This window comes from Lissotriton helveticus, chromosome 2_1 (assembly GCF_964261635.1).
Source record: "Lissotriton helveticus chromosome 2_1, aLisHel1.1, whole genome shotgun sequence".
Lineage (NCBI taxonomy): Eukaryota > Metazoa > Chordata > Amphibia > Caudata > Salamandridae > Lissotriton > Lissotriton helveticus.
In genome coordinates, this window is record NC_136059.1 from 1829316685 (window position 1) to 1829605042 (window position 288358).

The following is a 288358-nucleotide window of genomic DNA, read 5'->3' on the forward strand; positions in this document are numbered from 1 at the left end:
ATAGTCATTGTCCCTCATGCCAGACTTCAAATGCGTCCAGTGCAAGAATGTCTAGCACGGCAGTGGAACCAAGCTCAAGGACAACTGAAGGATCTAGTGTTGGTAGACAGTCGCGCTAACAACTCTCTGCAGTGGTGGAACCCTCAAAACCTTTCCAAGGGGCGACGGTTCCAAGAGCCGGTTCCACAACTAGTACTAACAGTGGACGCATCACTGACAGGCTGGGGAGCCCACTTACTTCAATAAACAGTCCAAGGGCTCTGGACAGTAAAACAAAAGAAACTGCATATCAACGACTTGGAGTTGGTAGCAATATTTCTGGCACTAAAAGCATTCCAAAAATACTTGTACAACAAGGCTGTGTTGATCCGGACGGACAACATGACAGCCATGTACTACATCCAGAAACAAGGAGGGACACACTCTCCACAGCTGTCCCACTTAGCACAGGGCATATGGAGATGGACAATTCCTAGAAACATTTTTCTCCTAGCAGAACACCTGCCAGGGGAAGACAATCAAGTAACAGATCTGCTAATCAGACACAGCCAAAATCTACACGAATGGGAGATTCCCCCCCAAGTTCTCCAACCATTCTTCCAGAAATGGGGGCACCCAGAAATAGATCTGTTTGCCACAAACGAAAACTCAAAATGCCAGTACTTTGCCGCCAGGTTCCCACATACGTTTTCACATGGCAATGCGATATGGATGAACTTGTCAGGCAGATTTGCGTACGCTTTTCCGCCAACTCCACTGATTCCGCTGGTGGCACGCAAACTATATCAGCAGTCACTCACAATGATCCTGGTTGCTCTCACAATGGCAAGACAGCCATGGTGCACAACGCTCCTGGAACTCTCAGTAGTTCCCCATCAAAAACTGCGCCTATCGCCCCATCTTTTAACTCAGAACCATGGAGAAATCCAACATCCAGATCCCAATCAGATGAACCTAGCGATCTGGCTCCTGAGGTCTTATAGTTTGGGTACCTTAACTTACCTCCAGATTGCATGAACATTATCAAGGAGGCAAGAAGGCCAACTACTAGAGCATGCTACGCAGCTAAATGGAAAAGATTTGTAATCTATTGCAACAATAACCAAATCAATCCATTGGATGCTTCCATCCAAAACATTATCTGTTACCTCTTGCGTCTTCAAAGATGCAATCTAGCATACTCTTCTATAAGGCTACCTCCAAAACAGGCAACACCTTTCCATGTTTAGGGTACCACCAAGCAAGGCTTTTATGGAGGGTCTTAAAAGGATAATCCCTCCAAAACACCCACCTTCACCAGTCTGGAACTTAAATTTGGGACTTACCAGACTTATGGGTACTCCTTTCGAACCACTCCACTCATGTGAATTGCAATTTCTAACATGGAAGTTGGAACTCTTGATTGCCATTACCTCCCTCAGGCGAGTAAGTGAGGTTCAAGCACTAACAATTCAAGAACCCTTCATGCAGGTACATGCAAATAGGGTAGTACTTAGGACAAACCCTAAGTTTATGCCAAAAGTCATATCCACTTTCCATATCAATCAATCAATAGAACTGCCAGTTTTCTTCCAAAACCCACAGTCAGTAGCCAAAAGAGCCCTACACACACTAGATGTAAGGAGAGCTCTGCTATATTATGTTGACAGGACTAAATCATTTAGAAAAACAAAGCAACTGTTGCTTTTTCACCGCAACATAAAGGTAATCCCATCTCAAAATCACGAATAGCCAGATGGATAGTTAAATGCACTCAGATATGCTATCAAAAAGCTAAACGCACTCTAACAGTTCCCCCAAGAGCACACTACGCGCAAAATGGGGGCATCCATGGCTTTCTTAGAGAATATTCCCCTTGAAGACATATGTAGGGCAGCAACATGGTCTACCATACACACTTTCACTAAACACTATTGTGTAGATGTGCAATCAAAGCAGCAAGCTGCTGTAGGCCAGGCTGTCTTTAAAACTCTTTTTAAGACTGCTGCAGCTGGTGCAGGTGACCACCGCTAGAGGAGACACTGCTATACAGTCTATGCACAGATATGAATTCAGCAGCCTACATGCCTCATGCATCTGTTCTTGGCATGTAGGGCTGCTGACATTCACTTCCCATGTAATCTTGCAGTTGCCATCAATTTGGTAAATGTCAAGACTTATCACACCTTACTAAGAATCTATGCCTGACTTCATCAAATTATGTAAATATCATAAATTGCCAATCACGTAACTTATGGAAGCCAGGATATCCCCATAATGCCATCTCTGTCATGAATTGGTTTTCCTAAGAATGTGTTTACACATTGTCTCTCAGATTTGTGACATTCATAACACGTGTGGAATATTTGTGCTCTTCCCTTTGGTATAAAGTGTACATGATTTGTTTCTGGGAAGCATCCCACCATCCGTGCTTCTCCCGGGTAGGGACTTATCCAACTGCAATGGAAAATACTTCAGTTGGATGCTAACAAGTAACATTCAGATTCTGGGAAGGTGAGCTTGTTGTGTTCTTTTTGGAGCTGAAGTGTGGATTATTCAATTCTGGGATGATTAACTTGCCCTTCCAACAGATGAGCAGCCTACTGATTTTGTCGAAATATCAATCTAGGCAATAAACAGTTTGCACCTTGGCATACAGACACCATGGGACTATAACCATTTTAGTGAGGGCCACTCTTTCCTCAAGAGATAGTGGTAGCTGCTGCCAAAATGGGAGCGAGAGGTCTAATCCTTTTAGTATTCATAACAATAATTGTTGTCCCTTCTTTGATCTATATTTAATCCTAAATATATAGGTGGCTTGGACTGCAACAACATTCCCAGGTCAAGGAGGTGCTCTATTGATCTAGAAGCCATATCCCCCAATGAGAACAGTTTTGACATTGACCAATTTGTTTTAAACCCAGACATGTTTTCAAATTCTTCAAGCACTTTTAACAATTCCAGGACTGCGCTCTCTAGGTCCTTCATATAAATGAGTGTGTCATCTGTATGTAGAGAAACAACATGTATCATGTACATTTTGTATGCTCTTATATACCTTATCATAGTATATTAGTTTATGGTTAGATTGCGAGGACAAACAGCCGTAGTTCCAGTGGGCAATTCTTCATAGTACTGCTTCCCAGCTAACAATTATTTGAGATTAGGTCACCTGTCTCAACTCGAGCCAAACGCTGGGCATATAGAAACCTAAATTAGCAGAGTATGTGGAGCACATATTCATGTTTTACAGCACCTTGAACATGATTTCCCACCCCACAGAGCTTTCTCTAAATAAATAATGTCTGGTCTTCATGGTCCATAACAGGGATCACCGGCATAATTCTCTGGGCTAATGATTCAATAATGGACTTTTCATATCTGCATTAATCGTTGGTAAGCGATGAAAGAAGCCACGTTCCTTGACATCTTTACCAATCTTTGGGATTACTACCATATGTCTTCAGGTATTGTATCAGTCAGGATCCCTTTAATATAGACCTCTTCACCCACCTAAAATATAAGCTATATAGGTTATTTTATTGAACTCATATGGCAGCCCATCGGTGCCTAATGTTTTGTCATTTTGTATTCCCCAGCATTGCTTTAGGTTTCTCCCCTATTATGGGTATAGCCTGTCTTTTTCTAATATCAGGGGATGGATGCAGAATTGTCTAGCTCTTAAGTCTTCCTTCACCTGCATTGAGTCTAATGTTTCTCCTTGTAAGTATATTCTTCGAAGTTGTGTCCTGAAAGCATTATGTATGGCTTCTTCCTCGTGTGTGTCATACCATCATTGTCTGTCAGGGCCAGTATACTAGCACTATGTGCTTTTTAACCTTGCATCAGCCAGGCCAGCATCCTCCCATCTCTATCCATCTCTCTGAATTGTAGGAAGGCAGCACTTTTTAACATCAAGAACTAAAGGGGAGGGAGAGATGTGCATAAGCCAGAAACCAGAAGGAAGAAAAGATAGAAGCAGAACTGTACTAAGACATCATATTCTTCTTTGAAGGAGCAGTCGAACTCAATGGCTGACTTCTTTCTAAATACAATAGCATCTATCCACCATAATTTTCAATGTTAAAGACTCCTTTATTATTTATCTGCAGATATTGGTTGCAAGCTTTTTAAAATAAAATCTGCAGTTACTCCTTTGAAAAGAAAATGGCGGACTCCAATCAACATTCTTAGTATTGTGAATAAGTGAAGAGTTCAATGATAGCATGTTTTCGACCTTCCCATAGACACATCACCCATAAAACACAATAACAATGCATTTAAATCTTACTTAAATGTTTCTTATTAAAGAATACGTTTGTAAGGTTTAATATGTGAGAAATTTTGGCATTCATGGACCTATCCACAGCTTTTGACCTAGTTAATAGGTCAAAGCTGTGGATGATGTTACTGGAGCTAGGTCTTGATCAGGCCTTGGTAAATTTTTGGGCAGAATTGCATAGAGACCTGTCTGCATCTATCAGGATGTCACAAGAGGGAAAGTGTACAGTTGGGTTTAAATCGGGTAGGGGGTGCGCCAGGGGTGTATCCTGGCCCCAATGCTATTTACATTATACATAAACTCCCTGGAAGTTGTTTTGAGAACAACAACAACTGATATTCCGCGTATGGGAGGAACGCCCATCCCGGTACTCCTATACGCGGATGATACCGTGCTTTTGGCTAGGACACCAAATGCGTTACAACTTCTTCTTTATTCCTTTGGGGAGTTTATGAAAAAACTGGACCTAGTCATCAATAGTGAAAAGTCGCATGTTTTGTCACTGGGGAACAGGAGGAAGTGTTTTAAAACTGTCTCATGCAACGACTCAGTAATTTCTAAGGTAAAAGTCTTCACGTACCTATGGGTCGTGTTTGACGATGTGGGTTCTTGGGCCCCGCAAATCCTGAATAAAGTAGCTGCTGTAAAAAGATCTTCGGCTGCTATTCTAGGTTTTGCCAAGAGACTGGGTGGTAAACCAGCTGAGGCAATATTGTCCATCCATAAAGCTAAAACTCTGGCCATTGCAAGATATGGGGCAGCAATATGGGGATATAACGATACAACTCTCATCCAGAGAGAAGAAAATACATTTCTGCGAGTCCTATTAGGGCTCCCCCAATCAACTGCCACATATGCAGTACACTTGGAGCTTGGGATGGGATATATTACAGATTTATTAAACATGGCCCCCATCCTTCTATGGATTAGAACCTGGCTGAACCCCAATCTCACTTTGAATCATAAGATCATTAGGGACTGCATGCTACTCGATAAAGTAACGAAAATTCAATGGTTGTCCTTCATCAAATCTACATCAAATATGCTAGGGCGTCCAGAGATCTATTCTAACCCAGAAGGTTTAACAAAAGCTGATATTAACTGGGTAAAAATAAACTTTATAAGATCAAGTGAAATGGACCGTGAAGTCACAGAAATAACTAAAACAACTGTGAGGGCCCATTGCATGTTGTTACTGCCTATGCCTTTTCAACCATATCTGTCAATTGTCACTAAACCCTTCCACCGATGGTTGCTTACTAAATTTCGTTTTAATCAGTCGTATTTACTATTGGGATCTTTTAGCGAGTGGTGTAAACCAGAGGATGCTGCTCCTTGTAAATGTGATGATCATTCACATCAGGACATGATGCACTTTGTGTTTTTCTGCCCATTTTATATGGGAGGCAGGAAAAAGTTCATCACCCCATTACTAAAACATAGGGGGTTCCTGCAGGTTAAACCTGCACTACTCTATCTCCAATTAATGGAATCCAGCGCTGTCATGTTTGGGGTAGCAAACTTCTTAGTAGCATCTATCCGTAATAAGAAACAAAGGGCCAGATGTAGGAGAGCAAATACCGGTCGGTAACGGCCGAATTCGGCCGTTACCGACCGGTATTTGTGTTTTCAGATGTAGGGGCCATTATTTTACAGAATCGGTAAATTTACCGATTCGGTAAATTTACCGATTCTGTAAAATACCGAATCGGTAATTTTACCGATTCGGTAAATCCAAATGCAGGTGACACTCCTGAGAGTGTCACAGGCCCTTAAGAGTCGGTATTTTACCACACAATCGTATTGTGTGGTAAAATACCGAATCCAGGTGTGCATGCACATCTGTGCATGCACACTGTGCAATGTGACACACAGACATGCCCTTAGGGCATGTATGTGTGCCACATGTCACACATGCCTTTACTTCGGGTGCTAGAGGGTGTCAAAGTGACACCCCCTGCACCCTTGCAACATTCGGTATTTACCGATTCAGTAAATACCGATTCAGTATTTCCCATTGATTCCTATGGGCTTCACAGCCAATAGGAATCAATAGGAAATACCGATTCGATATTTACCGAATCGGTAAATACCGAATGTTACCGATTCGGTAATTCACATTTAGAATTTCCCTACATCTCCCTCCTTCATATTTACCGATTCATAAATACCGAATTAGTAAAATTCGGTATTTATGAGTCGGTAAATTGAAGTTAGCTACATCTGGCCCAAAGATCTTTGGGGCAAACATCCTCGGAATATCTAATACCCCAAATTGAAATCATCCCCACCAATTAATTGAGATTATAGACGTTGCTAAATTTGTAGCTTTTAAACATGTATTGAATTAGTGTCGATCTCATAGAACTTGTAAGCTATAATGTATAATAATTAACCCGACACCACTGTGTTTTGCATACATGAAATGTACATTTTTGCAAAATAATCTTATGTATTTTTGTACTTTTGATTTTATCTTGTGATTGAATAGCATACTTTTATGATTTTAAAATAATCGAATAAAGTGGATTTTGACTTGACTTGACTTGAATATGTGAGGAAGAGATTATTTCATTTGTGGAAAGACAGACTGTGAACACTTTTATTTTTAGACAAATGGCAAGTGTGAACCAAGCCACGACTTTTACAATGCTGTTATTAATGTACCTGTAATACTTTAATATTTTTTTAGAAACAGCATAGACAGTGGAAGATTCCCATTCCCATGAAGACTTTGTAATATCATTGATTGGAGAAGCAGGATTACTGCAACACTTATATTGGTTTTAGATATCAAAATGTTATATTAGTGTGTGTTCCTAGATTAGAGGGAGAAAGCTTTTTGGCAGAAGCAGATTTCCCATTCACCACACTCGGGAGAACTTCTCAGACTCTCTCTGCTCTAAAGCTCTGTGTTTTGAGCAGACTTTTATTATTTTCCCTTGCCAGAATTTATGCTATACTTTTCTAAGATTGCACTGAGTACTTGAATTGCTTAAAGCTTTATGCCTTCACCTCTTGACTTCAAACTCCTTATGAATTCAAGACACTTTTCCCTTCTTAATATTTAGAATAGGGACTCTGCCTATATGGAACACACTTTATGCAAGTGTTCTGTATTGTAGTACAGATTAATTTTTCCGTATTGATGACTAATAAAGACATATTTACTAAAAGATATTAATACAACCCATTGCACTCATTCCAATGCCATCAGTGACTCCCAATAATTGATGTTTAGCTGAGATATTTAATTTGAATTTGCAGCTTCTGACTAATTCTTTTCCTTTGGCAAAGTTCCATAACTTTAGGGCCCAGTAAAAGCAGGGACTTTTTTCCAGGTATGCTGAGACACAAATTCAGAATCGTAAAGCAAATATTTATTAAAGTCTCATGCTCCCACAAAGTTGGTAGAAGATGACTATTTACGTAGTGTGAAAGAGGAGCTGTAAAATGTAAAGGTGCCCAAGGTAGATGAAAGCACATATGCCCAAAATCCTGAGTTTGGAGGTGGAGGGAGTGAGGTTTTTCTGAGACTAATGCAGGTCTGGTATTGGTGGTGCGAGGATTAATAGGGTTATGTGTTGCAATGTGTGCTGCCTATTGTGATTTGCAATTTGTATAAGCTTGGGTGTTTTAAATTGAATTAATAAATAGTGATTTGTCGATTTATACTCCTTTGCTGAAGAAGATAAAGAGGCTATTGGTCTAACAAGTAGTCTAGGATCCCGCGATAGAGAATTAAACAAAGAGTTGATTTTTATCTACTAAAGATTTGTAGTGCAGGTCATGAGACATTGTCGACTACACAATTGAGATAGGGACAGTAACAGATTTCTGTGATTGCACTCAAATTGATCAGAGTTGGTGGGACCTGTTATGCATAGGTGACACTGCATTGATTAGGTGATTTCCTGATGGCCAATATTTCATTGGGGTGTATGGAATGTGATTTTTGCTTGAGAAATGTGAAAGGGTATAAAAACCTCAAAGTTCTGGTTGTAGACTCGTTCTACATTAATTTTCTTCAGAAGAAGCAGACAATGTTGCATAGAATTATAGCACTGAAGCTTTGTGTGTGTGTGTGTGTGTGAAGAAGTTGTAAAGGAAAGTGAAGCATTGCACAGTGCAGGTTGTGACATCATGTTGTGCTGCACTGGTATTTGTCAGTTACTGTGAGACGCTGTGCTGAGATTGGTTACGCTGTGTGGAGAGACACATTGCTGTTGGTTGGTTTGTGTAGAACGTCACGCTGAGATTGGGAGAAGTGTCTACTGAATCTGATGTATATGGAATAGAATTAAAACATTGAAGGTTTGTATTTACAATTTTGCCATGTGTTAAATTAGGTTTGAAATCATGAAACTTTTCAGAGCAATTAAAGGTATAATAAGAGGTGATGTGACTGTTGCTGTTCTGAAAGGCGAAGAAATACCTCCTCAGGGTATGCCTGCTTACCACATGATAATTGAGGAAGAGTTACACAAATTTGTATGGCACAACTAGTAGGAATGTGCATGCCAAAGGTCCTGATTATTATATTCCCAAATACAGCAGCCCAAGGACTTGTTGTGGAGCACCAGCAACAGTATTTATACCAATGTCACAGAATTCACAGATTGTTGTATGGTCACCTACACAGACTATTCTATTATTAAGAGAAGGGCAGAGATTTGTCTTTACAACACAAACACCACAGGGTGAGACAAATTTGCTTGAGGATGGCATTGTTCTCCCATGGTTTGAGGAAGCTGCCAGAGCTAGTACCAAGACAGAATGTGCATGAGGTTCGAAAGTTAGTCAGAATGCGGAAAGGGAAAGACTATTGAATGTCCTAAAAATTACAAATAGGATTAGGGGAAATACTAAACCTAAACATATAAATCAATATCAAGAAAAAGAAGGATATATTTTGGAAAGAAATCCGTAGGAGAGTAGGAACAGTGCATGACAACCTGACTCAATTGGCAAATAAAGTTAGTCTTTTCAAAAGCGTCCCATTTCAGAAATGTTTTAGGGTACGGTTGGATAATGGTTCAATTGAGACAATGCATTCTTCAGAAATGCGACTACACCTTGTTGCTTTTAAAGTAGTTGTATTAGTTTTTTTAAGACATAACTAAAAAAGCCCCAACTAATGCCTAATACAAACAAATATATTGAGCTGAAGGACATCAGTACATCAGGTATTGCCACATAAATAAATAAAAACAATATAGGAGACAAAATCAGTATGATAATAGGTGGGATGGCATGAGGAACCAAATCCCATAAAATAGGCGTTGTGCGATGAAGATACATCAATAGCTTTACCATGCACAAATCAAGTCTATAGTAATTGATCCAGTTATCTCACACTTTTTTAAATGTGCCAAGGCAAGCCGGCTCTTATATGTCAACCTTTCCTCTTCCATGTACATATCCATTCCTGTTTTCCACTTTGTCATGATCAGTGGTTCAGGGGTCCCCCAATGTTTGGCTAGTTTCGTCTTTGCTACCACCAGGCTCAGATTACATAGTAGTAGTTTAATTTGTGTGAGATCCAGATCATTAGGTATCCCAAGGAGTATATATTTGGAGTCGTCAGGTAGGGTCATCCCAAATATTTTGCCAAATTCGAGGAGTACTTTTCATCACAAGAATGTTTGATTGTACAAGTCGATAGTGTATGGAGAAAGTCGCCTCGCTTCATCTACATCTCAGGCATTCTCGGGAGGGTGCTCTGCCTATTTTCTGGAGGCAATCTCAGTCATAGTAAGTGCGATGTAGGATTTTAAGCTGGATAAGTCTGAATCTAGATTTCATCACTACCTCTTGTACTAAAATTAGCATAGCTTCTCAATCAGGATTATCAAATTCACCTATATTGTTCTCCCAGATGCTTCTCAGTTTCAAGAGAATATCTGGCACATTGTTCTTGATAGTTTTATATATGGCAGAGATTGCTTTCTCCTGTATCTCTCCCATCAGAAGCCTATCTTCTAGGAGTACATCGTCTGGGAGCTTTGTGTGAATGTGTTCCGCTTTCCAGGCACAGACCAGCTGCAAATACTTATAACGTTGTGCAGCGTTAAGTTGATATTCCCTCTGGAGGGATGGAAATGGCATCATGGCACCCTCCTCAAGCAAGTCACCTATTCTGGATATGCCAATCTGGTCCTAGGCCTCAAACCCCCTCAGCTTTCCAATTTCCTTAAGACTTGATCCCAGCAACAGTGGGGTCCCCCAGGGGATTTTTTTAACTCATCACAGACATTTAGTTGTACTGAACCACACTGCCAAAGTCATTTGAGTATCTTCCAAGAGGCCTCCTATACCCTTGCCCTCTTAGAGATAATGGTGATAGGGGAGTGTTTGGAATTGTGTCCTCTACAGCTCATAAGAAGAATTGTTGCCCTCTGTCGGTCCCCACTCATTTATGGCTATCAGATGGGGAGCTCAATGGTAGACTCTGATGTCTGGGAGGGCGATTTCTCTGTTAAATAGATTATATTGTAGTTTTAGGAGGGCTATTATGGGGTTCACATTATTCCATAATAATTTCTTCAATTTGTCATCAATTTTGGTGAAGACACCTTTGGGGATTTTACAGTAGGTTTTTTGAAGAACATATAAGAATTTTAGGACGGAGATCATTTTAAATATCTCTGCCCGGCCTAGTATCAGTAGCAGAAATTTCCTCCAATGTTCTGCATCTACCTGAAAGTCTGCCAGTACCCTTCTTACATCCAAATACTTCTCCCACGTCAATTGTGGCGTACATCTCTAGATATTGGAATCCCTCTGGATTCACCCATAACCTTTCAGATGGGTCCTTTAGATTTAATTGATATCCAAGGAGGAAAAGGATGGATTTGTTCCAACTTATTGTATAGCCCAAAAGGGCCCCTTAGTGTTCAAGGACCTGAAGGGCTGTGGGGAGCAATTACTCTGGTCGGATCAGAAATAGGAGGATATCATCCACATATAGGGCCATCTTTTCTTCATGAATCAGGGATCTGTTTATCTCAAAACTTTAGATGTTTGGGTGAGCGCAGACCACACATGCCAGGGGTACCAGGGTCAAGGCAAACAGGAATGGGGACAGGAGACACTCCTGCTGGGTCCCTCTCTTGATAGGAAACTCTGATGATAATTTTCCATTGACTCTCACCGCCTCCATGGGCACCCTACCCAGCTCATGAATTGTGGTCAGCAATTACACATTGTTGAATTAGTGAAGAGTGTTCACCAATGGAGTAAATTTGAAAATTTTGAAAATATATGAACAAAGAAACATGAAAAGAAAAAGAGTCAGGCAGAAACAGCTATGGCTAAGTGGAAGCCACCTGTAGGTCCTCCAGACAAAGAGGGAGGTATCCACTGCGAGAAATTCCAGGTGGAGGGTATGTTCATATGCTGTGGAGCAGAGGAGACCTTGCATCACCCATTAACAATTTTCCAGACCTGATAACAGTGGTACACACAGTTTAAAAGGTTGGTCAAGATTTCAAAGATTCTATGATTTGAACACTTTCTTTGACATTGTTGTCCTGAATGATTTGTGTGCTGAATGCAAAATCGCTGTACATTGGCCTGATACAGAGCATTCAAGAGAATCTGGTATGAATGCACCATAACCTGTGCATTCAACCTATTTTGTTAAGATTTGGATTATGTGAGCCTGAACTGAATTCAGCGGGAAATAAAAGAGTAAGTCAATGAATACTATGAAAAATTGAAAATACATTTCAGCAGCATAAGGCCAGACTCAACTATAACCTACTGATATGGAATTCTTTATTTTGCATTTTGTGATTGGGTTGAGACAGGAGATGAGTCAGCACATACAGCGGAATGTGATTTGTTAGATTAGAGCCTGAAGGATGTGAAGTACTGTAGTGATGAACAAGCGATAAAGCAGAGAAAAATTAAAGAGAAATTCATGTTGGCACAAATAAAGTTTGCACAGAAAGGTTTTAAATAACAGTCTTTTGCAGGAAATGGTGGTTTAGTCATGAATGCCAGCTTCCAGAATCAGATGCAGGGTGTTTGTCACCAAAGTGTAGAAGTAGGTATTGTTGGTGTTCAGGGAAGAGGTCGAGGAGTTCCAATGGATTCAGGTACAAGTGTAGATATTACAACAATAAAGAAAATAACTCCATATCATCTATGTATCAAAATCGGACATTGGAAAGGTAAATTTAGGAATAATGCAGATAGAATGAGTGTTGTTGATCAAACATAAGGAGTAAATCAGTTTCAAATGCAGAACACTCCTGTCTAGCAAACATAAGTACCCATGGAGATACAGATACCAAGAATGCTAGTCCCACAAGCCACTATGCTTCAACAGAATATGGGTAACACAGAAATGCATTTTGATCAAATGCCCAGAGTAAACAGAAACATATTTCAGGCACAACATTAGAATACATACTAGCAGTTCCCTTTGACTGAGAATCAGTATTTTAATGCAAGTTTGCACAATGATGGTGCTTGATGAGGGAAGCAGATTTGTTGCTTGGTGCAGCCTTACTGTTAGACCAGACACACCATTTGTAGCAGGTCATGTAAATGACCACCAAGTGTTGTTTGTCATCGACACCAGTGCTACCACTTCCACTGTTAGAAAACTGGAAGTCCCAGACCTAATCCTCTCAGGAAAGAAGATCCAAGTTGTAGAAGTCACAAACAACCAAGTCAAAAGAAGTGCCTGTAAGGATAGGTTTATTTGATTAAAAGCAGCAGTTTGTTGTATGCGATTCGAGTACTATAAATTTATTTGGATGTGATTTATTGTGCAAGTTAAATTGCACAATTCACTTTACCCCAGAGGGAATTGAATTGAAAACACCAGATGAGGATGTGGAGTTTAAACTGACAGAACATTTTGTTGGAGAGATTTCTTTATTAAGAACTATTAAAGAATTACCCCTGTTTCTAAAAGAGACTGTAAATCCAGAAGGATGGCATTTTACAGGAAAAGACACTGGCTAATAAAAGGTGTAGAACCAGTCCGAATGGCAGTCAAACCCAATGCTATTTTTCCAAGAACAATACCCTATCACATGACAACAGAGATAGTAGCATGAATATTACAATTAATTAACAACTTGTTACCAAAAGAGATTTTGAGAAAAATAATCAGAAGTTCATGCATCTCACCAATTATGGGATTACAGAAACCTAATGGCATGTTTAGAATAGTGCAGGATTTGAGAAAAATCTATGAAATTGTAATCCTATATTGTCCTGTGGTACAAAATCCAGCCATCATAGTATACCAATTGGGTGCACAGCAAAATGGTTCACTGTGGGGAGCATTGTCAAGCTTTTTTCTCGTTTTCTCTGAAATGAAGACAGGCAGTGTCTGTTCTCATTCATATTTCGAGAGAGAGTGTTGACATGATGATGAGTCCTAAGGATATGTTGAGAGTACAACAATTTTTAACCAGATCCATAAGAAGAATCTGGAGAAATTTTGTGTCAAGTACATTGATGGCCTACTTGTGGCGTCAGATATAATACAAGTCTATAAACAAGGTACAGTTGCTCTTTAAAATCATCTTGCTGAAAATGCACATGAAGTGGCCATAAGTACATTACAATACTGTCAAAAAAGAAGTCCAATATCTTGAACATATCATTGAAAGGGAACAAGGAAAGTATCACAAGAAAGAGTGGAGGTAATTTAAAAAATGGGTCCTCCTAAAATGTAGAAAGATGTTAGAATGTGTTTGGGAATGGTTGGCTACTGTGGACAGTGAATACCCAACTTTTCCCTGGTGGCAAAGCCTTTGCTGAGGCCAACACACAGAGATGTGCCTGATCCACTTCCATGGGACAACAAATGCATGAAAACGTTCCTAGAGCTAAGAGAAAGTCTCTGTGGTGCCCCAGCACTGGAAATACCAGATTATACCAAGAGAATTTATGTTCTGCAGTGAGAGGGCACGCTATGCTCTCTCAGCGATTACACAGATGCACGGTGAAGCAAGGAGCGCCATTGCCTACTTGTTTTTTATCCTTGTTCCAGTAGCTGCAGGGCTTCCTGGTTGTCTGAAATCAGTAGCTGCTGTGGGTCTCAGCCTGGAGTGGTGAGAAAGTATAGCAATGGGGCACCCTTTAATTGTCATGGTGCCCCACTAAATGGATAACTTATGTACAAGAACTAAAACCCAGTACATGATGAATTTGAGATTAACCAGACATGAACAACACATACTTGCCCCAGATGACATACAGTTGAAAAGATGTCAGATTATTATGAAACCCAGTACTTTGATGCCCATGCTTAAAAACTCTGATGAATTTGAACATGACTTTCTGAATGTTGCAGAATTATGCACCAAGCCAAGACCCATCATAAAATATGTGTATCTCTTACCTGAAGTTTCCTCAGGAGCGAAATACAAGTTCTGATGCAAAGTCCCAACTTCCCTCACTGACCAGAAGTGCCCAACAAGGTCAAACCAAGGAAGGGTGAGATGGGGAAGTAGGGAAAAAAAGGGAAGAGAAAACACTCCTGTCCAAGGCACATTCAAGGATTACTGGTAAGCTTCATATACTTCTTATTTGTTTTCTGTGTATAAAGAAAAGGTATTAGTGTATGTATATGGTTTTGATATATTAGATTGCAATCCTGTTATACCATGTTTTTTTTCCATATAAGGAATAACTCCCTCTTAATTTCCCCTCTCCCACTGATTATATAATGCTTGTAGACTCAGGATAAGATTACTATCTAATTAAGTAAGAGAAGAGAATAAGGTGTTATGCAACCAGAGCAGAGTATGTAGGAAAATATCATATGAACTGATCTATGATCGTGAAAAAACAGGGAGTCAAAAAGCTCAAATCAGATTGTCATAAAAAAGGGAAAAAACTAAATAAAATGTATTCATTATAAGAATAACTCCTAAAAATTTAAATCAGTAATATGCACAAAATGTGCAGGGCTATTAGATAGGGATCAATTCCTTAACTTTAGAAACTAATCCTTGTTACTTTTTTAATAGCATTTCAGAAGAAGTGCACAAGAAAATGAGATTTTCAATACGCCGTAGAAAAGCCAATCAGGTTTCCAGGAGAAGAGAATTTTGTCACCGCAAGATACTGGAGAAACCGATACGAAGTAAACAGGAATGGAGAACACGGCGAGTGGTGACCCAGAAGCAAACAGGTAGGTGAAAGATGGGGTGGAAAATGCATGCATGAACTAGAACGCAAAGTGCACTTCTGCCCATTCCGGCCAGCTTTATTCAGATTCTTGCTCCACCACGTCTGCAGATGCCATCGGGAGTTGAACATTCTTGACAAGATAAGCCTTTAATAAGTGCCGACTATGAGTTATTTGTGGATGTCTCCTGCATGAGAACAAACTAGGGTTTTTTGAGAGCAGCCTATGCTATCTGCACAATCCAAGAAATTGTTGAAGCTTCCTGGCTTCAGAGTATATTTCACCCCAGGTTGCAGAAATGATTGCTCTTAACAGAGCATGCAATTTAAAAGTCCAAATGAGAGTGACTATATTTACAGATAGTCAGTATGGCTTTGGCATTATCCATGATTTTAGACAGTTATAGTCATAAAGAGGATTCATGGCATCATCTGGTTCACCAATACGCAATTATGATCATGTGAAAAAGTTGTTGGATGAATTACAACTCCCCTCCAAAATTGCTGTACTCAAATGCGCAGCTCGCCAAACTGACAATGACTATGTCACAGTTGACAATAGATGCACTCTCGAAGTAGCACGTTATTGTGAAATTGTGGCATGCACATTTAATGGAACAGTCATAGGTGAATCTCAAGAAGATGCTGCCTTTTCAATGTTGATGTTTGTAGCTGAATCATGGGAAGAAGTCAAAGATTTGCAGGAAAAAGTAACTAGGATAGAACATCAGGGTTGAGTCAGAGCAGGATGCTGGAAAAATGTAAATGACATTTAGGGGGATATTTTCAACAAAAGTGGTGGAGCGTGTCATTAGCCTCCTTGGCTTAACGCCTTAACGGCATGCTCCCCCACTTCAGAAACGAAGGGCTGCACCATATTTACGGGAACATGGTGCAGCCCTGCATTTCCCCCTGAACTGGCGCTACACTTAGCAGTGTAGCGTCAACGCGGGCACCCTTGCAACATAGTGCAAGGGTGTCTGCATGCAGCAGAAGATTGTTTATGTATCGGAAGGTCTGCCATCCTGCACATAAACAATCTTGAAATGCTGTTTTGTCACTTCTATGTGTGCTGCTTAATGCAGCACACATCAAATTGAAGTTATAAAATGTCATATTGTTTTTAAAGATTGTTTATCAGCAGGAAGGGTCATCTTATGAACATAAACAATCCAAGGTGTTATTCTATTTTCATGTGTTCTTCACAAGGCAGCACACATAGAAGAAGCAAAAACAACTAGAAATAAAGCATTTCTCTTCATTTCGCCAACTAAAGACCAGGTTTTCCCTGTTCTGAATTTTGGCACTGCCTCCTATTTACACTGCCCTTGTACATAGGGGGCAGCATCAAAACAATAGGTGTTGTGGTGGGATGCCCATCACAACACCCACTGCTGACCCCTCTCACGCTAAGCATAGCATGAAAGAGGGCCTTATTTACAAGGCAGCGATAAGCCACATTAAGTGGCTTAACACTGCCTTGTAAATAAAGCGATCCCCCATCGCCATTAGAACATCGCAAAAAGTGATGTTCCCATGGCGATAGGGGCTTGTAAATATGCCCCATAGTTTTCAACAGATGGGAGGCCTGCATTAACAGACAGTTTGTAACCACACATGACACGTCACTTATATTGTTCTACTCATTTAGGCAGGGACGCTATGGTCAGGATATTTAGGCAGAATTTGTTTAACCTCAGTTTTAAAATGCTCACAGAGGCTCTATATCACTGTTGTGTAACATGCCAACAGATCAATGTAGGTAAATGAAAAACAGTTACACTGAGTCATATAGGGAGATCAGGCAGTCCTTTCAACAGGATGCAAATGGATTCTATAGAGATGCCTTTTTGTTATTGGCTGATATATTTCATGGTTTTACTGTGCATTTTCACCTGATGGGTGGAAGCCTACCCAACATGGAGTAATGCCAGTCTCACTGTAGCTAAATTTCTTTTAAGAGAATTGGACCCACAGTGTGGAATGTCCACCTCTCTTGAGTCAGATCCAGGAACTCATTTCAACATCGAGATCCTCAAGACGTTATGTGCAGCATTTCAAGCTAAACAGAAGTTACATTGTAGCTATCAAGTGCAAGCTTCTGGAATAGTAGTGCAGTTTAATGGACTATGACATCTCAATTTGCAAAAGACTGTGCATCCACATCTCTGAAATATACTGATGCTTTGCCATTGGGGCTGATATGTCTTTGAAGTACACCTGACAGGAAGACTTGTTTACCCCCACATGACGTATTGATGGGAAAAGCAATGAGACCACCTGCTGTAATCGCAAATGCACTTGTGAACATAATAGATGACATGGTACTCAACTACGGAAAATGATTGGCTGATGTGGGGCGTTCTGTTTCTCGAAAGGTTGAAGTTGTCACTGCGAATCCGCATTAAGAGCAGTGCCACAATTTGAACCCTGTGGACTGGGTTCTCTTTAAGGAACATGTGAGGAATTCCTGTCTCGAGCCGAGATGGAAAGGCCCCTACCAGGTGATTTTAATCACAAATACTTGCTGCCAAGTGAGCCGGAGTGCCAAATTGGGGGCACGCCTCAGATTCTAAGAAGACAAGAGACCCGTACAAAGAAATAGTATTCCATGAACCAGAAGCAAGAACACTAGCAAATGCAAAACCGCATAGGGCACAGCAGCAAGGAAGAAGGGGTGAAGAACTGTAGACGGGTGAAGAAAATGAGTTTCCTGATATCTCACAGAGTGGCAATGGAGCTCAGGCGGAAGATGGAGAAGGTAATAATGCAGCAATGGTGACAGTTGAGGTACTTCCAGAGGAACAGGTAGATCCAGATAAAGGCACCAGCACTCTATCAAGACCAGACAGAACTCTCAATGCTGAATGGCCAAACGTTTATGAAAGAAAGAAGCTAAGATCAAGTTTGTCAATTGCATCAGTTCTAGCCACAATCTCTGAGGAAACAGAGTTCACTGGAATAAGTGGCACCGAAAGTAGTTCAAGGTATGCTGCACCTGAATGGACTCATTACGTGAATGTCCCAATTTCAGATATGCTTGACTGGAACGCAGAATTGCCTGAACAACCTTGGGACTGTTGAATTTAAAGACTAAAAAAAACAGTTGTTGTAAAACGTATTGAATGTGCAAATTGATTTAAAGAAAATACTTATACATTTTCTAGGGAGATTGCAAAGACTACCTAGCCTCGAAGCTGTAGTAGAAGAGTAGAGATAAAATATTAGAAGAACATAGTGTAAGGTTGAGGAAGACTATACAAACATTACTTTAAATAAAATTACTGTTAGATTTGGGGTCTTCAGTTGGCATAGGTAGGCACCTGTGACATATAGGGACCCTTGCGTCTAGTCAGGGTAATGGGGTACACTCCTAAAATAACCCCTGCTCACCCCCTTGGAAGCTTGGCACGAGCAGTCAGGCTTATCTCAGAGGCAGTGTGTAAAGCATTTGTGAACACATACAGTAACCCAGTGACAACACTACAGATGGACACCACACAAGTTGTACATTAAAAATAAGTATTCTTCATATAGATTTAACACAAGACCACAAACGACAAAAATCCACAAAACGGTACTTTAAAAATGGTAGAAATAGTTTAGTTCTCTTAAGATGGTAAATGCGACACTTTGAGTTCAATGTACCTTTGGATGTGTAACGCTATTCAATCCAAGTGTTGCAGGGAAGGTGATGCGTCGGTTCCTTACACGCAGGAACGGTGATGCGTCGGTTTCGTACTGCTCTTCCATACGATGCGGCTCGCAGTGTGGTAACGCAATGAAGATCCGGTGCGATGAAAACAAAGATGGTGTCTTCTTCTTGATGCAACACATTGCGTGCACGCGACAGCCGTGCGGTGACTCAACGACAGGCCTTGCAACACGCTTCTCCGGTGATGCGAGATAGATGTATGGCATTACATTGCATAGTAATACCATGCGTGCCATTACAACGTGGGTATTACTACGCGATGTCAATGACATGGCATGCCATTACATCGCATACTTTTACCATGAGTATGCCTTTACCACGTATGCCATTACAACGCAAAGGCATGCATGGTAAAGCAATACTTGTGGTAAAAGTTTGCAAGGTGAGTGGCATCCCTACCCCTACACCTACACAACACAATACTGCCACCCGTACACTACCCCTAACCCCAAAATACTACCACACTACAACACTATCTACACTACTCCCACCCCTACACTACCCTACACCCTAAAACACTACTACACTACAACACTACCCACACTACTCCCTCCCCTTCACTACCCTAAACCCTAAAACACTACAACACTACACTAAACACTACACACCTAGACTTCACAAACAATACTATACTACACTAAAACCTAAAACCTAAAACACTACACTACCCTAAACCCTAAAATACTACACTACACACACACTACTACACTACTCTCAACCCTAAAACACTACACTACACAAACTCTACAACGCTACCCTAAATCCTAAAACACTACACTACACAATCACTACAACACTACCCTAAACCCTAAAACAGTACACTACCCTAAACCCTAAAACACTACCCTACACAAACACTACTACACTACCCTAAACCCTAAAACACTACCCTAAACCCTAAAACACTACCACACTACAACACTACCCACACTACTCCCACCCCGACACTACCCTAAACCACTACTACACTACAACACTACCCACACTACTCCCACCCCTACACTTCCCTAAACCCTAAAACACTACAACACTACACTTAACACTAACACACTACACTATACAAACACTACTATACTACACCAAAACCTAAAACACTACACTACCCTTAACTCTAAAACACTACACTACAAAAACACTACAACACTGTCCTAAACCCTAAAACACTACACTACACAAACAATACTACACTACCCTAAAACTTAAAAACCTACACTACCCTAAACCCTAAAACACTACACTACACAAACACTACTACACTACCCTAAACACTAAAACACTAGCCTAAACCCTAAAACACTACCACACTACAACACTACCCACACTACTCCTACCCCTACACTACCCTAAACCCTAAAACACTACTACACTACAACACTACGCACACTACTCCCACCCCTACACTACCCTAAACCCTAAATCAATACTACACTACAACACTACCCACACTTCTCCCACCTCTACACTACCCTCGACCCTAAAACACTACAACACTACACTAAACACTAAAACACTACACTACACAAAAACTACTATGCTACACTAAAACCTAAAACACTACACTACCCAAAACCCTAAAACACTACACTACCCTAAACCCTAAAACACTACACTACACAAACACTACTACACTACCCTGAAACCTAAATCACTACACAAACACTACTACACTACCCTAAAACTTAAATCACTACAACAGTACCCTAAACCCTAATACACTACACTAAACAAACACTACACCACTACATTACACTACAATACAAAAAACACACTAGAACGTTAAAAAAACACACAAACGTTAGAACACTACTTTTACACTACCCTAAACCCTACAAAAGTAACCCCCACCCCAAGCTCAAACCCCCTGACCACTCTCCTCTCCAGCGTCGCTATCTCTGCTCCCGGTTCCTGCTTCCTCCTTCCTGCTTGGTGCACGTCGTTGTGAGGAAACAGCCAAAGTTTCTTCACAACGACATGGATACCCGCCGCCACCATTACACATTACATCACATGAGTTATAAAAGTGCATGTGATGTCATAGTATATTTGTTATTTTCCATGCATTGTAACATCGCATGCGTTACAACATGTGGTGAAAACTGCGTTGTAATGGCTGTTCCCCATGCGAGATGCTTCGGCGAGGCGATGCGACAACTGCAGCGGCGACACTCTTGTTCAGTGATGCGACAACAGCGACTGCGGTGGCGACACTCTTCTCCAGTGATGCGAGACGCTTCTGCGATGCGACAGCTACAGCTGCGACACCCTTCTTCAGTGATGTGACGACAGCGGCTGCGGCGGTGACACGCTTCTTCTTCATGAGTCACGCTTCGAGCTCCTTGTGACACGCAGTAGCTCAGAAAGCCCAACACAACTGCAGGCACTTCCAAAGAACTCTTGGGGAGCTGATGGTTGAAGTATGTTGTCCCTGAAACTTCAGCAGGAGGCAAGCTCTTTCTCAAGCCCTTGGATATCCTTCACAAGTTGATGAAAGTACTTAAAAAGTTCCTCTCCCCTATCTTTGGCAGTCAGGCAACCACTGTAGACCAATCCCCCAAGCAGCATTTAGGGATAGTCTCTTCTCAGTCTCTCTGGTTCCTCTCCTCAGCAAAGTTTTCTTCTTGTTTCCCAAAAGTGATCTAATTCTCTGTGGTCTGGGTCCACCTTTTATACACAGTTTCTCTTTGTTCTCTGAAGGCAGAGAGGCCTTTGCCTAGTCCAAACCAGTTCTGGTCAGTCCTGGAGCATTCTGTTTACATGACTCCTTCTTTCCTTTCACTGCGCAGGGCAGGGACATCAGACGCACCACAGGAGGTGGAGCCAGCATTGTGGAGGGAAGGCACAGCCCTATTCAGGTCCCAGGTGCAACTCCTCCCACCCATCTGCATATAGATCTCTCTATTCAGCCCTGTGCTGACTCACCTTGTCTCATGGAACCCCCTAGCCCCTGTCTCTCAAACTCCAGACAAGGAATACACAACCTAGCAGAGGCTTGGATGGTTAGACAAGAAAATACCTACTTTCAAAAAGTGGTATTTCCAAACACAGAATGTTAAAACCAACTACACTAAAATATGTATTTTATCATTCTGAGTCCAGGCATACTAAACTCGAAGTTCCACCTAGTTCCCTGAGTCAGTTAGGATTATAAGAGGTAATAATCAAACTGCCCATTCTGGCCTATGTGGAACAAGTAGCCTTGCAATAGTGAAAAACGAAAATGACTGTAGTTCACTATTACGACAATGCACACACATCAGGGCTTGTCCTACCTCATACTTGCAATGCACCCTGCCCTTTGGCCTAACATAGGGGTGTCTGATATATGGAAAAGGGAATGTTTGGGGACTGGCAAGTTGGTGCACTTGCCCAGTCAGCATGGCTGTACCAGACGGCACACAGGCTCTGCAATAGCAGACCTGAGACACGTTTTATAAGGCTGCTTCTCTGGGTGGCAACAACAGGGCTGCAAGCCCACCAGCAGAATTTGGATTTACAAGCCCTGGGCACACTCAGTGCACTGTACTAGGGTCTGACAAAAAAAACAGATCAGCCAATCATGGAGTCACTAGTCTATACATCAATTTACCTTTGGTAGCACTTGCACTGTGGCACTGGACAGCAGTGGCACAGTGCCCAAAGCATCTAACACCAGTAAAAACACATGAAGCAACGGCAAAAAATTGAAGGGAGACCCACGCCAAGGTGCCAGGTCTAACAGTTACAATACACTAACTGAATAGCAAAGAAAAAGAAGAAGAATGACAACTGTTTATGAAATAAAACAAAGACCCTAACTTGCTGCTACATTTAGATCTGACTTAGGATAAGCATGTGTATTCTAACCAGGAATAGGTGCAAGATTATTGTTGGAACTACATTTTTACCAATGGTATTCGTAGCTATAGCATTATTATTGGTTATACATTATGCACCTGACAAAGAGAAATCTGTAATTTCAGCCAATAGCATGACACTGTGACATGCTATAGATGAGGATGGGTTGAAAACCTAATTTGTAGATTATCTGAAAGAAGAATATTCAACTAATGTTTATTATTCTATATTAGTACAAGAATATACACATGCAATGAATGCTAAGGATTGTTATGTGAGTGCACACTTGCCTACCTCTGCTGAGGAGAAGGTGACAAACCATTACATTCCCTTGTCCTATGCAGTTTTGTGCAGCATAATTCTGAGTTTAATTTATGGACAGCAACAATTTGAATACTATTATTCAAATTTGTACATGATTCTTTCAAAAGTATCTTTACAGAAGAGCATGAATTTGCACTCACAATCAAAAGAAATGGAGAGTGCTTGGCATTACTTTATTTATTTTATTTTATTTGAAATATTTATATAGCTCAACATATACCCGAAGGCGTCAAGGCGCTTGAGGAGACTAAATGAGGTGAATGTTAACTGTGCATCAGCTCAGACCAACTCCAGGTTGCAGGGAGAAGAGCCAGGTCTTTAGGCCTCTCCTAAAGGATAACAAATCAAGGGTGTTTTTCAAATCAAAAGGTAGCTTGTTCCACCATCTAGTGGAAATACTGAAAAAGCTTTTACCACCCCATCTTTAAAGACGCAACGTGGGTTCCTCTACTAGCTTCAATGAGGTAGAGCACAAGGTTCGACAGGGGGTGTACCATATAAAACGCTTCCTCACATAGCAAGGTCCAGCGCCCTGCAGTGACTTGAAGGCAATACACATGGCCTTGAACATTATGTGCTTTTCCATGGGTAACAAATGTAACGTTTTAAGAGCATGTTTGCTGATGTAAATTTGGCTAATCCAAAAAGCAGTCTTGCTGCAGAGTTCTGAAGAACCTGCAGCTTAACCAGCGCGGATTTATTTACTCCTACCAGAAGCCCATTACAATAGTCGAGTTTTGAAAGGACCAAGGCTGACATCACTGTTTTTTGTAGGTTTCCTGGAATGAAGGGGAGCACTTTCCTTAAAATTTTCAAGATGAAGAAAATGGATGAAGTAAACCTTTTTATTTGCAGGGAGAAGGAGAGAGAGGAATCCATTGTAACCAGAAGATGTTTGGCTTTGACCATGGGAGTGGGAGCCGCTCCAAGTTCATTTTTTTTTTTTTTTTAATTTTTTATTGATGTTAACAGGATGACAGAAAAAACAAAAGAAATAACAACAGAGATTCATAGATAATTTCATACACATATGTACATTAAGAAAAAAATAAAGAAAACCGCTAAATTAAATGTGTTGTAGACAAGCTAATTGTGATATGTAAACACAATGGATAGAGTTGCTATTACAGATTTAAAGCATGAAGGTTTAACATTTATACAGTGTTAAAGTAAAGTAAAGTTCTATTTTTAGTCTAGGAAAATACCCCAGATTCTATCAAATTTAATCAATGAGCGTGTTCCCCTGAGATTAGCTAAAGCTAGCTCCATGGCGTGTACCTCTGTTACCAGTGTCCACCACTTCCAAACCGTCGGAGGATCTGAGTCTATCCAGGCCCTAGCCAAGGTTAATTTAGCACATGAGAGAAGTATAGTCATTAGGGGTGATAGTGGGGATGTGGATAGATTGAGATCTAGCAAGACCGAAGCGGCCGTGATGGTGGGGAGCGGGATGTTTTTTAGTCTAAGGACACTCAGTATATCATCCCAAAAGATCTTGAGTTTGGGACAAGAGTACAAGATATGAACTAGATTGGCTGCTTCAGTCGAGCATTTAGGGCATTTGGTACGGCTACTAAAGGTGGGGTTCGGGGACCATCTAGCAATTCTTTTAGGTGTGTAGTAGAGCATACAGGTCGTTCTATATTGTTGTAGCCTGAGGCTGGATGAGCGTACAAGGTTGTTGATATTAACAAAAGAATTCTCTATCTGCTTGGGAGTAATGTTTAGATTTAGTTGGGTGCTCCATTTCGCAGCCAATTTATCATTGTCATTTATTTTGAACGTGCTAAGTGTTTTATAGGATTCACTAATAATTGATTTGTTCTTATTTGTATAAAGACATGTCCATATATCACATTCAGAGATATTTTGTATCTTTTTCTTATTAATCAAATAATCATGAATTTGCATGTGTTTAAATCTTGAAGTTTCTGTTAAATCGTATGCCTGTTTGAGCGTGTTAAATTCTAGAAACCCCTGCAAGCCGTATAAATCCGCTAAAGTATTAATCCCGAGAGACGCCCAGCTAGAGGTGGTGGAATCTATGAAAATAGCCGGGAGACCTGGATTGCCCCACAATGGTAATTTTGGGTGGAAAAAGGTTGTTTTGCAAAATTTTAATATATTATCCCATATTTTAGCGATATCTCTAGCGGTCTTGAATCTTACCCTTTAATAGTAATTCGGATAATTGATTCTGAACAGAAAAAATAGTGAGTCTTGTTTCAACATAAAAGAATGAAAGAAGAGAGTTCTACCTCCATGCAGTAAAGAGCGTATACGTGTAATAAACGAGGACCAAAAATATAATTTAAAGTCTGGAGCGTTCAGCCCTCCCTTGTTTGTATTATTTTTCAGCATTTTTAATGACCTTCTGACCCTTTTATAACCCCAGATAAAACTACTAAGGCTCCCATCTAAGTGTTGGAAGAATTTATTGTTTAATGCCAGTGGGATAGATCGAAATAGGTATACAAACTTTGGTAAGACTTTCATTTTGATAAGGTTTATCCTACTAATCATATTCAGAGGCAATTTGTTCCATTTTTTCAAAATAAGAGTAGTCTTTTTAGTCAGATCGTTATAATTTATATTATTGATATCTTGTATTCTAGCTGTTAATTTAACCCCTAAGTACATGGCCTCTTTGCAGTTCTCGGGGATAGGTACGGTAGGGGAGTAATTGGCTATAACTTGCGTCTTCTGTTGATTAAGCTTGTAGCCTGACACCTTCCCAAATTTCCCAGCCTCAATATATATTCCTTTCAGCGCTTTGGCAACATCTGTGGTGTATACTGCAATGTCGTCAGCATAAGCTGTCATTTTCAGTTCCTGTGAACTGGAACCAAAGGGAACAATCAAATTTTGGGAGTGGAGGGCAAGTAAAAAGGGTTCCAGTGAGAGAGCAAATAAAAGGGGAGAGAGGGGGCATCCCTGCCGAGTCCCCCGCATAATAGGAAATTCTAATGAAGTCAAGCCCCCGTAGCTAATACAAGCAGTGGGTTTGTCATACAGTGCTTTTATACCCTTCAAGAAGCTTCCCCCAAAACCCATTTTAGACAGCACGCACCAGAGATAGGTCCACCCCACTCGGTCGAAAGCCTTTTCGGCATCTAGTAAAATCATGCCGAGTGGGGTGGATTCAATCTCCGCAATATCGAATGCCGTAATCGCCATGTTTACGTGTATTGTTGTATCTCTCCCGGAGATGAAGCCGTGTTGTTGCGGATTAACGATTTTAGGCATATATGGGGCTAGTCTAAGTGCAATGATCTTGGCGAATATTTTCGCATCAGTGTTTATTAGAGAGATGGGTCGATAAGACCCTCTCTCCTCCTTATGCTTACCTTTTTTTAAAAAAAAGATTATTTTTGTCCTATTCCAGGATTTAGGAGCCGTTCCATGTATTCCAATCGATTGTATAACTTCTAATAGGAGCTGTTCTAGTTCTGATCTGCAGATTTTATACAATTCCAAGGGTATCGTATCTTCCCCTGCCGCTTTTCCCGTTGGTAGAGAGTTAATAGCCTGATGTAATTCGATCAGTTGTATGTCTTTAGACAATGCACCCAAGTCTAATAGATTCCCTGTATTTACTGAGTATTCATCAACATACTCCTGAATTAGGTCTATATTTACAGGGCTGTCTGGGGTATATAAGTTTTCATAATATTCCGCGAATTGATCTAGTATATCTTGTGGTTGACTATATAATTTGTTCCCCTGTCCTCGAATATTAGAGATTAAAGTGTCTGCTCTATTTTCTGCCACCTTGTAGGCTAAAATTCTACCAATCTTATCTCCACCCTCATCATGAGCAAATTTAAATTTGTGGATCCTTGCACTGTTTTTCCGAATAAAGTTAGATTTTATGTCATTTTTCAATGCACTAAGGTTTATATTAATTTCCATTACCGATGGGGAGTTAAGCTGTAAAGCTTTGACTTGTAAGTCTTCTTGTTTAGTTATATTATCTAATAGTGTGACCTTATGTTGCTTCTGTTCTGCATTTTGCCTAAAAACATACGCTTGAGTAAAGCCTCTGATGCTTGCCTTGCAAGAGTCCCATACCATGCAGCACCCAGTTGAGTTCCTATTGATATTTATAAATTCGTTTAAATGAGTTTTAAGTTGCGTCACGTAAATAGGGTCTGAGATTAAGTATCTAGGAAAAGAAAATGGCCTAGGTGGTGTCCTAGTATTTTGTATATCAAATATCATTATTAGTGCATTGTGGTCGGATGTTATCCGGGGACAGAGGATCATAGAGCCAGTCTGTAATAAGTTATCGCTGACTAAGCCCATGTCTAATCTAATACACATCTTATGGGGAGCAGAGTAATACGTATATCCTGGTGCAGTTGGATACAAATGCCTCCAAGCGTCTTTAATATTATGTGTCCGGCATAGATCTAATATTGATGACCTGGTCCTATGCATCCTTTGATGAGCGTGCGGTTTAGTTGTGTCGATTTGATAGTCTAGAATGCAGTTAAAATCCCCCATTACAATAATTTCCCCCTCCCAGTCCAAGAGTTTCACATTTAGTTGATCAAAATGCTTTGGTTCGTCTGCATTTGAGCCATAGACAGCACATAAGACAAATTTAGTATTTACATGGTTAATTTGCGCTATAGCCCATCTGCCATCCTTATCATGAGCGGTTTGGAGTACTTCTGCCCTAAAGCGCTTATCCTTGAGGATAGCAACTCCTCTTGTGGGGTTCTCAAAAGTGGAACAAACCAAAACATCATACCCCAATTGATTTAAGATTTTCCTATCTTTCCAAATAATATGGGTTTCTGATAATAAACAAAAATGGGGGTTATGTAGTTTCAGCTCTTCTGATACTAAAGATCTTTTGTTTTTGCTATTAAGCCCTGCCACGTTCCAGGCTAAACATTTTATAAAATGCATTTAAATGTCAATAAAGATACTACGCCCCTCTTCAAGTAACCAAATAATAGAACTAGTTCTCTAGAGCCTCTGTAGCACAGAATAATACCATCGAGAAACAATAAAAAATTGTAACCTTTATCAGATAGTTTCCCCCTGTCATCCTGCAAACAATTTTTACTATATTCCCCCCCCCTTGCTCCCCTTGCCCCCAGCATGCAGAGATGGGGTCCCTCCCCCCTCGCCCCCCTAGCTCTCTCCCCAGCCGGGGAAGAACCACCCTCCAGTGACTGCTGCCGTTGGTGAGGCAGCACGTGTGGTAACACCCCCTGAGTCGCTCCCGCCCCCCTCCACCTTCCAAAAGCAAACTTCATAGTGCATGCTGAAAAAATAGCATGGGTCTTTCTTTTCTTTCAGCCTCCCCCCCACCCCTTTTTTTTTTTTGTATTATTTTTACCCCTTAATCCGCCTTGCCACCCTTCTGATTTGTGAGTTTATACCCCTCGACCTCCCCTTGAGTACCTTGTTCATCAGCTATTATACTGATGCAAGTTATGTTTGGCTCTGACTAGAGCTGATACTGGAGAGATAATTCTCTGCTTCTTTAACATCATTGAAGAAGTATGTATGTCCGTTTCTTATAACCTTGAGGCGAGCAGGTTCTTGAAGAAATACCTGCCCTCCACGGGCCTTAATTGGATCCATCAATTTACGGAGTTGCCCCCTCCTATCCATAGTGTCCCTACTAAGATCAGAACGTGCAAAGAACGAGAACTCTCCTACAGCGATTGGGGAGTTAGGGCGAGCCGCTCCAAGTTCTGAAGGCCACCAATCTGCGGACCAAAAAGTGGTGTCTTTACCAAAGGGCAACACCTCCGTTTTACTTGAATTCAATTTGAGGCAGTTCTTGGCCATCCATTCACTGACATTTCTCACGCAGCCCTTACATTTTAATGCTGTGTCCTGCTTATTACTTGAGATTGTAATAATTATTAGCCAGTGGAGCGACATAAATGTTGAAAAGGGTGGGGCTCAGCGAGGAGCCCTGAGGGACCCCGCATGGGAGTCTAAAAGATTTCGATTTAAAGCCACCCGGTTCAACAAATTGCTCTCTACCCTCTAGGAAAGATTTCAGTAATGCGAGGGCCGTGCCACCAACTCCAGTCTCACTGAGTCGATTGATTAGAGTGCCGTGATCTACCGTATGGAAGGCAGCTGACAGATCAAGCAGTATCAAAACTGTGCAGGTCTGAACCCCCACACTATGGGGACCTCTAAGCTGTGGACCTGGACATGGCTTGCTCTGGTAGCGTACACCGAGCAGCTCACCTCTAGTATAGACGCGCAGGGCTCCCATTTCTGACCCAAAACCGGGAGCACGAGTGGCGCTGGAAGCTTACTGGGCGCGGACGAGTGCAGAAGGGCTTGCCATAGGCACGCCCGCTGCACATCCGCGGGGATTAAGTACTCCTGAGTGAGCAAACTCCTGTGCAAACTAGCAAATTGGTAGAGTGCAGTCCTCCGCTGCGCGTCCACGACCGGGGGGATTAAATACTCCTCCCCGTGAAATGTTTGGGCAGACTAGAGCGCTGACTGCTGCAAAATGGCGGCCAAAACTCTCCGTTCCGCTATTGGGTGTAGTAACACACTCTCTCCACTCAATCGGCACTGGTACAAGCCGTGGTGGACCAGAGAGTGGGTAATTAGATCACTTTAGTAGTTTAAAAAGAAAATTAGTAAGGAACAATAATTACAGTTTTCCCCGTATTAAAAACTAACATTGCGCACTGAACCCCTTAAAATAACCTGCAACTTATTTTTGAGCTGTGCAAATGAGCAAATTCCTGGGCAAACTAGCAAATTGGTAGAGCGCAGTCCTCCGCTGCGCATCCGGGGGGATTAAATACTCCTCCCTGTGAAATGTTTGGGCAGACTAGAACGCTGACCGCTGCAAAATGGCGGCCAGAACTCTCTGCTCCGCTATTGGGTGCAGTAACCCACTCTCTCCACTCAATCGGCACTGGTACAAGCTGTGGTGAACCGAAGAGTGGGTAATTAGATCACTTTTGTAGTTTAAAAAGCAAATTAGTTAGGAACAATAATTACAGTTTTCCCTGTATTAAAAACAGACATTGCGCACTGAACCCCTTAAAATAACCTGCAACTTATTTTTGAGCTGTGCAAATGAGCAAACTCCTCTGCAAACTAGCAAATTGGTACAGTGCAGTCCTCCGCTGCGCATCCACGACCGGGGGGATTAAATACTAAGTATGGGCGAATTTTGCGGATCTGCAGTCCGCGAATTCGCAAAAAAATCCGCATGTTCGCTGAAAAATCCGCAAACTCGTGGATTTGCAGAAATATATTACTGGAGTACTTTCTACTGGCTAATCAGTAAGTGCTGCCTCGTTGGGTAAATGTATAGTGCTTTTCCTACACTACAGCTGGGAGAAGTGCCAGAAGAGTTTTTTCCAGTGACCATGTGTGTGTTACTATGCCATTGCGCCGAAGGGCACAGGGGTCCCTTGAGTGAGCTGTCCTTCATAGTGGGAAAATGGCGGAAAGACGGTGCACACCACTAGTGTGTGGGCGGGGCCAAACGGGGAGGGCTCCAATGCGAGTTTACATGCCTCTTGTGTGTATAAGGTCAGAGACCGATCAGAGCAGCAGACGAGGAGACAGAAGCTCCTGGTCACAGGAACTGCACGGGGATTGCACTCGTGAAAGTGAAGGATGCAAAGGCCTCCATCCGGCATCACAGCTCATTTTCGACAGTAGATATGGGGAGAAAGCACACCTGCCCAGCCTCGACAAAGCTCACGATGGTTTTTGGGCTGATGAATGCGTTACTGAATTTGAGCTTCAACTCGGGCACCTGCTTTATTTATATCTGTAAGTGCTTCCTGTTGATGTTTAATTTTTGTGACAGGAGCATCGTGCCAGAATGAACCCTGCCCTTCATATTTCTCCAAGAAGACACCACCGGTTTGTGCGATACCTCTACTCAACTGCCCAAAAATCGGCCCGCGAGCGGCTTTGCGAATTCTTCGGCAATTTCGGGAGATTTGCGGATCGTGAAATTGCAGAAAATCCACAAATTCCGCGAGCGGAACGGATTTTGTGCCCATACTTATTAAATACTCCTCCCCGTGAAATGTTTGGGCAGACTAGAGCGCTGACCGCTGCAAAATGGCAGCCAAAACTCTCCATTCCACTATTGGGTGTAGTAACCCACTCTCTCCACTCAATCGGCACTGGTACAAATCGTGGTGGACCGGAGAGTGGGCAATTAGATCACTTTAGTAGTTTAAAAAGCAAATTAGTTAGGAACAATAATTACAGTTATCCCCATATTAAAAACAAACATCCCGCACTGAACCCCTTAAAATACCCTGCAACTTATTTTCGAGCTGTGCAAATGAGCAAATTCCTGTGCAAACTAGCAAATTGGTAGAGTGCAGTCCTCCGCTGCGCATCCGGGAGGATTAAATACTCCTCCCTGTGAAATGTTTGGGCAGACTAGAGCGCTGACCGCTGCAAAATGGCGGCCAGAACTCTCTGCTCCGCTATTGGGTGCAGTAACCCACTCTCTCCACTCAATCGGCACTGGTACAAGCTGTGGTGAACTTAAGAGTGGGAAATTAGATCACTTTTGTACTCTAAAAAGCAAATTAGTTAGGAACAATAATTACAGTTTTCCCCGTATTAAAAACAGACATCGCGCACTAAACTTTAGAACTTACCTTACTATTTACGCTGTTAAAGCTTATGCAAATAATTTAATATGCCTTTTGAGACATTTAGAAAATACATTTATCATGATGTTAGGAGAGAGTAGAGCACACATTGCATGTAGTAAGAATCTAAATGAAGATGTTTTAACGGATGCGGACAAGAAGGAAGAAGATGACTTCAGAAAGAAAATGACATACTGAAAGTTATGACTGAATAACATACAAACATGGACAGTATGTGATTTTAGGAGAAGATTTCAGAATAGAAAGATACATTTTGGTAATGGTAATTGTGAACATACATTTAAATTATCGGAGGGGGGACATGGCAAGTTTGACAAGGTGACAAACCAGTAATACCAGGAGTTTGTTTTATGTATGGACAAGTCGCATATTTCAAATTACCAGCTTCCTGGGAGGGTATTTGCTATTTAGACTTATTGCTTCCTAAGATGTATCATGTTGATAGCTTAAAAGCTTTAACAATGACACTTGCAAACATATGTGCCAGAAGTATAAATGAGGGAACACAATTGGTGGGCGATATATTTTGAACTATTATTCCAGCTGTGAGAGTGATATCGAATGATGAGAAAATTAGAAAGCTTTCAACTGTAGTATACATGGTGACAGGGAGGTAACCAGTATATCTGGAGCTTAATTAGTCACAAATACTGAACGAGTAGTGGTTAGATCCATGGTTTTGCAGAACAGTTATGCCTTAGACATTGTGCTTACATAGGGAGGCAGAATCTGTATGATTCTGGAGTTGGAACTTTGTGATCCGACAACGTGATGAGAGTAGGAAAATCAGAGAGTACGCAAGGAACATTTCAGGCATCAAAGTTGACCTGGAACCCTTAGAAACCACTACTATAGTCAAAAGGTTTGCTCAAGGAGCTTATGCAACAGGCAATTGGATTGCAACCGCAGGAGAAGGAATTCTCAAAGCTATATTAGTTTCCGATTACTAATAGTTTTTTGATCTCTGACTTCAAATATGCATATATAAGGCTATTAAAATTCTGCTACTAAAAAGAAAAAAATGGACAAACAAATAGGCAAAGAAGAAAGGATTTAGAACTAAGCAAAAACATTAACAAAGAATATAACACCCTAAAAGAGAGAGAAAACTTAAAATGAAAGAGAAGAGATTCAACAGAAAATGAGAGCAAATTAGGAGATAAATCAGTGAATGCTGTAATGGCTCTAAACCATCAATGGCGGAAGGTTGATGAGGTGTTTCTAAAAAGTGCCAATTTATGCAATTAACATGTAGAAATAGCGTGAAGGCCTAAAATGAGAATCCACATTTTAAGATGGCAAATGGGAACACCAGGCTTCCAAAGTAAGGCAAATCAAGTTAGAAATGCTTAAGGATGCAGTTTTCCTTTTCATTTTTTATTAACCTTACGTCAACATTCTTAGTAATGTGAATACCCCCATGATAGGGAGGTAATCAAAGCCACAAGGAATAAATATAAAACAGTGATTGAAGATAGGAAAAAGGAATTAAGGAAGATGGCATGACAGGATCTGAAACAAGCTGGCTCACTCAAAAATTCAAAAAAATTCTGGGAAATAATTAATTGCCCATTGTTTACCGAAGAGGTGAGGCAGATGGACTCACTGATCCTAGGCGAAACATGGGAAGTCCATTTTGCTTACATAAGGGGCCAGAGGATGAAACAGGGAAAACAGCCATTGACCTAACTTTAGCCACCAAACTAAGGGGCATATTACCAACAACTAGCGATAATTTTTGTCTCTAACTTGTTTAGAGACAAAAATTATCGCCGCACATCGGCGATTTTTATCGCAGATAAACCTTGCTATTAGCAAGGTTTATCGCAAATGCGATAAAAAACGGCCGCAATGCATGAATATCGCTGAAAAGTCAGCGATATTCATGCATTATCGAGCAAATGCTCTTAGCCATGTTATCCACCTCCCATTGGATAACATGGTGAAGAACTGCTCAGGGCAGGTGTTAGCTTTTGGAGATATTCGCGCTTAGCGCGAATATCTCCAAAAGTTGGTAATAGGAGATAGCGATGTTAGCGACTGTTTCCAGTCGCTAACATCTTGGCACGCCCACTTTGCATGTCATTAGTGATAAATATCACTGACATGCAAAGCGGGGCCCAAGATGGTCGCTATCTCCTATTAGCTGTCACTAACTGGTGTTAGCGACAGCTTGGTAATAGGGAGATAATTTTATCTCCGCTTTCTTGGCTTTTAAAGCCAAAAAAGCGGAGATAAACCCCTTGATAATATACCCCTAAGTCTATCCATTACAGTGGACGAGGTCAAGGTCGCTCTATTACAGGGAATTTGTCTGAAGGCCCCATGGCCCGATGGGGTGCCCTTGACCTCTTTCAAAATAATCATAAGCTCTGGGCACCTTTGATAATGAATAGCTTCAAAGCAGCCATTATTGGCCCATTGCCCTCACATGGAATGAAGGAACATTGGTCTCACTATTTACAAAAAGGAGCAAGAAGTGACCCAGAGTGCTATAGGCCCATTTCATTGATAGATGCCACGGCTAAGGTTTTGGGCAGGGTCCTCCTTGCACGCTTGGAAGATTGGGCATTAGAAAAGGTATCATGCCCAATACTACATATGGTGTAAAGAGAGGGCGGGGTACAACTGAAAAAGGTCTCAATGTATCTCTAATTGTTAATGAGCACGTAAGGTCCATGAAGAGATCTATCCATCTGGCCTTCATGGACATATCTAGGGCTATTGATACTGTCACCCAATATAAATTATTGACTATGTAGGAAGGTATGGGTGTGGAAAAAGCGTTAGTACCCTTATTCTGTAGGCTTCACTCTGGTACCTCAGTCAAAAGAAGATACGCAGTAAAGGGGAAAAACACACCCAATTATTGATACGGAGGGAGTCAGGCAAGGATGCATCCTAGCCCTCTTCCTGTTTTTAATTTATATAAATGGGTTGAAGAACTTAATTTTCCTAAAATTGGAAATAAACCTGTCCCATTTTCATCTTATCGCAATGACATGGTTTTATTAGCAAGGACAGCTATGAGTTTGCAGAAATCTCTTGATACTTTTACCAATTTTATGACCTCGCTTGATTTAAAAGTAAATTTTATAAAATCATATATAATGGTATGCAGACCTAAAATCACTAAAACCAAAGCTTTTATTGTGCAGAGAAAGGTGATCGAAAAGGTCAGTAATTTCTCATACATGGGCAATCTTTTTAACAGCAAGTTTGAGATGGGAACCACTTTTAACCCTAACCTTAAGAGCACAGCAGACAAGTATGGCGATGGATGCACTACTCTGTTTTGGTTGTAAATTGGGGCATAAAACTGTGAAGGAGCTAATTATTTATTTATTTATTTATTTATTTATTTATTTATTTATTTATTTATGTTTTGTATAGCGCTAGCTAGACCCGAAGGTATCAGAGCACTTCACAACGGATACAAATAAGCATCAACATAACAGATAGGTCGAGCAGGGTAGGGAAAGTATGGGAAAGCATGGTAGCAAGTAAAAGTCTATACAGTGTCAGCATGAGGGCGACATGTCGGAGATCAAGGGAGAGTCATCGGGTTCTCGTTAGGACCAAAGAGATAGTGAACTATCCTTTATATAGCCAAATGTTTTTCTGTTGCCACATATGGAGCTGGGATTTGGGGCTACGCTAAAAGCCAACAGCTTGTAGTAATTTAAAACACATTTTTTTAAAAGGTTACTGATGCTCCTGAAAAGTGCACATAACCTATTCTGCCACAAGGAACTTGGCCTAGAATGTATAGAAGATCTTATAGGCAGTGCCCCTCTGCTCCTATGTGCCAAGATATGGACATCTGAGGATGTAATGTTATTACATGATGTTATTAAAGACTGCCTACAATTTAAAGAATGTTTTAAAGATTCCATGGTTTATTACTTAAGGAGGAAATACCATGAGTTTGGTCCGAAATACTTTTTTGAAAACCCTAAAGGTATTCCCCTAAATGCCAAATGTATTATCAAGTAGGTGTTCTGCTTCAGGGGCAATAGGCTTATTAGTTATCAACATGATGATATGATATGGGAGACCCTTGTTTGCCTCATGCCACAGCACAATTTTATCTATCTTTTTCTATTAAGACTCAGTTTTGATTTTATCTAACCAGGCTCCGTTTATGCACTGTGCACTTTTTTGCTGGCATTTTCTCGCCAAGGAGGGTGGTCAAACAAGCTTAAGCCCTGCCCATATGATAATGCCTCAGTTTAAAGCACTATTCACTTTATATTATTTTGCGTATCGCTTAAATTTTAGAGAATTAGATTTCTGTTCCCATTACTAAGAAATGCTCGCCCTTGCACGTATATTGATGTTTTTGATTGTTTACAGTCTTTGGCTACGGCTGAAATCTCAATGCAGTAGCTAATTACATAAGAGGCTGTATAGCGATCAGAAAGCATTATGAGTAAAATTTGCATAGAAACGTAACTTTTTATTGTGAATCTTGTGTGTACTGTATTTTAATCTTTTTAATCTGTAAATCTTTTTATGGTTCTCTGAGCCGAAAAAAAGTTATTCTTGACATGACTTAGTAATGTGAATAAGTGAGTTCAGTGATAAAATGTGTTGAAGAGACATAATCTAATAGAAAAGATAGTTTTCAACCTTCCCATAAAGACATTACCCATAAAGTACAATGCAATGTAGTTAAAGCTTACTTAAATGTTTCTTAATGAATAAGATTTGAAAGGTAGAATATGTGAGAAAGAGATGGTTTCATTTGTTGAATGATAGACCTAAACATGAACTGTTTTGTTTTTTAAAAGAAATGCGAGTGGGACCCAAACCACAACTGATACAATGCTTTTTGTAATGTACAAGCTAAGCCTAATATGTGTAAGTCTTTGCTTCAAGACAGCATAGACGGTGGTAAATTTCCAATCCCATGAAAACATTACAAAATCATCGGTGGAAGAAGCAGGGCTACTGCAACAATTGTATTCTTTTTAGTATCAAATGTTATATTAGTGTATGTTGCTAGACTAGAGAGAAAGCTGTTTTGGCAGATGTAGATTTCCCATTCGTCAAACTCAGAACTTCTCAGACTCTCTGAAGCCTTATGCCCTGAGCAGACCGTTATTCATTTTTCTTGCCAGAATTTATGCTATAATTTTCGGAGACTCCACTGAAATTCTGAACATCGCTTTATGAGTAATACAACTTGAATTGCTTAAAATGTTATGGTTTCACCTCTTGATTTCAAACTCTTTATGGGTTCAAAATACTTTTTTCTTCTTAATATTTAGACTAGGGACGCTGTCTAAATCAGGGGTCTCCAACCTTTTCAGTAATAAGTTCTACTTGTGTTCAATGAAACTCATTGAAAGCTACGAATATTATTAGCATTGTGATAATGGCCACCATGTGCAAGATTTATAGCAGTTTACTACCAGCAATCGCCTCAGTGCATCAGGCATGGTTGCCAGCAGTAATGTAAAAAAGGCTTTGTCAGTATGAATGCCTTTACATGGGTAAGCCATAGCTGCAATGCCTCTACTACCAAGGTAATATCATTTGTGAAAAGTCTCCTCAATGCCACATGATTTATCTCACAAATATCAGGTTTAAATATATTTTGGAAATTCAGCCATTTTCTTTTAAAATATCAGTTCATGAGTTCTGAAAATAAACACATCTTCATCTCAAATACTCACTCTCAATTTTGATATGTGTAAATTACTTCACCCAAGCAAAAGCTTCCATGTTAGTAGGGTTGGCAACAGACAGGAGAGCTACTTCCAGGTTGCTGGAGAGCTATTAGTAGCTCACAAGCTACTCATTGGAAAAGCCTGGTCAAATGGATTGTGCTTTATGCTTTTGTTCTGTATTGCATTACTGATGAATGAATTACTTATTGATGACTAATAAAGAAATATTTACCGAAAGATAATATCAAAAACCTTTACACTCTATTCAAAATGTCATCATTGACAATAATTGATATTTTACTGTGATGTATAATTTGAATTTTGATTTGCAGCTTTTGTTTTATTCTTTAATATAGCAAAGATCCATAGCCATATGGCCCAGTAGGGGCAGGGACTTTATTTCCAAGTATGCTGAGACACAAATTATGAATCATCCACCAAATAATTATTAAGGTCACAGGCGACAACAACACTATATTATATATTGAAACATATACTCAACAATATCGAAGACATCCCATGTAACTATATCCTGCCTTGCCATAGTACCATGCACCCAATGTACCCATAGACCTCATCCAACTGATGTAAAGAGGAGGCACTGGTTGGCTACTCACAATAACATACACTGCTGCAACACAGTGGAGTATGCCACAAAATGAATCCTTATTTTGTGCTGCATGGCTATGCAAAATGAGGCACAGCCACCTCCCTTCATCGGGTCAAAAGGAAGTTAGAGGAACATACAAAAAACAATGAAAATAATGCATGAATTTTCTGCTCTCACGAAAACATTACACACAATTACAAACAATATCAAGCTCAAAAGAGGATATGTGACTAAGTGTCTGCTTGAAAAGAAATAGTATGTTGATACAAATATTATGCCACGGGTACCCTTTAGGCAATCTGCAAAGAAGCATTTAACGTCTATCATTTCAAAGACATCAATCTGCAGGGGTATTTGTCTAGGGACATACACACTCACACTCCATTTTGCATGCACCTCCACGTTTCCATGAACAGCATGAGAAATCAGATCAAAGAGCTATCTACAACACCAGTTGATTCTGCCTTCTTATTGGTGTCAATGGTTGCATACGCTTACCCACCAAAATCTAAAATTCACCACAGCTCAAAGGAAAATATACATCTAAATATGCAGAACCTGAGGACAAAGAAGAGTCTATGGAAAAAATGCATGAAACATGATATTAGAAAGCTAACTGCTTTAAACAAAAATATAATAATTTTAAATTAGACATGTAAGGTCTACCACATGCAGGACAAAATATATTGCATTACAAAGATTCAGGTTATATATGTATTCTTCCATTAAAGTCAATAAGGAATACATCATTATAATTAGGGCTCCCAGTTTTATGGTATTGTTTTGTTATATTTCCCCCTGTATTTATCCATATTTATTTTGTGTAAACTTTATCTGTATTTATCCATATTTATTATGGGTTTTGTGGGGAAAAAAAGCTGAAACTGGTATATTTCCACATTCATTTAACCAATACATTTGCAGTCATAGTTGAATGCCTGCAAGGTTTTAGTTTTATGAACACCCACAGAAGTTAGATGAATGCACTTTAATGAACATATACACATTTTAGCATCCACATTGTGCATATCTACTGCTGTTTAAGACTCTACTAAAATTCCTTTTTTTAACCCCCTTACCTATTAATCTACACAGTTATTGGCCTGGCAGTCATGGCAGAGAATATTTAGCATCACTCAAAAAGCACCAAATTTCCACTTTTAAAAATGAATACAGACATGAAAATAAATGGTTTTCTGTCTGTAATTATCTGTAAAAATCAGTAAAAACGGAAAACAAGGAGACTTACTTATGATTCATTTTGCCTTGTTATATTACTATAGGCGACAAACACACAGTGCAACTATTAGATGTTACACTAACTTTTCTCAATTTCTCAGATTCATTGTTCCACTTATTTGTCTTACTCCCTTCATTTGACAATAAGCTTTTTATACTCTCATTATTGCTGGGTAAGACAGCTAAGACCTGTTCTCCCTCTCTACTCATGCCCTTACTGTTCGTCAGGGACAGGCAGAGCTAGTGCTTCGAGAATCATTCTGACAAAACTCCACCAATCTCCTTTCTGTGAGGTCAGGTAAGTAAATGACAAGGCAGCACTAGGCCCTCCCAAGGGATAAATGGGACTAAGTGGTTGAAGGTGAAGACAAAACACAACTGCTGCACTCCACCTTGATGTTCACTAGTTGGAGGATACAAAATAGAGTTTGCTCTTGACATCAGGAAATATATTGAGCAGTTATTTACCAAGTCCATCGTAACCGTTGACATCAGCATAATTGTAATGACCTTAGCCATACCCCATGTGCCAGAGAGTGGGCTATTGATAGAACTCAGATTGAACCAGGAGACGCTCTCCTGGTTCAGGAGCAAAGGATAGCAGTGTGACATGTAAGTCAGTAAGCACGAGGAATGTTTTTGAAAGCCACGATCTGTACGTCTACCACCTTCTCCATCCCAACCGAGGTATCACTCTATGCGCCTTCTTAGACTGTGATGTTTTCATAGGTGGCAATCAAATGACACATTTTGTTTTCTTCAATGTCTTCTGAGCACTCACTCTGTGTTTCCTGGTCAAAGGGTTCAACCTGCTCTCTCTGCTATGCAATGTTACTTTAAGGCTAAGCACCACCCCCTGTTACATATACCCACCCCCAGTAAGTGTGCAGAGGCCATCATAGAGTTGCTAATAATGTTTTACAAATACCTCAACTATGTGTCATGACATTTATTTGCTCATCTTTTTTAAATACTGATGTGTTTACCACTTGTTTTATCCCTTTCTATTGATTCCTGTTATGAAATCTTTTTAATCTTAATTTTTTTGGGTTCTAATGTATTATATTTTTGATTCTGATTTGTTGTATTGTTATTGTGTTACCAATTCACTTCTCTTTTATATAAACACTAAAATATTTGAACAAAAAAAACTATGCTAGGGGCTACATATCTCTAGAAGTATGCACAGATTTTATTATGCAAGCAAGATCTTGCGTAGATCCCTACTGGATCGAAAATCTGTTGTTTCTCGATCTTCTAAAATCTAGCACTCTCATTGTTTTTCTTCAGAAACTTGCAACATTTCCTTGTGTGTACTATTATTTACTTGCTAGATGAGGTGAACATGGATACATTGTTTTCTTGCAAGTTATTTTAAAACAATTTTCCCTGCCACTTTGAAACTGAATGGATATTGTTATTTGTACTATCAAAAAAACTAACAATAAACGTTAACATTTTTATGTTAAAAGCCCACACGCAGAAAACAATGACAGCAGTTTGTGTAATGAAACTTTGCATAATATTTCTCTTCACCACTCCATGGCTGTCTTATATGGTCATAGTCATCAGGCACTTCACACTTCAGTCGAAAGATGCCCTGACTGGTGAAGGTCACAATTCTTATAAAGTGCCAGCAATACAAGATAACATAAAGTGTCAGTAAAGGAGGAATGCAAACATATGCATGGAGATCTTAGGGACATATTATCAAGAAACTGCGTTAAAATTATCCCCGCTTTGGCGGCAGGAAACTTCCGCTAAAGTGGCGATAATGGTTTTGATAATATGCCCTTGTGAATTCCCATAGAAGCCCATGTTCTGGTGTGAACATGGGCCTCTATTGGAATTCTCTACAGCATATTATCAAGCGCATTATCGCCACTTTAGCGGCAGTTTCCTGCCGCTAAAGCGGGGATAATTTTAATGCCATTCTTGATAATATGCCCTAGTCCTTCCAATGAGGGACCGACCCTCGGACAAACCCCTAAACACCAGCTGTAATGCCAAAATTGATGTCAAACAGAATATGTCACACATCACTTGACCAAACACCCTCAATGTAACAAGAGCCAGTGGGTAGTCCATGCTGTTTTTGCTTGATATGCAGTAACAGAGGACGGGTGTATGAGAATTAACAAACTTAAAGGCACGAAATTAATAAAACTCTGGTCGGCACTGTCACTTTTGTATACATGTTTAAGAAGGAGAGACTATTATATTTCTGCACCGAAAAGTCAACTATACAATGGCTAATAACGACTCTCTTTTCCTTGGATGCGATTTAAAATAACATTAACGGGTTGTGACGTGTATCTTATATTTGCTAACCATGGATTGAACATTTTGATATACATTTCTACTGTCAGATTGATAGCAAAGTACAGAAAATGTGATGTGCCTCGAATGCTATCGCAAAACGATATTGCTTCCCAGACAGGCTTTATCACACATGCACAGCTCATACCACATGAAGCCTCCTAATCCCCTTTGCCCTTTCATACAAGCAGATGTCATAAAGGTTACAACTTTAGCTTGTGGCAGACATAAAGCATTTCTCTTTGTATTCCAGGGACATCTAAGAGAAGCCAGCATCCCTTGCAGGCAGCTGCAGTTTCTCCAGCTAGGAGGCACAAAGGGGCTTAAGAAGAATTGATGATGGAAACTTTTTGTCACCAGCATAAAAAACATTTGAGACAGGCTAGCTGCAGGCTCCTCTGAAAAATGCGCATCTCGGGCGATGCCAGGGGTACTTCGCACAGCTGCTCATGGCTGGGTGCCTAATTGAATGTTGTTTGTCTGAAGTTTGTCCAGTGGACCTCTTCCAGTGGCATCACGCAGCTGACGAGCCGCATAGCCCACATTACCTCCTCACCTGCAAGAGGCATAATTACATTAAAGCATCTTGATGAGAAGCAAAAAATTGTTAACTGATGTCAAGAGGCGAGTTTGCAGGCTGCGCTTTCACAACCACAAGTACATTATTTCGGGTTGCTTGAATGAAGGGGCTCGATTCGGAGAATAAAAAGATTTTACGAAATTGAATGCTAATCATCAGAAAGTTCCCTCTTTCTTCAAAAAGGCAGCATTTTAGCACATCTTCAAATATTGGTGTCTGCCCTGGCTTACAAGAGACATTTCAAGAGTCGTTGGTGTAATTGCAAGGGCTTTTACGACTGAGTACGTTGTGTAGTGTTCCTTTTTTAATACATAAACAGCTTGGACATAAATTCAAGAAAATGCCAGTGGTAGTGGAAGTTACATCACACAACCGTTGACCCTAATGACATCAAAAGACTTGAACTTAACCCGGATTATATCAACATAATTGACATTGCTAAAGTTCCACAATAACCTGTAAATATCAAAATACAACACTCATTTCTGCTCTTAATACACCAATATTATGGTGCTGACTTGATCTTTGAAAGCGGTTCAGTGTAATACAATGTTTACCCTAAACTGTAGGGACAAAAGTGAATGAGCCAGTCCTCTTGTGGTGAGGTTTGTGGTTACCCTGTGAGAGAAGTTTGTAAAATGTGATCAAATAATGAATTTTAAAGCAAACTTTTCAAATAAATTTGCTAAAAAGTCAAGTGCTCTGACAGGGAACTTGTTAATTAAGTCCATTCATGGTGTGCCAAGCCAATGAAACATAACGTTCTCCAGGAGTTGACCCTCTTATTTTCAAAATGAGCTGTGGGTGTCCCTCTATGCCACATATAACCTCCGTTGTCCCAGGGGCGGGATATTGTCATGGGTGCCCCCCATATACCATGGGTGCCTCCTTATGGCGACTATTACATACAATATGCCAGTCCCAGAATTTGTTCTTAAATCTAGCCATATACCATTGGTGACCCTTCATGTCAACATGTGTCATACTTGTTCCTACCTATCTGCTACGGCTTTCCTCCTTTATGCCAACAATCACCTCCAATGTGCTTGTGCCAGTATTTTGCAAAGGGTGTGCCCTATTCTGAGAATTCCCTCTAGCATGCCTGTACCAGTATTTTATCATGGGCGCCAATTATGCTAAGAATTATCTACAGTATGCCAGCCCTAGTATTGTTCCATGGGTACCCCATACCAAGAATTACCATCAGTTTTCTAGTGTCAACCTTTTCCCAATGTATAGCCCATATGTCAAATATTACCTATAGATAGTATGCCAGTGGCGGTAATTCATCACATATCCCTATCATGTTAAGAATTGGCTCTAGTATGCCAAAGTATTTTGCCAAGAGTGTTTCTCTATGCCAAGAAGGACCTTGTGAATGCTAGGTCTGAAGGCAGACTCACAAGCAAAGCACTGCATTCTCACCCACCTACATTCAGTAACACACTCATTCTCATCTATTGCTCTCCCTTAGTCGTTCTCACTCATGTGCACTTAGTGTTGCCCTCAAGCACTCCTTCTCACTCCTACACACTCACTCTCTCTCCTTCTTACTCTGATTCCTTCATGCTTAATGTTAGACCTGGCATCTTGAGGTGTGGTTTCCCCTGTCTTTTTTGATTCTCACCTCATGTTTTTGAATGTGTGCTGAATTTCATTTTTGCTGGCTTTAGGGCTCTGGACACTTTACCACTGCTGGCCAGTGCTAAAGTGTGAATGCTCAATGTCAAAAACCTGATGGTAATTGGCTTCTCCATGATTGGCCTATTTGATTTATTTGTAAGCCCCTAGTTCAGTGCACTATGTGTGCCTAGGGCTTGTAAATCAAATGCTACTATTGGGGCTGCAGCACTGATTGTGCTTCAGGCGTGAGTTGCCCTGCAAACATGTCTCAGGCCTGTCACTGCAGAGCCTGTGTATCATTTTCAAAAATCAGCAACCATGATTTGAATTTGCTTCTCATTTGGTTATTCTCTTTCAATGCTGCTACCCACTGGAAACATTATTTACGTTCCCCCTGGTGGTGAATAATGCTGACGTGTTTTGAGCTCCAATGAATTTCTTGGGGTTCTCTAAAGGGCTGTCCTTGATTAGGATTATGGTTGCTGCTTTTTGAAAATGATGGCTGGTTCATGAATTTAATTAATTTCTCACCAATAATAATAATAATAATCCACATTTGTAAAGCGCAAACAATCACCCGTAAGGGTCTCCAAGTGCTGGGGGCCGTCCGGAAGATTAAGCGCGCTATTGCCCAGAGTCACATGGTGCTGGGCTAATCTGCCGCTGGCGCCGGGAAATCGAACCGTGATACCCAGATTCCAGCGTCAGTGGCCCTGGCCACGGCACCACACCTCTCTCCAATATATTGTACGTTTGTATTGTTCGTAATTCATAATGTTTTCTTGTAAGATTATGATTTAAATGTATGTTTATTGTGGGAATAATCAGGTTTTTCCCCTGTTCTGACACAAAAGATAAAAAGCAAATTGCTTACATCAAAAATAGAGAATGATGAGAAAATTCATACCACAGACCGATGAAATCAGTGAATAGTCTTAGTCTGTTTAAGTAAAAAACAGCGGTTAATGTGACGGCTAAATAAAATGTTTTTCTAACTTTTAGATAGTTGCCATTTTCTTTAATAATCATCCTGTTCCTCTGCCTGTCTCTAGAATACACGTCTTGATTGGATCTTCATTGGGCTGTGTGAATGTACTCTATACAGTCACACACAAAGGGAGCTGGGGTGTGTCCTGCATATCCTGATGACCCATCAACGCGCTGATGAATCTTCCTGAGCTAGAGTGTTGGGAGGAGCTGACACTCGCACCTGAATAGGGTTGTGCCTGGACCCAGGACATGGAAAGGTAGGGTCATGTGCACTAAAAAGACCTTTCTTTAAAGTCTCTCTAGTTCAGAGTCTAAAATGGGTACAAGTACTGGATCTCTGACACCAGATACACAGGACACTTCTGGACTAAGGACATTCTGCCAGGAAGAAGAGCTGTTGTGCTGCAAGGAGGCACTGGCACTTTGCTGTTTACTTTCTTGTGTTGGTCTGCTGTTTCTGTCCTAGGAATGAGAGGACTGGACTCCGCTGTCTACATCATGCTTTCTAAGGTTTCATCAAGCTCGTGAGTGAGCTTGTCTCCGGTTGGAAGTCTCAGGGCCATCAAAGACTTCACCAGTAGCACATAGGCTCTTCTGCTGAGAACCCTACATGCCAGATCCTGTTCCTGGGACCTTGGAAGTGAGGTTCCGTGCTACAAAAGAAACTGATGCCCAGCAACTTTGGAACCAGTGCCTCTCTGCAACATTGATGCCATGCTGCTGCCTGCACCAAAGCTGTGGTCCCCGCTCAATGCAACAACTGCGACCTGGAATGCATGCTTTGATGATGACATAGCAACTCCAATGAACTGCCAAAGTGGGAGTCTTGAGCAAGGTACCACCGATTATCCTTATCTCTACTCTGACATTGACGCCCCAGTGGTGGCCCAGTGGTTCAACCTTGATGCTGGTAAACCGAAACCTTTTGGAGTGACCTGCAACACCTCAACTACACCTCCCAGAAGTGAGGAACCGAGGGTCATCTTGGCAACTGCCACTGCCCACAACATCCCCGGGCCTCAGCATCTCCACAACTCTGCCCCTCCACCAGGAACCAATGCTCACATGCTTCAATGATGCCTCATCTCCTTTGTGCAATACACTGTCCTCGAGTGCCAATGTGACAATGACCTGCATAGCAGTAGTAAACCGATGCTGCACACCCCGACGCCCCACCTCCCCTGCATCTTGCATCGTCTTTGATTTCTGATGCTTACAAGGTACTGTACAGGGTTCTGCCTGACTCCTGGTGCTGGCCTTGCTCCCTCGAGACCGAACTGACTTTGAGGAGTCCTCGACGTCAAGCATGACCAGATAGCCCCGTTGGAGCTATTGTCTTCTAAAAGCGATACTTGATTTAATTTCTGTAAATTTATATTCTGACTAGTATATTCTTGTTGTTTTGGTCTTGTTTTACTCAGACAAATATTGACTATTTTTCTAAACCGGTGTGGAGTACTTTTGGGGTCTTTTCACTGTGTTTCTGTGTGCATGGGCATACATACTGTAGACATTGCCTCTTTAGTTTAGCATGCCTGCTCTGTGCCAAGCTACCAAGGGGGTGAGCCAGGGTTATTCATAGTGTGTAACTTAGTTATCCTGACTAGGATTGTGGTTCTTGTTTGGACAGGGTGCATACTCTGCCACCGGAAACCCTGGGCATCCGTTTTCTGTCGCTCCGGTGGCGCACAGTACAGGAAGGTGCCCTTTCCTGCACAAAAATAATCATGCAAACAACACAGACACAGTTGCAAATGGTGCAAGGGTACCTGCATTGTCACACAGCTGCAATGTTTGCACCAGCGCTGGCTGAAAAGGCAGGAACGCACTGTATCTTGTAAATATGGTGCATTTCTGTCCTTTAGAATTGGCGTAGGGCTTGGGAGCAAAATGACTTTCAGCACTACTCTACGCCAATTCTTTGTAAATATGCCCCCAAATTTCTAATACTTAATCACTCACCAGGACTTGCACTCATTCGTATTCCTTCTTCCACATTCTCACTTACTCTGACACATTGATATTCAGTTACTGGCATTCAGCCACATTTAGTTGTGTGAACTACCTGTAATTGACTATCAATTTCACTCAACACATATCCCACATACAAACCATACACACTTACACATATACACTCCCTCTCTCACACATTCACACCCTACCCCATACGAAGACACACAACATACTTTTCAGAACCTTTTTACTTACCTCAGCTGCCAGTGACGGCCCCATTCCAGCTCATCAAGTCCCAGATTTTATTACACTAACAGTGAACAATAGATAATTATTCATCATTAGCGTAATAAAAATGGGCCAAGAACAAGAAGGGAGGAACTGTCTCTTTGTTCTTGACACTGATTTTCCCACCTCGGGGGCCAGGGGTCAAAAAGGCAGTGCAAGGGTTGAAAGGAGCAAGCCAGGGTTCACTGCTGCAACCCCTAAATGACGTCCATTATAAAGAGTATGACTAGAGATTTACATATATAGGAGCTTATTTACAAGCCCCGTGCACCACTGGTGCGTCACTTTTTCCCAAATTCAAAGTGACGCTCTGGCGGCGCAAGAGGTTGTAAATAAGCCCCATAGTCTGTACAGTGCATTCTGGGAGTATGGAAATTAGTGGGAGTATAATATTCTGAATATTTCAATCTCCTGATTCTGTGCCTAAGTGCATTTCCAGAAACCTGTCACAACATTACTGTACAACCTGTCCTTCGGTTAAGTCACTGACCCAGGGAAATACTTGACTAATGTTGCATAAGGGAACTTACGTAACACTTACTGTCCCTGAATCTGTGCTTTTCTAAAGTAACTGTGTGGTAGCATGTGGTATTACACAATACTTCAATAAATAGTGTACCTTTACACTCGTTCGTAGAGTGGTTACGTATGTGGGCAGTTACAGAGATTACCATGCTGCAAATGTGTACAGCACATATATAGTAATATACATGCATGATCATACTTTATTCTTACATATTAGTTAATTGGACCTATTTTGTTAATTGTGTCAGAACATTCTTACTGCCTACAGCACACATTTATAAGTTTAAGGAATTGTGGGGAATATTATCAACAAGTAGCATTATTTATCGCCAAATAAGCTTAGCGGCATTTTTTTATCGCCGTGCTTCGCCTGATTTTATCGCAGAGATAACATGCTATTAGCAATGTTTATCTCAAATGCGATAACATTTCAGGCGTTAGCCGCGAAATGTGTGAATATCGCTGGTAATCCAGCGATATTCACGTATTATCGCCAATGGGGACTTAGCCAAAATATCCACCTCCCATTGGATATAATGGCTAAGAACTGGTCTGAGCAGGCATTCGTTTTCAGCGATATTCGCGCTTAGCGCACATTTTTTAATCGCTACGCCTGCTTGGATAATAGGGGATAGCGATGTTAGCGACTGCTTTCAGTCGCTAACAGGTTGGGTACGCCCACTTTGCATGTCATTAGCGATAAATATCGCTGACATGCAAAGCGGGCCCTAAACCACTCGCTATCGCCTACAAACTGTCGCTAACTGCTGTTAGTGACAGCTTGCTAATAGGGCGATGAAATTATCGCCGCTTAGCGGCCGAAAACGGCGATAATTTCATATCGCCCGCCTTGATAATATGCCCCTGTGTGTTTTGTTTTTAACAACATTTTTTCAAGATAAATGTAGGAATCTGCCATAAATATCACCCATTGCTACACACATTCTAATAAAACTGGGCAAATTGTTGCTGTTTCCCTAGGCTTCTGCACTTCCACTGTCACAGGAATTTGGGTGTAATTTTTGTGACAGGATAAGTGTAGAAACTGAATAGTTTGATGTCTGTGAATAACCAAATTACTGGAACATTCACACAACTCAGCACAGCAAAGACGTTTCTGCCTCTTGTTGCTATTACTAGACAGAGTAAAACAGAGCTATATCTACTAAGTTATGACACGGTTTCCCTAACTCCCACCATAGACTGCTAAGTGCCAACACACACACACCTTTGTGCTACAGGGCAAGGTTGTGTGCATTCTATAAGGATCAGTTTTTGTTGTTGAAGGAGACCCCTCTAGTACAACAACTAACCTGTAATACTTTTTTGAAGGGCTGTACAGCGCACTGCACATGCCAAGTAGGGAAAACATGTGGAAATTAAAATAGTTTCTCTTGATTTGTGTTAAATAGTAAATCCTGGAATAACTCTGTGCATCAAGTTTGCGTTCAAAAGTAATAAACCTGACAGAAGCGTTAGTAAATTTGGGCCTTGGCACTTTTTGAGCAGTCTTTTTTTTTTTTAGAGTTTTATATAGCGCGAACTAGACCCAAACCGAATCGGGTATCAGAGCGCTTTACATAGCACCAGTTACATTACATGAGGACAGACAGACATTCATTTTAGACACGGGGACAAAGTGATTTGCCCAGAATCACAGGAGGTTTTGGCGTCGTTACCAAGACTCGAACCCAGATGCCCAGGTCCGAGGTCGAGCGCCCTAGCCGTTAGGCCAACTTGGTCTTCAAATTTGCCTTGAATTTTCATGGACATCCTTAAATCACTGCTTTAGATGCGCATGCAGTATGAAAACCTAGGGAATGCATGCACAAACAATATGGAACAAACCAGTCACATTCCCATGGAAAAAAAATAATTAGAACATTTCCGTCAGGAGCGTGGATTAACCCCTGTTGTCAATTAAGACCACATAGAGGAAGCAAGGAAGGAGGAGAAAATGAACTTTGAAAATATACCACAGTCTCTTCAGGCCATCTGTTGGGCAGTAATCGATCTCTTGACCAAACTTCTATGAGGATTTAGTCCACCTCAGTGATGTCATTCAGACCAGCCTGGTCTCGCTGTGTTGGAGACTATTTACATCGTTCAATGTGGGTGCATCCAGAGCAATGGTGGGTTCCACCCGGAAATCTTGTTGAAGGCACTCAGGCTCTATGGACAACAAACCTGCAAAGTCTGAGTACGACATTGATGAATGTGAGCCTTACTTGAAGGCCGTGATGCTTTCCAGGCCCACTGGTGGAGCAGCTTCAGACTCCCGTCTTGTGCGAGGACTCTTCTCTCACAGGAATTTCCTTGAGGCCCTTTCTGCAGGGCTGTCAAGAAACTGTGTGGACTGTTTGGGCCTCCTGTAGGTCGCACAAAGGCGTTACTGAAGAACTGCCAAAAGGGCCACAACCAAGTCACTCTTGCAGCCACAAAGGGTAGTTGTTTCAGGGTCTGTGTGCGGTGGCCATCAGGACTCAGGTGCACAGGCCTTCATCAGGTAGTCTTCAGGTGATAAGTCTCTGTCTGCAACCTCAAAGCTTTCCGGTGCCTGTCATGGAGCCGCTGCAGATACATCTCTCTTGTCGGGATTCTCCTCTCACCAGAATTACCTTGAGACCCTTGCCCCTGGATTGCCACATGACTGCATGGGCTGTGCGGGTCCTCTTGTAGGCTGTGCCAAGGGGGCACTGTGGAACTCCCAACAGGGTCATGTCCAAGCCTCGTGCAACCCAAGGGTGGATGGTCCAATGTTCGAGTATGCTCTCTTCGGCAGGCTCCCGGTTCATGGGGGCTCACATAAAGTTAATTATAGTCAATAGGAAGATGAAGAACACACACAATGACAATGGAAAATTATACACAATTTTGCTGCACTCCTCATCACAACATACTGGGCACAATTCCAAACAACATCAAACCCAAAAGAGGACATGAGAATAAGTGTCTGCTAAGAAAGAAATGTTGATAAAAATCATATGCCACAGTCCCCCTTCAGGCAATCACCAAAGAAACATTTAACATTTCAAAGCCATCCATCTGCAGGGTTATTTGTCTCTGGGCAAGCACACTCAGACTCCATGTTGCATGCATCCGCAATTTACCATAAACATCACTAGTAATCCAATAAAAGAGATTTCTACAACATCAGTTGATTCTTCCTTCTTATGGATGTCAATGTTTGCACAAAGTGCACCACCAATAAGTCTAAAATCCACTGCAGCCCCAACGAATATATGCCTCAATCCACAGAACCTGAGGAGCATGATGAGTCACTGGCTAAATATCATCAAACATGATAAGACAAACCTATCTTCTTCAAACAAGAATATAACCAAAGTAAATTAAATTCTACTACATGCAGGGAAAAATAAATCTCATTACAAGCAACAATGTTTCAGGAAGTAGGAATTCTTAACAGAAGACAAGCACCTTTGCAGTGTTTATTCCAGGTAAATAAGAGGAAAACATAACTAGCTTGAACACTTGTTAAATATTATCTTATTGATACAGATACATGTGTCATGTTATGTGCCATCACTCGAACTTCACTAATAAAAGAGAACCTGTTGTATATTTTCCTTTTAAGGTGAGTGTTCTTTGCTAGGAATGTGATATGTCAGGGAAAGAATGTTATTTGTCAAGTGGAGTTCAGTTGGAGCCTGGACTTGTTTGAGATGACTTGCCTCCCTGGTGGTTGTTTCCGAGAATGGGGTGCAGTTCACCTTTCAAGAAATGGTTGACTTTTTAAGAGATTTATCCATCACCCATCATAGAACTGCCCTTTATGCTCCCCGGGCAAATGGTTTGGTGGAGAGCATGAATAGGTTAATTAGAGCTTGTGCCCAGACTGCATTAGAATTGAGGGTTCCCCTAAAGCCGATTCTCAGCGAAAAGTTGTGGGCACACAGGAACACTCCTAATAGTGTGTCTGGGTTGTCACCTTTCAAAAAATTGAAAGGAAGAGTGGCTGGTTCTAAGTTGAATCCTTTGTGGTTATGTGTAAAAGAGAGAGGTTGTGTGGTCAATAATTAGAGATTGAAGAATTACCTGGAAAACTATAAGCGGAGGTTTGATATCAAGAAAGGGGCAAAGGAAATCTCATGGAAAGTTGGTGATTTTGTTTTCATTAAAAAGGCAGTATGGTCAACAAAAGGTGAATCTAAGTACTTTGGGCCTAGGCGCATTGTGAAGGTTATGAAAAATGTTGTTATGCTTGCAGGGGGAAATGTATGGAGTATGTCTCGCTTATCAAAATGTACGGAGGAGAATGGTATTGCGGAACGTTCTGATGGTTTTGTTAAACCAAGTTCTGATGGTTTTGCGAAATCAAAATGTTTCAATCATTTGTCGCAGAATGTTCCTTTCCGCAGTGCTAGATCTAGAAGACCTCCTTTGTATTTACATGATTATTGTTCCAAGTGACTGATTATTTGTTTATCCTGTTTCTGTTGTTGTTATAACATTGTTGCTTTTTTTGGCTCATATTCTTTTCATTTTCTTTGCATTTTTGTTTTATTATACTGTGTGTATTATAATGAGGGAGATGTGTTGTATCTTTTCCTTTAAATGTGAGTGTTCTTTGCTAGGAATGTGACATGTCAGGGAAAGAATGTTATTTGTCAAGTGGAGTTCAGTTGGAGCCTGGACTTGTTTGAGATGACTTGCTTCCCTGGTGGGTGTCAATAAAGTTACCCTGAATCACTTCTATGAGTGGAGGATCGTTTTATTAGAACCCATTTGTAAATTTTGTTTTATATTAAAGAGCCTATTGTCTTAATAAATGTGGGAGGTAAATGTGATATTCTGATTCCGTATTGCTATCATGAAATCTATCTGCAATATGGTCCCAGAAACATTATGGTTAAACCTCGCTTTAACTACTTTTAGAACATTGGAACGTTGGAAGCTCCACTGAAAACAATGGAGTAGCTCTGGGCTTATAATGGCTGGTATAAGCCCGGAGCTCTAACATTCCAATGTTTCTTTGTTCACAGCTCTGGCTGTGAACAAAGTTTTCAGGGAGCCTGAGGGGATTTCAATCCCCTCGCACTCCCTGAAGGCTTAGTTTTATTTGTTAGAACATTCTGCCCTCTAGTGGCAGAATGTTCTAATAGCCTTATAGCTCTTCGGCTCGGGCCTATAATGCTGCAGCGGGCCTTTAATAGCCGGCATAGCTCGCTACAGCAGGCTATAGGGCTATAATGTCACCACTTATTAACTCACTAGTGCCAGGATACCCTACCGGGTGATAGTGCACTCTACAAATCTTCATAACATAACATCACACTGCTAAAGTTCATTTTAGGGTGAGAAGACTCACATATATTGTGTAGCATAAAAAGAGTCCCACGGTGTTACACTCAATGAGTCTCCTCCAACAACATGAAGACAGCAGAACATATATCCTCCAGTAATCTAAATGCAAGCTTAGTGGCAATACCAGAACACACGGTTGCTGCATGGTGTCCATGGTGGCATGAGCAGGCAAGGATTCAGAAGATACGCACTGTCTCCTATTGGTGGAAAAACAACAGACAGCAGGACATCCATTCATTTAGACCTGTTGATCATACAGCCCCATAAGTTGACACATGGTGTGCACAAACACATACATGACACATGCTAGACGTCACGAGAAAGGGAAATATCACGCGCCAGCTTTCATTTGCTACAATAGCTTGTATAAAACTGCAGCGAAGTATACAGGAAATATGCGCAGAGCAAAGAAAATGTGCATTCCAGTGATTAGTCAAAAGGTCTGTGTCAAATGAAATCCATGTACTTCACAAGCAATGCATTTTATGTCCCTGAATGTTTGTCTCTAGTATGTGGCTGAATGAGGCAGATGTGTATGCAATCAAGAGCTCCAACCTTAAGCAGAACTTCAGTCATGTCAGAGAAAGCCATTTTTTCAGTTTATTAGAGGAAGCGGCACTAGAAGCATCAATTCATACAGTTCACGTAAACAGTCATCAGTTCCTGTTCTCTCTTTCTGAAAGCTAGCTATGACATCCCCACCGCCATTACTGCTGTGGCTTGATAACAAGCTGGCAAACACTAGCCCATAACTCTAGAACCAGCAATGTAGATGTGCAGAAAATCCTATTCTGTCACAAATCATCTTTAATGGTGTCCAGGATGTCAGTCAATGTACTTGCTGAGCTGACACGTCAAATATATTAACCCTAAATCTGCTCTTTCTGGGGGCATCTGTACTTGTAGGTATGTTTATGGCATTTCTACAGTGCAAACGTAGCCAGAAGGCTGTGGAGCACTGTACTCACCCATTTATGTGCAGGATTGGCAAACAGCCTTTTCCCTTTGTGCCCTTGAATGCTTGATCAATTTTAGATAGATTAGATAGACTGAATTTTATTTATTATGCCCGATTCACAAGGGTAAACTTGTACTTTTGGGTAGGGGTACGTTTGCTTGCTACTCACAAATGTATTTTACTAGTAGTATCTTTACGACTGCGGAGACTCGGCACATACAAATATAGGACTAACCTATCTTTTTTTGTGCAGATACTCTGATATGTAAAGATACTACTAGTAAAATAACTTTGTGTATAGCAAACAATTGGAAACATACACAAAAGTGTAAGTTTACCTTTGTGAATCTGGCCCATTTTTTCTACAATTAAAACGGCGAGTAAATTATTTTTTCCAAAGGAGCTTTGTTTGCATTACATCTCACAGGAGTGTAGGACTGAAAGGTAAACTTCCCTCCAGATTTACAACTGCAGTATCATACTTTTGCCTTCCACAACAAAAGCAGAGCATTGAAGCCTTGTTTGAGACAGTGCCAACCATGAACCCAATTCTAGTGAAATTCGACTAGAAGTTGTAAGGTTCTAAAAGCTCCATTGCTCTTCCACTTTTCCTCTGAACTTAGTAAGCAATAAGCCCTGAACTATGCATTTTGGGACCTATTCAGTCACACAATTCTACATAAGGATACAGTGAAGTACAAACACTATATTGACTGTTCCGTAAATGATAACCATGGCTGTGAAAGGGCCAGTGTATTTTTTAAGCATGCACAAGGCAAACACTGAAAAGGACATGCCAGGCATGTATTGTGGTATCTTTTCTCCGAACAGAAATAGATAATTTATTGCACTACTTGTGTGTGAATTTTTATATGAACAACAAACGTGCATGCTACACACAATTAAGCACTTAGTAAGGTGAAAGATTGTGCACTTGGATTGCCTAAGAAATCTGTTTCATGCACTTCAGATCAGCTTTGGCACTCATATGTTAAGTACTCAGATACCCTCCCCTTTTTTCACAGGTTGTTTGTCCATGTAAATGCAACTTTTAATTTCAAAGTTTTTGGCAAATCTCAATTTTGGATGGCTGGGGCAGGAGGGACCACCGTAAATTGGTGGGCCTTACCATTGGCCACACCGATGGTTTCTCACTTGCATCAGGGGATTACCTAGGTTTTCAGCGTCCGAGACATAGGTGGCTCCACTGTCAGAAATCTTTTTTCTCTGAAGTCCATCCACCACAGGGTTGTGGGGTCAATTCATCGTAAGGCAAGCCACACTTAGGGAAGAGACATTTTACCTGCCCTGGACAGATATGCAGGAAGAATTATTAATGTCCCCATGCACAGGGAAACGACTCCTTCATATCAAGACCCCAGAATTTATGCAATTCAGAGACAGTCCCTCAGCATTAAAAGGCTTTATAACATACACAGAAGTGAAGATTAGACATCATTATATGGTGGTCATTTGGGGTTATAGGTTTGGCAAATGCGCTCCTGTTAAGTCGTCAATGTCACTATCACAAAGTCACGGCCTCCCCCACCATCATTGTCGGAAACACTAGATGTTGGGGGGGGTCTCATCCATTGGACAGAGAGAGGTAAGGGAAGCCACAGCACCAAAGGGCCTTGCAGGACACCCATTAGTCTCAAAATGATGTCCTTTGTTTGTGTTTATCATGCAAACTGCTATTTCAAGTTTTCCTACTTCTATAATGCACTTTACAGATACATGATTGATCAAAATACCCAGAGAAGAGATATCTCATTCGCTTGAAACATGCATGTTGATGAGGTATGTTTCTGTAAAAGCCATTTTTTGCTTATATATTAAAGAAGGGCGTTTTAACAAGGCGTGAAATGATTGCATCCATCACATTTCAACGGGAACTTTTAGTTTGAGCCTCAAGGTAATAACCCCAATTTCTTTCTGGTGTTCTGTGAGCGTGATAAACATCGATCAACCACCGAATCTGAAAACTGCATACCACGTAATAATGACAAAGGACTGATAGGGGTTCTTTCACCCTGTGCACTCGAAACAAGCACAAGCAAATCCAATCGGTCTGGCCTTGGCAAGCCTTTGATGCATTTTAGCAGCTATATATTGAGTGGCCATTTAAAGTGAAAAAAAAACTGCAAAAAACAAACAAGTGATGCCAAATCCTATAGATTTTACCTTGGCAAGCCTGCAATTTGTTTAATTTTATTTTCTATTTTTTTCCAAACTCAGGGGCGGATTACGATGGCGGGTGGTCCGCCACTGCGGACCGCCCACCATCCACTTGAATATTCCCACCGCCACAGCAGAATGGCGCTAATAATGGGAATGGTACTGTGGTGGACAGAAAGACCGTCCGCCGTGGTCCCGCAAGGCGGTCCTTTTCCGCCCGCCTTGCGGGACACGGTACAAAGGGGCAATGGCAGTGGTGCCGTGCAGGCACCGCCGTGGGCATTACGATTCCTGTCTTTTTTGGCGGAGATCCCGCCGCAAAAAGACAGGTGGAGAATGCCTCAGGGGGCCCATTGCCGGCCCCCGGGGTGAGGGGTTTGAGGTGCTGCACACGGGGGATACCTATGGTACCCCCCTGCATTTGCATGTACAAGGTGGCAGGCACCACACGGTACCTGTCACGTTGTACATTCAAATGCACAACATGCATTTTTACATTGTGGCGGGTGCTGACGCCCGCCGCTATGTGAAAATACAGTATGCCCCGCCAGTGTGGTGGGCGCATCCTAATTTGTATAGCAGGACCATCGCACCTATGGCAGGCGATCCCTTTTGCAGCTGCAATGGCGGGAAGACTTTGTCCACCCGCCATCGTAATCGACCCCTCAGGATTTAAAAGTGTATAAATAATAAATGCTAATACAATTCTCCCCTCTGAAGTTTGTGTACATATGTTTGCAAAACAAATAATACAATAAAACAGCCCCATTGCAATATTAAAAAAAAATATCTTCTGAAATATGTATTCTCTCCATTGTTTGTAGGGTAATTTGTGATCTTGCATGCAGAAATTGCATCCTTTACAGGAATTTAGGGGTAGATGTATCAAGCTTTTTTCTTGTCGCAAACGCTGCGATTCGCAATATAGCAGGGTTTGCGACAAGAAAAACGGGAAATGAGATGTTTCATGCAAAAAGCCTCGCAATATTAAGATATCGCAAATTTTGTGATTCCTTAATATTGCGTAAGCATTTAAGAAATCGCAAATTGCGATTTCTTAAAAGAAATGTTTTAAGCATTTCAGTTTTGCGATTTTTGACTAAGAAATCGCAAATAACCACCAACTTGTAGTTGGTGGTAATTTGCGAATTCTTTTACAAATGCACTTTTTGCATTTTGTAAAGGTGCCATATGACGCTCATACATGCCCTTAGGGCATGTATGTGCGCCATATGCGCACACATGTGGGTTTCAAGGGTGCAGCAGGGTGTCCTTGAGACACCCCTGCACCCTTGAAATTATTCTCAATTTGCGATTAACAAATTGCGAATCGCAAATTGAGAATAATTTCACATTCATTCCTATTATTCCTTAATTGCGATTAGCAATTTGCTAATCGCAATTAAGGAATTTTAAGAAATCGCTAATAAATAGTGAATTTCTACATACATACCATTTTGCAATTCTCAAATAGCGATTCCTTAAAAATCGCTATTTGACAATCGCAAAAGGGTATCTTGATACATCTACCCCTTAAACACAGTTTTTTTAAAGAAATTAAAACGCAAAATATAACTTACAAAAACTGAGTAAGATTAATAAATAGCAAAGCATAGAATACCGAAGAAGTTAGGTGAAGTTATTATAAAGTAAAACTGAAATTAGCACATGTAAAACAGCCATACGTTACGATGGTAATGTATATTGTAGAGTGCTGCAGGAGCTTTTCTGTTAAGCCTTGTAATAAAATGCCCCCAGTCATTATTTGTAGGTCCAGGTCATCCACTAATGATAGGAAACCGTTCACAATGTGCTGCCTCGCCATTCCATGCTTCCCATCGTGAGATTCTTTACTTGCAAGAATGGTATGACAAGTGCTTTAAATATGTTCAGATGGCAGCGTTCAGTAAGTCTGTGCAGGTTTACTCTGAGGGCACTTATAGTAGTCCTGTCCTTTCTTCTCGCTTCCTGATGGCTGCTCTTTGTTTTCTTGGCCTGCTGCTGAGTTCTCTAAGGTGTGCCCTTTCCTGGGAACAAAAACAGATGATACAAGTTTACACTCTGAAGTTTTTAAAGCCATGCAGAAATGGTATGCTTTTCAGACGACTAGTAATGCTTTCAGGAGCAGCATGAGGACATTATGAACGGGGCTATGAAAAGCTGGAATGAGCAAAGTGAAATAAAAGAAGGGCTCCATCAGAGGGGACCTATACACCTCAGTGATGTCATGTTTTCTACACCAAGAATGCGGCAGCTGTCCTTAAATGAAGGTTAAATTCCGCTGCTGGTTTACAAGGTTTTCAGATTTGGCGACATCAGTTTTGTTACCATGAGTATTGTTATGGAATACGGTAGAGTATGATACATTTTCATTTTAAGGAAAATTACACTCATGTTACAGTGCTGGAAACTGAATAACGGATCAATAACTTTGAGTTATATACCTGGGAAAAGGGATTGATGAAATATGTATTGAAAAGATGGTAACTGTAATTAGCAAAATTCAAATGCATTCGATACTACCATTGGCATGTACCAGTTAACTTCCCTCTAGATTTTTAATGCAAAATACACGTTAATGAAAATGCAACAAAGCAAAATGAAAGCAAAGAAAGACTCAGTCAGTCTCCATTATAGTTGCTTGAAGAGTGTGGTGACCATCTTAGAACGCAGGTTACACTGCTTTCTGCGCAACGTGACAACACGCCAATTGAGGAGATGTTGATGGAAAGCACTGCTGGGGAGTAATTGCATGGATTGATACTGCCACTGGGGGACAAGTATAAAATCATTGTCCAATCCCAGAGAGACATCCAAAAGGGTGGTGCACTGGCTAGTGACTAGTGCAGAGGGGATCACTGAATATATTAAATGGAAAAATGGCATGCATGAGTTCGAAATGTAAAAAAATAACATGGCACTGGACTGTCGCGCAATGCCCATCGGGCTTAAAGTGCTTTAACCCTGCTGGAGCAGGGTTTTTATGAAATTAGATCTGCTCGGATTTAACTCTTCTGTATGTCAAGTACTAATCAAGAAATGTGTGAAACTAGTAAAATAAGACTAAAGGGGAAAGAGGAAAACCGCACAAGTGTGTTCTGGGAGAGATAGAGTAGGCTGCAAATGCACATGACCAATGTGGAAAATAAAATAAAAAGTCAAGAGTTTATTGTTCACTAACAGAAAATAAATGTGCAGTGCGTAAAAGAAAAGAAAACAAATGAAAGCATACAAAGCGCTTTTAATAATAAAATGTTATAAAGTGATGATTAGTGCATGTATTTGTCTTTCCTAGCAATAGAGTTTGCTGCTCTGCAGAGAAAGGCCTCAGAATCTTTGGGCCTCATTTATGAGAAATGAGGCATCGCTGCGTGAAAGCAGTGATGCATCACTTCTCAGTGCGCACTCCTTGCGACATGATTGATGCGTCATATTTATAATATGACGCATCATGTCGCAAGGAGTTACCGATATGTCAGTATTTCTGACGTGTCTGTAAGTGCAAAAGTGACGCATTGCTGGAGTGTGTCACAAAAGTGACGCAACTCCAGCAATGTGTCCTTTCACATGGGGCAAGCCCCATGTGAAAAGGCCTGCGTCAGTCTTACGCCTGCCATGAGGTAGGCGTAAGATATTGACGTATTTGCGTCTTAGAAGTGGCGCAGTAAAATCTCATAGATTTCACTGCGTCACTTCCAGGACTCTTTCTTGTGTCAATACGCCCCCCTTGCATACATTATACCTGGCGCAGGTATAATGTGGCGCAGGGGTTTACAAAGTGACGCATCTACCTAGATGCGTCACTTTGTAAATTTGGGGCAACAAGGCGCATTTTCTACGCACCGTCGGTGTATAAGTGACGCACAGCCTCATAAATGAGGCCCTTTGAGTTTAAACATGCTTAATAGAGATGTAGAGAGAAGAAAAATGGGTATTTAGTTCCTCGCATGTCTCTGATGATGGCCAAGGTTGTGGGGAGGAAACAATGAATACAACGAAAGCGGAACTTCCTTCCAGAGCGGGCATGAGGACATTTGTAACATAGTTTGATACTTTCGCCTGGATGAGGAATGTGACCGACTTGCGGAAGGTTGATATGGAAGTTCCACTGCTGAAGGTTGAATGACGTGTATAGTTTCAAACAAAAAACTGTTGAGAATGAAGACATGTCAAAAGTGGTGTGATTCAGACACCCCTTGTTGTAGCCAATAAAATGTTTTCTTTGTGAGGGAAGGATAGAATAGGGGTTTGACTTTCATGAGTTTAGGCTTAGTGGAGGCTGGTGACATTTGAAAGTGGTGTGGCGTAAAAGTTGTGGACGGCGCACTGTGGCAAGCGAGCGCAGCCATCAAGCATTAACGCATTAAGGGTGGCTCGGGCGGATTCTTCCCTGGAGAAAATGTTGAAAAAAGTGTGGCCAAATGGTGCATTTTCAAGGTTTTCATTGGCAATCACTCCCCCCTGGAATCCCAAGGCAGGTGGGGAATGGCAAAATGTAGAGGCATGGGCCGGCAAGTCGCCTGCAATGGTACATTCTCTGGGACCAGCAGAGTACCTTCCACTGCTGTCGCACCAGCACACGGGGGCAAGGAGACTGCTCCGAGGCACCAGTGAGGCCCTGCCAGTAACACCACCTACCTCTCCATTTCGGTTTCCCATGGTTGTGTGCACCACACATTCTCAACCCACAGGTAACAAACAGCCTGCTGCTCCCGAAAGCCTCTGGTGACCTCTTAACATACTCCTGTGAACCAGTACCATCGGTGCCCTTAACACAACTAAGGTACACTGTTGTGCTTCAGAGACTGAAAGGAGTAAGCCAGACAAATATTTGGGCACTTTACTAATACATACTCTCACAATGTCACGTGACCCCTGCTGGATGGTATGCACCTCGCATTTCTTCGCATGACCCTTCTCCTGATGCCTGGGGACAGACATTAAACATACCCAAAACAAACTCACATATTCAGCAAAAAGAGCGCACAGTGAACTCGGGGTGGGATGAGACAGGATCGGTGCCCAAACAGGTCAGGCTGACCTGGGCAAGTGCAGAGCCAAATGTAACAGCCCTGCACTGTTGAAATTGATTAGTAATTTCTCCACTGCCTTTTACAGATGAGATCAACAATTTCTGGCCCTCATGAGGATAGACTGCTTAAAGAAGGCACACCGAGACACTTCCGACCGCGAGCCCTCAACTAAATTAATGAAACCAATATGACAGCAGAACAGAAACACATTAGGGGGCAGATTTAGGATAACTGGCGCATCCCCAGGGATGCACCAGTTATTTTGTGCCGCTGCTCCGCCACCCATGGTGCGCCGCATTTACAATGCGGCGCACCATGGGGCAAAAACGGCACAGAAGCGTGACGCATCTGTGCCGTAAAGGTGGCGCATTGCTGGAGTTGCATCGCAAGCGCGACGCAGCTCCAGCAAGGCTCGGGGGTGCCCCATCTTTACAATGTAAATGTAAATGTAAATGTAAATGTAGTTGAGCTTATATAGCGCACAGCTACCCGCAGTGGGTTTCCCGGCGCTTGCTTAGGGAACCCTTCCTGGTATTCCCCTGTGAGATAGCAGGGTATCCACAAGGTGAAAGTCAGGCATCCCGCCGCGAGGGGCCGTTGTGGAGATTAAGCAAGCTATTGCCCAGAGTCGCAGAGTGTGAACCCGTGAGTCGAGGAGGCTCCGGGGCGAGAATTATCGAGTCCGTGGAATTTTTAGCCCAACACCCGCCGAGGCGGGGAATTGAACCCTGGTCCAGGACCGATCTCAGCTTCCGGGTCTGCTGCCTCTAACCCCTGAGCCACACTTCTCCAATGCTTTTACAATGCTGCGTCAAGACCTACGCCTGCTTCAAGCAGGCGCAGGGTTTTGACGCAGCATTGGCCTGAAAGTGACTGAGTGAAATCTTATAGATTTCACTCAGCCACTTTTGCGAGGCGCACCTGCCCCGGAACGCCCACCCTGCACCGGAACGCCCACAAGTGGCGCAGGGCTTTACAACGTGACGCATCTGCCTAGATGCGTCACATTGTAAATGGGTCGTAGGGATGCGCCACGTTTACGCCGCAGTTGCGTGACGCAAACGCGGCGCATTCCCAACATAAATCTGCCCCTAGGTTTTTAATGAAGCCGCCTCGCGCCCAACCTGAGCTTTGAGCACGAGTACTTAAGAAATGGTGGTCATTCTCAGATAGTGAGTGCACACAGGCAAGAACAGTGGCCAGTTTCATCTCCCCCTCCTTCAATATCGTCAGAATCATAATTATGGTTTCATAAAGAGTCAACACAGTTTTAATCACCACCTTTACTTTTTACTGTTTACTTGCATATTCATTTGTAGAAACTAAATTGAATACTCACCATGTTAAATTCCGAGACCATGTCTATGCTGGCAATGTCTATGTTCAAGCTAATGGCCAAAGGGGGACCTGCAAACCGACAAGATGGTCCGCACTGTAATCTCCAAGAACTTTTAACCCTTTCACAGCTGAACGATCAACTTTAGACACTCGCCCCTTAATGGCCATACCTTTCAAATGTGCTCACACACAGCGTACATCACTTGAATTACTATCACCCAGGAGACGGATGAACTGATTTTGATGGATGACAGGTATTTGCAAAATACACACCACACCCCCCCCCCACCTCAGCCTCCCAGCAAAGGCTTCTGCCTGGCTGCAGTCCTGAGGGGAGAACCAGCCCACATTCTAAGAACGTGGTTTAAAGGCACAGCACAGCAAAGGCCCACCGGTGTGGGGAGCAGACATGCAGCCATACATTTATGCATACCGGGAAGAGTTTACTTTAATAAAAATATAAAACTTACCTTCTCCAGACTATAGGCTGCTTCAGCTCCTGACCGGATCCGATTTCGCGCGTTTTCTGCTGCTCTCCGACTCCTAAACAGTAAGCAGCCACCCACAGACAGCCTCACTCCCTTCCGCCAATCACAGCAATGGCTGTGCCAGGATTGGCTGAGGGCAGGGATACTCCCTGCCCATTAGAAGACTGAGGACTGCGGCATAAAGCAACCCTCGGTCTCCTAAGGGGAGGGCTAGTGTGCATGTTCGGGCTCATCGTAGAAATTACAAGCCCAAAAATGAACATGCGCACTATTGCTGTGACAGTTTAGTGAGCTGCTGTCACTCCACGAGTGCTGCCGCAGACCCGCCCCCACCCCCTCCCACCCCCTTCAGCATCCCTTGTTCTACTTCTCCAATGCTAATTCCAACCAGGAGTCCTGATTGGAATTAATAGCATTGGAAAAGTAGAACAAAGAATTTGAATGGGGCCATAATGCCATGGCATTGGTGGGGCAACGCCCCTGCTCCCCCAGTGGACGAACCGCCACTGTTTAGGCTATAATTACTGCAAGATAGTAAGGAGGCAAGACCATGTTTTTCCTATTTTGAGAGAGGAGAGTGCTGTATTGCTGTTTCATATATTCTATGGGTTGACTGATGTTCTGCTGATCCTGACCCTTTGACTTTGCTCCTAATTTCTTCTTGAAGGGCCTAGCTTACTCTCATGGCCTAAAGGTAGCTTTTCAGATTCCCTTGAACCTTGTAAGATCGGTTAGTATGTTAATCTGAATTTGCAGAACTTATTTGCAAATGTTGTATTCTTTATTCTTTTCTCTCTACGCCTATCCACTCACTCAGTGTGCTGACATTTGAGATGTATAACTGCTAATATATTTGCTAATGATTTTCTCTAATGTAATGATCTATGATTTGAGCTGTACTGTACTTGATGAGCAATCACATTATTTTAGATAAAGCATTATAAATTTACAGATGAGTTTGTCTTTATTAGAGTAATTTATTAGTTATATGAGATGATTATTCTATGGTGATATTTTTGAGATTCCAAAATTATTTTGCAAAACCCTGATTAATTTATAAAGATTTCATTGCCAAAGGTAGTATAAACAAAGATGAACAATTGGTAAGTTTTGTTTAAACTCACCCAGTGTAAAAGGGACTGTAGGGTATTGAATTTGGGTCCAGATGATAAATTTGTAAGTTCCTGAAATGCTGGATCACCCCCCTCCCCCCACGGTCCGTGGGCTGGGCTGGAGCTGTGTTCTCCATCTCAGACACCTTCAAAAGTATTCTTCTTTGCAATGCAAAAGGTCTCACATTCATGAGAGTTTTAGCTATTGGCATTGTAAATGACAATGCATTTTATTTGTGGGTTGTTTTTAAAACAGATAAATAAAAGGCATTGTCATGAATATGCCAATAGCTTAAACTCTCGCAAATGCAAGACCTTTTGCATTGCAAATGTGTGCTATTAAAATTATAAAAAGCGTGTGGATGTATATGTTAAAACATATATGTTCCTACAGTAACCCTGTTAAGAAAAGTTTACTGTAGGTAACCAGTGGTCCATAGAGTAACATGGGCTGGATACTGAGCAAATCCTAGAAAGCCAGCTTCATTATGGTACCACCTAATTGTGTAGTGTTTGGCCTCAAACACTGTGCTTTTTCACACCCAAAATGATTCTCATGTTGAGGTTGAGCTGGCATGCACAGGGGTGCAACCCTGCATGGATGACCCCCTAGGATGCAAAGCTCCAGTGCTTTGGCAGGCTTCCCTAAGCCGTTTGCTGCCAAGATAAGAGCCTGCCCTCTTGGTGGGATGTGCTAGCACTTCCCAAGGACAGAGACAATGGCTTGGGCAGGAAGGAGGCCACACCTCACCCCTCCCAGGATGGCTAGTGTTTACAATCATGAAGGCGTGAGCCTCAAATACTTCACCACCTTGCTATGTAATTACCTTGTCTTCCACTCGAGGACAAAGCCCTTCCCATGCCTGCAGCTCAGGCAAGCGGTAAAATGTGTTATTTAGGTGGCACAACACTCCCCAAAGGCTAGCAACACCTTTGAGGTGGGCTAGGTGGTGTGTACAGCCAAGGAAGTGTTCTGACATTTTGTGAGAGACTGAAATAGAGTACTTTGGGTAACACAGTGGCAAAGATACACAGGTTGTTGACACTACCGGGGCAGGTTAGCCACAGGGACCAGTAGCCCATTGGCCACTCTGGCTCTCACACCCTTAACAACCCCTAAACTAGGATTTAAGGGGTTCTACTGACACCGGAAACTCAGTTCTAACTTGGAATGCAAGAAAAGGCACAGAGAAGACAGCATCATCGACAACAGGACTTTGGACTCTGCCGCAGCTCAAAGATAGGAGCCTTAAGTCCCCTGAATTGACCATATACTGGAACCAAGTGTACGATATGTGTCTGTGGCAAAAGCTCATTGCTCCCAGCAAGAGGGACTCCAGTAAATGCCTGCATAAAATCCAAAGCAGACTCCACTGACTGCTGGAACCAGTCTCTTGCAACCCACATAAGAATCACCATGCTGTGTCACAAGAATTGCGACATGCTGGGCCTGTTGAAAGTAAGCCCAAAGAGAAGTGGTGACGTGCAAGTCCGGGGTGGTAGCTAAACTCACACGATGTTTCAAGCAACTAGTCTACTCCTGTCAACCTCCAGCCGCCAAAGTAACCAAAGACATCGTGATAAACAGTCAGGTGATTGACCACATAATTGACATCTCCATGCCGAGAACACCTCACAGTGACAATAAACTGTGTCGACAATGACCCCATTCTGTGTCTTTGCATCCTGAAGGTGGGGTTGTTAATTGTGTGGCAAATCATTATAGTCATGACCTGCCTCTGTGATTGACAGCTGCCAGCTACCTCTGCACCAGAACTGCTGAGCAAGGTAGAAGAAATCCAGCTTTTGAACTCTGGTCTTGGGACCCCAAAGGCCTCTACTCTCCGAGGGAAGAGTGTAACTCCATTTCCAAGTGTGGTTTTATCATGTGCCGGATCTTTGACAGCTCCCGTGGATCCTGTCAATACCAAGGACAATCAAGTATCCTCTTTACCAAGACTCCCTGGGCAAGGTAACAAAGTAACAACATTTGAGTCTTGGTCTAGGGACCTGCAGAACCTTAACCACAAGAGGGTTCATGTGAGCTAACCCTGCAAGTAGCCCAGTGATACTTGTTTGACAGCATCAACTGCATTTATTGTTTTGAAAGTATCAGGTTCTTTTTGGTGTCAATGTTATATACAAATACCATCCATTTTTATATCCATCCTTCCTTTACCTCAATTCTTATTACCGCCCACACTATCAATCTGTCCTTCCTCTCTTTCCTTCCTTCCTCCCTCTGCCTTCCCTTTCTTCCTTCCTCCTTGCTTTATTCCTATTATTTTCTTTCTGTACCTTTCTCCTTTCTCACAAACTATGTCTTTCTTCCCTCCAGTTCACAACCTTTCATTATCCTTTATTTATGTTCTCTTCTGCTCCTTTCTTTATCCTTTTTCTCCCTTTTCCTGCTTTCTTTCCTTCCTCTGCCTCTCTCCTTCTTTTTTGAAAACCACCAAACTCCCTATATTTGTCATTCATTAATTTGACCATTATCTTTGGCTCATAGGTTTGCCGATGGGCACGAGGATGGAGTCACATGTATGTAGATATGTTTTCTTGTAGAGCACTATGAAGTCTTTGTGCACCTTTCAGAATTCCCTAGGGTCTATTAAACCTTAGCCTAAGAAACTTATATCATTCCTGCTACCAGTAATTCTTAATCTTGAGTTAATAATATTGGGCCTGTTTCTGGTCAGCAACCAATGCCCTCTAGTGCAATTATATTGATGAGTGTTGTATTTAGGGTCCTAGCTTATATAACAAAAGAACTCTCAGTAAAGTAAAGGAGCAACAATTCCGAACCTTGAGGAACCTCACATGTGATGGGCAGGTATAAAGTAATAAAGTCTCACTGGTGTTTTCCCTGTGTTTCATTTTTTTACAAGGTAATGTGTTCAGAAAGTAAAACCATATAATAATGTTAATTTAGTAAAAATAATGCTAGTCTAGGCTTATTCGTCATTGGTTTACATATGAAAATTCAGATGGTTAATGTAATTTCCACAAATTTAGAGGAAATATTTTTCTCGTTGTTACTGTGTTAGACCCATACATTCAGTAAAACTTAAGTTTGATATATTTACCACTGTTTCTGCAAGTACTTTGCTATTCTACTACTAACATTCCCCCCAGGAAGTCCTAGTTCCTGATTTGTTTGTCTCATAAAAAAATCTACTATATATAAATATTTTGCAATGTTTAAGTTGTGCCAGTTAATTTTAATGCACAATCATCAAATATTGTAATAAACGTTATTACTGTTTAATATTCTTCTATTACTACTGTTCAGGAATATCTTAATCAGGGGGGGGAAAGGATCACTTGTCCTGTACAACCTTCGGTATGCAGGTAATTTACAGGAAATGGGGTGTCCCAATCTAAAATGACCCTCATGCACGTGATGGGTATGTTTGTCGTTAAAGCGGTATATCTTGGTTCTCCGCTTTTGAATCACGTGTGTGCATAATCATTGAGTCGATCGAGTTATGCAGCCTCCACCAGGAGGATCTTACCCAAGGTTGATGCAGTAGTGAGCCAGTGAAAAAGATGCTTATAATTAAAAGGGGCCAGGAAGACAAGGATATCAATTTATTAGTCTGGCTTCCGGGTCCGTACACTCTCTAGTGTGGTGCACGTTGGAACTGGATAATGAGTAGTAAGTGCACTTAGAGTGTAGGATTCTTAAAATAGTGAAAGGGAAGTTCTAAAATGGTCGACATGTTTCTGCCATGTTGCCTGGATTAGGACTTATAGGCATTCTTCAGGACCGTTAGGTGAATGACGTGAAAGAAATATCAAAATAGTGCTCAAAAAGTGTGATAAATAAAGGTTGTTGACCTGTTATTCTTGTTATGAAGGCCTACTGTGCGCGTTGCTCATATCGAACCGGAAGCTTCCGGTTCGATTTGAGCAACGCGCACAGTAGGCGCCGAGGACGGGCACAAGAGTCCCCCCGAAGCTCACTCGACCCGATAGGAGCGCGAATATTATTTGCGCGAGGTACAATGAGACCTTCATAACAAGAATAACAGGTCAACAACCTTTATTTATCACACTTTTTGAGCACTATTTTGATATTTCTTTCACGTCATTCACCTAACGGTGCTGAAGAATGCCTATAAGTCCTAATCCAGGCAACATGGCAGAAACATGTCGACCATTTTAGACCTTCCCTTTCACTATTTTAAGAATCCTACACTCTAAGTGCACTTACTACTCATTATCCAGTTCCAACGTGCACCACACTAGAGAGTGTACGGACCCGGAAGCCAGACTAATACATTGATATCCTTGTCTTCCTGGCCCCTTTTAATTATAAGCATCTTTTTCACTGGCTCACTACTGCATCAACCTTGGGTAAGATCCTCCTGGTGGAGGCTGCATAACTCGATCGACTCAATGATTATGCACACACGTGATTCAAAAGCGGAGAACCAAGATATACCGCTTTAACGACAAACATACCCATCACGTGCATGAGGGTCATTTTAGATTGGGACACCCCATTTCCTGTAAATTACCTGCATACCGAAGGTTGTACAGGACAAGTGATCCTTTCCCCCCCCTGATTAAGATATTGACTTTGGAAACTGAATGGATCAGCATTCTACCTCCCCCCCCCACACTTGATAATAATACTGTTCAGGAATATCATGTACATTTGGGCATTGGTCTGTGCTTTAGTTTAGTTGCATGCCAACAGGAGCATAAGTGACATCACACTTTTTGAGAGAAAGGGACATTACACACCATTTGATCACCAATCTCATCATATGGTTGAACCATTGATCCACCCTTAATGATTCCAGAATCTACTATCTACTATCCATAGGCTAGCTGGAGGCAACAAAGTGTAAATAAAAATAAAAATTGGACGTTTAGAGCTGTGTTAACTTTCCTATCCTGCCAATGCTTTTGTGAGCCATGAGCCCAGCGGTAACAATGGCAGTTCCAGGGGTATGAAATGGCAAGCCAGTTGTATCAGCTACTACTACTGGTTATAAAACATTTTTGGGAAGGATTAGACCAATGCAAAGTGCCCAGTGTTTTTAAGAATGCACCATTCATTGTATCTGACACAAGAACCTGAAATGTCAAATCCTGCTCAGTCTGCTGGCCCAAAGCATATAAAAAAAAGCATTTTTTACCTGTTCATTTACAACTCCTTCGGGAAAACCAATAACCCAGGTAAGGAATGTATACCTCAGACTAATGTTAGAGTCCCTTGGAGCATCTCTGAGCAAATATTGCCCAGAAAATGACCTCCCTAATTTTGAAGTGCGCCCCAAGAGTGAACTGAGCTCCCACAAGTCAATTTTACTCTTGTTCTGAAGATGGCTCTGCCTCCAAAGTTGAAGTGTTTGCCCCTCAAAGTGCGGGTGCTGTTGCGCCCCTAGATGAACCAGTGTTTGTGATATGGCTCCACTCACATGTCTCCTCGAAAGCAGCACAGTGTGTAAAGGACAGAAATGAAGGACTGACAATACATGGGACATCCTACAAAGCAGTTAGGAATGGTCATCCTGTGTGTGAGGGGGGTGGTATGTGTCACCCACTTTCATTCCATCAAACACATGCAGGGAGTCTGGTGAAAAATGAGGGTCTCTGCGTGTGTTTTTGTGACAAAGGGGCAGGCAAGAGGGTGTCTGTAGAGAAGGGACAAATTCTCTTTTTGATGTCCACACTGTAGAGGACTACTTTTTAAGCAGGTGTGAACAACATTGTGCAGAAAAACCAAAAATGGGGAGTGAAGAGGTACTGCTCACATGAGCAGTGGAGGTGGATACGTCCTCCTCAAGTCAATAGATGCAACACATAAAGACCCACCCTCAGATAGATGTAAAAACCATGTCCTCCCAGACTACTTGTGTTTCCTAGAATGGTGGAGAAACACACAGTTGGTTTAGGTACCCTACACACACCAAAAGGGTGTCATGCTTCATCATAGGGGTCTTCCCGCCCGCTGCGGGACGGGAGGTGCTGCGACTGATGACTGCAAGTGAGCACTGTTATTGCAGAAAGACTACCTGTCATGTAGGAGTGCGAGTGGAAGGGTCAGGAGTGAATGAGAAAGTAACATAAAAAATACCTGGCTCGTTTGGACTAAAAGACTTTAATATTCCTTTGAGCTGGTATTGTTAAAAATGGGGAAGGAGGTGTTTTGCCTCAATGAGCAGTGCCTCCTCTCTTTCTGTTAACATGTTTTGAAGCCCTCCCCTGGCTTCTTCTTCAGGACCAAAAGGATCCCTTCTACACTCACTTTCTAATGTGGAGTGCTATTCATAAGGTATCTAAGATTAGTGTATGTACATGTAGTAACTATGTGAAGAGCATGCCAAATAATCATGCACAGTATACAATATCTAAATAGGTATATTACTTTGTGATCTGGAAAAGAAATGACATAATATTAAAATGCAAGACATTATCATCATAAATCGTAATACTTGAAAATGTATTCCTTATCCGTAATCTGTGTGACAAAATGATGGTGATGTGTCCTGCTGTTAAAAAGAAAATGACATTTACAGAGACTAACACACCTTGAACAAAAAGCACACACTCTCTAGGGACTAGTCAAGTGAGTCCAAACAACAGTAAGTGCATCTTTAGAAATATTAGGTATTGCCCTATATCAAGTTTTTCTAAATGGTGCCAAGAGAGAGGTATGGTTGGTATGGGTTGTCAACCTACTTGATTGCCAATGAGATAATGCCCCATAAGCCTTATAACGGGTGGGAGGGGTGGCTACAGTTGCACTCTGGAAATACAAGAGACACGAAGAAACAGTTTGCGTAGCCTAATCCTGTCTACCAGAGATCTAGTCATTATGTAACCTGTTGGTGTTCGTCGGCTGTGCCGTACTTACTACTCCTAGGACACTGCCCCGCCATATCCAGCCTCCCAGCTGCTCTGATGAACAATGGAACAGCATCGGGTGTGCCCTTAAGTAGTCGTACTAATTGGTGTTGCCGGCGTCAATTGCGGGATCAATTTGTTACACCTGTTAGCAAAACGCCCCGGAAGTGGATCGAGAAACCCCATGCCTGTGGCGGAGTGTAGGGGCTGGTTCGCCAACCTCAGGCACATTTATGAAAGAAAAAGCCCTCCTTGCTCACAGTGACAGGCATCACAAAGGTATCATAGCATCTCTACCCGTTAGGATTGACCCAGATGTGGTTACAAGGCAGAGATTTACTGGCGTATGGTTTGCGCGATGTCTCACAAAGCTAGACCGCCAACCTTTGTTTTACATCGGGAGTAGCGGCCGTTCTCAATTAAAGTGACGTTAGTTCTCACCAGGAACCAAAGCTCCCTCGATCCTGAGGAGAAGTGTTATCACATTATCAATTGTTGTTTCAAAGACCAGTAAATGAGTGTTGTTCGTGATGATCCACATGTAAGGTACAGATCATTACTTCACAAGTGGGCTAAAAACTATCTGGAAGTGCTCCAGGTGGCCAAATATAGAGATGTTCACAAATTATTTAGAGGACCTAGGTATTTGAACGGAAAAAATACATATCATATGTGTGAATGAGTATTTCCTCCTAAATGAGCCGATACTCCTCATACATGATGGAAATAGACCAGAGGGTGCTCTATTGGGCCATTGTTTTGAAGAGTTCTGAGCACTCTCTGGGACAAAAAATAAACAAATATTAGTATGATTAAGATCCCTGTTGGGTTCCCATGCTCTGTAAGAAAAATATACAGTGAGCAATAGTCTCATCGAAATCTGTCGAGGTAGGCAGAGGGAGGAAAAATGTCAATTTTCTTCGGTGCACCTGAGACAAAGTGATTGCTGGGCCTCGGGCCTGATTGTTTAGGTCATGATTACGGTAGGTCTTCCCTAGGAAAGGAAAAATAGGTGACGAGTAAGTCCATGAATCATCCCAGTGATCATCTTGGCGTTATCCAGCTAATATGACAGTACCTGTCCACCTGCTGGTTATTCGAGGAGGTTATTAGGAAAACTGAGTCTAGGGTATATCGCCATTGAGGCAGTCAGTGTGTGTCCCTAAACCGAACACCCACCGCTGTTCCTTTTCGAATAGGCAATTCTCGCCATTCAGTTTTTCAATTACGGCCAACATCAAATCCTCCACACTGTGTTGAGTGAGTTGACATCTTGGTTTTGCTTTTTCTGCAGCGAATGTTGCTCCTGTGTTCCCCAATGCGAACCTTGACAGGTCTAGTCGTCATGCCTATACACTCCAGGCCACATGGGCAGGTGATCATATACACAACATTCTTGCTGTTGCAATTTGTAAAACTCCTTTGTTCCCACTCACTACCATTTCTAAAGGTTATGTGCCTACTTCTGCAGGTTATGTGGCACACACTGCAATTGCCACAGGGCTGGTGACCCTGCACTGGGTGTAGTAGTAGACTCTCGGTCTTAATGGTAGTCCTGTTCTTGGTCTGGTGTGGACGAGCATGTCCTTCAAATTTCTTCCTCTCTTATGTGCGAACATAGGTTTCAGGTGATTGAGTTTACAGCAATTCAGTTGTCTCCAGTGTTTATTTACAATTTTCGTGACATGGTTTGAATGGGTGTTGAACGTGGTCACACAGATGGGTCTTTCTTCACATTCAACAGGTACCTTGTCCTCCAACAGGGAGTCCCTGTTGTTGTTTCTTGCTCTCTTCATCGCTTTGTTGATGACTCTTGTGGGGTAATTTCGTTTCATAAGTTTGGTTTGTAGGTCGGATGCCTGAGTCTTGACATCCTTCAGCTCCGTGCGAGACGGAGGAATTGTCCATAGGGGAGATTCTCCCTTGAGGTGGTGAGGGTGAAAACTGTTGTACAGGAGTAAGCAGTTTTCAGGGTCCCTTCATCTGGGTATATGTTGAGAACCAGGAAGACCACGTTGTCCCTTGAGGTTGTATTTGTGAATTTGAGAAAGTTGTTTTGTTGGTTGAGCCAGATCATAAAGGCTACAGTAGATGGAATGTCTCTTTCCGATACCACCAGGACGTCATTAATGTACCTTTTCCAAATCTTTATGTTTTGAAAGAATGGGTTGCTGGGGTCCAGATTTTTCTTGTCTTGAGATGGTGCACGTAGAGACCAGCTTTTCTGGGAGCAAAAGTGTTCCCCATGCTGGTCTCGTGTTTCTGTAGATAGAGTATCCTCATGCATGAAGAAATTCTTTGTGAGTACTAATGATACACATTCCATCACCACGTTTCGTGGAGAAAAGGACTTCCTCTATAATGGTCAGTGTCTCATTGTGGGGAAGGCTTGTATACAGACTCTCCACATCGAGACCTATGAGGAGGTTCCTCTCAGGATCAAAATCCATGTCCCGGAGTAGTTGCAGGACCGCCTTAGTGTCTTTCAAATAAGTCCCCATGGCTTGCACCAAAGGGCAGAGAAACGCATCTGCGAACCTAGACAGAGGTTCCAGAATGGATGGGGCGTCCTGGTGGCTGTCCAAGATTCTTGTGAATCTTGGGTATGTTGTAGAAATATGGGGTTCTTGGGAATCTCTTTGTGAGGAACTCGGCCTCCTTATTGGAGATCCAATTATGAGCCATTGCCTCCTCAACCATAGAAGTAATTCGGAGTCGGATAGATTCCGTGGTGTCATCGCGGATGATCTCATAGTTCCTGCGGTCCTTGAGGAGTTTCCAACACTCGTTATTGTAGGCCGTGGTTGTCTGAATGATTTCGGCCCACTTTTGTCAGCTGGCTTGATGTTGATGTTTTCATTAGGTGAAAGTTGACGTATTGCCTCTGTCAGAACTCCTAAACTGACAGTTAATGCTGTGCTTACCTCAAAATGCAAACCGCGCTAGTTTAACAAAAAGAGTGGTTCCTGGAACTATGCGTGGAGAGTTGTGAATCACCGGCGGAATTCCAAGATGGCCGCCGATGGGTTGACGGTCTAGTCGTTGTATCCTCACACAGGTGTTGGGGTTATCATGAAAGCGCGCGACCGCAAACTACTGCGCACTTCACTAAAGAAACGTTTCGTGTCAGATGAACGTTTTTGAAGCTCCGTGGTCATTTCCTGCGTTCCTGTGAGAAAGTGTATTTTGACTTTCTCTCCTACCGTGCTTGTTCTGAGAGAGTGTGTGTGTGGGAGAATTCCTTTAAGAAACCTGTGTACCTGCCGGAGGTGGTCCGTTCCTCTGAGCAGCTTCGTCTATCGGAGACCCATCGCCAACAGAACCTGAGGAGAAGAACAACAAGCGAGATAAGTGATTTGAAGCAAGAAACCATTTGAAAAAGAATACTTACCTGAAGAAAACTAAATTCCTGGATTACCTAAAAGAAGATAAAAAGAGACATAAGAGTTAGCCTGGTTCAGTGAGAATACTATGCTAAATAATCTAGTTAATTAGATTAGTTAGTTTGCGCGCATAATTTAGTTAGATATAATTAGGCAGTCATACCTAATTCTAGTGATAGTTGGAAACTAAGAATAACATTCTTCAGATTATTATAAGGAAGAATATCGGTTGATGAAGGACCCACTAGCAAGTTAAGAGGTAAGGGGTCAAGTAATAAGATAATATGGAGGAAAATTAAATAGTAACACTGCAGTAATAATTTTGTTGTGTGTTAACAACAATCATCTTTCTAAGAAGTAAACAAGATTAGAAAGAGAGAGAGCAATAACAAGAAAGAGAAGAGAAGCAAGTTATCTGGAACATAAGGTACAATAGATAAAATGAAGGGAAAGAGAGAGAATAGTGTAGGTTAGGAGATATGTTAATGTTATTTCTTTCAATAATATTTAAAGGTTTCTCCGAAGTTTAAGCCTGCGGAAAGGACTAAACAAGAGAACCAGTAGAACAGTTCCAGAGAGGTCTCTTCTGTTGTTTCTTATTTTATCCACTCCCCCTTCCCCCTGGTCGGTTCCTTAGGGTCAAGTTTAATAACGGGCTCTGGGACATCCCTCGGAGAGAGTCGGGAAATTAGCGACTCTGTTCCTGTGCAAGTTTTGACGGTAAGAGTTATTTCGCTTAGTCTGTGACAGCCTCCTTCTCTTCCTTTGATGTATTATGGAATGTCGTGTTCCCCTGTGTGGAGATGTTCTCAATTACAGCTTTTTCAAATGCAAATAGTTCTATTGGGAGAGTGGAATCAGGGGGGGGTGAAGGTGGACTTGACCCGTAGGCCAGTATCATTGCCTTCTTCCTCTGGTTTCGCTTTGTCTTTGAAAAAAGCTCTTAACTTTAGTTTAGGGATGAACTCTTTCATCTCTGCACATAGTTTAAATTTGGCTATCCTGTTGGTTGGTACATATCCAAGTCCTCTTTCCAGGACACGCTCTTGTGTCTGTGTCAGATGGTACTGTCAAATTTAACACTAAATTCTTCTCATGCTGGTTGATGGTTGGGTGTTTGTTGCACTGGTCATGTTCCTTGTTGAGACACGAGGTGTTTTGTCCTCTGGGCTGGACCAATGGACATTGTAGCCCCAATAGCCCCAGCGGCGCGCATGCCGCCTAAGCCACTGGCAAGCGCCGGGAGGTGCTTAAGTAGAGCACAGGGCTCCCACAGCGCGGGCATTCCTGGGCAAAGCCCTGACCAAGGGCGGGCCCTTCTGCACTCATCTGTGGCCGGACAGGGCAGGGCAGAGCCACCCCCTTTGGATGAAGAAAAACAGCAATCGCAAAACTTGGTAAGAGAAATTTTTTTTTTACCTGTCATCGAGAACAAATACACTGAATAATGATGGGTAAAAGGAAATTATCACTAAAGGGGAAAGTGGCCTTAAAGACTGCGCCAATTACTAAATACTTGAAAAACGCTGTGGGGCTCACCAATAGTGAAATTATTCATGTTGAGGAGCAACTGGCAGCTACACAAACAGCACTTGATGCAGCCTTAAAATAATCTACACTTGAAGGTGGGAAGGCCCCACTACAAATATGACTAACTTGGGAAACACAGGGGAGGAGATTGAGCTGTTTGTAGAAAATACCCCCGCAAATGAAAATGTCCATAAAATGCCTAATCCATGCGTGTTAAATACATCTTTGGAGATTTCGGTCCCAACGGATGACACGCTCCCAATATCCCCTCCGGCAAAACAAAAGAAAGAAGCCCTGCGAATCATAAACAATGCTGTGGAAAAGTTCCCATCTAAGCCCAAAACTAAATCTAAACCTAAGCAAAAAAAGGGCAATAATAATCCTGGGATGATAAGGGGGGAAAACAACCCCACTAACCCAAAGTCACAAGACCTTGAGACATTATTGAAAAGACTCCATGGCAAATTAGACAGTATAGAAAGACATGGCCTTTCTAACGGAAATGGTTATTGAAATCTTACTCTCCAAATCTATGAATAAGGTTACCAGTATTACCAAACCAACTAAGTCTATTCCTAAGCCAACGGAAAACGCCAGAGAAAACAGGGGCCAAACTATGAACTGCAATATTAATCAAAGAGAGAACATTTTTGCTGTAAAGGACGCCTTGACACCACAAACCTCACCTGGTCGAATGCCACATAAATATGATATTCCTTCCCCTACAAGGGAGCAGCAAATTATACAATCACCCATGACAATCAGACCAAAGAACACTATAATGCCACCCTGGGGTCATTAAATCTCCCCCCACAGGTGACCCCATACATTATTATTTTAAATAATGTCCCAAAACCAGTGGTAAATCAGAAGGAAACATATGAGTCCTTGAAAAATCAAGTAGTTTATTGGTTTTCTATTAACGCCAACGTTGGGGTGAATATATTGCAAGAAGCCATCATTATGATAAGGAGAGTGAATTGGGTGGGCAAATCTAGAAAATCATGTCGGGGGATTGTATTGTTGTAAACCTTCCAAGTAGTGAGTTGGTGGATGATTTGTTGAATGTTTTATCAAACGATGATACTGGGTACTGCCCTGAAAATGTTAATCATGTAATGGCTGTCCCACTGGGATACTTTTATAGTCCTAGCCATAGCAATGTTTACGCAAACATGAGTCATCGCTCACCACAATCTATACCACTGCACAACAGATATGCAGCATTAAGAAGATGCAGTGAAATAGATTGACTTAGAAAGGACTAGGTTATTTGACATGAAAATGGATTACACCATTAATGATAGTGTGGTAGACGTAGATGTTAACATTATCGCACAAAAGGAGGTAAATTCAATGGATGGCACCCTGCATAGTAATGAGGGCAATGATGATACTCGTAATCTGGAGATTAATTTAGAGACTGATGATTTAACAGCACCACCTCAAAAAGGTGGTATGGATAAACACATGACTAGTAATATTGATTGTATTCGTACTGGTAACACGAGGAAAGCTGATCCTAGTATACACCAAAGTGAATCCTTAAACCTCATGACATGGAATGTTGCAGGGATCAAAAATAAAATTAACGACGTGGTTGGCTGAAAACGCTAGATGGGTGGGCGTTAGTTCTTCTTAAAGAAACATGGTGCACGGAACCTTTTTTTTAAATGGTTAGCAAACTGTTCTAATGCTAGCCCATCTAGGATGGGACGAGCTAAAGGAGGTTTAGCTACACTAATTTGCTACCATATCACTGCTTATTTTAAAGAAAATTCTTATTTCATTAGAATATTATCAGTTTTTGCTTCTGCACTCAAAAGGAAGGCAGGTCATCATCGTAATAAACTTCTATAATAACGTATTTGATAAATCAAAGAGTAAAGTAATTGGGCTACTTGAAAAAGATCTTGATCACTTCCTAGAGGGGGTAGGTGGTGACTATGTACTAATATGGGCAGGGGACTTTAATTGTGTTAAATGTGTTTATGAAGTAGGGGAGCCCTACGGATATTGTGACCATCTAGGAGATAGGATACCCTATTTCTCCCACCTATATGGGGAATCCATAAACAACACAGTGCATAAATATGATTTGCTGATCTGGGAACCCACTTCTGGGGGAGGGGAAACTAACATACAAACATTTGTGTGAGCAAGGTCATCTTCAAATATAGACCACCTTATTGCATCAAACAAACTGCAGCAAATTGGTAGAAAATTTGCTGATTAATACCAGCCTACTCAGCAACCATCATCCCTTTACAGTATCATTAAGACTAAATCCCACCCAAAAAGAACAGGATACGAGATTGGAAAATGACATTGATATGCAGGGGAATAATGGAGTGTCAATAAAATGGTCAAGAGTGAACCCGGTTATATTTATGACAAACCTGGAAGAAAAAATACAAGGGGATCTAGAAACCTGTCTGGATAATTCTGCCCCAAGCCTGGCAATTATAACTGCTTTTAATAAAATTATAACTGAAATTGCCGGTGATTTAACTAGCAAAGGACAGAACAAGGTTTGTGACTCTAATCCTAGATGGTGTTACCACGATTGCTCGAAGTTGAATAGGGATTTGAAATTAGCTTTAAAGCAAATGCCAAGAGATAGCGCAAAGATCTACAGTTTGAGGAAAACCTACAAAAATACCCTGAAAAAGAAAAAGGGAGATCCGTGAAGGGGCTTGGGAGAAATGAATCCCAGCTGCCGAAATGAAAGACTCAGCCCTCTTTTGGAAAACAGTTAACCATGCCTTTTTCAAAGATAATACAACAGTAAACATTGATACTGTGGTACCCCCAGAAGATTGAGTTGCCCATTTTGCAGGCATTTTTAACCCAGACAGTGCAAAAATAAGTGAGATTAGAAAAGGAAATGCTATATTGGTAGAACCCGTCAATTCTTTACTAATATCTCCAGAAGAGATTAAATTAGCTTTACAAAAAAGTGTGAATGGTAAAGCTGCAGGCCTGAATGGGGTACCCATAAATGTTTTTAAGTATAACGTGGATTTCTGGATACCTATTTTAATGAATGTTTTTAACGCTACTATTGGGGGCTTTTTACCAGCTACCTGGGTCGAAAGTATCATTATACCAATCTCCAAAAAGTGGATTGAGGAAAGGCCAATTGCTACCACCCAATATCTCTTCTTGACTCCACGTCAAAAGTGATGGGCCACATAATGCTGGAAAGACTTGAAAATTGGGCCAGTGAGAAAAAATACTGATTGATGCGCAGTACGGATTCAGAAGAGGTATTGGGACGGTAGAACAATGTTTACATTTATAGTTAATAATAGGGAAGTATACTTTAGCAAGGAAGGGGCACTACATCTCTGTTTCATTGACCTCACTAGCGCTTTCGATTTAGTCAACCATGGCAAACCATGCCAAACATTGAAAGGGCTAGGCGCCTCCTCTAATATAATTACATCCAGGGTACGGTTTGGAAGAAGGGGGAATGAACACCTGATTTTAGGGTAAAGTGTGGCATCAGACAGGGCTGTGTATTAGCACCCCTTCTGTTCTCCCTCTCTGTTAAAAATGTAGACCCATTTTTACAAAATCTTAGTTTAGATGCCCCGAAAGTTGGGACTTGCCCAACCCCTGTACTGCTTTATGCAGACGACGGTGTTCTAATATCAAGGACAGCGAATGGCCTACAAAACCTCATAGAAAATGTTGCCCTGTACATGACAGATAAAAATTTGAAATTAAATCTAAAGAAATCCTTTGTAATGACATGCGGGGGCAACAAGCCTAAAAATAAACATCACGTAGGTGGAGTTTTAATCAATAGAGTCTCATCTTTTCCCTATTTGGGGATACATTTTAATAAGAATGGTACATAGAAAACCCACATCGAATTATGTAATATGACATTTTTTAGATCAATAGAGAGCATTTTTAGATTTTCCGAGAAAATAGATAATAAACCCATCCATGAAATCTTAGCACTTACCTGAGCAAATGTATCTCAGGGGTTTGTTATGGAGCTGCAATTTGGGGTAGGTCTAACATCGCCTACCTACAGACCCAAGAAAATAAGTTCTTAAAAAGATTATTGGCAGTCCCTAGTGAGACCGCAAATTATATCATTCATAAAGAACTATCAGCTCCGTATATAAGTGATATTATAAATGTTGCCGGTCTCACCTTTTGGTACGATGACTGGCCGAAATACGAAAAGAAATTCACAAAAAAATTATTCATGGACTGTTTAGCACTCGATCAAAGTAGGAAGATACCATGCCTGGAGTACATCTACAATATTCTAAAATACTGTAAAGTTGACATTGATTGGAAAGACGCCCATTCTATACAGGAGCTTAGTAAACAGGAACTTAAGCTGAAATACTTCAAAATAATGGACAACAAAAGGGAACGGTCTTTTAGTCAAAAACATAGTGTCATTACATATTGTGAACGACCGCTCGTGAGGGGCCTACAGCCATACTTAACAGTGGTGAAAAACGTACAACAGAGATTTTACCTCACAAGGTTAAAGATGGGTACTTTACACTATTTAGTTGCTTCCCCTAGAGTGAAAAAGTTTTGTCACAAACTCCCAAACTGCCAATGTGATGGAAAATCTATGCAATCCGCGATGCGCTTTATTCTTTTTTGTAGCTTTTGGGTTTTTTTTAAACATATTTTATTGGTATTATACAACGTCACATGTAAGAGCAGGCATCATATTAGCATTTTATTTTTACGTCGCATATCGTATGCGGTTTCTTCACTCGTACAACAAGTCTCGGCAGTATCCCTGAGGACCTCTTACATTTCTTAATTAACATTGTGTTGTTTCTTGTGTACAATTGGGTAGGTTCATGATTGAAAATCAGTGTGCGACATTTCGACTCATACGCACCCTTCAGAAATTAGCCAGTGTATACCATTTTAAATTCGTAAAGTCAAGTATATATGTCTTATTTTTTATATCTAACTTATAAGGATATCCGGAAATCAGTTTCAAAACCTCTCTTTTTATCTAATATGCTTTTTAACTATCAATATGTTTTTAACTTTCTATGTAGTCTAGAAAATGTGAAAGTTATAAGTTCTGTAACTAGTTTTATACAACTTGCAGTTAGGAAAAGAAAAGATTATTCACATCTAGATGCATTGATATATAAAAAAGTAGATGACTATCCTTAGTACCGTCTCTTTTAACCATGTATTCCATGTTAAGATGTCCACTTTGTACTCTAGGTTTTACTATGCATCTTCTTGCACCAGCACTTTACCTCCCAATATCTGATGTAATTTCCCGTGACTAGTCCATAATGCCTTTTTTCGTTTAGTCCTTTAAGCGTGCTTAATGATTGTTTCATGGATTTTAAAATATTTTACAAATGTATTTAAAAAAATCTTTTTTCTGTATTTGAATGAATTAGAATGACAATGTAAATATAGGATTGTTTTTACTTTAGTATGCTTTATGGTGAGATTTGTTGCACTGAATAAAGCTGATTTTGATTTAAATATTAGTCTTTTAGTCCAAACGAGCCAGGTATTTTTTTATTTTACTCTCTCATTCACTCCTGACCCTTACACTCACACTCCTACACAGCACATAGTCTTTCTACAATAACAGTGCTCCCACACAGTCGTCAGTCGCAGCGCGCCCCGTTTCGCAGCAGGCGTGAGGACCCCTATGATGAAGCATGACACCAAGGGCCCTTTTGATGTGTGAGGGGTGTTTAAACAAACTGTGTGTTTCACCAGCATTGTGCAGAAGCAGAATTACATCACTGCAATCATGGAAGACAATGCCTGAAGTAGGATGCCCCATTGTCCCATACTGCATGGTGGGTGTAAACAAATAGTGAATGACAGCTGAACAGATCTATGGATGAAGTATGGACTCTATGTATGCCTTTTAGCCCATTTTAGTTTTTTTTGTAGTCTGTTATTTGCAGAAGTTCTCACATTGGAGCACTGCCTCTGCTGTGGTTGTCAGCTTTGCTCAATTGGATCTTATGACTTGTGTATTGCACCTAATGTTTGCATTTATTAAATTGTGATTTATATATTTTTATGCATACGTGTGACCTATGTGTGGAAAACACTGTGCACATTGAACGTCCATTGAGATGAGCCCTTCTAACTAATGTGTGCTTTTTGAAGCTTCAATATAAAGTGCATTTAAGAACTACTGTGTGAAGAAGTGCAGGGAGAAGGGGGCCAAGGCTGTCCAAGATCTTTTAGTCCAATATTTAAAGGAATAGTATACTTTGCCCGAAGCAGTATTATGTGGAAATAATGGTATGTTTCAGTAGAGGATCAACAATGGTCAGCAATTGTTTGATTTCGTTTTGCATATTGCAATGTAGGTACTTTTTTTTTTACCAGTGGTTAGTTTGTAAAAGAAAAAGTGGCAGTGTCCTGAGCTCAGCTAAGAAGCCCATGACCTTGCAATTAAAAGTTGCCGCACTGAATACCAAGGTTTCATAATCTTAAATCCACCTCATACCTCTTTAATCCTCTACAAGACACTCCCTGCCCAGTCATCTTACTAGTGCAGGTTCCTTCATTGCCGTTTTTCGCTTCCTACTTCTTTTGGATCTGTGTGTTTTCCCTCTCGTCAGTTCGGTTAATATACAATGCGTAAAAATAAGTTCTGGTTCCCATAAATAAGTGTCTCAACAGGTACCACTGTTTCAAATTAAGCACTGTTTTTCTCACTCTAAATTCTTTTACCAAGGCAACTCCCATGTAACACAGTTGTGCGGATCACGCAGATGTGATTGGTATACAGTATGCAGTTCTTCTTTTATCTTGCCAGTTGATCATCCAACATTTACCTATTTTCCATCTAATAATACCTGTCAGTGTAGTGACCGGCTGGTCACGTTCAAGTGTTTATAAATGAATGTGTATCCACCAGCACCTTCTAGAGGGCTGGCTGCCACACTCACCCCACACCCATCTATCACAGGTGTCACAGGACATGTGACCCTGCCAATAAAAGGGGCCAGGTGCATGTGCCTCAGGCCAGCTCTAGATATGATACCACTGTGTCTGTGTGGTCATTTACCTTGCATGGGGACCAAGGGGCCGATACTTTATATTGGCGGCAAGCGGGATTGGCCGGCGCGTGAGCCAGCAGCTGCCTTGCAGTTACTGGTGGGGGAGAGGTGGTTCCTGAGAACCTGAAGCAGCCCGCACAGGCTGCTAGCATTATGGCTGTGGGAATGGGGGTGGGCACCCAGACCTATGTGTGGCCAGTGTGCGGCCAGTGTGTGCCTGCTGTGCTGCTGGCACACAGTAGTGGAACGCTGGGCATAAGAAGAGCTGGCAAGCTGCCCACCGACACCGCAAATGAAGGCCCAGCTGCAAGAGAAGGGGCAACGCTGTAAAGTAGAGGCAGCACCTGCAGATGAATGTGGCCCAAGGACCCAGAAAGTGTTGCGAGCCCATGGAGCACTCCTGCAGTGATGCCCACAAGCAACAATGCCAGACGATATATGCCCGGTGAGATGAGGCTGCAAGTGCTGGGAGGATGGTGTTGAGGCAAGGGGAAACACAGCTTTATGTGAGAGTTGTACCCTCCTGCCTCCGTGACACATCCAAGGTCCTGAGTGCACCCCCCAGGGTGGAGAAACAAAAAAAAGTGTACTTGGAGGGGGAGGAGGTGCCGCTTCCCTGCGGGAGATCTCACGCCATATGTACCCAAGAGGCTACCTTCAGAGATGGTGCCTTCGCCTGCAGGGGTAGAGAGAGCAGTGGGGCCAGCCAAACCTGGAGGCTGCTGTGGAGTGCCCGGCACTCAGCCAGTGATGGTGATGCAGCCAGCCTAGAGGGAAGGCATGGGTGTTCCTGTGCCCGGGAGAGGCACCAAAAGAAATGCCCAACAGCGGGATGGCCCGAATCAGTGTTCCCCAACCCGCTGAGCGCGACTCAGCTGCCTGTTTTGGGACACCACTGGCAAGTGAGAGGAAGCATTGAGGACAGTCTTCCTCTTTGGCCTTCAGAGCAGTATGGTCTGGCCAGAACCACTGACATGGGTAAGAGGTGCCTTGAGGAACAGTAGTGAAAAAAAGCAGGAGAAATTAGACTGTTGGCCAAGGTGGGGAGAGGCGCCATGCTGCAGGCATACCTGGCTGCTGAGGTGCTAGAGGTAAGCAGGTGTGGCCACTGTAGAGCATGGTGCAGTGCGCGGGCCTCGCCCATGGAGAAAAGTATCCCTAGGAGTGTGGTGCAGCATTTGGTATCTCAAGTCCCATGAGGCCTGCAAAAGGAGGAAGGAGGCTGTGGCCTATGAGGAGAGGCGGTCGCGGCCTGAAGGTCATGAGGGCCACCACATCTTGCAAGGACAATGAGTAGGGCCCAGCTGTGGAGGACTGTAAATGGTGTTGCAGTGCCATCTAATGGCCATAGGTGATCCCTGCAAGGAATCAAAAGAGAAACTCTAGTGAGGGAAATCCTGCAGCATGAAGAGGGAGAGGTGGACCTGAACTGCAAGGGGGTCAGCATCAAGAGGGTATGAACTGACAATGGGCAAGTGTGTTCCCTATGCCGCCCCAAGTGAGGAGACAGTTGCGGACAAAGATGAGACTGTGTAGGGACTCATTGCCCCCTGGCAATGTCGGGCAAAGAGGACTGCCAGTCAGTTTGAACAAAGAAGTGACATAAATCCTCGGAAGCACAGCCACAGACTGGTTGCACCGGAGAAGGTTGGAAGCGCATTGGTCGGAGCAAAGAGGCCCCAAACATGCAAATAAAAGCCTTTAGGAGGCAAAGCTGGACGATGAGTGCCTCCTGGGTTGTGTGCCACCACCACTTTCAGGAGGAGAGCGTTGACTGCACCCCCAGTGGTGAAATTATGCCACTGCAAGAGGAGGAACAGGAGGTGCAGGGTGCCAGCTGAATGAGTAGCCTCAATGACAGAGGGTGTAAAGTCAGAAGTGCACCGAAGACCGCACCAGAGAAACTGACTGCGCTGACTGGAGCCCGAGAGTGATGGCCTTGTGAGGAAAAGGGCCCATGGTGTTACATGGTGAAACAGACCCTGCTAGCCTTCCTGAGTGGAGGTAGACGAGAGTGCCACAACAGTGTAGCCTTGAGGTGCAAGGAGTGAGTCCTCAAGTGAAGGAGAGACCTGTGAGAGGTCGATGGACGAAGACCTGTGAGAAGTTGGTGAAGAGACCTGTGAGTAGTTGGTGAAGAGACCTTTGAGTGGTTGGTGAAGAGACCTTTGAGTGGTTGGTGAAGAGACCTACATGCATCCTCCCAGCAAGTATTGTATATAGATTTCCACGCAGTGAGTCCAGGTGGGACTGGAACCCCAGTGCCCAGGTGAAGTGTGACAATTCAAACTGGTGAGCAAGAAATCTAGAGTTCATCTACAGTGCCATTAATGCCCTGAGCAGTCTGGTCAAAACGGCAGAGGCGTGCCATGATGCCTGGTCCTCCCAGCTGCACCTGTCCACATATCCTGCCCTGCCAAAAACTTGAATGGACTCAGTAGAGTTGTTATTTTTGTCATTTTGTTCTCTCCCCCAGGTTGCACGAGTTGTCCTATTTTTATAAAGTTTGGGAGGGATGTAGGGGCCGGCTGGTCACAATCTATTGTTTATAGATGAATGCTTTTCCACCAGCCACTCCTAGAGGGCTAGCTTCCACACTCACCCCACACCCATCCATCACAGAACCAGTTCTAGATACGACACCACTGTGTCTGTGTGGTCATTTATCTTGCATGGGGGCCTAGTGGCCCGAAACTTTCAGTCAGCTTTTAATTCTAGCTGATGCATCTTTTCCCAAGTGCCCAAAAGGCTGCATGCTGGCACAATACCGTAATTATTATATGTAAAATTTCAACAAAATATACGAGAAGTAATTGAAATAGTCTCTCTTTTCGTGACCTGAAATATGTTCTTGAGTATTTTACAAGATGAACGCATCTCCTAAAAATCTATATGTTAGGAATAGCTGGAGCGTCTGCCAATTATCCGCTGAAAAAGGACACGTTTGGATGTAGAGATTGTGTAAACTGTTGAATGCATGCCTATTTAATGATGTTAGCAGAACAGGAGCTGGGCCGCAGCTTCGTTGCTGTTTCTCCCTAATGACATGCAGTCGTTAGAACGCGCGCCATCAATTTCCAATTGGCAGGGCGTAATAGACACAATGTTATTCTAATGGTTCTGTGCCAGTGCTGATTTTCATTATGTTTTCTGTGTCTTCAGGTGACATGGTGTGATCGATGGCTTGGCGCTGTACGCACAGTCAAGGTTTATGCTTCAAAAAGATTTTGGCTTCGCCTTACCCTGGCTGGTTAGTTATCAATAATGAACAGCCCGAAGGTGGCAGTTTAAAAGCCATTTCTTTGCACGTTTTAAAGATGCATCATATTTATGTAAGCACATGTTCATAATGAGACATTAATAGCTTTTTAATCTTCAGAAATACACGTTCTACGTCTCTGAAGAAGCTTGACAACTTTGATAAATACGCGAGGCTGTCTACATTCATGTTAATTAAATTGAAAGATTACAGGGGTCCGCTATGGAAGATGGTGTTCCGTGTATACCACGAAGTTTTCCAAGCACATATCGTCGCCATAAATCATGCTGGAAGGTGGTGAGATGTACGCACTGCACAACACACGCTGCAAATGCAGCGTGTACGTGTTATTACCTTAAAAACGAGTTGTGCTTTCAGTGTTTGTCCATGGTATGGACAAGGGACCCACTCGATTAGAAACGTATCATAAAAATCTAAAAAGTGTTTATTTTTTTATGATTGCAATTGTTCTTCCAATGGAAACTCAAATATATTTGCTTTCCAGTTGGCAGTAGTTCAAATTCCTGACGCTCAGGCGAAGCCACCTCTCGTTACAATCAACAATTAGCTCTCGATATTCCTTTTAGGTCTGGCTTAACAGAGAAGCTGTGCAGATACATGCATTGTTACCAGTTCTTTAAGATAGAAAGGTAGGAGCCTTTGGCTTCACCCAGAAGAGCATTATCCTCCTCTCTCCCATACTACTGCCCATTTGGTGTATCATTTCTCCTTCCAGGAAGTGTTTCCGCTGGAATGTGAGAGGGACTATTTTACATCTGAAAAGTAAAACCAATCATCACAGTGTTTGCCACATTCAATTATTTATCTCCTATACATCTACTCTGCAGAGAGCAATCATATTTGTGTTTTTCCCCATGCTATAGAAAAGCCAACATGAATGAATGAATGCATGAATGAATGAACTAACAAATCAATGAGGCATTTGTAAAGCACCCTGATAGGTAAAAAGGTATACTTCGAGATAGACCATAGAGGATCTAAGCAGAATTGTACAACCATGTATTAAAAGTTTTTTAAAGAAGGAGTTGATTTTATTGAAAGTGGAAGCAAATTCCATCCTGTAAAGGTGAAGATAACATTGAATACGTCCCCAAGGTGTCAGCTTGTTATGTGTGGAACTACAAGGATTTTGGCACTGCAAGATAATAAGCATTTTAGTGGACAGATAGAGAAAAAGTCTTTGCCGTAAGTATCCAGGTCCACTTCTATGGAAGTCTCTGTGAGCCATGCACACAGCTTTAAAATACATCTTTTCTGATTGGGAGCTAACAATGATATTCTAGGTCATAGGTACTCGCAAACATTTTGCCAGGGGCTAAAAAGGTTGGCCTGTGATGTGCCCGAAGACCACACTGATGCCAGCAGGGTGCTATTCTGGCGAGGGTGTTGGTGGGAATTAGTGGTAAGGTAGGTTTAGGCACAGTGCAGGATATACATGTAGTGGATGGATCGAACTCGGTTTTCCCACTTTTCCAAATTATGTGATCGAAGGAAATTGTTTAATTTCACATTCCCTCCTTTTTCTTCATTACCACATATAAGAGGACCTCGGAATACTAAATACATGATTTCTGGGTGTGCACTGTACACAACCTGCTCCTATGTTATATTTAATAAACTATAATTTTGTTCATGAATAATAGGAACCCAGGCCACCCAAAAACTGCATATAACAACTGACTTGCCTCTTTAGTTTACTATTAGCTTTGTTGTCAGGGTAGGGTTAGGAATTAATGTTATTAAATTTGTGTTTTAAAACTATCACTTTTAAATTAATACTGCACAATGTAGTGATATAATTATTGATACAAAAGTGAAAAGGTTTTGCATATTAATTAAATCCACTTTTTGAACTTTGAAGAAACTCATAATTTTACTCTTTTTCTTCAAGATGTCTTTAAAAGTGAAGGTGTTTCTAAAGTTAGGAGCGGGACTCTCAAGGTACTTCGGGGCATATCATCAAGAACGGCATTAAAATGATTGCCGCTTTAGCGGCAGGAAGCTGCCGCTAAAGTGGCGATAATGAGCTTTATAATAAGCCCTTGTGAATTCCCATAGAAGCCCAGGTTCTGGTGTGAACCTGGGCTTCTATGTGGATTCGCATGGGAAATCAATTCCAAAAACTGTAGAAAAAGTTGGAGCTCCGCGTCCCGGTACCGCCTGCATGGGCAGTATCCAGCCTGTGCAGGTGGTACCAGGACGCGGAGCTCCAGCTCTCTCCTTTTTTTGGAATTGATTTCCCATGCGAGGATGACACATATTAAGATGCACCATCCTCACATCGAGTCTGGACAAGCCACACACTAGATTTAATTCCAACGCCAATTCTTGATTTTCATACAGCCACAGGAACTTGTGGACTCAATACACAATTGGTATTGAATGAACCCCACCCACTCTGAGGGGGGTACCACTGAGGCCCACCTTTGTATCTAGGGTTGCCCCACCCTGTCCTGAGGAAGACCCGCATGGCCAAGGTCTGACTTACCTGCGTGGCGGCAAGACGGGTCGAAACATCGACGCCCCCCTTTTTATCTTTGACCTAGACCATATATCCATATCTACACGTGCCACATGTGAATCTCATTCCATGAAAAATTGTATTGAAAAGCATACTACTAAGTTTGTGGACCGGCCATCAAGGACGGTGATTTACAACCAGTCTGCTTCTTTTAATCTTACCTACTGTTTCCTAATGTCACTTCCATGATTCTTCTTGTCTCATCACTGCACACCTGAGCACTCTCCTTTACACACGTTCCCCCTTTGGAGCAACCTTTAATGTGCAAATATCTCATGCAGATTATTTAACAATTAAATTGCCTCACCAGTTGAAATGAAAATAAAATGCATGGTGAAATAGAATTTTTTGTATATTGCATTTACTGATCTTTTGTTTATTTGTGTCTATTTTGAGTACTATTATTGACTATCAAGAGCAGACGGAATGTTCTTTTATATGCTCATAAATAATGTACTGAATGCTTAAAGCTAAACTGACTTATTTCTCCCCATATGAATACGGTCAAGGACCATTGTTTTTTTGACCGGTTTCAGGGCATCATCCTTCATCATTCAGGCTAGCTTGAATCCAGTGGTGTAATGAGCACGAGACCGATGTCTGGGCATACACTTCCCTTAGTGTGACATATGCGAAAGAAACAATTGATAGACGGAATGCTGAACAATGCAATCATTCACCCCCAGTCACAAGGATCTGGGTTAAATCCATCATTCTTTTGCTCACCACCCCAGTTTGGACCCAGCCAAGCAGTTTTGACCCTGTTCCTTGTGGGAATAGTCAAGCTCGAACTGCCAAGCTAAGTTCTCCCTGGACTGGAAACAAGCATCCTGGGACTGGTTTCAGGCAATCACCCTTCATCAGCCAGGCTGGCTTGAATCCAGTGGGTCCCTTGCTCACTGTGCCACTGGATTCAAGCTAGCCTGGCTGATGAATTGTGACATACCCGAAACAGGTCCCAGGATGCTTGCTTCTTGTTCAGGGAGGACCTGGCTTGGCATTTCGGTCTGGACTGTTCCCATGAGGCACAGGGTCAAGACTGAGTTGCATAGGGCTGGGTACAAATTGGGATGGCGTAGTGGACAAAAGGATGATGGATTTAACCCAGATCTCTTGACTGGGGAGAATGTTTGAATCATTTAGCATTCCGTCCATTATTTGTGGCAGTTACACTTTTCGCCATAAGTTGGACGGGTATTCCCAAACGTGCGTCCCTTGCTCACTTGCTCACTGTGCCACTAGATTCAAGCTAGCCTGGCTGATGAAGGGTGACATACACTGAAACCGGTCCCAGGATGCTTGTTTCCGGTCCCGGGAGGACCTGGCTTGGCAGTTCGGTCTGGGCTCTTCCCATGAGGCACAGGGTCAAAAATAATTTACATATGGCTGGTTCCAAACTGGGGTGGCTTAGTAGGCAAAAGAATGATTGATTTAACCCAGATCTCTTGACTGGGGAGAATGTTTGAATCATTCAGCATTCTGCCCATTACTTGTTGCAGTTAGACACTATTCTGAATACAGCATGTTTCAAAGAAACAGCCCTGGCACTGCCTAGGCCATACCTAACAATATTGCAACTGTGAGGTGATCAAATGCTCACACTGCAAATACAGACATAGAAAACTACAACAGTAGGTAAGCAGGTAAATAACAAAGCATAATTTCCTAACAATGAAACTGCTGATGTCTACTTCTGACTGATAAATAAAATATAATGTGCTTGGTTAAACTATACTGGATCTGTAGGCTAAACTTAAGGTCAAACAAGGGTCAGAAGGATAAACCAGCTGGCAAACGTAACATGTATTGTGAGGGTTGTCATTCTGCACTATTTTCCTGAATGCTTCGCAATTGAGTCGTGCACCTATCATAGAGTTTGATTTTGTATGTGTATTGTAAATAAATAAACAAATATTGCATCAGCAACATAGAGATATTGTTGAGCATCATACAGAATTACAAATATTTTTTACAGTTTAGCAATAAAAGTCAATGCTTGACAGGTAATTTAGACACATATTTCACAAAGGAGGCATGCCAATAGATTGCATTTGCTCTTACAGATCTTCTAATTCCATTTCAACTAATACCACTGGCATCTGAACTTACAGAACATAAAGCCCTTATTATAAGTTGCCCATGAATCCCAATTTGTCTGATAATGAGAGTAACCTTTCGAATTGTGAATGGGAAAAAGTGCTCTGTATTTGAGGAAAAACGGCAGAAATTAATGTAGAGACATCGATTCCCAGTTATTCTCCATTTCCTTTGCAAAATCTCATATTTACGAGGGAAATATGCAACTCGAATTACCGAGGTCGGTAATTCAAGCTACAGGGTTTCTGAAACCTTTTTTATGCTAAGCATTATGATGGTCCAAAATGAGCAAAAACGCTCAGAGATGTGTACAAATGCTGGTGCATATTTCCTTCCACGGGTCACAGCACTAATGCAGCACTATTGTCTTCAATCAACTGCATTGAAATAAAATAAAAAAATATATAGTAGGCAGGGCAAATATTAACTGGGTTGTATAATGGAAATACTTTTGTTAAGGCCAGTTGCTCTAAGCCTTTGATGTCCCTATTAAGCCTCACCCACTTTATTTAAATGAAGTTGCAGTCTCTTGCTGGATCTAAGTGACTAAGGGCCATATGTATCATCAACCTGATTTGCGATTCTGAAATAGCGATTTTTTAGAAATCGCTATTCCAGAATCGCAAATAGGGATGTATGTATAAATTCGATTTTTTTGGGCGAATTCTTCGTATTCCTTAATTGCGATTCGCAAATTGCAAATCGCAATTAAGGAATGCTTTCCCATTCATTTCTGTGATAGGAATGAATGGGAAGTTATTCTCAATTTGTGATTCACAATTTGAGAATCGCAAATTGAGAATAATTTCAAGAGTGCAGGGCTGTCCAAAGGACACCCTGTTGCACCCTTGAAATAAGAATGGGTGCACATGTGGCGCACATACATGCCCTTGTATGTGCGTCACATGGCACTTTGAAAAACGCAAAAATCTGCATTTTTCAAGGAATTCGCAAATTACCACCAACTTGAAGTTGGTGGTAATTTGCGATTCCGTAAGGACAATTTGCATTTTTTTTGCTTCATACATTGCATTTAAGGAATCGCAAAATTAGCGATTTCCTAATTGCCGAAAGTCTGGAATTACGGCGTTTGCTAATGCAAATTTGCTTGATACATATGGCTGTAAGGGGCATATTTATGAAATCGTGGCGCAGTGCAGCAAGTCACCTTCCTGAGCTGTATCACTGGGAAAAGGAGGAATGCACCGTATTTAAGGCACATGGTGATTCCTGACTTTTCCCCTGTGCTGGCGCACAATGGGCTGGCTAGTGCCAACGCAGACACCCTTGCACTATTGTGCAAGGGTGCCTGCATTGCATGCAAAATTGTTTTGTGTAATCTTGAGGGACATATTCCTCTTTCTATGCGTGCCGCAGTGTGCAGCACACATAGAAAGAGGAAGTAATGAGGAGAAATAAAGCTATTTCTCCTCGTTATGCCTTGTGGTGTTGCGGGCGCAGGGCCTGGCGTAACACAAAGACGGGCACACACGTTGTCAGGTAGTGGCCAGATACATACTGAACCACGCCCAGGTGCCTGGGCTATTTATTAACTATGCAACGTGCCGGCTGGGCGCACGCTGGGCCAGCCCATGAGGGTGACGTTGTTGGGGCCTGCAGAAACCAGCCCCTCACAATGGTTGAGAGGGGGGCTGGTCCACTAACACAACATTACATGCCTCTCCTGGGGAAGTGTACCTTTTTGGCACGTTCCTAGGTTTGCAAGGTCTTACAAATTTGGGAATGTGTCAAACCCCATGGGAGTTCCGTGGGACACCCTCTTAACGTCCTTGAAAAGACTTACCAGAACAGAATAATGCAATGCAGCGATTTGAGCTGTGTTGCTCTAGATTTTTCAGAACCACTTAGAGCCACACAAAGTGGCTGTGCTTGGCTGCAAAAATCTGACTTATGGTTTTCATCGTGCTTGCACCACATTGCGTGGTGCAAGAGCGACGCAAACCTTGTAAAAAAAATGGCCCTAATTATCAGAGTGAGGCATTTAAAATGCAGCAGCCACCATTTTCTTCTGAACCAAACCCACCATCTTCAGAGTCCCTGACACAAGCTAGACTGCACCACACTCACTGAATATGTTTTTTCATTTTGGATCCAACATAGAACATGTCAAGTAATTCCAAATACATCAAGCTATATCACCGTGTTAGGTGCAAAATGATCACCATTCTTTTCCAGTTTTCAAGTAGACTCTATGCAATGAAGCATAACTATTTTAGAGAGAGTCATAGATTTAAAACAGAAAGCAGGCCACTGAAATTCCTCAAACGGCAGCTGAACTGTCATTATCTATGGGGTTAATGAGGCAGCATTTCAGGTCAGTTTAAAGAAATGAAGAAAATTATTATCGTGTCAGTGAATTATAGGAAGTACATCACTATCAATGTAAGGAGATTTTAATATAAATATTGAACAGGCTAATTATAGCAGAGTAGATTTCAGGATGAGCCTATTCCAGAGGATGTTGTTGATTTGGACATTTGGGAATTGTGGGGCAGATGTACTAAGCAACTTTATCATTACAAACATTACGATTTGCAAAATCATAGCATTGTCGACGGCAAAATATCTATTTTCAATATACAAACGTATTTTAAGAGCCAGAAAAGTTTTCTGATTCATTAAATGGGTTTTATGAACCATTCCAAATTGCAGATTTGGAAGCAGCGCGAAAGATTCCTTCCATATTGCAATGTCAATGATTTGCAACTACATTCTAGTCAGAAACCATTAACCAGTTATCAACATCTCAAAGAAGTGAGCTACTGATTCTCAATGGAGAAGGGGTCATGTGGGACCCATTCCCTTTTGGGAATTACGATGGCAGCCTCGGGGGTGAAGACAGTGGTCCAAAGCATGATTTTCCAAACGGGAAGCATTTACATTTTTAAAGCAGCACCATTTTCTTAAAGATGGCTGTAAAAAAGGTACACAGTTTTGGAATGTAAGCACGGGGATGGTGGTTTGCTATCCTAGACCTAGCCAATCACCATGGCCGCAAATTGAAACCTGACTAATTAATACTATTTAGGCAGATCATTCTATGACCCCCTGCAAATGGTGAGTTTGTCACACCTCAAAGTGCAAATTAGTGGAATGCAGATTTTCTATCCAAGTAATGCGCCTTAGTGGAGGTGACCATGTTAGTAGCCTCAAAGCTTTGTAGTGTACTTAGTTTTATTCTGATAAATGTAATGACCTTTTCTGACAATTACTATTAAGAAGGGCGATAATTTTGTCTTTCTTAATGATCACTGGCGCACAACATGTCAGAATCTTAAGGGCATTTTCAGGACAGGATGCTCTTGAGAAATCATCACCTCCTTCATTTTAAAATAATGTTAAAATGAGGATATGGACTTACGGCTAGAACGGTCGACCTCAAAGCTGGGGAATCGGTTTCAAGTCTCAGCAACAACGCTCAACATCTTGTGATTCTGAGCAAATCACTTAATCTCCCTGTGCCTAATAAAAAATTGTGTCCCTACGCAACAAAACTGGTTATCATGTAAAGCACTCTGATACCTGATATCTTTGGGTCAAGTTTGCGCTATATAAAACTTTAAAAAATGAAATAAAATGAAATGAAACCCTCTTTAAAACCTCCCCAAGCGAAGTATTATTTTTTCAGATGTGTTAAACATAAAGGTAGGATCTTCATCTGTTATCTGTGTTATCTGCCAATTTGTTTGCACTTTTCTATGTGTTTGGTACACACCTAGCAGGGTCTGCATCTGTACCGTAAAACTGTGTTTGACCTCATGGTCACAGACTCAAAATTCAAAACATCCACTTGGCCTCTCATCTTTCTACGGTTGATAAAATGAGTGCCATTGGATTGGGTTGAAAGAAGCATCGGTGATTCAGTGGTTTGCAAATATCCCTTGGCCCTACCTAGGGGACATTCCACTTCGGATGGACAGGTTAGAGTTCAGTCAGGGGAGGTGGAAACCCATGATGATATTTTCCTCACACAGCCCCTTTACTGGATGGAGTTCAGTTGAAGGCAAGTCTTGGAAGATTTTAAAATTCCTTTAACCGCCTGTGATTTGTTTCATACATTAAGTAAGGTTTTAGAGGAGCATTTCGCAATCTGAGTCCTTGAACTTTTAAGCGGTTGCCTCACATGTTTCATGTCTCTAAAAAGGACTGTGTGTTACCAAATATCAGGCCAAGAAATCCCAGGACTGGAAACCTACAGTCCAGTTTCACTGGCCTTGGATCCACACCTCTTGAAGCAGTGGGCATGGGCTGCAGGAAGAGCCTCAACCTGGCACCTGCTGGCCCTTGTAACACCAGGATATGAAAGGGCAATATTCTCCAAACGTCCTGTGCCCTCTTGCTGCCATATTCGTGGACTCTTGCTTCATACTACAGCAATCCATCCACTGGCATTTACCACCTGCTCACAGCAGGTAGTGAGTGTCAGCGAAAAAGGATACAAAAAGATGCAGTATTTCCTGGTCTGCAGATCATTATTCATTTCATGTTGAATAAACTGGAAAAACTGTTATTGAGTGCCAGGATACCTATTTATACTCACCCTGCCCCAAAATGTAATGGGAAACTTGCAATGCGGCTTTTCATGGAAAGCTAGTGAAATCAATTTAAAAATAGAATGCTTGCTTGATGTGTTCTTGTGTCAGCTTGATTTAACAAGTAGAACATGTGTGTATTTATCACAGTGCTATCATGTAGTTCCTCAAATCATTAAAAAGCAATGGCTGTTGGTGAAAAAATAGGGCCAAAAAAAGAGACATCCAGTGACAGAATTGCACAATTTATAAACAGGAGGATACACAAGGTCAATACCAGCTTGCCTGATTCAACAAATTGTGTGAATATCGGTGTAAGAAATCGGGTTACTAGTTGAGAGGGGTAAGAAACACCTCAAGGAATAATCACACAATTCTTAGCTCAAACCCCTGGGAGCTATGGCACCGACCAAATGGGCTTAACATGGAGACAATGTGCAGTAATAAAACAGTAATAATGCTTAAGTGCACAACAATAAAAATAACAAAATGAATTAGAAAAACATAGTAAACATTACTAAACAAGATGACATAGAAATGACAAAAATCCCAAAAGAGGAACCAGAAACATTAATTGTAATGCTGTAAGTAGAGATAGTGCTAAGAAGCAAACAATTGTAGATAATAGTCAATGGTCACAGTAGAGTAGGACCGAGGCAAAATTTGACTCTGACCATGATGGAGCATGGGTAAGATATACCATCCAGGGTTTCCATGGTTAAAAGATTTTACTTTCTGACTTAGTATTTTACATCCAAATCCACCACAGAAACACACATCTAAAGTCCCACAGGATCTAAAGGGAGGCACTTAAATATACACTAGGATTTAGGCTAAAGCCAATAGCATGGTGCAATCCAGGTTCAGTTACCACTGGTCCGCTGGGCTGTTGTAGAAAAGGCCTCTTCTATCTCATTGTATTCCTGTAGAATGAGCACAAGGTCAGCCTTCTGACATCTGGAATCTACCTCTTTGTCTTAGGTACAAGAAAGTGAGTCTATCCTGTTCTTTAGGGCTCTTCTCAGGTCTCAGACAGTAGGTTTAGTCCTCGTCTGATTTTTCACCGGTCCAGGAGTGTTCTAAAGTGAGCTTTTGGAGATGCCACATTTATGCCTGCTGTAATCTAGTGAGTGGGAATGACCCCTGGGCATGACCTAACTAACGGGCTAAAGGTTCCTGCGACTAACCCTACACACGTTGATCATTTTCAAGATGGCAAAAGTCTGGTAGAACAAAGTCTCAGTTTTTAGCTACCAGACAATAGTTACCCAATAATTGTTTTGCTATCCTGTTTCCCTCATTTGAAGTGCACTCACTAAAGTGTAAACCAAGAAGACTTGTCAAACAGACTTTAACACTGCAATGTCAAAGAGAGACCCACTGAGATTGTAGCCAGCGTGGTTATGGGCACCGAAAGAAGGGCCCTGCCCAAGTGGCAGCTAGCATTTCCCTGTGCCAGGGGAAGCCTCTTAAAGTGTCATATGAAAAGCCCCAACAGGGCCTGTCAAGACAAATGTGACATTCAAGCAGGATTTGAAACTGTAATGTCAAAAACTGTGCTAAACGTCTCACCATGCATATTCTACCAGGTTCAGAATGGTCATCCTTGCCCATTCAAGCTGGTCTATTGTTTGTTTCTGTGAGGTCTTTCACACCAATGCACACCTATTTAAATGCTAATTACTTACTGGCAACAGGAGTACTGTTTCCAAAATATTTAGTAAAAATGCAACATCAACATTGAATTGGATGTTTAAACCATTTCAAAATAATTTGTCTAGCTACTCCCATTCAAACCCCCCATTTTGAAAAATGTGGAGGGGGGCAAAATGATGCATATTATAGCACATTTTCAAAAGCAATTGTTTAAAATGTTATCGGTTCAAAAGGAAATTCTGGGAGGGTATTAACATTTCAACTGATCATGGAGCTCCCAGAAGCATAACTTAAGTATGAACTGCAACTGCTTACTGACATGGTCATATTGAATTTTCCAGAGATGCCTTTAAATGTACTTGTTAAGGGCTTTTATTTATATGCAGGAAGAGACACCTTCTTGCACATTTGCGGTTTGCTCTTTCTATATGAGCTACAGATTTGCTTTTTCTATGTGTGCTGCAGAATGCAGTACACATGGAAAGAGCAAAAAACGTGAAGTATTCCCTCTCCTTAGTGTTTGGTGCTGTTCCAGCTTCATAAATATGGGGCAGTGTCAAAAATCAATGGGTTTTGCGGCAGAAGGCCTACTGCAGCACCCGTTTTTATTTGCAGTTTTATATAGTGCAAACTCACCCTGAAGGTATTGGAGCTCATTTTTTGGTATGCAGGGGGAGATTAACTGATTTGCTCAGTGTGAGAAGTTGGCCTGATATATGATGTTTCCAATTCTGGAACCACCTTGTATCAGTCCAAATATCCCCTTATGGTGTCTGGTTGTAAGTCAACCTTATAGACAAGCTATCTTAAGGGTAGGATAGACTAAGCAGCCTTAAAGGCTTAACTCAAGAGGTCGTGTTAAGCGTGCTGTTTTACCAATCACAATCCTGTAATATCAAATGAAAGGACACCACACAAGTATATATTATAAAAATATATGTATTTATTACTCACAATAATCCTCAGTACTCTTTATGAATAAAGGGTCACAAGCGTTAAATCAAAAGCACAGTATAACATACAAAGTTGCACAAATATGGATGAGGGCGAGGGGCCACTCAAACCATATACTAAACAAGTGGTATAAGAGATACCAATCGAACAGTGGTTAGGCCTAGGGCCTAGGGAATTGCTGGGAGCAGTCGGGACAAGCAATGCTGAAGTCGGGAAAAGCCCGCGGGATTCGAGTGCATCGCTGAAAGCGCACGCATGCACCAATGTTAGTCAATGGTGCGTATAAGTTACACAAATAGAAGTTAAGGACACTTCCGCTGAACCTAGAGGGACAAAACTTAAGACACAGACCCTAGAGGTGTGTACCAGTGTGGGAACACCGGCGTTGCAATGTTACCCCACCCACAGGAAGCGGGTGCACAGGGTCGAAGTAGTGTTGGGTTTCGTCACGCAGATTCTTGGTGCTTGGAGCTGAAGAGGCTGCAGGCGCTGTGAAGGAGAAGTGTCCGGTGGGATCCAAGAGTGGATCGAAGTCGAAAAGTACCTGAAAGCAGAGGGGACAGAGTCTGGGTCACTCAGCAGTGACCAGGGTGGAACCAGGACGGAACCAGGCAATGTCGGGCGCAATCAGGTGGTTGTCGAGGAGCTTCTCTCCGCTGTCACGTGAGCTCATGGGCATCTACGAAGTCCAGGAGCAGGTCACGATCTGTCCCACGTAGGCTCTCGCCGTCGGCGCTGTCGGCTTCAAAATTGTAGCAAACAACACTTGGCAAAAGCAATCCACGTGGAACCGGAAGATTGCTTCTCACTCGGACCAGGAGGGTCAGAGTGGGGGCTCCTTTTCAAGGGAGCTGGTGCAAATCTGGAGCAACCAGAATCGCAAGTCGTTTTTCAAGTTTTGTCGGCACAGGGGCCACAAGCCGGCTGGCAAGTGACCGGGCCAACGTGTTGAGCCAAAAGAAGCAGAAGGGCCACACACAGCACTCGTCGAGTGTGGAGGGCTGAACTTCGGTGCAAGAGTGGCTCAGGGTTGGGGCTTCTTAAACCCTGGTGTACAGCTTCGAGGGTCACTCGTGGGCTGCACGGTCAGCGTCTCGTGGTCTTTCCAAGATGGCGTGCCCCACGCTTCCGGTCGCCTCCACGGGTCTCAGCTCTGCAGGTACTGTGGATAGGGCTGTTAGAAGGCAGGCAAGCTTAATCTTGTCGATCTCTGTTGCTCGAGTTCCGGCGGGAACTGCAACAGAGCAGACGTCGAGGGCTGGATGGTGCCTGTTTGCACAGGGTGGTCACTCCTTGACCACAAGGGAGATTCTTCAGTATTCTACGTTGAGTAGGATGTCGAAGGGTCCAGAGTTACGTTTCTTATGTTTCATCAGGATAATCTGAGTGCTTTGGCACTGCTCCCATTCTTATACCAATCTAGGGGGCTGGATTACCTGCTAGGTCCCCTCCTATGGGTGGGACCCAGGAAGGGGGTGGTTACACCCCTTTCCTTTGATCCAGGCCGCGCTGGGTCGGGGGCTGGAGTGCCCCAGAACCGGTTTGGCCGGATTATGCAAGGGGCAGCCTTGTGCACCCCAAGCAGTGTCTGGTTTCTTTCAAACCTCCCTGCTACAATCCACTATCTCCTGTCTGGGGGGGTGTGACACCTCCCTGCGACAGGAAACCCTTTGTCCAGGCCCCCTTGGCTGAGTTTCGGTCAGCTTCAGGGGGTCAGACTTGTGTCTGTGGCAGAAGCATCCATTTTGTGGATCCAAGGTCCTTTTAGAAATTAACCGCATTTAAGTAAAGTAACATGTCTTACCCCTCTAGAGGGGTGGAATGCTATCCCCGTCGCCAGAACTGGCGAGGGGATAGTATTCCAAATCGTATGACACCTTACACGACATGTTTTGATAAAGCCAAACCAAAGTTGCTATATAACCGCGAGGATTATAATGCACTTAAGAGTATATGTATGGTATGGCATTATCCTGAAACATCTTAGGGATTTGTTCCCGACGGCTGCAGACAGGCTCAGCTCATGCTAGAGCTCCATCTCACATTAAACCACGCACTCTGCCTCCAGGATTGATGAGGCCTTCCATAGGAGTGGCTCACAGGTTTAGATGTGTCCAGATATAAGTTTAGATATAGGTATACTATATCTAAGCAAGGGGTAATTACACCACCTTACCCCAGCTGAGTGATCAGCCAGTTGTGTCAATTTAAGAACCAGCCAGGGGTGGCAAAAGATATGCTGCAGCCCCTGGTAGGCCTTGGTGGCACCTATGCCCTGAGCACCTATAGTGCATGGTACAGGGGCTGACAAGGAGTCCATTTGCAATTGTGGTATGTACCTAGGGTACATGGAATCCATTTTACAGAGAGAGCAGATAGCCTGGGGCCCTGATTAGCAGGGAACCAGGCCAACTAAGTAAAAAACCAGCTAAACACAAGGCAAAAAATCTGGGGTAACCATAGTCAGGTAGCCACCTTCCTACATAACCCCTCCCCCCCCAAACGAAAGAAGATAAGGCTATCCTTGGCCAGGTAAGCCTATATTGCCTGAGTGGCCATATAAGGAAGTACCTGCACTAGCATGGGTACCCCCTGTCTCATGGTCCACTAAGCAGTCCCTCACCCTTGTGGTATTAGAGGGTCTCCACCATAGGGAATCACTACCTTAGGTGTGTTTATGCAAAGTTAAAGGCTGGTTTGGATATGGAGTATTGAAGTGAGGCTCCACTAATTTAGGGATCAGCTTCCTCCAATTATCTTCCACCATGTGTGCCTTTCTTTCTTCAACTGAGTTGCACTGTGCTCTCAGGGTCAGCCTCTGGCTACCTAAAGCTGGAGGCTGGGTCCCTCTGTTTGGCTTGCTGGAGGGACAGTTCAGGTTTGGGCCCTTTGGGTCCCAGGTTTGGCTGTGCCCAACAGAATCCATCTGTGGGAGGTCCCTAACTGTTTTTAAGGGGGCTCCCTCAGGAGTTTTTAAAGTTTTCACCTCACTAGGGCTACTAGTTTTGGTGCCCCTAATCTTTTGATGGGGGTGCTTTATTTGACAGGGGGCCCTCTGGGTCTCACTGTCCTTCTTGTCCTCTGCAGCCCTGGGCTGACTAAGGCAAGGTAGAGAGGGGCAGGTTACCTGCTCCAGACTGGGTCCCACCTGAGAAGGGTCCACTGACATCAGAGGCTCTGTCAGGCTAGGCCCAACCACCTCTGGGGCAGTTCCTTCATCAGGGGTAAGATCAGTTCCCTGAGGAGGCTGATCCTTTCCTAAAGTCTGGTGAGGGGGAGATTTCTCGTCCTCCTCTGTGCTCTCAGTTTGTGTGGAGCTATCCATCATTTCAGGCTTCACAACACACATATCAGTTTGAGTTTGGGCTGTGGCCATCACAGCCCCACCCACCTTTTCAGTAGGGGACTCAGTTTGGGTTTCTGCTGTTATCATAACAGCTTTGCTATTCTGTTCAGGAAGAGCTTCTGTGAAAGATGGGGCAGAGAGTTGCTCAGCCCTACCAACCTTTTCAGGAAGGACATCTTGGATTGGGGCTGTAGCCATCAGAGCCCCACTAACCTTTCCATTGGCATTTACCATTCTAGAATGGGTTTCCTGTTCAACCTCAGCCCAGGCTGAGATTTCTAAATCATTACCCAGTAGACAGTCCGCAGGCAAGTTTGGTGACACTGCCACTCTCTTTGGGCCAGTGACACCTCCCCAGCTGAGACTTACTACTGCCATGGGATGATTTCTTTGGATTCCATCAATGTTTGTTACCTGGTATGTGGCACCTGGTAAAAGTTGCTTAGAGGGGACTATACAGTCAGCCACCATGGTGATGCTAGCCCCTGTGCCTCTAAAGGCCTCAACTTTCAAACCATTGATGATGGGTTCTTGTCTATATTTGCTCAAAGTATTTGGGCAATCAGAGAAGTTGGCAAACCCCATGCCAGTCTCATGAACAAGATTATTTGGTGATGGGGACCTGGATAGGCCAGGGTCCACCTGGGCTCCAAAAGTAAACCCACCCAGATTCCTGGGTGTGCTCCCACTTCCTGGGGGATTACTGCTGACAGTGACAGGAGGTGTTGGAACTGGCTTTGGAGGTATATTCTCTTTATTGTTATTCTTGGGACAACAGTTGTCTGTTTTGTAATGCCCAACCTGTTTACAGGCATAACAATAAGGCTTTTTCTCAGTTGAGGAAGTGTCTTGGGACCCACCCCCATTCTTGGAGTTTTGGGGCCCTGGGGAAGTCTTTTCTTTACTTTTATCCCCACCCTTATCTTGAGGCTTGGTAGACTCCTTCTTCTGGTTACTGTCCTGATTCTTAGGCCTAATCCTGGTTCTGACCCATTTATCTGCCCTCTTTCCCAATTCTTGGGGAGAGGTCAAATCTGAGTCCACCAGGTGCTGGTATAAGAGCTGGTTTTGACAATTACTTAGGATCTGCTCCCTCATAATCACATTATACAATCCTGTGAAGTCATGTACTTTGTTGCCATTTAGCCAACCCTCCAGAGCCTTAGTAGCACAATCTACAAAATCAGTCCAGTCCTGTGTCTGTGTCTTCTGGGTGTCTCTGAACTTCAACCTGTACTGTTCAGTGGTTAAGCCAAACCCATCTATCAGAACACTCTTCAGGACTTTGTAATTGTTTGCATCCTCATGTCTAACAGCGAGGAGCTTATCTCTCCCTTTCTCTGAAAAGGAGTACCATAAGATTGCTGCCCACTGTTCCTCAGGAACCTGCTGTACCATGCAGGCTCTCTCAAGAGCAGTTATCCACTTGTGGATGTCATCCCCTTCCTTGTAGGGGGGCACAATCTTTGTCAGGTTTCTACTATCATAGGACCTGGGTTTCTCTCTAGGAATATTGCTGCCACCAGTGGCATCTAAGCCACACATTCTTTTCTCTCTTGCCAAGGCAAGTCTAGCTTGAGCCAAGGCTACCTTCTCCCTCTCTATCTGGAGTTTGACAGCCCTCATTCTGGCCCTATGCTCTATCTTCTGAGAGGAAGTCATTCCTCTCTCAGATTCCCTTGAGGCATTAGAAATATGAGAGTCCCCTGATGGAGATCTTACCCTTCTGTTGCCTGGGAGAATGTGGTTACGGGGTCTGGGGAGGTGCTGGCCCTCTCTATTCCCCAGTAGGTTTAAGTTGGCCTGGCTAAGCCTGGCAACTATAACCTGGTTACCCCTCTGATCCTGATTTTCTGGGTCCTCTACATCTGAGTCCTCCTCCTCCTCCTCCTCTTCTACTTCTTCCTCCTCTGGAGTGGTATCAGTTACAGGGGGGTTCACTCCATCTCCTAAGTCTAGGGGAGCTATACTCGCCTTAGCTAAGTCATCCTGTTCTAGAATGGCTATCAGAGCTGGAATGGTGGGACCTCTGGCCCTTTTTAGCCCCCTTGATATGCACAAGGCACACAAGTCTTTGTGGCTAAGTTTGTCATAGCTGGAAGTTGCCTTGGTAAGGTCAACTGTCACAGGTAGAGAGCCTGGAGCTTCACCTGTGCCAGACATGACTGCTCGTGAGGTGTAAGTGGTGCACTTACCTACACTAAGTGTTTTCCTACTGTACCTTGCTAGTGAGTTGTAGTCAGGGTGTGCTAATCCCTTTAATCTACAACTACTAAGTTCAGTAGAACTTAATATGCTAAGCTTTTGATTTATATGTACCTAAGGTACTTGATGTGATCTTTCAATTTGATCAAAAGATTGCAATGGTAAAACAAACAGCAAGCTCAAATCCGCACCGCTGCTCACCAATGTGAGAAGTTGGCCTGATATATGATGTTTCCAATTCTGGAACCACCTTGTATCAGTCCAAATATCCCCTTATGGTGTCTGGTTGTAAGTCAACCTTATAGACAAGCTATCTTAAGGGTAGCATAGACTAAGCAGCCTTAAAGGCTTAACTCAAGAGGTCGTGTTAAGCGAGCTGTTTTACCAATCACAATCCTGTAATATCAAATGAAAGGACACCACACAAGTACATGTTATAAAAATATATGTATTTATTACTCACAATAATTCCCAGTACTCTTTATGAATAAAGGGTCACAAGCGTTAAATCAAAAGCACAGTATAACATACAAAGTTGCACAAATATGGATGAGGGCGAGGGGCCACTCAGACCATATACTAAACAAGTGGTATAAGAGATACCAATCGAACAGTGGTTAGGCCTAGGGCCTAGGGAATCGCTGGGAGCATCGGGACAAGCAATGCTGAAGTCGGGAAAAGCCCGCGGGATTCGGGTGCATCGCTGAAAGCGCACGCATGCACCAATGTTAGTCAATGGTGCGTAAAAGTTACACAAATAGAAGTTAAGGACACTTCCGCTGAACCTAAAGGGACAAAACTTAAGACACAGACCCTAGAGGTGTGTACCAGTGTGGGAACACCGACGTTGCAATGTTACCTCACCCACAGGAAGCGGGTGCACAGGGTCGAAGTAGTGTCGGGTTTCGTCACGCTGATTCTTGGTGCTTGGAGCTGAAGAGGCTGCAGGCGCTGTGAAGGAGAAGTGTCCGGTGGGATCCAAGAAACGATCGAAGTCGAAAAGTACCTGAAAGCAGAGGGGACAGAGTCTGGGTCACTCAGCAGTGACCAGGGTGGAACCAGGACGGAACCAGGCAATGTAGGGCACAATCAGGTGGTTGTCGAGGAGCTTCTCTCCGCTGTCACGTGGGCTCTGGGGCATCTACGAAGTCCAGGAGCAGGTCACGATCTGTCTCATGCAGGTTCTCGCCGTCGGCGCTGTCGGCTTCAAGATTGGAGCAAACAACACTTGGAAAAAGCAATCCACGCGGAACTGGAAGATTGCTTCTCACTCGGACTAGGAGGATCAGAGTGGGGGCTCCTTTTCAGGGAAGGTGGTGCAAATCTGGAGCAACCAGAATCGCAAGTCGTTTTTCGAATTTCGTCGGCATAGGGGCCACAAGCCGGCTGGCAAGGGACCGGGCCAACGCGTTGAGCCAAAAGAAGCAGAAGGGCCCCACGCAGCACTCGTCGAGTGTGGAGGGCTGAACTTCGGTGCAAAAGTTAAATGTTAAATGTTAAATGTTGTATACTTGTAAAGCGCACAGCTGCCCCAGCAAAGGGGCGTCCCGGCGCTGTATACCGCTGGGGAACCCGTCCTGGCTTTCCCTGTGGGATGGTCCCTACTGGGAATCCCCAAGGTGGAGCCAGACATCCCCGGCGTTGATGGGGCCGTTGTGGAGATTAGGCAAGCTAATGCCCAGAGTTGCCGAGTGTGACCCCAGGTTAGAGTTGGCACCGAGGCGAGAATTGTCGAGTCTGCTGACCCTGGTCCAGGACCCTGCCGCGTCGGGAATTGAACCCTGGTCCCAGGCCAACTTCTGCTCCCGGGTCTGCCGCCTCTAACCAGTGAGCCACACCACTCCACAAAGTGGCTCAGGGTTGGGGCTTCTCAAACCCTGGTGTACAGCTTCGAGGGTCACTCGTGGGCTGCACGGTCAGCGTCTCCTGGTCTTTCCAAGATGGCGTGCCCCACGCTTTCGGTCACCTCCACCGGTCTCAGCTCTGCAGGGACTGTGGATCGGGCTGTTAGAAGGCAGGCAAGCTTAATCTCGTTGATCTCTGTCACTCGAGTTCCGGCGGGAACTGCAACAAAGCAGACGTCGAGGGCTGGATGGTGCCTGTTTGCACAGGGTGGTCACTCCTTGACCACAAGGGAGATTCTTCAGTCTTCTACGTTGAGTAGGATGTCGAAGGGTCCAGAGTTTCGTTTCTTATGTTTCATCAGGATAATCTGAGCGCTTTGGCACTGCTCCCATTCTTATACCAATCTAGGGGGCTGGATTACCTGCTAGGTCCCCTCCTATGGGTGGGACCCAGGAAGGGGGTGGTTACACCCCTTTCCTTTGATCCAGGCCGCGCTGGGTCGGGGGCTGGAGTGCCCCAGAACCGGTTTGGCCGGATTATGCAAGGGGCAGCCTTGTGCGCCCCAAGCAGTGTCTGGTTTCTTTCAAACCTCCCTGCTACAATCCACTATCTCCTGTCTTGGGGTGTGTGACACCTCCCTGCGACAGGAAACCCTTTGTCCAGGCCCCCTTGGCTGAGTTTCGGTCAGCTTCAGGGGGTCAGACTTGTGTCTGTGGCAGAAGCATCCATTTTGTGGATCCAAGCTCCTTTTAGAAATTAACCGCATTTAAGTAAAGTAACATGTCTTACCCCTCTAGAGGGGTGGAATGCTATCCCCGTCGCCAGAACTGGCGAGGGGATAGTATTCCAAATCGTATGACACCTTACACGACATGTTTTGATAAAGCCAAACCAAAGTTGCTATATAACCGCGAGGATTAAAATGCACTTAAGAGTATATGGTATGGCATTATCCTGAAACAGCTTAGGGATTTGTTCCCGACGGCTGCAGACAGGCTCAGCTCATGCTAGAGCTCCATCTCACATTAAACCACGCACTCTGCCTCCAGGATTGATGAGGCCTTCTATAGGAGTGGCTCACAGGTTTAGATGTGTCCAGATATAGGTTTAGATATAGGTATACTATATCTAAGCAAGGGGTGATTACACCACCTTACCCCAGCTGAGTGATCAGCCAGTTGTGTCAATTTAAGAACCAGCCAGGGGTGGCAAAAGATATGCTGCAGCCCCTGGTAGGCCTTGGTGGCACCTATGCCCTGAGCACCTATAGTGCATGGTACAGGGGCTGACAAGGAGTCCATTTCCAATTGTGGTATGTACCTAGGGTACATGGAATCCATTTTACAGAGAGAGCAGATAGCCTGGGGCCCTGATTAGCAGGGAACCAGGCCAACTAAGTCAAAAACCAGCTAAACACACTGCAAAAAATCTGGGGTAACCATAGTCAGGTAGCCACCTTCCTACACTTAGAATCACAAGATGTGGAGCCAAGACTCGAAACTGGTTCCCCAGCTCCAAAGCATGAAAAGGAGCCTTATTTACAAGGCGGTGTTAAGGCACATTAAGTGACTTAACACCGCTTTATAAATAAGGAGAATGGGAAATCCCCACCAGAACGTCACTAAATGTGACGTTCTGGTGGCAATATCCACTTATACATATGCCCCTAGATGTATTACAGGCTTAGTTGCACAAGACAAAGTAGAACATTGAAAAGCAGCACTAAGCAATGTAGCGCAAACAGCAGCAATGGATCAACATCAGGAACAAAAGCTATTTAACACCTAGGGTCTTGTTTATGGGATGTTGGCATAGGGTAGCAATGCACCCTGCTGTGATCATTTATGCCAAAGTGAAAGGGCCGGAATGCACTGTATTTAAGAAATACGGTAAATTCCTGTTATTTCTGTCTGCGCTGGTGCCCTTTAGGCAGCCTAGCACCATCATAGGCACCTTTACACCCTGGTGCAAGGGTGCCTCCATTGCATGCAGGATTGTTTTTGGGCAGCTCAGGAGGAGTACGGATTTGGCGCTTACCGAGGTTTACATATTTTTGTAAATCTGGGGGAGCATCAAATTTCATGGGTGTTGCATTTGAAAATGCACAGCGGCGCCCATGGAATCCCTCCCAGGTGCAGAGTAAGGCGATGCAGCGATTTATGCTGCATTGCCTTGCTCATGATTTATTTGGCCACTCAAAGCCATGCAGGGTGGCTTCCCATGGCTTCATAAGTTAAATGGAGAGCCCTGAATCATGCATGTACCACCTTATGCGGTGTAAAAGTGATGCAGGGCTCTAATATACAAGACCTCTAAAACTAAACTTATGCTGCACCCAGACCTCTGCTAATGACGGATGTATGTCGTTACTACGCATGCTTTTACAACGCATGCCTTTACCACGCAAGTTTTACAACGCAAGTCATTACAACGACTTGCGTTGGGGGGCGCTGGATAGTGAATAGTTTAATTTACTATTCCAACTCCAGTCCCCGTGGATAGTAGGGAAGGAGTTGGATAGTAAATTAAACTATTCAGTATCCTACAGCGCCCCCCAGCGCAAGTAGCTGTAACACTTGCGTTGTAAAAGTTGCGTGGTAAAGGTACTGCGTGGTAAAAGTTGCGTTGTAAACGCTGCTCCCCGCTAATGACTGTATGGGTGGCGTGTATAGGGCAGGTCGGTGTAAAAAAACTAAGTTTTAGGTGCAATGCCAGCGCTACAAAATATTGTGATCTGCATTGCACCAAATCCTTCTGCCATGTAAATGCAGTGTCCTGAGAAACCAAGTTTAAATATTCCGATGTAAATGTTATGCGACCTGTCTTGTTTATTGTGGTGTAGTGAGTGAAGTACAAAAGACTGGAAGGCAGGGCCCCGCTGGCCTCAGGAGGCAGGAAGGGTGAGGGCAGTTTTTGCAGTGGTGGGGGCCGCGTTTGTTACTGCTGCTGATTTTGCAGCAGTGAAGCAATATCGGCTTCCCAGTAACAAAAGCAGCAGTGCTTCTCACTTTCCCCCCAGGGGGTTGGTCCAACAAAATTGCCACAGTTGTTTTGGGGTCCCAGTCTGGTCCTGCTGGATATAAGCTACAGAGGCGGCTTCCATGTCTGGGGAGGCCAAGGGTATGCAACCTTCTGTGACTACTGGTAATGGCATCCATCTACCACTAGGGCCATTCTTCATCAGAGCCTAGAGTAGCTCAAACTAGCAAGAGCACCAGTCTCCAAAGGTGCTGTCCCTTTCTGAGCTGGGCGGAAATTTGCCTTGTTGCTGGATGCCGAAACTCATCAAGAGGATAATGGTATAGCCTAAAGTATCATGCACCAGGTGACCACTGAGAAAACACTGTGACTGATGTGCTAAAGGACGTTGTTGACTGCTTCCTGTCAGAGGATAATGACATACATATTCTGGAATAAGTGAAGGATGAGGTTGTGTATTCGTGTGCCATTGGAACATCTTGGGTTAATGTACAGGGCTGGGCAAAGAGGTAAATAGTCAAGAATGGTCTCCTTCAATATCTGTGGCCTTGTGACTGTGCTGCGTTTCCACATTCACATCCCCTCTCTCTTATTTATTCCTATACTTACACATGCATGCCCAATAGAAATAGTATAAACTGAGCAAATCTTTATTTTCCAATAAGGAAATAATGCTTTCAAAATGTTATTTCCATGGACCTATCATGTGCTATGTGTGGGCACTCGCACATGTGATCAGCGACTTTATAGGACCCTTATCCAGATGAACATTGATTGTGTGACAGATTGAAGGGTCACACCCACGGTGTTAGATCCAGCCACTCACTTGTACTTCTTTTGCTCTGCTTGACAACAACTGTTCCCCAATCTCTCTGGGAACTGGCAGAAAAGCTGAATTAATATTAACACTCTGCCTATCTGGGGAAAAGAGGATGGGACGAGAAAGAAAGAAAAACAAGACATGGTCTTCGTAAACCCAGGGGACAGTGTCTCTGGGGATCTCTATATTGGACTGGACTTCACAGTTCTGGGTCTTCGATATAGTGGTTAATACTCAGCATTATAATGGCAAGGGAAAGATAAATAAAACAAACCACTCACGGAATAACTATTTGGTTTACAGTATCGAATTTTTGGACTCTTGAAAACCTCTTCCTAAAATGTGTCACAATACTTTCTTTACATGTGCTGTTCTCTAGTTTTCAAACTTCTTGATTCCTTATAGTTGGTATTTTTTCTATAATGAACAAACATTTACAAATGTATCATTGTTTCTTCCATATACTGTAAGATAGATTCAGCTCTAGTTCTATTACCAGTTTAGCATGTAACTCAGGGCCAGATGTAGGTCGGTCGGTAACGGCCGAAAATCGGTATTTTCGGCCGTTACCGACCGGAAAATCAGAATTGGTATGTAGGGCCCAGAATTTTACAGATTCGGTAAATTTACCGATCGGTAAATTTACCGAATCTGTAAAATACCGAATCGGTATTTATACCTATTCGGTATTTTTGATATGTAGGTGGGACTCTTCTGAGTCCCACAACCCTTACCGATTCTGTATTTTACCATCAAATATATTTGATGGTAAAATACCGATTCAGGTGTGCATGCACATGTGTGCATGCACACCTGTGCCATATGACAGGCAGACCTGCCCTTAGGGCAGGTATGCCTGCCACATGGCCCCCGAATCTTTTTTGGGGGTGCTAGAGGGTGTCAAAGTGACACCCCCTGCACCCTTGTCAAAATCTGTATTTACCGATTCGGTAAATACCGACCGGTAATGCCCCATTCATTCCTATGGGCTTCAAAGCCCATAGGAATGAATGGGCCATTACCGGTCGGTATTTACCGAATCGGTAAATACAGATATTTACCGATTCGGTAGAAGGAACATCTGGATGTTCCTACATCTCAACCCCTTCGATTTACCGATTTTTAATTACCGAATCGGTATGATTCGGTAATTAAAAATCGGTAAATCTATTTTACCTACATCGGGCCCCTAGTCTTTCCACTTTTTAACTCAACTGCACAATTCTCATAACTTACTGTTCCCAAATGATAAATAAAAGAAAGGAAATAAACAAGAAAGTGTCTTGCATTATTGAACAAGTGTGCTTTGTCCTTGGACTAACAGATTTCACCAAAGGATTTTTAGTTGTCCGATTATACAGTCATTATGGTTTTTTATTCACCGTAAGATCCTTTACTGTTACAAAAACGAGTTTGTTCATCAAAGAACAACTCACGCGTCAGATTTGCGTGTTTTATTTATTTTTATTTTATTTTTTTATTTTCAAGTGTTTTATATAGCGCTGGCTAGACCCGGAGGTATCAGAGCGCTTTACATGTGCATCAGATCATAGTTACAGGTTACATCATAACGAAGGTTACATAGTTCTTAGAGCATGGCCACATAGTTACTGGTAAGGTCGAGATAAACAATAAGCACAAATACGTAAGGGGAGAAGCAGGCAAGGTGAGAGATTCAGGGGAGGGGGGTTGGAGCAGGGGAAGTAGACAGATAATGAAGGCGGGAAAGAGGAGGTTAGGGTGAGAGACACAGCATGGGAAGAGGAGGGGAAGGGTGACTGGTACACAAACCGGTAGACGAGTCAAGGCAAACGTCCAAAGTCCAGTAAGCTGTGATCCCAGGGGAAGTGGTATCACTTTCCTATCTCTGTTGCGAGCGGCTCCCTTTGCGCAGTGGACTCTCTCAGAGAGGTCTCTGAGAGTCCAAGACCTACATACTGGATCCTTCCCCCGAAAGGGGAGAGGGAGTGCTTTGGCAAGTGGTGCCATACCATACCTCAAGTGTGAGTGGCTCCCTTGGCGCAGTGGACTCACTCAGCAGGTTCGCTAAGACTGAAGAGTATAAATATTGGATCTTTCCCCAACAAGGGGAGAAGGAGTGCTTAGTCAAAGGGCACAAAGGACAGGGGGTAGGCAGAGTAGCAGGCAAGGAGAGAGAATTCGGGGGAGAGGGGATAGGAGCTAGGGACGAGACAATGAGGAGAGACGAAAGAAGTCTGTCTAAAGACCGACTGGGTAGGTGACGACCAAGGAGGGAATCCACGGCCCATCTCCCCTATAGCTAAACTAAGTAGCTCCATCTGGCATCAGACAAAATAGTTCAGTCTCAATACATTAAGAGAGGAGGGAAGGAGGGACATAAATGGAGGGCAGATGCGGTAGGAGACTGCAGGAGAGACAAAAGGAAGTGCAACAATGTGATTCAACAATATTTAGGAAAAGATCAAACAAGAAAACATTATATCAAACAGTCAGCAATACATTATGGGAGGAGAGAGAGGAGTGAGAAAGTAGTGGGGGATAGGGGCAAGGGGGAGGGGTAGCGGACAGGACGGGCCACACAGGCGCACATGGGTAGATGGAGGATCGCCATAAATCAGGAGGAAGAAGAGGGCAGGTCAAATGAACACGGCTAAGGGAGGGGAGGAGGGAAAGTGAGGTTGGCTAGACCCAAAGGTATCAGAGCACTATACATGAGGATCAACAATGTATCAGACAAGATCAACAATTACACAATACATCAATAATAGGCAATACATTAGGAGAGGAGAGAAAGGAGAGAGAAAAGCATTGGAGGGAGCGGGGGAGGTGGGAAAGGGAGGAAAGAGAGAAAAGACAACAAGGAGAGACAAGAGGAAGTCTGTCTAAAAACCGACTGGGTAGTTGACGACCAAGGAGGGAATCCACGGTCCATCTCCCCTATAGCTAAGCCATGTAGCTCCATCGGGCATCAGACAAAATAGCTAGATCTCAATTGACGGGGAAAAATTCGTAGATACTTAGAGAGAGGGGGGAAGGAGAGACATAAATGGAGGGAGGATGTGCGAAGAGACGACAGGAGAGATGCAAGGCAGTCTGGCTAAAAACCGACTGGGTAGGTGACTTCCAAGGAGGAAAATACCCTTCCTGTCTCCCCTATAGCTAAACTAGGTAGCTCCATCGGGCATCAGAACAAAATAGCTAGATCTCAATTGACGGGGAAAAATTCGTAGATAAACAGGGTGGGGGCTAGGATAGGTGAGGGCAGAGGTCATTAGCAGGAAAGTGGAGAAGAGTAGAGCGGGGAGGGGTAGCGGACAGGATGGTTCACACAGGCGCACATGGGTAGTTGGGGGATCGCCATAAATCAGGAGGAGGAAGAGGGCAGGGCAACTGAACAGGGCTAAGCGAATTACAGTTGCAGGAGTCCAACCGGGGAAATGGGTAGTAGAGCCCCCGGAAAACGCTGCTAGTTCGGTGTAAGTTTCCATGGATCAGCTTTGAATCATTCTAAAAGTGGGTCCGTTCCTTCTCAGGTGCCCTATAAGATCCAGCCGGCTAGGGGGTCAGCGCAGTCCCACTCCTGCGTGTAAGGGCTCCCGCGACGAGTAGTTCTATTCCACGGAGGGCCGCCTCAAGTCCCCCAGGCCGCAACACACAAGAGGATGGGGCCCTAGGCTGGGAGCAGGTCGCTGGGGGGCAAGAACACTCAGGAGCCAGTTCCACAAGACCGCCCAGCGCAGGGGGACAAGATGAGCGCTCTCTCGGTCTCCGCGGCCTCCGTCGCAGCTGTAAGACCGCGTTTAATTTTTAGGAAATGTCTGACTCACTGATTGTTCCAGATAGCTTGTTTTACCTCAGTTAGAAAGTTGTCCGATTTAACCTTTCTGTTGTCTGTGCTTTCTTTACAGATGTACAGTAGTGAAGAACTGAAGAACCGGAAGAGGGAGGAGTGAGTCGCTGTCAAGGACAGAATGAGGATCAGAAGCGAGCCAGCCGAAGATAAAGCCCAGAGGAAGTACGCCGGAATATTGCCAGCCAAAAGGAAGCAGGAGACAGGTAAACTCTGAACAGCAACGAAACTTAAGCAATGATTGAACCCGCGCGTGGTTTAAATACTCTTTTCCTCTCGCGTATTTCATCAACAAACCCGCGTCCCACGTGTTGACAATTGACACATGTAGACTACTGCTGGTGAGCTGTGAATCTGAATACCTGTGCCTTTCACGTTTTTTACTGTTTGCTCCATGGGCTGCTGGCTTACTTCTGAATTATAAGTCATCATTTTAAGCAGTTTAGGGTTCTGCACATTGCCTGTTTATCTTGCTCCTGTCTCCAATGTACATGCAATGTTAACAGTAGGAAATAAACATTTATCTTGTGCATACTTCAGTTTAACCATACCCACTACCTTTTACAATGGTTTGTATTCTAAACACTCATATGCACATCAAGAAACTGGAAAGTAATTCTACCCCTCACATTAGATTATGAGAGGAGCGCGCATGAGTGAATATAGTAATACCCATAACAGTTCTCCCCCCAAAGGTCTCTGTACTGGACAGGGTTTGTTAGGATGAAAATGCAAAAACCAACATAGGGGCATTCAAATTGGAGGCAGGTTCCCAGGATCTTTCAGAAGCGTCATAACCCTTCCAATCTATTAGATAATACAATTTGCCATGCATTCTTTTGGTATTAAGGATTCGTCGTATTTCATATTCTAGGTGATCCTTCACAATGACTGGAGGTGGAGGATTATCTTTTCATGTCAAAGGATGGTATGGTATTGCCAGGGAGACATGAAAGACTGGATGCATTGAATATTCACCTGGTAATTGTAGCTGTATAGAAATCAAATTTAGAATGTGTTTAATGGGAAATGGGCCAATATATTGTGGTTGTAATTTTTGGGATATTCTGGGTGGATAATCAAACCAGGTCACCTGTTTATAGGTTGGTTCAGGTCTTCGGTGTTTATCAGCTATTACCTTTGCAGCAATCTTATTTTTGCTAAACAATTCCGTGCTTTTTATTGAATGATTTGTAACTGATTTCATCTTTCTGAAACGAAGGGCATAGAACTAATGGTTGATGTATAGGAATGGTGCATGGATGAAAACCAGTAAGAAAATAAAGCAGGAACATCCTAAAGTGGAATGAATGCTGTTGTTATATGTGAATTCAGCTGAAGGAAGTGCCTGGTCCCATTGAGAGGTCAAAGTGGATATTAAACAGCATAGACTCTGTTTTAAGTATTGATACATTTTTTCGGTTTGTCCATCTTTTTGTGGATGGAAGGCAGAATATAAAGCTATTTCTATTCCTAATTATGAACATAGAGTTTTCCAAAATTTGGAGGTGAATTGGGAGCCTCAACGGAAATGATTTTACTTGGAAGTCCAAGTAATTTTACTATGTTATGGATAAAAATATCACTAAATTCCATTGCAGTGGGTAATTTCTTTAATGGCATAAAGTGACTCATTTTAGAAAGTAAATCCACAACTACTAAAATAGTAGTAACGTTGTGAGATTTGGGCAAATCTGTAATGAAATGGACACTAATAGTATGCCATGGTATTGGTGGAATTGGTAAAGGATGCAATAGTCCTGTTGGGGCTATGTGTTGTGACTTATTACAGGATCAAATGGGACATCTTTTGATGTAATCTTGAACATCTTTCTGGATATTATTCCACCAAACATTTCGTAAACATAACTCAAAGGTTTTTTGTGTACCTGGATGTCCAGCAATAATCATGATGCCAAGCTAGAATTTTTTGCCTTTGCGAATCCTGTGGAATATATATTTTGTTACTATGAAAAAGATATCCATCTATTATGGAGTTAATAGGTTTTTGTAACTATTGAATTTTATCAATAGTTTGGGATGCAACCTTTACATCTTTCAAGAAGGTGTCTGTTTGTGTTAAGGCTACTGTTTTGTTAGCTGGCATAATGCTTTGTGACAAAGCACATGTATTTATCTTTTGATTCTCTTTCATTAAGCTGAGATAAGATATCTGATAGTATGTGTTTTTGCCCAGGACAGTATGTTGTCATAAAATCAATTCACAAAAAAATGCAACCATCTCATCTGTCTGGGGGTTCGGATTTTCATTGATGTGAAAAACAGTAAATTCTTATGATCAGTGAATATTGTGATAGTGTGTTTAGCTACTAGGAGATGATGTCTCATTTCCGAGAATACATCTTTTATAGCAAGGAGCTCACGCTCAGCCACAGTGTATTTTGTTAATCTTGTAGTAATTTAGGTGAATAATAAGCTAATAGATGCAAATGTCCTGTGTTTGCATCTTTCTGCATAAGAACTGATACAGTTTGAGAAGCATCTGCCTCAATAAAAAATGGTTGATCTGGATTTGGGTGAGAGAGTACAAGAGCTGTTGTAAAAGCAGTCTTCAAGTCTTGAAAGGCCTCTTCGGCATCTTTAGTCCAAAGAAATGTCTGTCCTTTTAATAATTGTCTGATAGGTGTTACTATTCTGGAAAAATTAGCAATGAAGCTTATGTAAAAGTTTGCGAATCCAAGGACTCGCTGAACTTCTTTCATTGAATTCGGGGATGGCCAATTAAGAATAGCTTCCACATTTTTTGAATCCATGGTGATTGCTTTTTGGGACTGAAGATATGCTATAAACTCCACTGTTTTGGGATGAAAGACGCATTTCTCTATTTTGGCATATAGGGAATGCTATATATGTCTCTGCAGCACAGCTCGTACATGATGAACATGTTCTTGTTCATTTTTTGAAAATATGAGTACATCGTCTATGTAGACAATCACACAGATATCAAGAAAGTCTAGAAGACTCTCATTTATGAAATACTGGAATTGCGCCGGAGCATTGCATAATCCAAATGGCATGACAGTATATTCAAAGAGGCTGAACTTGGTGCGGAAGGTGGTTTTCCACTCATTACTTTCTTTTACACGTATCAAGTGGTGCACCCCGAAGATCTACCTTGGTATATATGGTGAAACTGTTGTGTGGCGAGTTAGATTCTGAAAGCATTTTCCTGATTCATGCCCTTATATAGGTACAATTCACATTGCCCTTATATAGGCATAGAAATGAAGCCCTTATTTAGGCATAGCCCATGCTACCCAAATACAGGCATGGCTACTTCCATCTGTTAATCTACGTCACAACGATTTTTTGGAAAACCGGACTCTTAAGCTGAAGGGACTTCCCCTAGCTTGGATATTGATTTTCTCCAAGAAACTCATTATTATGCATGAAAAACTATTCCTTAGGGATTTATCCATGACGTTCATATGCCTGACTTTACGTCAAAGCTGGCATTCCTAAACACCTTCAAGGTATAAATATACCTTCACTTGCTATAGCAAAGCACGGTGTGGTTCGGTGCAGTTCGACTACCTACTTGCACAACGCAGCTCGCTACAGCAAGTGCCGAAGGAAGCAAACTCTCCAGCTGACGCAGTGATCAGAAGCTGTCATCTTCTGCCGAGAAATCCAGCTCCCATGTTACTGATTCCCCTTGCATGGTGTTGGGAAATCGAGTCCGTGAAAGAGATACCAACCTCTCTCGTTCTAAGGTATGGCACTGATTAGAACCTAGAGAAACCTTTGCCAATTCTTGGCAAAACTAAACCCATGCTAAAGACCACACTTACTTCTTCCCTCATACTAGACCTAGGTTAGGTACATTGCGGTAGGTGTATTTTAGAAGTACCACTTGAGTATTTTAGCCTGTGTTATTTATGTATGTATTTTTACATGTCATAGCAACAGACCATGCTATTACAGTATTAATTAATATTACTGTTTGCGCTGTATGAATTATACTTTGCAATCTGTCTAACAATTGTAGCAGTTCACCTCTCTTGCATGAGAAAGACGACTGTTCAATAAACCCCTTTTATTTTAACGCCCGTCTCTATTTTCTCTGCAACTCTGTAGAAACGAAGCATGTACGTTTGACTGAGTAAAATAGTTATCTATTGTTTCCACGATTCTGAAGATACGCTTCATTCTTGGGGAAACAAAGTTGTCATGTTTATGCGGTTGTCAGAAACTAATCTCTTCCTGTGTATTTGAGAACGTTTCTAGTGACCTCTGAGCTAGCTGGCACTCATATTTAGGTTTAGTATACCAGATAGAGACTTACTGACTTCAGTCCTATGTCAAATATATAGTGTTTATTATTCCAAAGCGCAGAGCCTATGGGGAATATAGGTATTACACTACAGAACGCTTCACTTGCTCAAAAAAGACTGTGATCAATGGCAAAGGATAGTGATTTTTTTTGGTGGTTTTATTGACTGTGCAGTAATCTATAAAAGCCCTGAGATCGCCTGACTTTTTTGCTACATAGAAAAGAGGAGACGAAATAGGAGATGTGGAATGTCGTATGAAGCCGATTTCTAATAATTCATCTCAATATTTCTTAAGGACTGAGTTTCTGGCTCAGTGAGTGCATACATTCTGATGCATGGCAATGTAGCTCCATATATTAAGTCAATTCTGCAATCATACACCCTATGGGGTTTTAGTTGTGTGACTTGGACAGGATCATAGACATCCGTGAAGTCACTATAATCTTTTGGTAACAAAGGAGAAATTGCCAATTGTGTACTGGCACACTGTAAGGAATAGATGAGATCTTGTGCTTCTTGACAACAATGCGTTCTGCAGAAAGCAAAGTCTAAACTTACAGTTCTTTAGATCCAGACAAACTTTGGGTTGTGTAATTCTAACCAAGATATACCTAGTGTTACTCCAAAAGTTGGAGTATCAATAAGAGCAAAGACAGTCTGTTCAGTATGACCATTTTCACTTACTAGAGTTAATGGTGCTGGGTGAAAATGAATGAAACCTGAGGAAGGGGCAGAACGATCTATGGTCCTTAATGGTTCTGGTTCTGGTTCAGTTATGGCAATTTGCGGAGTTCCTAATTTCTTGGTAAAACTTAAATAAAACAAAATACCTGTAGCGCCTGAATCTAATAGAATAGGAAGACTGTGTCTTTGCTGAGCAGAAATAATAACAGTTATTCGAATAGTCATGTGTCTAGGTACATGATTTATGGTGTTAGTTACACATCTTGAGACCTCTTAGTCTGATTTTCTCGAAGAGGCAACATCAACTCGCTTTGAGAAACCTAGTTTCCCAAATTCGACTGATCTATGTTTATATTGGCTACTGACTTTTTCTTTTTTGGCTTAACTGCATTCTCTAGCAAAGTGTCCTGCTTTGCCACAATACAAACAAAGATTCTCTTTACGACATTGTTCTTCTTCCTCTAAAGATAGTGGCCCTTTTATTCAACCTATCTGCATGGGTTCAGGGTCTTTCTGTTTGTCATCCTTTTCTTTTCTATCTGATTTTACAATGATAAGCCTGGTTTCTCCAAAAGGCCTTTCATACTTTCCCTCGCCTAACCTATGATCTAATTTTACTACTAAATCAACATAATCTCCATAGTCTTCAGGTAGTTCCACAATATGAGCCAATGAATCCTTCAATTCGTCTCTGAGTCCTCTGTAAAACAATGACATACACTTCTGTTCTGGTCAATGTGTCGGAGACAAGACACGATTAAAAGTGGTTATGTAAGTTAGTAGGTCCTTGGTTCCCTGACTTAAGTTTAAAAGCTCATTGTTACTAGACTGAATGACCAATTTGCGGCTACACCACCTAAATAAGAAATAACAAAGGCAGTTTTAGCTGAATCAGTATTGAACATTTGGGGTTTGCAGAGAAGGTTGCAATTGACACTGGCTCATAAATACATGATTAGGGGTGACAACTGTCACCTGAAGGTTTTGTTTTGTCAACATTGCCCAAATATACCAGAGCTTTGGGTCTCAGGTCCCAATCAAGAAAGAATTGAAACTACCCAACATCCATATATTGGGATGGATCACTCTATGTTGTGCCCTCCTTATTCACCCATCGGTAGCTGATTCTTCACGGCCCTGTATGCCACAGTCAGAATATTAGGCAATATGTTATAGAGGCCTAATCATCAGACTTTTATAGATTCAATGCATCTCTCATATGGAACCCAAAAGTTGTTTCTCTTGCTTATTGTAGATCTATCTAATACATTCTATTTTACTAGGAGGTGCCGCTTTCACCCAATTTTTACATACTTCGGGAGAGTAGTATAAGGAGGAAAATCGGTTTATTTGTGTTTTTTATCTGTGATGCATAATTAACAGGGACCCCAAAAAAGATCAAAGTTATGCTTACCTGGAGCGCCTCTCCAAGTATAACAGAAATTGTATTACTCACTTCCAACCAAAAATCTTGAATCATTGGACAGTCATAAAACATGTGGATGTCGTCGCCTTTCACTTTGGACATTTTGGATAATTTGTATGGCGTCCAATAAACCCTGTGGAGACAAAAGAGGTGGTTCCTCCTTAAATTTGCGGGCCGTACTGTGGAATATAAAGTAGTACAAGATACTTGCCATAATTCTTCCAGCTGCTCCCCAGGCAAGCTCTTCTCCCACAGTTCTTTCGGCAGGTTAAAATGACCATCACTCAGCTCCACCAACAGTCAATACCCTTGTGCCACCTATTTTTTCTGGTTTGCTCCAGCTGCCAGGCATGATTCCAGTTTATTATCCTGTCCTGCCCCGAGTCCCTCAGTACGGCTCCAACTCAACATTTGGAGATATTTAAATCTTGATAATTGTCCTTTCGTTCATATTTGGACCTCCTCCCAAAAGATTAGAACATTGTTTTTGATCACGAACCCCAGACCAGTAGTCCCGCTTCCTTTAGAGGCTGCGCCAGACTGTCCTTAGTCCATTCCAGGGAACCTGGCGAGTCAAAGATTGGCGCCCAACAACTTTAGTTCCCTCCTAACTTTATACCAGGTTGAAGCTAAACCCTGCAAAGTTTTTAATTGAATCTTTTTAAAATAGCGAGGGTCCCCATATTTATTTATAAAGTCAGTGTCTCCCCCTTTTACGTTTTTTAGCATTGATTTATACATCTTACCTATATCCGACTCCTCTGGAGCATTAAACAGACTTTTCCCTCCTTTTAGCAAAAACACCCATGCGTAGTAAGAAAGATCCGGCAATTTAAGTCCTCCTTTCTCATATTGCCTTCTAAGTTTCTTCCAGGAGATACGCACTCCTCTAGAGGCCCATATGAAACTGGAGAGTTTGGACTGAACCTTTTTGAGCCATTCTTCCTTAAAAGCCATCGGGATATGTTGAAATAAAAAAGTAATTTTTGGAAGGATGGTCATTTTAATAATATTCACTCTTCCATAAATTGATAACGGGAGACGTGGCCAGCCCAGCAGAATTTCCCGATTTCTTTATTAACCTTTTGAAAATTAGTCTCAGGAATTTGCTCTATACTCTGCACTATTCTTATACCCAAGTATCTCATTTCCTCTCTTACTCCTTCTACCCGTGTATCCATATTCCAAACCATTATCACCGTTTTATGCGGTTAATTTCGTAACCTGAGATCTTGCCAAAACCAGCAGCAAGCTCATACACCACTGGTAAGGCAGAATCCACATTCGATGTATACACCACCAGTTCATCGACGTACAGACCAACTTTCTTTTCCCAACTTCTTGCTTTAAAAGGAATCATTTTGGCATGTCTCCTACTCTTTTCCGCTAGGGGCTCAATATATAAATTAAAAAGTAGTGGGGATAACGGGCACCCTTGTCTTGTCCCCCTACAGATGCTAAACTTCTTTGACAGTCTTCCATTTATTGATATTTTTGCGGATGGGGCTTTATACAATTGCATTATGGCCCTACAGAATTTTTCTCCTAATTTAGATAACCTCAACATTTCCTCCAAATATCTCCAGTTCACGCGATCGAAAGCCTTAGTTGCATCAACGATAATAACTGCTAAAGGCACTTTATCTACTGAGGCTAAGTCAATAGCACCTATGAGGTTATATGTAAGATCTTTAATATTTTTCCCTCTCATGAAACCTTTTTGATCCTCATGTAGGAGTGCCCCCACCACCCCATTTAGCCTGTCGCTAATATTTTTGAGTAGATCTTGTAACCAGAATTTAGGAGCGAAATGGGCCTGTACGAGTCGCAACAACCTGGTGGTTTATCTGGTTTTAGTATGAGTGTGACAGTGGCTTCATTCCAAGAGGGAGGGATCTCTTCCCCCTTCTCAAAAATTGCAGAAAACAGTTTCTTTAAGATCGGAACTAAAACTTTCTCTAATTCTGTGTATAATTCCGTGCGGAGACCATCCGGACCCGCTGCTTTATTCGATTTCCCTAGTTTAATGGCCTTCTCAATTTCTTCCTCCCTTAACTCCTCGTTAATGCCCTCCTTCTGAAACTCTGATATTTCGAGTGGGAGCTCTTGGTGTAGCCATTCTAAAATCTTGGCCCCTGTTGTACTCAAATCTTCTGCATATACTTGTTTAAAATATTTTAATATTGTGTCCTCCATACTATCCCCCACTTTTATTGGGCCTCCTGCTGTCTCGTAATTAAGCTCCTTTATATAACTTCTCGCCTGATCGCTTTTTATCTTCCAAGCTAGAAGCTTGCCACACCCCTCCCCATAGTTAAAATGTGCCAATTTACCAGCACGCCATCTATCTTGTAACCTCTTTTCTAGTACTGCTACAAGATTTAATTTATGAGTCTGGATAGAAGTTTGACCCTCCTCGCATCCTTTCTCATTATTGTGTATCTTGTATTCCAAGCTCCGAATCTTTTTTCTAGGTCTTGAATTTCCGCCTTCCTCTGCCTATTTTTGTATACCTGAGCCGATGTAATTTTCCCTCTTAAAAAGGCTTTATAAGTATCCCACACTATATCTAAGGCAGCACTTCCCAGATTGTTGTCAAAAAATACTTGGGATTCCAGACCCAGTCTTCCTATTAGGGTATCATCCGCCAATATACTACGATCCATAGTCCACCGCTGTTGAACCCCCATATCCTGTGGAAAAAGAGTAAGCGTAATAGCGGAGTGGTCTGACATATGCGCACCCACATGGTTTACATCTCCAACAAGATGTTTTATGCTTTGGTTCACTAAAAGGAAATCTATTCTAGTCTGATGCCCAAATTTTTTGTTATTAAGTGTGAAACTTTTTGGCAACCCCTTCTTTTCTCTCCAGATGTCACACCACCCTAAGGATTTGATTGTGTTAAATATTAATAATCTCAACTTATTATACGTCCTACTCCTACTTTTTGTGGAACGATCTAAATTTCCGTCTATAACTACATTAAAGTCTCCTGCCATTATGACAGGGTCAGGAAAATCCAATAACTCTGAGATCAACTGACCAAACGGAAGAGGGTCATCGATGTTGGGCCCATAATACCCAACCACTGTGTATAGCTGATTATGGCATTTTATCTTCACAACTACCCATCTGCCTGTCTTGTCTACTCTACTTTCCATAATCTCAACTTGGGCGTTCGCTTTTATCAATATCGCCAATATCTAAAAAATTATTTGAGCTGGCGCATCCCTTAAGTACGCCAACACCCTGTCCCGCCTATGGGATCCTCTCAGGCCATTTACATTCCAAGATAAAAATTCTATACGCGGCTTCTGCCATTACTTTTTGTTGTCTCTAGCGCCATTAAATCCTGCGGTACGATATATATAGAGGACAAACTTTTTTAAATCTTTTTTTCCCCATGCTCCCACACCCGTGCACTAACAACAACCCGTGATCCCCATCCCCCTCCCATCGGGAAACCCTCCTCTTCTTCGTTAATGGCTCAAGGCCTTAGGAGGCCCCCATTCAGGAGATTTTCTTCTATTAGCTATCGTGCCCATGTCATCTGAACCATGCTTCCAAAAGGATATCTTTTTCTATGCTATGTTGTCTATATGTTACGCATTATTTGTATTCTCGGAGATATCAGATCTAAAGATTGTTCCCCATCCCAAAATCTACCTGGCAGCTGCCTCTGAAATTGCTTCTAAAAAACTCTCTGCATCTTCATCCCTGCGAAAATTCTGCATTTTATTATTATACATAACACGCAGGCTGGCGGGAAACTTTAACTGTACTGTCGCTCCCAGGCTCTTAAACGGCTCAATCAGTTTTCCTAGTTCCCATTGTCTATTTGCAGTGATTTGTGAGATGTCTGATCTTATCTCAAAATCATTTCCATCCACTGTCAAAAGTTTTAATTTTATCTTTCTCAGAAGAATTTCTTCTTTCAGATTATATGTGTGGAAATTCACCAATATTTTCCTCGGTTTGCTTTTATTCAAATTCCTCCTGTAAGGATCTCTATGTACCCTCTGTATATCTTTCATTAAATCTTCTTTCGTCCAATTCCCTTGCAATCCTTCTTTGAACAAATGCACCACAAAAGACTTAATGTCTTCTCTCTCGGCTCCTTCTGGGACCTTTAAAATCCGCAAATTACACCACCTTTGATTGCTTTCTAACTATTCAATTTTTTCTTTCAATTGCCTCTCAGCCCCTCTTAGGTCGGTAATTTCCCTTGTGTTAGCTTTTGTTTGAGAAGTTAGTTCTTTTACTTCTACTTCCAGCTGTGCGGTCCTGGTAGTCACCTCATCCAACTTCCTTCCCAAATTATCACAAACCCACCTGATCTCCTTCTGGTTCTGCTCAGATATTTCAAATCTGCTCCGTACCTCAGTTGTTATTAACTGAATTAGCTCTACTACTGATTGTGTATTTTCTTGTAATACAGATGGTGTCGCAGATTGAGTCTGTTCGAGAGATTGAGAGTGAGGCTGAGAATGCGGCATCGACATCAACGACAAATGTAGCGGCTGCACCAACACTTGGGACTGACATAAAGGCAGAGGCTGCCATTTTTGCTTAGGATACTGCACCTGATGGGGTTGGATCTGAGGTATTGGGTGAGATTGGTTTCCTTCTTGCACTCCCATGCTTGAATTATATCTCCCCCTCCAATACCTGAGGTCACTATCTTTTTCCCTTCTGTTTCTACTCCTGTTTGATTTGAAATCTGGAGCAGCATACCCTGCTGTGGCGTTGTTTCCTGCTGTATCGGGGGCTGACCTTGACTCAATTGAGGGTCCATTATTTCAGAAGATTCCTCTTCTCCAAACCCAACTTGTCCTCGTTCTCTTTTTATGGCCACCCTTTCTTGAAATTCCGAAATCTCTGCCAAAATTTGATACTTATTTATACTTAAACATTTTCCTCTTTTGAGGCTGTTTTGGCCGGGCTAAAGTTGGAATTTTTAATAGCACTGTTTTTGGAACTACCTTAAAAAAGGTTCTCAGGGACGGAGTTATCTTAAGGTTAGAGGCTTGAAACTCTCCTTTCTGTGTCTTAAAGATTTTTCTTTTTAGGGGTCTTATTTTTGGGGGTCACCCACTCTCCGGGATCCTTACCACTCTCCTCTATAAGTGATGTAGTTGTCTTTCCTTTTTCGCTAGGATTGCGACCACCCCCTTTTCCACTTCCCAAATGATATCTTTTTTGTAGGGGTTTTGCCACTCCTACCACCCCTACAGGCAGAGAGTCGACCTTCCCCTCTGCGTCTTTCTTTGCTGGAGATCCAGGTACCCTTTTTACTGATGAACTCAGATCTAATTTCTGACCTCTCAATTTTTCTCTGCCGCTTTTTCCTACACTCCCCTCTCTTAGCCTGCTCTATTCCCATGCAGCGCCCTTCTTCTCCCTCACCTCCTCTGTCCCCCAATACTGTTACTACTAACTTCTAATCTGTCCTTTTGCAGTCCGTAGCTTGCTCTCCGAGTTAATGCCCTCCGGCCCCTGCCAAGTTCTCGAGCCACCCAGGCCCAGCAGGGGTCCTGTATCACAACTCTTGCCATATCCACGTTCGTTTTCTTTTTAACCTCAACACTTTTTCCAAATCAATACCACCTCTCCAGCCATTCTGCCGTGCTGCCTCTTCCAAGTAGCAAACATCCACTTCTAAACCAAGACCCCACTAGTGGCACCTGGATCTCTGCTAACCAGGTACAGCACGCTCGAGTCGCTCTTCACTCGCAGCGTTCTCACTGCCCGCACAGCGTCCCATGCGGTTTACAGATCGCGGTAAGTTCACCCGATTTACCAGATTTTGCCGAATTTATTCAAACGCTGATACTGAATACCCCGAGTGCTCATAAAACCTTAGCACTCTCTTTCCGGCATCTTCTCCCAAAAATTGCCGTTATTCTCGCTTCTCCTTCATGGGATCCTCCGCGACCGTGTTCTAAGCGGCCGCCATGTTTCCCCCAAGGACCATTCACCTGAAGGTTTTGATAACAACATTGAGCAGCAGATGTTTGGGAATCTGAATACCTGTGCCTTTCACATTTTTTACCGTTTGTTCCATGTGCCGCAGGCTTACTTCTGAATTATGAGTCATAATTTTAAGCAGTTTTGGGTTCTGCACATCGCCTGTTTATCTTGCTCATGTTTCCAATGTACATGCAATGTTAACAGTAGGAAATAAACATTACTCTTGCGCATACTTCAGTTTAACCATACTCACTATCTTTTACAATGGTTTGTATTCTAAACAATCATTTCCACATCAAGAAACTGGAAAATAATCCTACCTCTCACATTATATTCTGAGAGGAGCATGCATGAGTGAATGCACTCGTACCCATAACACACGGGGCTTCTTCTATAGCCTAGTGATACTAGTCAGTGTCTTTACAGAAGTGAGGTGAAAGGTAAACTGTAGAAGAGCAAAAGGGATAGAGAAATCTGCACGGGTTCCAACAGGGAGAAAAGAGAGATATGGGAGATGAAAGTGAGGTGGGCAAGCAAACGGTGCATATAGATGGGCAGGAAGAAGGCCCGAAGACGATGAGACGTAAAAACAAGCAGTAGCGGTCGGCAGTAGGAGTTACTGCTGGGCGGTGACGTGGGCAGGGGGAGGGGCAGGGTGGGGGGTAGTAATGTATGGATTACCGAGTTTTACAGGTAAGTAAACATTTAAATAAATAAAACAAACTTCTTTGCCCGCTCTGCATCACCAAATGTGATGCAGTGCGCCGAACGAAATTGGTTTTAAGAATGCTCCGATCTTTGTAAATGTGGAGCATTTCTGCTTTCTCCTTTTCACGCAATATGGCACAGGAAGTTCCCTTACTGCACCACATTGTGTTAAATAATAGTGAATGTCCCCCAAGTTCTGAGAGACCCCTCCTTTTGCACAGCAACTTATTGACCTTTAATGAACGTTGATTAAAAAATGGTTCTGCATTACAATTTACTCTTGATGTTATATCCTATTTTTGACTAGTTATGAGTTGTTTTCTATCCTTTATACATAAATCACGGTTTTTACTCAAAACAGACGTTAATGAAGATGATGTAAATAAAAGACATCCGACATCGCATCCAGGCCACACCATCTAGAATCAAGCCGGAGCACTATTCCAAAATAAAAGTTGAGAAAAGGCACAAATTATCTGCAAAACATGATTGCACTACAGCTAGGTAGATGTAATGTTGTACATGTGATTACAAGTAGAAGATGTCATGCATTATATGGCTGCTTTTATTATTCAGCTAATGCGCATCTGCTCAAGAATGATGGTCGTCAGGAATACCCGTGCACTCACATGTATCAACTGCAATGGCTAAAATAGGGGACACACCCTCAGAATAAATAAAAACCTTTACAGTCACCATTGATACATATTCCTCTTCATAAGTCTATCATAGCAAACCAATGTATTAAAAAGTATATTCTTGTCTGAGGGGCAATATAAAACAGTGAATTCATAATTGTAAATAATCATTTTTAATGTTGATCCACAGTGGAGCATCATCCATTTTTAATAAATGCAATTGGATAGGTAAGAGTTTTATTTGTATAGGCTATTATTTTTATTTTTCAGCATTGATGTACCTTCAGATTCCTTTTGTAAACTGTCAACATTGTCATCATGTCTCAAATTATTTTGCAAGGCAACATAAAGAACAACATAACTGCTCACAAGTTATTCTCACAGGTACAGTCCTTTGTTTGCGGGGTAAATCATTCATTGCTACTGCACAAACAAGTTGACAGCTCCCAATTACAGTAGATGAATTGTCATTTCTACTAGATTATGTATTGCACTGCACACTTTTCATTAATGTTGCAGAGTTTGTAGCTTGCTAGCTCACAGAATCCATGGGACAGTAATAGGGATTTTGAGATAGATATATGTGAGCCTGTTGTGTGTTCACATTGATTTAGGAATAACTGCTATTCCAGTAGATAATAACTTTATTGGAAGACTAGAGAAAGGTAATATATACATATAAAAATAACGTGATGTATATGCATAATGTCTCTCTAATACACCACTATCGGCAGCATGAAGTAAAATATTGACTTTCGAAAATAATGCTTTAAATTAAAATTATCTCTCTCAATATTTTACTACTCACCTCTCCTTTGCTGCACCTCAGCAGATAAATATTTTCATTGCTCTGTCATTAATCTGTTATAATTTTACTAGCAGTTCTTTCTGTTTGCAGTGTTCATCTGCTTAATTCTCAATGCAATAGGTTTTCTTTACTGTTCACACTTCTACTTTGACATTTATTCATGTTGTGTCCCCTTGCATGCTTCCCACGCTCATAATTTCTTTGTATCTACATTTGTACTTTTTGTCTTTCCAGCATTTCTGGAATTTCATAATTTTTGTTGAACACAAAGTTTATTTTACATAGCTATCTTTCTTAAATTATAGTGCCTCCTATCCCAGGCAATCATCCCCTAATAGTTTCCTTCATCGTTTGATTATCCGCTAAACAGTTCCCATCCAAAATCCTGACCAAGGACCTGTATTTGGCCTGATTTTAGTTAAGAATGCAAAATGCACCATTTGAATTAGGATTCCTACCAAATGATGGACGTCTTTACTGGGTAAATGTATCAATGGTGCAACCATGAAGTTTGTTGGTTTTCTTTGCAAGGAAAAGGTTATTTTGTGACATCTTGTTTGTAGCCTTGTCACAACATTTTGCTACTTAATGTCTTCTCAGGGTGATCCATTACCAAACCAAAAATAATATGTAAACATGTAATCCAGTGCGAGTCTATAGCTTCTTTGAAAGTCTATGAATCGAATACAGATTAAAACTGCATATATTAATGAGTCCTGCTTGGAAAAATCCTTTAAAGAAGAAATTAAACGTTAAGTACACATAACAGGAGCAAAAAACAAATCTAGGTATTCAGACTGTGTAAAAAAGTAGACTAGTGAAGACCAAGAGCCTGATTTAGAGTTTAATGGTAATTTCTTCAAAGATGTGCTAATGTAGAGGAAAATCCATCAGAGGAATTTCCACAACCAAACTATACTTATGATGAAGGATATTCTGCCAAAGAAGGGCATATTGCTATGAGCGACCTAGGAAACCTAAGGGGTGTAAGGAAACTTTTCTCTCCTGCAGGATGGCCTCGTCAAATTAGCATTGCAGTGAGGATGTAAAGGAGCTCATAGCTGAATCTGTGGCTTACTCTATGCAGGAGTCCTCAATGTATGTCGGGACAAGAGGCCTTAAGTACAAAGTGATTTTATGGTTGCAAAAGTCAAATTTGCCCTTTGCGACTACAGAATGACTTTTTTAAATGTACAAATCTCAAATTGAGATTCAGTAGCACGTTACAGAATTAGAATGTGGGTTCCAGAAAAAAATACAGATGGCCTGTTTCACAAAAGGTCTCCGCACACATGGTGGAGGCCCTGCAATCGTGGGGCCTCTCCGCACTTGGGGCGGAATCTTCACAATGAGAATTTTCATTGCGTAGATTCCGCCCCAAATGTGGAGAGCAGAATCTGTGTTTGGAAGGGACGCCAAATACAGGTTCTGTGTTTTATGAGCAAAATCTGGTCACAAACTATTAATAATATACCACCAAATACAAATTTGTCGTAACCATACACAAATGGGAAGGTGCCCGCCAAGGGACCTTTGCCCACATGCATCAAGGTAATTTGCATTCGCAAACGGTGCGAATCGCAAAATTCGGCCGTTTGCGAATGCAATTTCCTTTTTTGGGATGCATTATTTTTTTCATTTTTTCTCAATTTAAGGAATCGCAATTATGTTGCGATTTCTTAAATTGTGATTGCATTTAAGAAATCACAATTTGTGATTTCTTAAATGCAATGCATTAACATTTTTTTTTTGCGAATTCGCAAATAGGAAGAGGTAAATTACCATGAAGTTGAACTTCATGGTAATTTATGAAATCTTTCAAAAATGCACAATAGTGCATTTTTGAAAGTTTCATTTTACACACACACATGCCCTTGGGGCATGTGTGTGTGAAAAATGTTCTTAAAGTTTAATTTCAGGGGTGCAGGTGGGGGTCCTTTGGACCCCCCCTGCACCCATGAAATAGCATTCTCATTTTGCGATTCCTTAATTGCGAATCGCAAAATGAGAATGGCTTCCCATTCATTCCTATGGGCCTCCAGGCCCATAGGAATCAATGGGAAGGGATTCCTTAATTGCGATTCCCAAACTGTGAATCGCAATTAAGGAAAATTAAGAAATCGCAAAAAAATTGCGATTTCTTAATTTTCGCAATTAAGAAATCGCAAAATGTAACAATGATGCATGTGGCCGCTTCTCCTTCATGAATGTCAACAAAAAATTGGACAGCCTGCCTGCTCCTAAAAACGTTTGTGAAATTCTTTGGTTTTTCTTTTTAAATGCATCAGATTTTCCTTTTAGGAAAATCGGCTGCATTTTAAAAAAAAACAAATAAACAAAAAATAAAATTTCAGCATTAATCCAAACAATATCAAGTCCCAAGTCACAAGCAAAACTGTGTTCCTTCTTTTCCATATCATTTAACAAACTACAACCCGAGTTACAACAAAAAGTTGTGACCAAGCAATTTTCGATGAGCCTGACGCTAAATTGCATAATCCTACACACAAAAACCTCACACACAATCACAGGCTCAGTACAATAAAGCCATAACAGTGGCAACTGGGTTCCCGCTTGAGCAAAAGCAACGAAAAGTCCCCAAAAGGGGGGTTTAAAAATTAAACCGCCAACAAAAATATCGAGGTCACTGAACTTTCTTTGAGCACCTCTAATGGAAAGCCAGTGGCCCGCAGTGTAACTCTTCAACAAGATAAAAAAAGCCTAAGAAATAGTGCAAACAAACCTTCAACAAAATACTGCACTATACCTGTTCCACCAACCTCACCAAATAGCACAGGTCAAAGCTGAGGGGGGACCGTTACCATACATACTACACACATATATTTCCCATCTGTGCAAGTCCCCAGGCCCATTGAGAGAAGCATTGCTACAAATCATCAGTCAGTGTAACACATTGACAGTACCGGATATGAATTTAAAAATATACTTAGGCTCTAAAGTATCCAATATGCTAAACTCAAGTTGTCTGTGACTCCTAAAGTCATCTAACCAACTGTAATACACAGCTAGATACTTGTATTTTCTTACTAAACCTGCAGTACAATTCTAGAGGTCCAGAAGACAGCTTGAATCAAGGCAATATTTTGAAACTTTTGAAGTCACTTCCAAATCACCAAAAAATGTTCTTCTACAACTCAACTATTAATATTGACTTTCTCTCCCCAAGGAAAGGTGAGAGTAGAAAGATTAAATGATTTGGTTTCAAGATAAAAGAATGAATTTGATTATATCAGGTCACAAAAATCAGCTTTTGCTGATTGGGGCATACTTACTTCACTCCCTGAGCCCGAGCCCTAGCCCACAATATTTCTAGAACCCCTAAACCTCAGGCCGAATCCTCTAGACATTGTAAGAACCACTAAAAGCTCCAGCTACACTATAGCAGCAGCCAAAAACAGATCCTCATCAAACACTGGTTTTGGGTCTCAGAACCACAGTCACTAGTCACCAGATCAAAGACACTAGCACAGGAGAATAACAAGATAAAAATAAATATCAGCAGTAGAGGTGACAGACTCTTCAAAATAAAGTAAAAACTTAATCACTTAATCCCAATCAGCAACAGGATTTCAAAAGTCTGCCCCAAGGCCAGATTTACAGAAGAGTCAAGTACAACCTACACTTCAATCAATATCCTCTAAATTTGCTCCTGGGACATTGTGGGATGGCAACAGCTATATTTACAAGATGATGTTCTATGCTAATTAACACACTTTGATATTGTATGTCCCCAGGTGACATTACAAATAGGAACACTGGAATTACTAGGACATTCTGTCTTCAGTGCCCCTGCAGTGAAATCATCATAAATGGGCCGTACATCTGGAAGCCTTGAAGGAATGAAAAGGAACTTGTAGAGCATGTACAACTGCTTCCAAGGAAGCGTACTGGCACCAAGCGTACATTGAAACTGATCATGAGTACACCTCCCTAAAGAGGAATGTCTTCAGGCCAGATTTAATTACAGCCTACAAGTCCGTTTCTACCAATTGTCTTGGAATAGAATTCCACTGCCTGCCCGCAAATACGGAGAAAGTTCTTCCACCTAGTCTAGCTTTGTGGGCCCTAGGAATACATAGGGGGCCCTGATTGGAAGAGCAGAGTATCTTACGTGGGGCATACTTTCTGTATGTTTCCTGTAAGTATAAAGGTTCTTGTTAGAAATGGGGGTCTCCAGATGCCAAGTCTAACAGTTCTTTTTATGTTGTGCTCCAAAAGTGATTATCTAGGCCTTAAACTTTATTCTTTGATAGACTGGCAGCCAATGTAGTTCCTTCAGGACCCAACAAATAGACAATCTTTTAGATACGTTTGAGGTTAGGCTCACAACCACATTATGCACTAGCTGAAACCTATGGGACATTGGCATAGTCTGGTCTGGACGTTATGAGGGTATGTACAATATCTCACCATGTGTTGACATGAACAATTTAGGAGGCTTTTTCAGCAAATGAAGGAACGCAACAAGTAGCTGTAATGGCACTCACTTGTGATTTAAATGCTAAATATCCATCAGATTTAATTCCTATGTTCTTGTCAACATGTTCGGGGACTGGGTGTTCAACAAGATCATTAGGCATTAGCCTCATTGCATCAAGAGGGGTATTTCCTAAAACCAGAATTTCAGCCATGTCAGAGTTCCTTTTGAAATAGCTATTCAGCATGCAGTTTGGAACAGCAGTGAGGCAGCTCTGTACTATTTGATGGTAAGATAACATCAATTCTGTATCGTCAGCAGAGGATACAATGTTAAATCTCCATTACTCAACTTCCTTAGCCAGTGGTGTCATATAGATATTGAACAGTGTGGGGCTAAGAGCAGATCCATGCAGTAACATATATCTCATTTCCCAGATTGAGATAAAAAGTGGGAGTTATACGTCATGTTTATCTTTCAGATAGAAAAGATTTTGGCCACAACTTGACTTTGCCCACAATTCCAGTTTTTCTAGCACCCTGGTATGGCACTGAACTTATACTTCTAAGGATGGATTGCAGGAGGTTTGAAGCCTTTGGAGAGCAGACTACAGTAAAGAGAGCAAACACGCATACAACGGGGCTTGGCAACATTACAAGTATGAAGCAAAACAGGTATATTTTACGGCAAAGATTCAAGAGGCAGGAAACTCAGCCAAAGAACTTTTTAAATCATTCACATTTCTAGCTAAACCACAGCAGGCCAATATTTTTAAACTAAATTAGGTATTCTGTAATCAGCTTGCTCATTTTTTTCAGAACAAGGTGCAACTGATATACAACAATCTTGACAATACGTCAAACATTATGGTTAATTACAACCAATCACCCTCGATGGTGGAGATTGTGCAGTACAGGCTAACATGCTTTAAACCACTCCCGGCAGATGAAGTAATAAAGCTTCTTCAATCGATAAAATCTGGGTCACCTAATGACCCTTGCCCCCCGTCGTCATGCACCTAGCCGCCGAGAAGATCAGTGAGGTGCTTACCCCTCTGATCAATCAGGTTCTGGAATCCAGGATTTATCCCGCGGCCTGGAAGAGAGCTTGTATTAGGCCAATCCTGAAGAAGCCAACGTTGGACCCCACTGAATGTAAAAACTACCGTCCAATTACGGGCTTACCTTTTGCAGCTAAGATCCTTGAAAAATCGGTTAACAAGACACTGATCAGCTATTTAGATACTAACAGCTTGCTGGACCCTACGCAGCATGGTTTTCGACTACGACATTCCACTGAGTCTGCGTTGATTGTTGCCACAGAAGGGATATGGATGGTGGTGGGCGGGGGGCGCAGGGCCATTCTCGTCCTCCTGGTTCTGTCGGCCGCACTTGACACCGTGAACCACACGGTGTTGGTGTAGCGGCTGCAGGATGTAGGAAATGGGGAAGCGGCCCTGGCCCTCCTTTCCTCTTTTTTAGAGGACAGGAAACAGAGCTTGAGCTGGGACAGCTTAAAATCCGATAGGATGGGCTTTGTCCCCAATGTTATTCAACATCTATGTGACGCCACTAGCTAGACTCGTCAGGAAATATGGTTTCACATTTGTATCTTACGCTGATGACTCACAACTTGTGATATCTATGTCGGACAGGCCTGATACCACAGCTGCCAGTTTTTACACCTGTCTAACCTATATCATGAATTGGTTGAGCCTAAGTTTCTTGAAAATCAACACAGAAAAAACCGAAGTGATAGAGTTTGGCAATGGGAAATCCCTGTGGAACAATTCATGGTGGCCGTCAGAGGCGGGTGAATGTCCCCACCCTGTCTCGAAGGTCAGGAATCTTGAAGTCATCTTTGATGACAAGCTGAACTTCTCAGCGCAGATCCATAGTCTGACATCTGGCAGTTTTTTACTATTAAAGACCCTACGTAAGATCTTTCCTTTTATTCCACCCAAACTACAGAAGACGTTAATGGTGGCCCTCTTTTTGTGCAAATTGGACTACTGCAATGCGCTGTTCTTGGGTATCGATAAAGTCCAGATAAAAAAACGGCAATCATTACAGAATGCTGCAGCAAGATTACTCTTCAATCTTCCTAAGGGCCATCCTACGTCTCAGGGTATAAGGGCGTTACACTGGCTCCCTATACAGCAGCGAGTAGAATTCAAGGTTCTCTGCCTGGTGCACAAGAAACGTTATGGAGGGGATAAGATGACATTCAGGAAATGTTCACGCTCTACACTCCCTCCCGAAATCTCAGATCAGCCAGTCTCGGCCTGGTTTGCAACCCCAAGACTCGACAAGCAAGATGGGGTGGTAGGACCTTGTCCAGATGTTCAGCAAAGCTGCGGAACAAACTGCCAGTGTCTTCGAGACTTCAATCCATCCTACTACTCTTCAGAAAAGCTCTGAAAACTCGGCTGCTTTCACCCGAGTAGACTTAGCGTAGTCTCAGCTCTTCGCTTACACACATCAGCGCCAAGACGCCCCGGCATTCGAGCGCTTAATAAGCTCTGCATCATCATCTCAAGAAGGATCTCATGCGACAGTGAATCAAAAGCGGCCAAAAGATCTATGAGAATGGCCACAGCATGTTTTTTCCCATGATCGAGGTTAACTCTCACTAATCCAATAACTTCTAGGAGATACTTTTGTCCGGAAGCCTGAGCAACAATACTATAGTGAAGGGTGTAGGATTACTTTGCTTTCAATAAACTGGATAAGCTGAATATTAACCAGCTTGTCTAGCATTGTCCCTACTACGTCTATAGTTGCTCAGGCAAATCGAATCTGCATTAGACTTCTTTAAAAACTGGGCGCACAAGGGCATTTTTTCCAAGATGGGAGAACAACCCACGGGCACAGCGATAGGTAAAAGAGGGTGTCAATCTGAACATTGATGGGTGGTATAGTCCATTTTAAGATACTAGAGAGGCAAATGTTCAAAGGATACCCTGACCGGGCTGTGAGAATGGCGGATTCTGAATCAGATCTTCTTGAAAGCGTCTAACTTGATACCGTCTCACAAAGTTTGGTCACCCAGATCTGACCTCAAGCCCCTCCCTCCGTTAGTATTTACAAAATTGGTGTGGATATTTCCCACCTTATCTTGATAATAATAGTGACAGTTTGTCACATGGTTTTTAGGAAGCTACAACAGTCTGTTTTCCTGCTTCTGAATTTAGAAAGGAACTGACAACCTAGAAAAATGCTTTTGGGGAATTGTCTGCATTTTCGATTTGCTTAGAGAATGCCTCAGTTTTCGCCTTCTTAATATTTTTGCGAAAATTCTGAAGTGCTAAATTATAGGTCATCGTCTTCTACTGTGTTTAACTCAGTCTCTAATTCATTTAAAGCCATTTACATTTGCCTTTCTGTTCTTGTAATACAGAAGAGAACCAGGCAGCAGAGGGGAGATTTATTGTCACCAAACCGTCTAAGGGGCCTATTTATCCAAAGCTCGAACAAGAGCTGATAACATAGCAAACCTCCTCATCCTCACTAGGCCTGTCTGTTCTGCACATGCTATAAACAGTGAATAGCTTGTGTGCTTTGTGTTTTTCCAGCCTTTGACACTGAAAGAAACCTGCATTCCCAATGTTGTGAAGCTAATGTAAGAACTTGTTCATCAACAATATCATTGTGCATGGGCAGCAACGAAATACAGCACGCTCAGATAAACAACATGTACACATATTTTTTTTAAATACGCAGAAAATGGGCAGAATATTCACCCATGAATTGAAACTAAACCATATATTTGGGCTACTGACACTGAACAAGACACTAAGTGCACTTCAAAAAAAATGTGTTACTATAATGGGGTTTTATTGCGACACTGCATTGGAATTGTCTTACTGTCTAAACTTTATGGGGCAGATTTATGAAGGCCTTGCGCCGCCGGTGCGTCATTTTTAACATGGGAAAAAGTGACGCACCGGCGGCGCAAGGCCTTCATAAATCTGCCCCTATGTTTCGAATTGTGATGTTATATTGAATGATTTTAATTAACTATCAATAAATTATTATTGCTTACTTGATTCACATGTAATACGTTTAAAACGTTAGTATCTAGCAAATACTCACACAATGCTGATTTTGCACATGTCACTGGACATGGACCTTGGTCAGCGGACTCGATAATTCTCGCTTCGGTGCTTACTCTAATCAGGGATCACGCTCGGCAACTCTGGGCATTAGCTTGCCTAATCTCCACAACGGCCCCACCAATTCCGGGGATGCCTGGCTCCACCTTGGGGACTCCCAGCAGGGACCATCCCACAGGGAAAGCCAGGACGGGTTCCCCAGAGTTATACAGCGCCGGGACGCCCCGTTGCTGGGGCAGCTGTGCGCTTTACAAGTATACTACATTTACATTTACATTTACATTTACATTTACATTTATCACCAAGTGGAAGCACGTGGTAAACAGGTGGAAACATACGAGTACAATGGTGTGTACAATGCACTTTTTTGGACTTCAGCAAAGGAGCCGGAGAAACCAGCATGTATATAAGCAGTGTGTCACCCTGTTTGACTAAGTGAGGAGGAAATCAATGGAAAGTATAGTTTGAGCAGGCGATTAATTTTGACAAAATAACCGATTAAATCTTATTTTAAGCATAGGGAGCCTGCATAGTCAGGCTATACCAACCAATGTTCAGGTAACTGGTTCTCACCTACTGGCATGAGGGAGTTATCAGGGCATTGAGGATGTTGCAGGCAGAATATCTCAGTGTTTTTTTTCACGTGTTTAGACATTTTTCGGATGCATTTCTTAGTCAAATACATATACAAAGTCCTTCTCAAACACCCAACAGGACTTGCAAGACACTGTGGTAAACCCCTGTCGCATAGTTCAATTCCCTAATAACAGTGGATGTGTAGACGGTATAACCAAACTCATATATCCACCATTTCCAACAGAGTACTTGTATCACAATTGAAAATGTCAACATTCCCTTAACATACAGGTAGCATGCAGTGCTTAATTTGTAAAATATGAAGTGCAGGTGCTCAAATGTTTGTCGGAGGCCACACCCACTTTTCTATGGCCCCACCCACTTCCTCCACTGGCTCCACCCACTTACTATATTAGCTCCACCCACATTGGAAACATCAGACAAAGGCACCCAGGCCAGAAATCATGGAAAAGTCACACAAAGGCACCCAGCCATCATGGAAACGCCACACAAAGGCACCCAGGCCAGAAATCATGGAAACGTCAGACAAAGGCACCCAGGCCAGAAATCATTGAAACGTCAGATAAAGGCACCCAGGACAGAAATCATGGAAACATCACACAAAGGCACCCAGGCCAGAAATCATGGAAACGTCAGATAAAGGCACCCAGGCCAGAAATCATGGAAACGTCAGACAAAGGCACCCAGGCCAGAAATCCTGGAAACATCACACAAAGGCAACCAGGACAGAAATCATGGAAACGTCACACAATGGCACCCAGGAAAGAAATGATGGAAACGTCACACAAAGTCAACCAACCAGGCCAGAAAGCATAGAAATATCACACAAAGGCATACAAGCGAGAAAGCATGAAAATGTCAAAGAAAGGCACCCAAGCCAGTGGTACTGGAACAATTTCTAGAGTGTTGGTGCTGCCCTAAATGTTACATCACTGAAGAAGTCATAAGATTGTGAAAAAACCCAAACATACACTAAGGACAAACATAGCAAATGAGCCTTGCTGATTCCGGCAGTCCTAAAAATTAAAAACATTGCTCAAAGTTGTTGAATAATCACCGACGTGTAATGCCCTGTTTGGGAGCATTATGTAGCAGAGTACCCAGTTTCTTACATTAATTTAGTTTAATAGCGCCTCTCATACCAGTGTAAGTGGTCAGAGCACTTTGCATCATTCACACATTGCATAAATACAATCCTACGTGTGTAACTCAGTATATAGGGAATGTCACATCAGACAGGACCACAAGGTATAGGAGTCACATGTCATCCATGATTGTCATTGTAGGCAATATAGTTTAAGAGTTCAAAGTCTGGAAAAACACAAATGCAGAGTTTAAAACATAACAGCATTGTTAGGGGTTCTCTTGAATAAGAATTGATTTCTACCCACATTAGACCCTTTTTGCAAGATTAGGATAATGAAAGATTGGCCCCAAAAACATATAGCTCTAATATATAACTTGCCCTTTGCATGCAGCTCTTTGATGACAGACAGACTAGTTAATAGCTTGCTGTTCTATGATAGGATTTTAACTTACAAAATGCAAGTAACAAAAGGATTTTTCTGACAGAAGCAGTAACACACTGATCGATTTTACATTATATGCACTTTTTGATCTGCATGGTAAACGTTCTTTGCAGCAGGTATATAACCCTGTACTACCTATCAAGCAGTCACTGCTTCTCCTAGACAAAGCTCCTGGCTCTCTCCAGGTAGACGATGAATCGCCAGAGTTATCTTGACACTTTAATTTATGCCTGAATATTACTGGAGCCCAGGAACTCGGCACCAGCTGCTTTTAAAACAAGAATATACTGGCAAACTGACCCACCCATCCCCCATATTGTTACATGAAAGAATTAAACAGATCTTTGCTGAGGGATCTGTGTTACACCTCACCCCATCGTACCTTTGCCTCATCCTTTCCTACCCCTCACCACCGCACTGCCCTTCACACTCACAAAGTGTATGTGTCTGTAAAACTCTGACATGCTGTGATAAGGAACATTTTAAATGGTCTGACTGCATACTGTGTGTGGTTAGCTGCCTCCCCGGTTTAATTTCGAGGTGCCAGCGTCCTCCCACTTCTGTTTTTAGGACTTGTGAATGGTTAACATCATAACTGGCACCTCGAAATTAAAACATGGATTCAGCTAACCACACTTGTTCGTCCATTCTGGCCTCCAAACCAGGTACAAACAAGTGCCATCATTGCGCATGGTCCAATGCTCTAAATTAAGGAATGCTTATACTTTGAACTCACGAGGCAGTGGTCTTTCTCTTGTTGGTGCCGTGTATTTATTCACTGGATTTTCGATCAGTATGATTGAAACTATTAACAAGGGCACGGGAATGGAAAGTGTAACGGAATATCTGCCTCACGTTCTTTGTGAATGGTCAAACACAGAAGATGAAGGGTAGCACCGCCCCCCGAAGGCAAAGAGGGCACACGCACACCTAAATATATGAACACTGCCCTTAGGATATCACAATAATTGGGACTGTATCACCAAAGTTAAGGAACTCCTATCGGAGCTTTCTGCTTTTTTGAGCATGAACTGACCGTCGTTGTCACTGACGTGGTGGCAAAGCAGTGAATGGGCGTGCATTTTACAATGTGAAAAAATGTGCGCACGCATGCTGCTTGCCGCGCACAGCCACAGCCCCAACCCAAACCCCCACCCCACAGATGAGCGTGGGTGCCCTGCCCTGAAACGAAACTGAATCCATCCTGTAACACTATACATCCAGGCAGCCCGAGCCGGCCCGCAGAACTGCACAACAAATAGCCACTGTGACTCACTGCCCACTGCAATCAGTGCACCCACTACTGCCAACAAAACATGATCGTGATGATCAAACAAGGCGATAAAAATCAAAAACAACCTTTCATGATCTGGGCGACGTGAACATCATCAACAAAAAAGTAAACCAGTAGGCCTCACCAGCGCAGCTTTATTGTTTAATTCATGATTTGGCCGCCGGTCTGATCGAACCTGGCTGTCACAATCAACAATTATATAAAAATTCAAAATTATCCTGCGCCTGCGGCCTACCAGGCCCTGCCCTGCCCTGCCTCATCTGCGCAGCTTAATTTATTTAAACGAAACCATGATGATTTGGCCGCCGGCCTACCAATCAAGATCATAATGATTTTTAAAAAACCTGACCAGTAATCACCATCACGCTGCCAGGCCCTGCTGCCAGCCTCACTCGCCCGGGTCGCCCTCACCTGCTGAGCAGTCCACACCTAGGGGCTATAATGTCCTGCAGCGCAGCAGCAGTAACTGTAGCCAACCTCACCTGTGTCATCGCTCCAGAGTCCCGACTCCCGTTATAATATTTTCAAAGGGCTTGCGTTGACTGTGGAAACTTAGTGGCTGCTGGTGAGGACGGAGAGGTGCGGGTATGCTGGGGTGGGCAGCAAAAATGCGCGCGCATTAACTTGCATACTCTGCGCATGCGTCACTGCCTCTAGACCCAACCCCCGCAGAAGACGACCAGCAAAGCCAGGCCTGCCCAACAACAACTACTGCAGAGTCCCGCTCACTGGGCCTCATCCGCGGCCGGAAGTAGTGTGAGGAGGAGGAAATAATTTAAATTGAGAATCGATTGAATCGGACTCCGGAGGAGTCAGTGTCACTGTCAGTCACGTGACGTCACTGACCGACACGACAGTAAGTGTTTGTGTTTACAATTTACAGCATGCATAATAATCGATTTGAGTCAACTGTCTACAACCAGTACTGTCTGTATGACTTGTCTGCGGTAACTTTCTCAAACTTCAGGAAACAGCACAGTACTTGGCACCACAGCAGTAGCACAGTACACACGCTCTCTGTGTGTGCCAGTGCCACGCACGACTAGGACATGTGCACTTCTTAATGCAGCGTGCCTCCGTGACTGTAGACCCGGCCCTCATAATTAGGTGCCGGTGCTAAGCACCGGCAAGCTCCGGCTCAAATTAAGCCCTGGTAGCATGAAATCCGGACTGCCTTGTCACAGAATTTTAGACTGATATCCTAGGAGACATTATCGAATTGGAACATTACTGCTGTAGAGGACAGTGCATAATCGATTAGACTATGAATCATGGCCATGTACAGGCTTCCCCATACACCAAGAGAGAGGAGGTACAAAATAGCTCATAAAAGAGCATGTTCACTGGTAGGACGTGCATTTGGTCTACTTACTGAAAAGGAGATTTTGGTCACAACACACCATGGTGGAGCATTGCAGTGTGCAGCTGAGACTTGTTGTAAAAATCATAGCATGGTGTTCTGTCTTACACAACATGTAGAAGACTTCCCATTGACTCTGAGAATGATAACTTAGATGATGATGGCATACAGCCATGCTTGAATCCAGTGGCAAAGTGAGCAAGCCTGGCTGAAGATGGCTATAATGCCAAAAACCGGTCCTAGGAAGCTTGTTTCCGGTCCGGGGAAGGCATGGCTTGACAGTTCGAGCTGGACTGCTCCCATGAGGCACAGGGTCAGACTGATTTTCATATGGCCATGTCTGAACTGGGGTGGCAGAGTGCGCTAAAGAACGGTGATGGATTAAACCTAGATCTGTTGACTGGGGGTGTGTGTTTGAGTGGTTCAGATGCTCCATCCATCACCACCCCCTTTTGTACGGGCTTGTGAAAGGGCAGCATACCATAACTCATAGTGAAGTCAGCCAATGGCTGAAGTGGGCTGAACAACAAAGCACTGAGGGTGGAGGGTCCTAGGGGACAGTTTACCGACCTAATCTGCTATGACCCCTAATTCCGTAACTACACCAAAAACAAATAGCAGTAAGTCAACACAACTAACTAAAGTATGTATCTATGTGTGAACCTTGATATATATAAAGGCAGAAAGTGAGATCTTGCCTGTGGAACTGCCAAATGTACGAGTTCTCATCAGTCAACCAACGAGACCGCCCTTCATCATCTGGGGACCCTCACGTTTAGAAGGTCGAGTATCCACAATAGATTGGCAGGTGTTATAAGCCTAATCTATACCAAACGTATCGAGAGGGAAGGTAAGAGTGTCTGTGGATACTTTGGGTAGTGACAGGGGAAAAAAACATTTATTCTGTACCCCTTCAATCCCAAAGTCAATAAAAACAGTGCAAGTAGTAGTGTAACAAATAACTACTAGAAAGTATCTTAGGTCGACATGTTTCTGCAGACAAACGGAGCCAGGTGGTCTCCTGCTGCTTCTTCAGGACCATTAATGCTACTGCTAAAGATAAAAAGAAATAATGTCACCTTAGACGTGATCTGTTACCATCTTCCTGACTTCATAACGCAAGAGTCCAAATTGGAAGATCAGATACATACAAAAGAAAAAGAACAGACAGGGCACTATTAGTACATCATTTACCCTGTGCATGATTCGTATGATTGGTACAACTTCATTTGCTAGCTGATACACTGCAAGCCGCAACAAGCAATGTAGTTTGCCATCTCATTCTCCTGCTCACTCACCTTATTAGCAGGAAGGAATAGCCCCACCTCACCTGGCTTCAGCTCAGGTACATGGAGCACCGCTCTGGCGGAGGGAATAAAAAAAGGCTCTTTACACTATGGAAATATGGATCCATAAAACAGCAGTGATAGGCCAGTCTATAACGACCCACCAGGCTCTACCGAGTTTCTCCCCAGATATCTTTACATGGCGAAATTAAATGTCAGGGCTCGCCAACAATTGCTGCCTCACCCGGCACGCCCATCTAAAAAATACAGCGTTATCGAATCGTAAGTGCCATTTGCCATTAATGACAGCGCGCTTCCAGTGACGCTCGCCATCCCGTACCAATTCTAGTGTGAAAGTCAGTCGCAGGTGTATAACCTTAATCCTGTCTCAAAATACGGCTTATCGCGTCTACGCTCTATGGCATCTATAAAAAGTGTGCTGATAATCATAACTATGGTGTCACCCGGCTCGCAGCCCTTGCACCACCTTATCCATCTACTGGTGGACCTTATGGCCCACAGCTCTATCATGAATATAATCAACAGCCTTTTTTAGGGCAGGGCCAGGGTCGGTCGAGGGGACGACAGAGAGCACAGCAACAGGGCCAAGTGCGTTGGAATCTTCCCCCTCGAACAATGGATTTGAGGAACGGGAAAAAGATACCTCAGGAACAGCCGGGGACGTCAGTAGGTCAAGCACTGTAATTAATTTGAGCTCGCATACACTTACTGACATGGAAGAACAAGTCCTGAATAAAGGCTTGGGGTTCGTTACCACCAATAGAGGGGATCCTTTCCTTGCCCAGATCGAAATGGGAAAATTCTTTCGCAAGATAAGGCTTCACTATCTTTTTGCGAACAAACCTGACCAGAATATGTTGATCTCATCATTTGATGAGAATACAGGTCTGAAAAAACCATCAACGTTCAACCCCACCACTGTGGGCCTTCCACCGAAGGTAGCCGCCTTCGAGGAAGCCGTAGATCATGACCTGAGAGAGTTGTATCGACACCAACAAAGTCCCTTTATCAATATGTCGAAAAAGGAACAAGAGGCGGTAAGATCATTGGCCAATAATGAAGCAGTGATAGTGAAGCCAGCCGACAAAGGCGGGGCTATAGTCCTGCTGGACACTTGTACTTATCGCCATGAGTGCTTACGACAGTTGAACAACGCGAAAGCCTATCAGAAACTTACCAGTGATCCTACTGAGAGACTGGCCTATCACTGCTGTTCTATGGATTCGTATTTCCATAGTGTAAAGAGCCTTTTTTTATTCCCTCCGCCAGAGCGGTGCTCCATGTACCTGAGCTGAAGCCAGGTGAGGTGGGGCTATTCCTTCCTGCTAATAAGGTGAGTGAGCAGGAGAATGAGATGGCAAACTACATTGCTTGTTGCGGCTGGCAGTGTATCAGCTAGCAAATGAAGTTGTACCAATCATACGATTCATACACAGGGTAAATGATGTACTAATAGTGCCCTGTCTGTTCTTTTTTTTTGTATGTATCTGATCTTCCAATTTGGACTCTTGCATTATGAAGTCAGGAAGATGGTAACAGATCACGTCTAAGGTGATATTATTTCTTTTTATCTTTAGCAGTAGCATTAATGGTCCTGAAGAAGCAGCAGGAGACCACCTGGCTCCGTTTGTCTGCAGAAACATGTCGACCTACGATACTTTCTAGTAGTTATTAGTTACACTACTACTTGCACTGTTTTGATTGACTTTGGGATTGAAGGGGTACAGAATAAAAAAAAAATTCCCCTGTCACTACCCAATCTTAACATAATCTTTCTTTATTGTTCACTGATTCACTTTCACTCCTTTCTTTTGCACTGCTGCTCAGTCATCCACAGACACTCTTACCTTCCCTCTCGATACGTTTGGTATAGATTAGGCTTATAACACCTGCCAATCTATTGTGGCTACTCGACCTTCTAAACGTGAGGGTCCCCAGATGATGAAGGGCGGTCTCGTTGGTTGACTGATGGGAAGTCGTACATTTGGAAGTTCCACAGGCAAGATCTCACTTTCTGCCTTCATATATATCAAGGTTCACACATAGATACATACTTTAGTTAGTTGTGTTGAAGTGAGCTTATGCACTGCTCATTGAGGCATGCTGGAGTGGGTGGAAGAAAATGTGGATGGCTTGAATACAGACTACCATATGAAGTGTGACTGAAACCTCATATAAATAACAATATCATACACATAATTAATATTTTTTAATCAAACGGTCTTGGCTAATACAAACCTGAAAAAGACATTCGCAATGCCATTGGCTTGCAGCCTCTTTCCTTTAAGAAAGGAAGAAATAAGGCCAGAAAGAAAGAAAGAAGGAACAATAGAAGGAAAGAAAGAAAGCAACAAAAAAGGAAAGAACAAGGGGAAGTATTAAAATCAAAAAGTCTTGGGTGAAACAGACCCCAAAAGGCCATTTGTTATGCCTTAAGCTGCAGTCTCTTGCCTTTCAGACAAAAGGAAAGAAAGAAATAAGGAACGATAGGAAAAAGGAAAAGAAAGAAAGAAAGAAAGAACGAAAGAAAGAAAGAAAGAAAGATGGTAAGAATGTCAGACAGAAGGCAAGCGAGAAAAAAGGAAAGAAGAAATTAAGGAAAGAAAAAAGAAGAAACTAAAAAATGCACATAAGAATGAAAGAAATAAGGTTGAAAAGAAAGAAGCAATCGAAGAAAGGAAGACAGAAATATAGTAATAAAAGGAATGAAGAAAGGAAACAAGGAAATAAAAATGAAAGAACTTGCGGAAGATAGAAGGCCAGAAAGTAACAGAGCAGGAGAGAAAAAGCCCAAAAGATGGAAATAACAAACATGCAAGCGAAGAAAAAGTGTTACAATTTCAGCAAATTATACTCAATAAAGGCCGGTTTTCTTCCTGTGCAACGTTTATTTCAGAACCATTTGTGAAAGCGAGTCCAGAAAAAACATGTTCTGCTTAGTGTACTGTATGCATAGTAATAAGAGGAGACTTCTTAACAGGACAGTTTTACGTGGTCCCAATTTGGTATGTGTGAAAAAGTAGGAGTCAGATAATCATAGAACCCTTCAAAGCAATTTACAACAGCATTTACAGGAGACAGGAAATTATAAAGCTGGGATGTGCTCTGTGCATGAAGAGCTCATAGAAAGTGCCCTGCTATCACATCTGGCTCCAAACACAAAGGCAACACAAAAGTATCAAATTGAAAACAAAAACACTGTCTGTGAAGGAAAACTACCTTGTGTGAGGATGTGCTCACTGTAAGAAAGCAAAATGCAGCAACTCAAAGTGCCCCATCCCCTATGCTAAAGTGAGTGGAAGAAAAATGTAAATGACACAATGACAGGCCAATGGATGAGTAGAGCTGGTTGAAAATCCCTTTAAGTAAGAAGTATATTATACATAAAATATAAATAAAATTAAAAGTTGTTGGCTAACCTAGAAATATATCAAGCAAAATACCATTTGCCAGTCTTTGATCATTTGTAAATGACGTTACACATTAATGTTTTTCAATATTATTGAGGTTTTGAAAATGAAAAATAATTACATAAAGCTATGTTTGCCTCTGCATCCTGCTGCTTCTTCTGACCTTTTGCTAGCCCCTGAACCATATCCCTCTATTATGCACATAACCCAAGGGTACACGCCCCATAATGCACACACCTACTATATGCCTGACTTGACAAGAGTCTTAAGCAACACACACTGGCATACAAGACCCTAAAACACCCATCCAAACTGTACCTCTGATGGGACAAAAAGTCTCAGGCAATGCACACATATACAGTATGCCTGATGGGACAAGTCTCCGGCGACGCACACTAGGGTACACGACCTTGCAACACACACACAAACTGTACGCCAGACAGGGCAAGCGGTCTCAGGCAACGCACCTCAGAGTACACAACCCTACAACACAGCACTAGGGCACATAACCCTACAACACAGCACTGGGGCACATAACCCTACAACACAGCACTAGGGCACATGACCCTACAACACAGCACTAGTGTACATTACCCTGCAACGCCGCACTAGGGTACAAAACCCAACAACACTGCTCTATGGCACACACACCTACAACACCGCACTAGGGTATACATCCCTACAACATAGCGCTGGGGTATAAAACCCTACAACACAACACTAAAGTGCACAACCCTATAACACAGCACTAGGCTACACGACCCTACAACGCAGCACTAAGGTACACGATCTTACAACACAGCAATAGGGTACACAACCCTACCACTCAGTTCAAGAGTATACACGACCCTCGCTCAACAAATTTCTGCTTAACGAATGCCACACACCCTACAAAACTAGGGGTAAAATGAAATAGCACAAAATAAATGATAACTCATCCAGACAGCACACATAAGAATGGCATAATGTATGTAGGCAGGATATGAATGATAGCATCAGTAAGCAACCACCCAGCGTGCAATACCGGCAAGCAGTATATGTAGTAAATTCAGACTAGCACTTAACATCCACAAAAGCAGAAAAACTGGAAATCAGACGTTCACAAAAATTGACATAGGCATACATTGGATGTAGCATCAAATAAACATGGCAGGAGAATACCAAGAGAATTGGAAATGTATGTAATGGAACATCATTAGCAAACATGAGATGGCAGGTATTAAAAATCACAAAAACATTCCAAGTTCCCCTGGTGAGTGATCTCTCACCCAATATCCCTGGCAAATGGAGAGACAACAGACCTCCGCCAGGCCTGGAATGTCTGAAATAACATGATTTCACTGGGGCCCCACAGAGCTGATAAAATATCTGAAGACACTGGAACCAATGAACATTTTTGCGAGAACTGCCGTGATTTCCATTGACGCAGTGTATCACTAAAGGCTAGCTGTGCTCCACTTAGGTCAGCATTCCAGTCTTTTGCCTACGCATTCTCCAAGTCAAGCTGCAAAGTTCTAAATGACCATGTTGCTGTCAGCACAACTACATATGTAAGTCTGCCTCAACTGTGACCTCAGATTGTGCTCTACAGGGATCAGAGCCTTTCATCTCCATAAAGTGGGCATTATAGAAACAAGGCTGATGCCTCGGCTCGGGCTCAGATAGCCCCACCAGGAGTGACCCCCTTGCTGCTCAGCCCACACACTCCAACTGACACTCTCTCAAAGACATCCGGCACTCCAGTATTCCATTACATCCGCAAGCACTTCAGCATTCCCCTACATCACAGCCATACTGGCTGAGCAGCAGGGAACGGGTAACTAAGGGAAAGGATGCATAGTTACAATTCAACTCACAACAGAGTACTCAATGAAAATCAAAGATTGGACAACTGTCATCTACCATGGGTATCTTACATTTATTTAGCATTATGACATGCGGACCATTTTCAACATGTCATTGTTGATTACTTAAGAGCATTTTCCTCATTTGTCATGTCATATATACAAGCCAAGAAATGTTGAATATCACAAAGAAGAAATAAGTATTCATGCATATCGAACATAAAGAAACATAATTCATGCCACAAGACTTTCCTCATGGCCACTTGTTTTTCAAAAGAAAACACATAAAGAACTTAAAAATTCAAGTGCTTCTCTTTTGAATACTGTCATTCCTTCATGAGTCTTCTTGTGTTTCACACCTCATTCTTACAACTACTACATCCCGGGACATAGTTACTAATCTTTCACACAATGCAGGGCATTAAGGAGATGTGCTGTGCTGCACTGCATGAAAGGGAGAGAGCAGAAAGGCTCTATGTTTACTAAGATAGGGTTCATTTCTTCTTTCTCCTAGCCCTGGTGCATTGTGTGCTGCCTAGAGCCAATGCATGCCCCCTTGCACCATACCTTAAGGGTACGGCATTATAGGCAGGATTGCTTTTGTGCACAAAAACAATCCTTAGAGGCACTTTCCTCTTTCTGTGTATGCTGCAGAATTCAGCAAACATGGAAAGAGAAAATAGTGAAGAGAAGTACAGATATTTCTTCTTGTTATGCCTTGCTTGGGCAGATGTATCATCTAGCTTTAGTAAACCTAGGAATGTGCCAAAATCTATGGATGTATGCAACTATGCATGTGAACGGCCATGCTCCACCCATGAAGCACCTCCCAGCTTGAAATGTAGCAGAACCGAGAGCAAGTGGCTGCATTACATTACCTTTCCTTTCAAAGACGTGCAAAAGCAACCCACATCATCCTTTGCATGACTGTAACTACTACTGAAACCTTTGCGTTGTTCTTGTGTCGCCTTGACGACGCAACTACAATGCAGAGGGTTGATAAATCTGGGCTTCAGTCTTCTCCATTTCTGTGACATGTGCTGTAGTACCACACACCTCAGAGCTCAAACATAAGCTCAAAAATGCCTGGTTGACCTCATCGCCACTTGTGTTCTTTTGCTCTTTGACCTTCTTTATTCTGGGAAATTATAGCCAATGGACTACTCCGTATTGTTAAAGCCACAGTACCTTACAATAAGCTAATAATATTGCTTGGTGAGTTAAACATATTCTGACAGCAAGTCATGAGTGAGACCTGCAAGCCATGAGTTTGAATCACAGCAGGATCTTCCGATAAACAGCAAACTGTAGTAGTAAGCACTTCATACAGTAACAAGTTTATTAAATAAAGTGGACGCCATTACGCTAATGACACAAATGTCTAATCTGCAGTTGTTTAAATGCCACTTGTGCCTTACAGGCAAGTTGCTGGGATCACATTAGCGCCAGGAAACTTATGGTGTCAGTGCACTTTATAGGTTTAGCTTAACATTAACATTAGCTTAACATTAACATTCAGGAAGGCCTTCCCTAGATAATTGACAGCCACTCTAGCCAGGACTCTGGGACCTACTGAGAGAACCAAGGAAAGTAAGGGTGACATTTGTCTCTTTACTATACTCCTCTGAAGATAAACCCCATAAGATATCTCTTAGGTGTCTCAATAGCTCGGAACTCCCATGGAAAATTCTTGCCCCAAGTGATATCTTTGGAGTCATTTCACTCCCATGACATCGTTCATTTTGTACATCTAAAAGTGGCTTCTGCTTCCGTCTTTATAATACTTCCCTCTACTTGCTTATACTTAACAGAATGCTTCCCGCCTCCCCAAATCTCTTTTGTTTTGATTACATTCCAACCAGGGTCACACAGCAAAATCCTGGCATCCTTTTCTGCAATCATGCACGTGAGCTTTCGTCTGCAATATGGTACTCTCGAAGTGGACTGCTACCCTAGCAAGATTTCTAGAATCAGTCCATTTGATATCAGTTTAAGGTTGGTGGAACTGATGAAGAGCAGGAACGTGTTGCTTTACAATCAGATCCTGTGTCTGAGCATTGTTGACAGTTTTCCTTCCGTTCAGCAGTTTAAATGTAATGCCACTACTCCTCCATTCCAATAAAAACTGGTGTGATTTCTTGAAACTATCGTTAACTTGCATCTGGTACTATTCGGTTCCAGGACTAAAACCATTGTGAAAGCAAAGTTCTTCATGAGGGTATAGATAATTTTTATTTTGACTACAGTGATAACATTTCATTTGTAAAGTGGGCAGATAACCTCATGTTTATGATATTCATAATCTTCCCTGTTCATCTTGTGCATTATACACATGTTTACTTTCAAAGGAGAGATCCTTGCAAGAACTCTTTAAACATATACAGTCTGGAACTTTCCATGAATTACTCAATCTCCTTATTCATAACAGATTCTCTTAAAGGGGGCAACGAGAACAGAGAAAAAGTAGTTCTCTTTACGAAGCTCTGCATCTCTAACGATCACCAACAAAAGTGTTTTTGGGAAGTTGATTTGTTTGATGATGTCTGTTTGGGATAAAAGCTCTATTATGACCTAAATTGTTTATATTGCCCCCTTATGTAGAGCTTCTTAGTCAATAAATACCAATATGAGAGAAGAAGGAATTGCTATAATTTTTAAATAAGAAAGTGAAACTAGCACCCCCCCAGCTTTGAATTCTTTAACTGTGAAAAACTGCTCAGGAGAGGCAAACTCACCACAAACTCTTTCCTTAGTTTCTGATTAATTTAAAAGTACAAGGGACCTGTAAGAGAGGCATTCTAGAGCGGGGTGGCGGCTCTGTATTTAAGCCATGTCCATGCTCTTTTCCGTGTTTGGCTTAGAGTTTCCAGTTTTGAATCATGGCCCCACCTCCATGCTTTTGAGAATTTTGGAGCTCTTCCTTCATTTCAGCTTATGCACACTTTGATGCTACGGATCCACCTTTGTCAGCCTTCCTGGATACCCTGCGTGATCAAAATAAGGTAAAGGATGCAAACAAATACTGAAACTCAATGCTTGCAAAACTGAAATCATGTCAATCGATAAACCATCTTTCTTATCCACACCTTTAATTCGGCCTCGTTTCTTATGTGTGGCTCCCACCCATCCCAGTGTGAGGAGAACCTAAATCTGATATTGGACTGTAATCTCGCTTTATATCTCCAAATAAACATAACAATAAAAAAAATGGTGTTATCCACTACTGATCAGGCCTAAGAGCAGTGCTAAATGTAATAAGTTACTTGCACCTCCTCAAAGGGAGCGTTCTCTCAATGAGCAATTCTCAGCTGCCAGATTATCTACCTTTTCTTGCAGAAAATCATCAGCAGCAGCCAGAAAGCCTAGATGTTGCCTTGACTGAAGCTGGAAACCTTTTCTCGCCTTTGTGAAGTTTCCCTATTTCATCTGACTTTGTGGAATAAGTTTAACGCTTACCCCACTCCTAGTCCAAACGCATTATACATTATGCGTTCAAATTCATGAATTTGTGCATCCTAATGATCTTTTCATCTAATGAGTACAGTTGATTCCCTTCTAAACAAATGCATGCAAGTATGCCTCAGGGAACCTCTATTTGAGGAATTGTTTGAGGTTCTTTGTGACATCTAACTGCAGTATGTGGTCCTTACTGAGGTCTCTGGCAGGGTCCACTCATAAGTTAAAACTGTTTAGGCTGCTCATAGTTTGAAATGCTTGGAATTAGCAAATACCTACGAAGGAGGCTATATAAATCTGGGAAAATATGATATAGAAACTGGAGGATTATCAGAGAGAGAGAAGTAGAAAGAGAAAGAGCGAGACAGAGAGATTCTAAGAGTCAGGTTATAGAAGCTGAGCGAAATGGAACTGCCTTTTCTTCTGAGCAAAATGCCATGAGAGTCGTCATTTGACCATGCACTATATAATGAATTGCACATAATGTACTGCTGGCAATTTGAACTGCAGCAGAGAGACTTTTTTTTTTAATTTCCATTTTTTACAGTAAATCTCTCTTTAAATGTATTTTGGCATACAGTATTTGCTGTTTACGTGCATTGAAATATTCAGACATGTACTTAAAGCAAAAATCATTGAAATAATACCCAGATTTAACTGTTGCGCATCCAGTTGTGTGATGCAAACCAGCTCTTTGCAGCACACATAGCAGCATGGATCAACTTTCCAATTCTATTGATCTTTAGCACCAAAAGTTGACCCTGAGGTAGTAGAAAACTCAGTTTGCCCCACAAACTACTAAACGTATATGAATTAATGTGAAGGAGGCATATCTGAACCATAAACATCTCTTGTATTTTAATGATAGCCAAATCAACTAAAATAGGAGTAATGTGTGCTTTTCACAAAATAACGTATCTTGTTGCCCAGCTGACCCTTTTGGGGTGTTGGGTGTCATAATTAATACAGGAGTATGTACCCCAAGTACAATTTGAACACTAGGCACTGTTGAGGACTGATTTAGCGGCGGATGTGATCATTGTTGCCCCCACACCCCCAGTGGCCGCCTTGTCCATGGGTTCCCTCACTAACACCCATCACGGGTGGCCCTCACTTTGCCATAGCCTCTCTTTCACAAGTATTTCATGTCTTTTATAGCGGTACTCATAACCATGTAGGGTGTCAGAGCACTTTACATACACACACATATTATACAGAGACCATGAATCGTACAAGTGTGTAAATTAATGCATACAAAAAGTTACATAAGACAATGAAGACTACAAGGTGTAGGTGATACATGTCACCCATACAGGCATGCTTTATGTTTTAAAAGTGCTTTGTCTGGAGAAGCACAAACTCGGGATTTAAAAAGTAACACAGTGGTCGGGGTTGGTTTTGCTAATAAGAATGTATTTGCACCCAAATGAACCTTTTTTTTTAGCAATGCTAGGATAACGAGAGAATGGGGAAACCACACAAGGGGGTATATTATCAAGGGGTTTATCTCCGCTTTTTTGGCTTTAAAAGCCAAGAAAGCGGAGATAAAATTATCTCCCTATTACCAAGCTGTCGCTAACACCAGTTAGTGACAGCTAATAGGAGATAGCGACCATCTTGGGCCCCGCTTTGCATGTCAGTGATATTTATCACTAATGACATGCAAAGAGGGCGTGCCAAGATGTTAGCGACTGGAAACAGTCGCTAACATCGCTATCTCCTATTACCAACTTTTGGAGATATTCGCGCTAAGCGCAAATATCTCCAAAAGCTAACACCTGCCCTGAGCAGTTCTTAGCCATGTTATCCAATGGGAGGTGGATAACATGGCTAAGAGCATTTGCTCGATAATGCATGAATATCGCTGACTTTTCAGCGATATTCATGCATTGCGGCCGTTTTTTATCGCATTTAAAAATCCGATGTGCGGCGATAATTTTTCTCTCTAAACAAGTTAGAGACAAAAATTATCGCTAGTTGTTGGTAATATACCCCAAGGTTCTATACCGATATCTTGCACTGTTCATGCAGCTCTTTCATGCAAGTTCATTGCTCACTGTGCTATATGAGAAGAATTTTAACTTACGACGTGCAGGTAACAAATGGATCCCTGTGACAAAAGCAGCAAACCCACTGAGATTTCTAAGTAAAATACAATTCTGTGAACTGCATGTTACCCATGCTGAGCAACAGGCTCATTATCCCTCTGCACTGCTTTATGATGGGTCAAAACTGCCACTAAACAAAACTCAGATCTCATCAGCCTAATGCCCCCCCCCCCTGCGCTCCCCCTGAGCTCTGCACCCTACTTCAGCATCTGTCACACTGCCTTAAAGCCGGCACTGGACATTATAGCGCACAAGTGCATCATGGAGCCATACTTAGCATTGCACAAAGCTATATCTGGCCCATACTTACTAAGGGCCTCATTTATGAAAAGTGACGCATCGCTGTGTGAAAACGGCGATGCGTCAATTTTCACTGCGCACTCCTTGCGACACCAATGATGCATCATATTTACAGTATGACGCATCATGGCGCAAGGAGTTACATATACGTCAGTATTTCTGACGTATCTGTAGGGCGCAAAAGTGACGCATTACTGGAGTGTGTCACAAAAGTGACGCAACTCCAGCAATGCGTCCTTTCACATGGGGCAAGCCCCATGTGAAAGGACCTGTGTTAGTCTTACGCCTGCTGTGAGGCAGGCGTAAGATTTTGACGCATTTGAGTCCTAGAAGTGGCGCAGTGAAATCTTATAGATTTCACTGCGTCACTTCTATGACCCTTTCTTGTGTCAGAACGCCCCCCGTGCATACATTATACCTGGCGCAGGTATAATGTGGCGCAGGAGTTAACAAAGTGACGCATCTACCTAGATGCGTCACTTTGTAAATATGGTGCAACAAGGCACATTTTTTACGCTGCTGGTGCGTCACAAAAAGTGACGCACCAGCGGCGTAAAAGTAACACACGGCCTCATAAATGAGGCCCCAAGACTTTGAGTTGCTCAAAGTGACAGAGAGCAATGCAAAGGCTTATTTGGGATATTCAAAGTCCCGAAAAGCTTGATTTGTTTAGGTGTTGCGTGGCTTTGTAAAGAAATGGAACACCGTCCAGCAGCTTGCGCCGCACTGGGTTACATTTCTCAGTTGTAGGCGCTCCGTGGGTGGAGCATGGTTGTTTTTTCTATTCATCCACCCAGGGATTTCAGTCAATTCCAGATTTACTTAGCTGGAATTGCTTCCATTCGCTATTCCTACCACAGAGAGGCATAAGGAGGAGAAATACGTTGAATTCTCCTTGTTACTTCCTCTTTCTATGTGCCATGTATTCTGCATCACACATAGAAAGAGGAAGTGCCTCTTTGCAGGGCCGGACAGGCTACCAGGCGTTTTTGCATGCTGCCGAGCTGGGGGCTGATTTCGTTGATGGGGACCTGTGTGTGCTGACCGAAATTTGTTTTGCTTTATTTATTTCGAAGCACACGCAGGTCTCCATCAACGAAATCAGCCCCTGCCGCAGTGACATCATCCCCCAGCTCGGCAGCATGCTAAAACGCCCGGTAGCCAGTCTGGCCCTGCCTCTTTTTATTGCTTTTGTGCAGGAAGATATCCCTTCCTGCACAAAAATATTCTTGACCGTAACCCAGGCACCATTGCAGCATGGCGTAAGGGTGCCTGCATTGGTGCTAGTCTGCCACAAGGGGGGACAGCACTGGGAGAGAGAAGAAGAGAGCCGTATCTTTGTAAATATGGCCCTCTTCGTCCTCAGAGCCGGATCGACCATGGTCCCCCTCCCCCCAGCTTTCCGCACCTAGAAATATGCGTACTCACCATTCACCAGGGGATATGCCACCCTGCGACTTCAGATGACACCCGTACCCAAGATTCCATGAACACCCCCCCCCCAGTCTTTCTCCGCCCCCAGTTATGTTCAGAAATTTTCTATAGAAACGCCTCCACTGTGACAAAACACTGGACTAATAACTGTACAAATAACAATGCATTATGTTTTAACTGCCAGGATATGTGGTTTGATGACTTGCTACATGATGCAAAATGTCACAGTAAATGCAAAATGTCAATACAAATATGTTTAAAAAAAATATGGCCCTCTTCGGTTCTCTCCCATTCATACAGCGGAGCAACCTGCCGTGCTGCATTGTGTTGCGTGAATTCTAAGTAAATCTGCCCCCTGTTTTTTCTCGTGTCCTGACCATGACACCATTGACATGAGAGCCTTTATAATTATGGCGAAGTACAACTATTTATCATTCAAGGATAGCAGCACAGTTCTATGTCACCAAGTTCTCGAAAGCATGAATGAGATACAGTAAGTCTTGGTAACCTTTTAAATCTTGAGTCTACTAATGCACAATTGTGTGCAGAAAAAAACAACATTAGCCTCAGCCAGCGCAATCCATTTAGTGCTCACCTTAGAGCGTAAATGCACATGTAATAGATGCTTCAATTAAGTTCAACTAGAACAAAGACTGGAATCTATTTACTTTACACAGACCAATCATTGCCATTGTACATAAAAACAAAGAAGAAATGTGTATGAATTCTCACTGTTAATAGCAATGAAGCTATAAAGTAAGGCACAAGCTGCAGCATTCTGGTAGGCATTCCAGTTTTTTTTTCAAGAGCATTTGTTGAAAAGAAGAGAAACCAATCAAGCGGAGTTATTTTATTTGTTGTGAAGCCGCGGCAGAACGATGCGAGACTCAAGGCTTCACCAGAAACAATATGTTCAGCTTCATATTGTGTATGTGAAACTATTATTTCCCTTCAGCAAATACTTCTCATCTCGGAATTAATTCGCGTTGTCTGCTGCTGCAGAGTTTTACCTCATGGCTCTCGGTTGAACTGACAAAGCGTTCTGTTCGGATTGTCTACCATGCATTTGAGCTACGTGAATATTGGAAATGGCTGATGGGCCCTTTGTAGCGTATGTACGCCTACAGTTACAGTACATATGTTACAGGTCATTATTAAGTTTTAAAGAAAACCTTCCTGGAGGTACACTGCTCTACTGGTAAGAAAAAAGAGTGGAAATATTGGATCTGATAAATGTTGATCTGTACAACAGAAAAATGCGTATTACAAGATTGGATTTGAATGGTAAAGCTCTTCGGGTTGTCCTGTATTTTTCCTTGCCCTTTTGAATAATAACAAATGTCCTCATTAGTATACGAAAGAGGCAATATGTTTTTACAGCCCAACTCTTAATGGAGGTAAGCAGGGCCGGACTGGCCATAGCTGGAACCGGGCGTTTCACCCGGTGGGCCAGAGAGGTGGGGGCTTTGTTGCCATGGGGTCCGGTTTTGTCACTGAGGGCTGGTTTTGCAGCAGTGCTGCAATATCAGCCCTCTGTAAAAAAAGCTGGAGTGGTGCTTCTTACTAACACCCCTACCCCCTTGCTCCTAGGGCCTGTCGAGCAGCAATCTGCCACTGCTGGTTGCTGTTCCCAGTCTGGCCCTGGAAGAAAGAATAAAGCTGTTACAGTGACACAGAAAAGAGCATAATGGGTGTTGATGGGGGAGGGTGGGGGGGAACAGGACATTAGTTACAGACCTTTACAGATGTCAGGCATAGAGGCCTAGTGGTTGAATCATGTAGCTTATGCATCTGTGCCAAAAATGATCGAGTGCATCTGTTTTCGTACCATTGCTAAGTAGTGATTGTGTACATATTATGTAACGTACCTTAAGCATCGCATCACAAGCATGTTTATGCTGCTTCTTAGGTGCACATTATATCACTTGAAATAGGTTTGTCTTCTTTGCTAGTCTCCCTTAGAAATGAGACTCAACCATTATAATGAGTATAAATGCTGGCCGCAATTCACCATCCCTTCCAAAATCTTTATTCCAAAACATACATGCTTGGACTACGATGATCCCTGGGAAGAAGGGTATTGGCTATAAGTTACAAGAATCATAGTAGGTAGAAAGGCACCAGCTCTTGGCCTCTGATTTGGTTGTTGTAGCATTCTCCCCAGCCTGGTAGCATGGAAATGACCACGCCACACAAGGAGCTCTGTAGTGCTCATCTTTATTCTTCAGAGTGCAACTGTTAACTGCACGCACTGCATCATAAACTTTATTAACCACACCCAGACACACCCAACTGATTAAATCTTTCTCCTACGGAGTCCATCAGGGAACAGAAGGGGCCTGCTATTCATATTCACAAGACACTACATTCCCCCCTTTGTTAAATAAAAAGTACAAATATTACATATATGCATTATAGTTCTTCAATAAGTCATCGAGGTGCTCAAAGAATTCATCCAGATCTCATTGTGTGAGGTTGATGAGGTGTAGTAGAGAACCCTACCCAGGGCACAGGTGATGCAGAGGCAGGTGTATGAGTTGGGGTCTCTGGACTCTCAGGTGGATATTTCTCACTTCTAACATCTGGAGCAGATGTCCATCGATGCAGATGCTTGAAATGTGATGACTCTCTCATGATCACACACACCCCAAGTTACATTTATTGCAGAAAGAGTAGAGCACCAGATATGTACCGTGCAAGGAAACACGAGCATGTAGGCCTGCCTACATTAAGTCAGGGCGGCTTACAGTGGACAAATAGATTCAGTCCTCTACGGTCCCTGGACGAAAATGAATGACTATCTCAACTAGGGAACTACCAAGGGAGGACGGCTAAAAATGAGGGTAGTGAACTCATTGCCCAGGGAACCCGGGGAAATAATCAGGGAAAGGGGCTTGTAGAACTACTAGTAAAGCAAGATGGGAGAGAACAGGGGGTTATGTCAACGAGGAGGGACGTCAAAACACTCAGGGAACTAATGTTGGGAAGGTACCTGGGGGGAGGCTGAATATAATGTCTTGGAACATTGCAGGCCTAGCCGGAAAATTAGAAAATGTAGATTGGAGAAACCACCTTTGTGGGTTCCATATATTAGCCTTCCAGGAGACCTGGGTGGTCGAATGCTCTCCCTATCAAATAGAGGGCTATAACTGTTTTTTCGTGCCAGCTCAAGAAAGCAGTTCGGGAAGGGCAAAGGGAGGGTTAGCACTGCACGTTGACCTTAATTTAGAAGGAACATGAACACTACCCTCCTGGACATCACATACTCTTCAGGCAGTTACATTCCAAGGGCATGGGTTGAGGCTACTGTTATTTAACATCTATAACTCAGGGCCTGTAAACGGTAATAATGCTGTATTGCAGGAACTAGATTGTAGACTCAACCAAGAGGCCGAACAAAGAAAAGGGGGGACAGAACCAATTGTTTTGGTGATGGGCGATCTAAACTGTCATCTTTGCCCAAACCTGCTCCCCGTAACTGCAGACTGGTCAGCCTGCCCGGTAGAGAGTGGGCCACATTTCGAACATCATAAGGAGGGAACTACATTATCTAAACTATTAGTCACCCTTGCGCTATCCCATACGATTGATCTGTCTGTCCCGGGCATAGAGGGTATCCTTACTCCAACATTTAAAGGAAGAGGATGCTCTTCCATTATAGACTATATGAATATATCTACTTATGCAAAACAGTGGACCACAGAGGTTAGAACAAATGGAGCATTTTCATTGACCATAATCCCCTAGCTCTGGAATTAATATATAGTGGCCGCTCAAAAAGGAGTAAACAAGTTGATACCATGTTAAGGCCACTTGATCAGGGGAGGCGACTAAGGTGGTCGAAAATCAATGCCCAGGAATTCTATAAATCCCTAATAGAAATAGGCAAAAAGCAGATTGAAGACTGTTTAGAGCCTTCAATAGAGGGATCTGAGTTGGTCACGGTGTTTGGGTCGCTAACTAACTTGGTTGATAAATTACTGGAAGCAAAAGGACCCAGACGGAACAACACACACCCTAGATGGTTTTACACTAACTGCTCTCGAGCACTAAGAGACCTAAAATCGAGCCTCAAAGATAATCACAGGGATAAATCAAAAGTGGCCCTTTGCAGACAGACATATAAAATCATGGTAAAACAGAGAAAGACTGTGCTGCAAGCGGAAGTCTGGGCTGACCTAAGGGAAGCAGGAGAGAACAGGGATTTCACAGAATTCTGGAGGATTATTAATAGGCCTTGTTTTCAGGACAGTAATGCCCCGGTGATTAGCACCAAAATACTCCCTGAACAATGGGTTACCCATTTTGAGGGTCTCTACAATGACAGCCATGAGACAATCACAGAAGGGGGTTGGGATGGGACACGAAGTCTGAAAATAGATTTCTCACTCATAGAAATAACTAAGGCTATTCAAGGCCTGACGCGAAACAAAGCTCCAGGGCCCGATGGTACCCCGCCAGATTTATACCGAAGTAATGTGGATCTTTGGGCGTCAATCATGACGAGGGTTCTAAATGCGGCCATTAAATCTGGACTCCCACAATCTTGGTCTACCGCATCAATTGTCCCTATTTTCAAGAAGGGAAGCAGGGACAACCCTCAATGCTATAGACCAATATCGCTGATTGATGTCTCGGCCAAAATACTGGGCCGGGTGGTATTGAATCGTCTTATGGCCTGGACAGAAGAGCACCATATCATAGCAGATACCCAGTATGGCTTTAGATCGGGTAAATCAACTAGCGATTAGTGTCTCAATCTCTATTTATTAGTTGCCAAGTACACAAAAGCAAGTAATGGAACTATTTACATGACATTTATGGACTTGGCTGCGGCCTTTGACAATGTAAACAGGAACAAACTATGGGCCATGATGAATAACCTGGGAATTGACCCTGATCTTATAAATATCCTCAGAGAACTACACTGGAACACCACTGCGAGGGTCCTCTTCAGCACGGAGGGGGGGAGCACCGATCCCTTTCCGTGCACCAGCGGAGTGAGGCAAGGGTGCATTCTCGCCCCTTTTTTGTTCTCTTTGTACATCAATGATTTGGAGAGAACCCTGATCGCCCAGAATGTAGATTGCCCCAAAGCAGGAACGCGCCAAATTCCGGTATTGCTGTACGCGGATGACACGGTCCTGCTTGCACGAACACCACAGAGTTTACAATATCTTGTCGATACTTTATGCTCTCTTATGAATTTCTTAAAAGTTGTAGTAAGATTAAGAAACACAAGAGGTTAAGCAATGATGTATATAATACCATGTTTTTAGAATTGTATTCATTTTGTTTTTAATATAGTTCAGAAATGTAAACTCAATGAATTTTCAAAATGTATTTTTATGATGGTTTTTAATCATCGAAATAAAGATTTACTGAACTGAACTGAACTGACTCTCTCATGATGTACTCACCGGGACGTTGAGCGGTCAACATAAGTCCTTTGCTTGTCACAGCCCTCACTGGCTCAGCATGAAACAGAGTGTCAGACTTGTATTACCATTTTTGGTTGACCAGGACCCAGTCTCCTTCTATGAAAACTGTGTCTCAAGCACATTATTATTATTATTAAATTATTATTATTATTATTATTAAAAACATTTATAAAGCGCGAACGAAGGCCCTTGGGCATCTCGGCGCTGAAAGTCTCTGTAGTGTTTAACCAACAAGGGGAGCTAGAGATGTATTGATTAAAAAGCCAGGTCTTGAGTTGCTTACGAAAAGACCAGAGGGAGATACTTGTTTTGATCGAGTGTGGCAAGGTGTTCCAGAGTTTAGGTGCGGCTACAAGGAATCTTCTGTCTCCCCATGAGACGGATTTGGTACGTGGTACCACCAGTTCGTGTGAGCTGGATGAGCGTAGCGTTCTGGAGGGACTGCAGGGGATGAGATTTTGAGTAAAAAATGCAGGTCCGACATTGTGTAGAGCCTTATATACTAAGCAGAGGGCCTTGAACTTAATTCTCTTTCTTACAGGCAGCCAGTGCAACTGTCTAATAGTTTCTGACGCAGATTGGTATTTTGGGATACGCCCAAGGAGCCTGGCAGCTGCATTTTGAATAATTAGCATTTTTTGTAACACTCTTTCTTGGGCACCTAAAAACAGAGCATTACAGTAGTCTAATGTAGACAAAACCAGGGAGCTCAACAGGGTTTTTCCGGCATTCTCGGGTAGAAATGGCAAGATTTTTTTTATGAGCCGTAATTTGTGGAAAGCCGAAGAGGAGATCTGGTTTGCGTGAGGTAGAAAATTGAGGCGATTGTCAAACATGACTCCCAGATTCCTCACCTTGCTAACCGGAGCCGGGGGCTGGCCCATAGATAGTGGCCACCAGAGGGAGGACCATTCCGGGGTTAAGTTGCCGAAAATGACAACTTCCGATTTGTCGGAGTTTAATTTCAGGCAGTTGGAAGCCATCCAATTCCCTATTGCCAGCATGCCCTGATTGAAATTGTTGGCAATTTTGTGCCCATCATTCCTGACGGCGAGGACCAGCTGGGTATCATCTGCGTAGGATGTAAGACTCATCCCATGTGCCCGAATGACTTTGGCAAGGTCTGACACATAAATGTTAAATAGTGTCGGACTAAGGGATGAGCCTTGAGGAACTCCACATGGTAGTGACAAGGAGGATGATTCAAAGGATCCAATGGTGACGACCTGGGACCTGTTCGCAAGAAAAGAAGCAAGAAGTATCTTGGTGTTATGTAGGATGCCCCTGCTTTCGACACGATCGACCAGGGTGACATGGTCGACTGTGTCGAAGGCCGCAGATAGGTCCAGCAGTATCAGGACTGCTGTTCCTCCCAGATCCCGGATAGATCTAATGTCGTCCGCCGCTTTAACCAGGGCGGTCTCTGTTCCATGGTATTGGCGGAAGCCGAACTGCGATTCATCCAGTAGCTTGTGTTCCTCGATAAAGGTTGATAGTTGGAGATTCATAACTTTTTCAACTATTTTTGCCAAGAGTGGGAGACTAGCAATTGGACGATAGCTTTTTAGTTCTTCCTTATCGAGGTTCGGGAGGGGATTTTATAAGAGTCTTTTTTTAAATCTCTGGGTAAACGCCTGTGCTAAACATGGCGTTACAAATTACAGTCATAGTCGGGAGAACCACTTCTATGATCGGGAGCAAAACTTTCAGTGGACATGGGTCTAGAGCAGAGCCCGATTTGATGGAGGATAAGATGTTCCATACCTGAAGGCAGGAGACATCTGTGAACTGCTGGAAGATAGGACCAGAGTAGGAGGTAGGCTGTTTCGAGGAGGTGTTCGGGTTATTTGCGAAGACCCGATAGATGTCCTCAACTTTACTAAAAAAAAAGTTAGACAGATCGTCGCAGAGTGATTGGGAGGGGGGAGGTGTCAGGTTGGGAGAAAATCCAGCTAGCTGTTTGGTGGTTTCGTATAATGCTTTGTTAGAGTTTTTTGCTGATTCGAATCTCTCACAATAGTACTTTTTCTTTGCCTCACAAATTAAGATTTTATATTTAGCCACTGATTCTTTGTACTTGGTTTTGGCTTCTTCTGCATAGTCTTTCCGCCAATGCCTCTCTTTGTTCCTACACTGTTGTTTGTGGGTACGTAGCTCCTCTGAGTACCAAGGGGCCGACGGGGCAGATCTATTGCGCGACCGTTGTTTGACCTGGACCAGTTCAGTAGCCGCAGAGCCCACCCAGTCATAGTATTGGGTAGTAGCAGTATTGGGATCAGTTGATAGCAAAGGGATAGAATCGGTGAGGAGAGTTTCCAAACTGGAGATATCTATATCATCCCATGCCAAGTAGGGTTGGCGGAGATTAGGGCATGATTTGACGGCAAGAGAGTCATGAACTGACAATGATGCCAGGATGAGATGGTGATCAGACCAGGTAAAGGGGAGAATTTGGGTGACTTGCAAGCCCGCTGCATTAGTAAAGATGCCATCCAATGTATGGCCCCCTTCATGCGTGGGAGAGTTCACCAGGAGATGGAGACCAAAGGTGGACATATCTGCTAGGAATGTGGCGGTGTCAGGGTTTTCAGCTTTGTCAAAGTGAAAGTTGAAATCACCCAATATCGTGAGGGAATTGTCGAGGGCAGATGCTTCCAACGTAGACCTGAGGTCTGAAATAAAATCAGTCCTGGGCCCCGGAGGATGGTAAAGAAGAATCCCTTTAAATGTGTAGGAAGGGGACAGCTTGATGGAGAATTCTAGGGCTTCACAGGATGATCGTGTGATCGTTTTAATCCATACTGAGAAGATATCACGTGCGATGATAGCAATGCCACCACCTTTTTTCCGTTGTCTATCCAATCTGTGTATAGAGAACCCTTTAGGAACAGCGATCGTTAGATCAGGATCGGACGCATTGTCCATCCAGGTTTCTGTCATAAAGAGTAGGTCCGCTTTGTGATCCTTGATCAGCTCGTGTATGTCCTGTCGGTGTTTACCGAGCGAGCGGACATTGGTAAGGGCGAATATATAAGATTTCATGGAGTTATCCTTGTTACAGGGGGATGGTTTAGAGATGGAGGGTATTGAGGCTTTGCAGCCTGAGCATTGTGTGACCGGGCTTTTGGCCAAGGAATATGGATCAGATATGATACAGGACTGATGGGTCGGGGGACGTAGCTGCAGAAGCTGGGTGGCAGAGTAGTAGCCTCGTGGGGGCAGAGGGTGGGAGCCAGGGGGGGTGGCCCTCGGCCCGGGCCAGGCGCGGACGGGCGCAGATGGGCTTGCCTTTGGCGCGCCTTCGGCGCGCCGCCGGCACGCCCGCTGCGCCCACCCGCTGCGCGGTCGGGAGGATCTGTTGTTCATATTCATAGTTAGTGGTGGGCGGGAGGAGGGTGGGAGGGGCGCAGAGCTATCCCGCCAGCCTTCCCTTCCCAATCATCAGAGGTTGTCAGCATAGGTCTTCATTCTGGACTTGTGAAAGGAATCCGTTGCATGGATCTTATCAGCATCTGTTGACCTCTCAGTGGTCCACTGGGGCATTATGTTTCCCATGGCTCTCCCAAACATCAGGGTGGCAGGGCTTTTACCGTTCATGGACTTAGGAGTTGACCTGTAAGCACAAAGGGCTGAACACAAAGCTGACTTGAGGTCACCTTCTTCTAGTAAATCACACTGAATTACGCTCTTTAGGATTCCCATGATTCTTTTGAGAACACCATTTGCTTGTGCCAGAGAGGTGTACTTTTCTAATGTTTAACATTCATATTAGTGAGAAAGTACTTTAACTCTTGATTATTGAAGGGTGGTGGATGGAGTGCTAAAACTATGCAACCACTCACCCTGTGTTAAGAAATCTGGGAGTAATCCATCGTTCTTTTGCTCACTATGCTGCCTGAGTTTGGACCCAACCATATGCAAACCAGCAAGGGAACCACGGTGCCACTGGATTCAAGCTAAACTGGCTGATATGGGGTTATACCCCAAAACTGGTCCCAGGATGCTTATTTTTAGCCCAGCAAGGACCTGGCCTGACAGTTCAGGTTGGACTGTTCACATTGCAAGCAGGGTTAAGACTGATTTGGATATGGCTGGGTTTAAACTGGAATGGCATTGGAAGCAAAACATCAATTGATTTAGGCCCAGATCTCTGCAATAGGGTGAATGTTTGACACTGTTCAGCATTCTGTCAATCAATTGTTGTTTTTGCAATTTCCAGTAGGGGCTGCATGTTTGTTGGCAAAATAAACTTTGGGAGGGTGCCAGGCTAATTCTGTGCACCCCTTCAAGGTCTGTTGCTCTATAGGCGAGCTAGCTCACAGTGCCACCATAAACACCCCTAAACCGAGACAGGTAGCAAATGGGTTAGGCAACCACAGAACATGGCAACCTTGACACCCCCCCCAGGAATCATGGTAACAGATCTAGAACCCTTTCTCTCAGTCACTCATGCTCTCTCTCTGAGAAATATACAACTAATACATAGAGGGGCTTTTTGAGTTTTTATTGAACCATCATGATTCTTGTATAGAATATGTGGTGCAATGATCAATAGACAGAAGCAGATAAGAGTAATTAGCAGTATAAGCACAGTGAACAGATTGAACATTTCCTTCATCTTGCTAAAAAAAGTATCTAAAAATGAGCATATAAAACAATATCTAGATACCATACTCCTACTATGCACTCTTTAAGCGAAGTGTCTAGGGTGTGTGTGTGTGTTCTGCCAAGAACCCCCTATGGGATGATCCACCCCCATTACCAGAAGGGAAAGTATGTAGGTCCCCGTCTAGGTCACAAGTTGGAAATCCCTCCTCACAGTGGGATCATCAAGCAGCTGGGCTGAGGTTTCAGCGTGTAGTGACCTCGCAATGACAGCAAGTGCTCCTCTGCCCCAACCTGGAAATGCTTGTTTATTTATAACCAAAAGCATCCTTACTCTGAGCCGAGACCTTAGCCAGGCCACCATTGTTCTATAGATAGCTACGTCACGGCATGGACACAGACAGCAATAATCACATTTACACAATGTATGGCCAGACCTTATATGGGATGTTCAAGGGGCTGTGAAAGTGTTCTTATGAAGTGGAATCTGTAATCAAATGGCACGCACACAAATGTTTGTCAAAAGTCACTGTGTGAGGGCGAATGCAACTTAGGAAAATATGTGCATGCAAATTGGTAATGTTTCTACCTGGCCTAACTGAGCCACGTGACACCCACTGCACGCACATAAGTGGGCTAATAAGCTATCTAATAGGAAGAAAGCTATGTTGATAAATGCTACAGCATATGCATAAAAAGTATTATAAAATCTATCTGGAAAATCAATTAAAAAAGGCGATCATACAATTTGAATACCACAGCATACCGAAAGCCATTAAAAAGTGTAAAAGCCAATAAAATCCTTATTTGAAAACTATGTAAGATGTTAAAAATGGGCCGAATAAAAAGTCCCTACCAAACAGAATAGCCAAATGTTTATGTTTCCGATTGGTAGACAAAACATTTCTGTTCCAGCAACCTCAAACAATGATTTCAGAGGCACACTTCAGAGCAGGTTTATGGAGCAAATGTGTTCCCATCCAACCCCCACAGCAGCCTCTGAGGGAGTGACCACAGCCAGTGGAGGTTCCACCCAACCAGAGCCAAGATCCAACTCACCAGGAGCAAAAGCATCCCAGGAAGGCTATTAGAACGTGGACAGGAGCAATGGAATATTCACTGGACAGCAATAAAATGGGCTTATAAGCTGTCCACCAGTACATTTATGTCTTAAGACTCAACCAGTTTCATTCTCAAGCATAAGACCAAGGCACACTCAAAAGTGCACAGCAGACAGTAGAATACGGGCTGCACGCAGTGAAGTCAAACAGCCCCGAACTATAAGAACCAATGCTGTCTTTTAAGTGCATTATTCACACTATATCATACATGATAAAAATGCTGTGCACCAACTCTATAAAATGTAGTGGAAAGGTACTATGGTGTAGCAACTTTATCTCTGAAGATGATCACGAAACTTGAAGATCAATCATCTCCTTTGCAGATGTTAAGGCCACATCTTTCTGAAACAGTAAGGCTTTCAGTTTGCTTAGGGCATCAAAATGCACATTGGTAAGATTAATCAAAGGCCAAAGCGTCGCCTTCCTGTACGGGCAGGCGGAAACAGTACCTGTGTACAACAAGTGACGATGGAAGGAACAGTCACCAAATAAGCAATCGCTGGTTTCATCCCACAGCAACCGTGACTGTTAAACATCAGGTAACTCTCCTGGTAGAGTAATCTGAAAGCTGGACATATAACTCATCCTGGGGACCTTTTCAAGTAGCAAGATACGTGTGCCACAGAAGTATTACCTACCCTCTATAGCAAAACGTATGTTCACACCAAGGATCCACTTAAAGTATTCTCATAGTTTGAACCACTGCAAAACACAAGAGCTTCCCTATTTCTACACCAACATTTGAAAGGTAGCTTCCAATACCCCTGTACAAACCCTTCTCCCAACGCTACATATGCGCCCATTTGGTGGTATTGCAGACAGTACTGAAAAAAAACTGTCAAAATTGGCAGGGTGATGTACCCATGAATTATCCAATACGTGGAAGGCGTTTCAGTAATGTTTAAAGGTAACTTCTCTAATTTTTATATGTGTACCATTGTGTATTTTACATCTTTGCGTGCCATGAATATCTTCATTGTGTAAGCTGGTAAGGGGACACAGACATGTGGCATTCATATAATGCCACAGCACATGGCCAGGACGTAGTGTTTGTAATGTACAGTTAAATAGTAGAATACACCTTAGCTGTGACAGCCCATGTTGTATTGTGGACATATCTCGCTGAACAATGTCTATTGCAAATGACACTATGTTTTCCAAGGAGTATATTCTAGAGGAGAAGGTGGTTTCAACTGTGATTCTCCTTGTTATTGTCAAGCATATCTTGTTTACAGGGGCGGCGCCGTTTTCAAAAGTCATTGTCCCTGCAGCCTGTCTGCTAAGGGTGTTCTTCTTCTTCATGTTCTCAGTGGCATCCTTATAGTAGCCATTTGCTCATCAAGTCCCTGAGTTGTGACTTAGCCACACTTTGCACAATCTGTCCACGTTTAACTTTTTCCTCTCTGAGCACTTCTAGGATTTGATTCTGTGTTCTCATTTCCATTTTCTTTCTGAACATCTTGTGTTCTGTCATCTTATTTCTACTTTCTTTTTTTATGGTGAATTCTTAGACATATCTGCCTATTATCCTATCCATTAAATACATCATGTCTAACCTTCAAACCTTCGGGTTACAGACAAGGATTTTGCATCCATGTTTGGGACCTTCACTGGGTACGGCCAATAAACAGCAACCAATATGGATAAAAACAATGGCATCATGAAATTGGAAGCATTAAAAAATAAAATAAAACATATTGAACTGCATGGACAGTATATGTTAGAGTACTTAAGGGCAAGAGTGATCCCTCAAGGCTTAAGAGTACAGAACGTACCAGGCTTATTTGTTCTTATTAAGACATTTTTGGAACAGTGGTCACTGATTGCAAATTGCTGTTCTTGCGCTCTCATTATGTTGATTGTTGAGATGCCCAAAGAAGTTATACAGCAGTTAACCATAGAAATCTCTAAACTAGAAAGTAAAATCAAAAGTACGTTAGCCTTAGAAGAGGCCAAAAAGAAGTTGGAAGACATTGATAGAGATCTGCACTCCCACACAGAGTAACTAACTAAAAGGAAAACAGATACATTAAAAAAAGATGTTAGTTTTTTTATTAAGGAAAATAAATACCCCTATCTGAGTGAGAATTAATATAATCAAACTGATCAAGTCCCTAACGAACAATTCTCTAATAGACAATATAATCAGAAGGTTACGTCCTTCTCTGATACTTCAGACTCCGATAACGAAAACCTGAATAACCAATTTGACAAAAGAGGTAATCAGTATAATGCCAGACCTCAACAATTTGCACAGCCTTTTTTAGGGAGACGTTTCACCAGGAGAGGCAATTTGCGCACACAATATCAGCCGCTTTACCGGGAAAATCAACAATCATTACTTGAAAAAGTCTCTCTTATGTCCCTCATTCTGGATTGAACATTTTTTTAACTGATTACCAATTTGATGGACTTTTTTCGCAAAGTTCACCTGAAAGCCTTTTTTTGCTATGAGGACAATAAAGTCATCCAAACTAACACCTCAAGGTTTGGCATTGGCATCATCTTTCACTCCCCCATTGGACCAACTCCTGCCAGAAATTGCGGTCTTTGAACAAGTGGTGTATGAAAAGATTGTTTCAGCAACTAAACATGTCCCAAAACAACTTATAATTTAAGCAAGGAGGAATATCAGGCTTTGGTGGAACTCAAACAGACTCCCTCCTTCACTATCAAAAATTGAGATAAGGGTGGGGGAATAGTGGTTTTAGACACCTCTACATATATCACGAATATGAAAACTATATTGGGAAATACCATATTTTACCTGCGGATCAAACGTGACTCAGCTAACGTCACTATAAATAAGATCAAAAGACTGACAAATAAGGCATTTAAAAAGAATCATATATGCGAGAAAGAACCTCTATCCAAGTACATTGATGCCATTCTTTGCCTTTATGTACCTAAAATACCCTCATTAGTCCAAGACACCAGACATATCATCAATCTAACAGAAGAAATGCACGCAAATGCACAAATACTGGTCACCTTGGACATAGAAGCGTTATACAGCAACATTTATATACAAGGAGCCCTAGAGGCTGTGAGTTGGTTCATTATGGAAATTAACATTTTATGCTCCAAGATTTTCATTTTGGAATGTTTAAAAATAGTCTTGGAAGACGATGTCTTCAAATTCAATGGTCAATTTTACAAACAGACCAAAGGAGTCAGCATGGGCGCCTCTTGTGCCCTGTTAGAAGCGGCTGTCTCTAGTTGGCAGAGGTATACACTTCTGACAAATAGGGACACACCTTTTCTAGTCAGGGCAAGGGGATCACACACTTAGATAACCCCTGCTCACCCCGTTGGTAGCTTGGCAAAGCAGACAGGCTTATCTCAGAGGCAGTGCGTTAAGCATTTATGACCACATGCAGTAATAAAGTGAATACACTACAAATGGACACGACACAGTAGTATTATAAAAATAAGGATTTTTATATAAGGCTTAGCACAAGACCAAATAACGACAAAAATATACCACAATCTTAATAAATACTCTTGGAAGGAAAAATAATAGTTCAAGGGTAGTTTCTTCTTAGCACAAAGTCTTTAGTATCAAAAGCAACTCTTCTTCTCTAAAACACAGTTCTTGGCAACAATGTAACCCACACGGGAGTCACACGACGTCGAGGCAAAGTTAATCCAAAGTTTCGGCGTCGACCGCGAGGAGCGCTACGTCGAGCCCGGAGTCGCACAGACCCCAACAACACAGTACCTTGGAAAAGTGAAGCACTCGATGATCAGCGGCGTCGAGATGTCCGGCGTCGCGTCTTCGGCGTCGATCGGGCCTCGGAGTCGGGGCGATCTGCAGCGGCGTCGACCGAAGTCAGGCGGGAGCAGCGCTCACGGGATGAAGCAGGATACGACGTCGTCGATGTCGATGTTGCAAGAGTGAGCAGCGCTCACGGCGTCGAGAGGGCTCGAAGTCGATGCGATCAGCGGCGGTGCAGACACGAGGTCACTTGGAGCTGGAGCCGAACTCACTACTCACTGGCGTTGCTGCTGGCGTCGATCGGGCCCAGCGGCCGGCGTCGAGGAAGCGGGACACTGGAGCCGTTACTCACGATGTCGAGCTGGATTCGGCGGCGTCCGTCGGCGTCGAGATGGCTGGATTCTTTCAGAGGTGCTGGATTCACAAGTTCCAGCAAACAGCACTTTAAGCAGATGAAGTCCTTTAGCCCTGTGACTTCAACAGGAGGCTGGCACTCTTCCAGCCCTTGGAGATTTTCTTAGCAAAGATTGAGAGTACACACACAGTTCCTCTCTCCTGGTTCCTTGGCAAAAATAAAGAAGCAATGCAGGATTCCCCCAACAAACAGCACTCTGGCAGAAGGGGTAGGCAGTCCTTAGATCAGCAGGCTTCTTGTCCTTGGTTCAGGTTTCCTTGTCAGAAGTGATCTGAATTCTTGGTTCAGGGGTCCTTCTCTTATACCCCTTTTTGGCTTTGATTCCTTTGTCCATGCAGGGGAATTTCCCCCCATCTCGGGTTTGTTGTGGGTGTTGCCAGGCTGAGGCACCTGGCCTATTCACTGGGCAGGGCAGAGTCCTCAGCCGCCCAGCAGGAGCGGAGCCAGCATTGTTACTGGCAGGGGCAGGGCCATCAGCTGCCCGGCAGGAGGTGGGCCAGGAAAGTCCCAGGCAAGCACAGAGTCATCAGTCGCCTAGCAGGGGGGCGGAGCCAACATTGTATCAGGCAGGGCAGGCTATCAGGAGCTACTCTTCCCCTACTCTCAATGCAAATGCCCCACTCATCCCACACTGACTCATTCAGACTCTCTGGAGCCACCCAGCTCCTGTCACACGCACACCAGAACCAGCAGAGACCGGTAGACAGTTAGACAAGAAAATAGCTACTTTCTAAAAGTGCTATTTTCAAACACAGAGTCTAAAAACCATCCACCCAACCGGATGCGTTATTAAACCCTGAGTTCAGGGATACCAAACTCGACATTGCACCATGCTCCCCGAGCTCGCTAGGATTATAGCATTAATAATCCTGGCAGCCCATTCTAACTGATGGAGAGCAGGTTACCTTACAATAGTGAAAAACGAATATGGCTGTAATTCACTATTAGGACATGCCAACCTTGTCAGGCTTGTCCTAGCTTATGCTTACAATGCACCCTGCCCGTGGGCCTACCATAGGGGTGACTAACATGAAGTTAAGGGAAGGTTTAGGGACTGGCAAGTAGGTGTACTTGCGCAGTCCTCGTGACAGTCAGACTGCACGTGGTCTAGCAATGGTAGACCTTCAGACATACTTTTACTAGGCCGCTCTTGTGGGTGGCACAACATGTGCTGCAAGCCCACTAGCAGCATTTGTATTTACAAGCCCTGGCACTCCTGGTGCACGCTACTAGGGACTGATAGTAAACCAAATAAGCCAAACATGGAAGTAAATCAATACAGCAATTTCACATAGGGAGCACTTGCACTGTGGCACTGATCAGCAGTGGCACAGTGCCCAAAGCATATACCAGCAAAAACATCGTAAACAGAGGAGGCAAACAGAAAAAATGGAGGAGAGACTCATGCCAATGATGCCAGGTCTAACACGTGTCCCCTCCAGCTGAAATGTGGGGAGAACTACCCTTACCCTAGGGAGTCCTCATCACTAAGGCGGAAAAATCTGGACAGACCATCAGCATTGGCGTGATCTGTGCCAGGGCGGTGTTCCACCGTGAAGTCCATCCCCTGTAGGGAAATGGACCACCTCAACAGCTTTGGATTCTCACCCCTCATCTGCATCAACCATCTGAGGGGCCTGTGGTCTGTCTGAACCCGGAAGTGAGTCCCAAACAGGTAGGGTCTTAGCTTCTTCAGCGCCCAGACCACAGCAAATGCTTCTCTTTCTATCGCACTCCACCTCTGTTCCCTGGGAAGTAACCTCCTGCTGATGAAGGCTACAGGTAAGTCTCGGCCCTCTTCATTCACCTGAGCTAGAACAGCCCCCACGCCATGCTCTAAAGCGTCCGTCTGGACAATAAATTCTTTAGAAAAGTCGGGTGCCTGGAGTATGGGTGCTGTGCACATTGCAGTTTTCAGGGTGTCAAAGGCCGTCTGACAGGCGTCAGTCCAGTTCACAAGTCTTGGCTGCTTCCTGGAAGTCAGCGAAGTCAAGGGGTGCACAATGTTACCATAATCCTTGACAAACCTCCTGTAATAACCTGTGAGACCCAAGAAGGCTCTCACCTGAGTCTGGGTTTTGGGCGGTGCCCATGCCAGGATGGTATCAATCTTCGGTTGCAGGGGGGCCAACTTGCCGCTCCCTACTTGGTGCCCCAAGTACACCACTGAACCCTACCCAATCTGGCACTTGCTGGCTTTGATTGTGAGGCCTGCTCTGCGCAGGGCCAACAACACTTCCTGGAGGTGGCGCAAGTGTTCCTCCCAGCTGGCGCTGAACACTGCGATGTCGTCCAGGTAGGCAGCACTGAAATCCTCCAGTCCAGCCAAGACCTGGTTGACCAACCTCTGGAAGGTGGCAGGGGCATTCTTCATCCCAAAGGGCATAACCTGGAACTGGTAGTGCCCATCTGGTGTGGAGAATGCTGATCTCTCTTTTGCCCCATCAGTCAAGGCGATCTGCCAGTACCCAGACGTTAGATCAAACGTACTGAGGTACCGGGCAGCCCCCAACCGATCTATGAGCTCATCCGCTCTGGGGATGGGGTGCGCGTCAGTCTTGGTGACTGAATTGAGTCCTCGGTAATCCGCACAGAACCGAAGTTCCGGTGAAGCACCAGGCGCTGCAGCTTTTGGGACCAAGACCACTGGGCTGGCCCAAGGACTGCTAGAGGACTCAACCACCCCTAAGGCAAACATTTTGGAGACCTCCTCCTTGATGTATGCTCTGACCTTGTCAGTCACTCTGTAAGCCTTGTGCTTCACAGGAGTGCTGTCCCCGGTGTCCACATCATGGACACACCACTGAGTGACACCAGGAATCAAGGAAAACAGATCAGGGAATTGTCCCAACAATTGGCGACAATCCTGCTGCTGTTCAGGGGTCAGTGTGTCAGAGAGGACAACACCATCCACTGACCCATCTTGCTCTTTTGCAGACAGGAGGTCAGGAAGAGGTTCACTCTCCTCCTCCATTCCAGCATCTGTAGCTAGAAGCATGCCCACTTCGCACCTCTCTAAGTGGGGCTTTAAACGGTTGACATGCAGGACCCGCAAGGGGTTCCTGGGAGATTCCAAGTCTACCATGTAGGTGACATCGCTCTTTTTCTCCACAACCTTAAATGGTCCAGTCCACCTGTCCTTGAGCGCACAAGGTTCCACAGGGGACATGACCCAAACTTTCTGTCCAGGCTGAAGCTCTACCAGAGTGGCCTTCTGGTCGTACCACCGCTTCATCTCCTCCTGGCTGGCCTCCAGATTTGCCTGAGCAAGATCTCTGAAGCGCCTAGTCTGGTTCCTAAAGGCCAGCATGTAACTGTATACATCCTGGGGAGGTTTCCTGGGAGATTGCTCCCAGCCTTCTTTGACCAGACTCAAAGGTCCTCTTACCGGGTGACCATACAAAAGCTCAAAGGGGCTGAACCCTAGAGACTTCTGTGGCACCTCACGGTAAGCAAACAACAGGCATGGCAAGAGGACGTCACATTTACGCCTCATTGGTTCTTCAAGACCCATAATCATGCCTTTAAGGGTACGGTTGAATCTTTCAACCAACCCATTACCTTGAGGGTGGTAAGGAGTGGTGAACTTATAAGTTACCCCACACTCCTTCCACAGAGACTTCATATAGTTGGAAATGAAGTTGGTGCCCCGGTCTGACACCACCTCTCTGGGGAACCCCATTCGGGAGAAAACACCCATCAGTGCCCGTCCCACCACGGGGGCAGTCACTGTTCTGAGAGGGATGGCTTCCGGGTACCGTGTGGCATGGTCCACCAAGACCAGGATGAACCTGTTGCCCAGGGCTGTCTTGGGGTCCAGTGGCCCAACAATGTCAATCCCCACCCAGTCAAAGGGGGTACTGACCACGGGAAAAGGTTGGAGGGGAGCCTTCTGCTTCCGCCCGCTTTTCCCACTTGCCTGGCAAGTTTGACAGGTTTTGCACTGGATGTCTACATCCCTTCTCATCTGAGGCCAATAAAAATGGGTGACAAGCCTGTCATAGGTCTTGTCCTGCCCCAGATGTCCAGCTAACGGAACGTCATGAGCCAAACCCAGTAGGAAGGCTCTGAAGCGCTGGGGTACCACCAGCACACGGGCTGACCCAGGCTCAGCAGCCTTAGGTTCGCTATACAGGAGGTTGTTCTCCCAGTAAACAAAATGTGACCCTGACTGATCACCTGAGGTTTGGGCTGAGGCCTGCTGCCTCATACCCACAAGAGAAGGGCACACTTTCTGTTCTGCACAGAATTCTTCCCTGGAGGGACCACCATCCTGCTGCCAGTGGGTCAGCTCGGGCAGGTCTCCCAGTTCAGCAACTTGTTCACCTGTGGGTTCCAGGGCATACCCCTCAAGGTCTGCCTCCTCCTGGACCACGGGAACTACGGGGGACGGTTTCCCGTGCCCCCTGCCTCTTCTCTTCACAGCTGGGTCCTGGGCCATACTTTCAGGCTCCAGAACCCCATCAACACCCTTACTTGCTGTCATGGATCGAGTGGTTGCACACACCCACTCTGGCACACCCAACATCTTCAAATGTGTCTCCCTCTCCACCTTAGCCCAAGGGGAGTCTTCCAAATCATTGCCCAGGAGACAATCAACAGGCATGGCGGGCCTCACAGCAACCTGAAGAGTACCTGAAACTCCCCCCCCATTCAAAGGGAACCTGAGCTACCTCACAAGCTCTCTGCGAGTTGTCAGCAGCTATCACAGGGTAGAATGCGTGGGGAACCACCTGCTCTCTGGACACCAAGTGACACTTGACAGCTGTCACACTCGCTCCGGTGTCTCTGAGAGCTTCCACTCTATGGCCATTAATGGTCACCCACTGCCTATATTTCTTAGTGTTACTAGGCAGAGGGGGCGGAGGGACCAATTCCATGTCTCTGAGAGAGACCAGGGACATCTCTGCGGGACCCTCCCCACCATGGGCAACCATCTCCTCCCCTCCCAGGGCTACACTCGCCAGCTGACGGGGAGCTGCACGGGGTGGTGCAGCAGAGTTCTTCAAGGGACACTGAGGGTCATAAAAACGGTGTCCCACCTGCTTACAAGCGAAGCAGGTCATTGGGCCCCTGCGAACAGGTTTACCTGTCGGGGCCTCTGATTTCTTATCTGGGGGAGGCTGGGAACCCTTCCCTTGGTTCCCTTGGGGATTACTTTGGGGCCCTTTCTGGAACTCCTTCTGTTTACCCTTGTCCCCCCCACTCATCTGCCGGGGACCCTGCCCACCTTTGGCTGAGTCTCCCACTGGACCCTTGTGGACCCTGGTACTGACCCAGCGGTCCGCCTCTTCAGCAAGTTTTCTAGGGTTAGATATCTTGCTATCAATAAGGTGCTGGCGCAGCTCTCGAAAACAGTTATTAGACAAGTGCTCCCAAGCAAACAAATCATAAAGAGCATCATAACTTTCCACTTTGCTGCCCTTTACCCAACCATCCATGGCTCTGCAAAAATATGACACATATTCCACCCACGTCGTACCAGGCAACTTCTTACATTCTCTAAAGGCCTGTCTGTACTTTTCTGGGGTTAGGCCATACCTTAACATTAAAGCATCCTTCATATGAGCATAAGACATCCTATCCTCAACAGGCATGTCTAACAGGGTATCTCTTCCCTCATTCACAAAGCGACCCCACAACCCCGCTCCCCAATCCTTCTCAGGGACCCGGTGGGCCAACAATGCTAACTCATATGCTTTAAACCATTGACCAATATCCTCATTCTTCTGAAAATCTTTGATCACATCTTTAGGAAAATAAAACCTACTTTCTGCAGGCACAGATGGGATGCTGCCACCAGAGGGATTCAATTCTAACTTTTTAGCTTGGAGCTCCAACTCCCTCAACTTGGTATCACGCTCAACAGCTAACTTCTCTCTTTCAAACTCTAACCTTTTGATCTCCAAATCAGCTTCTCTCCTGCCTCTTGCATTCTCTAACTCCAACTGCCCATTTATCTTAAGTTTTGCCATTTCCATGTTGTATGCTCGCTCCTTCGCCCTTTCTTCTCTTTCTTCAGGAGAAAGACCTTTGGAGGAAACACTGCTGCCAGGAGGGGATACAGGCCCATTCACGGGCACTTCCTCCTCCCCTTCCCCTGTCGGTACCACCACCGGATCAGAGGGATCTCTGGCCTCTAACCAGGCCTCCAATGCTTTGAGATATTCTGCTTTTCTGGAGAGGCCTGGAGTAGGGACTTTCAACTGCTCGCAAAAGTGCTCCAGTTGCTTTCTGTTGTATTTCTTTATCTTACTCCTATCAAACTCCTCCACAACAACAAGGGTAGTGACTCCGGCATCACTCATGGTCAAAACTGGCAGTTTCAAAAATCAAGCTTCAGGAAATTGGAGAACAAAAATAGAATCCTTCCAAATTAGACTGTGGCTGCGCTATGGTCTGCTTTCACTATGTAGCGCACACTAATCACTGCACATGGGTCATAAATGCAAAGTTCAAATCCCACCGATGCCACCAATGTTAGAAGCGGCTGTCTCTAGTTGGCAGAGGTATACACTTCTGACAAATAGGGACACACCTTTTCTAGTCAGGGCAAGGGTATCACACACTTAGATAACCCCTGCTCACCCCCTTGGTAGCTTGGCAAAGCAGATAGGCTTATCTCAGAGGCAGTGCGTTAAGCATTTATGACCACATGCAGTAATAAAGTTAATACACTACAAATGGACACAACACAGTAGTATTATAAAAATAAGGATTTTTATATAAGGCTTAGCACAAGACCAAATAACGACAAAAATATACCACAATCTTAATAAATACTCTTGGAAGGAAAAATAATAGTTCAAGGGTAGTTTCTTCTTAGCACAAAGTCTTTAGTATCAAAAGCAACTCTTCTTCTCTAAAACACAGTTCTTGGCAACAATGTAACCCACATGGGAGTCACACGATGTCGAGGCAAAGTTAATCCAAAGGTTCGGCGTCGACCGCGAGGAGCGCTACGTCGAGCCCGGAGTCGCACAGACCCCAACAACACAGTACCTTGGAAAAGTGAAGCACTCGATGATCAGCGGCGTCGAGATGTCCGGCGTCGCGTCTTCGGCGTCGATCGGGCCTCGGAGTCGGGGCGATCTGCAGCGGCGTCGACCGAAGTCAGGCGGGAGCAGCGCTCACGGGATGAAGCAGGATACGACGTCGTCGATGTCGATGTTGCAAGAGTGAGCAGCGCTCACGGCGTCGAGAGGGCTCGAAGTCGATGCGATCAGCGGCAGTGCAGACACGAGGTCACTTGGAGCTGGAGCCGAACTCACTACTCACTGGCGTTGCTGCTGGCGTCGATCGGGCCCGGCGGCCGGCGTCGAGGAAGCGGGACACTGGAGCCGTTACTCACGATGTCGAGCTGGATTCGGCGGCGTCCGTCGGCGTCGAGATGGCTGGATTCTTTCAGAGGTGCTGGATTCACAAGTTCCAGCAAACAGCACTTTAAGCAGATGAAGTCCTTTAGCCCTGTGACTTCAACAGGAGGCTGGCACTCTTCCAGCCCTTGGAGATTTTCTTAGCAAAGATTGAGAGTACACACACAGTTCCTCTCTCCTGGTTCCTTGGCAAAAATAAAGAAGCAATGCAGGATTCCCCCAACAAACAGCACTCTGGCAGAAGGGGTAGGCAGTCCTTAGATCAGCAGGCTTCTTGTCCTTGGTTCAGGTTTCCTTGTCAGAAGTGATCTGAATTCTTGGTTCAGGGGTCCTTCTCTTATACCCCTTTTTGGCTTTGATCCCTTTGTCCATGCAGGGGAATTTCCCCCCATCTCGGGTTTGTTGTGGGTGTTGCCAGGCTGAGGCACCTGGCCTATTCACTGGGCAGGGCAGAGTCCTCAGCCGCCCAGCAGGAGCGGAGCCAGCATTGTTACTGGCAGGGGCAGGGCCATCAGCTGCCCGTCAGGAGGTGGGCCAGGAAAGTCCCAGGCAAGCACAGAGTCATCAGTCGCCTGGCAGGGGGGCGGAGCCAACATTGTATCAGGCAGGGCAGGCTATCAGGAGCTACTCTTCCCCTACTCTCAATGCAAATGCCCCACTCATCCCACACTGACTCATTCAGACTCTCTGGAGCCACCCAGCTCCTGTCACACGCACACCAGAACCAGCAGAGACCGGTAGACAGTTAGACAAGAAAATAGCTACTTTCTAAAAGTGCTATTTTCAAACACAGAGTCTAAAAACCATCCACCCAACCGGATGCGTTATTAAACCCTGAGTTCAGGGATACCAAACTCGACATTGCACCATGCTCCCCGAGCTCGCTAGGATTATAGCATTAATAATCCTGGCAGCCCATTCTAACTGATGGAGAGCAGGTTACCTTACAATAGTGAAAAACGAATATGGCTGTAATTCACTATTAGGACATGCCAACCTTGTCAGGCTTGTCCTACCTTATGCTTACAATGCACCCTGCCCGTGGGCCTACCATAGGGGTGACTAACATGAAGTTAAGGGAAGGTTTAGGGACTGGCAAGTAGGTGTACTTGCGCAGTCCTCGTGACAGTCAGACTGCACGTGGTCTAGCAATGGTAGACCTTCAGACATACTTTTACTAGGCCGCTCTTGTGGGTGGCACAACATGTGCTGCAAGCCCACTAGCAGCATTTGTATTTACAAGCCCTGGCACTCCTGGTGCACGCTACTAGGGACTGATAGTAAACCAAATAAGCCAAACATGGAAGTAAATCAATACAGCAATTTCACATAGGGAGCACTTGCACTGTGGCACTGATCAGCAGTGGCACAGTGCCCAAAGCATATACCAGCAAAAACATCGTAAACAGAGGAGGCAAACAGAAAAAATGGAGGAGAGACTCATGCCAATGATGCCAGGTCTAACACGTGTCCCCTCCAGCTGAAATGTGGGGAGAACTACCCTTACCCTAGGGAGTCCTCATCACTAAGGCGGAAAAATCTGGACAGACCATCAGCATTGGCGTGATCTGTGCCAGGGCGGTGTTCCACCGTGAAGTCCATCCCCTGTAGGGAAATGGACCACCTCAACAGCTTTGGATTCTCACCCCTCATCTGCATCAACCATCTGAGGGGCCTGTGGTCTGTCTGAACCCGGAAGTGAGTCCCAAACAGGTAGGGTCTTAGCTTCTTCAGCGCCCAGACCACAGCAAATGCTTCTCTTTCTATCGCACTCCACCTCTGTTCCCTGGGAAGTAACCTCCTGCTGATGAAGACTACAGGTAAGTCTCGGCCCTCTTCATTCACCTGAGCTAGAACAGCCCCCACGCCATGCTCTAAAGCGTCCGTCTGGACAACAAATTCTTTAGAAAAGTCGGGTGCCTGGAGTATGGGTGCTGTGCACATTGCAGTTTTCAGGGTGTCAAAGGCCGTCTGACAGGCGTCAGTCCAGTTCACAAGTCTTGGCTGCTTCCTGGAAGTCAGCGAAGTCAAGGGGTGCACAATGTTACCATAATCCTTGACAAACCTCCTGTAATAACCCGTGAGACCCAAGAAGGCTCTCACCTGAGTCTGGGTTTTGGGCGGTGCCCATGCCAGGATGGTATCAATCTTGGGTTGCAGGGGGGCCACCTTGCCGCTCCCTACTTGGTGCCCCAAGTACACCACTGAACCCTACCCAATCTGGCACTTACTGGCTTTGATTGTGAGGCCTGCTCTGCGCAGGGCCAACAACACTTCCTGGAGGTGGCGCAAGTGTTCCTCCCAGCTGGCGCTGAACACTGCGATGTCGTCCAGGTAGGCGGCACTGAAATCCTCCAGTCCAGCCAAGACCTGGTTGACCAACCTCTGGAAGGTGGCAGGGGCATTCTTCATCCCAAAGGGCATAACCCGGAACTGGTAGTGCCCATCTGGTGTGGAGAATGCTGACCTCTCTTTTGCTCCATCAGTCAAGGCGATCTGCCAGTACCCAGACGTTAGATCAAACGTACTGAGGTACCGGGCAGCCCCCAACCGATCTATGAGCTCATCCGCTCTGGGGATGGGGTGCGCGTCAGTCTTGGTGACTGAATTGAGTCCTCGGTAATCCACACAGAACCGAAGTTCCGGTGAAGCACCAGGCGCTGCAGCTTTTGGGACCAAGACCACTGGGCTGGCCCAAGGACTGCTAGAGGACTCAACCACCCCTAAGGCAAACATTTTGGAGACCTCCTCCTTGATGTATGCTCTGACCTTGTCAGTCACTCTGTAAGCCTTGTGCTTCACAGGAGTGCTGTCCCCGGTGTCCACATCATGGACACACCACTGAGTGACACCAGGAATCAAGGAAAACAGATCAGGGAATTGTCCCAACAATTGGCGACAATCCTGCTGCTGTTCAGGGGTCAGTGTGTCAGAGAGGACAACACCATCCACTGACCCATCTTGCTCTTTTGCAGACAGGAGGTCAGGAAGAGGTTCACTCTCCTCCTCCATTCCAGCATCTGTAGCTAGGAGCATGCCCACTTCGCACCTCTCTAAGTGGGGCTTTAAACGGTTGACATGCAGGACCCGCAAGGGGTTCCTGGGAGATTCCAAGTCCACCATGTAGGTGACATCGCTCTTTTTCTCCACAACCTTAAATGGTCCAGTCCACCTGTCCTTGAGCGCACAAGGTTCCACAGGGGACATGACCCAAACTTTCTGTCCAGGCTGAAGCTCTACCAGAGTGGCCTTCTGGTCATACCACCGCTTCATCTCCTCCTGGCTGGCCTCCAGATTTGCCTGAGCAAGATCTCTGAAGCGCCTAGTCTGGTTCCTAAAGGCCAGCATGTAACTGTATACATCCTGGGGAGGTTTCCTGGGAGATTGCTCCCAGCCTTCTTTGACCAGACTCAAAGGTCCTCTTACCGGGTGACCATACAAAAGCTCAAAGGGGCTGAACCCTAGAGACTTCTGTGGCACCTCACGGTAAGCAAACAACAGGCATGGCAAGAGGACGTCACATTTACGCCTCATTGGTTCTTCAAGACCCATAATCATGCCTTTAAGGGTACGGTTGAATCTTTCAACCAACCCATTACCTTGAGGGTGGTAAGGAGTGGTGAACTTATAAGTTACCCCACACTCCTTCCACAGAGACTTCATATAGTTTGGAAATGAAGTTGGTGCCCCGGTCTGACACCACCTCTCTGGGGAACCCCATTCGGGAGAAAACACCCATCAGTGCCCGTCCCACCACGGGGGCAGTCACTGTTCTGAGAGGGATGGCTTCCGGGTACCGTGTGGCATGGTCCACCAAGACCAGGATGAACCTGTTGCCCAGGGCTGTCTTGGGGTCCAGTGGCCCAACAATGTCAATCCCCACCCGGTCAAAGGGGGTACTGACCACGGGAAAAGGTTGGAGGGGAGCCTTCTGCTTCCGCCCGCTTTTCCCACTTGCCTGGCAAGTTTGACAGGTTTTGCACTGGATGTCTACATCCCTTCTCATCTGAGGCCAATAAAAATGGGTGACAAGCCTGTCATAGGTCTTGTCCTGCCCCAGATGTCCAGCTAACGGAACGTCATGAGCCAAACCCAGTAGGAAGGCTCTGAAGCGCTGGGGTACCACCAGCACACGGGCTGACCCAGGCTCAGCAGCCTTAGGCTCGCTATACAGGAGGTTGTTCTCCCAGTAAACAAAATGTGACCCTGACTGATCACCTGAGGTTTGGGCTGAGGCCTGCTGCCTCATACCCACAAGAGAAGGGCACACTTTCTGTTCTGCACAGAATTCTTCCCTGGAGGGACCACCATCCTGCTGCCAGTGGGTCAGCTCGGGCAGGTCTCCCAGTTCAGCAACTTGTTCACCTGTGGGTTCCAGGGCATACCCCTCAAGGTCTGCCTCCTCCTGGACCACGGGAACTACGGGGGACGGTTTCCCACGCCCCCTGCCTCTTCTCTTCACAGCTGGGTCCTGGGCCATACTTTCAGGCTCCAGAACCCCATCAACACCCTTACTTGCTGTCATGGATCGAGTGGTTGCACACACCCACTCTGGCACACCCAACATCTTCAAATGTGTCTCCCTCTCCACCTTAGCCCAAGGGGAGTCTTCCAAATCATTGCCCAGGAGACAATCAACAGGCATGGCGGGCCTCACAGCAACCTGAATAGTACCTGAAACTCCCCCCCCCCATTCAAAGGGAACCTGAGCTACCTCACAAGCTCTCTGCGAGTTGTCAGCAGCTATCACAGGGTAGAATGCGTGGGGAACCACCTGCTCTCTGGACACCAAGTGACACTTGACAGCTGTCACACTCGCTCCGGTGTCTCTGAGAGCTTCCACTCTATGGCCATTAATGGTCACCCACTGCCTATATTTCTTAGTGTTACTAGGCAGAGGGGGCGGAGGGACCAATTCCATGTCTCCTAGAGAGACCAGGGACATCTCTGCGGGACCCTCCCCACCATGGGCAACCATCTCCTCCCCTCCCAGGGCTACACTCGCCAGCTGATGGGGAGCTGCACAGGGTGGTGCAGCAGAGTTCTTCAAGGGACACTGAGGGTCATAAAAACGGTGTCCCACCTGCTTACAAGCGAAGCAGGTCATTGGGCCCCTGCGAACAGGTTTACCTGTCGGGGCCTCTGATTTCTTATCTGGGGGAGGCTGGGAACCCTTCCCTTGGTTCCCTTGGGGATTACTTTGGGGCCCTTTCTGGAACTCCTTCTGTTTACCCTTGTCCCCCCCACTCATCTGCCGGGGACCCTGCCCACCTTTGGCTATCTCTCCCACTGGACCCTTGTGGACCCTGGTACTGACCCAGCGGTCCGCCTCTTCAGCAAGTTTTCTAGGGTTAGATATCTTGCTATCAATAAGGTGCTGGCGCAGCTCTCGAAAACAGTTATTAGACAAGTGCTCCCAAGCAAACAAATCATAAAGAGCATCATAACTTTCCACTTTGCTGCCCTTTACCCAACCATCCATGGCTCTGCAAAAATATGACACATATTCCACCCACGTCGTACCAGGCAACTTCTTACATTCTCTAAAGGCCTGTCTGTACTTTTCTGGGGTTAGGCCATACCTTAACATTAAAGCATCCTTCATATGAGCATAAGACATCCTATCCTCAACAGGCATGTCTAACAGGGTATCTCTTCCCTCATTCACAAAGCGACCCCACAACCCCGCTCCCCAATCCTTCTCAGGGACCCGGTGGGCCAACAATGCTAACTCATATGCTTTAAACCATTGACCAATATCCTCATTCTTCTGAAAATCTTTGATCACATCTTTAGGAAAATAAAACCTACTTTCTGCAGGCACAGATGGGATGCTGCCACCAGAGGGATTCAATTCTAACTTTTTAGCTTGGAGCTCCAACTCCCTCAACTTGGTATCACGCTCAACAGCTAACTTCTCTCTTTCAAACTCTAACCTTTTGATCTCCAAATCAGCTTCTCTCCTGCCTCTTGCATTCTCTAACTCCAACTGCCCATTTATCTTAAGTTTTGCCATTTCCATGTTGTATGCTCGCTCCTTCGCCCTTTCTTCTCTTTCTTCAGGAGAAAGACCTTTGGAGGAAACACTGCTGCCAGGAGGGGATACAGGCCCATTCACGGGCACTTCCTCCTCCCCTTCCCCTGTCGGTACCACCACCGGATCAGAGGGATCTCTGGCCTCTAACCAGGCCTCCAATGCTTTGAGATATTCTGCTTTTCTGGAGAGGCCTGGAGTAGGGACTTTCAACTGCTCGCAAAAGTGCTCCAGTTGCTTTCTGTTGTATTTCTTTATCTTACTCCTATCAAACTCCTCCACAACAACAAGGGTAGTGACTCCGGCATCACTCATGGTCAAAACTGGCAGTTTCAAAAATCAAGCTTCAGGAAATTGGAGAACAAAAATAGAATCCTTCCAAATTAGACTGTGGCTGCGCTATGGTCTGCTTTCACTATGTAGCGCACACTGATCACTGCACATGGGTCATAAATGCAAAGTTCAAATCCCACCGCTGCCACCAATGTTAGAAGCGGCTGTCTCTAGTTGGCAGAGGTATACACTTCTGACAAATAGGGACACACCTTTTCTAGTCAGGGCAAGGGGATCACACACTTAGATAACCCCTGCTCACCCCCTTGGTAGCTTGGCAAAGCAGACAGGCTTATCTCAGAGGCAGTGCGTTAAGCATTTATGACCACATGCAGTAATAAAGTGAATACACTACAAATGGACACGACACAGTAGTATTATAAAAATAAGGATTTTTATATAAGGCTTAGCACAAGACCAAATAACGACAAAAATATACCACAATCTTAATAAATACTCTTGGAAGGAAAAATAATAGTTCAAGCGTAGTTTCTTCTTAGCACAAAGTCTTTAGTATCAAAAGCAACTCTTCTTCTCTAAAACACAGTTCTTGGCAACAATGTAACCCACACGGGAGTCACACAACGTCGAGGCAAAGTTAATCCAAAGGTTCGGCGTCGACCGCGAGGAGCGCTACGTCGAGCCCGGTGTCGCACAGACCCCAACAACACAGTACCTTGGAAAAGTGAAGCACTCGATGATCAGCGGCGTCGAGATGTCCGGCGTCGCGTCTTCGGCGTCGATCGGGCCTCGGAGTCGGGGCGATCTGCAGCGGCGTCGACCGAAGTCAGGCGGGAGCAGCGCTCACGGGATGAAGCAGGATACGACGTCGTCGATGTCGATGTTGCAAGAGTGAGCAGCGCTCACGGCGTCGAGAGGGCTCGAAGTCGATGCGATCAGCGGCGGTGTAGACACGAGGTCACTTGGAGCTGGAGCCGAACTCACTACTCACTGGCGTTGCTGCTGGCGTCGATCGGGCCCGGCGGCCGGCGTCGAGGAAGCGGGACACTGGAGCCGTTACTCACGATGTCGAGCTGGATTCGGCGGCGTCCGTCGGCGTCGAGATGGCTGGATTCTTTCAGAGGTGCTGGATTCACAAGTTCCAGCAAACAGCACTTTAAGCAGATGAAGTCCTTTAGCCCTGTGACTTCAACAGGAGGCTGGCACTCTTCCAGCCCTTGGAGATTTTCTTAGCAAAGATTGAGAGTACACACACAGTTCCTCTCTCCTGGTTCCTTGGCAAAAATAAAGAAGCAATGCAGGATTCCCCCAACAAACAGCACTCTGGCAGAAGGGGTAGGCAGTCCTTAGATCAGCAGGCTTCTTGTCCTTGGTTCAGGTTTCCTTGTCAGAAGTGATCTGAATTCTTGGTTCAGGGGTCCTTCTCTTATACCCCTTTTTGGCTTTGATTCCTTTGTCCATGCAGGGGAATTTCCCCCCATCTCGGGTTTGTTGTGGGTGTTGCCAGGCTGAGGCACCTGGCCTATTCACTGGGCAGGGCAGAGTCCTCAGCCGCCCAGCAGGAGCGGAGCCAGCATTGTTACTGGCAGGGGCAGGGCCATCAGCTGCCCGGCAGGAGGTGGGCCAGGAAAGTCCCAGGCAAGCACAGAGTCATCAGTCGCCTAGCAGGGGGGCGGAGCCAACATTGTATCAGGCAGGGCAGGCTATCAGGAGCTACTCTTCCCCTACTCTCAATGCAAATGCCCCACTCATCCCACACTGACTCATTCAGACTCTCTGGAGCCACCCAGCTCCTGTCACACGCACACCAGAACCAGCAGAGACCGGTAGACAGTTAGACAAGAAAATAGCTACTTTCTAAAAGTGCTATTTTCAAACACAGAGTCTAAAAACCATCCACCCAACCGGATGCGTTATTAAACCCTGAGTTCAGGGATACCAAACTCGACATTGCACCATGCTCCCCGAGCTCGCTAGGATTATAGCATTAATAATCCTGGCAGCCCATTCTAACTGATGGAGAGCAGGTTACCTTACAATAGTGAAAAACGAATATGGCTGTAATTCACTATTAGGACATGCCAACCTTGTCAGGCTTGTCCTACCTTATGCTTACAATGCACCCTGCCCGTGGGCCTACCATAGGGGTGACTAACATGAAGTTAAGGGAAGGTTTAGGGACTGGCAAGTAGGTGTACTTGCGCAGTCCTCGTGACAGTCAGACTGCACGTGGTCTAGCAATGGTAGACCTTCAGACATACTTTTACTAGGCCGCTCTTGTGGGTGGCACAACATGTGCTGCAAGCCCACTAGCAGCATTTGTATTTACAAGCCCTGGCACTCCTGGTGCACGCTACTAGGGACTGATAGTAAACCAAATAAGCCAAACATGGAAGTAAATCAATACAGCAATTTCACATAGGGAGCACTTGCACTGTGGCACTGATCAGCAGTGGCACAGTGCCCAAAGCATATACCAGCAAAAACATCGTAAACAGAGGAGGCAAACAGAAAAAATGGAGGAGAGACTCATGCCAATGATGCCAGGTCTAACATGCCCCCACAGTGGCGAATATATAGATGGCCAACTTTAAAAGAACATAAATACGTAGTAAAGTAGCACCTTTCTTTGAAGCAGTGAACAAATGGTCATGAAATATCGATGACTTCTTCATTTAGACAGATATATCGGAGACATTAGTTGTTTTTCTGGAGTGGCTAAATCTATGCGATAGCAACATTCACTTTACAGGTAATTCAGGCAGAGCCCACGTCGAATTTCTAGATATAATCATCAAAGATGTAGAAGGACTATTGGGGGTGGAGATCGATGACCCAAGCTGACAGGATGCAACACCTTACTGCACTACACCAATTTCCACCCACCAGGCCAAAAAAAAGTATACCATTCGGGCAATTACTCCGTCAGAATTGTATCAGTATTAAAATTTCGATCTCAAAGCAGTCACCATGAAAGAGAAGTTCCTTACACAAGGCTACCCTAAAGAATTAGTGAAGGGTTATATACAAGAGCCAGATACTATGATAGACAGCATCTGCTAAATAATAGTAGTGAAAAAAACAATTCCTCCTTAGTACTCTATGGTACGTGAAAGGATTAGACAAGCAGTATGCTCTAGCTGGCACATCCTCAATATCAACCAACAACCACACGAGAAACTACCTAAACCTCTCTTTGCTTATCACAGAAATAGCAATTTGAATGACCATGTAGTCCATTCTAGCATGAAATGTATTAATACCTTCATGCAAAGATTTATAGAGGGACCTAAACCGGTTATCGGAAATTTCTGTTGTAACTCATGCAAAGCATGTCCTCTAGTGATAGAAACTTCTGTGCTACAATTCAACAATAATGTCATCAAACCAACTGGACTGAACAGCTGTAAGACAAAGAACATCATCTACCTATTATTGTGCCCATGTAACTTAGGTTACATTTGGGAAATTTCAAGATCTTTAAATACACGTCTGACAGAGCATAGAGCTACTGTTAGAACAAAGAAAACAGCAGTACCCATTGTCCAGCACTATATGGACAAGAACCATACTCAGGAAGACATACAATGGTTTATATTGGAAAAGATACAGAACAAACCAGGAGTCAACAATGAAGCCATCAGGAAGCACAGATAAGTTTAATGGGTGTTTTTGCTTGGTACTGCTCACCATGGACTCAACATGGAGATCTCATGGCACAAAGCAATTAAATACAACTGAACATAAGATAGTTCCCTTCAGCAGCAGGTTTCACTCATGGTAATATAGCCTTTCAAGAAACATGTCATCAACCTTAAATAGTGATGCAAAAAGTACAGTGAATGAGGATGCACTCCTTCCCTTCTGGTTTCAACTTGCTTAATAACAATCATATTTATGTGTGTGCGATCAGATGCTGCGAAACGTCCCAAAGTCGCAGCTCCATAATACAGTGATCAAGATAAATATTGGTAAAACTTTATAGAGTAGATTATGGATAAGGAAACATTCCTCAACCTCGCTGTGCGACAGATAGGCACGGAAGTTACGCGCTATTTGTGATCACTGTATCAACCTTAAATAGGGCATTTGAATATTCTTTTTTGCTTGCTATTATTTAGATATTGGTTTTATCTCCTTCCCTCAGGCTATTCTCATCCTAATGAACAACAGCTGACTAATGATCAGATATGCAGTTCTATATGACAGATATCTAAATTTTTTGATAAATTAGCCAATTCAAATGTTCTAGGAGTCACTGGGACGTGGCCCACGCAATCCATGAATAAATATATTCGGCCTAAACTTGAAATCAGGTCCGCTCAGGTTTACAATATTTATATCGAATTGGGAAGTAGTGCCACAGTTATGCTCCTAGGGAACTTAAATATCTACACATTACCCATATCTATGTCTATACTTCCAAAATGGCCGCTATGAAGAGATTTTACGCTATATCCCTTCACCACCCCTGTAGGTGGACATTACATTAGTGTTTCCAGTTTTATCTTGGCATTTAATCATCTATAAGAGTAGCGCACACAAAAGGAGATGCCATTCATAGACTGACACGCATTCCTGACACTGTGGGACTGTTGAGCCCTCATTGCCATATCGCTTTTGACTAAGGTAGTCTGTACATCCTACATAAATTACGTGAAATGTTGTCCCCTTCTTTAACACGCAAAGTTACAGTTAGGCTGTTACTTTCCTAAATATTATAGCATTCATCTCATTCATAGAACGCACTGATAGAGCACAGGCTCACCTGCTCAACATACTCACCTGGACCCATATATCTATATATACATTAAACAGGTAAATCAATTGGGGTTTTTTACCATTTGGATTTTATACCATTTATCTTACTAATCCAAGTCACCGATACCTAAAGTCCTAAAGGATCAAAGGAGTTAGAGAGAAAATAGGTAGCAATAATAACATTTAGCATTTCATAAATAACCACAAACACGGGAAAGGTTTAAAATCTTTATCTATGTAAAATCTTTTGAAACTTTTAAACATGAAAAACCCAAATTAATTTCTTATTCTGTTTAAAGTAATGTAGATTTATAACATTTCAGAATGATTTGGAAAGAAAATGTTGTTAAGCATTTGAACAAAGGGTGGGTAAGAGAAAAAAGGAAAACAGTACAATGACAAACCCACACTTAATAGTTACCTATTTTGATGACCAACCCTAATCATAGGCTGAGTCAAAGAAATAGAATCCCAAAGTACAGATGCCAGCAGAAAAGAACAGGTGCAAGCCAGAATCAGGACAGGTTATGGACCAAATTGGATCAGGATAGGACCACCACAGGCTAAGACCAGAACCACAGTTAAAGTTCAAAACGCCAGCATTGTAAACCCTCTCCGCAGCTAACAGTCGAACCCCGATTGGGTCATCGATCTCCTCCCCAGAACCCCGATTGGCTTATCGAATCTTCTGACAGAGTGCTTCGCCAGCAACTCTGCTCCCAATCACCTATTGAGTGCGTGTGGTCAGTGACAGGTCAGCTATTCGGACAAGTCGGACTATCTAGCTAGCTAAACCTATCATAGTTACAGTATTTTTCAGGTCAGTGTACCACCCCCAAATGTTGCAAATGTGTGAATCCCACAATTTTATAGGACAAAGAACGAGGAGTAGCCATCACACCATACTTTTCTAGAAGCAGCTTGTCAATCATGTATTCAAGTCGTTCCCTCCCATAAATTTATCTACCCATGTTCCTTATTCCTCCCGGTGGTGAAATGTATCAATGATCATTTTAAAACAATTTTATCAATTCAGCTTCCTCCAGCAAGGCAAGGAGTTCACTCTTCTCCGCCTTCCATGTCCGTCTTGGCCATGATTCAAGGCTACAGCTTTGGTGGCTTCAGGACATTGGTTGCACAGGCGCAGTTTCTCCAAAGATGGAGTTCAGCAAAGCGTTTAGGCCCGTAATTTTTGGTAACATGAAAAATAGAAAAGAAACAGTTTTAAAAACACAGAATAAATGAATGCACTGTATACCATTAATTTCTACTCTATTCCCATTATTTTATTTTAACTATTGCGTTAGATATTAAGCAAACACAAACAGCTTAGCAAAGCAGCGATGCAAGCTTCTTGCACATTAGGACACATAACAGCCATCTGAGTTCTATTGCGCAGAAGCAAACATTTTCCCACCAAGCATGTCACGTGGGCATGACAGACGCATGCGCAGTGGAAAATCCTGCGTAGCAGCAGATATTTTAGTGCAAGCGGATTATAGTTAGTAAAAGCACATTGACAAGCTTCCCTCAGATATCTAATATGTTTTGTAATGCAATATTGAGAAGACAAAACATGTTAGTTAGTACATTAATATTATTATCGAGAGGGTTGAGTACGAGCAAGTCACTTTACGTGTGAAACCTTACTCCATCAATCCCCTCTTTGATGATATTTTATATCATCTCTAATTAATGAAAAAGATGCCAACATTTACACTTCACCAATCTCAATTTCTTCAACTGTCTGTTAATATTCTTTTCATTCTTCATATGGAGGTCTTTCACCTTTTTGTATAAATGTATATTATATTCTTCTAATTCTATTTCATTGATATTTCTTTTCTTTCCCTTTTTATTTATTGCATATGTGTTTTTATGTTTGCGCCATCTACAACAAATTATTATCCCTAAAATCATTAAGGCTATTCCCACCATTGGCATCAGTATTTTACCTACAAAACTTTTCCCCACATTAGAAAAACTACTACCTATAGAGAAAAGACCATCTGTTAGTCTTTTCCATGCACTATTAACCTACAGTGGTTTAAGTTATTTTTCTAAATATGTAATATTCCTTACATACCCTTACAGTTCTACACTTTCTACGCTTTCAGCATTCTACAGACTCCCCCCTCTTTTGCCAACAATGTATCAAGAGCAAGTCGATTTTGTAAAACCATTGATCTTACCGCAACTAATTCTGTATTAATCATTAAGAAACCTCCAGTAGTGTCTGTTGATAATCAATCTACCACTGTCGATAATTTGCAAATTCTTTGAGTATTTAAAACCACTCCCACTGAAGGTATTAATGCACTAAATATGTCACCTACAATTTCTGCTATGCGAGCTCTTTTACTAGGTATTATTCTGTTAGTGTCTTCATTACTTGAAGTGATTCTATTTATATAGTATACTTTTGGGAATACTATTCCAAAATAGCAACTCCCATACCAATGATCAGGCAATTTGTAATACGCTTTGTTCCCACAGATATTTTAAAATTCCAGGAAATACCGGTTTAGTTCCATCTTTGAAACCCCAACCCCCAATTATTATTTAATTGTGTTCACATTCACTGGAACCAATGAATATATTGTTATAATAACGTGTTCTCTCCCTGTGGAGACAGAGTTTCCCTCTCTTTTCAAAGTCTAGTAACATAGCAGCATGAGTTTTGCCATTCAAGGTGTACTCTTTATTTTCTGCCCATTTAGGAATCTTTCATTTCTGTTCTGTAGTTTTTCTTTGAAAATCCTCTCTCCTTTTCTCAACTACATTCAAAAATATCTTTTCTTCTTCATGTAAAATGCATGTTAAATTATTCTTGTGTGCTTTAGCTATATCTATTCTACCTATTGTTAGAAAATATTCTCCCATAGAACGAGCTATGTTACCTTTAGTATGTACAGAATTCAGGTTATTATGAATAGGAAGTTCAGAGAAAATCACATCTAGATTAGAATAATAATATTGTAAGGGTCCTCTCTTGTAAAATAAGCTAGCTAAAATACTACATGAAATACCATAAGTCAGGGGCAAATGATGATAAGTGACACCTTCCGCTACAGACCATGGTAGCTCCATACATACATAGCAATTGCTTATTTCCATTGCCTCACATAATGTACTAAAAGATTTGTAAATACATTCAAATGTGTTCTATTTCTAACTTTATCGTAATGCAATCCCTCCTCATCTGATGTTTCTACTTCTATTCTTTTCTGCCTAACATTGTCTATATTTCCATGTGTGTCTAATTTCTCAGGTGCATCTACCTTCTCATGAATGTTATTATCATTATTTTCACTTTTACTCATTAGATAAGGAATAGCTACTGTCAGTCCTAACCATACTATAAGTACTATTACTATACTACATGTGCATATTCTACAGCATGTTTTAAGCAATTTCTTTTCGGTTTACCATTAACAGTATGATCAGCCATTTTTTTGATTAGGGAGACTTAGCCCCTCTTTGAGACTTTTTCACAGAATTTCAACCTGTGAAATTTTCAAGTTGGTCTTATTTCTTCGTCTGTTGGTTCATCAATTAGTTCATCATCATCATCACTCAGTTCTAATTTTTCAAGATCTTCAAGAATGACATAAGTCCATTCAGGACCTCTGAACTTATTATTCAGTCTTTTCAATCTCTGACTTTTTCTTTTTGGTTGTTCAGTGGAAAGCTCAGTTTGACTTGATATTTCGTTTACTTGCTCTGGTTCTTCATTTATTGATTTAAGATGACATTTTAGTTTCTTAACAAAACCAAGCCAAGTATCTCCTTTTCTGAGTCTTTTAGCTGGCACTATGCTCTGTTTTTCTTCAATTGTTCTTTTGTTTTCATTCAGTTGTGGCACAATTTGTGTATCTTCGTTATCTGTATTCCTCTCTATATGACTTGGTCCAGGTCTTTCTTCTGTTTCTTCTGCCTGGATACTAATCTGGTCTTGTTCAGGTATGTGCTGCAATTGACTTTAATTTGGTTTGTTTTCTTCTTCCTGAACACATTTATCTACATCTATCTGATCCTGCTCAGGTATCTCTATCTCTTGCTCTTCTTCTTCCTGAGCTCTCGCCCTTTTACCCTTTTTTCCCTTCTCAGACTCTGGAACTGTGACAGGTATTTGGAATGTCTGAGTATATTGATCTTTCCTTATCTGTTCCTCCTCAGAATTACTTTTAACTTTGATTTGTGTAACCTGAGTACGTTCTTCTATTCCTGTCTCATCCTCACTATCACTTTGTCTATCTAAATAAGTCTGGCTTCTGGTTCTCACAACATCTGCAGGAATGTCAATTACTGGAATCCATTCATCCTGACTGGTGCTCGGTTGTTCCTCAACAACTATTTCGGAATCACTCTCTCGAGCTGCACAACCTTCAGCTTCAGTTTTATCAGGTTCACCCACTCTTTTTGTATCGCTCGTATGGATCCAATTCGGAATTCCTTTACACTTTACTGCTGTAGTGGTAACCAATATCACTTGTGTTGGTTTTCCCCACCTCTGAGCTAGACAAGATTCTCATGTATGTTCTTTTATTGTAACCCAGTCACCTGGAATCAGATCGTGTTCTGGAGTTGTTTGCCTGGTGATAGCGTCTTCTCCAACCTGTTGAGAGATAGAACGCACTTGGTCAGCCAGTTCTATGCAGTACTCTAGTATTAAGTCATCAGATATATTTATCAACTAATGTCCTGGCACCCATGCCTGCCTCATTGCTCTTCCCATGAGTATTTCATAAGGACTCAAGCCTGTTTTTCTGTCTGGAATGCTTCTGAGTCCCATCAGAACAAGAGGTAAAGCATCTGGCCATTCTAATCGAGTTGATTCCTAAATCTTTCCCAATCTTGATTTGATTGTGCTATTCAGTTGTTCTACCACTCGAGAAGCCGCTGGGCGGTGTGCACAGTGCAGCTTTTGCTCAATTTTAAATGTTTCACAGATTAGACCAATTATTTCATTATTGAACTGTCTTCCTTGGTCTGATTCAATCGCTATTGGAAAACCGAAACGTGGTATGAGCTCTCTAAGTAGTAATTTTGCTACTGTGAGGCTATCATTCCTACCTGTAGGGTAAGCCTCCACCCATTTTGAAAATAGGCAGACAATGACACGGACGTACTTCATTCCTCTACAAGGGGGCAACTGAATGAAATCAATCTGAAGTCGAATAAAAGGACTTTCTGCCTTTCCAATCTTTCCTGACAAACCCACAGTTCTTTTCTCAGGATTCATTTGTTGACATATCAAGCACCTATGACAAAGACTCTCTGCAACGTTCCTGAACCTTCCATTGAACCAGGTTTGTCTGAATACTCTTACCATAGCATCTCGCCCTAGATGAGAATCACCATGATACATCCTAGCCATAGGAGCAAGCATACAGTTAGGCAACACAGGCCTCCCATCAAGGTAAACAATGACACCATCTTCAGCCCTTCTCTGACATCCTATTTTTGCCCACTCTTCCTTCTCTTCCTGTTTTGCATCATTTTGCAAATCTCTTCCCACGTTTTCACTTTCTCTAGCAACATAAGTTGGCAGCTGTTTCTTTTTGGTTCAATTTTCGTGTTTATTGCCATTTTCTTCTTGGCACAATATTGAGTTAGTTGGTCAGCATATCGGTTACCTACTGTCACTTTGTCATTGCCAGATTGGTGAGCAGCACACTTGACAACAGCTACTATTTCTGGTAATTGAATTGCTTTTAGTAAATGTTTCACACAATTTCCATTTTTAATTGGAGTACCTGATGAAGTCAGAAACTCTCTTTGCATCCAGAGTTGGCCAAAATCATGCACAACTCCATAGCCATATTGGCTATCAGTAAAGATAGTCACTTTCAGATTTTTCCCAAATTTACAAGATTTTGCCAATGCAATTAATTCTGCCACCTGTGCAGATTTTACTCCAGGTAAATATGATGCTTCAACTGGACCCCATAGAGTGCAAACTGCATAAGCAGCACTCAAACCTCCTTCTTCATGAACCATCTACAAATAGATCATGTTCTGAATGTATTAGTGGCTCTTCTCTTATGTCTGGGCGTGGTTTAGTACAATATTCTGAAAGATCAAAACAATTATGTTTGATTTAATTTTTGACTTCTGCAAATTGTGATGCAGGTAACAATGTTGCTGGGTTCAGAATATTACATCCAGCAATTGTCACATTTTCTGCGCCTACAAGAATTCGTCCATACTTAGTCAGCCGACTAGGTGTTAGGTACTGAGTTTTATTCCTGGTCAATAAAATCACAACTGCATGTGGAACATACACTGTTACTGGATGTCCCATGATAATGGACTCACTTTGCTCAAGACTCGCACAAGTTGCTGCTACTGCTTTCAGACATCCTGGCAATGCTGCTGCCACTGGATCCAGAGTAGAGGAAAAATATGCAACGGATCGTCTCATTAGACCATGAGTCTGAGTCAGAACTGAAAGTGCACAATTGTCTCATGTGTCACAAAACAATGCAAAATCTTTTGTATAGTCAGGCATCCCTAATGCTGGTGCTGAACACAAACAATCTCGTAATTTTAGAAAAGATGACATGCTTTCATCATCCCATTCTACTGGGTCCTTTGCTCTTTTCCTTGTCATTTGTAATAATGGTTTTGCCAGGACTGAAAATCTCACAATCCATTGCCTGCAATAACCTACAACTCCAAGAAACATTCTGATTTCTTTCTGTGTTTTAGGTAGATTCATGTTTTGAATTATTCTGATTCTTTCAGAGGTAACCCTTCTGACACCTCTCTCTATCTGGTGCCCCAGATATTTCAGTGATGTAGTACAATACTGCAATTTTTCAGGTGATACTTTGTGTCCACCTTTTCCTAACTGATTCAACAAAGCAATTGTATCAGTAACACAGTCTTTTCGATTCTTAGATTCCACCAATAGGTCATCTATATACTGCACCAGGACTGATTGTCCAGGCAATATCAAAGATTCAAGACATTTTTTCAAGATCTGATTAAAGATCGATGGACTTTCTGTGTACTCATGAGGGACGCGATTCCAAACATAGATATGGTCATCGAATTTGAACGAGAAAATATATTTTCGATCCGTGGCAAAGGTCAATTCCGCCTGCTGCCCATGGTATTTGATATAAAATCGCAGCAGGGTTTGGCACAACTGGACAACAAGGGACGACAATTTAATTAATTTTGCGGAGGTCCTGTACGACCCTGTATTTTCCGCTTGGTTTCTTGATGCCAATTATGGGTGAATTGCATGTGCTCATTATTTCCTGCAAAATTCCTGCTTCCACTCGACGTTTTTTTTCTAGTGCGACTCCTGTTTTTATTTCTGGGCTCATTTTGTACTGTCGAATATTTGGATAAACTGCAACTTCTTTTACTGTTACTTTTACTGGGTCAACATTTGCCATTCACCCTACATATTTTCCTGTGAAATCCCACACTTTAGGATCTACTGTATGTTGTAATTCTTTTGACAAGTCTTCTATGGTAAACTTTTGTTTTTCTGTTTCTTGTTTTGCTAGCATAATTTTATAAATTCCATCTTCACCTGGAGTTTGAATTTCAACACCATTTAGTGTACAAGAGATAGTGCAATTCATTTTGCAAACAAATCCCTGCCTAATAGATTTACAGGACTAGAGTCTCATACAACAAATTTGTGCATTTCTTTAAATTTGCCTTTTTTGACTTCCATTGGTTCTGTAACTGGGGTACTAATTTGATTCTTAGAAACGCCCACTACTTGGATCGCTTCTCCCGAGAGGGGTAGGTTTGGAACGTCTGCTGTTCTCACAGTGGAACGGGTAGCGCCAGTATCCAACAAAAAGGTAACATCATTTCCTTCAACTTTTCCCTCAATGTATGGACCTGACTGATCTACCTGCAAAGATGCGCCAAGTACGCACTCCTCATGCTCCCCCCTAAGGTACCGTCAGAAAGTATCTTCATCAAAATATGAGTCGCTCAAAAGAAATTGGGTTGTCACTGTGTCCCTTCTACTACTTCCTTCCCAACTTGTGGTATCTATACTGTATGCTGGTTGACTCCCAGGGTTTGGCATAGGCGCCAATGGTAACTGATTTTGTATTACCTGTTTTTGCTGGTTTTTCGATACCTCATTCTGCGTCTGTAGATTCAAATAATTATTATTATCTAACACAGCCTTACACTCGTTCTTCCAATGCCCCAACTTGCTGCACCCATGACAAGGAACATTTTTCTCAGCCTCTTCTCGAATAAATTTAGCTCTAGGTTTATTACCATTTCCATCTCCTTGGGTCTGAATGTTTTTCAATTGAAGTTCTTGTTGCTATGCTAATTTTACCTGTGCCCACATTACTTTTTCCTCCAAATTCTTTCGTTTATTGTCCAATTCGTCTTCACAATATTTTGCATATTTCAGTATTTCATCTACAGGTTTGGCCTGCGAACAGTTTTTATTATCCTTAATCCATTGTGAAATTTCTGGTCTTAATCCAGACACAAACTGATAGATAAAATGCGTCATATCTTTGGTGTCAAGGTTTTCTAAACCACTATACTGTTTAAAAACTTGTAAAAGACGTGGAGGAGTGTGGCTCAATGGTTAGAGCGGCAGACCCTGATGCAGAGTTCTGGCCAGGGACCAGGGTTCGATTCCCGCCTCGGCGGGGTCTCGGGCTCAATTTCCTCGGACCTGGTAATTCTCACCTCGGTGCCTATTCTAATCACGGGCCCCACACTTCAACTCTGGGCAATAGCTTGCTTAGCCTCCTCACCAGCCCCAACAGTGCTAAGGATGCCTGGCTTCACCCTGGGGGTGCCCAGGAGTGGACACTTCACAGGGAAAGCAAGGAGAGGATCCACAGCGGTATGAGTATCAGCGGCAGGAAGCCGAATAGGCGACACTGCAAGGTGACCGTCTGGTGACAGTGCGCTCTATAAGTACCATGCCATTTACATTTCATAGTATGCATGCACAGATTCAGTTTTATTCTGTGTAGTTCTGTCTATTCTAGTACAGTCGGTTTCTTTTGGAGGTACTTTTCCTTTCAAATACAGTATAACCTGATTATACTTCCTCATCACCTCATCTGATGGTGCTCCTGTTTTCGGGTCTCCTGGATACTCATCATTTGGCCAGTTTACTGCAATTTTACATTCTGTCCATAAATCGTCAGGAACAACGATGTCAAATAATCCATCTAGATCTTTTAATAACACTTTTGAAACCTTTACAAATCTCTCGACCTGTCTGTACCAATCTACAGGTTTCTCTCTGAGTTTTGGAAATTGATTTGTAACTGACAATATATCTTGTCGGGACCATGGATCATGCACATAACCTCCACCTGGTACTTCTCTCATTGGACACAAGCTTTCAACTTTTTCTGTTTCTTTCAACATATATTCTGATACAGTGCTTTTCCCTTGAGCTTCTTCCTTTTTCTTTAACCATCTAGCTTTCCATCTGTCTATGACACCCCATTTTTGCAACAATCTTTGTCAGAAAATTCAGCTCGATATGGTTTCTGTAACACTTTTGATTTACCAATGTCAATCCCCATTTCACTTGCTAAACTCGTCAATTTTTCACAAAATGTTTTTGTATTTCGAGTGATACTTCGACCTATAAACAACAATTCATCTTCATTTAATACATTCAATCGATCTAATCCCACATTTCCAACAATCATTTCTTCTAATTCAACTCTTAATTAAAAAATATCCAATGTCTTTGACTGTGATTTTGGTTTTTCTATTTCTCTAGACCATCTTTCAATTTCTTCTAGAGTAACTACAGGTGCACTTCTTGTACCTGAAGAGTTTTCTATTTGCACTTCTCTAGTATTTACAGGTGTAGGTTTTCTAGCTGAGCTACTTACTGGTTCTCTTATAGGTAAATCCATCAAAGAAATTTCTGAACCACATTCATTTGCTTGGTTATCCACTATTAATGTTTCTTTCCTTGGCTGCCCTACAGGTGTAGTTAAAACAGTAGGTCTGGGTCTGGGACTGGTCTGTTTCTCTCCATATAAAGGAACAACTGGACCTATAGTCACTGGAATTGTTAATGCTTAAGGACTAATATTTAACTGTGTAATTTTCTGAATTAACTAATTTCTTTGCATAATTATTGCTTCTCGTTCCTTTTTCTGTAACACTTTTTCTAATGATGCCTCATGTAACACTTGGGGAACTAAAGGTGGCTTTAAAAACGGAGCAGTAGCATTTGTCTGATTCTGCTCCTCATTATAAGGTGGCGGATTTTTCATTAATAAATCCTCCAAGTAATCATCTTCTGGATCAGCACTTGTCATTACATTTTTATTTTTTCAGTACTTTTACTCCCTGTTTGTTCTTCTTATGCTCCGACAGGATATAATCCTTCCACCAGCATGGACTGTCTCCATTGTTTCATCTGCTTATCTCTTGTCTCTTTAGGAAATTTAGGATAACATTTACTAATACTTGTATCACTTCTGGATCTGTCTCGCTCAAAGGCTTCTGTTTCCCATTCCTCCATTGCCTCATATTTGGTTAACCTAGGTCTTGGATCTAATTCCTACATGCGTGCTCTTAAATTGTACAAAACTCTACCATTAAAGGTACCATTTTCTGGAAATACCAAAATTCCATCATCTTTTGTGTATTCAATCCAGTTTTCTAACCCTATGCAAGTATGTTAGCCCCTTTTAACCGTCATGTATGATGCAGGCGTATTCGATGGTGGAATAATAATCCCTTTCCTGTTTTTAATCGGTTTATCTTTTTTAAAGAAATTTTTAACTTTCTTGACAAATGACATTTTGCTTTTGTCTCCATACATGATATAAGGTCTCCCTCTTATCATATGTTCTTTAGCAAAACCTAGATATTTTCTATCTGGTCTATTTCCTATGAATTCTGGATCTAAATGCTACATATATTTTATGCCGCTTTACTTCCTAATGACACTCAGTTTGTTTACGAGAAACCTCCAATACCAAAGCGTTCCTTATTTTCAAATGACCAATCAACAATTAGAATCCAAAATATTTTCAACCAATGGTTGCGCGGCTTTTTTCTCGTGAGACAAATTCTCCGTTCCTGTACTCACCCCTCCTTTACAAAATTACCTCAGCTACACAACCGCTGTATTAGCCAATACCAGTGTGCCTCTGAGTGACGTCAGCGCAGCAACGCAACTGACTCCCTCCTTTGCAAGGTAATACGAGAGATTCATTTTAAATGCTCATTTTCATTAATTAACAACGTAAAAACATTTGCCAATGTGTCCGAGTAACTATTTTGAAAGAAAAGAATGATTTATATTCACTGCGAGTAACTCCCTTCCGTTTACTCTTCATATACTACAAGTAGCTCTCTTCGGTCTACCTTTCACGCAAGCATCCGGGAACCTGTTACTCCCTCGGGCTTACCCTTTCTAGGTTATGCAAGGCCAAAGTTTCACCTACAAACCCCTTTGCTGTCAATCAAGCTTAGAAGAACCTGCTACTCCTCCAGTGTGACCCTTTCTAGGTGATATCACACCAAAGTTTTACTAGCGAACTCTTTGCTATCAATATATTCACACATTTATACTGAAAAAATCCCTAAATCAGTGCTTCCGGTTTTACCTAACACTGCACTTACTACCTCGCACAAATGACCTCACTACAGAATGGCTTCCATTTACCACCCGTTATTCTGCCCCCGGGGATTCCAAAACATAAAAAGAGGTACGAACAGTTTTGGTTAATGTATAAAATCAATAAAATCAATAACTAATAATCAATCAATAATCAATATTTACTAACTTCCTATCTACACTAATCCCTAACCTTTCCTCTGCTACCAAAATAACTGATGGAGCGCAGGCTCACCTGCTAAACATACTCACCTTGGCCCATATATCTATAAATACATTATACAGGTAAACCTACACTCAATCAATTGGTTTTTTTTACCATTTGGATTTTATACCATTTATCTTACTAATCCAAGTTACCGATACCTAAAGTCCTAAAGGATCAAAGGAGTTAGAGAGAAAATATGTAGCAATAATAACATTTAGCATTTCATAAATAACCACAAACTCGGGAAAGGTTTAAAATCTTTATCTATGTAAAATCTTTTGAAACTTATAAACATGAAAAACTCAAATTAAGTTCCTTTTCTGTTTGTTTAAACTAATGTAGATTTATAACATTTCAGAATGATTTGGAAAGAAAATTTTGTTAAGCATTTGAACAAAGGGTGTGTAAGAGATAAAAGGAAAACAGTACAATGACAAACCGTTACCTATTTCAGTGTGATGACCAACCCTCGTCATAGGCTGAGTCAAAGAAATAGAATCCCAAAGTAGAGATGCCAGCAGAAAAGAACAGGTGCAAGCCAGAATCAGGACAGGTTACGGACCAAATTGGATCAGGATAGGACCACCACAGGCTAAGACCAGAACCACAGTTAAAGTTCAAAACGCCAGCATTGTAAACCCTCTCTGCAGCTAACAGTCGAACCCTGATTGGGTCATCGATCTCCTCCCCAGAACCCCGATTGGGTTATCGAATCTTCTGACAGAGTGCTCCGCCAGCAACTCTGCTCTCGCTCACCTATTGAGTGCGTTGGGTCAGTGACAGGTCAGCTATTCGGACAAATCGGACAACCTAGCTAGCTAAACCTACCCTAGTTATACTATTTTTCAGGTCAATGTACCACCCCCAAATGTTGCAAATGTGTGAGTCCCACAATTTTATTGGATAAAGAACGAGGAGTAGCCATCACACCATACTTTTCTTGAACCAACTTGTCAATCATGTATTTAAGTCGTTCCCTCCCATAACTTTATCTACCCATGTTCTTTATTCCTCCTGGTAGTGAAATGTATCAATGATTATTTTAAAACAATTTTATCAATTCAGCTTCCTCCAGCAAGGCAAGGAGTTCACTCTTCTCCGCCTTCCATGTCCGTCTTGGCCATGATTCAAGGCTACAGCTTCTTTGACTTCAGGACATTTGTCGCACAGGCGCAGTTTCTCCAAAGATGGAGTTCAGCAAAGCGTTTAAGCCCGTAATTTTTGGTAACATGAAAAAATCGAAAAGAAACAGTTTTAGAAACACAGAATAAATGAATGCACTGTATACCATTTCTTTCTACTCTATTTCCATTTTTTTATTTTAACTGTTGTGTTAGATGTTAAGCAAAAATAAACAGCTTAGCAAAACAGCGATGCAAGCTTCTTGCACATTAGGACACATAACGGCCATCATAGATCTATTGCGCAGAAGCATAAGTTTTCCCACCAAACATGTCACGTGAGCATGACAGACGCATGCGCAGTAGAAAATCCCACGTACCAGCAGCCATTTTAGTGCAAGCGGATTGTAGTTAGTAAAAGCACATTGACAAGCTTCCCTTAGATATCTAATATGTCGTGTAATGCAATATTAATAAGACAAAACATGTTAGTTAGTACATTAATATTATTATCGAGAGGGTTGAGTACGAGCAAGTCACTTTACGTGTGAAACCTTGCTCCATCAACACTTTGTCTTCAATAGCGGTTGCTTTAACATTATTACCCCATATATGTTTTCGCTCGGTTAGTATACCACTATGTAAGCGCTTGCCCTATATCACATCGGGTTACCAATTAAAACCAGGACCACTAGAAATATGTAGACTTTATCACATTGGTCCCCCTTAAGCAGAATATTTTTATGCTGTAAAGTGGCCCCATGTTTTCTTCAAATGTTTTTTTTCACTTTTAGTGATACAGTTTCTTATGTAGTGTATTTTATTTCTACTTTGGGTCAAAATATTCCAACATAATGTAGATAATGCTGTATGGATACCTAATATCAAAGATTGGCTTCAAGCCCCTCCTACAGAATAGGGCACCTATCTATAGATCAAAGAAGGCAGTTTTCACTTCTAGGAATAGTTAAATGTATACCATAATTCAGTGACCAACTCCTTTGAATATACCACATGGTGAGTTCAATGGTACATCCAATATCGTTTCAGGTTATGACATAGAGTGCCTACATTTTGCACCATCAGAGCCGAGACACCCATTGGGTATTTGCGCGCTTTAAAAATTGCATAAAATAAAATAAAAAAAATAATTATGTTTAATTTATAAGCTCTTCATCTGTAGACGGTAAGTACACATTACAATAAAGGTATATGTAGCACAGAGACCACCAGCAGACTCATGTTAAGACCAGCCTTCCTTTATTGTCATACATGTTTTTCTATTGATGGCAGTTTCCTATAGCTTCCTTTGGCCTATTCCTCGGCCGGTGGATTCCACACAACCTGGGAGCTTAAGGAATAATTCATCAATTCAAGTCTAAAATTACCGATAATGAATTTCACCAATTTATAAAATAAGGTAACAATCCACTCTAGTTTCTCAGTCTATTAGACTCCATCTGAGTAACTAAAGATAAGCAATCTATAGTTCCTTTGGATGTATGATACATTTGATCAGTATTTCATTACATGTTGATAACTTCAAAACATGTGCTTTTTATCTTGGCTTGACTTTCTCTTGGGTTTTCTTATGTGTACATTTCCAACACTCATTAGGGTGTTTTTTGATCTTTTATGTGGTACAGGATCTGTTCTCTATCACGCTTTACCTCATGTGGCACATAATGCATGGACTCTGACACTATCATTTTGGTTCATCAAACTATATATAGACTCATCTTTTATGTATAGGTAGTGGGCATGAAAACCTAGTTTTGTTGTTGTCTTCTGTTCTTTCAGTGCATACTAGGACGGAACCCTGATGAAGGCTTCGCCAAAATGCTCGTAGTGCCAACATACCACCAGCTCTTCAACTGCATTATGCTATTTGAATGAGTATGATATCAGAAACATGACCCCATAGATATAAACAAAATGGTAGAAGCAATCTAGGATTGATGCCATAAATGTGTATTCACTGAAACACCAAGACAATAATAATAACACTTGATGTGCATTTGTGGATATCTGATTTATATTTGTATTGTTTTTCACAGCATTGTATGTAATTTTTTTAACTTAATGTGTTTTAAAGAAAAGAAAAAAGAAGACAATATTTGTATTTAATACATTTGATGATACTATAAGCCTTGTATGTAATTAATCCTGGTATTCTACATGCACTAGGTTTTTCTGTCCATTTCTGCATTGTATATTGCCTCGCCAAGGCTCCCTTTTTTCAATTGTCATACCTTTGCTAACCAATGCTAGAGCCTTTTCTAAAATGCCCTGTCAGTCTCACGCAGACTTTTGATAGCTTGCTGCTGAGAAACGTTCCATATTTCATTGTATATTGCATACAAGAAGTGTTTTTGAGGTGGTTTCTGTAGACCTAATAAAAATGTCCTGAGATTCAAGGTCATCCCATAGAATGGACAAATGCTGTTTCACCTGAGACATTGTTGATATTTTTGGGCAATCAAGGCACAAATTCCCAACACTGTAAGTTGTCACTGTCCCCGAGTGTTCAGACTGCATGTACCACATGTCAGGTCTACTTGTTTTAAACCCTTTGATGTTATCTAGGAATCACGCCTGACATTGTTGTATATAATGGCCAAACTAACCATCCCATTCAAGTGTGGTCTGGTGAATTTTATGTGCCGTTGTGTAGCATGGTATCTAATGTATCCGCATTGTATTTTGTAAACTTTTCAAAACCATGCGAATGTTGGAATTTGTGATGTTTTCAAATCTTTCATCGTAGATAACCCAAGACATGGAGTTTGTTGCACAGTTTTATTCAGGAAAATCCTTTGTTGTTGTATTAGTAATGCTCCAAACAAGGCCTCAGGTCCCTAAATCTGCCAGTCTTTTGACCCCCAAACTGATTTTACATCTATGGTGTCCCTCCAAAAGTCAAAACCTTGGACAGACAGCTGGGAAATAAAATAAACAGATTATATCAGCATATTTTTCTTTGCAGATGAAGGTGCAAGCCTTTAGAAATAAGAGAAAGGGTCTGATGAATCACACAACGAAAAATAAGCAAACATCTGTGCAAATGTCTGTGAAGTTCCAAGTTGTGGTGTAGGGCAATGTTCCCATTGTGTATATTGAAAATAGCAAGTGGAATACTTGCTTTATGCAGAAAATATTGAAAACAAAATATTTCAGCATAATTAGATGTACCTTCATACAACTCATTAGAAGAAAACACAGTGGAATTTTCTAGACCCTCTAGCATTGTTTTGCACTGTATCAATGTCTCAATCGTCAGAAGCAGAATTAGGGGTCATGACATCATTCAATGATATTTTAAACTGGTTAGAAATGTTTAAAAGTTCAGTAGAGTCATACACATATGACACCTTATTCCAAGCAATCCTGTCAGGGAATAGAACAGCTGAGATTTTCAGTAGGTAAAGGTCTCTTCGTTCTCTGTGTGATGATGAATGTGGTGTTTGAAACAAGTTTACTAGTTGTACTGCAGAGCATCCAAGAAGATAGTGTCCATTTAGAAGTAGTAAAAATACTGTTGAAAAACCAATCCAAAGGACCAGGAAACATAACAAAATTGTCATCCAAAATTGTAGCCATGGACAAGTAAAATAAGTCCTTTTAGTTGAAAGATGGAATACATGCACTTTCATCCTAAACGGGAAAGATAGCGGTGGTAGTGGATCAGATTAATCAAAAGAGAAGTCATCAAAGATGATGAAGTAGCCAGAGGCAATCCGAGCTATTTTTGGCATCCCAGCAGGTTTTGTAGAACTCGGAGATGACTCAATCTGTGGTACATAAACATGGACCATATTTTTTTCAGGATTCCGTGTTGGAATCTGTGTTTCTGAACCAGTTCACTGCACAATTGTAATTGTTGTAGCAACAAGTAGAAGGCATACTCCGTTGTTGTTTATTTTTGTCTCTCATTGGAGAGAGGATGCTTCATTAGTTATTAAAGCTTTCGTCTGAACTTCCTTTATGGTAGAAAGAGAAGCCAGGTAGCTACCCTGAAGCCCTCTTAGTTTACTGTAGAGATTCAGCAACATAATGTAGTATGAACAGATCAATGGAGACAAATCTTTTGTCTTTACAGCCGACAAGAGCCGGAAGAAGTACAATTCTGGTACCTTCAACAGCCAGTACAGGTACTGGCGCTCTGTAAAATAGCCCAAATTCTTTCTCATCCACAATTTTCTCCCTGACAACATCCCCAACCTTCGGGACCCAGACAGTTCTTAACTGTACTTCCTTCACTTCCCCAGTGGCGGTGCATTTTACTTGGATGTTGCTTTCATTATGTCGGAAGCTGTTCCTCTCCTGTAAAACAGCCAAACATTAATTGATATCAAATGATGTTTCCGCTGCCGCTGTGCTGGATTTGTAGAGGTCTATGTCCCTCCCACCTCTTTATCCAAAACAGGATTCCATAGGGAATCCAACCACCCAGGGATTTTGTAGGCAGGTTGTTGAGTGTCCTCTGGACCCCATATAAGTGATAGACCCAACTGCGACCTGAACCTAATACCCTAGCAGTTGAAGACTGCTTTAAGTCACACGTTTCCATCTCCACTACCAACTGTCCCTCAGGATTGTAGGGTCAAGAGAAACGCATGGTCATACCCAAACTTCCCATGGCCTCTTTGTAAGCTCAAGTGCTATACCCCGGACCCTGGTCAGAATGTAATGTGCCTACTGGGTTTATCCCTAAAAAAGCTTGCAGATCATTTGTAAAAGTTCAAGCGTCAGCCTACCACTGTGGCAATACCCACAGTGATTGACAGTAGGAATCCACTGCTACCACGATGTACTTGTAAGACCCATCTGATAAACAAGACCTGCAAAGGTCCAAATAAACACAAGCCAGAGGCTTGCTTGAAATCAGTAGAGGTGTCTGGGGTTGACGCGCCCTTTTGGAACTCTTCATCTGCTGGCAGATGTTGCATTTAAGGACAAAGTCCTTCATCTGTTTATTATGTTATGTTATGTTATTAAAATTTGTAGAGCGCACGTTTACCCGGAGGTGTCTTGGCGCTATGGCGGGTGAGGAGAATTGCGCTAGCGGCTAATTCTGGAATAGCCAGGTTTTCAAGTCCTTCCGAAAGCCGATAAGAGAGGAAGAATTACTGAGCTCAAGAGGGAGCGAGTTCCAAAGTTTGGAGGTGAAAAAATGAAAGCTGCGCTAACCCCATTGCACGGTGCGGGTTATTGGTACTAAGAAGAAGTTTAGAGCCCGAGGACAGAAGGTTCCTGGTAGGTTCATACCAGGAAAACAGGTTTTGGAAAAAGATCGGCCCTTTGTTGTTAAGGGCCTTGTAGGCTATGGACAGAGCCTTAAATTTGATCCGTTGCTCCACCGGGAGCCAGTGCAACTTGCGGATTTCGGCGGTGACTGAATGAGTTCTGGGGATATTGAGAAGCAGTCTGGCAGCCGAATTCTGCACACTTTGGAGTTTTTTGAGACATTGTTTTTGGGCATTTCCTAGTAGGCCGTTGCAATAATCCAGTTTGGACTGGATTAAAGCTGTAACCACAGTTTTTCTGACATCTACTGGGATGTATGGGAGAATTTTTCTGATCTTTTTAATAAGAAAGTGGCTTGATGACACGATGGCGCTGGTGTGATGGATTAAGGTAAGTTTAGGATCAAGCCACACTCCTAAGTTCTTGACTTTCTCCGCCGGTCTAGGTGGTTGGCCCATCTCCACAGGCCACCATAGGTTGCCCCAACTTGGTTGAACATTGCCGAAAGTCAGAATCTCTGTTTTAGAGGAATTTAACTTAAGGCAATGGGTGTTCATCCAGCAATTGACCGTACGCATGCAAGTTTGAAATTGTGCTGTGGGCGATGATTCTTTTTTTTGTATTGCTATGGCGATCTGCGTGTCGTCAGCGCATGACGTGAGGCAGAACCCAAAGTTCTGAATTAGTGGGGCCAGCTCTGAGATATACACGTTAAAGAGTGACGGGCTCAGGGATGAGCCCTGAGGCACGCCACACGGCAGGGTGTATGTATCCGATCGGTAGGTATCTAACTCAACCATGAGACTTCTGTCTTTGAGGAAAGAGGATAACAGAGCCAAAGCTGTACCCCCGATCCCCATTCTCTCGAGCCGCTCATGCAAGAGAGAATGGTCAACCGTATCAAATGCGGCTGTTAGATCGAGGAGTATGAGCATGGCTGTGCCGCCCTGATCCATCGCCACCTGGCCACCAGTAGCATTGCTGCAGTAGTGATATTGTAGCAGGCACACTTGCATGAGCAGGTACCAGACCTTCTTGTCTAGCTAGTATTAAACCTATCCTGTGATCACTGTTTGGTATTACTCTAGTCCCTACTCCAGGAATGTGAGTATATGGAATGTTTTTTGCATTTAACTTGTAGGAGTACTTGAGTGGAAAGCCTTTTGCCAGATGGGTGTTTTTGTAAGCAGCCTTGACAGTCACCATAAATGTTCTGTCTATCCTCATACTTGAACGAGTAATTACAGCAACCACAGCAGTGTGAACTGTTGCTTTTGCTGCTTCATCAGCCTCTGAATTCCATGCAACATGAACACTTGCAGTTTGTGGCAAGCAATCTTTTGGTTTTGCCACTTGTTCGCAGATCATCTTGTGCTTTATTGTACAAACCTTTGAATCTCAAAATCCATTATGGCTCCAATAGTGTAGATATTCATTATAAGACTGGACACAGTCATATTAATCACACACAATATGTATGGGGAATCCACTATCTGTATTTTCCAGTGCCAGAATTAGAGCCTTTTGTTCTGCCAACTCTTACCTGCAGTCACCAATTGACTGTGTGTAGGGTTCCTCGGGATGGAATTCTCCATTGTGCATGCACCCTTTCACAATTCACCAAGCTGCTGAGTATTGGTGCTTAGTCCCTATGGCAGGCTGGATAGTACCATCAGTATATATCATATCATCATATTGTTCTAGAGGCATTATTTAATTAGGCAGAGAATATTATTGTTCATACTGCAGACAAGCTTGTGTCTGTAGTGTAGAATTGAAATTGTAATCTACATCTGTTGTGGTGAGTGAGATAGCCCCTTATATCCATTGCAGATGTAATGCTTTTGCATTTGGAACACTTGCTCTGGTGTCAGCCTCTAAGGTCAGCACCGGGTTCACAACAATGATACATTTACCCTGAGCCAGGATTCGCTCTTTCACCCACAGCAGTCCGTACTGCTGTCAGTTTTTTTTTGTAGGTGCAAAACACATTGCAGCATTGGTGTATAAATGCGATTCATATGCAATTGGTACAGTGCTACCTTCATTAAACATAACATAGGTGTACCCAGATGTTCCTGCAATGGCGTGAATCGCCAGGTTTGTTGTATTTACATGTGTGTGCAAATGTTTTCAAGCTATCATGTCAACTTGCACAAAATGTAAAATGTTTGTGTGTTCCTGAGTCCAGTGTGTTCTGGAAGAGTCTGGACGTATTAAGTAAGTATGGGCGAATTTTGCGAATTCGCGGTTCGCGAATCTGCGTATTTACAAATTCGCAATCTGCAAAATTCGCTAATTTGCGGATTTTTTATTTTTTTTGTGTTCACTAGGGTTTCTGCCAGTTCGCGAGGGTTTTTTACCAGTTCGCAAACGCCAACTTACTTATCGGGTCGCAACGGTCGCGACCATGTTGTTTCTACGTCTGGTTCATCACAGCACCCTCTGTTTCACCACTGCCACCCTCTGGCTCACCCATGCCACCCTCTGGTTCATCACTGCCACCCTCTGGTTCATCACTGTAGATTATGGGGGGAAAAGCACACCTGCCCTGCCTCAACTGACATGAATTAATTTGGGGCTGATTAATGTGTCAGTGAATTTGAGCTGGCACCTGCTTCCTTAGCTGTAAGTGCTTCGTGATTAATGATGAGCTTGAACTGTTGCACCTGCTAAGTGCTTTCAGTTTTGCAAAATTCGTTAGCACACCTGCACTGCCTCAACTGACATGAATGAATTAGGGGCTGATTAATGTGTCACTGAATTTGAACTTCCAGTCTGGCACCTGCTTCCTTATCTGTAATTGTTTTCTGTTGCAGTGTAATTTTTTTTAACAGGACCTTTGTGGCATACTTGTAGCTATTCTCTGAGCCTGCTGTGAGGGTCAGAGCAGGGTCATAGAATAGATGCAAGTAGGCAACTTAACTCTGGAGGGGCCCCTCAGAAGCACTACAGGGAATGGTTACTAATGATGAGCTTGAACTTTTGCACCTGCTGAGTGCTTTCAGTTTTGCAAAAATCGTTTTTCTGCAATTTCGCGCGATTCGCGGGGCGCGAATTTGCACGAGATCGAATTCGGAAGCAGCGAATTCGTGCGAATATGCGATTTGTTTTTTGCGGCGTGTTAGTTCGCTTGTTTTTTTGCGTTTTTGCGAGCCGCTTGTAGCGCAACGACGCGAAGTTACCCTAGCGGTCGTAAATGGGCGTGGCCATTTTGTTTGCGTGATGTATTTCCGTTTCCTGGCGCTATGTGTAATCTCGCAAAGTGTGCGGCTCGCTAGTACAAGTTCGCGTGTGATCGCGGGTGAAATCTCGAGCGAACTTACCCACGCGGTCGTGAACGGGCACGGCCATCTTGTTTTTCATTCATTGCTATGGTTCTGGGCATCCTTTCGGTATCCTCTCTCAATATCTGCCATCCTTTACTTGTTTGAAGTTTTTTTTAATCTATTTTACTTATTATCTATCCTTCTATATTTCTAGCTCTATATTTTTGTGTTTTCTGCTACTTTTGGTTAATTTTAAACTACTTTTTTAAACTCTTTTCTTTTCTTCTTCCCTATTCTATTTCTTATTTATTATTTACCTTCCTTTCTGCCCAGACCATGGTAAAGGGAGCCGGGAAGCAGCCCGAGAAGGGGAAGGGTCCCGCAACCCGTGCCTGGCTCCCGTGCGGGCATTTGAGGGGGGAGCTAGTGATGCCACGGGAGATCTTTAGCACGGAGGAGGTGGCCGCACTAGTGTACGATGTACAGCGCCGCCTCCCCAGGACCATCGCGGCAGGCGGCAGGATCGCAAGCGGCTACGGGCTCCGGGAGCGCTGGAAGCGGTGGGAGAATGTGTCCGGGCCATGTATGAACACTCTCGGGTCCGGCGCACTTACAAGCAGGCCACCCACCATTGGACGGATCTCCTGGACCCGGAACCCGAACTGCTCGACCTGCTCGGCGTCGAGATCCCCGGGCTTGATGAGTAGTAGTAGCTATTTCATCACTACTCTGTTTTCTTCTGCTCTGTGTGTTATTATATTGCAAATTTTTGTTTTTTACCAAGAGCAATAATGCTGCTGATTACATTGTAGGTAAATTATATTTCAAAATCTTCTGTGCATTTCAGGTGCACTGCTCTCCTTCTCAGTAACGTTGCTACTATGCTTATTTGTTTTCGATTTTGTGTTCATTTCATTGGCCTGAGAAATTATGTATGAGTGTAGTTTACAGAACTGCGTAATGCTAGACACTAAGGGGCAGATTTGCAATTACCGGCGCATCCCTGCAAAGTAGCAGGGATGCGCCAGTAATTGTGCGCCACGCCACCACCACCCATGGTGCGCCGTATTTACAATGCGGCGCACCATGGGCCCAAAATGTCACCGAAGCGTTACGCATCTGTGCCGTAAAGGCGGCGCATTGCTGGAGTTGCGTCTCAACGATGGCGCAGCTACAGCAATGCTCTGGGGTGCCCTATCTCCCCAATGCTGTGTCAAGCCGTACGTCTGCTTCAAGCAGGCGCAGGGTTTGAGTGACGCATCGTTGTCCTAAAAGTGACTGATTGAAATCTTGTAGATTTCCCTCAGTCACTTTTAGGATGCGTTCCTGCGCAGGAACACCCTCCCTTGCGCCGGAACGCCCCCTGATGGGGCAGGGCTTTACAACGTGATGCATCTCCCATATGCGTCACGTTGTTAATATACGCCGCACCATGGCGCCTCTTTTGTTCTGCCGCTGCGTCACAAAAGTCACGCAACAACGGAGCAAAAGAGTCGCAAGGGGCTTGTAAATCTACCCCTACAGACTCAAGTCCAGTCCTTCCTTTGTACACCTGGCAATAAGAAGAAATAATGGTGGTGGATTGATAGTTTGAGTATTTTAATGACTGGTTAATGTAGTAGGAAACTTTTTAGTGTTGTCACTGATCTGCAATCACGATGGACTTTGTCTGTCACTTCGTGTGCTGCGGACTGCTGCCTGCCAGTCCTAGGCGAACCTTTTTAGTAGTTTGTTTAGTGAGTTACATAACTTTCCAAGTGGACGGTCCGCAAATCAAGCAATACTAATATCGTAGTAGACCACATGAGATAGGTCAACAATATATCCCGTGGAATAGTTGTCTATTTGCTATTTCGCCAAAATATTTTGTTATTGTTCTTTTAAAAAATGTTTCATTTGGTTGAATCATCCATGTTTTCGGGTCTTTCTTTCTTTCATGTTGTACATCAGCTCCCCCCAGGGGCTAGAGGACAGAGGAGGAGGTGTTATCGGCTGCTGCTGCTGGAGAAGGCCAGGATCGGTCAGGTGAGGGCTCCTTTGCTGGCCCCGGGACGTTTTCATTTTAATATAGAGTACCTATTTTTTCCTAGCGTTCCTCATTCGATTTTTTCTAAATCGTCTTTGATCTTCTTGTAGACTGTATCTAAATTCTTATCCTGCCTCTACTATGACTCCCTGTGGTGCCGCTCGCATAGGAGACTTGGACTCTGTGCTGCCGTTTTGCTCCGTGGAGTGCTGCTGGGATCCTGCCCAAGGGAGAAGAGTGCTTGGTGACCAGGAGGACGGGACTGCGAGGCCCAACAGGCTGTGCGTGCTACATCGAGCACACCTGCCGCCTCTTCCCGTGTCTCCGCCTCCAGCCCTGCTGTGCTTCTAAAACTCCTCGCGGCCCCCGCTCCGCGGGTGCCGCTCGCATAGGAGACTTGGACTCTGTGCTGCCGTTTTGCTCCGTGGAGTGCTGCTGGGATCCTGCCCAAGGGAGAAGAGTGCTTGGTGACCAGGAGGACGGGACTGCGAGGCCCAACAGGCTGTGCGTGCTACATCGAGCACACCTGCCGCCTCTTCCCGTGTCTCCGCCTCCAGCCCTGCTGTGCTTCTAAAACTCCTCGCGGCCCCCGCTCCGCGGGTGCCGCTCGCATAGGAGACTTGGACTCTGTGCTGCCGTTTTGCTCCGTGGAGTGCTGCTGGGATCCTGCCCAAGGGAGAAGAGTGCTTGGTGACCAGGAGGACGGGACTGCGAGGCCCAACAGGCTGTGCGTGCTACATCGAGCACACCTGCCGCCTCTTCCCGTGTCTCCGCCCCCTCTTCCACAGCCTGTACAAGACCTGGTTCCACCACGCGTGTGCGGGACGCGTGTGCGGGACTCATCCCGGGACAAAGCCCGGACTAAGGGCGGACCCTCTGAGACCCTCAGAGAACCGAGGAGACCGGACTGGCCATAAATTGTGGCCTATAAGGTACTTTTTTGTTGTCACCACGCTTTTTAATCTTTGATTACCTTGGTCCCTCTCCGCAGCCTATGCAAATGGCTTCGTCAAATTTAGACCCGCCTGTATTTGACAAACAGGGAGTGTTGTCAAATGGTACTCTAGATAACTATTTCTCAAAATCATCCCCCGACATTGCTAGGGAGTCCATCTTGGCTGAGAGGAGGGCCGACCGACGCCGCTCTGTGGAAAACATAAAACATGGCTTGGTTCATTTGCCCTCGCTTCCTGCTAATGGTTTAAATGACACTGATATTGATTTGACTGTAAATGACTCAGCCTCTTTATTGGATAGTCAGCCCTTGGTAGCTAATGTAATTGTGCTTACACAAAGCTCTTTACCCGCCCCAGATGTGGGTGTGTCATCTTTACTTCCTGATAACCAAAGTTCATTAAAAGGAGAAGCTTCGCCTGTTGCTAAAATAACTTGCACTAAGGTCAAAAAATTGATTTCTGCTCAAAAAACCTATGGTCCTCCACCGAATAAAAAACAGCGGAAAAGGGGAGATCCGCTCCAACCAAAGCTAAGTTGTCGCGATTTTGGCAAGAAAATAAGTAATGCTGTTAAAGAACTCAATACGCCACATACAGGCTGTGAGGGGGGTACTGCTCTAATAAATTCTTCTGCCATACCAACTATTCCATCAGCTAATGAAGATTCTATGGACATACCCTCGGCTACTAATGTACCTATTGAGAGCAGGGACCCAGTGTCCCTACTTGACATAGAGAGTTTGATTAAGTCTTACTCAGCTAGCATACTGGAGAGGTTGATGGAGGTGGAATGCAGATTGTGTAACATTGAGCGTGTTTTGGGTAAAAAGGATGATGTAATCAACATCGGTTTGGGTAATGCGATTAAAACAACTACAGCAAATGCCCCACAAAATACATCAGCCAAAGCTCAAGTACCAAAAACTACCACTACTCTTATTAATATCCCACCCCCTACTGCATCTACTTCTAAATCCATGGGGAATATGCAGACGACGACTGTACAAATTCACCCACCCCCTAATCTTCCTCACCTAAAAAACCTTGTTCCAATACCATCATTAAATGTTACAAATAAAAATAACACTGGTTTCATATCCAATCCACCTTTGGTGAAACCAACAAGGGAGGCGGAAGACACGAGCCATGCTTGGGGGAAAGCCAGAAGGACACCTCTGCCCGAACTTCCACCAGAGGCAGTGCCCTACGTGGTGGTTTTAACAGGGGTGCCCGTGCTTGGACCCAACAAGAGGGAAGGCTTTGCCCAATTAAAAAATAAGATCATGCATTGGCTCAGCTTGTATAGGCCTATTGCAAAGCATGTTAATGGAGAAATCGTGCATGTACGTCGCCTTCAATGGCTGGGGGGTAGACCCAAAGACATCGACGGTGACGTTGTGGTGGTGAATTTTAGGGATCCAAACGCTGTCCAGTTCATATTGAACTGGCAAGCTGGAAATATAAACAACTTAATAATCCCTAAACCACTAACATATTTTTACCCTAGATCAGTGGTTTTTCCATCACAGCTTCCCTTGCCGCAGTACCAGCAACCACACCATCTACCCATAATACAACCAAATAACCATTCCATTGTACAAAATGCTGGGAGTAATTGTCATCCGTCATATGCCCCCCCTCTGCAGAATGTAAACAATATGCACTACATACCATGCCCCATGATAGTACCAGATTTAATGGGATGGAACTATGTACCGGCTAAAAACATCCAGAGGGGCAGAATGGATAATCTGAAACCATTTACTCCGCTAGAAACCTCCAATAGATATGACATCTTTAGCGGTTTTGACGACTGTGATTGATGCCATGAGATGCTGGGGGGTGCGGGGTTAGATATACTGAATGGTAACGATGTGAGTATTATCACTCAGAATGCATTGGCTAATACTGTGTCTTTTGATGATGTGAATGATGTATTGGTTAATACTGCTCCCTTCTGTATGGGCGAAACTGAAAATGGAAATGTTACTCTACCACACGTTGTCATCCCAAATCCTCAGGCAGTGACGCCTAGGACTTTTCCTGAAGGACTAGTCACCCGTGAAATTCCGATAAAAATGATCTGCTGGAATATAGCCGGAGTTGATAAAAACTTAAGGGTTCCGGAGTGGGCCACCTTTATAGAGTCCTGTGACTTCTGCCTCCTTCAGGAAACTTGGGCTGTAGAGACACCGCATAGGGTAGGTTACAAGACTTTTGGGATTGGTGCGATACCCTCTAGAAGTGGTAGGCCGTCAGGGGGACTCTTGATATGGGTGAAAATAAATATAAGGGCAAATATTGAGGAGATAACCACTAACTCTGTAGATATACTGGCCTTAAAGATTACAGCTTGCAATGGGAAGAATGTATTTCTTATAAATGTCTATAATAGGCCTTCACCCTCCTCAAAAGAATCACCGACCATTGCCAATTTAGATTGTTTTTTGAGTAGATTGGATCCTAGGGAGGACTTCGTCATCTTGGCTGGCGATTTAAATTGTAATTTTGAGCCAGTCTTGGGCCTTAGTGAAATCTTTGATGATGAAGACCAAGCAAACAAAATCCCCATCCTGGAGAATGTAAAACAGGTTAAATGTACAACTTTGGGCTTACAACTTATTAATCTATGTACGGAACACTCCCTTAGGGCATGTAACGGACGGTTACCCTCCGACAGCCTAAAAAAACCAACATTCACTAGGAATAATTATAAAAGCAATCTTGATTTTGTGATCGCCTCTACTCCCCTTTGGCCTCACCTAATAGACCTCAAAGTAATGGAACGGTATGAAAGTGATCATTTTCCCTTAAACCTGACGCTGGATGCCCATCTGTTGAATGACATGGTCCAACATTCAACATCTGAGGAAGATGAAGCTGCTAATCCGGAGATCCATATCAGTAATAATAGAAGGTCCCTAAAATGGCCATTTATATTGGATCACAGTGATATTTTAAGTGAAATATATTCGCTCTTGGCAGTTACCTTTGGTCCATACTTGGAAAGAACAGGCGATAATGATGGTATCACTTCATTTCTCCAAATCCACCAAAAATTTTTTGCTGATCTGAAGTTATTAGTTACTAAGATGCCTAAAAAAACCAAGCAGAAGACTCAGAATCTGTCCCATAGTAAGCCATGGTATGACAGACTCTGTAGAGAGTCAAAGAAGGAATTACTATTGGCAATTAAGACCAAATCCCCAACAGACGTACAAAAAGCAAGGAGCGCTTACAAGTCTGTCCAAAGGGCTGCAAAGATAGCTTGGGAGGAAGATAAATGGGCTGAATTGCTGCTAGCCGCCAAGTCACGTGATAATGTGGCCTTTTGGAGGCTGGTTGCTAATGGGAATCACGTAGGTAGGGTAACCAAAGATGTTTTCTTGGATGAGCTAACATGGGTCACACATTTTACGAACTTATATAAAAAATACGATGATCCACACATGAACATTAGTGTAGAAAATCCTGTATCCCCAACTGAACATCTGGTTTTCACTATAGGAGAAACAGAGCTGGCAATATCTCAAATTAAACCCGGGAAAGCTCCAGGTATGGATAAAATCCCAGGGGATTTGTACAAGCACAACCTTGAAGTGTGGGCACCTTATATTAATTACTTGTGCAATACATTCTCTTGCACTTTAGAATTTCCAGAAAGTTGGAAGGGAGCAGAAATTGTTTTAATTTTTAAAAAAGGAGATAGGATGGACCCATGTAATTATCGGCCAATAAGTCTAATGGACATTTTACAGAAAATATACTCACGACACATTTTAATAAGAGTGAGTAATTGGCTAGATGAAAAATCCTTTTTAACCAAATTCCAAGCCGGTTTTAGATCCAAGGTCAGTACAATAGACCAAATTTTTAGATTTTGCTGCCTCTACTGGAAGTACGTAGTGATCAAGAGGTGCCATTTATATGTAGCCTTTGTAGATTTAAGGGCTGCATTCGATTTGGTGCCGCGCAGTCTCCTATGGGCTACCTTGAGTGCAGCAGGCTTGCCATCAAATCTTGTCGCCCTGATAAAAGAGTTACATAATGGGAACTTCGCGAGAGTCAGATGGGGACCAAATGGCGAATTAACTCAAAAAATACCCATTGAAAGAGGAGTACGCCAGGGTTGCGTTCTGGCCCCGACGCTATTTTCCATTTTTGTAAACGACATCCCCTCTTCCTTAGAGAGATGTAAAAATGATTCTCCAAAATTGAATGGTGAAAAGGTGACATCCCTGCTATTTGCCGATGATACCATCCTAATCTCCCAAACAAAAAACGGGTTGCAGACATTATTAAATACCTTTGATGAATATTGCAGCCAAAAGGGATTGGAGATCAATGGCAAGAAGACCAAATGTATGGCCCTAAATCCTATTAAACCAGATAAGGGCTGTCTAACACTCAAAGGAGTCACGCTTGAATCAGTGCCACATTTCTCTTATTTAGGGGTGACTTTGGATTCAAACTTTACTTGGAAAGCCCAAATTGACAAAAGTAAATTAACCTACAAGCAAAATGTCAAACCAATACTTAGGGAGCAAAGTAAGAGCACTAGTAAAGCGGTATCCCCAGTGATGGAATTATTTAAATTTAAGGTTCAAGCATCTGTACTTTATGGTGCTGAAATATGGGGTCCCGGGTCCAGGGAATCCTTTAGTATCTTAGATAACAATTTTATGCGTAGTTTGGTAAGGGTCCCTAGAGGCACCCCGTTAGTTCCCCTGGAGCTCGATTTAAACCTCAAAAGGACTGATCACCAAGTTTTGATTCGACCTCTAATGCTGTGGGTGAGACTATGGCAGGTACCCGAACTCCAAGATTACCGAGATGGGTTAAAAGAAATTATGATTCTTGACAGCCAGAGTACCACTCCATGGCTAAGGCACATCAAGATATGGTTGAATAATATAGGATTGAAACATTTTTGGGAGAATCCTGAGCAATTACCTGCTAATCCCAAATTAATCCTTAAAAGAGCCTTTTGGAGTTTTATGTTAAGTAGGACTGTAAATATTGCAACCAGTGGTACACTGGTTGCAAAGTTCCTAAACTTTAAGGATGAACCGCTTTATGAGATGTTTATGGATGAGATTGAGCCGCCACTTGCCAAAACTTTATTTTTAAAGTTTCGTTATGGTAATCTATTGATCAAAACTACTCTGGCACGTTGGGCTAGAAATCGCGACATAGCATCCCCAGAAATGGACGAACTCTGCCCAATGTGTGACCAAAACCAGACCGAAAATGAACAGCATATCCTTTTTTTCTGCCCCTTATATGCTCAAGCTAGAAGGAGGTGGATTAAACCAATATGCTTACTTTTGGGCTTGAGGTCATGCTCTCAGGCTCTAAGAATCCTACTAACAAATACATCTCAACAAATAACATTCAGTGTTAGTAGATTTTTGCTCTCTATCTTTTATCAAAGGAAAAAAGTAGGGCAACAATTGTAACTGTATGGCCCATTTTTATCCCCTTATGAATGCATGTTTCTGCTCAAATTACCATCCAACTTGTATTGTATTTTATATTTTGTGTTTTATGTATTCAAGTGATAATATGTTTTTAACTATTAATGAAATGCAATGTAATGTATGCACTATCTTTTATGGCATATTAGCCGAAATAAAGAATTTAATGAATGAATGACTCCCTGTGGTATTACTAGATTATTCTTATTAGTCTGTCTGTGTAGCTAACTAAGATTGCACAGTTGGCAAAAGGTGTTAAACGAAACTCCCATTCTAGTCAGCAATAGCTCTATGCACTGAGTGCAGTCCTCTGGGATTGTCCAAAATGTCTTTTCAAGTCTTCTAAATGTTTATGCTTTGACAATTCCCAACAATAAAATGTGAATGACCACCAAGAAAGAATAAGATACTACTTTTGCTTTTGGTTTGGATCGAAGGACACTCCATACTACTACTGTTGCAGGGACAAATCTGCACAAAAAGAACTATGGACACTAAATAGTGCATTGTTTATCAATTATAATAGGCGCAGGTAGACTTTCCACATCCCTCAGTGATAACAGACTTTGAAGAACCCCAATCTCCTTACTGACTAGATAGTGTGGCAGAGTCATTTAGCTCCCGAATTCATTGATGATTGATCCCCAATGATGAATATCCAATGCAGGGCAAGAGTACGGAGTCAGAGTCCAGAAGTGTCAGAGGCATGGACTCATGCTTGCAAATTGCAAAACCTTTTGCTCAGCCACTCTTGACCAAAAACCACAGAGTCTATTTAAGTTTTAAAGCTTTATTAAAAGTAAAAACATTTATTAAAATCAAGTTTGTCATAAAACATAAACGGTTGATTAAAAAATGGAAATGTGCTTAGTGATTTATTTCACACATTTATTGTGGGCGAGCCGAGCCCTCACCTGGTTTGAACTTTAATTTTTCTTTTTGGTGCTGAATCGTTGGTCACTCCGTCCTAGTGATGATGATCTGATCTTGCTCTTGTTCTTAGAAGTGAAGCTTCTGTCTGTTATGAGAAAAATGGTGCGTGTTAAAAAGCAAGCATTCATCAGTTGTGCCAAAAAGTGCAGCAACACAACACCCTTCCCTGGAAAAAGGGAAATTTTTACTTTAGAGTAGACAGTCACAAATTATTAGATTGGTTTCTGTATTCACATTTCTTCATTCCTAGACAAAATACTAGTGAGTGGTGTATGTCTATGACATCTAACATTCTTAAATGTACTTTGTAGGTGGAACATCTGGTGCCGGGGCCAGCGCGGAGGTGGAGGAGGACATTTCTGGGGAGGAGGCGGTGCAAGCGCCGGAGGAAACTGCTGTGAGGGTTGCCACGGTAGTGGCGGGCAGTGGTAAGCTATCATATTCCCTAATTATTGAGATTGCAGACTGCAGAGTGTGCTCTCTGCACGGGTGTAGTATATATGTTGTACAATTAAGTTACTATACTGTTAAGAAGACTTTCAAATTTAGAACAAAGTTTTTATCAACCAGGTAGTAGCCTCCTCTAAATTTACTTCAACTCAGCGGTGAATTTTTTTTTCGAGAATCCAAATCAGATCTGAGATGTACTTGATGGATGGGATGAACGAAAAGCGAAAGAAGGGTGTAAGTAAGTGTGGAAGGACGAGCAAGTTAAAAGTAATAATCACTGACAAAGAAGAATGATAAGTGTTTGATTGGTGCCCGAGGTGGCTGGGAAGGAATATGATGCATGGCTGGGTGAAGGATGAAGCAAGGATGGGTGGATGAAACAGAAACTGTATGTGTGCGCAATAAATCCTTTGGTTGAAATTCAAATGCAAGTCAAGCACGGATGTATGGCTTGCGGTTTCCCAAATAAAATGAAAAGGTTGTTTTCCCGTGAGAAAAAGTAAGGTTTGTCCAGATGAGAGACATGAAGAAGAATGATTGACATATAGTTTGAATGGATGGATGCCTGGATCATGGTACTATCTGACTCTTAGATAGCATATGTGTATCTAGAGAGAGTAGATGGTCACGGATGAACTAAGTGTTACTTTGAAGAGCATGTAACACAGCACCCGCACCTCCATTCCAGTGTAGGAAAGGCAAGGAAAAGAAGTTTTAATTTTGTCCGAATACTACCATGAATAGTAGCAGTAGCTTGTATTGCAAGCACAGCATATATCCGGCTATTACGATGGCCACTCACTACCTCTGTTAATAAGTTTAGTAGAACTCGGTCATTCATGTGTGGATGTATCACTGTTCACTCAATAAAAATCAAAGCACCTAAAGTCATCCCATATGTAAGCAAATACATACCATGTGCAGTAATAGATAATCAGATTATTTATCTTCTTCATTTTCCTTTTCTAGTATTCATTGGCACTGTAGGGTGAAAGTTAAATTAATTAAGCAGTAGCCCTTGTAACAGAGTATTCTCAGTGCCACCCGTAATAGAAAAGTAAGAGCATCACCACCTGCATGTACTGGACCAGTACAGTAACGCAAGTCTGTCTCACTCATCATGGCGGGCGTCTGTTTTTCTCGGGTGCAAGTTGCCTGCGCTGGCATTATGCCGGCTTGCAGACGTTAACGTACCAATTTTGCTAAACAAGAGAGAAGGAGAAGAATAAGACTGGTGTACTGTCATAGTCGACTCTAATGGAGTGAGTCCATAGTGCTCGTAGAATTGATTCCTTAAACTCCCACTAATGTTAGAGCAAGGATGAAGAAGTGGGAGGTTAGATAGATACTGGCCACAATAGTTATGTACTGCGCTTGCAAGTTACTAGTTCTACTGTGACACAACTTTCTGCTGAATCATTTTGTGTTAATCTTAAAGAGCATTGGTTACAGGCTATGTCTTTCTTTCTTCATATAGATGCTCCTTCCAAACCAACACGGAAGGAGCTGGCTAAAAGGGCCCAGGAGGAGGGGGACGCGCAGTCGACCACAATATTGACTAGGACAGCTGCATCCTCCTCCGCGCTCCCTGGGTCAGCCAGTCAGCGCAGCCGGTCTCCAGCGGTACGGAGCCGGGGTACCACAGCCACCCGCCACCGCCAAGCAGCAAAACAATCCACTGCCCCCCACAGCAGTACCAAAAAAAGGTTGCACCACCTTTCACTCAGGGTGTCCTACCTCGAGCAGGAGCTGTTGAACACCAAAACCCTGCTCGAGACCCTCCGCAAGCAGCATGCTGACCGTGCCCGAAAAGTGAACAGCAGCCAGCAGTAAAAGAAGACTGTCCCTAGCCCCTTTTTTAAAGACTTCTCGGGGGTGGGAATTGGGAGTTGTGTTTTTTGGACTTTTCATGGACATTCGTTGGAGTTTGGGAGGGGGGGTGGGTTGGGTCTTGCGGGAGATTATTTATGTTAGGGATATGAATATACTTTAAACTTTATCTTAGCATACGTGTTTTTTACTGCTTTTGAGGCTGGTGGGTGGAGGTTTAACAGTAAGTTTGTTTTCCTGAAACTTAAGTGGCATCTTGATTCAAGTTGTGTAAGTAATTGCCCAAATGTTTTCAAAACTAAGTGCCTCTCACAGAGTAAGTGAATTCAATAGTCCTAGGACTTTACTAGTACTACCGTCAGTCTCTCGTCTCTCCTAATACTCCATTATACTACCTCCCCCCAAACGCTTATCTTACCTGTAATTTGTGTTTGGAAATAGGGCTAGGCACAGGGCTGGCTGCACGGGAAATGGCGATTAAGGTTGGCAATCCTGGGCGGATGAAATGTCATCATTGCGGTGGTACTAGTGGTGTTACACAGTGGCAGTTGCAGCATATGAAAAAAATGAAAATTAAACCTTGTTTGTCCTTACCGTAGCATTAGAAAGGTACAATAGAGAATATAGCAGGTGTCAGTACACTAGAACAGTGCCACAATGTAGCCTAACAAATGGTAAAGTATTGAAAGTATAACTACTACTTGCGTTGAATTTCTTTGACATTGGCTACTACTTCAAGAAATAGTACTGAAGGTGAAGGACACAGCAGCGTAATCATTTGCCACGTCTAGGAGGAGGATGTTCTTGATGATCAATCAAGTTGATGGCGCACATGAAAATCTTCTTTCATTTGCCAATAGTCATGGGTCTGTGTCAAGCTGAGTAAGAATATATCCTCGGATTCCTTCACCAGCCTGTTGCTATGACCTTATCCTCCCCAGCAAGTGTGTGGAATTATTGCTGTCATTTAGTCACACATCAATCAAAACCACACAGCCCGGGGGAAGAGGGTTAGGGTTTGGAAAATGGATGGGAATGGGGGTATTTGGGAAAGTTTTTTTGAGAGAAGAAAAAAAAGCACAACATGGACAAACAATAATTGAAGATAAACAAATATTTGGGTACAAAGCTATCCATAAATCTTTTAAGTGACATAAAGGAAGTGCATGCACTACTGCATGCATGGTTACTGAAAAGTAAGTAGTACTTTCGACAACCGTGAAAGAAAGAATGCGACAGTACAGGGCTACAGTAAATATGCGTTTTCACTTGCCTATCTCTGCACTCAGAGAAACACTTCGTACATTAAATTAGGTTTGAAAAATGGCAGAAGTAAAACCTATACAATGGCTGTAGGAATACATTTAGAAGCAGAGATCAAAGAAATGCAGAGTCACACTCATAGAAGTTCACAGCAATAACATTACTTAAAAGATAATTAGAAAAGAACGGATACTGTATCTGTATGTTGTTGTAGTTGTCCTGTTGAATTTGGGAAGTTGCATGCATCCAACCATTCCTCTTATTAGCGGGACTCCTCCATTCCATCTGACGCTCCGTCCATCAATGTTGGTGACCAGAAGACACCCTGTCCACTGCCTGCCTGGCGGATGCTGAATTGCAAGCCGTAACTTTGGATTATTTATTGCAGCGAATGCGGTGAATAAGACCTACTAAGTTCATCCAGAGACACTGGGATTGTGGACCCTTGATTCGGCCAGAAAGAACCTTGTTTCGTGGTGGGTGCGGGACTGCGAGTCCCAGGCGGCAGTGCGCACAGCAGATCGAGCGCACCTGGGACTCTTTTCGCCCCCCTCCTCCCGGCTCCTTATCACGGCTCTCGGCCCCCGCTCCGCGGTAGCCGCTCGCAAGCCGTAACTTTGGATTATTTATTGCAGCGAACGTGGTGAATAAGACCTACTAAGTTCGTCCAGAGGCACTGGGATTGTGGACCCTTGATTCGGCGAGACAGAACCTTGTTTCGTGGTGGGTGCGGGACTGCGAGTCCCAGGCGGCAGTGCGCACAGGAGATCGAGTGCACCTGGGACTCTTACCGCCCCCCTCCTCCCGGCTCCTTATCACGGCTCGCAGCCCCCGCTCCGTGGGAGCCGCTCGCAAGCCGTAACTTTGGATTATTTATTGCAGCGAACGTGGTGAATAAGACCTACTAAGTTCGTCCAGAGACACTGGGATTGTGGACCCTTGATTCGGCCAGACAGAACCTTGTTTCGTGGTGGGTGCGGGACTGCGAGTCCCAGGCGGCAGTGCGCACAGGAGATCGAGCGCACCTGGGACTCTTCCCGCCCCCCTCCTCCCGGCTCCTTATCACGGCTCGCGGCCCCCGCTCCGCGGGAGCCGCTCGCAAGCCGTAACTTTGGATTATTTATTGCAGCGAACGTGGTGAATAAGACCTACTAAGTTCGTCCAGAGACACTGGGATTGTGGACCCTTGATTCGGCCAGACAGAACCTTGTTTCGTGGTGGGTGCGGGACTGCGAGTCCCAGGCGGCAGTGCGCACAGGAGATCGAGCGCACCTGGGACTCTTCCCGCCCCCCTCCTCCCGGCTCCTTATCACGGCTCGCGGCCCCCGCTCCGCGGGAGCCGCTCGCAAGCCGTAACTTTGGAATATTTATTGCAGCGAACGCGGTGAATAAGACCTACTAAGTTCGTCCAGAGACACTGGGATTTTGGACCCTTGATTCGGCCAGACAGAACCTAGTTTCGTGGAGGGTGCGGGACTACGAGTCCCAGGCGGCAGTGCGCACAGGAGATCGAGCGCACCTGGAACTCTTCCCGCCACCCCTCCAGGTTTATAAAAGCACGCCCTACTTACGCGCCTCGCGGTACGCGCGCGGGACGAGCCCGGGCAAAGCCCGGGCCAAGGGTGGGCCCGTTCTAGCCCGTTCCTGACCGATCCAGATGGGACCGGGCTACCCCCCTTGGTTTTTATACTATTCTTTTTTGTGCCTTATACCTTGTGTTACATCATATATAAACATTGTCTGTAGTGAGTCCATTAAAATATAGAAAGGACAACAAAGTATGGCCACTAGGGAAAGTAGAAGTAGGGCTGCCAAAGGGGGGAAATTGCTCACAGGCACCCTTGACGATTTCATTACTAGATCGAATTCAGTAATAGACACGGGTATTCAATTAATGGAACACAAAGTTTCGCTGGATCTAGCAGCTGCAAGGAGATTGTCCCAGGACATTGCAATGTCGAAAAAGTCTCCATTGGGCCACATAGCATCAGCTAGAACCCCTGAACGTGTGATTAGTCCTGTTTCGCTTGTTACACACGCCGATATACACAACATTCCGGCTCCCCATCCCTCAACATCAACATCGCCACAAGCAACCATGCAATCTATTACAGATAACATAAGTTTTGATGGGCAAGCTGTCACGGGTGACACTTTAGTAAAACAAAATGAGACAGATGTTCAGGGTGACACTTTAGTAAAACAAAATGAGATAGATGTTCAGGGTGATGACACCAGCTTGAGGCAACTGCCTGGTAGACAGGTAGGCGCAATACCAAAAAGGAAACGCCCCAATGCCTCAGCCTACGCTAGGAAAAAAATCTAAAATAGTAAAAGAACAGGTGTCAAGGTGTATGGTGAACAATGAGGGAAATAGGACTAGTTTGGCATCTATTAATTCATTTAGTAGGGATAAAGAGGTCTAAAATGTTGTAAACGTAGACATATCTGAGAGCCCGCAAAATTTGGCAAAGTTGGGTAATTTGTGAGGTTTTGGAACTAGGAGTGTGGAAGGTGGGAATAACATCCTACTGAAGAAAATAGGTGTAATCATAAAAAAACTTTTAACCCCTCTTGAAACAAGACTGACATCTATAGAAAACCAGTTACTTGAGGTGGAAAAAAGTATTATAGCCTTAACAAGCCTTAGCATAGCGGGACCAACGCCTAATGGCAACGCCGGTGCTGCCCAGACTCCATTGGCCATGTTGGCCCCCCATGTGACCAAACCTAATTCCCCGGCAAAGGGTAAGCCAAAAGCAACAACCTCGAATCATGTAGCCACTGTCCAAACAGACCAAGGGACCTCGAATCATGCAGTCACTGTCCAAACAGATCAAAGAATCTCACACCAGGGTACAAATGCTACTAAGCGCGTCCAACAGAATCAAAAGGGGATCCAGAAAGGGGAAAAATTGAGGGGAGGATATATTAATTTACCACCGGATGCTAGTCCCTTTGTTGTAGTGCTGACGGGGGTTCCTGAAGTAAATAATAATAATCATGAGGAAACCTTCTGGTCACTCAAAAACAAAGTTTCTTACTGGCTAAATGAAAAAAGACCTATACCCCACCACGCTAAGAGCAAAATCCTAATGGTTCGTAGGACACCATGGATAGGCTCCACAAACAAATCTATTGCGGGTGATTGCGTTATTGTAACATTTGAAGATCCACGTACTGTGAATCATATCTGTGCGTGAAACTCCTTTAGTGGACCCATTGAGATTGATACCAGACCACTCTCCTTCTTTTATCTGCCAAATAAGCGCATCGATGGGGAGGAGGGTGGACTCTGGTTAATCATTACGCTCAGGGAGGGTCTAGTGGTGAGAGACAGGGTAATCAAAGACGTTGGATAGGTGCCCCAACACATAACAGATTCAGCTGTTTGGAAGCAGTGGATTGACTGAGGACCACGATGGGTTGTAAAATTGGCACCATTGGTTCACCATGCATATGTAGTCCTAATCCTGTGTATAATTCCAGGGAATGTCTCCTAGAAGAGGGAAAAAAGGTGATGGCTGAAGGGAATAAGCAGGGAGGGAGAAATAATCCCAACATTGTTGTAAAAAATGGGACTAACCGCACACACATAGACAATATACATGGTGAGCAAGACATATTGTTTACTGCAGAGAACTTACAGACGGTGTACTCAACAAGAGCGATTGTCCCCAACTCAAGGCGACTAAATTTAGAAATAGCTCCAGTAAAAAGTCGCAGCGAGGCAACACTGAGATTAATATCATGGAATATAGCTGGTGTAGCCAAAAATTTGAGGGACCCAGACTGGGCAGAGTATATTGACTCTAGCAACTTCTGCCTACTACAAGAATCATGGGCGGTTGATGTACCCCACAGGGTGGGCTTCAAAACATATGGGATTGGAGCAGTGCCATCGACAAGGGGTAGGCCATCAGGTGGCCTTATCACTTGAGTTAAAGTAACACTGAGGATCCAGGTCGAAGTTATGGACATTGGCTCTTTAGACCTACTAGTTCTAAAAATCACTAATGATGCGGGGAAAGTATTTTACTTAATTAATGTCTACAACAGACCCGCATCCACATCTAAGGAATTGCTTACCCTAACAAAGCTAGACTGCTTCTTGGGAAGTTTAGCCGGTAAGGAAGCGACTATCATAGCTGGTGACCTAAACTGTAACTTCGAACCAGGTAAAGGGCTGAGTGGGATCTTTGAGGAGGAAGATCAAGCAAACAATATTCCTCCGCTGGAAAACATCGTATCTGTAAAGTGTACAACCCTGGCAGTACAATCAGTAAAATTGCGGAACATGGTCTTAGGGCCTGTAATGGTCGCCTCCCGTCGGACTCCTAAAAAAAACCGACCTTCGGTAGGAACAACAGCAAAAGTAACTTAGACTTCATAATTATCTCGTTGTCCATTTGGCACCACATGGTAGACCTTGAGGTGAAGGATAGGACAGAGAGTGATCACTACCCTCTGGATCTATTGTTTGAAGAATGTTTGGTTTTGGAGGACGGCACTGCAAAATCACAAGAGTCTTATAGTCCCAGTGATGAGGTCCTGGCTAGCAACAACAGGCGCATAGTGAAGTGGTCTCGTATATTAGAGCACGGCGACATTCTTGCAGCAATATATTCACAGCTTGCTGGGCATTTTGAAGCCTTCATAGAATCCCCCCCTAGTTAAATACCCCTGAACAGTTTATTGCTCTTCACAATGAATTTTTTAAGGCATTAAAAGTATTGGTGACAAAAATGCCAAAAAAGAGCCACCAAAATCTGAGCAATATGTCACATAGTAAACCCTGGTATGACAAGTTTTGGAGGGTATCCAAGGGGAAACTTCTGTTGGCGATCAAAACCAAAACTCCAGCAGATGTTAGAATTGCAAGGGAAGATTACAAGAGACTACAGGCTGCATCAAAGAAGCTGTGGGAGGAGGGAAGCTGGGCCGACATGCTAGATGCTGTAAAAACAAAGGATATAATAGGGTTTTGGCGGCTAGTCGCGAATGGGAATCATGTAGGAAGAGTTGTTAAGGACGTCTATCTCGATGAGATGACGTGGGTCAACCACTTCTCAGCCTTATACAAAAAATATGATGGGAATCCCAGCGAGATCAACGCTGAAGCACCTTGGCATACAGCCCTTACTGACCCACTTGATTTCACAATTGAAGAAACAGAGGCAGCAATAAACTCTGTGAAGAGCGGTAAGGCGGCGGGGGCGCTAGGTGGCGCCGGACCAAGATGGCTGCACTGATGTGAAGCTCTCGCCTGGCCGAGCCATATATGAATCTTTAATGCCATCCTGACCACAGCTGATGCCCTATCTACCTCACCGCTGAGACCGCGTTTCCGAGAGGAGCACGCTGATACCATCACTTTCCGGATACTGCTGCTGAAAGCGGAGATATCGGCCCGGACCTTCCGCGCGGCTCTTCGCGCCATCCGGCTGATTCACACTCGGCGGGTGGCATACTAGGAGAGACCGGGGATCCGCGGCCTATGCTGACAACGCGCCAATTCTTGAGGCTCCGGTAATGATAAGGCCATACTCCCCCACTGCACGGCGGCTACTGGAGTCGGGACATTCTGTGAGTAGGGAGGCCCCAACAGTGTTCATTACTGCCATAGCTCCTGATCTGGCCCGATCCCTCCTTACTGCGGCCCTACCTGCGGCTCCAGCCTCTCCCACCACGCAACATCGGGGATGAGCGACCTTGCCCTCCAGCACTATGCAGCCCCAGTGACTCGTGCTGCAGCTTGACCCTATCAGAGGCCCCACTTGCCGTACTGCCGGTACCGCGCTCTGAAGTAGAGCGAATTGACACCAGCAACTCCTGGGCGCCTCCGAGAGAACTGAGGCGACCGGGCCCAAGCACCGCCCTGCGGACCCTTCCTCGGCGGGAAGCCTCCTGGTGGGACCGGGGATCCGGGGCCTACAGGGAGCTCTAGCCAAACACTACGCCCGGAGTGACCATAGGGCAAATCTCCCCCGGATGCCCGACAGCTGACTTCAGCATTGAAAACTCGGAGGTGAGAAGCCCCCCAACAGCGTTTCTTACTGCCGGAGCCCCTCCCGGGCCTCGACTCTGCTTAACGCGGCACTACTTGCGACCCCCCCGCCTTCCCCACTGGGAAACATCAGGAGACTGCGGCCTCTAATAACGGACCTTCACTAACTCAGGAACTACTGTGGCCGCCCCCCCTCCCCTTCATACCGGCTCTCTGGATATTAATCCTCCCGAGACCCGCATTGCAGCAACACGTTGATCAGAACGTCGGCCCCGGAGTGTGCGTCCATCCTCAATTGCCCAAAAGTCATGGCAGAAGAACCATAGCCACCTGTGGGACCCCCCATACCTCCTCGGACATGTGACACTTCAACGCTACAGTACTCATTGAGGCACTGTGCGGGTGTGCCTACGCTGTGACTCCGGGCCTGCCCCGCAACCCATATCTGTACGTTGGGGTGTGGGTTGCTGGCACAATACTTGGAGCATCCACGTGAACTATAAGAACCCTGCTGTGGCCATTACAGGTGGGACCCCACACTTGTCCTTACTGCGGCAGCCTGGTTGGAACCCCCGGCCAATACTTACTCCACCATCCTTGCGATTAAGGAGCGGCGACTACTGGGGAAGTGATCGCGGACTGGCACTCCTCCTGGCGACTACAGACATTGGCGCTCCGCTGGTGATCGATCACTCCAACTCCCCTCCCTAAAGTCTTGGGGTTGGTTGCCCATAACACGTCGGGCAGTGTCCCACCTCATCGACGAGGGTCGCAGATGGACCATCGGGGGCCCCCCTCTCTCGCCTGGGGTACTAGCCCCTCCGAGACCTGCACCGGACTGGCGTCCACTCGCACGGCGCTGTTGCGGACCCCGAGGCTCACCATGGGCCGCAGCGACGCCAAACAATCCAAGAATCTGTTTGAGACAAGGAAAACCCCGGGATCAACGCCAGAGACCACGGGGGGACCTGCCACGAGCGGCACGCCGGGGGAAGAATGGAAAACTTTGCTCCTTGATATGAAACAGAGCCTCATAACTATTGATTCCAAAATAGACACCATCAACAGGAGGATGGACACTATGGTTGAAAAAATCGACCAACATGACACTGCATCAAGGAAACCGAAAGTAGGATTTCCGAATTGGAGGATGGGTCCACCGCAAGCAACCATCACGTAGCACAGATGGACAGACTCCTTAAGGTCATAGCAGACAAGAACGAGGATTTGGAAGCGAGGTCCCGCCGTAACAACGTTCGTATCCTAGGCCTAGCAGAAACCACAAACACTGGGAAAATGGAGGACTTCGTAGAAGGCCTGGTGGTTGAACTGTTCGGCAGGGAATCCTTCTCAGCTCACCTCATTGTAGAAAGGGCCCACAGATCCCTCATGGCTAGGCCGCCCCCAGGGGCGCAACCTCGGCCTATCATCGCCCGCTTTCTGAACTACCGGGATCGGGACGCTGTCCTCCGCCGAGCTCGTGAGAAGGGTACGGTCGGATACAACAACACGACACTATCTTTCTTCCCAGATTTCACCCCTATTGTGCAGGAGGCTCGTTGCAAATTTACGGAGGTGAAAAAGAAGCTTCAAGCCCATGACATTCCATACACAATGCTTTACCCCGCAAAATTGAAGATATCGCATAAGGGACAGCAACACTTCTTTACTACACCGCAACAGGCTGAGGACTATCTCAAACAATGCCGGAAGGACAAAGCCCGGGACGACAAGGAAAGGCGCCGCTCCAGGTCACAATCACCAATGTCACAACAGGACTAACCGGTTCACTACAGTCAAGTATGAATCCACACTAACCTCGCTGGGCGCACTGTGACGTACTGGGCAACGTTCCCGGGAAAGGACTTACACCGTCTCGCCAATCTGTTAACTGCCACGCGACTGGGACCGGGCTGTGCTATAAATCTACTGAGGTACTTTTATTGATTTCAAACTACACACGAGGTGCCCTGCCCGGTAGGAAGCATCGTAAGGCTGCTGCAGATAATACTCATTGAGGTCACAACAGGATTTTACAATGGTCAGGTGCTACTTGGTCGTGTACGCTTGCGACCGCAGTACGGACAAGGTCGTGAAACCCTGCTGCCCTGGTGAGGTAGTTTTTTACTGACTTATTAAATCAATGGTCTTTACTACACTGATTGCTCGGCTACCCGCCTCCGCCCCACGGCAGACTGCCCGGTGACTAACCGGCGTCATGTGGGTGTAAGAAAGGAGGTGGTGGGCAGGTCGGGCGCCCTTAGATACCGATCCCCTACGGGCGATCCCCTTAACATCCAATCCCTTCTTAGGGTTGGGACTACAGTTGTAGTTTCTTTAGTTCTCTTTTGGTTTACTGTGGGGGGGTGGGACTTATGTACCCGGCGGGTTGGGGATGCCGGAGTGGGAGGGAAGGAGATTCGATTCATTCATATTGTTATTATGGCTGCTGCACTTCCTGAATGGGATTGGGTTGCTCCGGGGGGGGGGGGGTGTGTTATTTCACTTATGCCACTGTTTGCCAGGTAAGCTCTGTTGCCATGCTTTCTCGCCACATTTTGTTGTGCCCAGAGGAATGGGTGACGTAACCACGCCCTTTTCTGAATCATTTTGTCCACCATAAGCGTGGAAGGGTATACTCAGATGTGAGTCCCTTGCTCATTGCACCATCAGGATTCAAGCAAGCCGGGCCGACGACGCCTGAAATGGCAGAAACCGGTCCCTGGAAGCTTGTTTCCTTCCCAGTATAAGAATTGGCTTGGTAGTTTGGTTTGCCCTGTTCCCATCATGCACTGGGACAGGAACAGACTAATTTGCATATAGCCAAGTTCTGAGCTGGGATGGTGCAGTTAGCTAAAAAACGGTGATGGATCAAGCCCTAATCTTTGGACAGGGTAAGAGTGGTCTGCCTAATTCAGGCACTCTGTTCATCACCACCCCCTTTTCTGAATCATTTTGTCCACCATAAGCGTGGAAGGGTATACTCAGACATGAGTCCCTTACTCACTGCTCCATCAGGATTCAAGCAAGCCGGGCAGACGAGGCTGAAATGCCAGAAACCGGTCCCCGGTAGCTTGTCTCCTTTCTGGTGAAGAATTGGCTTGGTAGTTTGGTCTGCCCTGTTCCCATGATGCACTGGGCCAGGGACAGACTAATTTGCATATAGCCAGGTTCTGAGCTGGGATGGGGAAGTGAGCTAAAAACGGTGATGGATCAAGCCCTGATCTTTGGACTGGGTAAGAGTGGTCTGCTTAATTCAGGTACTCTGTTCATCACCACCCCCTTTTCTGAATCATTTTGTCCACCATAAGCGTGGAAGGGTATACTCAGATGTGAGTCCCTTGCTCATTGCACCATCAGGATTCAAGCAAGCCGGGCCGACGACGCCTGAAATGGCAGAAACCGGTCCCCGGAAGCTTGTTTCCTTCCCAGTATGAGAATTGGCTTGGTAGTTTGGTTTGCCCTGTTCCCATCATGCACTGGGACAGGAACAGACTAATTTGCATATAGCCAAGTTCTGAGCTGGGATGGTGCAGTGAGCTAAAAAACGGTGATGGATCAAGCCCTGATCTTTGGACTGGGTAAGGTTGGTCTGCTTAATTCAGGCACTCTGTTCATCACCACCCCCTTTTCTGAATCATTTTGTCCACCATAAGCGTGGAAGGGTATACTCAGATGTGAGTCCCTTGCTCATTGCACCATCAGGATTCAAGCAAGCCGGGCCGACGACGCCTGAAATGGCAGAAACCGGTCCCCGGAAGCTTGTTTCCTTCCCAGTATAAGAATTGGCTTGGTAGTTTGGTTTGCCCTGTTCCCATCATGCACTGGGACAGGAACAGACTAATTTGCATATAGCCAAGTTCTGAGCTGGGATGGTGCAGTGAGCTAAAAAACGGTGATGGATCAAGCCCTGATCTTTGGACTGGGTAAGAGTGGTCTGCTTAATTCAGGCACTCTGTTCATCACCACCCCCTTTTCTGTAACAGATACACAGCTAGCACAACAAATTACGTTGATTTCATGGAATGTGCGTAGGCTGAACAACCCGAGGAAGAAGAGACAAATTTTGGGGTACCTAGATAGACAGGGAGTGTCCATTGCTATGCTCCAAGAAACGCACTTGATGTCGGGGAACTCTACTGCCTTTGCTACTCGCTGGGCGTCCTGTAGAGTGTTCTCCTCCTATTCCAATTATTCTAAGGGTGTGACTATCCTGATCAGACGAGGTGTACACTTCACGCCACTTGGGTCGGATAATGATGCAGATGGTAGATTCTGCATGGTGTGGGGTAGGCTTTTCTCACACACAGTCCTCTTTGCATGTTATTACGGCCCCAATATAGATGACCCCGAAGTGCTTCTCACTTTATGGGGGAAGATTCAGGCTTTAGACATAACCCATGTCATTCTTGGGGGAGATTTTAACACGCCACTTCGTCCCAGTCTAGACAGGTCCCATGCACAAGCGGTGCATTATACACGCACGCAACGCACTTTGGTAAATATTGTAGAGGAGCACCACTTAACTGATGCCTGGAGGCACATTCATCCAACACTCAGGCAGGGCACTCACCACTCGGCAGTGCACTCCACGTGTCACGCCAAGACTATATATTTTTGTCGGCTGGTCTTACCCCTTGGCTGACCAAGGCGTTGCACTTGGCACGAACATTCTCAGACCACTCACCTGTCCTCCTTAACCTATGCGCCCCGGTGGACGTGTCCTCTTATTTAAGTTGGCGTCTAAACTCAGCACACCTCACGGACTCAGCCTTCAGGACTGAGCTGGAACAAGACATAAAATAATTTTTTGAACGCAACATAACATCAGTATCCAGCCTCACGACAGTTTGGGAGGCCTTTAAAGGCACCATTAGGGGGTGGTGCATAGCTAAAGGGGGTGGAGTCCTCAAATCCCTTCGCGAGGACTTGCGCAAGCTGGAAAGCGAATTGCGCTCACTGGAGCGGGACATGGAACTTAACGCAATTGATCACGAGGTCAAAGCTCAACTCAGGGAAAAGATGAATGAATATGTTGAGGCGGCAGATAGGGTAAGTAAATTCCTGGGGAAACCATATTCTGCGCGGGTGTACGGCGAAGGTGACAGACCCGGTAAAGCGCTGGCTGCTTCGGTTAAACCACACAGATTTCATAACTATGTGTCCACCCTCTTAGACGAACACGATGTTCCACGAAGGAATCTCCCAGAACTGCTCCGTATCCTTACCGAACACTACACCACACTCTACACCTCTCACAGAACTGAGCTGATAGACCTGAACTCCTACCTCGATGATACTGCAATCGCATGGCTTGGCCCTTCCCAACAGAAATTCCTCCATCATGAATTAGAACTGGACGAAATAACTGACGCTATCATGTCCATGAAATCGGGTAAGGCACCAGGATCCGATGGATTGCCGATAGATTTTTATAAAGCCTATATTCATTTGCTGGCCCCGATCTTAAAGCGAGTATATTATAGTGCCCTGGAGGAAGGCATACTACCTTCTACTATGCGCGAGGCCTTGATCACCTCTCTGCTGAAACCGGGTAAAGACCCCGAACATTGCGATTCATATAGGCCTCTATCTTTATTGAACGCGGATGTTAAAATCTTAGCGAAAGTACTTGCAACACGTCTGAACCTCCTGATGGAACGGCTGGTCCTGCCGGATCAAGCTGGGTTCGTACCCAATCGTGCGACTTCCCATAACTTGCGAACACTACAAGCAGTATTACAAGACATTGACCCCAGATGTGAAGCGGCTGCTATCTTTCTAGACGCCACAAAGGCGTTCGATTCATTGGAATGGGACTACCTATTGAAGCTGATGGAACGCATGGGGACCCCCTTCAATTTCCTTGACTGGATCCGGCTACTTTATCACCAACTCCAGGCGAGGGTGTTACTGAATGGATCCCGCTCGGCTCCCTTTGAGATCCGAAGGGGTACTCGCCAGGGATGCCCGCTGTCCCCGGTTCTTTTTGCGATTGCCATAGAGCCCCTAGCAGCAAAGCGTAGGCAACATCACAATCATCGCTCCCTTATATACCCGGAACGGCAATTGCTTATTGCGCTATATGCAGACGACATGACTATTTATGTCCATAAACCCCGGGACAATCTAAACCCTATTTTGCGAGAGGTCACCCGTTTTGGTGGAATCTCGTGGATACAAATAAACTGGGCCAAATCAGCCTTGTTCCCCCTTACTGATCGCACTCTACAATTCCCACTGGACTATCCATTGGTCTGGGAATCAGATGAAATAAAATACCTCGGTATCTCAGTGTCGAGAGTCCGCGAGGCCCTTATCAGGGCTAATTACGGTACCGTCATGGACAAACTTGCAGACAACGTCACCAAATGGATCCATCTCCCGCTGTCCATGGCAGGCCGCATCTCCTTGATCAAGATGGTGATTCTCCCCAAACTATTGTATCTTTTTACCAACATTCCGTACAGCCCGGGCCCGCATTTTTTTCGTACTCTGAATTCCCAAATGTTAAGACTAATTTGGGGTGGGAAGCAGGCCAGGATCAGCCTGCAGACCCTTATGTTGCCTTACCAGCAGGGGGGTTTCGAGGTTCCTAATTTTAAACTCTATTATGACTGTGCTCAGGGTCACTTTGCGGCCTACTGGCTCCATCCACCACCCTTCATGGCGCACCTTGCCGTGGAGGATGGCTACATGAGGCCCGTGCAACCCTCGGGCTACTTGTACACGGAGGTCCGGGCGGCGGAGCGGAACCCTACCACAGTGGACTGCACTGTACGTGCTTGGCAGCACATAGCTGAAGCGATGGGAGCCTCACTCTTGTACTTGCCGTGTATGACCTTGGCACATGACCCTAGGCTGAGTGTTATGTGCGAGGAAATCGGACGTAAAATGCTAACGAGACTTGCGTACCACACTTGGGGGGATCTATACTTGCAGGGCCAATTCCGCACGTCGGATCAATTTTTCGGTGACAATTCCCCCTCCTTGATGGACACATTTCTTTACACACGCCTAAGGCAGAATTTCAGAACAGTCACTCCAGACTTCCCAACTGAACCAGACACCGTGGCGCCTGTGCATGCACTTCTACAGACGGACACTCCAAGGCATTGTGGGCCCGATTCACAGAATGAACTTAAGACAAAATTCTAAACTTACTACAATTTGGTATTCACAGAATGCACTTACTACAATTTGGTATTCACAGTATGCACTTACTACTTTCGGAATTCACAGAATAAACGTACTACTTTCGGGATTCACAGAATAAACTTACTACTTTCGGTATTCACAGATTTGACTTAAGACTACTAACTTTACGTCCGCCGCCGGGGAGTAATTTACGGCTCGTAATCGTAATTTACGCCACCGTGCCGTAATGTACGATTACGGGGCGTAATTTACGATTACGGGGCGTATTCTACGATTGCGGGGCGTATTTTACGATTGCGGGCCGTATTTTACGATTACGGGCCGTAAATTACGATTTTGGGCCGTTGGGCATGTTAGCCAAGGGGAAACACCTGGCCAAGGTCCACCCATCCCCCAACATGGATCAGCTGACACACAACAGCCAATCCCTGCCCTGCTGCATGTATGAAAGCAGAGCAGACACAAACAATCCCTTTTCAGGATGTCACTGAACGTGTTTGTAGCACTACCCCTTGCCATGCGGCAAAACTACTTGCGGAGGAGGAGAAGAGCAGAGAGGATCTACAGGCAGAGGGTCAACATATTTGGAATGTCTAGCCAGGATGTAAGGGCCAGGTACCGTTTCCCACTGAAGTCATCTTGGAACTGAAATGTGAGTGGGAGCAGGAACTTGACTCTGTGACCTGCTGCTCACATGCAATACCAGCATACCTCAAGATCCTTTCTGCCCTCCACTTCTTTGCTACTGGGTCCTTCCAAAGGGTCACCAGTGACCATGTGGGCATTTCCCAGGCGAGCCAGTCGCGGTGCCTGCATCAGGTACTGAAATGCATCACTGATAGAGCCCCCAACTACATCAAAATGCCATATACTTTGGCCATGAGACAAAGGGCAGCAAGAGATTTTTATCTCCTTGCACAATTCCCACGTGTGCTGGGTGCAATTGATTGCACCCATGTGGCCCTTCAGCCACCCCGCCACATTGCACACATCTTCTGCAACAGACACAGATGGTATTCCATCAATGTTCAAGCAGTCTGTGATGCCAGTGGAAGGTTCATCAATGTGCATGCAGTGTTCCCAGGCAGTACACATGACAGCTTCATATTCCGCATGTCACCTCTTGCTCGGCGTATGGCTGCTGGAGAATTTGGTAACATGTGGCTACTGGGTAAGTACCAAGCAATGAAAATGAGTGATATGCGTCATTGAAATGTCTGAATGCCCCCCAATAGTAATGATTGTACAATAAGATACATGGCCCAACAGACATAGCATGTATGAACGTATAGATCATGTCCTGTGAAAGTCAAAGAGTGAAATGTTAACAACTGCCCTTTCTTCCCTCCTCAGGTGATGCTGGGTATGCACTCTCTCCACATCTCCTCACCCCTTACAGGCGTGCTAACACTGTACCTCAGCGTAGGTACAATAGGGCACACATACATATTCGAGCCATCATCGAGCGCACTTTTGGACTGTTGAAGTCGCGATTCAGATGTCTCGACCGTACAGGGGGTGTGCTTCTGTACTCCCCAGTAGTCGTGTGCAAGATCATACTAGCCTGTTGTGTTTTGCACAACATTGCTCTAATGCATGGCTTACACATGCCTCTCGAACCTCGACTAGCTCTGAATGTGGGAGACCGGGCTATTGCACATGACCGACGTCAGGACATGCAAGTCCGTGATCAGCTCGTTGCCACGTATTTTGCATGAGCAACCTGTAGTGTCACGGCCAACATGTGGTTTGCTGTCTGTTGTCAATGATGAAATGTGGACAGACACAACAGTGTCCATAAATGCCACCATGAGACGACTTTGCAAACCACACTAACTGCATGCAAATCACAGCTGATGACAGAAGTCAAAAGGTGGATTGTGCCTCAGGTCATGTGCCCATGTCAGCAAGCAGCGTAGTGGACAGCCCTAAAACAAACTATTCACGCTGATGACAAACAATAGATGTCCTGACAGACATACCTGGACCTCATAAGGATGGGTCACCAAATCACAAAAGGTTTCATACTCAGGCCTATGGCCACTACAGATTTGACTCCCCCACAAAGGATGGGCACAGAATGTGAGTGATGATGTCATGGGAGATTCATGCACCATGGGTCAGGTTCACAATAACAGTTGCATCTCTGCCTATCAGCAGGGATGCCCCAGTAATTGTACCTCACAGCAGAAATCTTACGCCATCATGGATGTGCCGCATTTACAAAGCTGTGCGCTGTGGGCCAAGTATAGACAGAAGCGTGAAGCATATGCTGTCATAAAGGTGAAGCACCACTGGAGTTGGGTTGCAAGCACAATGCAGCTCCAGCAAAGCAAGTGGAGAGCCGATGCCTAACATGCTGCATCAATTCTTAGGCCTCCTACAAGCAGGCGCTGGGTTGTGACGCAGCATGGCCATGAAAATGACTGAGTGTAAATGTGTAAATTTCACCCTGCCACTGTTCGGAGGTGTTTGTGTGCTGGAAGGCCCCCCCGTGCAGGAATGCACAACTGCGGTGCAGGGCCTTACAATATGACTCATTTCACAGATGCGTCATGTTGAAGATACCCCACAGCATGGAGGTGGCGTAGCGCTGCTGCGCAACCAAAGTTACGCTACTGTGGCGCAATTGGTGCACACAGGGCTCGTATAGCTGCCCCCATATGTATCTGACATATCCACACCAATGTTACATAACACATCATTCAACTCTGATACTGAGTACTCAATATGAACTACATGTCCCATAATGCAAAGTATGAGATTAGGAAAGTGGGATGGATGTTCTCAACCCCCTACCCCCTGTCACTGCATAAATGACTTGAAATGACCTGTTCCCCCTTTTCATACATATTCATTATACACACCTGCATTGTCATTTCACTTTCCCCTACATCAGATCAACAGGATGGCAGTGTATTTGTTTACTGAATGTGGATGGTCCAGGATGAATACAAAATGGCAGCAAAATACTTCCTGTGATGTACTTCCTGTCTCCCACTACCTGTATAACATTTCCTGTATGATATAATGTGTTCCGGGTCATTTTCGTAATTTACGGCACAAAATCTTAGTTTCCGGCGCCGCATCGTAATGCGCGTGCGCGTAAACTACGCCCCGGAACCGGAAACTACGATTTCGGGCCGTAAATTACGAAAATAAACTAGAACACATAATTTCATACAGGCAAGGCAATACATGAAGTGGGAGACAGGAAATACATCACAGGAAGTAGTTGGCAGCCATTTTGTGGTCATAGTCATCCTCTATCACTGATCAGATCCTCAGGCATCCTGCTGCTCTCATCTGACCTCATTCCCTATAATGGCTGAGGAATATGAGGAGAGAGCCCCCTCTTTCACAGACAGGGAATTGGACATCTTGGTGGAGGGGGTGCTGGAGAAATTCCCTCAGCTATATGGAGACCCTGAGCACCAGCTGAGCACTGCATCCCGGGGCAGGCTATGGGCCAACATCGCCGAGCGCTGCAGTGCAGTGGGAGTGGCCAGGAGGAGGCCTAGGGCGTGCCGCAAGCGCTGGGAGGACCTGAAGCGGTGGGCCCGTACCAAGGCTACCGAGCTGGCTGGCCTGTCCTCCCAGCACCATGTACATCGTCCTCGCCTGTCACCACTGTACAGGAGGGTCCTGCGAGCAGCTTGGCCGACCCTCCATGCTCAGCTGGAGGAGCACGAGCAGCATGGACCTAGTAAGTGCATCATATGCAATATGAGTCTGGCAGTATGATGTGAGTGAAACAGTGCTGTACCATTGTGTGTTCCATGCCTCCATTAGCCAATTGCATGTCCAAGCAGCAGGCACCAGGTTTCAAGAGGCACACTGTGGCATATGTACTATACAGCCCAGGGTGCATTTTGGGAGTTGTAGTTTTCTCATGACAACTGGGTAAATGCGCATCCATATTGAATTCTGCTCTGCCAGCACCACTACAATTGAACCAAGTCAATCATAACAGATGTGTGCATTGGATGAGCGATGGTACAGAGACTGTCCAGTCTGCACATGGCAGGCCATAGGGGATTGGATGTTGTGATTAGCATTGCACATGTAGCGTTGTGTTCCAATTGAGACAGATCATCATGTGCTTTGGAGTCATGACAGATTTTGAGATCCTTGCATCACTCACAAGTTTACATAGTTTGGCAAGGTGTGTCCACTGACAGACGTCTCACCCTCAGTGGCCTATATGACATTTCACATGTACAGGTAGCTGTCACAACCGCCCACCACTGTTCAGCGGTGTACTGCTCTACCTTGTAAGTCAAGTAAGGCACTATGTGGCACTGGATTGTCCGAAGATGTGTGGGAACATCAAAAGGCCAGACACACAATGTAGCTAGAGGAGTACTCCAGACCCCACGTGGATGTGTGACCCACATTTGTCTTGTCCCATACAATGCTACAAAGCAGATGACACTTGTCCAGACGTTAAATAGCTGCTAATCCATATCAATGGCAAATATCTATTATATCTGGACTCTTCATGTTCTCCTATGGTGGACTTGTAGTTGAACTGGCACATGCAGCAGTGACACGACACACAGATCACAACAATGCCAAGGTTGAGGTTTGGATAATGCAGTTGCGCAAGCCACAATAATACACATGAGATGTCCATGTAAAACTCAATTCAGTATATGACAGTGTGCATACATGTAATGTAAGTGCATGGACAGAATGGGGGTTGGGAGCACACTGCCTCACAGTCCCAGCACAGTTTGTCCCTTTGCATCCTGGTAAATGCAGTACACAGTTCAAACTTACTTTGGAATAATCTGGAGCCATACACCAATTTTGCAGCTGACTGTGCTGTATATCTCTAGACACGTGTTCCTGGAATGAGCGCTTCATCAGTAGAGAGCAGCAGTTTCAGAGAGCAAAGTAAATCATCTGGGTTTGCTGTGTGCCTGTGAGTGTTACTGTGATCTGAGAGGAACTTGGCAGCATTCCCTGCAAACACAGATGATTCAGGAGTAAGTTAGTACTGTAAACAGCATTTACCCGGATGCAAAGGGGCAAACTGTGCTGGGACTGTGAGGCAGTGTGCTCCCAACCACCATTGAGTCCATAAGGACTGATGGGCAGATCAACAAGGCACCTGCGCCTCTGTGCACCGCCATAGGGTCACTTTAGTGACGCAGCGGCGGAGCACACAAAGCGCCATGCTGCAGGATTATTACAACGTGACGCATACGGTGCAGGATCGCATCCTAAAAGTGGCTGATTGAAACTACAAGATTTCACTCAGTTACTATTATGGCCAAGCAGATTGAAATCTACGCACCCGCTTGAAGCAGGTGTAAGGATTGCCGCAGCATGTCAGCACTCCAGCAAATCCCGGCTATTCCACCGGGGATGCATCACACATCTGCCACCCAAGCGCCACGCTGTGCCGCTTTGTACATGCGGGCCATCAGGGGTGACGCACGGGTGGGCTGATGCGTTGCAACACTTCAGACACACCTCTGCTGATTAGCGAGATGTGCCAGTAGTTGTAAATCGGCCCCTGATAACTATACAGTGTGATCAGAGGCAAACAAATTCGGACCTAGGCTATTCAATGTATGTGTAGCGTCATGCATGGAACAACCACCACTTCAGGATTTTGCTTACACTTCTGCAGGCACGGCTGGTGAGACAGGAGATCCGCAGGAACAAGTCCGGAGAAAGAGACCGTCAGTTCGGCGGCGGCTAAACCCTCTTTCCACCAGCGATGAAGGAGAGGAGGAGGAAGAGGAGGAGGAGGAGGGGCCCTCAACATCTGCAGGCCAGTGGGTTTCACCCACCCGGGATGAAGAAGAACATGACACTGGTACTATGTCCCGGGTGGAGGCTGTAGACATTGAAGGGGGGGTGAAGAACCGGACACCTCCGACCATGATGTGGGGGATGGCCACTCAGCCACACATACCTCACCAGTGGGTCAGAAAGGGGTGTCCCCGGGGCAGGCTAATGTTCAACCTGGGCCTGCCATCAGCTCCTCCCTACCTCTAGCGTCCCCCATGCCATCGGGGGCTCCAGCTCAATCCCCTGATACCTGTTCCCCTCCTCATAGCCGCCAAGCCGTACCCATCCGCTCCGGACCTGAGGCACCACATCCCTTCTGTGTCCCCCCCCGGTGCCGGTGCTGTTCCTCCCGTGGCTGTGCCAGGGGACTTGAGTTGGATGGTCGAGGGTGAATCGGACATGTCCGCTCGCATCTTGCTACAGGTGTGTCTGGAGATACGCTCGATGCAAGCGCACATAGTCCGATCATTGGACAACCTCACCACCCAAGTCCAGTCCCTGAACACAGCCATTACGTCTTTCACCTCCCAAGTGCCTTCCCATACCACCGTCAATGTGTCCCCCTGTCCGTTGCCCCACACTGTTTCCCCCCATACTCCTCGTTTGTCACGTTCCCGTGTGGTGCCTGGTCCTGCATCAGCCAGCCGTGTGGATGTGTCCGACCCAGAGGATCTAGACATTGTGGTTCTGGAGGATGACCAGAAAGACACTTGACTGTTGGACGGAGACATTGTTTCGGACGCACATTTCTTTTTCCCCTTGTGAATAGACTGGTTCCCATGACGCTACCTGACGTATTATATTTGTTTTGCCCCACCCAAATCCAAGTTCCATTCTCCTTCTGCATTAAGATCATCATTTGTTTTCCTTTCTCCCTTCCAAACGGACTGTTTGTTTGTGTTCCTACATAAATAACTTGCAGAATTTGACTTTGTCTGACTTGTTTGACTTCATTTTGAATGTCTATCCCCAAATATAGACAATATAGACACATATTTAGTAAGTCACATTCTATGCACATGACAACGTGTTGCTATGATGTGTTACACTTGTACCTGTCACAAACACACACACTGTCATGGCGGTCATGTTTGCGCTTCCGCAATAGTGGGGGGGAGGAACGCGGTGAGGGGTGAGGTTGAGGTTGTCGCCTTCGTGTCTGTGGGTGTTGTCTAGGCTGATCAAGAGGTGCAGGTGCCAATGGTGTCTGCACATTAGGTGTCTGTGGCTGGAAAAGGGTTGGTTGTTCAGGTGGTTGAAGTGACTGTGCAGAGGTTGGTGGTGTTTGGGCAGGTAGTGGGGGTGGTGGGAGTGACTGTGCAGAGGTTGGTGGTGTTTGGGCAGGTAGTGGGGGTGGTGGGAGTGACTGTGCAGAGGTTGGTGGTGTTTGGGCAGGTAGTGGGGGTGGTGGGAGTGACTGTGCAGAGGTTGGTGGTGTTTGGGCAGGTAGTGGGGGTGTTGGGAGTGACTGTGCACGGTGCGGGTGTGTTTGGGTACCTTGGCTGTGGTGCTGTGCAGTTGGTATTACAGGTGTGGGGATGTGCTGTCCTACAGGCCGACATGATTGTTCCCCTCCCTGCGTTGGCCGTGAAGGTAGACTTTGGATCACTCTCACCATGCCCTCCATCATCTTCATGGCCAAGGCATGGTGTCTTGCACTGTCTTCCCTTTGGATGGATATCTGGTCTCTCATATTTCTTGACATTTCCTGCCAAGTGCTATCCATCCTATCCAAAGCTTTGGCCATCCTGTCCACCACCTGAGGGAATTGGGCCATGTCCTGCAGGGACCCAGAAATGTCGGACAGAGTAGCCCCTATGGCCCGAATGTCCTGCCTCACATCTGCCTGCTGTCGGAAGAAGTCCTGCTCCCACTGGCCACCATCGCCACGTGCAGACCCCCTCTTCTGGTGTCTACCAGGGATGAGATGAGCAGGTCCAACAACAGGGGGGGGGCAGGTAGAAGTCTGTGGGCAGGAGTAGGGTGCCCAGGGGATACCAGGTCCACAACAGGGCTGGTACTTCCCACAGTTGTTGGAGAGAATGGCTGGGATAAACTGCCTAGGGAAGAGTGGGTAGGGGAACCACCATGTCGGTCACGGACGTGAGGGCTGTGAGTGAGTGATATCTGTGAGTGGATGTGTGGGAGCCGTGCATGGTTTGATGTATGTCGTGTTGTTGATGGTTTGAGAGGAGGCAGACAGGCGTGGCTTGTCAGAGGATGTGAGTCCAGGATGTCAGTATTGTCATCCCCGGAGTCAATAGAAATGTACTCATCATCCTCTAAGTCTACGTCCTCTTGATCTTGATCATCCTCCTCTTGGGCATGAGTTGCAGCCGACATTGCTGCCTGGAGGATCAGAGGATTCTCCCCTCGGATTGCCCGTCGGCCACCACTGGTTGTCGGGCTGTCTGCCTCTCCCTCAGCATCACCTGAAACACAGAGGTTGCAACTGTATTAGTGATTGACCAGGTATTACATGTGCAGCAACAACAGGGTTGTATTTACTGCACTTTGCATCAGCAGATGAGGATCATGTGATCATGTTAGGGTACCACCACAAATGGCCGCTCACACCATAGCACTGAGGTGTTACACGGAGATCTACATGATACTAGCAAACTCACCAGCTCCAGCCCCAACTCTCTGTCCCTTTGCGTTCCCTCCTGGTGTATCCTGCTGCACCTGTCTCATCATAGTTGTAGTAGAAATACCTGTAGAGGGTAGAAACAACATTCTCAACGATCTGCCTCACCAAATGACAGACCTGCATATGTGTCACTCCTGGTCTGTATTTCACTTTGTAATCAACAACTGTTGATTCCATGGAGAAGGGGATCTCGATCTCTGAAATGGCTTCGAAATCTAAGCTGTTGACACTCCTCATGCCCGATTTACCTGTGGGACAGGTGCGCGACGGTTTCACAGCTGCAGCCAGGATGTCATGCAACCCCCGGGATGGTGTCCGTTGCAGTTGTCTCATCCTGTCAGCACCTGTGATGAGAAATACATGTCCATATTTTAGTGCAACTGATTGTGGCTATGAGATCAAATTAAATTCTCATTAGCCATTTGTGGATGATCAAGGACGATGTGCAGCATCTGTAGCTCATTGACTTAACATGTGGGCACCTGCTCACAAGCAGCATTTGCTAGCTTACAGCCATGCAGCACTGACATCAATAAGATGACACATCAACTGACGAACTTGTATGAGAAGGTTACTAATTTCACCCTTACCATTGTGACAGACTTTTTCCATGGGTGTAATGTTGTCTGTTGACAAGTCAGAAAGGAGTTCATGTGTGAGATTTGCAGTTGTCAGGGGCCTGATGTTGCCCATTTGTGCTTCCCTACTCATGAGGTCACACAGCTCATTTTTGAATGAGCAAACACAGATTACTAATGTCCATCCTTTGAGTGTTCTCTGTTCCCATGCTCCATTTCCAACATCATGGTACTACTTACATGACAACAGATGGTGTCTTGTGCAGCAGACATCCAAACCTCATATTTCATACACTCACCTATACATTTGAATATGGTAGAAGGGAGGCAAGCAGAAGACAACATTTGGTTTAGATCACACATTGCAGATGAGGTGAGTAGCTTTGAATCTTCCCACCTGCAGAGGATTATCCTGTTGCCCTTCAGCCAAATCATTTAGCAGGTGTAACTGCATGAAGATTCACCTTAGCAGCCCCTACACCCATCTCACAGGTACACAACTGGCACCAGTGTGTGCCTCAGCCATACCAATTTCATGTTGATTTGACCATGTTCATTTTGCTAGGGATTTAGTATATCATTGAATAGCAAGCCTGTTGTGTTGTGGACGTTTCTTATGACACATTGTGCTATTGTATGTCCATTGTGCACACACTTGGCATACATTTTGTGTCAGCATCTCATTTGCCACCAGGGTCTGATTGGCCATGTGTTTAAATGCCCTTTGTGAGCATATTGTGATGCAGGATAACAAAGTTGTACAACACATACGGTGGAGGTGAAAGGCACAATTGATAAGCATTCAGCAAGCATGACTTACCGTGGCCCTGCACCGGAGCTGTAGGTGGTCCCTGGACAGATGTCAAGTCCAACCTAGTAGCAGAAGTCAGTGGGCGTCTGGGGTTCTGGGAGGACAACATTGTACCTACAATGATAAGTTTCTTTAGCAACTTTACATTCCTGCTGCCACATGTGATGCATTCAATTTCTGGCACAGGACGGGCACAAGCAGTCATGTTCACCACCGTTGCAGAAGTGTGTTATACATTATGTAATGAGTGATCCCACATATAACTTAGATTGGGCCCACTACCTTGATGCTACCTATGTCACAATGACATGCCTACGAATCCATAGGTAAAGTCCACTATCGTGTTTTGTTGATGTCCGGAAATTATCCATCCAATGTACGCAGTACATGATCCGCTGTGTGGACTGTGCTGAATGAAGTATGTATGACAGATTAGAAGTTGGACAGTGTATGCATTGTCAATACGACAGAGACTGGTATCTCATTGTTTGGTCTTCATTTCCGTATCGGTGCAAATGCTATTTCTTGATAAGGTCTACATACACTATTACTTTATGGTGTGTACACCCTTTTGACTTGTTGTAGCCCTCGATTACAGGATTGCTTTCCCCGTTCTGGGTTTGTTGGTGTAATACATGTTGGGTACCACATTTACAAAGGTATGATGAGCCTAGACATTTTATGATTTGTCTTTCGCTGTTCACAAATGTCATATGTTAAAGGTGAATGTCCATTGACAACTCCAATTGTAATGCAGCAAATGTAGCATAAATGGTTGACTCACATAGCTGGGCACTATTTGTCCCTCTGTCGTCTTCTGACGATATATGCATTTTGACCATCTCCTGTCCACTTTGACTCACCAGTTTGTGTGGTTGACATGCCTTCCTCGGTACGTTGCCCATTCCTCCTATGCGATGCGGTGACCCCTGCTACTGCAGTTGTCTGTGATCTGGCTGGATGTGTCAATGGGTGAGAAGAGAGAAAAGTTGACAGATGGGAAATGTGCTTGTGTAAAGTTTCGGGGATTTGCCCAATATCTTCTGTGTGATAACAGTACTGTGCGGAACTGCCGCAGATGGGGCAGGTAGGAGCAGTGGTGTGTTGGGGATGTAATGGCGTGGCAGAGTGGAAATTGGACTACAGGATATGTGTTGGACATATGTACATCAGAGGATACTCTCACCATCTGCTTTGTGATTTAGGCTGGCACAGGGTGAAGTACTTTTTGGATATTTTGTGGCAGGTTTACGACCCCCTAGAAAAATGATTTACACTGTTGTTGCATCACTTCTGTGACACAACAGTGGTTTACAACAGAAAACACATTTAGGATTATTTGCAACGTGACGCTACTAGGGTGAATCGTCATGTTGAGGCCCTGCGCAACGTCAGCTTGGAGGTAGGCAGGGTGTACACTCCTTTGGGATATGCCGGGTCCAAGTGAGTCAGTGTAATCTACGTGATTTCACAGTATCACTTATCAGAGGCCGCTGCGACGCAACCTTACGCCTGCTTGAAGCAGACGTAAGGAGTGGCACAGCACGTTAGGTATGGGCAGTACATGGACATTGTTGGAGTTGCAACGCTCTTGCGACACAACTTCAGCAAAGCCCCCCTAGACACCATCAGATTCAACACACATCTCTTTATCCCTGCACCACAGTGCACCACCATATGTACACGACACATCCGTGTTTGCGCAAGGCTTGAATTGCATGTCACATTGGTACTGGCGCTTCCCTGCTAATGTTTGTCTTTAGCTAATTTATTTATTTAACGTAATTTTACATTTCCATTTGTCATAGCACATTTTCAGTCAATATGTACAGTTATTGAATTAGCTGGGTTGTGTATGTATGGCATCAGTACTGTGCACATGTTTTTAATAGGGTGGTGGGTATCAGCCTTTTCTGATACAAAGTTTTCTGGGACTTGTGGTGCTACGTAGTGGGTGACACATGAGTCTCTGACTAACCATATATATTTATGCATTTGGACAATTACCATGATCACTATGACAGTGTAACACAGACAATCTCTTCATGCACTTTTTCTTTTCATTACAATTACCTGGTACCACGTAGCGGACGTCACTAACAGGCAGCCCATGGACCAAGTGGGGGTGTATAGTGGTTAGAATATCCTCCTCCAGTGGGGTGAGCTGGATGCGGGGTCCAGGGCATGCAGCAGGGAGGACTCTCAATGAACAGTATTCCCTCACGACCTATGTAATGAGAATGATACCACTTCTATAATTTTACTCTTGTAATTTCACACAGTATACGGCAACATCAACTTTTTTTCATTTGTATTTTTTATTCTGATCTTTTTTAGAAATTTTTATAATTACAAAAATCACATTTGTCAATGTATCATTTATAGCATATGTATTTCCTGAAAGTCATTTGATCAAATACATAGTGATTCGTTTAAGACAATAAAAACATTTTATCAGCCGTGCAGAAAAAAACATACATGGATATACAAATGAATTTCACAACACACAAACTCACTCATTCATACTACATTCACTCTTTTTTTCTGCGTCTGAGGGATCGCAGATAGATACGCGATTTATTAGGGAGGACTCTCCTCAGTTCTATCCTGGAGTACTTTTCCTTTACTCTCTGCTTTTCGTCCTGCCACTTTTTGTTGGTGTCCTGTACAGTTCGCCTCTCCACCCCCAGGGCTGAGACAGCAGTGGCTATCTGCTGCCCTAGTTCTTGCTTCTGTGCACCACTGGTGCAATATGGTGGTAGCCCATATAGGCGCTTGTGGTGCCTTACTATGTATTCCACGAGCATGGTGGTCTCCTCTGCTGTGAAATTTATTTTTCTGCGCATCCCCATGGTCTCTGGCACTGGAAGCTTTGTCGTAACAGTCTCTCTGTGGCCAAACCTGTTCCTTCACTGTGTGCTGCTTTTATGTGTGTTGTGGTACTGGTCAATTAGTGTTAATTGGCTTTAGCTGGAGTGTGGTGGGGGATGGTAGGCAGTGGCAGCATACACCATGGCAAAATGGAGCTGTTGGCTGGGATTGGCTGCTGTGTGTCAGCTGATCCATGTTGGGGGATGGGTGGACCTTGGCCAGGTGTTTCCCCTTGGCTAACATGCCCAACGGCCCAAAATCGTAATTTACGGCCCGTAATCGTAAAATACGTCCCGTAATCGTAGAATACGCCCCGTAATCGTAAATTACGCCCCGTAATCGTAAATTACGGCACAGTGGCGTAAATTACGATTACGGGCCGTAAATTACTCCCCGGCGGTGGACGTAAAGTTAGTAGTCTTAAGTCAAATCTGTGAATACCGAAAGTAGTACGTTTATTCTGTGAATCCCGAAAGTAGTAAGTTTAATCTGGGAATTCCGAAAGTAGTAAGTGCATTCTGTGAATAACACATTGTAGTAAGTGCATTCTGTGAATACCAAATTGTAGTAAGTTTAGGATTTTGTCCTAAGTTCATTCTGTGAATCGGGCCCATAGTGTCCATGCTATATAAACATGTACAAAACGCCCCTACACCCCCCCTCCTGAAGGCACGAGCAGACTGGGACAGGGAATTCGTTATCCCGCTGACGGATGATCAGTGGGAGGAGAGCTGCTCTCACACTAATGCAGTGACAGGCAATACACGCCTCAGACTGGTACATTTCAAATTTTTGCACCGACTTAACTATACACCGGCCAAACTGTACCGCTTTCGCCTCCGAGATAATGACCGCTGCCTTCGCTGTGGAAGCGAAGGGGCTGATTTCATACATCTGGCATGGTCCTGCCATGCAGTAGCAGCATACTGGGACGAGGTATTCGCGGCCCTGTCAGACATGCTTGGCACTGTCGTAGCTCCATGCCCCAAAATCGCATTGCTGGGTCAGTCATGCGCGACGGTGAAAACCAACCGGAAATTCCTGGCGCTGAGCCTGTTGCTAGCGAAACGCCACGTGGCATGCAGGTGGGGGCGGGGGAGAGCACTCAAGTTTAAGACATGGTTAAACACTATGGCCACATGGCAAGAGCAAATAAATAACTATTCCGAGCTATTGCCGCACAAATCAAGACCCAAGGACCTCTGGGGACCCCTTACTTCCTACCTACATCGCATACACGATGAAGCGCCATCATTGGGAGGGGACGCTGTTGCGACAGAAATAGATGACCCTTCTGTGCCTCCCTGCCCCGATCAGGACCCCCAAGTGTAGCCGACTTGTTGTAACTTTATACCACGGGGGCTCTGCTCTTCTTTTGAGGTGACGTAGTTACACTCACTAGGGACAGGCGAGACCTGTCACAGGCTATTTTTTTCTTTTATCACCATACTACAGATCTAGGCACATTCAGGAGTCAAGTACATACAGCGTATATCAGGTATACTGCTCCAAGACGTGTATGGTCACCCTATTCCGTGGTAGTATGCATGGCATGACAATTTGGGTAGGAGGCCCAAGTTCGAGTTTACGGTCACTTATATAGGCATAACCCCCCTAGAAAATGTACCCTGGCCTAATTAGTGTGGGAACACTGCTATTTTAAAATGTGTAGTTTATGTCACTGTTGTGAATGTATCTCACTTCCACACTAGAAGTTCCTACGCCCCGCATACAATGTATGGTGGACGCAATGTGGGGGGTAATATGTTCAATGGGATGTTATACCGTTCATGGTTTAGTTAAGAAGAAATTGAAACCTCATGCACACTCTGTTTAACCACCTTTGCAACTAAAATGATCATACAAGGCGTACTCACATTGCTCTCGCCAGCCTATAACGCGGCCGGTCCAGATGGGTTGTAGGCGGCATGCTGTGTTAGCTAAAAGATCCTTGTCAGACATAAAAATGTATTTATGACACGAGTTGCTGCCGGCCTGGTTCAGGTTGTAGGCACCGAGCTGTGTACCCATAATTTGTCATCAATAAAGGTTTTCCCAAAAAAAAAAAAGAGCGGTAAGGCACCAGGGTTAGATAAAATACCTGGGGATCTTTATAAACACGAAACAAAGATATGGGCACCCTATATACATTTTTTTGCAACATGCTGTCACGTAGCAAAGATTTTCCCAATAGCTGGCGTGGAGCCGAGATTGTCCTAATTTTTATAAAAGGCGACAGGTCGAACCCTTCGAACTATCGACCTATCAGCCTAATGGACATTCTCCAGAAAATCTATTCAAGGCATATTTTAACCCGCGTAACCGAGTGGCTAGATGACAAGATGGTCCTCACTAAGTTCCTGGGTGGGTTTAGGAGTAAAGTGAGTACCATCGATCAGGTCTTTAGGTTCTGCTGCCTTTACTGGAAATACGTTGACATTAAAAAGGGCCATTTGTATGTCGCCTTTGTAGACCTTAAGGCGGCATTCGACTTAGTACCGCGAGAACTTCTTTGGAGGTCCCTTCATAATGCTGGACTAGCTGATTGTCTGTTAACCCAGATAGTCGAGTTGCATGCTAGGAACTTTGCCAAAGTTAGGTGGGGCCCGAATGGTGAACTTACTAAGAACATACCAATTGAGCGCGGCGTGCGCCAAGGCTGCGTCTTGGCCCGACCCTATTTTCGCTCTTTGTGAACGATATTCCTGAATACTTAGATGGCTGCTCGAATGACTTTCCGAAATTGAATGAAGAGAGGGTGCCCGCGTTACTCTTTGCGAACGATACCATCCTTATTTCGCAAACTAAGAAAGGTCTCCGGGCACTACTCCATTCATTCGGTGACTATTGTAGCAAGAAAGGGTTAGAAATTAATGTAACAAAAACAAAATGCATGACTCTGAATCCTATTAAATCTGATAAAGGATCTTTATTTCTAACTAGCCAAGGGTTGGAATTGGTTGAATCGTTTTCCTATCTGGGGGTCTCGCTTGATTCTAAATTCACGTGGAACCCACAGATTGAGAAAAGCAAGGTAATATTTGCACAGAATACAAAACCCATTCTTCTTAAGCACAATTCAAGCACTAGTAAAGCGGTATCACCAGCTGTGGAGCTTTTTAAACACAAAGTACAACCAGCAGCCCTTTATGGCGCCGCAATTTGGGGGCCAATGTCAAAGGATGCTTTTGACATTTTGGACAATAAATTCATGCGTAGCATAGTAAGGGTCCCGAAAGGTACGCCATTGGTTCCCCTCCAACTAGATTTGGACTTTAGGAGGACCGATCATTATACTATCGTACGGCCGCTGATGTTCTGGGTCAGACTATGGCAGACTCCAGAATTGCTTGATTATAGGAATGGGCTAAAAGAGTTGCTGTGCTTAGACGTATCAAATTCCAACGTTTGGCTAAAACATATCAGAATGTGGTTTACTATAATAGGCCTTCCCCATTTTTGGAAAAGTCCTGAAAGGTTGCCACCGAATTGTAAAAACATGGTAAAAAAGGCCTTATGGGGCTTTATAAATAATCAAGTATTTAACAGCAACAATAGTGGGTCATTGGTTAGCACCTTTCTAACCTTTAAGGATGCACCCATATTTGAGAGCTTCCTTGATGAAATTGAGCCCCCACTTGCAAAAACCCTTTTAATGAAATTCAGGTATGGCAACCTTATGACTAATTCAACTCTTGCACGCTGGTCTAGGAAAAATGCTAATGATACCCCAATTGCAGGAGATTTATTTACTTTGTGTGAGGGCAATCATAAGGAGGACGACATGCATATCCTTTTCTTCTGCCCAGCATATACTCTGGCCAGAGGAAAGTGGATCAAACCCTTGTGCAATCTTTTAGGAACTAGGTCATGTATGACGGCACTTAGAATAATCAAATCCGATACATCACAGATCATTGTATTCAGTGCCAGCAGATATCTCCACTCCATCTATTTTGTTCGTGAGAAAAAAGGCCTAAAGTTGTAAAGCTATGGGACGTTTGCATGTATGTTAAGAACTGATCGAGTTGGTTGAATTAGACAGCCACGTTGTAATATTTTATGATTTTTAAATTTATTAATTTTAAACATGTTAAATATCATCTATATTATAGTGTGTTAAACGGATTTTGGATTGTTTTAAATGAAATGTTTGCTGCTCAAATCTTTTATGGCAAAATAATGCCGAAATAAAGAATAATGATGATGATGAGGATGAATTGCGGCTCGCTAATGTGAAGCCTGACTTCATCCTTTTTTCCCATTGCACTGGCTGAAACCCGGCCTGTAATTATTGATGGAAAAACAGGAAGTGATATTAGAACACCACTGACAAATAAATATAAGGTATGTACGCTGTGGAGTGCAAAAAGTCACACTTTGAGTTTCCTAATAGACAGTACAATATTTTTGAAAGTGTGCACTCTGTCTGAGTCTCCTTTTGAAGGATAAATAAGTATGGGCGAATTAATTTAGCGGGTTTTTCCCCTCAAACTAGGTGTACTGTAAACTGTGTTTTAGAACAAAATTAGACCTTCCCAGCAGTGCTCCCAGACCCTTACTAAACCCAGTCGCAAAAATGTAGAAGACCCCCAATCAGATCTCAAAAAACATGCGATACTGCTACCTGTCAGAGGCCTAGTAGAAAATGGTGACAAAACGTACTTTGAAAGTAAAGTAGGCCCAAACCCCCCTTACCCACCATGGATTGTATTCAAACCACTTGCAAGCAAGCAAAAGTATCCATACCCAGCATTGCTCCAAGACTCGCAAACCCCCCCACAAACACCACGAACCCCCACAAACAGCCCCCCGAAAACGGTAGGGTGAGCGAAATCTCAGTAAATGCAAAAACTTTTTCCCCAGGGATTGTCTCCAAAACACTTTCTTTCGGGTATTAGACCTTCCCAGCAATGGCCCCAGAACTGTCAACCGGGCGAAAACAAGTTTAACACCCCCAACAAGCCAAAAGGCAAAACCCGGGAAAAGCCACACTTAGAAAACTTTGGGCCTACCTGGAATTCAGTCCAAATGCGCTCTGCAGCTAGGCCCCAACTCTCCTTTTCCACCATGGATTTCCTGTAAAACAAATGCAATCAACATTAGAATGTGCAAGCAGTGCTCACAGATCCCAAAACCCACCCCCAACAACCTAAAAGCCCCCCAAACAGCACCCCAAAGACAGGCAAGTGATCAAAAGCGCAAAAACTTTTTCTGCCCCGATTTTCTCCAAACCACTTTTAGCCGGTATTACACCTTCCAAGCAAGGCCCCCAGACCTGTGAACCCGGGCAAAAACAAGTTTCACCCCCCCAAAAAGCCGAAAAGCAAAACCGGGAAAAGCCACATTTAGGAAACTTTGGGCCTACCTGGAATGCAGTCCAAATGAGCTCTGCAGCTAGGCCCTAACTCCCCTTTTCCACCACGGATTTTCTGAAAAACAAATGCAATCAACATTAGACTGTGGCAGCAGTGCTCCCAGACCCCAAAACCCACCCCCAAAAACCTGGAAGCCCCCCAAACAGCAACCCAAAGACAGGCAAGTGAGCAAAAACGCAATATACTTTTTCACCTCCGATTTTCTCCAAACCACTTTTATCCGGTATTCGACCTTCACAGCAATGCCCCAGACCCGTCAACTCACCCACAAAGAAGTAGAACACCACCACAAGTGCAGAGTCTTGCTTCATTGGGCGTAATCCAGCCATCTGCTTTGAGGGAAATAGGAGTCTGGAGGGGGAGGATAGAGGAGCATGTTCTTGTGAACTTGTGAACCTGATGAATGCAAACTGCGGCACCTTCAAATCAATAAGCAAATAAGTGAAGACAGTTCTGCTGATGGGCTTGTTTTTGTGATTAGGTGATTAAAGTTTTTTATATAGATTTTGCAAAACAAAGAAAGACAGACACACAGGAATAAAAGTGAATAAGGACGAAAAAGAAAGTTAGTGATTCATTGACTCATTTTCAGGGCTCAGTGCCAGGGAAGAAGAGCTCGTCCTCAAACTCTGCGAATTCAGACGGGAGTAGGTCAGTTAACACAGAAGAACTTCCCTCATCTAAGTTGGTGTCCTCCTCGTCTTCTTCCTGCGTGCATTCTCGTATTTTGTAATCTGGTGGTATGAAGTGCTGATTCGTCTTGATCATTGTTAACCTCTCCACATTTTTGGGAGAGAGGCAGGTCCTTTTGGAAGTTACAATGCCAGCAGCAGCACTGAAAACACGTTCAGAAGACACGCTTGCGAGTGGGCAAGACAAGTAATTTATAGCCAGGTTGGTGATCTCTGGCCACACATCTCTTTTCCCATGCCAATACGCCAATGGGTCATGATGAACATAGACCTCTGTTGAGTCATTCAGATAGTCCTGCACCATCGACTCAAGGTTCTCCAGGGTTCCTCCACTTTTCTGACTTTTTTCTGGGACCTTTTGAGAAGCAAACCCAAGCTGAGTTAGCCAATCCTCGTCTTCACACAATATTACTGTTGTGTCTGGTGCAGATGATTCGGTTGCTGGTGTCGTTAACGGCTGAAAGGGAAAATCACTCACTTCTGCCACAGATGCAGAAGTGGATTTTTTTGACTCCGGATGGCCTGCTGATGCTGACGTACTGCCTTTTCCTTCAATTTCCTGCCGTTCTCTTTCAAACCGAGTGGCTGACACAGCTAGTCAATGTTTGTACTTTGTAACATCTGCGTCATCAAAAGGAAAGAATACTCTGCCTGCCACTGCCTTTTTGTACCGTGGATCCAGAATAGTAGCAGAAATGTAATGCTGTTCTGTGTGGATCTTTTCAAGACGTTCATCACGAAGTAGGCGCTGTAATAACTTCTCCGCCAACTCAAATGCTTCTTGCTTTCCATCTTTTTGAAACGTAGAAAACACCGCCTTCAGCTGGTGCTCTAGCATGCGCAACAATGGGATAGCTTTTCCCAAATTACAGTCCTCCCTGCTGACTGCACGCATGAAGACCTCAAAAGGACGAAGCATGTCTGTCAGGCTTTTAACTAGCTCCCATTGCTCCACCTGTATCCTCAGGTCTATCATAGGTGTACCCAGTTTAAAGAAATACTGATCGACTACCTCATACTGCTCATACAGATGCTCAAGCATGTAGAAGGTTGAGTTCCAACGTGTTACCACCTCCTGGATGAGTGCTTTCACTGGCACTTTTCGTTCATGTTGCAGGCACCTCAGCTGCTTCCGGGCCTTAAAAGAATGGTTGAAATGTGTGCACATTCTTCGGCAGGTGGTCAGTAACTCGTAGACTGGACTTTCTTCAAGCAAGAATTTTTAACAGCCAGGTTTATACAGTGCGCCAAACACGGCACTCTGAAATAGTTATCCCTATCCATGGCCTTAACTACATTGGCGCCAATTTCCGTGTAAACATAATCAATCATGCGTTTTCTTGGGGACAGCCATTGAAAGACCTTTGTGTTAAACTCATGCAAAATGTTTTCTCCTGTATGAGTTTTCTCCATGGCAAACATGGCTACTGTTGGATGTTTCCGAGCAGCTTTATAAACTTTGTCCGTGTCAACACCTGCGTTTAGCTTTGCTTTAACCCCTGAAAAAGAGACCCAGTGTGCAGTGATGCACATGTAATCAGTGGCTTGGCAACTGGTCCACATGTCTGTTGTCAGATGCAAAGCTACCCCAATCGCCTCCAGCACATCTTCATGTAGTGCTGGAACCGCAACTCTGGCAAAATAGAACCGGCTAGGAACCTTCCATTTAGGGCAGAGCGTTGCCACCATTTCAAGAAAACCCACCCCTTCCACAAAAGAAAAAGGGAGAAGGTCCAGCGCTAGCATTTTAGCCAGCTTAGTGTTATACAGACGCGCCATTGGGTGGTTGCGTTCAAATGGCGCATCTGAAAACAACATGCTTCTAATGGTGGGCTGGACCATTTTATGGGATGATGATGACTTCTTCGACCCAGTTACGCTCAGTGATGATGATGAACTTTTTCGCATTGGTGTCTCACTCTCTCCCACACTCTTAGTGTGTCTCATATATCTTGCAGGGGGTGTGCTGCTGACACGGGTACTGGGTGTAACTGAAGAAATGTTTGACGCTTCTTCCTCCTCGTCATCATCAGATGAAACATCAACGGATACAATTTGTTGACTTGCAATTCGGGCTGCCTTGATCTCCCTTAGGTGCGCATGCCATTTGACAGTGTGCTGTCTTTCAAGATGACCTCTCTGGCCTTCGGTACCATAGTTGGTACCAAGCTTACCACGACTAATTCGATCCTTACAAATGGTACAAATGGCTATGTTTTCCCTTGTTGGGCTAACACTAAAGAAGTCCCAAACTCCGGACTTCAAATGTCTGTGGGGGCGGAGGAGGCGATACTGGGAATGCTAATGCCAGATGAAGTGGAGGATATGTGTTGCCGAAATTTACTACGTTGTGCACTTACAGCACCACTAATTGAGGAAATGGAGGTCGAGGTGGATGGAGGTCCCTTCTGGTGAGAAAATATGGAAGCTGTAGGTGGTGGTGTACTAGTTAACTGCATTGGTGGTGGTCCCATTGACACGTCGCCAACATCACACTCAGCAGCATTTTGTGATAGGGTAAAAATGTCTGTTTGCTGCATGCCCGCTGAGGCTGGTGTGACGTCTATGATGACTGCGTCGTCGTCGTGAGAGTCTTCATCAGTAGGATTATACGCCACTTCTTGTTCAGCGTCATCATCACACTCCATAACTATGAGACTTTCGGGGACCTTCCTTTTACGCTTAGCTACCTTTGTCAGATCATGGTGTGCCTCACTCTCAGACAGCACTGGTGGTTCCCAATTTTCATCCATATCATCAGAAGGAAGGGGGCTTGAAGAAGATGTAGACACCATCCTTGATCTTTTCCTTGCTGGGGATCTGGAAGACAATGAATCATCAGGAGGAGTGGCTTCCTCAGATGATACCACGGCTTGAATGTCGATTTCCTGATGGGCCCCTACTTCGGGAGGAACAACTATTGTGGGCACTTGTGCCACTCCATGCACCTCTGCTTGTGCCTCTCCTTGGGCCGCCTCTCCTTCCACATGTACTTGGGCTTGTACTTGCACATGTGGTTGTTGTTGCGGCTGTGGTTGTTGAACACTCGTCAGATGAGTTACAACAACCTGTGTTGATTGACAGATGCAGCTACTTTCTTGAGATGAGCCAACATCACTGGTCGCTGGTGATTGAACAACTATACTGGCTGCCTCTGCAGCACTCAAGGGCTTGGACCTAAGTTGGCGTGGTGGTGGTGGCACTGAGCCCAATAGAGCGGAGGTGCTGCTCCCAGCTTGGTCCCCAGCAGACCCCGCTGCTGCTGCAGGCGTACTTTTTTTCCCCAAAAAATGTGGCGGTCGGCACACCAGTCTCCTTGGTAAGTGGCGCCATTTGCTTCTTCTGCTCCTTACTGGCAACTTTCTTGCTAGAGGAGCTACGGGCAACTTTTTTTGGGGCCATCTTCTTCAGATGTCAGAACAGCAGGCCGCAGTTGCAAAAGTTGCAGAGTTGTCTGTGGCCACACGTGACGTTGTGCTGCACACACCGCAGCAGGACTTCTTCCTGGCACTGATGAGGAATGATGAGGCTGATGATTCGTCTTTCTGCACCTAAAAGCAAACGAAGCCAGAGGAACATCAGTTAAATAAATGTTGCATATGTAGCGCTTCAATTAATAGTTTGCAAGTAAGCATTTTTATTATACCCACCCCCCAAAATGGAAAGACCAATAAAATGCACCACTGACAGAGTACCCCTGGGCATAATGGATGAAAGCATGGCAGACTGGGTGCAGGCCTATGGCACAACAAAGCACACTGCCTGGCTTCAAAACGGCCACTTAACCCCCACCACATGGCCAGGCCCTGCCTGTACCAGTCCTCAAAATGGCCCTCACCCACATGGCCATGCCCCATCAACACCCCGAAAAACACACAAAAATCACCACAATCCAATGTCATCCATGCCCTCAATGATGTTTACATTCAAGACACCCCACAGAAAGACTAGGCCCATGCACCACTGAGTAACCCTGGGCCTAATGGATGAAAGCAAGGCACATTGGATGCAGCCCTATGGCACAAAGCACAGTGCCTGGCTTCAAAATGGCCCCTTAACCCCCACCACATGGCCAGGCCCTGCCTGTACCAGTCCTCAAAATGGCCCCCACCCACATGGCCATGCCCCATCAACACCCCAAAAATTCGAAAAACACACTAAAATCACCACAATCCAATGCCATCCATGCCCTCAATGATGTTTACATTCAAGACACCCCACAGAAAGACTAGGCCCATGCACCACTGAGTAACCCTGTGCATAATGGATGAAAGCAAGGCACATTGTATGCAGGCCTATGGCACAAAGCACACTGCCTGGCTTCAAAATGGCCCCATAACCCCCACCACATGGCCAGGCCCTGCCTGTACCAGTCCTAAAAATGGCCCCCACCCACATGGCCATGCCCCATCAACACCCCAAAAAATGAAAAACACACAAAAATCACCACAATCCAATGCCATCCATGCCCTCCATGATGTTTACATTAAAGAGACCCCACAGAAAGACTCAGTCCATGCACCACTGAGTACCCCGGGGTAAAAGGCCCCAACAACAGCCAAAAAAATCGAAAAACACACAAAAATCACCACAATCCAATGCCATCCATGCCCTCCATGATGTTTACATTAAAGAGACCCCACTGAAAGACTCAGTCCATGCACCACTGAGTACCCCTGGGCAAAAGGCCCCAACAACAGCCAAACAATCGAAAAACACACAAAAACCACCACAATCCAATGCCATCCATGCCCTAAATGATGTTGAAATTCAACAGAACAGTTGTATCATGCACCCATAACTAACCCTGGTCCTACTGGATACTGTGGCTACCCACAATATATTTTATTTAATGTTCTGAAAAAGTTCCAAAATTGTAGTTGCAGCAACTGTAATGCCCCAAACAAACTTACTTTTGAAATTTCTAATCCAAAAGTGATCCAAAGAAAGTCAAAAAGGCCTCAAATCCAAATATCCAGCAGCATTCACAAAAAGTAATCCTTCCAGGTCAAGATCCAAATCAAAGTGACCAGGACATGAACAAAGCACTGGGAGGAGCCTGCTGGACAGGAACAGGAAGTTGGTGACTGTGGGGCACTTCCTTCCTCCCCCCCCCCCACCCCCCCCCCCCCCAATATGGACTCCTTGCAAAAAAAAGTGCAGGCAAATGTCAACCTGAGGAGTTATTCTGATAAAAATCATCATTTTCAGAAGGTTTATGCTGCCTGCTGGTGGATTTCTTGTTCAGAATTGCAAATTTTGCAATTTCGCGAGCGCGAGATTGTTGCTGCCCGCCGCATCTACGTGTTCGCAATTGTTTACTCCCGCGATGCGTGATCACGGGCCTTTATGACGTACTCGCATTGACAAACTGCTGTGCAAGGTGGCGGGCCGCGATGACGTAATCGCGGTCGACAAACTCCCGCGGGATCACGCAGCAAGATCCAAAATGGCGCAGCCCACGCAAACATGGAGAAAAACAACTCTTCAAACGCTGAATGACGGTAAGTGAACGCCGCGTGCCTCAATATTGTATTTGTCAAGCGCGACCAAGAAAAAAAATCCGCTGCGTGCGAATGTGCGAATTTTCGGCAAATTCGCCAGAATTCGCGGATTGCGAATTTGCCAAAAATCCGCAAATTCCGCCAGCGGAACGGATTTTACGCCCATACTTAGTATTAAGTCATAGAAAGGTTTAACCCATTCCTCATAATTTGAAATGTATGTTTTGGACTTGGCCCTATTTGCAGGGTTATCCCAGAACGTTTTGCCTTTCTCCTGTAATTTTTCTGACCTATTTTTGTTGGTTTTATGACTGTTAATCAGTGCTAAAGTGCATGTTCTCTCTCTTGTAAATTTGATATAATTGGTTACACCTGTTTTGCATATTTAATTTATCTGTACGTCCCTTGTACAGTGGTATCTTATATACCCGGAGCCTGTAAATTATTTGCTACTAGTGGGCTTGCAGCGCTCCTTGCGCCACCAGCAGAAGTAGCCTTTCAAAGCTGTCTCAGGCCTCTGCCACTGCAGGGCCTGCCTGAGCAGTTTATTGTTGCAGTGACGTGGCATTTAAAGTTGTTGCTACATCTGAAACTCCCTTTTCACTACATATAAGTCACCCCTAAGATAGGCCCTAGCTAGCCCTATGGGCAGGATGCTTTGTCGGTAAAAGGTAGGACATGTGCCTTAGCTGTGTAGCATGTCCTGGTAGTGACAAACAACCTATTTGGTTTCTCACTGCTGGAGGCCTGCTCCTCTCGTAGGTTTGCATTGGTAATTCCATGCTATATCTTTCTGTGTTAATTTATGATCTGAAATGAGTAGTGCTGCCATGTTTGGTATCTTTGGAACGGTAGTGAAAAATCACTCTTACGGGTGTTGGTGGATTTTTTACTACTATTTTAGAAATGCAACTTTAAGAAAGTGAGCATTTCTCTGTGCTCATCCATCTTATGTGGTTTGCAGTCTGACTCCATTCCACATCTAGGGCAGAGTGACAGCTCAGCTTGTGCATACTTTCCAGACAGCCATCACACAGGGATGGCTGGTTGTAACAGGGTTGCATCTGCATTTATCGGCATGTTGAATGGTCTTCCTGGTTAGGGCGAGTGAGAGGAATTGATGCTTCACATTTAGATTTGTGCCCTGCCGTCACACAAATGTCACACACAAGGAGGAAACATCTGGAACTGACCAGATCTTACTGGAATCTTCTCCCCCTTCTAGAAGACAGGAATCAGGGTGTAAGTACAGGTGCCTGACCCCACATTTTTTTTGAGTACTTTTGGAGTACACTACTGGACCTGCAAGAAACTCTGCTGGAGTAAAGTCTGCTATGCTAGGAGGATTGCCACTCTGCTGTAACTGACTGTTTCCCAGAACTGCTGCCCTGCTTTGCTGAGTTGCCCTACTGCCTGCTGAACTTTGCCCTGCACGGAAAGTACTAAGAAGACCCCAGAATGACTTTGTTCACCCCAATTTTCTCCAAGATCCCAAGGGACATTCATGACCTCACAACTACCCCAAGCCAGTGTTCCTTTCTGCCAGACAAATGGTCCTCTGTACGGTGGGAACATCTTGGAGCAGCCATTAGTACCCCACTAAAGGGATTAACAGGCAGCCTTTCTGTGCAGCCTTTCCTTGTGGCTGTGCTCCTTTCAATAACTACGCCAGGAGTTTGGTGTGGCTCTCCATCTGTGACAAGTGCCCGGAGAAAATTGCAGCAGTGTTGGCAGGTGGTGATTACATGCGGGGTATGCTTGGGGAAAGACCTGCGCAGATGGGGTCACGCTCTCTATTTGTGCCTATGAGAGTGGCCCCAGATGCAGCAGGGCCCTTGAGCAGGTGCCGAGTGCTCACGGTGGAGCTCGCCTGAGCTCCACCCACCACATGAGGCAGGAGACCCAGAGGGCGGAAGGCTCTCTGAAAGCAAGGGGATCGCTTAATTTTGCGGCCCCATCTGGAAGGAGAGACCGGGGACTGAGAGCAGAAGGCTCCAACTCATGTTATGGCTGATCCTTGCTGCATGGAAGAAACACAGGGAGTCGTCTGCTGCCAGTAGCCAGGTGAGGCTGGGAAGGTTTGAGCTTCTCTTCCTGTTTAATGATGTAGTCAGACGAAGGTTGTGAGTTCTTCTTCAGTTTCACATTCTCCTACGATCTGCCTGCTGACCATCTTCCTCTGTCTAAACCTTTTTTACATGACTTCAGAAAGGTTCAAATGAAAGTGTATCAGTATCCATATACTTGGTAGGCAGTCTAATTCTGTCATGGTTACGCAGATAAAAGCGCTTTTCAGTGGGTTCCTGTGCAGGAGACCCACCCAGTGATTTTGTTTTTTATTTGCTTTTCTTATTGTACCACTTCTTCTGTGTAGAAGAGTCAAATGTTTGCTTAGAGTTATCCATTTCAGAATTACTCTCTAATTGTGGTTTACCAGGTCTGACTCCCAAATTATCTCTGCTCAATGTAGCCTAGGTTTCTTTGATAATTTTATGTTGTGCTGCACTCCTGTTTTGCAAATCCCTTTGGTGCTGAAGTATAGCCAAAACTCCTGCTTCCCCCTTTATGTTACTCAACATAATGGCGGATACCGTGGCAAAATTGCCCGTCAGCTTTAACCCTAATTCCAGAGCAGGTGCTGAGCCATACTCGTTCTGGACCCGTTTGAGCACTTCTGGCAAAAAAACCAATAAAGGGGACTCATGTTTTCTGGTATATACTGCAGCACAAACTTTACCCCAAGTTGTGCTGTCTTCCACAGGAGGGGCCATATCCATCGGCAAGCAAATTTCGTTATTGTGGAGAGAGACAGATCAGCGGTTACACTCAAGTGTTGGAGGTTGCAACTTATCAGGGTTGTGCCACAGGGGTCCGCGATATAGTCTTACCCTTTCCGTGTTGCCAGGATTACTGCTACGATTCTCGTTACTGCATTTTTCATGTAACGTTTGACAGAAGGACAGATGGGGACGGTTTAGTTGTTCATGAGGTTGCATCTCGTACTTTGGGAGGTGCTAGAATGACGGTCCCACAATAATTTTCTTATTACTGTGCCATTTTGATATTGGGATGTGGAGTATAATGGGTTTTAGATATAAAGAGGAACTGCAGTGACCTATTGTATTGGCCAAATTATTGCCTTGTATTCAGCTCTGAAACACAGTGGATTTTTCAATTACGGTCTTGGATGCCAGGATTAGTTCGCATTTTGATAACTTTGAGCTGAGCTGTTGACTTGATATCTGGACTGGGGTTCTCGTTTATGCACTAGAGCACAAGAACAGACTGTGCCTCTTCAAGCCTGTTTTTTGCGAATCCTACATTTATGCCTTGAAAAAGTCTAAGCAAAGACGAAACATGTGTCGGCTAATCGTGTGCTGGGAATTTTAATTTTGACACAACATGAATAAAGAATGATAAACAGCATGAATAATGACCCTTCTGGATCTTTGTTTTTGGATTAATATTGTTGTATCTTTCTCGTTCTCAATACAGTGGTACATACCAAAGGGTCTAAACAGACTAGACCGTTACTATGTTTGGATTAACATTTGATCTAATGGTGTGCTGAAAGAGCTTCAGTTTTTTGCTCATTCTGGAACTGTTTGAGCACTTCTGGCAAAAAGACAAATGAAGGGGACCCATGTGTTGTGGTATATACTGCAGGAAAAACTGTACCCCAAGTTGTGCAGTCTTCCACAGGAGGGGCCATCTCCATCGGCAAGCAAATTGTTAATATTCATGGTTTCTCCTGTGGATCCATATGGATAAATACCACTTCAAGCTGACTCGTTTTTGTGCAGTCCAGAATGGATTCTCCTCCCATCTGATGGGAACCTTACCCATGACTGCATTAAGTGCTTGCTGGATGATACCCAGAGTAGCCAATGGAGGTTGTGCAGCTTGAGCAGTTCAGGCAGTGTTAAGTGTTTGTGTTTGCATAACAAACTTGGTCAAGCATCTGTATATTGTTACTAAATGTTTGTATAGTGTCCACAACTGTGCTGCTGATAAATTATCAACATTAGGATGCTGTGTGAATCCGGCTAAGACTGACCGTGTTGCTCCTTCATTACTAGGGGGCCTAGTGTAACATTTTCTGTTGTGTGTTTTAGTCCAAATTTAAAACAATGTATACATTTGTAATATGTTAAAGAAATCTCTATGTCTTCGTATAGTGTGTAATTTTCTGGTATCTCATCCACTTTGTAGGTGTGAAATAACCATGTTGTGTTATCTGCAGCCGGCTGTGTAACCCAAGTATAGAACACCTCTGTCCTATATGCTTTGTGTTCCTCAATCACAAAAGTAACATCTTTACTGTGTAAGCCCATGTTTTAAGAGTGCAAATCTGCACTTCTCAGCTGTGTTGAGTGCTGCTGCATCCCCATCCTCAGACAGTATTCTGAATGGATTACACAGAGGGGAATAGAGACTTTGAAAAGTTCAAGCTTGAACAACCTACAGCCAATACATAGTAGCATTGACCTACTCATCTGAGGAGGGCAGAAACTACCACTACCAAAGTACGCCTCTGGTTAGGAGGTAAGTATGGGTCTCTGAGATTGTACAAGAGAACTACCCAGGTAAATAAGAACCTATTCTACCAACTTTGGCAGTGTAATGTCATGTAGTTTCCACTTGCCAGTAGGAATTGCACATTTGTTAGGCAACATAAACTTTGGGATGGTGCCAGACTGATTCTGTGCACCCCCTCAGGATATGTTGTCCTATAGGCCAGCTTGCTCACAGGGCCACCATAAACCCCCTGCACCTAGATAGGTGGCAAATGGCTTGGGTAACCACAGAACATGACAAGCCTGACCGTGGTATCAGTGCTGAAGCCCTTTCACTCAGTCACTCTTGCTCTGTCTCTGAGAAATATACAGATAATACACAAATGTTTTTTTTAGTATTCATTGAACCATTGTGTTTCTTGTGTAGAATAAATGAGCGGTAAGGGTCAATAGACAGAAGCAGATAAGAGTAATTAGCAATATAAGAACAGTGAACAGAATGAGCAGCTCCACCATCTTGCTAAAACAAAGTATATATATATATATATATATATATATATATATATATATATATATATATATATATATATATATATATATATATATATATATATATATATATATATATATATATATCTATATATGTACAAGCATGTAAAACTGTAAAACAATATCTAGATAGCGTACTCCTTGTATGAGTTCCCTAGCCTAAGTGTCTAGGCTGTATTTGTGTGTGTGTGTGTGTGTGTGTGTGAGTTCTGCCAAGAACCCCCTATGGGATGATCCAACCCCTTTTACCTGAAGGGAAAGTATATAGGTTATTGTCTAGGCCACAGGTTGGACATCACTCCTCACAGAGGGATCAGCAAACAGCTAGGCTGAGGTTTCAGCATATAGTGTCCTTGTAAGACAAAAAGTGCTCCTCTGCCCCAACCCGGAAATACTTGTTTATTTATAACAAAAATCATCCTTGCTCTGAGCCATGACCTTAGTCAGGCCACCATTGTTTACATTCTAAGATAGCTGGGGCCTCATTTATGAAAAGTGACGCATCGCTGCGTGAAAACAGCGATGCGTCCCTTTTCACTGCGCTCTCCCTGCGACATGATTGATGCGTCATATTTATAATATGACACATCATGTGGCAAGGAGTTACAGATACGTCAGTATTTCTGACGTATCTGTAGGCGCAAAAGTGACGCATTGCTGTAGTGTGTCACAAAAGTGACGCAACTCCAGCAATGCTTCCTTTCACATGGGGAAAGCCCCATGTGAAAGGGCTTGCGTCAGTCTTACGCCTGCTGTGAGGCAGGCGCAAGATTTTGACGCAACAGCGTCCTAAAAGTGACGCAGTGAAATCTCATAGATTTCACTGCGTCACTATTACGATGCTTTTTGCGGGTGAACGCCCCCTCTGCATACATTATACCTGACGCAGGTATAATGTAGCGCAGGGGTTTACAAAGTGACGCATCTGCTTAGATGCGTCACTTTGTTAATAGTGCGCATCAGGAGGCTTGTTTTACACCGCCGATGCGTCACAAAAAGTGACGCATCGGAAGCGCAAAACTCAGGCAAGGCCTCATAAATGAGGCCCCTGCGTTGCACCATGGACAAACAACAACAATCGCATTTACACAATGTATGGCCAGACTTTATACCAGATGTTCAAGGTGTCATGACAGTGCTCTTATGAAGTGGAATTTGTAAGCAAAAATAATTGCATGGAAACTAATCCTGCACTGAAACACATGCAAATGTGTGTCAAAAGTCATTATGTGAAGGAAAAGGCAACTTAGGAAAAAGTGCATGTAAATTGTAAGTGTTTCTCACGAGGCCTACTTGAGCCATAAGACAGACTTAAAAATGGAGGGAATACCCCATGTTGGAAAAATGTAATATAATGTCCCAATGACTTTGTCATGTGTGGTTGATTTTAGGTCTTCCACAATGGGAAATCATGAGTACTCATCAATGACTACCATGAACTGATGTCCATTATTGAGGAGTCTAAAGAAATCAACTGCAATCCTCTCCCGCACTTTCTTTCGGAAGACCAGACATAACTAATGGATGCTGTATTGTTTTGGTGGATAAGCAGTAACACAGGCCTTCTAATTCTCTTTCAACTCTTTTACCAAGGCAAGGAAACCGCATTCGGCTTCGAAATGCTCTCTTAGTGGTGAAAATGCCACTATGGCCCTTGTGTGCTAATTCAATAACTGGTTGTCTCAGACTCTCGAAAATTACAATTCTCAAATCTCGTAATTTAATGCCTTCTTGAGTAACAGAAGGTTCCTCTCTCACATTTCTAAACTTTTGATATTCAAAGTCATCCGTAAGAGGTTGAGTATGTTTCCTCTAGGATTGCTGTACAATAATGTCCTTGAGGGAAAGTATACCTCGATTGGTGTACATAGCATCAAGAATGTGTTCCACAGACCCAGCTGCATGCATGCTTGACTTGACTGTGAAGATAATATATGCCTCATCCTCTTTATAAGCTTTACTGTGACACTGCAGTGATACTCTTGAAAACTAGTCAGTGGGATTTCAATCTTTCCCTGGCCTATGCGCAATAGTGTAATCCTACTCTTACATTTACTACCCTGAGAGGGGACATCTTGGCTTTTGGATTTCCCGTGGTGAGCAAGGCCTGGTGATCATTGACGAAGGAGAAGCTCTCCCATTCAGAAACACTTAAGAGTGTTCACAAGCCCACACTAAAGCTAGGCATTCCTTCTCAGGTTGGGAGTAAGCATGTTCAGTCTGTGACATACTCCAGCTTGTCATCAGCCACAATGTGTCTTTGAGTATTGTCGTTTCCATTGTGCTTGGCAAGGATCACTCCCAATCCCACCAGGCTTGCATCTACCATAATCTCAGTATGCAGTTTTAGATTTAAATAGGCCATTTCAGTCACATTCTCAATTGCAGATTTGATTTTCTTAAAGCTTTCATCAAATTCATGTGACCACTTGAACAGAGCATTCTGTTTTGTTAAAAATCTCTCAATGGGACACTGACTGTGGCAAAGTCACAAATGTACCTGGAAGAATTACTGACCACGCCAAGGAAAGATCACAGTGAGGTCACATCCTGTGGTGGACAAGTGAATGATAAGGCTTACACTTTAGCCGGATCTGGTGTCATCCCATTTTCAGAGAAAATATGCCCACTGAATGTTGACTTTTTTTGGGGGACATTCGCACTTTTCTGCATTCAAAGTGAGACCTGCTTCAGCAAATGAATGGAATACTTTTGTAAGAGCGTTTTTCTTTTCAAGTGACCTGAAATACCAGTATATCATCACTATAATAAAATGCATGTGTGACAGACTGTATTATGCAATACCCCAATACTTATTCTTTTATATCTAAACAAACCAACATTGGTCGAAAAGGTAGCAATGTACCTGCAGTTTTATTCTGGTTCTACTTGATGACACCCCTTGCTCAGATCAAGGCGGGAAAATACTTTGGTGGCATTCAGTTGTGCAATCGTATCTACAGTGTGGGGACCTGGATGTTCTTCTCTCTTAATTCCATGTTAGATTGGCGCACATCAACACAAATGTGCAAGGCACGTCCACTGTCCTTTTTTGGCGCTACCACTATGGACAAAACCCATGGCATCTGAACAGTAGAGTGTTCAATGATATCATAATTCAACATTGTTTCAAGTTCTTTCTCAACAGCTTCTTGTAGATGGAAAGCAGTTTGAGGATGGAGATGAGCAACAGGATGAATGTCCTCATTATTATGAGGTTGCACTTTCATTGTCTTAACCTTTACTAGTTCATGGAACATCAATGGGAACTGACTCACTCATTTCAGCATATCTATTCAGGTTATCAATAAACCACAATTGATATAAGGTGAAGGACTAATAGGTTAGCACTTCACTATCTCTCTGCTGCCTTATCAATCAATCAATCAATGAATCAGGAATTTATAAAGCACGCTACTCACCCATGAGGGTCTCAAGGCGCTGGGAGGGGGGGTGCAGCTCCGGATCAGTCGAAGAGCCAGGTCTTAAGGTTCTTCCTGAAGGTGTGGAGGGATTGTTGTGCACAATACTCTGGCACCTGTCACCTTTTGGTGCCTCTGATACAGATTTCCACAACATTTTGAACAAATGGAGGTGCACTGTACATAATATAGAAAGTCAAAATGTGTTTTCTTTCTTTTCGTCTTTTATTTCAAAATGGACAATAGTTCACAAAGACAGCCAACGTGTTTCGTTCCCCAAAACCAGAAGTTTTTGGAACGTCATCAGGGCTCTAACAAATAACACAAAACCCATATAAGACACTAAAAATGATGGACAAAACTCATATTTATATTACAAAAAGATCACTCTTAACCTACCGGGGTTGGAAGTGATCCTGTCTTAATTGATGTAATGTTTGGCCTTGTGGGCGTGGCTATAATGCTTCTAGGATTTTTGGGCATCCATTTAATCGTCTCCACCTGAAGTAGTTGGCTTCTCTGTTGCTTGGCAAACCGTTATGAAATGGTTTTCTTTCCTTCAGCCTTTGCATACGTATCCAATGGCAGGACATGTACCTTCGTGTGGGAAGGAGAATTCACATCAGAAACACAACTTCTTATTCCTCTGAAACATCACTTTATGGCCCTCACCATTATATCTCTTTTTACTATTCATTTTCAATTCTGATTTGCTCTGGGTTATTATTCAATAGCAGCGACTTGTCAATCTGCACGTTCCTCTGCTCTTGTAGCCATTAGTACCATCTCTAGACTGAGTATTTCTCTCAGCATATGTTGTCTGAATGAGTCGGACAGGCACCCATCGATGACTCTGTGACCTAAGGCTTCTTCATCATTGAATTAGTTGAATTTGTAATGCTTGATGAGGTTATCAAGTCTTTCAGCTGACTCATCCATCATTTCTCCTGCTTGCTGTCTTGCTTTCTTGAAGATGTGCCTTTTCTAGTTGACATTTGGCATTGCATTGAACTTTCTTTGTAATGCCTTCTTCCTTTGACTGTAAGATACTTCATCAGCTTGTGGCATTTTCTTTATCACATCTTCCACTCAGTCATTTGCAAGGTTTATTACGTATTTGATTATCTTTTTGACATCTGCTTCTTCTAGCACATCGATGAAATCATCGAATGTATCATCCTTGCAGTCCATCTGGCACCAATATTCTGCTGTTTGGAGGTATTAAATGGAAGCCGTGGTTTCAGGAAGGTGGTGGCATCGTAGCCAGTATTGGATCATTTTGAAGTTGAGAGAGGGGCCTGTTATAGCACCACTTGCTGCCTACTTTGACCTGCACCTCCTGTAAGTACTGGCTGGGTGCTTACATTGGTGTAATCACAGCCGATCTGACATCTTTGGCGCTGAGTGACGGTTTTGTCTCTTGCATGTGGTCATCACCATTATCAACCGTCTTCATTGTAGCCAGTTTCACGGTCTTTAGCATTTCTTTGCATCTGGATGCTTCTGCGTTTGGTGCACTAGTGGCAATGGATTGTTCAGTGCCTCTCTTTACCCTGTTGTAGCTGCTTTCAGCATTATCATTCTGTACATATGATGGCTCTGAAGTATGTTGTGGTGCAGTACCTGTTCTTTCAGCCTTAACAGCAGGTTCCTGGCTGCTTCTGGCACTGGGTGGACTGGCGCTTTGACTCCAGATACACCAACCATAGACTGCTTCAGTTGGACTGAGATGTGATGTGTGATGGCACACACAAGCAGTTTGCTGGTACTATGCAAACTCTCAGGGAGAGCACTCTCTGGTTTTTGACTTACACATCACATCCTCGTCACCAGTTGTAGCATCCCCCCTGCCCGGCGGCATGCATATGACCATGGTCACCACACCAGTTGTATATAAAAAATAAGTATTCTTTATGAAGATTTAACACAAGACCATAAACGACAAAACTCCACAATATTGTACTTAAAAAACTGTATAAATAGCTTAGTTCTCTTAAGATGGTAAATGCAACACTTTTAGTTCAATGTACCTATGAATGGGTAACGCTATACAACAAATGTGTTACAGGGAAGGTGATGTGTCGGTCCCTTACACGCAGGGACGGTGATGCGTCGGTTTCTTACTGCGCTTCCGTGGCGATGCAGCTCGCAATGCCATGATGCAATGAAATTCCAGTACGATGAAAACAAAGATGGCATCTTCTCCTTGATGTGACACGATGCATGCAGGCCCTAAGGCTGTGCGGCAACTCAACGGTACATGCGAGCCGCGGCAGGCCCTGCAACACGCTTCTCCAGTGATACAAGGTGCAAGGCGACAGATGCTGCTGCGACACCGTTCTTCAGTGATGCGACAACAGCGGCTGCGACGGCGACACGCTTCTCCGGTGATGCAAGGCGCTGCTGTGATGTGATGCGACCGCTGCAGCGGTGACACTCTTCTTCAGTGATGCAACGACAGAGGCTGCAGTGGCGACACGCTGCTCCGGTGATGCGACGCGCTTCTGTGATGCGATGCGACAGCTGCAGCGGCGACACCCTTCTTCAGTGATGCAAAGACAGCGGCGGCGGCAGCAACACACTTCTTCTTTGTGAGTCGCACTTCCAGCTCCTTGCAACACGCAGTCCCTCAGAAAGCCCAACACAACTGCAGGCACTTTCAAAGAACTCTTGGGGAGCTGGTGGTTGAAGTCTGTTGTCCCTGAGACTTCAGCAGGAGGCAAGCTCTTTCTCAAGCCCTTGGAGAGCCTTCACAAGTTGATGAAAGTACACACAAAGTTCCTCTCTCTTTTCTTTGGCAGTCAGGCAACCACTGTAGGCCAGTCGCCCAAGCAGCACTTTAGCTTAGGGATAGTCTCTCCTCAGACTCAGCAAAGGTTTCTTCTTGTTTCCCAAAAGTTATCTAAAATTCAGGGGTCTGGGTCCCCCTTTTTATACACAGATTATCTTTGTTCTCTGAAGGCAGAGAGGTCTTTGCCTAGTCCAAACCAGTTCTGGTCAGTCCTGGACCACTCTGTTCACATGACTCCTTCTTTCTTTTCACAGTGCAAGGCAGAGACATCAGACGCACCTCAGGAGGTGGAGCCAGTATTGTGGAGGGAAGGCACAGCCCTATTCAGGTTCCAGGTGCAGCCACTCCCACCCATCTACATGTAGATCTCTCCATTCAGCCCTGTGCTGACTCACCCTGTCTCCTGGAATCCCCCAGCCCCTGTCACTCAAACTCTAGACAAGGAATACACAACCTAGCGCAGCCAGGCTTGAATGGTTAGACAAAAAAATACCTACTTTCTAAAAGTGGTATTTTTAAACACAGAATGTTAAAACCAACTTTACTAAAAGATGTATTTTATCATTCTGAGTTCAGGCATACTAAACTCGAATTTCTACCTGGTTCCCTGAGTCAGTTAGGATTATAAGATGTAATAATCAAACTGCCCATTCCGGTCTATGGGGAACAGGTAGCCTTGCAATTGTGAAAAACGAAAATGGCTGTAAATCACTATTAGGACATGCCACACACATCAAGGCTTGTCCTACCTTATATTTAAAATGCACCCTGCCCATGGGCCTACCATATAGGGGTCTGATATGATGAAAAGGGAAGGTTTAGGGACTGGCAAGTGGGTGCACTTGCCCAGTCTGCAGGCAGTACCAGACTGCACACAGGCTCTGCAATGGCAGACCTGGGACACATTTTACAGGCTGCTTCTGTGGGTGGCACAACCAGTGCTGCAAGCCCACCAGCAGCATTTGATTTACAAGCCCTGGGCACACACAGTGCACTGTACTAGGGTGTGACAAGTAAACCAAACCAGCCAATCATGGAGTCACTAATCCATACATCAATTTACAACAGTGAGAGCATATGTACTTTAGCACTGATCAGCAGTGGTAAAGTGCCCAGAGTCATAAATCAGCCAACAACAGGTCAGACAAAATACAGGAGATAGGCAAAACGCTCAGGGATGACCCTGCAAAAAGGCCAAGTCCAACACACTCAGATAAATTCTGAGTTAAATGCATGTACTCTAGAAAGCACAGACACACACAAATGTGTGCTCAACTACGCACTGCATTAACACATACCTTCATGGTATTTCCCCTGGTATTACTCCCCCGTTCATTTGTACTAGAAAAAGAGTTCTTAGAAATCTGATATGAACCCAGATCATCTTTTGGTTCAACAGTCTAGAGCCATGTCTCCTTGTAAGGGGACAAAGCTATAGATTTGGACTAAGAATATCAGTACTTCCATTGTCCCCAGCTCCATTACCCAATTCTAAGGATCTAGGAAGCCAATGAGAAGATGCTTGGGTAATATTCAAAAGCTCTAAATAAAATGTTTTTTTTTTACACTAAGCATAGTCACTTGAAGCCTTGTGTTGTGTGGCCCATTTTGTCAACTAATATTCAAGATTAGACAAACTGAATTGTACTTCAATTACTCTTCTAACAAAGGGAACATACTACACAAGATTGTGTGACATTAGTTATGGGAAGTTAATGCACCTTGCCTATCCATATTAAATATGATGAAAAATAACCCAACAAACTCTAGAAATGGTATTATGCCAAAGCGTAGCTTGACCACTGGTTGACATTGTAACACTGCACCACATGATCGGTAGCGACCGTAGAAAGTACAGGGGTGTAACGGAGGTCCTCGCAGACCCCACATAGTGGGGGGCCCTTGAATGGGGCCGCTCACCTCCCAAAGCCATAACATTGCATGCCTTGCAGAATCCGTGCAATGGCATGGACTAAGAAAAAGTTAAACATTCAGGAAAATCAATCTGCATACCCAAGCAGGCCATCTGCAGCATAGGGGGCCTCAACCCTTCAGGGGACCCCCATTGAGCCCAATACCAATGAATATCTGTGCAATCTGGGAGACAATGGGTCCCCTCACCACATTTTGCAGGGGGTCCTATCATTTTGTGTTACTGGGAAGATAACCTTGTTCTTGGCAGGAATAAACATATTTGGAAATGTGATCATAAAGAAGGCTCTAGGAATATTTTTAAGCTTGTTTTCATAGTTAACTGCTTATTTGCTTGAAATTCACTGTTGTTTCTGTGAGTCTGCAGTAGCCATTTTGTTTTTAATTCACAAGCGCTCCTATTTCTTCAAATACAACATAATAACCAACTTCATTTTTCTACATTGCATGAGGAAAATCTCATTCTTATTATATGCCTGCATGTGTGAATTGCTGACTTTCAAAGCCATCTGTATCACAAAAAGCTGTCCTTTGCTATGCATTCTCAGAGGTTGCTGTGATTCTACTCATATTTACTTATCTTTGGAATGTACATAGTTGACTTATATTTGTTTAGTAGATCTCAGAAACTGGTTTGTATAATGCATAATAGTATTGATCCACAGTGCATCTTTTAACTAACTCCAGGCCACCCATTCTTGTATCAAGTTCTGGGTACAGCACCAGAATTGGCAGGGGATCCATACTCTCTGTGCAGTAAAGGGAAAGATGTGACCCAATAGGAAGATTAGAGAGATGTAGCTGTGACAAGGAGTTTGCCAACTAGATGGGATGATAAGGACTATGGCTGTCAATATTGAATCCTGAATATTGACGGGACAAAATATTTTTAACACTATATTGAGGAGCAACATTTTAAAAGGTAAGTGCACAGAGGGAAGTAAGAATTGTGTATTCTTAACTGCACGTCTATATACTTTGAATATACATATATGGTTATGTATTTGCTGAAAAAAGCAAAGGTTGCAGGGACATTATAGTTAGGCTCAGATTTTACATGCACAAAACCATAGAAATTCAGCAGTTACAGTTACCTGAGCTAACTACAAATTACGTCCCCGCAATGCACTTCTTCTGAGCACATATTACATTACTCATGACATGATCAGTGATATCACTGATGATATCTTAAATTATGTCACTGATGTCATCATCCAGGGAATATGAGTGTTTTAAAAAAGTTTATGTAAATTAGTATAATTTATGCACTACTAATGAGTGATACTATTTCAAACATATATAATATGAGTGTATTTGTGACTGTTTGTATCCATGTGTGAGTAGGTGTGAATAGCTGTATGGGTGAGTGAGTGGCTGTGTGAGTGACTGTGTGGGTGAGTGACTGTGTGTGTAAGTGGCTGTATGGGTGAGCGAGTGGCTGTTTTAGTGCATGTTCGGTTAACTGAGTGGCTGTGTGAGTAGCTGTATTAAGGAGTGAGTGTCCGTGTGAGTGACTGTATGGGCGAGTGAGTAGAAGTGTGTGTGCTTGTATGGAACTGTGAATGGGTATGTAAGTGATTGTGTGGGTGTGTGAGTGGCTCTGTTAAAAAACTGTATGGGTGAGTGAGTGGGTGTATGATTGGCTTTATGGGTGACTAAGTGGGTATATGAGAAGCTATATGGGTGAGTGAGAGGCTGCTTGAGGGACTGTATGGGTGAGTGAGTGGATATGTGAGTAGGTGTATGGTTAAGTAAGTAGCTGCATGAGTGTCTTTATGGGTGAGTGAATGGGTGTTTGAATGACAATATGGGTGTGTGAGTGAATGTATGAGTGGTTGTGTGGATATGTGAGTGGTGCTGTGAGTGATGTCATCAGCGATGTCATTTGAGATGTCATCACTGACCATGTCATGAGTGATCTATAAGGGAGGTCATACGAAGTGCATTGCATGGGCATACGTTATAGTTAACTCAGGTTACTATAATTGCTGACTTTCTATGGTTTTATGTGTGTAAAATGTGAGACTTACTCTTATGTACCATTGACCCTTACTCTTACGTGCAATAATCTTTGGTTTATTCAGTGAATGTCTATGGTTTTTTAATGTTATTTCTTATAATATCCCGGTAACCTTTGGTTTTTAGAGAACTTTGAAGTCTTTTTAAATTGTATTTCCTATTTGTAAACTTTGAGAGTGGGTGTGTGAGTAGCTCTGTAGATTCGTGAGTGGGTGTTTTTGTGGCTATACGAGCATGTGAGTGGGTGGGTGTGTGAACAGTTTTTTGGGTGTCTGAGTGGCTGTATGGACTGTGAGTGGGTGTGTGAGTGGTTATGTGGATGTCTGAGTGGGTGTGTGAGTGACTGCATGGGGATGCAAGCGGGTGTAAATTTGGTTTTGTGGGTATGTGACTGGGTGTGTGAATGTATGAGTGTGCAAGTGCATGTATGAGTGTCTGTGGGTCTGTGAGTGGAAGTGAGCGTGGCTGAATGGGTGTGCGAGTGGGTGTCTGAGTGTCTGTGTGGGTATGTCAGCAGCTGTATGAGTGACTGGATAGCAATGGAACCTCTCCTGCCACTCTATCCAATAAGAGTCCACAGTTTTGCACAGAATGTCTGCCTAATTGTAGTATTTCCTACTGGTTAATTACTATAGTGAGTGCTACCACATTGGGTAAATGCCTAGTACATATTGTACACTACAGCTGCGTAGAGGACCACATGGTAATATCTCAATTAACCTTGTGTGCATTAATTTTGGCAATGTGATTGTTCCTCGAGCATCTTCATGCACAAATCTGTGATAACAACGACCCTCATCAAGAGAAGATGACAAGACTACAAAGAGGTGAACCTCCACCAAACAGGAGTACCTTCTCCTAACTATATGAAGTAAGTGCTCTTTGTTTAGTGGTGATGTCCTTTTATATCTCTACAACATACTTGGCAGGAAACGTGGTTGCGAACATTGTGGTAAGCTGTCCATCATCATGGGAAACACAGGAAGACTTTTGCATAGTGCTGAGGAAAACAGGGCAGGGCCAAACGGGCGGAGCGTGCAGATGATCATGGGGAATTGCTTAAGGTAATTAAAAGGGAGAACCATGGCCTCTGCTCTCAACAGGTGATAACAAGAAAGATACCCCTCATCACAGTCACTGCAGATCAGATTGCTCTCCATTAGATTACTGATGCATTCATCTCTATTGAGGATTTCAGCTAATTTTTCAAAGAGGAGTAGAAGAGGAAACACACTTGCTTTGCCTTCCCCAAGTCCAAGAAGTTAGGATCATTTGTGCTTTTTTGAAGAAGAAGGTGGCTTCCTCCCTATAAAGATTTAGGCCCAGGGGGTCCCCATATCCCTGGGCCCAGCCACATGATCCTGCCTGTCCTCGAGCCCATCCAGGGCACCGAGGGTGCAGAGCTGGGTACAGCAGTGGGAGTCTCAATGCCCCCACGGTACCTGCCAGTTTTCTGCCTCTAGCAGAAGCCAGCATTACTCCCACACACAGGGAGCAGCCAAACATGTTGCTCTCTGCATGTGGGAGCAAAACCTTTTGTCTGTTGGCAGCAGGCAAGAAAGCAGATGAAAAGTGGTGGGAGAACTTTTCCTGCTCCCACCAGCTATGAGAGGACTTACTGTTTGCTCTCACTTTGTGGGAGCTGTCAAACCTCCTACCAAGTGACAGCAAATAGCGTCAGTCAAAGCACGCTTTATTCGATTTTTTTAAAAACCCATAAAAAGCACATACAATACATATACATTAAAAACACATTTCATAATTGATACAACAACGGGATAAACCCGAAATTTACTAAACTACATCGTGTCTGATACCAATAAAAGATACCTTATTTACAATAAAATGTTCAGTGGAGCTCGTTTTTTTCTAAAACGAAAAGCTTCGGCTAGGAAACTGGCAACACTAAAAGTAATGTAAATATTGCCCAACATCTGGAGGTAAATTAAAGCAGGTCTAACTTGAATAAAACCTGCCTCCCTCAGCACAGGTAACAGATGTTTTTTCCTAGAAGCAGTATAAAACCCACAAAACATCGTAAAATGCATGGTATCCTGCTCAGAGAAATTATCGCAGTCACAAGGGGGTGCATCTTTCGAATGATTCCATGAAGGGTAATAGCCTAAAGAAAAATGGATCAAATTAAACCTGAATCTTGTTAATAAAAATCTGTGAAGGGGTCTTGTAACAAAGTTCAAGTATGGTTCCAGGGTTGGGGTAGTGATTAACATAGCATGAGCTCTTATGGATGGTTTCATTATTTCCCTCCCCTCTCTACTAAGGCGGACCCTGTCTGTAAAGTGGACTTTAATCCACTTTACGTCCTCTCTCTTAATGTTGCGAGGAGATGAGAAAAGTTCCGCTCTACCCAAAGCTGAAAATTTGTTTTTTAAAAACTTCAGCCAAGGTATTTTCATGGCATGGTCCAAAGACATGACGTCCTCCAGAATAAGATGGTTTAAAGTTAATTCTGGATTCAACCATGTCCTTGCCCAAAGTAAAAGGGGTGCCAAGTTCAGCTTGTCTGTAATATAACCCAGACCTACTTCCTCGTGAATAGAGAATGTAGGGGTCGATTTTGGAACTGAGAGCAATATCCTAATTAACCTATTTTCTACCCTATGGATTTTTTCTTGAGTGGCATAACCCCACAGGGCAGCCCCATAGGTGGCAATGGGAATACACTTAGTGTTATAAACCTTCAAAAGTGCTTCCATTGGCCTGGCCCCCAACCTTTTGGTAAAACCCAACAGGGCAGTTGTTGAACGAGCCAAGGCTAAACTCTTCGCCTTTAACTGTGGGGCCCAAGACCCCCTTTCATCAAAAAGGACCCCCAAATAGGGAAAAACCAAAACCCTGGAAACCACCTCCCCCTTACATTTGAAGGTTTTAGATCTCAATTTCCCTCTCTGCTTGCCCACTATCATAGTATGGGATTTTTTCGCGTTTACTTTTAGGTCGAGTTTTTCCATAAAGGCGCCAAAACAATCCAATAGTGTCTGTAGACCGATGCCCGTACGGGCAATCAGTACCGCATCATCTGCGTATAGGAGGGCCGGAATCGGCTGACCTCCCGCATGCGGCACATTTGCACCCCCTTCCTCCAGCTGTTTTTCCAACCCATTTATATAAATGGTGAAAAGGAGGGGGGCCAGGATACACCCTTGGCGGACCCCTTTCTCTGACCTGAAAGTCCCCGTACATCTCCCCTCATTTGTGACCCTTACTTTTGCGAATAACTCCTGGTGTAAAGAGGCTATAAAAGCAACCAGTGAGGAGTCTATCCCCATCTCAAGAAGGGTGGACCACAGTTTGGACCTGTTTACCAAGTTGAAGGCTGAGGAGAGGTCCATAAAAGCCAAATAAAGGGAACCCTCCCCGGCCACCGCATATTTGGCAATTAGAAGGTGCAAATTCAAGCATTGGTCCAGGGTGCCTCGTTTCTCTCTAAACCCATATTGTATGTTTGAAAGCCCTCCGCAGGCCTCCAAATTTTCCCTGAGTTTAGCCAATAAAATTCTGCCCAGAATCTTAATGGCCGAATCAAGGAGGGAAATGGGTCTCTAACACCCTGGGTCATCGTGTTTTCCTTTTTTTAAAATTGGCACTATGATGGAGATTGCCCAGGTATTTGGAAACACCTTATCATTCGCTGCCCTAAAGACTTTAGTTAATATCTGGGACCAAGTTTTCGGAGAGTATCTGTATAGGTCCGCAGGTACACCATCAGCCCCCGGGGTCTTATTTTTTGAAGTCTCCAAGATAGCCTTTAAAACTTCCTCCTCTAAAAAGACTATCGGGGGGAGGCCTGCACTGTCAATTGACGGGGCTGGGCTATACCATTCTTCTCGCCGTAGACATCTTTAAAGTGATCAACCCACTTCTCATCCGGGATAACACAGTCGGTGGCTACATTTAAGTCACCTGCAAAAAAAGGATGGTTAATGATTTCCCAGAATTTTTTGCTGTCACGTAAGACATCAACATAAAGAAGTCTATCCCACGCTTCACTTTTGATTTCGTCTTTTCTCCCCTTTAAAGTCTTTTTGTATTCCCTTCTCAAGCTGGCAATAAGTTGCCTATCCCTTGGTATAGCTTTTAGTGCATGCATTAGACGGGTATGTCTCCGTGAACAATCAACATCAAACCATTTTAACACACTAGGGAATTTCTTAGTGGGCGTAACAGTCAAATCCTTCATGATTTGGGCACATATGGATTCAAAGGCTCGAACAATTGAACTGTTAGAGGCCTCTTGATCCAAGCATAGCTCTATTTCTCCCTCAATTTTGGGCAATAAAATTGCCATAAAATCATCTGGGATCACCTTACCCCACTTGAGCCTTCTCCCTTGATCAGAGGGCACAGGTATCGCCTGCGCCTGTTGGCGGCCCGGCCCCTCTCGTTTAAGGTCCCCCCAACTCGTCTCCATTATCACAGGGTTATGATCACTATAGGGTGACTGAATTGTTCTGTAGGTTAATACCTTTGATTGTAGCACCGGCGTGGCAAATATATAGTCGATTATAGACCCTTGCGGTGATCCTTTATAGGTAGGGACTCTTTCCCTCCCATCTGTGTTTAGGGGTTCATAAAGATTAGAACTGGCCATTAGAACTTCCAGGGCCTCACCAGTTTTTGTGTGTTGAAAATGGGGTATAAATGTTCCTGCTGGTCCCAATTGTTCGCCCAAGTGACAGGGAAGATTGCATAAATGAGTATTAAAATCACCTAACATGATGAGCTCAAATGCAGTGTGCTTATTAAGACTTAAATTGTATAAAAATGTCTCTAGGTGTGCAATGTGATCAGTATCCATTGCCCTCTCCCAGGAATTATAAAAATTAAGTAATAAAATTGAATGGATCGGAGAAACAATCCATTCTACGATCAAAAGATTAGGGGAACCTGAATCTAACTGCTTAACTGCTAACAGCAAATAGCTTTGTACTGGGGTTGGGCACCCCGGAACATAGGGTACTGTCCATGGGGAGTGGCAGCTACAGGGCCATTAATGGCTCCAAAAGGAGGGCCACTCAAATCCCCTCCTTTGTTATTAAAGGACCTGACCTAAGCTTAGGGAAAGGGAGGGGGCAGTGCATCCTCCTTCCTTTCAATTTGTGGCTAAGCCCCAGGAACGTGGTGGTCCTCGTGCCACCAATGGCCTGGGAGAGGGACCATGTGGCTCCCTCCCCCTTTCTGTGCAATTGGGCTGACCTTGGGGAGGTGGTGGTCCCCAGGGCTGCAAAGGGCTCTGGAGGGGGCTCTGCATGGCCCCTCCATTGATTTAACTGATTTGTGTCTCACCCCGGGGAGGTGGCAGTCCACAGGACTGTAAACAGCCTTGCTAGGGGGCCGCATAGCCTCCATCTTCCCTTTTAGTATATTGATCTGGCCCTGAGGAGGTAGCAGACCCCAGGGCCGATATCGGACATGGGAAGGGGGAAGTGTGCATCGCCTCCCCAAAATAAATATTATAATATGCCCTCAGGACTTGGCCCACCCGGGGGCTGAAATACAAACAAGCGCAGGAGACCGAGCTTGTTTTTTTTAATTTGCAAACAAATTCATGAATCTGTTGCTATTTTCACTATGAAAATGTTTTTAAAATGCTTTTAGGGCCAGGCGGGGTCCCTGGGGGACCCCAGCACCAGGCATAGAGTGTCAGGGTATTCCTATCCTGCCCCCTTCCTTTTTTTTATACTATTTTTGATTGGGACCTGGCTGAGTCCGAGTCCAAAAATGGCTGCCAACATTTCCTGGTTAAGGTGTTGGCAGCCAAACAAATCTCCGCATGAGATCGGGAGGATTCGCAGAGCACCCATGTCCCTAGATATACACAAACTTGGTTTTCCTTTAATATCTCAAAACTACTGAACAGATTTACACCAAATGCTTTCTGGACCAAGATCTAGCTTTCTGCCAAATATGGTGTGATTCCGTTCAGAGGTTCAGGCTGTAGTCATGTCTAAAATCCTGATGGGAAGTTGCATGGGGAAAACGTGTTTTGGGACCTCCCCTTTTACTTGGACCCCAGTTGATGAATCACCACTAAAAACTTTAAAGACAGCAGCTGAAGTAAGCAGCAAACTAGTTTTGAAAATGTCATTAAGATTCATCAAACGGTTCAAAGTTATTGGTTAACGAAAAGCATTTTTCCAATGTAAACTACGTTCTAAATATAAATACGTACAGGCAACCACAATTAGGGTATATATATATATATATATATATATATATATTACCTACTGGCGGTCGCCAGTAGGTATATATAGTTAGGATTTTTTCCCTATGGGATTTTTGAAAATTCTATGTCTAATAACTTTGGCGTTTGTGGATGGAATTGGCTGAAATTTTCAGGAAAATGGAACATTTTGTTTCTGAGCAGCCCCTGCAAATTTGAGGGGGGTTCGTCAAGGGGGGGCCGAGAAAAAAGGGGGGTCCCAAAACGTGTTTTTCCCATGTTAATTTCCATAGGGCGGTTGGCCTCACTTTTAGGCCGAACGGCTGAATGGATTTGCACGAAACTTGGCAAAATTGTAGGGACTGTTAGCCCGATGTGCCTTTGCTAGGTCTCAATATATGTGCTCCAGTGGATTTTGAGAAATTAACGTTCAAAAAAAGATATATATCTGTAAGCGCGCTCCAGGCAGCGCTCCGGTTCGCGTACTTGACGCGTAACGGAATTTCGCGTAGCGAAGCTGATTGGCTCTCCGGTGTCTGTCAACATTCTAAACAGTCCGGAGCGGCCGCCATCTTGTCTCTCGGTAGGATCGAGAGACAAGAGGAGGCCAAAACAAAGGGGGAAATGACCATAAGGGGGCATAGTAGATCCTCCCTGACCCCCTAGGTTTGATGTGGAGGCTTTAAAAGGGCCCCGCAGGAAGCGCCCGGTCCGCGAACCGGGAAGCGTTCTGGGGAGCGTACTATAAGGAAAAAAGAATGATAGACTTTTCAAATACTGTATGTTAATTGATTGTTGGTTTTGTTAATTATTTTTTAATTTCTTTATTTTTTAAGCAATTATTTATTATTGTGATTGTGTTTCAAAATGTAATAACATTTCTAACATTTCACTGTCTGAAATGTTGTCATTTTCATTGAACATAGCTTGTAATCTCTGAGTGTGTAAAATGTCCTCACTTTGAAGGAGGTCATCTACTGCTTGCACACATTGCAGTAGTTCTTGGTCCCAAGTTTCATCCATAAATTCTATATAATTTGGATCAATTAATTCTTGGCTGCTCTCTTGCAGGACAATTTGAAATGAAACTTTCTGTTCGCCTTCCATGTTGCCTGAAATTTGGATAAAAAAAATATATATTAGTAGAGATAGGGCACTGTTGGGATTAATTTTGGGCAGTGTATAGTATCAGAGTGGAAGTAGGAATATAAAAAAGTGTATGTGATTTAACGTAACTAAATTCATAATTATACAAGAGAAACCTAACTCCATCCATAACTATAACAGAGAAGTCTATCTAAATCTATAACTACTACAGAGGGATAGTATATAACTATCAGAAAAAAGATTACCATATTAACTGATAGTGCACAATATACTTCAGTTTTTAAAATAACAACTTACCTTTACAAAGAGGTTGAAGTGATTAGTGAAAATCCAATTGAAATGTACACCAGGAAGTAGTAGTCAAAATGGCTGTGTTTCCTTCTCTTCCTTTATATATATTCAGGTATATAACCAATCAAATGTCAGGTAAAAAAAGTAGAAAATGAAAGTAACATTTTCATTGGTTGTCAATTCCAACACTTCAGATGTGTTTTGTGAAGTAATTTACCTCACGGTATTTAGAGAGGTCTACAGGCTAAATGGCTAAATGGAATTTCAATCAAATTTGTGAAAATGATAGGGATTGGTATGTAGTATGAGCTAATCTATATTTGGTGAAAGTGTCTCCAGTCGTTTTTCTGTAAATTACTTTCCCACCTTTTTTGATGGAGCGCTTCCCGGGGAGCGCCCCGGTACGCGAACTGGCGAGCGCCCCGGTACGCGAACCTGAAGCGTTACGGGAGTCCACCATTTTGTGTTTCGGTCGAATTAAGATACAAGATGGAGGGCAACTAATGTTCAGAATGGGTAGAAGGGGGCACGGTAGACTTATCTTGACCCCCTAGGTTTTCTGAGGGTGGCTGAGGAGGCCCATATGTGCGAAAAAACCCTTTTTTAAAAAAAAATTCACGAGGTTAGCTTCCGGTCCGCGTACCGGGTAGCGCCCCGGGGAGCGTACTTTGTTGAAAATTAGTGAAAAAAGTTAGAGTAAAATAATAATTGTGAGTGATCAGATGTAGGGTAGCTCTGAGAAGAGCTTTTGGGTTTATGGTACATTTAGGTACTTATAAGTAGGTACCAATGCAGAGTCTTAAATTCAGAATGAAAAGTCTGTTGCCTTCATCTGAGAAGTGAACTCCATCTCCTCTGTAGATATTTTGCATGTAGTAACGCAAGTTATTGTTGTACACGGAGCCCATTCCATGGTCTCTCATGTAAGCGGAAACAGATTTGTTTACATGCTTCCTCGACTTCTCAATTTGTGGACAAAATTGGTTCGACCACCTCCATTTCTGTCTTTGGCATATATTTGAATATACCAAGGCAGTCTGAGGAAAAAGTGCCATTAATTGCTCAAAGGTGTCCTTTAAAAGCATTTCCAGACCTACCCCAGTCAAAGTGCCCAAGTCATTACTCCACAGTGCACAATTAACAGGTCAGGTTTTGGCAAATGCATAAAGGTTTTCACCAATGATATCAATTGGTGACATTTTAATCCTCTGTGGCCAAACCACTTAATTTCCACATCTTGTAAATTGAGGTTAGGTAAATTTCTGTTATAAGCATACCTCTGAGCCCAGTAGATGTAACTATGTCCAACAATCCAGACAGAAAACATGGTGAGAGAAGGTTCTGCTGCAGTCAGATGAAGTGTGGCAATGAAATGGCAGTTGAAAAAATAAGAGTTTAAAATGAAAAAAACTGTGGAGTTTCTGTGTTAATGAAGCAGTAACAGTGATTGGTGGATTTTGATTGCTGAAAACAGAAAGTTAGGGTGCATGGATGAGTTCTTTGAAAGATGTATTTTGAGTGGTCAAGAAAAAATCATTAAATGAAAGATTGCACTGGATATGCAGGTGCACTGAGAGTTCAGAGTTCAATTGAAACATTGTTGTGTGAACTTGCAAACACCAGAGGTCTTCCAAGAGGTGGTTGCTATGCAAAAAAGGCAGAGAGGGCAGAGGGGGGAAGGGTTTTGATTTGAAAAAAGTGAGGGAAGAGTTTTGATTGGGTGACATGAGAGATATGTGTGAAGAATTACAGCATTTCTGTGCTTTTGATAGCTGCAGACTCTGGAGTGCATACCTTTTGCTCTGCTAAAGACAAAGTGGTGTGTTTCTGAGACTGTTTTGAAACTCATAAAGTATTTGCTAAGGTGAGAAAAGATTTATTTAATTTAGATAGAGAATAGTGTGCTTTAAGGAGAAAATTATGAAGAAAGTTGTGTTTTTAAAATGTTGCTTTGCCTCAAGTGTTTTACAAATAGATTTTGTTTCTTTGAGAAATTGTAATTGGAGAAAATGTGAAGTATTAGTACTGACAGAGTGTTTTTGTGCATAGGAGCTGTGCAGTGTTTTCAAATTATGACTTGAAAATCGTTTTTGAGGAAAAGGAATGCTTTTAACATTTATGAGAAGGACATAATGGTGTCGGCTTCTTTATAAGGCATTGGAGTGTCTCTGATGTTATTTTTCCCATTTTAATGTAAGACCTTTCCCCGTGGTGCAAATTCCTTGTAAATATGCTCCCACCTGTGCTTGGCAAATTTAGATTTTGAATGTTTGAGTTACATAGCCATGTTAAAAGTGACCCTAAAATGCTGCAAAGGCAATCAAAAAACGCTTCCATGTGTCTTAAGGACATTTTAAGTCATTTCCCCATGTGCAGTGTTTTCAAATTATGATTTGAAAATCGTTTTTGAGGTAAAGGAATGCTTTTAACATTTATGAGAAGGACATAATGGTGTCTGCTTCTTTATAAGGCATTGGAGTGTCTCTGATGTTATTTTTCCCATTTTAATGTAAGACCTTTCCCCGTGGTGCAAATTCCTTGTAAATATGCTCCCACCTGTGCTTGGCAAATTTACATTTTGATAGTTTGAGTTACATTGCCATGTTAAAAGTGACCCAAAAATGCTGCAAAGGCAATCAAAAAACGCTTTCATGTGTCTTAAGGACATTTTAAGTCATTTCCCCATGTGCAGTGTTTTCGAAAATCGTTTTTGAGGAAAAGGAATGCTTTTAACATTTATGACTAGGACATAATGGTGTATGCTTCTTTATAAGGCATTTGAGTATCTCTGATGTTGGTTTTACATTTTAATGTAAGACCTTTCCCCGTGGTGCAAATTCCTTGTAAATATGCTCCCACCTGTGCTTGGCAAATTTAGATTTTGATTGTTTAAGTTACATAGCCATGTTAAAAGTGACCCAAAAATGCTTCAAAGGCTTTAAAAAAACGCTTTCATGTGTCTTAAGGACATTTTAATTCATTTCCCCATGAATGTAGGTAGGCCTCACCTTAAACAAACCTTTGGATAGGCCACACCTTATCGTCATCCTGAATTAATCATTTAAAATGCTAGGGACAGATTTATGATAGGTGTATGCCTCTTTTGCGCCACTGTGCGTCACTTTTGTGACACAGTGGCGGTGCAAAAGATTTGCTATGTGGCGACAAAATTACAAATTGATGCATCTAGGCAGATGTGTCATGCTGTAAAAAAAACGTGCCACATGAAACCGATGCAGCAGTGATGCAAAAGATGGACCATGTTGCAAGACAGGCCTCACTTCATCTCCAACAAGATAAGAAGCTTAGGGATAGATTTATGATGACTGGTGCATCCCCAGGGATGTGCCAGTCATCCTGCGCCGCTGTTCCGCCACCCATGGTGCGCTGCATTTACAATGCGGCGCACCATGGGGAAAAAACAGCACAGATGCGTGACGCATCTGTGCCGTAAAGGTGGCGCATTGCTGGAGCTGCATCGCAAGTGCCATGCAGCTCCAGCAAGGCTTAGGGGTGCCCCATCTCCATTTAATCTGCAACCCTGAGTAGGCCTCACCTTAAACAAACCTCTGGATAGGCCACACCTTATCGTCATCCTGAATCAATCATTTAACATGTTAGGGACAGATTTATAATAGCCGTGTGCCTCTTTTGTGCCGCTGTGCATCACTTTTGTGACGCAGTGGCGGTGCAAAAGATTTGCTATGTGGCGACATATTTAAAAATTGATGCATCTAGGCAGATGTGTCATGCTGTAAAGTCCTGTGCCACATGAAACCTGCGTCAGTTTTCATATAGGTGTTTTATTGAAAGGTATGCATTAATTTGCAAGAAAGCCCTGTAAAACTAACACAGTGAAATTTAGAAGATATCACTGACTCAGCTTTATAGCATTGCTGAATCAAATCATTACGCCTGTTTGAAACAGGCATAAGGAGTGATGCACCATGCAATGTGTGGCTGGCTCCTGTGCATTGCAGTAGACATGTTGCGCTTACGACGTGATTCCTGCAATGTGCTGCTTTTGCGGCAAAGATGCGTGACGCATCTGTGCTGTTTTCACTCAATGGTGCTCCACATTTAAAATGCTAGGGACAGATTTATGATAGGTGTATGCCTCTTTTGCGCCACTGTACGTCACTTTTGTGACGCAGTGGCGGTGCAAAAGATTTGCTATGTGGCGACAAAATTACAAATTGATGCATCTAGGCAGATGTGTCATGCTGTAAAAAAACCGTGCCACATGAAACCGATGCAGCAGTGATGCAAAAGATGCACCATGTTGCAAGACAGGCCTCACTTCATCTCCAACAAGATAAGAAGCTTAGGGATAGATTTATGATGACTGGTGCATCCCCAGGGATGTTCCAGTCATCCTGCGCCGCTGTTCCGCCACCCATGGTGCGCTGCATTTACAATGCGGCGCACCATGGGGCAAAACCAGCACAGATGCGTGACGCACCTGTGCCGTAAAGGTGGCGCATTGCTGGAGCTGCATTGCAAGTGCCATGGAGCTCCAGCAAGGCTCAGGGGTGCCCCATCTCCATTTAATCTGCAACCCGGAGTAGGCCTCACCTTAAACAAACCTCTGGATAGGCCACACCTTATCGTCATCCTGAATCAATCATTTAACATGTTAGGGACAGATTTATGATAGCCGTGTGCCTCTTTTGTGCCGCTGTGCGTCACTTTTGTGACGCAGCGGCGGTGCAAAAGATTTGCTATGTGGCGACATATTTAAAAATTGATGCATCTAGGCAGATGTGTCATGCTGTAAAGTCCTGTGCCACATGAAACCTGCGTCAGTTTTCATATAGGTGTTTTGTTGCAAGGTATGCATTAATTTGCAAGAAAGCCCTGTAAAACTAACACAGTGAAATTTAGAAGATTTCACTGACTCAGCTTTATAGCATTGCTGAATCAAATCATTACGCCTGTTTGAAACAGGCATAAGGAGTGATGCACCATGCAATGTGTGGCTTGCTCCTGTGCATTGCAGTAGACATGTTGCGCTTACGACGTGATTCCTGCAATGTGCTGCTTTTGCGGCACAGATGCGTGACGCATCTGTGCTGTTTTCACTCAATGGTGCTCCACATTGTAAATGCAGCACA